The sequence below is a fragment of the Antechinus flavipes genome, chromosome 2, assembly GCF_016432865.1.
Source record: "Antechinus flavipes isolate AdamAnt ecotype Samford, QLD, Australia chromosome 2, AdamAnt_v2, whole genome shotgun sequence".
Taxonomy (NCBI): Eukaryota; Metazoa; Chordata; class Mammalia; order Dasyuromorphia; family Dasyuridae; genus Antechinus; species Antechinus flavipes.
In genome coordinates, this window is record NC_067399.1 from 600905445 (window position 1) to 601193802 (window position 288358).

The 288358-nt window shown below is 34.6% G+C and overlaps 1 protein-coding gene and 1 pseudogene across 1 annotated transcript; both read left to right on the top strand.

Moving 5' to 3' along the window:
- The first annotated feature begins 19036 nt into the window (after window positions 1-19036).
- On the top strand, window positions 19037-210487 carry PLPP4 (phospholipid phosphatase 4). Its single transcript, XM_051981554.1, has 7 exons — window positions 19037-19763; window positions 79551-79659; window positions 103365-103455; window positions 107874-107937; window positions 109075-109199; window positions 163909-164079; window positions 207745-210487. The coding sequence occupies exons 1-7, from the start codon at window positions 19708-19710 to the stop codon at window positions 207942-207944; spliced, it is 816 nt and encodes a 271-aa protein (XP_051837514.1). The 5' UTR covers window positions 19037-19707; the 3' UTR covers window positions 207945-210487.
- Window positions 210488-235689: 25202 nt separating this feature from the next.
- On the top strand, window positions 235690-235985 carry LOC127547145 (biogenesis of lysosome-related organelles complex 1 subunit 2-like; annotated as a pseudogene).
- The last annotated feature ends 52373 nt before the right edge of the window (window positions 235986-288358 follow it).

A 288358-nucleotide genomic window follows, 5' to 3' on the forward strand; every position in this document is an offset into this window, starting at 1 on the left:
ATGTGATACCCAAATGCCCATGGAATGATTTTTCTTATTTCCCTTGAGGGTACAATACAGCTAAGTTTGCCAACATTTTCATTTACTTCTCTGAGGTGATTCATTTCTTCTGGTACAATATCCAAGGATAGTTCATTGGATAAGGATCTCACTTTGGGAGTACTCGAAGTGAACTTAAAGTTTATAAATGAGTCTAAGATCTCTATGGTTTATGGCAACTTCTGCCACTCCCATTACCACTATTGCAAAAGTAGAAGGGGGCCACCTGAGTCTGAAGGTCATTTTGCATTTTTATTTGTTTCAATAATTGCCATTCCTAAAGACTTCATTACCAAGTTGCCAATGAGTGCTGATACAGCCTGAGAGCAGATAGTCTTTGATGATATCATATATTACTTAAAGATTTTCCAACATGATAGAACTTGAGAGATTTTGAATAATGCAAACCGGCACAGTCTTCAAGAAGTAGGGTCACTTACACAGCCCAACGAGGTAACAAAATAAGACTTACTGGAGAAAAAGATTTAATATACACTAAAATATGTAGTCGTAGTTCTGGTGCAATCAATTCAGTAATATCTGACTTTGTGACCCCATTTGACATTTTCTTGGCAAAGATAATGGAGTGATTTGCCATTTCTTTTTCCAGATCATTTTACAGATGAGAAACTGGGGCAACTAGAGTTCAGTGACTTGTCCAGGATTATAAAACTAGTATGTGTTTAAGAACAATTTGAATTCAAGTCTTCTTGACTCAGAATCTGGCATTCTATCCATTTTGCCACCTATCTGCCCCTTAAAAATATGTGGCATTCTAATTAGCCTCTAAAATGTAGTCTATTAGTCTCCAGGAGAGCATGTATACTATCAGATGCTTAATTATTGCCATGAAGACTTAAGCCATATGATGATTTTCCTCTGACCTGACAAGCAAACAGAATTTTAAAAAATTAATTGGGCTCAGTGGAACTTGAGGAAATGAATAGGTCCTGCCAAACTGGAAAACTGATTAATTTTGGGCATTCACTCTCCAGTCTTACATAGGAAACGGGGCCATGTTTTGTTTCATTTTTTTTTTAAAGTAAGGTTATACTTGTTTTTGGCTTTGCTTCTACATTCTACATAGGGCAGACGTTGCATTGACCAAATTAGAAATAGATATTTACTGGCATCCTCCATCAATAATATACTTAGGCCTGTTAAATGAAGAAGCAAAGTTGACTTTTGACAGTCTTCTGTGTCCTCTTAGGGCCTCTGATCATCCAAATCTCCTCTGTTATTCAATGACTTCATATTGTCCTTTTGTGTGGAATATTTTTCACTGAAGAACCCCATTAGGCTATAGTTTGGACATCCTCAATGTAATAAAAAGAATCTTCAATAACAATGTACCCTAGCCATGTCCTGTATCTTCAAGGTTCTGAGAAGAGACCTACCCTAATATTGTGAATTGATTTTACAAAGGATATTAATAGCTAAAAATAATGTATCTAAGATTCTCTACAGTTAGAACCCATCCTACCGAACTAAACTTAAATCTCACTATTTTCCAAAAATATTAATAACTATAGTATTTTCTTATGCCTACCTTGGTTTGCAAATCACAAAGTCCAACAATATACCTACTAGATGACACGGCCTCCCCTTCCCCAAATAGTCAGACCCAAGGTCATTATGAATTGAGGAACAATGGCTCCAGAGGAAAGCGGGTATGAGAGGTTATGGCAGTAGCAAAGTAGTGGTCAAATGAAGGGCCTGGCAGAATGGGGTAAGTTTTGGACCAAAAGGCAGGTAACAGGTAGAATAAGAATAAGATTAGAATAAGTTTATTTATTTATTTATTGCTTTAGAGAGGCAGCACAAGAGCAGGAGGCATTTTTTCAGGTGGTAGTTAAAGGAAGTAAAAGGGTTCCAAAGGGGAGTTACACAAGGGAACTTCCCCATTTCCCAGTTTTACTTGGGTCTAGCCCTTGTGCAACGGCTTGATGAAGGAAGAATTTTACTATACATAAGATCTTTAGAATGATACCATTTAGTCTCAGTCAATTCACTTTTCAAAAGAAAAAACAGAAAAATATTAGTGGGTTGAAAAACATGATGTTAATACTAAAAAAAAGTTCTGATGATGGGGGAGCTCCAGGGAAATTACTAATCAGTTTTCACAGTTTGGCTTTCTGTTTCTTTATATGTACACAGGTGTAATTATTTTATAAATGGCTGACAGGACTATTAGCAGAAATGTAAGCTTAGAAAACCCATTGACTAGTACATATGACCAAGTACCATTTATATAAAAAGTTCAACCTAATGTGGTTTTCTGGAAGAAATTTTGCAATAGGAAGCCTGGAGGGATAGAATAGTGTGATTTTTTTTTAAAAGAAAATCTTTGTCATAAACAACCTATCCAGTAATGTTATTGAAAAACTACTGTCTGAGGCTTCTAAATTGGAAAAAAAATCTATTACTGAGGAATAACACCTTACTAGCTATAGAAAGACGACAGTGTTGAAAACTGGAAATGGAGGTGTTACATGTGTGAGCTGTAAACATCTAGAATTTGGAGGGATACTAAGAATCATCTTGTGACCAGGATTCTTCTTTATGCTTTGAAAAGAAACTGAAATGGTGAATGTTTCTCAGAAAATTTTAGTGGAAAAAAAAAGTCTCTTCTTTCCTTCTCCCTCTTTCCCTTTGCTTCAACAGATCTGCTCTGGTTTTCCAAGAACAAACAGTAGACTGTAGTCTGGCTGCAATAACTCTTTTCAGGAGCCTCTGCTTGCCATTGGTGAATGTCTGATAATCACTTGCTTATAACTTAATAATGTTGCCCTGGAGGGTGAATTTTCTCATGCAGAACCTCAGCTCATCTGTGATTTACATTTTTTTTTTCACTTGAAAAGCCCAACATTCTGTAGCAATCTTTATAGAATCTTGAATTGAGAGAATCTTAAAAACCCATTAGGACTTATTTATAACCATTTTTTCAAAAACTTTTCATATATTTCCTTTGAGTCTCTCTCTGTTTCTCCCGGTTTCTCTCTTCCCCTCCTTCTCTCCCTCCTTCCCTCTTTCCCTTCTTCCCCTCCCTCCTTCCTTCCCTCCCTTCCTTCTTCCTTCTCTCCTTCCTTCCCTTCTTCAACAACTTTTCTTTATAGAAAGTAAGCAATGAATCCTGTCAACTTATCTGAGACTTTATTGTCTATTTTGTTTTTTAATCAAGCCAGAGATTAAGATTGCTAATTAGGTGACAGTTTTATGGTGCTAGCAGAAAGACTATCTACAGATGATGGTGATTTACATTACAGAAAGAGGGGATATTTATAAGAAATTTGTTATGCTTTTCCAAACTGGAGATTAAGCTACAGGATTTGGAAATTTTGACTAAATTCTTAATTCACAATCTAACATTTCTAAAGCAATGTTTAAAGAGAGTGAACTTTAACTTACTGCTTCTGATGTTTTTGTTTTTGTTTTTTAAGTACCATAGTTGCAAATTAGGGGTAGAATTGAGCAATTACCTTTTGTGACCTTCAACTACTTCTATAGCCATCTAGTTATGCCATATCTCCATAAAACAGTTCTAAATCCATATCTATTAGTCCACAGTTCTCCACAGGCTATGGTATTTAATTCATTCACTTTTAAAAAGAGCTTTGAAGATAGTAAGGGTTTCTGCTGTTCACTCTACTTTTAAAATTTCTTAATTTAATTTCATCTTACTAACTCTCCCTTTGGCCTTAGCATTTATACCTTCAGGTATTTTTTTATTAGGCGGAACATTTTTTTTCCTTCTGAACAAATCTTCATGGTGCTCTGTCAGTCTATGTAGATTTTTCCTTTTTCCCGTAAATAATTTGATGATGAGTTTATTTTGCTTATTTTGTCCGAACCCATTAACTATTTCACTTGTCACTGGAAAAAAATATTCTTCCTCTATTTGGTTTAACTCTTTCTGGGAATTGGGCAGGGGAGAGAAGTGAGGAAGCCAGTTAGCCACTCATTTTCAACATCATTGATTGGTCATTTTCATGAGTAGATTTTCCAAATAAGTTCAGCTTACATCTTCAAGCACCAATAAAATTGAACATGCATTTCATATTCTCTCATGATCTGAAGAAGGAAGAATGAATATAATTTAACTTTTCACACTTAAATTTTTCTTTCTTTTTAAAATCTTTTTTCTTGGCTTAAGTATTATGATCAATCGTATTTATCACAAAAATGGATCTGGTAGAGTGTTTCTTTTTCAGTTTTTATGAACAATTTGACAATGTTGTTGGCACATTTTAGGCAATTAATAAATTATTATTGATTGATTTATAGTATATTTATTTAGCATTTAATAAAATTGACCTGAAAATCTATCTAAATAAGAATGTTGTTTTCATTCTTCATTTTGGAACTACTTTTACAATTCATTATTTAAAATCTCTTTTCATGTATTGCTAATTTGAGTGTTTTATATATTGTAAACAGCCCTTCATTTGCTTTAAATTCCCAATTTTTTTAAGAATTGTTTTCCTTTTCTTCTGTGGTTTTTGCTTTGTGCATTAAAAAAATCCATAATTTGATTTTTTTCTCCCTCTTCCTAACCAAGTTAGCTAAAAATTTATCAATGTTATTGGCCTTTTCAAAGAACTGGATTTTAGTTTTATTTATGAAGTCCATTGTATCTTTTTCCATTTTATATAGTTCTCTAATTTTCAAAATTTCCTCTTTAAGCTCATTTGGTTTTTTAATTTTTTCTAATTGTTTAAGTTGTGTATTCAATTTATTAATTTCCTTTTCTATTTTTAATGTTTTTTGGCCTTTTAACAACTCTATTAGTAATTTCACAAAATGATCATATATTATTTCACCATTGTCATTTTTACATAGTTATTAATTATGTCTATAAGTTATTCTTTGATCCAGTTACTTGTTACATTTTATTATTCTAATGTCATCAAGTTACCATTTAGGTCTGTTTCTTTTTCTTTTTTTAATAATTACAATTTATGTTTTGTTATGGTATATAAATTATTTGTGTTGTAATTCTGCTTCTTACATTTATAATTTCCCTGAGACAACTAACCTTTACTTAATAATAGCAATAATAAATTAAATAGTACTTTATGGTTTGAAAAAACTTTGAATCTATTATCTAATTTGAATTTCATAACAATCACATGAGGAAGATACTACAGATATTATTATTCCTAATTTACAGATGAGGAAACTGAGGTTCAGAGAGAATCAAGTTGCCCATAGTTATTCACTTAATGTTAGTGATGGCATTCTTTTTTTTTTTTTCATTTTCAAGTTATATGTAAAATGAAAATTATTTTTACATTTGTTTTCAAAACAGAAATGGAATTCAAGATCAGGTTTTCATAATTCAAAGTCTAACTTTCTATACAGTGTACCAAAAGCATCTCTCTCTCTCTCCCTTCTTTCTCTCTCTCTCTCTCTCTCTCTCTCTCTCTCTCTCTCTCTCTCTCTCTCTCTCTCTCTCTCTTTCACAAAAGGGCCATTACTATGAAGGAGGGCCTAAAAAATAAAATTCAAAATTTAAAGGAAGGCAATTTCAGAGTGGGGGGGGAATGTTATAGTTCTGGGGTAGGCCCAGATGCTGGCCCTTATGATTTTAGAATAATAAAATGTAAATGACTTCACCAAACACAACTCCTACACCCAAAGCACATCTATATTAGTTGCATATATGAAGCTGACCTTAATAATCAACAGAATACACTAGCAGTGAGTACCTTCTCAAAATTTTTAATCATTAATGACTCCTAGATTTTTTTTTCATTCATTTTTATTGATGCCGCCTCTTTTGCTTACCTTTGTAGGATGTAGCTGTAGGATGGCCTTCCAGGGTTAGGGTCTGTTCTAGGGAGACAGAACAAAGCAAAACTAATTGGTCCACATGAGGTATCAAAGGTATGACCTTGGTGTCATAAGCATTATTCTCTGATTCTTTGAAATAACCCACTTTGACCAAAGCATATTGTTTGGAATCATTTAATCACTGAACTGATTCTGCCTAAATGTGACATCAGTTGGGATTCAGAAAGACCAAGGGAGTAAGAGTGAATAATTACTGGGCATGTAGACAAGGAAGGAAATAATTCCTTTCCTACTTTGAGAAAGATTGAAAGGAGGTGAAAAATGGAGAACATTCTCATTAACACCCTTTGTATGGAGAAGTGGGAAATGTCTTCTGAATATCACTTATTACGTAAGTGCCACAATGCACTCACATACTGGAAAGTTACAAAACAGACCTGTGAATTCGACAAGGAGGTAAGACTCAGGTAAAGCACAGAAGGTGATATCTTCTCTTCAAAACAATCCATACGACTGGCCTAAGATTTCTAGTGATATCCTCCCTCTCATCTACTTCGCTACTTCATGCTTAATACAAGCTAGTTCACATTCTATCACAGTTATCTCCCTTTCCCTAGTTTTCTTTTCTTCCTTGGAAATTAAAGTATAAAAAGAAAATAAGATAGATTTGAATGTGTCAGAGAATCATAGATAAGATTATGCAGCTAGGAATTAACTAAGAATTAACAGTGTTAACTCCTTGTTTTAATCAAATAAGGAAACTGAGGCCTAAAAATGTATTGATTTGCCTCCTGATTGTCCAGGAAAATAGAACTGGGATTGCAAATATGGACATCTGCTTTAAAATCTGGGACCCATTCAACAGAATCATGGGACCTCTTTTGCTCTTGCTAGTTTATTGTTTGTGTTTATTTCCCCCTCTACTCTGAGCTATAAAATTGTTCTACTATTATTATATTTCTCTATACCATACAATTTAGTTGCACTAAATGTTGCTGCACCTTAAATTCTCTTTAATCATTTCTTGTGTGTTAGTCTTTCCCAAAGAAATTATATAAGTATCTTGAGGTCACGGAGCTTATTCTGTATTTTGTATTTTATTGCTTTCCCCATAGCATTCACCAAAGGGCTAAAATATAGGAAATGAAAAAAACACTATTGATAAAAGCTTTCATAAAGAGATTTCAGGAAATTGGTCTTTTTGAGAAATGTCCACCTTAACACTATTTCTCCAGATTTTGTCCAGAGTATTTAACTCAGCTAGCACAGGGGACTTAGATTGTAAAGATTTGGAGGCTGAGCCTTGTATAGGCCAGTTAGTTTTTTTTCCAGAACAAAAAACTCTATTCTTTGGGCACAACTGACTGTATTCTTTAAATTTCCAAATGGGATCCATCAGTTGTAGGTAACTGTAGTAGGAACTAGGTAAGAGAATGTGAGTGACTTTAGGTGAATCTATTCCTATCACTATTTTCCTGGGAGTTTCCCAGACTGAATTGCATAAGATTGAAACCCATAGTACTCAGGTTCATCCACCTCCTCCAATCTTGGGGAAAAAAACACAATACCCCCCCCCCCAACTACTTCAGAAACCCATGTCCTCTTGATGGTAGGTCAGTATGTTAAAAGTGAAGAATATTGGGCTCAGTTAGAAGACATGAATTTGAAATTTAGCTGACCCTTAAATAACTTTGTGATTAAGGGTAAATCACTTTGTTTCTCTCTGACTCTTGTTTTCTCATCTGTAAATGTGGATAATAATATTAGTACTACTTATTCATACTTTTTTGGATGTATTTTTACCAACAATAAAGTACTATAAAACAGGAGCTATCTTCTTTCAAGTAAAAACATTTTCATGAGCTAGCTTGTGATTTCTGCAGATTTCCTTGCCTTGAAAAGGTAACCTCTCCTTTCTTGCTGCATTTTGGGCTTGCTCACTTAGCATGCAGGTGCAAAACTGAGCTTATCATTTAGGATGAATGGAGCAGGTATTCAGCTGGGGTTGGGTTCTATATCAGGCCAATGAGTACACAAAAACCATGGGTATTAATTTAAAAAATAATGTTATTTATTTAAACTGGTCATTGAGTAGGCTCCAAATTGCTATTATCTAGAGCTCCATTGGCTTAAACACAAGCATTTGTGAGCCTTTTAGTCAGTTGCTGGCTCCTGACTTGCTTTGGGATAGAATCCTATAGCTTTGGGAATTCTGATTTGTGGAATGCTTAGTACTTTTCTGAGCCAATAGCAACTTCTTTGAAGGACTTCTGTATATAACTCTTCCCAGAATGAAACCCCCATGGTGGTGAGTAGGAGGTTCTGTAATGTAAGCCAAAAACTCTTTTCTTTAAGAGATTGTGCAAATATTGTGGAGTCATCCATCACTATTGCAAAAAAGCATTGCCCTCTTGTAAGAAAGGCTTCTTAATATTGCCAGAGGTAGGGCTAGAAGGAAAAGCCTCTTGTGGAATTTTGAGCTAGAACTGCTCTGGGATTGCTTGGTTCACTTGTGAGATTCATCAATGTCAAAAAATAACTATTGTCTTATCTGTCCTCAGTATAAGTAGTGGCAAAGCACTATTGAGACCTTAGGGAAGGAATTTAACACATGGAAGACAATCAAAAGGAAAGCTCCTAAAGCAGATAGCAGTCTGTTTCCCTTTAAAGACTTCCTGTTTAGATAGACAGCAAAATCCAAGTGTTCTGTGCATATTGAACATATATCCCTTCTATTGTTTAGCCACATAACACTGCAGTTTATAATATTTGGAAGACTTGAAAAAAGCCATTCAGTATCAACAAGTATTTACCCAGGGACTCACGAGTGCAGGGCTTTGTCCAAACAAATAGAATACAGTATGATATGGAATAAATGCATAAAAGTTATTCAAAATCTTATGTGATATCTAAGAATGAAGGAGGTGTCATTATTAACTGTAGTGTTACAAAAGCATCCCTATAGGAGATGTCTGAACAATGGGCTATTATGTGACCAGAGCATGTCCTAGGGACTAAGGGGCAACTATAACATGCATTGCCTTCCAGGTTAAAAACTTTACATCTCAATGTTCCTTTGGAAATAAATATTCTGCCAGATTGGCTTGAAAATTAGCTTCATTTGGATTTTAGGAAGAATCTGGAAAAAGTTACATGAACTGATGCTAAATGAGTAGCACCAGAAGAACATTATATACAATAATAGCACGATTATGTAATGATTGGCTAAGTTTTTCTTAAAAATACAATTATCCAAGACAGTTCCAAAAGACTTATGATGAAAAATGGTATCCACATCCAGAGAAAGAACTAAAGAAGTCTGAATGCAAATTGAAGTAAACTATTTTCACTTGTTTTCCCCTTTTGTTCTGTTTCTTCTTTTACAATATGACTAATATCAAAGCATGTTTAACATGATTGCATATGTATAACCAATATCAGATTACTTGCCTTCTTGGGGAGGAGTTGAACAAGGAGGGAGGGATGAAAATCTGGAACTCAAAATCTTATAAAAATGAATGTTGAATGAATGTCAGAAAACTATTATCATATGTAATTGGAAAAAAAATAAAATTCTATTTCCCCCCCAAAAGAAGAAAATTAGCCTTATTGTAGCTCCATTGTATCTTTAATGGTGTCTATACAATGAGAAGAAACTTTTCTTATCCTTGACATAGAATGTTTCCTGCAGAAAATCGTAACAGTGTGGAGGATTCCTATGTAAGCATCTCTAGCACATGGTTTCAGGGTTGGCATCTAGAGGGGGTCATCTCTCAGAATCTGAATTTGCCTACAATTCTTCAGTTCCTCACTCAATATGATTACTTTTTCTGCTATCACAGCAAAAGCAGTCCCTCTCCTGTACAGCATCTATCAGAAACTTGGATAAACTGGGGCAAATCATCAGGAATGATACTACCTTGTCAGGAGGTAGTGATGTCTAGTAGAAAGAGCCCTGCCAAGGAATGAAAAACCCTGATCTTCTGCCAGAAGACCTGGAAGATAAAGGACTTCATCTCTCTGAAAATATTTCCTCATTTGTAAGAACCTAGCCATAATATGTATGTGCAGGAATGTTTGTGGCAGCCCTTTTTGTAGGGGCCAGAAACTGGAAAGTGAGTGGATGCCCATCAATGGGACAATGGCTGAATAAATTGTTGTATATGAATATTATGGAATATTATTGTTCTGTAAGAAATGACCAACAGGATGATTTCAGAAAGACCTGGACAGACATGAACTAATGCAGAGTGAAATGAGCAGGACCAGGAGATCATTATATACTTCAACAACAATACTATATGATGATTAATTCTGGTGGATGTGAACCTCTTCAACAATGAGATGAAACAAATCAGTTCCAATAGAGCAGTAATGAATTGAACCAGCTACACCCAGCAAAAGAACTCTGGGAAATGAATATGAACCACTACACAGAATTCCCAATCCCTCTATTTTTGTCCGCTTGTATTTTTGATTTCCCTCACAAGGTAATTGTACACTATTTCAAAGTCCAACTCTTTTTGTACAGCAAAATAACTGTATGGACATGTATATATACAGATATACATATATTGTATTTAACTTATACTTTAACATATTTTAAATGTATTAGTCAATCTGCCATCTGGGGGAAGGGGTGAGGGGGAAAGAGGGGAAGAGTTGGAACAAAAGGTCTTGCAGTTGTCAATGCTGAAAAATTACCCATGCATATAACTTGTAAATAAAAAACTATAATAATAATAAAAAAGAACCTAGCCATATATCTTTGTCCTGCCTACCTCATAGGTTTATTGTGAGGAACAATTAAGACAGTAGCTGCCAAAAACATTTTTGAAAGTCTGAAGCATTAAGGACATGAGAAAAAGTTACATTTACACTCACCACCCTATTGGCTAACCTATGGAGTTCCTTGGGTAGGGAAAATCCTAAAATCCAGGAACACATAGGATAAATGACATAGTCATAAAGTTCACTGGAAGAAGATGTATGGAAAGATCTAACTTTCCATACTTGAAACTTGAAAATGGGAAATCCATCAAGTATTTTAAGGACTCATATATTTAGAGGTAGTTAAATGGCATTGTGGAAAAGATATAAGACCTAGAGTAAGGAAGACCAGAGTTTGAATTTTGCCTCAGAGACATTAGTTGAATGATGCTGGGCAACGGGATCTTTCATCTTATGTCTCTCTTAGTTCCCTTATCTGTAAAATGGAGATAATAATAGCATTCCCATTATGGAATTATTGTGAGGGTCAAATAAGTTAAATGTGTAGATTATCTTGCAAATCTTAAATCACTACATTAGTGCTAGGTATTATTATTGTTATGGTTGTTACAGTTATTGGTATTATCAGTAATGGTAGTAACAGTGATGGTGGTGATAGTAGTAGTAGTATGGATTAGACTTGGGTGCAATTTGCAGAAAAGCAAATTTCAATTTGATATAAGAAGGGAAAAATCTTCTTAACAATTAAAACTTCCCCAAAATGGAATGGATAGCCTCAGGTGCTGATAGATTCTTCTTCCCTAGGAGGCTTCAAGTAAAAGATTGATGACTGTTGGCCCTCTGTGTTAGAGAGGGGATTCTTGTATAGACAGGTGTGACTTCTGAGGTTTTCTCCATTTCTAACTTCTGTGATATTAAATTATTTCCTTGGTATTAGTTTTCAATTGGGGGAAAGGAGAGAAAACTTGAAGGTAATTGATATATAAAAGGGATAGAAGAGAAGAAGCTAGTATAGGAGAAAAGATGAAAGTGCATCTTCAGAAAGAGAGAATAAACTTCCAAGGTTCTAGGGGGAGTAAATGAGAATGCAGTCAAAGACACAATATATACTTTAATAAGTGTATATCTCTTCTTTGAAGAAAGGAAGAAAGAAAGTTGGTTGGGATGATGTTAAGAAGTTCAAGGAATAAAGAAGAGTTTAACAAGTTATAAAACATAAATTGTTACTACTGTATATCTCAGAAGTAACCATCATACATCTTATGAGATCCATAGAATTAAATATCATTGTGGAGAGATAAAGAAATATTCAATGCCTTCAAACATTATACTACTGCCCCAATTATATGTGAATGAAGTGATACCTCCAGAAAAAAAAAACTGTGAAGTGATATTGTATTGTCAAAGCTATTTCATGATTAATAAAATAATAATCTAATATTTTCACTTTGGTCCTCTTCAGTGCTCTCCATATAAAAAGAGCATTTCATGTGTATTTACAAAAGGGGTACAGGTAGGGTAGCATAAAAGTTGGAAAGGCTTACTTATGTGAAAAAATTCAGGAACCAGAGGGGAAAAGCATGAGAAAAAATTTTGAGTGAACATTCGTGAAAAAAAGAGAAACAAAGCGTACTACACACTACCCAAACAGAAAGAAAAAATAGATAAAAAAGTCAGGAAACATAATAAATCTATCTCAGGAGCATAATGAAATAATCATGGGGCACTTTGATATTATCTAGCTATTTGTTGGAGCTCCTTTCTCCACTAAAAGAAGAATACCTAATAATGTCTTAATTTTGCTTAATAATTATAAATCCTTCAAAAAGTGAAGGGACCAACAAAGAGAAATTGTAAGGATCTGAGTCCCCAAAAAAGGGAGAAACAGATTACTAGAGAGGAAAAAAATGATGAGCACATCCCCTTATGATGAAAACATGATGGAAAGGAAGTACCCCTTTTGTCTTAGCATTTGCTGTATAGGAGATAAAATATTTGAATGGTCTGAGAGGAATCTTAGATTTGGGGACAGCAGATTTCAAAGGAACAGCTACATATTATTCAATAGATTAAAATTCTATAGTGGAAGTCACACTTGGAGAAATGAGAAATGTGTAAGAATAACATTCTCAAGACCCAAAAGACAATATTTACAACTAATAGAAAAAACATAACTTATAGTCTTAGATTTAAGAGTTGAAAAGCAAATGAGAAGTTGTCTAGTTCAATTCTCTTATTTTTCATAATAGAAAATTTAAATCTAGACAGATGAAGACTTGCCCAATACATCATAGGTAGAATTCTAAACTAGTTTCACTGACTCCAAAGCCACTGTTCTTTTTGTTGTGCTATCTGCCTCCCTCTACATATCACTTGCTTCCAAAGACAAATAAGGAGATAACAAAGTATCATTTAACTGCCCTTAATGAATTTAAATCACCATTCTTGTATAAATCTCAATCTTAGATATAGAAAGAACTGGCACATATGATTGCTGAGTCATTTTTTCAATGATATTTAAAAGATTGTGGCAAATGAGAGATATGCCACAGAACTGAAGAAAGCCAAATGCAATCCCAAATGTCAAAAAAAGGAGAACACAGAATCTGGAACAATCTTGACTTTTATTCCTGGGAAAATTCTAGCATAGATAATTAAAGAAATGGTTTGCAGACAGTGATCTTAAAGAACCTGCATGATTTCATTAAATAAAAGTTATGCTATATTAACCTTTCAGTATTGCCTCATTTGATCCAGTGACTATACAGGATTAATTACCTATATTTTAGAAAAGTATTATCTAATGTTATTCACATGGAAAAGATATAAAGTTCTGACCACATGACAATGCAATTAGATAGGTTTGGAAGTATTTGAAAGTCTGGACTCAAAGAATAGTTGTTAAGTATTTTATTTCAGATTAACAAGTTTCTCCACTTGGTATCCCAGACAGGACTTGGATTTTTTTTTTTTTTTTTTTGGTCAGTGGCTTGTATACAGGTAACTCCATAGGATAGTAGATGGAGTTAAATAGAACTGACCCAGACATTTCCTAGTTGTGTGACCTTGGGCAAGTTCATTTGTTCATGGGTAATTCCTTTTGCAATATAAAAATATTTAGTATTTTTTATTTTAATTCCATTAATATTTTACTTTTTCAATTACATGTAAAGATAGTTTTCAACGTTCATTTTTGTAAGATTTTGAGTTAACAATTTTTTTTTCTTCCTCCCTTCTTTACCTCACCCTCCCCAAGACAGCAAACAATCTGGTATAAGTTATACATGCGTAATCATTTTAAATATATTTTCATATTAGTCATGTTGTGAAAGAAAAATTGAAACAAAAGGGATAAACCACAAGAAAAAAAGGCAAATAATGACAAAAAGGTGAACCTCCATTCAGCCCTCTTGGTTCTTCCTCTGGATGTAGCCGTTTTCTATTTCCAGTTTATTAGAATTGTCCTGGGTCATTGTATTACTGAGAAGAGCTAAGTCCATCATAGCTGATCACCACATAATCTGGCTGTTACTGTGTACAATGTTCTACTGGTTCTGATCACTTCATTCAGCATCAGTTCATGTAAATCTTTCCAAGCTTTTCTGGAATCAATTTGCTCATTATTTCTTATAGAACAGTAATATTCCATTACATTCGCATATCATAACTTATTTGGCCATTCTCCAACTGATAGTTATCCACTCAATGGAAACCTTTAGTATTGCAGGGAAATTGGGGAGTTATAAGTTATCCAGAAAAGAGAATACTGCATTTCATAAAAAATATATTCCTCTTGGATGCTCTAATAAAGTCATGAGGAATTTTGCCCAGCCATGGAGGAAGGAAAAGAATGAAGCAGTTTCTCAACTAAATGTGTTTCCATTTCTAAACTACAGAGGAGGATACAGGATGTTGGCATGGGAAAAGCCTTGGATTTAGAATTTGAATCTTAGCCAGGCTATTCACTATTGACATTGAAAAGGAATATTTCTCCTGGATTTCATTTCTCCATTGGAACAATGATAATCTCTAAAGTACCTTCCAACTGTAATTCCTATTGTCATTTTAACTGTGTATTTACAGTTGTGCAAACTTGTGGTTTAGATTGGGAGTGAAAGGAGAATTGATCCAGGTAAATCTTCTGAGATGGAAGGCAGGATATAGCCACAATTGGCATAATGTATTTGTTTCTCTTGAATATTATATACTTTCCTGGTATGCTAACCCAATAGGAAATTAGGATGATGAAGGATAAGAGGGTGAGGGAAATATTGGTACAGTGCTTGTCTTGGAGTCAGGAAGACCTGAGTTCAAAAAAAGCCTCAGATACATACTAGTTTTCTGATCCTAGGCAAGTGAGGATCTCTCATGTCTTTACTTTCCTCAGCTGTAAAATGGGGATAATAAAAGCAACTATCTTACGGGGTTGCTATAAGTATCACACACATAAAGTACTCTGTAAACTTTAAAGTGCAATGTAAATGTTGATTATCATTACTGTTATTTTTAATCAACCATAGATGCATTGCTATCAAGTCTGAAAATGACACAGTCTAGGAGGGACAGTAAATATGCTGGGTAACAAAGTCAGAAACAGAATGTTCTTGACAGTCAATAAACACTTTTAAAATATTATTTATTTTATATTATTTTACTTAATAAGCACTTACTGTGTGCCAAGCTCTTTGAATGTGGCAGGCAGGAACAGGGGGATAAAACTAATAAAATTAAATCAATAGATAAATATAAATGCTTATACTTAACGTCAAAAAATTGACTTCAAAAGTCCAAGTTGGAGGCGGCATGCTTAGATAGGAGTTTTTCTGAATAAATTCTGGAGGTCCTTAGTAAACAGCAAACTCAATGAGTCATTGGTATGATATGGACCCCCCAAAAAGCTAATGCAATCTGGGGGTGCATTATTTGGAGGTTCTAGGAATAAGGTGATTGTTTCTCTGTATTCTGCCTTAATAAAGCCACATTTGGAGTTTTCTGTTTAGTATTGGGTACCAAGTTTAGGCAAAACACTGATAAGCCAGACTTTCAAAGGAGGGAAAAAGCAAGGGGGCCTTTATTAACTGCCTACTTTGTGCTAAACATTGTGCTAATTATTTTACAAATATTTGATTTTTTAAGATGATCATTTGATCATCACAACAATCTTGGAAGCTGTTATTATCCTAATTCCATTATGGAGTTTATATATAGGGAAACAAAACCTTCTAGAGGTTAAGTGACCTGCCCCTCAATAACATAGCTAATAAGTGTCTGAGGGTTTGATTTGAACTGCACCACATCTAGTTGTCTTTAAAGAACATTAAATCAGTCATGATAATCATCTGTAAGACTTAGACATCTTGACTGGCTGAAACAATGACTAAAGTCATCAGGATTATTGTGCTCAAATATTTGAAGGAGGTAAGATTAGTGTGGTTCTATTAGTCCCCAAAGAGTAAACCGGGATTGGGAGTAGAAGTTAGAAAGAGAAATATTTATGCATCTTTGTTTTATTTATTTATTTTATTTGTGATTTCAGATAATACTCCCTTACAGACCTATCACAAAATGGAATAGAATATCTTGGGGCATAGTGTATTGCTTGGTACTGGAAGATTTCAAGCAGAGGCAACATGACCACTTCCCATGGATGCTTTAGTAGTAATTCCTTTTTGAGTATGGATTGGACTAGAGGTATACATGTTGATCCCTTCCAACTCTCAACTTCTGTGATTGTGAGAAACATGATAATTTATGGCCCAAATTATTTGACCATTTTCAAGCATGTCTTTCTAGCTTTTTCTCCCACAATTCCATTGACCCCCTATATTACAGGTAGACTAGTCTATTCAATGTTCTACATCCTGTGCATTTAGATCTTAGAATCTTGATTTGTGCTATTTTCTTTACCTGGAATATTTCCTTCCTATCTGAATTTTATTCATTGTTTTAGGCCTAACCTAAATATATGTCTTCAATTCAACTGAATTCTTCAATTCAATTCAAGAAATATTCAGCTACTATCTATTATATGGAAGCTCTTGTGAGCTTTGTTATGGTGCATACAATATTTTTACATCAAACTCAGAGGAAGGGTACAAAGACACTCTGAAAGTTTCTCTGAAAAAATGTTAGTATCAATTGTGAAACTTCATTGTTGGCACAGGACTATCCAGCAGTGAGGCACTGTACTCTCTGAACAATGCAGAATTGTACACAAAGGTAACATGAGTTGCACAGATCTAGAAACATCTCCCTCCCAAATGTTCAAATGGTCTATTTGTGCTCAACCTGTGTTAGAATCTTCTGACCTCATAATGAACCAAACAGCCATATTGGATCAAGGTATTGAATACACAATACCTTAACCATAACATTATGATATCATTAGACAAAGATTGTCAACTAATGAATTGCAATGAAGTATAAGTTATACAAAGTCTTTACCCATAAGAAGTTTACCATTTAGTGGAGAGAATAAGACATTTACTAAAACAAACAAAACAAAACAAAAAACTCCACACAACATAGATATCATATTAAATCTGCAGGTAATCTAAAAAACTGTCATGAGAAAGTATTAAAATATTTTATAACTTTTTAGAGGAGAGAAAATGCTTCTTTTTAGAAGAGATCAACAAGGTTCACTGAAGGACGTGGTATTCAATATCTAAAGGATGGGTAGGATTATGAAAGCTAGAGATGCAGAGGGATGACATTTCTGCCTGTGGGAATAAGCATAGAGGTAGGAAAATTTAGGGTTTATTTGGAGGATAGATAATATTCCAATACAGCTGGAGTGTGGGGTAAGTGAAGAAGAAGAGTAGAAGAATAGGCTGGAAAGAAAAGTTGAGGCCATATTCTTGAGGGTCTTCAATGCCAGAAGAATAGCATGATGGAATTACTGTAGGAAATTAATATTGTAGAATGTCCAGGATGAATGTGAAGCTGGGGGAGAAGAGAATTAGGTATACTAGTAAAACAGTTATTGTAATTAGTTCAGGAGAGGATTAATCAGCTTTTAAATATGTATGTTAATCACTGCTACCTGAAATTATCTAGTTATTTCAATACATGGGACCATAGACTTTTCAGGCTGGAAAGACTCAGAAATATTATTTAGTTTAAAATTTTACATTCTAAAGATGAGAAACTATAGCTTAGGAAGGTCACTTGTCAAAGGCCACATATCTATTAATGGCAGAACAAGGACTAGACAGTAAGTCTCCTAACTCCAAGAATAATTTTAGTATCACTTTGTACAAATTATTTGACATAACACACATTGCTTGACAGTGACATATGTGTGTGTGTGTGAGAGAGAGAGACAGATGGAAAGATGGAGAGAGAAAGAGAGAGAGAGAGAGAGAAAGAGAGAGAGAGAGAGAGAGAGAGAGAGAGAGAGAGAGAGAGAGAGAGAGAGAGAGAGAGAGAGAGAGAATCTCAGGGATAGGGAGGGGGAAAGAGGGTAAGAGAGAGAGAGGACAGAGAGATCTGGACTGTATTTACCTTTGGTAAAGATATCTCACATTTTTTATTTACCCACAGCATCCCACTTCAGAAATGATACTCAATGAAGAGTAACTGGTTAGTTTTTTTTCATATTAGTATTTGATTAATAATAACTTTGACACTTGGGTCAGTTAGTGAGAAGTGTACAATTCCAATTGGAAAAAAATACAGAATGTTAGACATGGTAGGGACTTTAAAGAATATCATATACAACACTTTTATGTTACAGAAGAGGAAACTGAGACCCAGAAAAGGAAAGTCACTTAAGTTCCCATACCCATTTAGGTCAAGATCAAGTAGTAGAGTTCTGGGTCCTTTCTCTGTCCTCTTTTAAAATCCTACTAGTGTAAAGTAGGTAGGAATTTAGGCCTCTATTCTGAATTTATAACCTGGTGAGGATATGACAAGTGATGGACTTCAGATAATTCTGAGAATTCATCCCAACGTTCCAGGCCTCTCTTTAGTTGGTGACAAGCTCTTTGATACTCATCCACCAGTGAATTCAAATCATATGAACTTCATTTGGAAGCAACTAGGTTTTGCTTAGTGCCTCCTTGTTTGATATGATATCCTTCCTTAGAAAGCACAAGGAATACCTAGTTCGGGGAAAAAACAAACAAACAAAACCTTAGCAGTTTGAGAGTTGGAGGTGGGGGGAAGGGGAATCTAGATTGCATTTTTTACGTTAGCATGCTAGCGTTTTCAAGACAGTAGGGAATGCTGCCCACCCCCAATTCTTAGCCCAGTCTATTCTCTGATATGGAAAGTGCAAGAGGCAAGAAGTTGTTTTTTGAAGAGATAATCTTGGCAGAAGGGCAAAAAGGGATGAATTTAAGGTGCTAGAGTTGTGGGAGTGACAAATAATATGAAAGCACAGGAAACAGCCAGTGTGTAGTGTCTGGACTCCAAATCGACAAAACTCTGTCTCTATGTCTCTGTGTGTCTCTCTCTCACGTTTTAAGAGAGACCGGTAAAGAGAAAAGAGAGCTTATTTGTTTCTCTGGGGAGGGAAGGATTGATCCGCCAGCCAAACTAGCCAGGGAAAAGAATTGAAAGCTCCGGAGACAGAGGCATCCCTGGATTTTCCCCTCTCCAGATAAATAAATCACAGCTGCGGAAGACAAGAAGTTATTTTTCCAATTGACGGCGAGGGAGAGAGAGGCAGCCCTCCCCCCACCGGCCTCCGCGCTTGGGCGCAGGCGAATCCAGAGTAAGAGGGAGCAGCAGCAGCAGGAGAGGCAGCAGCGGCAGCAGTAGCAGCAGCAGCGGGGACCGCGGCGCCGCCGCCAGCAGCTCCGCTACCTGGGAGAGCGCCTGCCCCTCCAGGCAGCTACCCGAGGCGGCTCCAGCTGCGGCTCCAGAGGCTGCTGGGTCCGCTGCTGGGAAATGGGCGAGGAGGAGGGGCAGGGCGAGCTCTCCTCACTGGGGGCTCTTTGGAGGGCCGCTGGTTTAGGCTGAGCCCTGCCCCCTCTCTCTCCTCCCTCCTTCCCCCCTACCCCCCCACCTCCCCATCCAAGTCCGTGGTGCGGCTCAGTCTCCGACCGGTTTCTTTTAAAGAGAGGGGTAGCTTGGTGTGAGGTCCAGTTGCGGGAAAGGGGCGCACTGCTTGGGTTTGGCTCAACACTCCGACTCACCATGCGGGATCTGGCCATCGAGATCGGGGTCCGAGTACTCCTTTTTGGGGTCTTTGTGTAAGTACCTGGTAAACGTGGGTAGGGCGTGGAGGGATGAACGCAACCTGGGTCTAAGGCTCAACTTTCTTCCCACCGTTACCAGCCCTGGTCCCGGAGTGTCTCTTGGGTGTCCGCTTTCTACTCTTGGGGTGTTTAGAGAATTACTAAGAGTCTTGGGTACTTTGCTTTCTCTGGAACCCTGAGCTCCTGTGTGTGGGTTTATATGTGTGTATGAGTGTGTATGTGTGTAAGTGCTGCATGCACGTGTGCTCAGGGGTAAACTGAGTCAGAACTAGGGCTTCCACAGCTGAGATCAGCACGTCCTCGTCCTGGCTGGGGGCTCTCCAAGGGAGGCAGATGGAGGCTGAACGCAGTGATTCTATCTCCTGCTATTCTTGCTTCCACAAGACTCTTGGAGATACTGGCATCTTCGGTTATCCCTGCTTCCACAAGACACTTGGAGATACTGGTCCAACTCGGATTTTAGCGCACTTGGTCTCTGTCCTATTGCTCACTTACGCTGAATGAGCAAGATCTGCAAAGGGATATCGCAGCGAGATGAAGGCTTTTGTCTCGGAATGAAAGGTTTAGTCTCTCAGTTTTCATTCCTGAAGGTCTGTGATTTTAGAACAAATTTAAAACAAAACAAAATAAAACACGCAGATGGAGATGAATTAGTTCCCTGCCAGAGGTTGACTGTGTCCGTATCTGCATTTCTGTATGTCTGTGTTGTTACTGTCTACTCTTCTTAATCTGTGTTTCCAAAAAAAGCCCTTTGACATAGGGTTTTGTTTTTGTTTTTGAGGGGTTTGGAGACGTTTTTCAGCAAGGAAAACTGTTGCCAGTTAAGAAACAATTCCTCCATTGGTCACCCGTGCCTGTGGACTTTGAAGTCTCTGAAGTTCATGGGGGAATTATTGTGCAGTGGTCTAAGTGAAAGGGAAACAGAAGAAAAATCAGATGATAACTGAAGAGTGACTTGGGCTTTTCAGGTGCTCTTTGACTCAGCTCAATGCAGTGTCAGGGAAACCTTAGGGAGAGGAATAGGTCATTTCTGGCGTTGACCTCCTTGGAGTTTCTTAAATTTTCACCAGAACCCTGATTGTGTTTAGCTCATTTATCTAGGCTACAGCAAACTATTGAATGCCTAGACCTTTCATCGATGAGCTCCGGGAGCTTCCTCAGCAACTGTGGCATAGCAAAACTGGTCAATCTCAGATGACCAAACACATGGCAAGTCACATCCCACTACCTGTGCAACGCTCCCCCATTAGGCAGTAAACCGTCATGTCAACCTTCCCAGAACTGGATTTTTGCTTCCAGGAAATGTAGCCAAAACACCACTACCCCCTGCAGAGTTTCCTGTTGCTCCAATGTTTCCCTTCAACCTGTAGTTTACTTTCTGCTTCTATTTTAAGTGCATAATCTTAGAAAATGATCAACTAGAAATGAGTGAACTTTCAGGAGTTAGTGTTTTTCCAGCACTCCAGTATACTCACATCTCTCTATCTATTCTTCTCCCCTTTTGCTGTAAAATGTCAAAAACATAATATCCAGAGAATTTTATTTCTTGTAGATAACTTCAACTAATATCTTTCATTTGCAGTGCACTGGCATAGAAATGAAATGTTCTGGTCTTAAATTCTTTTTTGGTGAGGGATGAAATTTACCCTGAGTATTTATCCCCAGCATCCAGAGAGGGCAATGAACTCTCCCAGATGCAAGGAAATCCCTCCTCGTCTTCCTTCTTCAATTCTAACACTAGTCTCATTCACTGGCAACAAGAAAAGAGAACTTTCCATCTGATCTTACTGCCTGTGCTAAATCTTTAAAAAACGCTTTTCCCTGCTCCCTCCCCATCTTCCTTACATTAAAAACAGGAACTAAAAGGTTGTAATTTCATTTTAATTAAATAAAAATTCTTAGTATTTCCTTTTGTTTTTCCTGCTTAATTAATCTTCATTGGATGAAACCGATAAAGTATTGTATGATAGAGAAATATGTATTGAATGTCTGCATGTCAGTTGAATCAAAGTAGCCTTAAGTTTACTATTCCTTTGACCTTTTAGTTTGATCTTTTGGGAATTAGGGATGCTCAAATGCTCCATGGGAAGCAGTATTAAGTCATCTGAAATTCCATTTGCAAATCTGCTTTCAGTTTTCTCCCCAGATGTTGTGATATGAATCTTGTACCAAAAAAAAAAAACAGTCTATCAATGGATTTACCATTTTATCTATTAAGATTTTGTATGCCTTATATTTCCTGAAAGATAGTAACATTAAACCCATTCAGGCAGCTAGTCTTCCTTCAAACTTCCTCATATTAATGAGCATTTATCAATGAAGGCTTACTTTTTCTGTTTAGAGATGAAACCTTGGGTGAGGTCATGCCATGGTGTTGAAGATTTAATGCTCTTAAATTTAATGGAATTTTGTAGTCATATGTGATACTTGTGGCCCCTCAACTCTCAAAGGGCAACCTCTCCTTGCTGTTTGAAAAGTGGATAGGAACAAACTGAGTTTAGTTCAATTTAACATAGTTCATAGAGTTGTTCTGAGGATCATCTGAGATAATGTCTGTAAGTTATATGGTGATTGGCAAGTAGAATCAATCAGTTTATTAAACACCTACTTTGTGCCAAGTACTGTGTTTAATGCTAGGGACATAGCAAAAAAGACAAACGATGGTCTCTATTCTCAAATCCCTTTATAATCTACAACATGAAAACAAATATATAGGAAGCTAGCTATATACAGGAACAAAGCAAAATGTATACATAGTAGTTTTTTAATATATGCTTACTCCCTTTGTATTCTCCTCTGCTTTAGGAGGGCTTATACTTAGGGCAAGGATAGTGGCTAAATTCATGTGCATGTTTATGATTAATGGATTAATTTCTAATCATAGGTTTATAAGTTGAGAATTGACATAAAATCTTAGAGGTTATTGAGTCCAGTTCCACTTTGCAGATGAAGAAACTGAGGCCCAGAGAGGGGAAATGTAATAGTAAAGTCAGCATCCAAATTCCAGTCTTTTGACTCCACTATTTCCCATCCCATCCTTGTTATCTCAATTTCCAGGAATGAGAATAAACAACCTGACAAAATCTGATTCTGAAAGGCTCAGTGTGTAAGCAATTAGGGACTACTGTTAGGTCCCAATTAGTACAAATAATGAGCTTCTTGAAGTAGTTCTATTATTTGAATTTATACTACATATTTCCATTAGGCTGAAAGCAATCACCATATTTTACATAATTATGATGCCCAAATTGTATGAATTTGAATACATGTAGCCACATCATGAGATTCATTACTCAGTTCTTAGTTCACGTACTTTGAAATAGGGGGCCCTATTTCATAGGTGGGCACATAGGTGGTACAGTGAATAGAGCCAAGCCTGTTTCCCAAAGTCTCATCTTTGAATTTAAACCTAGTATCAGGCACTTACTAGCTATGTGATCTCAGGCAAGTCAGTTTCCTCTTTGTCCCAGTTCCTCATCTGTGAAAGGAGCAAGGAAGTGGCAAACTATTCCAGTGTTTTGCCAAGAAACCTCAAATGAAGTCACAAAGACTGAAAGTCACATGACTAAAACAATTTAATGACAACCTCTTGAAAACTGTGTATCCCAGAAGAACCTTAAATTACATTTTCTTAAGCAGGTAAGACAAATTCCCATAATGCCAAGGCTTTCAGAACAACTGCTGCTTTCCTTTTCCCTTTGAAAATACTCAGCATAAACTTGGAAAATGACTAGTTGCTCTCTGAGGGGTTTTCCACTCTAAAAACCTGCAGTCTCTGTAAAGGTCTTGATGAGGTAAATATTTAAAGAATTGCAAGAGTACTGCATTAAGACTCAGGAGATCCAGGTTCCAGTCTGAGATATATTATTGGCTCTACTAAGTGGGAGGGCTTAGACAAGTCACTCAATGTCTGGGCTTCAGTTTTCTTACCTCTCAAAAAAAGAAAGAAAGAAAGAAAGAAAGAAATGTGAGCACATGACCTCTAACATCCCTTCTGGGTCTTTTCTGGCTCTGAAGTATGTAGTAGGAGAAACACTATATTAATCGGCATGGGCCAAATATAGAAATAGTATAACCTGTAACAAATCGGGCTACCAGAAGGTAATCATTTTTAATAGAATCTGGCAGTTTTGGATGGTGGAGATATATTCAGTTTTGAATAATCAAGAATGGGGATGGCTAAAAAAAATTGGAGACGGTGAACCATTAATAATAACACCTTACCTAGTACAAGGTAAATATATGAATGAATGAAAAGTTAATTTTTCATGTATATAAATCCCTTGAGGAATATATACACTCTAATATATGTCAGAATATAGAAGGGAATAGTGGCCAGGGTAAGGGTATTTTAGTCTGGGAATTTGCCTAGATGGTACATGGAATCATTGGTTTACTCTTCAGGAATGGTAATGTGGATTTGATGTGGATCTTTCCAGAATAAGGCAAACTCTTAGCAATTAAGATTATAGGTCCCCAAGATGAAGTTTGAAATGTCCAGTGGAACTGGAAGGTAGAGTGAGGTGATGTGAAGAAGGTGCTCCCCAGGTGATCTTTCATAAAAAACCCCCTGAGTAGAGCAGTGCAAGTATTATTTTAAAGATCAGGAAATTAAGAGGTGAGGGGCTTTGCCCAAAGTCTTTCCCTGTCTAAGTGCTTCCCTGTGGCAGAGCTGTTTCTGGAAGAAGCCTCAGACTTTTGATTCCTAATCCACGTTAAATCATATGATAAAACACACTTTTATGACATTTTTCATCCTGTGACTTTGGTTTGAAAATTCCAAAACCAACCCTGGACTTTGTTCACTAAGCAGTCAGTGAGAAAAAGTAGCTTGTAGCAAAACAGCCTCATGTTCTAATGAGCTAAGTCTACCAATCTTAATGATTGGAACAAAAACATCCACAACTCATTAGTAATCCCTGATCGAACCAATTATCCCCAGTTGTACTTTTAACTTCGAAATGCAGATGAGCATAACTCACAATAGTATTTGGGGGCCAACTTTACCCTGAGATCTAAATGTCAATGAACAGCAGCTGATTATAACCAAGATTTGCATTCTACAAAGGCAAATGAGATTTATGCAGATAATCGCTTTTGTGAATGGGTTTTCCTGCTTCTTTTAGTAGCTAGTGGTGAAATCTACTAGAAATGACAATATCTTATCATTTCAAATAATAAACCATCATCACTTTTTTCTGCTTGTAGCCTCTATCATTTTAGCAGAATCAAAGGAGTTTGTATTTTTAAGAGCTAGAAGAAACTTTAGAATATATTCTCCAAATAATCTTTAATACATTTAAGGTGGCTAATATCCAAATAAGTTACTTACTCAAGACAGAACAAGTAAGTAGTGAATGGCAGAGCTGGCTTGAAAATTTGGGTCCTTTGATTGAACCTCTTATTTGTCACTGTTCTTCATGTACAATGCTGTCTCTATTTCCCCCTTTCAAAAACCTCCTTATTTATGTAACATAAATATAAAAAAACTTAGAAGAGTAATAATCTCAAACAGAAATGCTGAGTTATTGTAAAGGTTAGACTTCATTTTGAAGGCAGTTATAAAATTGTAACTAGCACGTGGCTTAGGATTCAGGAGACTCACTCTACTTCAGGCTCTGCCTCCCGACTTGCTGTGTGACTCTTGGCAAATTACTTCTCTCTCAGAATTATTCCTTCCTCTACAAAATGAGGAAATTGGTTTGAAATTTCTAATCTTCTAACCCTAATTTTGAGATGCTAGGAGTTCATAGATAGAAGGTATGGAAATGAAGATTTTCTTTTCTTTTCACTTTTAGTAATGTTACAATCTTCTCTTCCTCTCCCCTTCCTCTTCCTTCTCCTTTCCAGAAAGCCAAGAATAAAAGAAGAAAGGCAAACCAGTAAAACTAACCAATAAATTAATAGCATCTGTCAATATATGCAATGTTTTCCAATTGAGGCCCTCACCTCTTCAAAGAAAGGAGGAAGATACATTGTTTCTTTTCTTATTTGGGTTCAAGATTGATTGCTATAATTTCCTTCCTTTCACATCCAATTTCTATTGTTGCTGTTCTTTCCATTTACATTGTTTCAGTCATTGCTTGTATGCTTCTTCCACTAGCAAGAGTTCACATAAGTCTTCCCATGTTTCTCTGTATTCCTCACATTCATCGTTACTTATAATGTGGTATTATTACATCCTATTCATATATCACAATTGATTTAGTCTTTTTCATCCTGGGATGATAATTTTTTCAAGGTCTTTACTTCTAAAACTATGCTGCTATTGTACTTTTTTTCTGTCATTGAATGCCATGGGGATATAATCTTAACAATGGGATATCTGAATCACTTTCTTAGCATTATTGCAAATTTCCCATAATGTTTAGAGTAATGCACAGCTCTAATAATAATGAGTTAGTGTACTTGTATTTATACAATGACATAATATTATCATACATGAACTCTATCAGCTTATCAAGTATATTTCACAGTTACTTCTAAGGAAAATTTCCTAATGTACAGAAATGATCAAAAAAGACAAACTAGGTAGATCTTATTAATGAAAATTGAAAAGCTTTTACATAAATCAAATCATGTAAGTAGAAAAAAATGGAAGCTCTTAATGAGATAGAAGGGAATTTTTGAATCAAAACATCTCTAAAAGATATCGCTACCCAAAATTTATTGGGAACTAATACAAAAGTATAAGACCTCTCCTCTGAAAAAATGATGAAGCAACAAGAACAAATCGTTCTTAAGAAAAGAGTATCAAAGTATAAATAACATTTGAAATGATATACAAAATCATTAATAATAATGATAAATGCAAATCACAACTCTGAAATTTCATCTAATAACTAGAAAATTGGCCAGAATGACAAAATTTGGGAATTATCAGTTTTGCAGTGATGAAAATACAGATATTCTTAATGCACTATTATTGGAGCTGTGCTTTAAATGTCCAGTCATTATGGAAAGCAATTTGTATTAATGCTAAAAAGTAATTCAAGCATTCATACTCTAGGAACCAAATATCCCATTGTTAACTATATATGTTTTTAATATTTGTGATGTGCAAGAAAAATCAGAACAAAAGGGAAGAAACATTAAAATGTTTCTTCCTTCCTTCCTTTCTTCCTCCCTCCCTCTCTCCCTCCTTCCCCCTTTCTTTCTTTCCTTCCTTCCTTCCTTTCTTCCTAACAAAATAGATGTGTATTGATTGGGAAATGGTTAAACCAAATGTGAAATACGAATAGAATGGAATATAACTAAAATGATGAATATGAAGAATATAGAAAAGCATTGAACAACTTAGGTGAATTCCTAGAAATTGAAGTAAGAAAAACCAGGAATAAATGCAATCAATGACTACAACAATATAAATAGAAAGAACGGCAACAACAACAACAAAAATTGTATATGCAGGTTGTATAATTATAATAATCAAATAGCCCCATAGGAGAGAGAACAAAATGCATTTTCCTTACCTCTTTAAAGAGCTGATGGACTTTGAGTGAGGAGCATTGCATATACATACTGGCACCTATACCTATCTGTTTATATATGTGTGTGTGTATGTATATATATATATATTTGTGTGTGTGTGTGTACATATATATGTGCATATATACACATACAATATAAACTATTTATGTATTTGGAGTGTTTTTAATGCTTTTAAATATTTATTCAGGTCATAGATCTGTTTTGAGCTTATTGTGGTACATGGTATAAAATGCTGGTCTAAACCCAATTGCTACCAATCTTCCAGTTTTTTCCTTTTCTTTTCTCTTCAACTAGGGAATTCTTTCCATAATGATACATGTTTTCAGCTTTATTAAGCACTTAATTATCGAGTTCATTTGGAAAATGGAGATTTTTCTTTTTTTTCTTTTAAAAATATTTTATTTAAAGTTTTGAATACCAAGTACTATTTCTCTTCTCTCCTTTTCAACTCCCTGAGTTAGTAGGCAATTATATATAGGTTATGCATATGCAATTATGTAAAACATTTCATATTGGTCATTTGTTACAAGAAGACTTGAATAAAAGAAAAATGAAAAAAAGTGAAAAATAGTATGCTTCAGACTGTATTCAGTCAATATCAGTTCTTTCTCTGGAACTGGATAGTATGCTTCATTATTAGTCCTTTGAGATTGTTTTGAATCATTGTATTGCTGAGAATAGCTAAGTCATTCATAGTTTTTCACAGAACAATATTGCTGTCATTGTAAACACTGTTCTCGTGGTTTTGTTCACTTCGCTATGTATCAATCCATGTAAGTCTAAGGTTTTTGGAAATCATGTGGCTTGCCATTTCTTACACTACAATAATATTCCATTACAAATATATACCACAACTTGTTTAATCATTCCCCAATTGATGGGTATCCCTTTGATTTCAAATTCTTAGCCACCACAAAGAGCTGTTACAAATAGGTTCTTTCTTCCTTTTTATGCCTTTGACATAAACAATGGTATCACTGGATCAAAGGGTTTTGAGAATAGTTGAAATGGAGATTTTTTCAATCTACACTTAATTTTTATTTGTCCCCCCTTCTCTCCCCTTCTCAGATTTCTTTTGGTATGAATATTCTGCAGTCTATAGATATCAGACTAGTTTTCTGCAGTTTAACTCATTAAAAACATTTTTCTATTTATAAAGAAAAAATTTGTGCCCTTTTAGTATAGGACTATCTCTTTAATATGTTAAAATTATTTAATGAAATTCAAACACCAAAATTAATTCATTCTGGCACATTTCACTAAAAGTGAGATCTAGAAATATTGGAAATAAATTAAAAAAAATCAATGGAAATTTCTTTATATTACAAGATTATTTTTTCATTTTACCAAAAAATTAACTTAAAGATTCCCATAAATAATCAGCTCATATTTTTAAAATGAAAATTTTATATTCACCATTTTATTAACAAATGACTTGTGGGAAACAGACACAATATGCTTTGTAGACCAAAGTAGCTTAATCTCATGCAGGGGACTTTCTGTCTGATATGTCTTGAAGTCTCAGTTCTTATTTTCTTTTCTTCCCCTGTCCTGCAACTGACATTTCCACCACTGATGACCAAAGGCCAAATCTTTGAAATTTCTGTCCCGTGACATTGGTTATCTACTGTTATTGGGTTGCTGTTATTGAGCAGGAGGTCAGGGATAACGTATGATCCTTCTCCCTGTGCCAAAAGCAGGGGATAACAGATGACCAGTCAGATCATTGCAGTTGTAGCCATGAAATATTAAATGATTACGGGGAAGATCCTCTATGTTTGCAGAATCATTTAAAGAATATTTGCAAGAATGTAGGGGTCAAGGATTGAACAGGATAAGAAGACATGGATAGGTTGCAAGTGATAATAATGAAGGGAATATTCTGATATGGATTATGTGTAATTGGGATTGGACTTGTATTTTTTTTTCTCAATTGTGTTTTATTTTTCCAAATACATGTAAAGATAGTTTCCAATAGTCATTTCTGTAAGATTTTGTGTTCCAAATTTTTTTCCTTCCCCTTCCTACCATCTCCTTCCCCAAGACAGCAAGCAATCCAATATAGGTTAAATATGTCCAATACATTTAAATATGTTTTTAATATTTGTGATGTGCAAGAAAAATCAGCACAAAAGGGAAGAAAACATAGGAAACAAAAAAGGAAACAAACCCCCAAAAGGGGTTAAAATACTATGTTTTGATCCACATTCAGTATCCATAATACCTTCTCTTGGTGTAGATGGCATTTTCTATCCCAAATCTATTGGAATTGTCCTAGACCACCAAATTGCTGAAAAGAGCTAAGACTATCATGGTTGACCACCACATAATCATGCTGTTAGTGTATATGTTGTTCTCCTGGATCTGCTCACTTCATTTGACATGCGATTTCATTTATTTAGGGTACTCTCAGGTGAGGAAATTCCCTTTATTGAATTACCTCTTCTTAGCTTATCATTGCAAATGTACATTGTAACATCAAATGTACTTCCTAGAGCCCAGAGGGGTTTAATGATTTGCCCAGGATCACACAGTTTGTACTTATCAAAAATGAGACTCAAAGATTCCAGTGTGCTTTTTGTATTCAAGGTTAACTCCCTATTCACTAAACCATACTGCTTCTTTATAGTAGAATTAGTTAATTATCATTATCAACTTTTAATTAAGCCATTTTAAAACATTAATCTGCTGAAATAATTCTTAAAACATCTTTAGAAAATTTTCTTGCATATAGTACCCTTCCCCCCCACTCTGTTTAATGAATAATGTCTTTTTGAAACTCAATTCCTTGGTTATTCAATCATAAAGTTCGGTCATAAATGACTTTCTGTGGGGTCTCCCACATGAGTTTTCTTATTAAAGATATTGAAGCAGTTTGTCATTTCCTCTTCCAGCTAATTTTACAGTTGGGGAAAGACAGGCAGACAATATTTAGTGATTTGCCAGAATCGAGTAGTTGATTAGCATTGGGGACTAGATTGAACTCAGGAAGATGAGTCTTCTTGACTTCTGTCCTAGCACTTTATATACCACACCATTTAGCTGCCTGACTGAATGGCTAAATCAAATTTGAAATATGAATATAATTTAACATCATGAATATGAATAATATAGAGAAACATGGGAAGATTTTTGTAAACTCATGTAAATTGAAGTAAGAAGAATTAGGAAAAATATAAGCAATGACTACCACTATGTAAATAGGAAGAACAACAACAACAATGAAAATTGGTTATGAAAGGTAGGAAATTAAAATTTGGCCCTAATTAAGAAAGTAAACAATTTATTATTTGAAAAGGTGAGGGACTTTGGGTGTGGAAAATTGTGTACACACCTATGTATACATATATATGTGTAAATGGACTTATACACATCTATATAGATATGATGTATGCAGTATATATTCATATATGTATGTATATGTGTGTTTATGTAGACACATATACACACAAATATATTTATATACATATATGTATGTATATATGTATTTATATAGACACATATATACTATGTGTACTATTTATTTATTCAGTGTGAGACTTTTGATAGGGTATATATATATTAATTCCTAATCATACAGAATATACTGGGCACATTTCTCTTTTAAATATATTTATTCTCTTGAGTTCTTTCAATCAAAGACCTTAGATGGATGCTAGAATAAATGTATGTATGACTCTGTTCTTCTTCTCCCCTGGAAGCCTTTTGCTTCTGTGATTAGTGAAATATCTTCTTCTTTTGAAATATTATTTAGCATTGTAAAAAGTTAACTGTATAGAAAATTCCAAGAATTGATGTTTCCTCATGATAACTACTAGAAAAATAATCAGTCTCATAACTTGTGGATATGTTATCTCAACTTATCATAAAGATTATTCCTTTTATGACCCACATAGGACTCACAAAAGTCTTGGCAACTGTCCTGAATTTTGTTTGTTTGTTGCTATGAATGATTCTTTAACTAATAAAAATGTTAGTCCTTAGTAACTGTGCTGCTTTTAAAACAAACTACTGTTTCAGTTCATGGATGAGTTGCTTTCCATTCTGCCATTGATTTATAGAGAGGGAATTATTTTAGAGGATGAAGCTTATACCTATCAATAGATGTTGGTGGAAATCCCCATTGTACAAACTGAACTCAGACAATTTGATATGTCAAGGTGATGCTATTAGATGTTCTTTGCTAACTAGAAGAAAAACATAAAGGAGTTCAAATGATTAAGAATGGATTAAGGGATAATTTAATAGTCTTCACATATATGAGGACTAGTCACATGGAAGATGATAGTGATTATCTCTTTTCCATTTTCACTGAGTATTAAAAAACCAAAGGGAATTGGCTTCAGCAGCAGCTGGAAATGAATTTCTGATACTAAAAGTTCTTTGACACAGCAAAGAGAGTTGTGACAAACATTTTAGAATATATAAGTTGTTTTCCTTTTTTCTCTGGTTACCTTCAGAAATAGACCATGCAGGCAATTTAATAACTCTTTGGACACAATTCCAGATTGCTCTCCAAAATGGTTGTGTAGCTTGTTAAGATTTGCAGAGTTCTTTACAAACACAATCTCATTTTATTCTCATAACTAACCTGTGAGGTAGATTATTTATTTCTATTTTACAGATGAAGAAACTGAGGCACAGAGATATTAACCAACTTGCCAAAACTCATATAGCTATTGAATATCTAAGATTGGATTTGAACTTATGCTCTCCTGACCTGAAATACTGCATTCTCTCCACTTTTCCATTAAGATTCTCCTACAGAACATGTGCTCCAGTAGTATAGCCTTTGAGAAGTATGGATTATTGTCATCTGCAATAAAACATTAGAATAAGACTTTAGTGAAATTTGCAGAATTTGTGGAAACAATTATCCAGTATGGTGTTGATTCTTTTTTAGGTGAGGTAAAAGCTAAACTAGATGGTATCTGAGCCCTTTTCCCACCAATTGTAAAATGCTACAATTTTAATATATATTGAATGTATATTGATGTCTAGAATGATAAATGAAAACTGTGTGAATACAAATATATCTAAGCTATATTCTGCCCTCAGGCACCTTAAAATGAAGTCTGGGGGATTAGATATTTGACATGATCATCTGCATGAGACACTTTGTTTTAAATACAATTACATTCCACCTTGACATTTATTGATTCCAAAGAACATATTTAGGTGAATCAGTCTTTCATAGGAGACACTCATCTCTGAAGAAATAAAATTATGAATGGAATAGGCATTGTTGTGTTACAATATGTACTATAAAATCTTGATAATAAAAATTATCCTTGTAGAAGCTAATTTCTATATTTCAGAGAGTCCTGGTCAGAATGCTATGTAGGATAAAGTTAAACATTTAATGGATTTCAGATGTGGAAATCTGACAGTGAAGATAAGTAGAGTAGTACCTCAAGATGGCTGAAGTAGTTAGAAGAGAACTGAGGAAATATATGAAGAACTTGACAGCAGGTATCAACTAGTGCAACAACAAGAAGTAAACATGAATGGAACAGCTCTAAAGATTTGACACTGAATGGGAAAGCTACACTTCCTGGCGGTATCCTGGAAAGAAGATGAGAACAAAGTCTACCTCTTGCCTCTTCAGGAATCCTCTAAGTCTAGTTTAAGATCTATATGGAAATTATGACACTGACAGGTCAGGATATTACTTTGCAAACAAAACCATAGTTTAAAGCTGGGAAATGTAAATAGAAGCTCCTTAGAGGTAATAAAGCAATGGAAAAATATTGAACCAAAAATGCAATAATGTAACTGAGAATGTCAAAAAAGCCATCTACTACTCCAACTCAAGGGTAATTTTATGAGTTCTTAACTCATCATTCAGATTATCTCTTTTTCACTGATTTAAATTCAACTGTTGCTTTCAAAGCCACCTCAGACTCCATCTTATCCAGAATGTTCCATATATTTTCTTTCCTCTGAACTTCTAGGTCTCTTCTTCATTTACTACTTAATTCATAATAGAAGACAGTATGTCTTTATATATATGTGTGTGTATATATATACATATATACACACACATATATATAATGTGTATATATGTACATTTATATATACACATATATAATATATATAACGTATTATATATATATATATATGTGTGTGTATACATATAATATATAAATATATATAAATGTGTATTGATGTCCAGAATGGTAAATGAATACTATGTGTGAAACTTTTGCATTATTGTCTTGTCTTCTTTGATAGTCTGGGAGTTCTGGAGGGGAGAGACATATCTCAGACATGACTAAGGTACTTTCTAAATCTAAAGCTCTTCTGATATTATGAAGCTGTAGAGTCAGAATAAGGAAAACAGGCAGTAAGGCCTTTGGATGGGATTCTAAAAGTGTGTATGTAAAGAGGGGAATGGGTAGCCATATGTGTGTGTATATGTGTATAGGTAAAAGATAGAAACTGAATTTTATCATGTGACTTCACAACAATATAATATGAAAATCTGAATTAAATTAGACATGAGGAGAACTTTCAAAGGAGCAGGTGGATTCATGAAACACCATCAAAAGTCTATCTCAAGGAGTGAAAAATTTGAGTCAGAGAATGATAGAACTGGATGTCAGAGGTCATCGTTTTATATGGTCTCATTTTACAGATGCAGGAATCTCAGTCTTAGAGCAAGTAACTTACTCAATATTACATAACTAGTTACTGGTGGAGCCAGGCTTCAAGCCAAACTCTCCTGACTTCCAGTGGTTTTTCTCCCCTATACTCTGCTGCCCCAATCATGAGAAAAGGGGAAAGAAATTTGCACATAATTGTCTGCTCAATTATTCTCCAGAAACTTGAACCTGCTTATTGGAAGCTACTGCAGAAACCCACAACATTTAGTGCCTCTCACTACAAGCTTTAGTAAAGTTTTCACTTTGTGATTGCCCAAAGGGACTCCTTTGACTGGGTTTTCATCTCCATTCTGATTTGTTCTCTCCTAATGGTCCTGAACATTAGAGAGAAGCCATTAAAGTCTGTTCCAATAGCCTGTAGGCACGGAGTGAAAGCTGGTTTATGATTCCTAAGTAGAAATAGTGGTCTTGGTTGTAAATCCAGGAATCTGAAAGGGATAGTGGTTTTCTCCTTCAATCTAGGGCTCCCCAAAATACTGCAATATGAACCAGAGCATTTGGGGAGCAAGAAGGATACCTCTTTGCTTTTGCGATCCTTAGGCTCTGCAGGGACAGCTTGAGTGGTAGCCAAACCAGGAAAAACTACCTGAATTCTCAGAATGCAGTCGCTATTAATCATCTACATCCAAGGGTGCACAGCTATGTTGGTGTTACTTTGGAAGCAAGGAAGGGCTAGCTATCATCTTTGTTTTGCAAGCTTAGGGCTATTATGGCATTTAAAGGTGTTGTCTTAATTTATATGACTCTCAGGACTCCAATAATGTCCTTAACATATTGGTCTGTGCCTGCTTATTATTATTCCATCCTGTCAAGGGAGATGGGAGAGAGGTGTAATAAGAAGTGGAGTTTGCTTGGATAGTTGCTTTCCATTAGAAAGTGCTCTCTCCCTCCCTCTCTCTCTGTCTCTCTCTCTTTCCATGTATATTACATATAAACACATATAGGGAAAATTGTACCATATTCATTTATTAGTTCATTTATTTTTTCTGTTCTAGAATCTGTATTATCCTCCATAAATGAGTCACTTCAATGCCTCATCATAGTTTTTTGAAGATGACAGCAGCAGAATTTAAGATGGAAAAAATTTGACTATGAACTCTATAACAGATCATAATTCCTGTCCAAAGATAATATATAAGCTTAGGGAGAGGCATGTGACCTTCATGTTGGTCACTGAGAAATAAATTCTTTGGCCACAGTGATCCATGAAATGGAGAATATTTTTTTTCAAAAAATCTGTTATTCTTTACTCCTGCAGGAACATTAGTTGAGTGACAAAAGAATCATAGCACTTAAAATTTTTCTGTAAATGTAAATTTTACTATTGGCCATCTAAATGTGAGATATTTACTCAATAACCAATGAGTTATACTACTAAAAAATTGAATCACATAGATATTGATGTTAATGTTATAAATGAAAGTAGAAGATAAATAATTGGTGGTTAAATGGAATGAAAGCTTATAGATTATTCATAGAGAGGTGAGTAAAAATATTTGTGAATTAAATTTCCTCATATAGCTAAGTGTATCAAAAAGCATTATATCAAAGGTCTCTTAGTTATCTTACCTTTCAGTGATGATAACATGCATAAAGAGAGATTTCTGTGAAGGTAATTGCAGCTTATGCATTAACTTTGCTGTAGGGGATGAAGAAATAGAGAATTTCAGTGAAAATCTTGACAAAGCCTTCTAATGCAAGTGCTCTCGTACAAGATAACTTCTTCCATGCAAAGGTGGGCACTGAAGAGGAGTGTGAAAAATAAGATGGAACATAAATATTTTGGATTAAGAAACAGTCAGCAAGCATTTTTCAAGTACCTGCTATGTGTCAGACACTGTAATATATATATATATATATATATATATATATATATATATATATATATATATATATATATATATGAAAGTTTGTTGATAAGGTAGAAGCATCTTGCCTGTATTTGACAAACACTTTCTTTAAGAAGAATTCAAATGTGCTGAAAATAGAGAACAATCATAAAAAAAATTGAAATTAACTACAATTGGGATATATCTGATTACATACAAAGTAATCATTTCAGAATATTCTCGGCAAAGTTAGATCATAGATTAGTTAGAGCAAAGGTCGGCATTAACAGCAAATTAGGAAAAAGGGGGAAAATAAGGTGACAGTGAATGAAGTTACGACAGCTTCATGCAAACCAATTTGAACAAGCTATTGACTCTGGAAAACAAGTAGCTAAAAGCAAAAGTTTTTTTTTTTTTTTTTTACCATTTTAAAGAGAAGTTTAACTTATTTATAATAAGAGACAACAGAATATCCAGAAACTAGTCCAGTTAGCAAATACTTGATTTCTTTTCTGAGTGAAGATAAATGGCAACCAAAGACAACACTGGTTTTCAGTTCAATTTAGAAAAAAGCTGTGATGGTAGATGGTGAATAGTTATAAGTAATATCACTTCGTAAAATAATTGAGAAACTAATAAAATCATTTTCAAAAAGTTTTCTACGAGAATAAATTGATATCACTCTATAAACTTTTAAAAATGAATAACAGATGAAAATGGGAAAAGATTTGACAATGTTTCAATGACAAGCTATTTTCTTTTTTAGTGACAATGAAGTTATCACATCTGGATGTCAACATTGCAGTTATTGATGTGCTACTTGAGGATGTGAAAACAGGAAGAACAACTGGACCAAATAAAGTCTATATAGATGACATCTGTGATTGATGTGACATAATCTTAGAGGCATAGAGAAAATAATTCTTAAAACATCTGAAAGAGGGAAAGCTACCAAATAAAGGGGGAAAACATCATGCTTAAAATTGTTCCTGAAATGAGAGAATATTAATTGCCTTATCCATTTGCCCACTTTTTTTTCTTACAAAATCTGTGTGAAAATGATGAAAATATAAGAAGGGAATAGCCAGATATTTTAAAATATTCTATAATAGACAAATGCTATAGTCACATTATTGCCTAAAAGATGGGAGAATTCAAAATACTACTGAATTGTGTTAATGATTTCTCCAGGTTTTTCATTAGTACAATAATATCTTATGGCATTACTTCTGGCACCTAAGTGGCAAAGTGGATAAGATGCCAGGCATGCAGTCAGAAAGATTCTTCTGGAGGTTGAAAAGGCAAACCCCTCCAATATACTTGTCAAGAAAACTCTAAATGGAGTCATGAAGAATCAGACATGGCTAAAATGATTGAACAATAACAAATAACATTGCTTAGTCAAAGGAAAAAGAGGGGTACCATTAACAATCTTCTGAGTATTATTAATACCTGAGCTAAATTTTAAAATGGAGAATTATATTATCACTAAAAAGGCTTCCAAGAATCACAGAGAATATCCAATACAGAGTTCAAATAGAAGAGGTATTCCAGTAGATGAAGAGATCCTACATTCTATTTTAAGATGACATTGTGGATTATATCAATCCACATTTATAGGTCTTCCTGAATAAAATTCACAGCCATTAAAAAAGAAATTCAATCAGATAAATAAACAAGGGAAAAAAGTGATTGAACAACACATATTTCTTGGACTAAGATATACATTTGGATTGATTTTTTTATCCTCCAACTATTTCTCACTGTTATGTGAAGTGATACTATTTACTGTCTTCCACTACTGCTCACTGAACTGTCCCATTATCACACTGACCTTTGTCAGACTTTGTATATGGACAGTGAAATGTTCTAGGAATTGAATAGGGGTAAGAAATTTGGCAAGATCACTTTTAGGCAATTAGACGGCTCCTTCAGAATCCCTTGAAAAATATATGTTTATTCTTTTAATGATATTTGCGATATATCATATTATAATATATGATATAAAATATTAGAGTCTCTGAAGACATAAAATTGTGGGTTACCAAAAAAAATAATGGAAATATGCTATAACACATTGTAATGTAAATTCCACAAAAGAAGAAATATAAAAATATGATTGAAAAAAACTTGAAAATGAAATAACCTACTTATATAACAAGAGAAAGTATATATGATTAGTTCATATGCTGTCCTGATTCCTACAAGGAATTAAAGCCTTATAGTATGTCCTCAGAAAGTTGAATAGGTGCCCCATGCAGAACTCATGAGAGATCATGGATAACAGTCACACAGGATGAAAAGATGTAGATGCAATGCAATTTGTAGTTTTGGAAGAAGAATCTATTTTGACAAGTTCACAGGTTCATCCTAATGTCTCTCTCTCTCTCTCTCTCTCTCTTTTTTTTAACAAGAGGGATGACAATGAAAATAGCCATATGTTTGTACTGTTAATGTGCTACATGGGGAAGTAGAAAAGAATTTAGGAGAATGACAGGATAATCTATTTGATCTAGCCAAGTAATTCATATTGTGCTGAAAGAATTTTGAGATAACAAGGAATTTATATTCAAGATATCTCAAAAAATAGATAATTTTATAATAATGGAAAATTTTCATTGACAGTGTTACCTACACAGCTCCAAAATAAATCAGTGAGTGCTGGACTTGGGACCATTGTGTTATCTTTGTGATATCTTTGGAACTGTTCTACATATATATTGAGGGTACCCTTGATGAAAATATGGGTAGAAAATAGACTAGTTTTTGCAGATGGTTTTTTAGAACAGATCTCATCTCTAGAGTTATATGGAGTATATGGTCCTATTGTTTATTGATTACAAAAATTATTTGATTTAAACAGCATGCAGTTTTGAGTGCTTTCATCCATTCTAAGGTTGAATTGGTAAAAGGAAAAAAAAGGAAAATATATTCACAAGATATTGTGGAAATAAAATGGAGAAATGACCTGGATATAAGTGAAAAGCAAGGAAGAAAAACCAAAATTTTTGAACATAAAATTACCTAGATCTCCATATCCAAAATTTGTTTCATGTATCATACATCTATTTCCTCACTGTAAACTGGAAAAAAAATTCCCCATATTTTTCAAGAACAATGAAACTTTAAAAATAGTAATGAATATCACAATACTTTGCCCCAAGTGTACAAGAGTCCCTTAAAGCCATCTGAAGAGAGAAAACCACTAAGTCTGTTTCTTACCTTAATACATTTGATTAACTTTTGAAAGAACCATTTTCCTAAAGTATTAATGCATCCAATGAGTATAACTCCACTTTCATTTCCCATATCATTTCAAGTCATTATTAGTTCAAGCAACTGACATATATTATACAACAGTTGTATATGTAATACTTTTGACATCTCCTTGAGCTTACTTTGAGTATTGTAAGTGGTACAATGGATGGAATGCTAGACTTAACTTTAGGACAATTTGAATTCAAATCAACCCTAAAGCAATTATTAGTTGTATAAACTGGACAAATCACATAACATCTGTCTGCTTTAGTTTTTTTATTTGTAAAATAGAGATAATATTGCCTACTTTCCAGGGTTGTTGTGAGGATAAAATGAGATATGATATGTTGAAAATATGTAATATTGCTTATCATCTAAAAGTTCTTTGCAAAGTACTTATAACTGCTAGCTATTATTAGTAGTAATAAGATGTACCTCTAGGATATAATAATATCATACAATTTTCTTTGGCAGATGTGACTACTGAGATAAATTTATTTAATATCCCATAATTATCATTATTAGAAGAAACATTAAATAGGGAGACACATATTCACCAAAGATACTTATCAATGTTATGGTAAGTTTTTTTAATTATAGTAAGAGTGATAAAGAGACCTTATTTCCTGGGAACTCCTACCAAGTGCCAAGGGCAGTGCTCTAGATGATTGGTGATTATGAGTGGGGAAAGAGTAAAGAAATGGGATGTTGTGGAGGAATCTTCTCTTTTTATATTCTATATGGTTAAGAAATCTTTCATTCCCCACTGCTGGAAGTCTAAAGGAGAAATAGTGTTGGAAAAATATCTGGCAGAAAAATGAAGTTTGGGAGGTAGGAAGGTTTCACTTCAAGAATCCGATCCCCTGCTGACTCTCAATTCCCAATTATATTTGGCATAGTTCTTTTCATTGAGCTTAGGTTAGTGTATTGAGTGCCAGGCTTGGAGTCAGGAAGACTTATCTACTCAAGTTCAAATCTGGTCTTGGGAACTATTGACCCTGGACAAGTCATTTAACCTTGTTTGCCTCAAGTTTCCTCAGCTGTAAACTGAACTGGAGAAGGAAACGATAAACCCCTTCAGTATCTTTGCCAAGAAAACTAAATGAGGTCACAAAGAATCAGTCACAATTGAAAATGACTGAACTAGTCGCTAGCACCAGTTAAGAGTTCCCTCGTCATCAAGGCAAATCAGCAACTGATCTGTAACATAGGGACATTGAGCTGATAGATGACCTGTCCATGGTCCCATCCCTAGTATTTGTCAGGGGTAGACTTTGAACTTTGGTCTTTCCTATACCAAGCTTAACACTTTTATTAGCTATGAGATGCTACCTTTTTTGAGATCCATCAAAGTAATAAAATAGAAGCTGATAATATGGTGATGATTTGCTTTTTTATTAGACCTAGCCCTAATTGGAAAATAATTTTAAGTCTGAGGTGTGCTTCTCAAATGTTTTGTTCTTAGAACCCTTTTATACTCTTCTATTGATATTTATAATATCAAGCATTAAAAGAGATGCATTTGAAAAAATATTTATTAATTCATTAAAATAACAACATGTTAATACAACCTATTTTAATGAACAATAATGTATTTTCTAAAAGAAGAGAATCGTGAAAATAGTGACATTGTTTTAGATATTTTTGCAAATTTCCTTAATATATGACAATCAAAATATTCGAATTTTTCTATCTGCCTCTGAATTCACTCTTTGTGATAAGTTTTTCTGGTTGAGGTATATGAAGAAATTCTGATCTCACTCATCTATGTAATTGGAAAAGGGAGACATATTTTAATAAAGAAATAATATGTTATTTTATTATGAAAATAGTTTTTATTTCAAAGGGTTCTGGGGACTCTCAATGGTCTGTGGCTCATACTTTGAAAAGCACTGGTCTGGAAGATCAGCTTTCCCTCTTCCCACCACTGGAAAATATCTTTGTCATTCTTCATTTAAGGTGTCTGAAAAACTCAGGTTTAAGAAAGCAGGACTGCACAGTAGGAAGAGCACTGGCATAGAAATCAGATACCTGATGCTTTCATAACTGGAGACCTTGCAAAAGTTATGATAGCCTTAGAATTTCTATCTCTGATGTAGAAATGACTTGGATTTGGCTTTTATGCTTCATTCAGAATTATTCTGAGGGTCAATTAAAAGAATGTGCATAAAACACTGTAACCTCCAGATCACTCTATGAAAATTAATTATTATCAATATAATGAGATATAGGTGAGTAAATATTAATTTGGGCTTTGAGGAAGTCTATGGCATGGATATTCCTGTGTGCTTTGTTTTTTATTTATTCCTGTATGTTTTGTTTTTCGTTTGTGTGTTTTAGTGATGCATTAGAAGACTTGTAGCAAGGGCAAAGTCCTGAGGACATTTCTTTCCCAAAAGAAAAACATCTTGAACACAAAAAAGTGCAGAGTGTCCCCAAGGCCTATTTTGCTTGGAGAATAACTCTACTTTTCCATCTGAATATATTAATATTGTCCCCCTATTCAGGACCACATACTTTAAATAATTGTTCCATTCACACCATCATTCAGGTTTCATTTTGCTTAATAATTACAAAGAACAGCCAACTGTTGTTTGTCCTTTTTCAATTCAATGCTCAATTCTTACTTTCCCCACAAGGCCAGAAGAATATAGTAATTGGAATTCTGGTTTCCCTCCCAAGACCATCTAAATTAATATCCTATTTCTGACGTCTGTTTGACTTAGGACCCTAGGCAAGTGACTTAACTTATGAAGGCCTGGAAAACTTTTTGGCTCTAAGTTGTCATGTAGGTGCCAATCTGTATCAGGAGAGGGAGTTTCTCTGAGGGAACTCCTTGCATAATCAGATCATAGGTTCAGTTACCAGCTTTATTCCTTACTCTAATATTCAGGTTAACACATATACCCAAACATATACACATGAATGTGGCAGACCCAATATACACACAGCTATTTTTCTGCTCTTTCCCTTCTCACTTTGACCTAAGTTTGCCCAAGGAGAGCTAGTTACTGGGTCAGAAGCATCATCTATCTGTTTCATTCAAAGTTCTCTGTCTTTGAAACATAATCACATTTCCCCTTTGCTAACAAATGGAATTCTCTCCCTGAATGGCAGTAGCCATTGTTTGAAAACAGTGTCTGCCATAGCGGACATAAAAGCCATCAGGAGTTCCAGACAGAGCTTGATTAATTATCACTGTACTTTATGCCCAAAACGTGAGTCATGGTTTTCATTTTCTTCACAAGAATCTCAGCTGCTTGCTCGAATTAGTCCAGTAGAACGATGTTTTAAGAAATCTTCCTACTGCTGTGTCAGCACTTAGAATTATTGCCTCAGATTTATGTCTCTCTTTCTTTACTGAGAATCTCAAGAGATTCTGAATAATTCTGAACCAAAATTTAATTATTTCCAAATAAAAAGAATGGTGGAATTTGCTCTGAAAAGAAATGTTTGCATTACTAATTTTCATTTGTTTGTTTGCAAAATATGTGAGATAGGATTCTTTCTACATGTCTTTGGCTGTGTTGAGAACACAGATCCTAGGAGTTTTGCTTGAGAAGAGAAATCAGAGAATGGACTCCCTTTTGATGGGATATAAAATTGGTGAATCCAATTTCACCCTCCTGAGGGTGCTCAATGAAAGATTGCCAAGGACTCCTAATTACTGAATGCAAAGGTCTTTTCCCCATTCTTATCCTTCTTTACCTTTCTACAACATTTGGTAAAGCTGATCATCTCCTCTGCCTTGGGCTGTTGCAATAGGCTGATGGTGGATTTGCTGCAACAAATCTTTCCATCCTCCATTTAGCTGCCAAAGTGATTTTCCAAAAGCTCAGGTTCAACCATGTCACTATCCCCTACTTAATTCCAATGGTTCCCTAACACTTCTGGGATCAAATAAAAATCTGCTTTTTATTCAAAACATTTTATAACTCTTTCTCTTTTCCATCTTCTTTCACCTTCTGCCTCTCCAGGTACTCTCTATTTATTGACACTGATCTCTTTGATCTTCCAGAAACAAGATACTCTACCTCTTGGCTTTGTTCATTTTTCTGATTATTTCCCATACCTGGAATTGTTTCCCTCCTTATCTTTGCCTCATAGCTTCCCTACCTTCCTTTAAATTACAGATACAATTCTACTTCATGTGGAAGCCTTCCTCAAAGCCCTCTTGATTATACTGCATTCCTTTAATTATTTCCTATTCACCCTGCATGGAACTTGTTTGTCCATATTTGTTTGCTTGTTGTCTCTTTCATTAGATTGTGAGATCATCAAGGGCAGGGGCTGTTGACTTTCTTTAATTCTTAAGATTTAACACAGTACCTGGCAGCACATTGTAGGTACTTAATAAATGCTTAGTGACTGACTTTCTCTTACTGTAATTTAACATATATCACATATTCCTGGTTTGCCTTCCACCTTTCTAATTGCTTATTTGGATTTCTCCTTGCTGTTTTTCTGTTATCTTCTTGATCCTTATTATGGGTAGGGGATATAAGTATTCCATAGATTTCTGCTTTCGTTCCCTTTTCTCTATTTCATCCTTTGGCAATATTATTTATTTTCCAAATAGCCAATTATTTTCTTCCAAAACCTTGAAACATGCCTCGTTTTTTCTGTTTTAATCTGGGTTGGTGTCATATCCCCCTGTAGACTCCAAGCTTTAGGAGGACAGATTTAGCAGGGAGATCTCGTGAGAGAATATTGTGATAGCTAGGCAAGTTATGGTGAACCCTGAAGTAAGGTGGTGGCAATGGATGTTGAAAGAAAAGGATGGATTCTCTGACAAAGCATGATCTAATTTAAATTTAATGAAAGATAAATAAAATATAAGAGACAGGTGACTATATATTGACAGAGTTTTTTTATTGGCAATTTTCCCTTAGTTCCACCTAGATTTTTGTTAGATAGGTAGACATAAAAAATGATTGAGTGAGACAATGACAGTTCACTGTATGTAATGCATTAATTTAACCCAAGGTACAATTCTGCCTCTCTTTCATTCATGATTAATAAATGAAGCCAAAAAATTACAAAGATTATATTGATAGAGAACTCTGTAGTAGAAATAGGGATTCTTTCCCCCTAAAACCATAGCCTGCTTATTTTTTTCTCTTCTTGTCTCAAATGTCTGATTACTGACATTCAAAGTGTTTCATGGAGCCAAGCTACCCTAAAAGCCCTGAGGGCTCTTAGAACTCCCCAAAAGAGCAGAATTGCTTTAGAAAAATCTTATTTATGCCAAATGAGTTCTTTTGACAAGGAGCAGAGAATGTTTCATGTGGTGGCTTCCTGTATATTTCCAAGCCATTTCATTATGGAAAATATCCAGGAAATGCAATTTCCTTTTCAGATCTAGAGCAAAATAAATGAAGAAAAGCAGCATGTATTGTGAGTTGGTAAAGCCTCAGATTATGATTCACGGAATTTGGGTTTTAGTTTCAGTGTGGGGAATTCCCCACTTCTCTTAGAATCTCAGTTTCCTCATCAGCAAAATGGAGATAATATCTCTCCCATTTACCTTACTGTGTTATCCTGAGCTCAAGTGATATAATGTATAATATGAAAGTATGTGGAAAGCTGTAAGTGCAAGGTAGCCATATTCTAAACTGGAAACATTTATTTTGAGGAACTACATTGTAGAGTCTGTAGATGAGATCATCATAATTATAAACCTGATCAGATAACTGTACAAATATGGATACATATGTACTATTTAACATATACTTTAACATATTTAACATGTGTGGGACCTGCCATTTAGGGGAGGGGGTGGAGGGAAGGAGGGGACAAGTTGGAACAGAAGTTTTTGCAAGGGTCAATGTTGAAAAATTTACCCATGCATATGTTTTATCAATAAAAAGCTATAATAAAAAATTATAAAGCTGATCTTTGTTAGAAAACATAGATTTAGGAATTATAGCACTAATGTGTCTTAGAAGATGATGAAGTTAACTCTTTTTTAAAGATTTGGACTCCAAAAAAAGGGAATATAAAAATAATCTTGATTTGTTTTTCTCTACTTTCATGTAAATATGATCACATACTTAGTACTCTTGTTATCTTCCAACTTCTCTCTCCAAACCCACACATATATGTATTCCTACTACTTAGTTTTTTGCTGTGGAAAGGTTAAGACATTTAAAGAGTGAAAATGGAAGAGTGAAGGGTGAGAGAAGGAATTTATTAAGATAGAAAGTATTTTTGATTCGGGGATAAGAGCTAGGAAGAATGGATTCTTCCTTTGTTTTTTTTTTTTTTTCATGTGATATTAGTTGTTTACATAACTTCTTTTTCAAAACTGTAACTAGGGAGGGAAATGAAGGCTTTACCACCAGATAAGAAAATAATTTAGAGGGTGCAAAATGATTACAGGAGTGATTTATAAAATAAATTATTTTGAAATTTGTTATAATAACATTTTTACAGTATTTTCATACCTTCCAAAGTATAGAAACTAGTTAGTAAGAATGGACATCTAGGTGCCATGGTGGATAGAGCTTGGAATCAGAATGACACATCTTCATGTGTTCAAATATAGCTTCAAACACTTAACTATGTGACTCTAGTCACTTAATCCTGTTGCCACAATTCCTCATCTGTAAAATGAGATGGAGAAGGAAATGACAAACTATTTTAGTATCTTTGCTAAGAAAACCCCCAAAAGGAGTCATGAACAGTCAGACATGACTGATCAACAGCAAAAATTAGCAAAAATAATTATATAAAATAAAATGGCCTACTTCTGCACCCAGAGGCAACTGAAAACTAAAGGAGCACCTTACTGACAGATATACTTGGGCTTAAGCTCTTCCTTTTCATGTGTCATCCACACTTATCCATCCTTAAGTCTCGCATTCATAGACCACTGTGCCAACATTTTCCCATCCCCTGGGTAGTTTGAGGATACCATTGATGATGGTTTCCTTGGAGCCATTTTTATCTCAGGTGTCAAAATTGGTAGTTATTGATTTGATCTTTAAGCCTCAGACTCCTCATCTATTGGATGGTGATACTAATGCTCATGCTCTCAGGGTATACTACTATATCTATGGTGAAGGACCTTTTAAATCCATGCTATATAAAGTTCATTTGAAGCACAATAGATGTTTAGCCCAGAGAAGAAACTTTTTTGGAGTGGGGGGAAAGAAATGAGACTTGACTTCAATTTTTTAAAGTTTGGCTTGTGAAGGAGGGTTTAGACTTGTCCTGTGATAGAAGATGCAAAGAGACCAGTTTGACCTTTTGATACTGGGGAAAATTGCCTAACAATTAATGTTGTCCAAGGCAGAATGTTCTTTCTTCAGGAGCTGTAGGTTCCCTCTCATTGAAGATATTTTGACAAAATCTGAATAATTGCATTTGGGGCATAAAATGAAAAATTCCTCTTGGAATTCATATAATAATTTATTTAATATAAGAATTTTTAGTGAATTTTAAAAATAAATGCAATAATTTAATTGTCTGAAGATAATTTAAATCCCCCCCAATACAGACTATTTTGCTTGCTTTCCCATCCCCCCATCCTTTTATTCTAGCTTTATGGATTACTTTCAAGAATGAGGACAGAAACTTAGGACAACTTCCAATTCAGGCCCATTGAACCCAAAAGACAGGTTGCAGGGGCCTGTCCCTGGCTTTAGCTTCATTTGCCCTCTGAGGTATATCATGGCCAGCAGAGATTTTGAAAATAAACTTCTTTTCTCCAGGGAATTTAGCTCCAGCACATTTTTCCCTGAAAGGAAGCTGAACATCAGCTGGGTGAACTTTTTTTAAAGTAACATTATTGATTCATTCAGTAGGGAAAGAAATGAGGCAATGACTGAAGGAATAAAAGAAGTTGAAATCCTAAGAAAGAAACAAAAAAGGGAAAAGGGCCTAAAACAGGACTATCCTGCTGATGAATTGGTTGCCTTCTGTCTTTCTCTTCTCTTCAAAGCAAAGCTGGAACATAATTTCACATCTCTCCACTTCTTTCCACTTAGAAACTGATAGCATCTTCCCCTTCCCTTGATATTCTATGGTGTAGTGATCCTTTAACCAGTAAAATTCCATTAACTTCCTATATTTGATGTTTTTCCTTGTGTTTTTGCTTCCTAAAATAGTTGGGTTTTTTGTTTCTCATTTTGGAAAAAGTAAATGAGACTCTTTCATCCCCCAGGGACCCCATAGTTTCCACTAGGAAACAACTATATGATTCATAAAAAGGATTTTGACTTATTATTCTTTATTGTGATACAGATACCCTCCATCTTCCATTGCCCTTTTTCTCCCCTCCATTCATTCAACCCAAGAAGCATTTGCATGTCAAATGTCTACTCAGTATAACATTGACACTATGAAAGATGCAAAGATAAATAAGACTGGGTCACTCTTCCCAAATTGCTTATAGGAGCTGGAGTCATATAGGAAAAAGATCACAGGTTCTGGGGTCAAAGAGACCAGAGTTTGAATCTTGCCTCTGCTAATTACTAGTTTCATAAGCACAGTTGAGTCAAGCCTTCTACAATATTACTTCTGTTATGTACTATCTTTCCATGCATGATGTCCCATATGTCTTTCCATATATTCTTGAATATGCTTCCCTTTTACCCCTTTGTTTAATTCTTGGCTTCCTTAAAGCCAAGATTTATTATAACAGATTATTTTATATTATAACAGATGCCACTTACTATATCAAGGCTTCCTTAGATGTTTTCCTAGTATCTCCATATGAAAGTTACAGAGTATTCACTTATTTCAATCAATCAATTACTCGACCAAAAATCAATCAGAAAGCATTTATTAATTGTCTTATATGTAGGTATTGAGTATACAAAAATAAAAGAAATGAATCATTTTACATGCAAGGATTTTATCTATCATTGAGGGGGACAATGTGTACGTACAAAATAATATATACACCATATACAACATAAGTACCTAAAACATAAGCTCCTTTACGATAGAGAAAATATACTTTTTGCCTTTGTATTTATTATTTCTACCATAATATTATCTCTATATTATATATTTAATAAATGTTTGTTAACTTCAATTAACCTCGTTAAGCTTTATTTTCCCCATCTGTAACACGGGTACTATAATATGTAGTAATAGAATTAACACATAACATTTATATAGTCCTTTAATCTTTGCAAATTGATGTACAAATATTATCTCATGTTTTCCTCACAGCAATCCTTGGTGGTATTGATCTTATTTTATAGTTAGAAAAACAGAGGATGGCAGAGGTTAAGTGATTTGCTTGGGTCACAAAGCTTCTAAGTGTTTGAGGTTGGATTTGAACCTCAGGATATTCCTGAATCCAGGTCCAGTATTCTATACATATAGGGCAATCAAATGGGATAATGTAAGTGAATACTTTTTGAAAGCTTTAATGCATAACATAAGTACAAGTTATTGTTATTGACAATACGGATGATGAAATACTCATATAATAAATATGAGACAAATTAGTTTATTATGAGTGAACAGGAAATATAGAGTGCTATGCAACCAGATGAGTAAGAGATCTTTGAGGGTAGGGGAAGGTTTCATAGAAGAGGTTATATTTGAATTGAAGATTGAAGGATTGGCTGGGAGTCAGCAGCTGGAGATGGAGGGCATGCCAGGGATAGTGATATCAGTATCCAATACAGCGGGATCGAGTAGGGTATGTTTTGAGAAGATGATAATTGCTGTCCTCTGGAATTGAGATCTAATTTTTGAAAAGTCAGGTCTGTTACAAAGGAGGAAGAAATGCTTTAATAGGGCCCTTTCCATCTCATCTCATTGACTAGAATTAAAATCATAAGGACCTTTATGCACAATTTCTATTTTTTATTTACTTAGAGGATCTGAAGTACACTAAAAAAAATACATGGCATAAGGGACAGTTAGGTGGTGCAGTGGATAGAGCACCAGCTCTGAGGATATGAGTTCAAATTTTACCTCAGATACTTAACACTTCCTAGCTGTGTGACCCTGGGCAAGTCACTTAACCCCATTTGTCTCAAGGAAAAAAAAATACATGGCATGTTTTATGGTTTTGCTTGCTGTTCCACATATATTTCTTTAATGACAATTGGTCAGTATGAGAAGGATTTTCCACATTCAAACTTTTTGACTCTGAGACTATATTGGAGGTCATTTAATGGAATTCTCATTTTTTATAAGTGAGAAAGCTGAGGTCAGACAGGAAGTGATTACTTCATGTCCCTGATTTAGTAAGTTAGGGACAAATCCAGCATTTGAACTAGAATCTTCACTTCCATGATGTTATGGTCCTCTTTAAGAATGAAAGACACAGAGTTATAAAAACAACCCAACTCCCTGTCCCAATCTTTTTCTGGAGCATACTGCTTTCCAAAGTGCTGTTTGTTGCTTTCTCGTTATGATTGTTGAAAAGACATCTTGATTGTGTAATGGATAAAACACTAGACTTAGAGGTAGGCAAATCTGAATTCAATTTCTGCCTGAGCCATTCACTGGCTCTGTGACACTCAGCTTCTCTTTTCACTTCTCTGTGCTCAGGTTCCTCATCAGTAAAATGAGATGGTTGAATCTCTTCCTTTTCTAAGTCTATGATCCTAAGTTTATTTGAAGGGCTATGGAGTTTTCTGCCTCCAATTTTCTTTCCCCTTCTTTTCTTTGTTCTCTTGGCTCATACAGCCTGTGTTTTCCAGAGCCTGAACTGACTAGTGAGGGCCAAACACAATTCCTGTTAATGCTGAGAACAAATCCACTCCATCTTCCTTTTTTTCCCTCTCCACTACATAGAAAATTTCCACAAAAATAATTGCAGAATGGGAATAATAAGTAAGATAATTGTGAATAAATCACCTTGATTACACTCTTTCCTAAACTTGATTATTCCAAATTTGTAGAAGTGTGCAAAATCTCAGGAGCCAATTAAGAACTTACAATATCTATTGCAGATTCCCCAGAAGTCTCTTTGATAATCTAGAGTGGTTACATTTGGAATTGTTGAATCAAGGACAGGTTGAGATTAATCAGATTTCTTCTTTCTCTGTGGAGTACTTAAGGAATAGTTTTGTACATAGCAATCTCCTTCACAAAATAGGAAAGTATGAATTTCTGATGGCACAGTCTATATATCCACACACATACATACATATATATGTTTGTATATATGTATATGTATATATATATATATATATATCTTTAATAATGCCATTTTTTCCATGGGATATTTTGTTTTGAGATATATTGATATACTTGGTTGAATATGTGAGACTTGAGATGGCCCTGGATGCAGTGGAAGATGACCTTTTTAAGCTAGAGTCTTCAACATGTCTCATTTTGACTGAGGCAGCAGTGATGAAGATTAGAGAGCAACACTGAGGCAAAAAATCTCTTTCACATAGTCCACAAAATCTAAATAAATAAATAAATAAATTAGTGAATCTGGAAGGGAAAGACCCTTAGAGTTTCTGGTCAAAGCAGAAATGACTGCTATTTACATTAAAATCTGAGTCAATGAGAGAACCCAGACAGTGACTAAATAGGGCTTGACCTAGGACCTAATGGTGACCAATGAGAATCACATGGATGAAGATCAGTAGTCACAGACTGAACTCACTTGTAGCCTAAGAGATATGGGTTTAAAGCTTTGCTTCTTATTAGCATCACAGATAATCTTTAATAAAAAAGCTATCCCTAACATTCAGATGACCCTTTCTCTAAGTCCTAAAACATCACCACCAATAAACACAATAACAGTTATTAGATTCCATTCCCAGTTTGCCATCTGGAAGGATATTTCTAAATTATGTCTCCAATTATATTCTAGAAAGTGCAATCAGATCTGTCCAATTTTTTAAGCCATGACACTTTCTAATAGCCTATAATAATTATTAAATGGCTGTGTGATGAACACTGTTAGGCAACATAGGAGATGGGGAGGAAAATAAATATGCCTTGTCTTTTAGGCAGAACTAGGCAAGGATAGAGATCTTCAAAGAGCACTCAATATAGTTGGTACTTTTTATTTTTTTAAAGTTCTGAGTGTCTCCTATATATACAGTTATTCTTGCAAAGCATTTTTTACTTCCCCTTTACAATGTCTCACTGAATGGTTTCTGTTTTGTAACATATTTTCCTCTTTTCCAGTTTAGTACTTTAACTAGTTTTCATCTCGGTACAAATATGGTGGTAGAGATATAAGACATCAACTCAGATTATAACGGAAGAATACTTTCCTTGTATGGTTGCTAACTTCTGTTAAGTTTATGACAGTTCAGTAGAATGGGGAGAGTCAATGCAAATGACCAACCACTTCCAAGGTTTAGAAAAGGATCTGAATAGATCAACTTCCGTTCATTCATGTGTGGACCACTTCACAACCATGTGTAGGATAAAAGGGGGGAACTTGAGTATCAAAGCCAAACGACACAAACCCAGGCAAATAAGACCTGAACTGAGTCATTCACTACATGAGTCTGACAGAGGGCAACAAAGCACAGTAGAACAGGCCAGTAAGAACATAAGCAATCTGAATCAAAGACAAAGAGAAGGCAAAAGGGAATTATGAGGATAGTCACTAGAAAGACAAATTGCCCAAAAATCAGGTGAAGTGATGTGATGTCTTCTTTTGATGTCTTGGACCAGTGAGAGCAGCCGTACCTCGTGGCCAGGATTTTGGTAGACACAAAGTGATTTTATTTTCAAAAACAATTTTATTGAATAACAAAAAGAAAAGTAAAAACAAAACAAAATATAAAAGCATAAAATTAGAAAATAAGCATAAAGCTTTTAATAAATCTAGCAATAGATTGCCTCAGTTGAATGTCTTAAAGGGATCATTCCTATTTCTTGTCTCAATCTATCATACCTATGCCACTGGTAAGCAATATTCCTTAGAGATGGAGGTCTGGTCCAGTAATCAAAGATTCTATTTATTTATATATTTATTTAGATACATATTTTATATTTATATATTTATTTTATATATATTTATCTCTTATTTATTTATAAATATAATTATCTACATATATGTATATATGCATATTTTAAATTTACACACCTACATCTATATCTCTCTATATATCTATATATCTTCTATCAGTCAATAGATCATTGAATAAATATAAATTTTGAGGGGAAATGAACCAATCATATCATCACTGCATGGCTATACTTGGTGCTCTTTGTGCTGATTCCATAGCAATATAGGACTTAAGTAGCAATGGATTCCATTAGAATATAATTTCTTTAAGTGCAGGGATTTTTTTCTTATTTTTCTTTGCATTCTCTTTGTTTAGCATTGTGACTGACACAAGGTAAGCACTTAATAAATGCTTGCTGCTTGCTAAGCCACAAAAACCAGTTGTGGAAAAATAAGCATGTGATTGAAACTTGTGACTTCTTCTCTAGCTATAGTAGTAGAGGTAGGAAAGAAAATTTTAGACCATCAACCATGGGATGGTGCAATCTTGTCTGAACCTTTCCAGCTGTCTACTTTCTTCTGATAAAGTACCGAGCTTTCTACGGAAGCTGGACTGGCATGACAAAGGTAAACCAAGCTTAGAGACAATTCAAAGCTGCCTTAAGTACTTGTTCTATCCCTCCTGGGGCTTAGTGTATTCCCCTGGCTTATCTCTCCAGAGTGCTTCCAGCTATATGCCTTTGCTCTGAGCCTATTGCTAAAAGTCCATAGATATTAACCCCTTGATGCTTATCTCTAGTGCAGGATTCAAGCTGAGATCATTCCTCTCTTGCACAATTCTAATGCAATTATATTTGATGGGTCTCTTGGGAGTTTCCTCATTCTCTTCTCATACGGGGAAGAATGGAAAATTGAGCTTCGTCTTGACTACCTTTACTTGTTTCTCAGGTACTTCATAGTTTATGCTACCAATAGTTTATTCACTACTGATAACGTCAGTAAAGCAATCAATTGTGCCTACTATATGCCAGGTACTGTATTAGGCAATAGGAAAGGCCCTTACCATTTGTGGAGTGAGAGTACAAAGAGGGTTACATATTAACTTGAGCCATGAATGACAGAATGCAGACCCTCTTTTGGTCTCTTTCTTGGTGTATTTTTCGACTTTTCAGAATAACCTAGAATGTGATTTTTTCCCCCAAACTCCGTATTTCCTCCATATTCCACTAATCCTGATAAAATTTAGAGTTAGAAAGGATTTCAGCGTTCTTTTTATCCACTTCATTTTATAAAAGAAGAAACCAAAGGATCAGAAAGGAGCAGGCTTCTACCCAAAATCACAGTGGTAGAAACTGACCTTTCAAATATCTAAAATGAACAACATTCACATCCAAGTTTTCTGAATCTAAATCCATGCTTTCCCCATTACAACAAAATTGGGTGCACTTATTATTTTCTCTGCTTCCTCTACACTAGTTCTCAACAGTATTCATCTTTTCCCTCTTTCAACTGTTGCTAATGCTTTAGAAAGCATCTGCCCAGTTGTCTCTGAAGACCACATCAATGGTTCTTTATTTTATGTGGAAAACTATAACCATAGAAAATGCTTACAGAGCCATGTGAGTTCCTCTTAGTGCAGTGAGGGTAATGGAAGATGTAGTAAACTGAGTCAGGAGATATAAATTTTACTCTTCACTTCCCTAGTTACTAACTCTATGACTTCAAGGAAATAAAAGAAGACCAGAGGGAGTTGTAGTGGGTGATTTCTGAATTTCTTCCTGAAGTTAAAATTCTATTATTTCTTGGTCCAAAAGTGTGAATTAATGTTGTACAAGCTTCCTTTGTTGATGCTGATGATATGAAAAGTAGAAAAGGAATTAGAGGTGATAGCTGAGGGAGACTTCATAGGAAAAGAGTTTTGAGATGGATTCTGAAGAGGAGGGGTATCATAGAATCTCATAAGATTAACAAAAAGGCAGATATTCCACATGCTGGCAAAAATAAAGACAGGAATTAGCAAAATGTATGTAGTTAGGAACAGCCAGATAAGATTATCTGGAGGGAAGAGATAATAGAAGTAATGAGCAAGGTTAGTATGTGAGATGGGGAAGGGGTGGGCAAAGGCAGTAGGTGACCAGGAAGATCAGGAAAAAAGTTTAGGTTTAATGGAATAAGCAACAGAAAACTGTAGTTTTCAATAGGGAACTGAGATGGTGAAAGTGGCATAATAAGGTATACAACAGACTGGAGGCTAAAACACTAGTTTGATGTCTCTTGAAGTAATTTAGATGTAAACTGACATCTAAGATACTTTGCAAAGTAAAATTTGGCAAAAGTAGGAGAGCAAATGTGAGGTGACATAATAGAAACATAGACTGTTGGAAATGGAAATAATTTTAGAAATTATCCAGTTGAACTTCGTACATATAGAAAAATCTTCCCTCAGATATCTCTCCAAGATGATCCTTCATCTCTAACACTCACTAGTCTCACTGACTGATGAAAGAATTATTTCACTGTTTGATTACTCCAGTTAGTTAGGGAAAAAATAGAACTTAAATTGAATTACAACTTACCTCATGGTAAAGCAAATCTCCCATTTCATTGTGGGATAGCTCTAATTGTCATATATCTTCTTTTGGTAGCTACTCTACATTGTTTTGAATTGAGTCCCCTCCTCCCACTCCCATCATTATATGAAAACAAATTGAATTTTATTGTTGTTGTTGTTGTTGTTATTATTATTATTTGTAAATAGAGATATAAGGTTGAAAAGGAATTACAGCATTAGAGTTTAATATGGCTCTCTGGAGTCATCAAAAGGTAGGTGATGGCTGAAACCATTCGATCTGATCATCTCAAATAAATCAGTGTAAATTATGAGGTATAGTATTGATATGGAGACTTTCACTGATGGGGTAAACTAAGTAGAGTTGGCAAAGGAGAGATACTAGATTGAGGAAATCAGAGGGGACCCTGAGGATTAATTTAGTATCCTTTAACAAAGGTTTAATGCTGTGTTTCCCTGTGCTGGTCTGTAACTCTGTACCAACCCTCCCATATCTACCTAGTCTTAATCACTAAATGGATGCAGCCTTAGTCAAACTGAGACCTGTAGAAAACTTTAACTTAAAAAAATCCAAGGTCTCCCACTGCATCAAGGCCATCTTCAGTCATCTTGATCCCTATCTGGCCACTGGACCCAGATGGCTCTAGAGGGGAAAATGAGGCAGGTGACGTTGGACAGCCCTCCCTCACTTAAATCCAACTTGTATGTCATGGCATCCCTCCCTGATGTCATGGTCCTATTCAAAGACAAAGGAAAGACAACAAAGATCCCCTTATTTAATGGGAAACTTCTGCATAAGATTTATTCCATGTGGAGCCATTCTTATCTTGGGAACATGGAGATCTTAGATTTGAAAGGTATTGTTTTCTTCTTGGATCCTGAAAAGTAGGGTGCTAGTTTGGCAACAGTGTCACAAAAGGGATCATTTGTAGGCTGATTTGGGTTTGGGGAAACTATTATTTCCCCTGCTTCCTTTACAATATTTCTCAACAGTATTCTTCTTTTCCCTCATACATCTGTTGCCTAATGCTTTTGAAAGCATTCCCCCAGATGTCTTTGGAGACCACGTCTAACTAGATAAAATACTTGATGTTTGAATTGAAACAATTTAGACAATCTTTGATATTAAAAGGAGAGAAAGAACAGTTTTTGATAAGTATTGATAGGGCTGCTTTCTTTCCCTTGTTGAAACTATCAGGAAAAGCGACATGCCTACAAATTGATATTTCAATGGGAAACTAGTGGTAAAAATGCAAACAATAAGTGCTGCTGGACTGATTAGTCTTAATAAACACCCTAGCAAATAAATATCCAGGCAGATAATAGGCCTGTAATCACAGGGTTTTGAGAACAGGGAGAAAGAGGGGACACCTGCATGTTCACTACAAGATAAGAGTTGGTATAGAACATTCTGATTTTGGAATTTTTGGAGAACATTAAATACTCAATGCTCCCCCCTCCCAGCTCTGCCCAAGCCAATAAGGGTCCATTCAACTTCACAACACTTATTGAGTACCTTCCATGTGCAAGACACTCTGCTAATATCTGGGAAGATGAAGACAAAAGTACAGAATGCTTGGTCCTCTAAAAATGTATTTTCTATTGAAGTGGAGTTAGGGACACAACATATACACATAAGTAAAAACAGTAATTTCAAGAAGGGAAAAGTACTAACAATTGGGAAGGAATAAGGAAAAACAGAATGGGGGGGGATGACAGCTGAACTATTCCTTGAGGGAAGCTAAGGGTTTTAGCAGACTGAGATGAAGCAGGAGCACAATAAAAGAAGGCAGGTGTGTGGACTAGTCAATAGATAGTTAATCTTGGATTCAGGATGACCTAGGTTTAATTGCTGACTCCAGCACATATTAGACCTATGGTCCTTAACTAACAATTGCTTTAGGCAACTGTATAAAACCACAAATTATGGAGGAGTTGATGATCCACATCAATGAATGATTTCCTGGCATTTATTCTTTATATTCATGAAATCACAATATAGTTCTCATCTTTTATTTTTTTTTTAGCTTAAAATGTTTCTCTTTTATTTTCACTGTCAGCCAACCAATAAATTTTTATTAAGTACCACTATGTGTCAGGTACTGTTATGAGCATGGGGAAAACAAATATGATAGATTATCTGCCCTTAAGGAGTTTACAATCTAATGGGAAAAGAAAATACAGAAAAGAAACTTGAAAAGAAGTGGCAGAAGCACATCATGAGAGTATGATGAAATCTAATCAAAGTAGTGCAAACTGGTGAGAAATTAAAAAATGACCAGCCTGAGGGGCCCTTTTAAAATGTAGACTTTGGGATGAGTTCTTTGTTCTGCCCTGCAGTTCTCTGATTAGAGGGACAGAAGGTCCTGGAGATATTACTGAGATGTAAGTACTAAAGCTGATGCAATTACACAGGGGTTTCCTGATGATAAATTTTTCTGGGAGCGTGATAGAATTCAGTCAAAGGAGTACAACCAGTTGAGGGAAATGAATAGTGGCTTAGGTTTCTAGGCTCTGTCTTCCATTCCTTTCTTTAATTTCTGGTGGGTGCAGAAAAGTCTTATATTATTCATATTTCCTTTTTTTATATTTGAAGGTCTATTTCCAGGTAGGTAATAGAATTTGCTATCATTAGAATTGTAGATATTAGATTGTAGATACTCTATATCTTAGATTGTGAAACAGATTGCCCCTTCTCACCCTACCCCATCTTTTGGGTTTTTTCTTTTCTCTAGGTGAAAGGGAGGAAGTGATTGAGATAAAACACCATTTAAGAACAAAAATTAACAAAATTTTATTGCTATTTACAAGGAGGGAAGAAAAAAACAGATGCCAAGGGGGAATAGCCTCAGCATGTGGCTCCCATTGGTTTTAGTCAAAGAGAATCAATAATGAAGTGATTTGGAATGTGCAACTGTGTGATGGATTAATACTCTGGTCAAAAGCCCAAAGGCTCTCAAGACTTAAACTTATACAGAGTTTTAGATAAAGAATTGATAGGAACTTAATGGGGCATTACCTTGATATTTTTGGAAGAAGACAATGGGATAATCTAGATCACTGAAAGAAGGGTATGATGGGCAGGGACTCTAACGTGTCATACAAGTGAGAAACTTTTAAGCATTCATATGTCCTGTAGGGTTGGTGACATACTATTAAAAACACTTTTTATTGGCTAATGTTTTCTTTATTTGGAAATTTGGGGCAATTTTGTGTATATTTCTTGCTTTATGTTATTCTATTTTTTTGGCTTGCCGTGGTCTTCTGGGAGACCTTTAATCCATAAATTATTTCTGCAGATTCTGTTTTTGAAATTTTTGTGTTTTGATTGTATAGAAAATATTACTGCTTTTGGCTTCTCTTTTTCCAATTGTCCTTAATTTCAGTACATTAGCATTTCCAATATATTCACTTTTTTGCTTCCTTGGAGAGACTTAGCTCCATGGATTCATTTTTTTTCTTTTATGCTAATTATTTATGTTCTGCAGACCATAAATTCTGTCAATTGTTTCCTTCTAATGTCTTTTCTCAAGATTCTGGTTTCTCTATTTGAACTGTTCTGAAGATCCTGCTGTGGTTCTATTACCTCTTGGGAAGCCACAGGGTTTTGTGCTTGATTGGATATTAGTTTTTTCTTCATCTTGTAATATTTATTTTAAGACATTTGAAATATTTTAGAAATCTTGGCAGTCATCTGCCTTTTTGATTTTAATATCTCCTACATTGATTTGTCTGCTTTTTCTCTGGGTTTTTAATTAAATTTTCTTTCTTTTGAGATCTTAGGTAGTTTTAGTCCCTTTTTTATATTCCTCTATTACTTTCTGACTTTTTTTTTAATGGTGGATTTCCCTTTTTCCTTTTTCCTCTCATAAATCTCATATCTATTTTATCCTCTTTACACACTAGAAATTTCAATTTTCACCAGCCATGGTCCTTACCCCAAATAACTGCTAGGAAGATAAAGCCCTGGATAGATTTTTCTTTTTTTTTTCCCTTCATGCTTGGTGCAGCCATATCTACTCTTCTGCCCAAGTTTCCTCTGATCTTTAGTTTTTTGACTGGACTGAATGGATCATGTATGCCACTTTTCCTAGGGTGTGGTGATGGCAGAGAGAATGTTTTTTAAAAAAAATATTTTATTAATTTAATTATTTTCCAATTATACATAAAAATATTCATTTGATAATTTTTGAGTTCCAAATTTTCTCCCTCCCTCTTACTCCTTGTGAATGCAAGCAATGTAATTTCAGTTATATATATGAAGTCTTGATAAACATATTTCCGTATTAGCCACACTGCAAAAGAATGCAAGCATAAATCAAGAAAAATGTTTAAAAAGTATGCTTCAATCTGTACTCAGAGTCTATTAATTCTCTCTCTGGGTATGAATAGAATTTTTTTTATCATAAGTCCTTCAGAATTATCTGAGATAATTGTATTGATCAGAATAGCTAAGTCATTCATAGATGATCATCTCACAATATTATTATTGTGTACAATGTTTTCATAATTCTGCTTACTTCACTTTGCATAAATGTTCATAGAAGTTTTCACAGGTTTTTTGAAACCATCTTATTCATCATTTTTATAGATTGATAGTGATCTATTACAACCTGATGCCATAAATTCTTCAGCCATTACCTAACTCATGAACATGCCCTAGATTTCTAGCTCTTTGTCACAAAAAATAACTGCTATTAACATTTTTTTCAAAAATAGGTCTTTCCTCCGCTTTTCTTTGATGTCATTGGGATGCAGACTTAGTAGTCTTGGTAGTAGTATTGTTGGATCAAAGAGAATGCACAGTTTTTATAGTCTTTGGTTGGTCTAGTTAAAAAATCTACCAACAATGCATTAGTTTACCAATTTTTTCCTTATCCCCTCCTTCATTTGTCATTTTCCTTTTCTGTCAATCTGATAGGTGTGAGATAGCATCTCAGGGTTGTTTTAGTTTACATTTCTCTAATCAATAGTGATTTAGAACATTTTTTTCATGTGATTATTGATGGCTTTGATTCCTTCTTCTGAAAAATGTCTATCTATATAATTTGAATATTTATCAATTGGAAAATGGATCTTTTAAAACATTTGGTTCACTTTCCTTTATATTTGAGAAATGATGCCTTTATCAGACAAATGTGCTGTAAATTTCTCCCCATCCCCCACCCCTAATTCCTGTTTTCCTTCTAATTCTGGCCATATTAGTTTCATTTGTACAAAATCTTTTTCATTTAAAATATTTAAAAATCGTTCATTTTACTTCCAATAATCCTTTCTATCTTTTGTTAATCACAAATCCTACATCTATCCACAGATGTGAGAGGCAATTTTTTCCATTTCCTTAATTTACTTATGTTATCACTCTTTGTGTCTAGATCATTTGTTCGTTTTGACCTTATCTTGGTATACAGTGTGAGATGTTGGTCTATATCTTTTTTCTTCAAAACTACTTTCCAGTTTTCCAAGCACTTTTTATCAAATGATGAATTCTTATCTTGATAGATTGAATCTTTGGATTTGCCAAATACTAGGTTACTGTGGTCATTCACTCTTGTGCATTGTATGCTTAATTTATTCTAAAAAAATTGGTGTTCTTGACAGAGTTTCTACTCAAAAGTTTCCTAATCTAAAAGCCACAGGACAACAGGAAACCCCCAAATTCCTTTTTATACTTCCTTTTTCTCCACCTTCATGGTCCTCCTCTCCTTGTTCCTCCCCTTCTCTCTTTTTCCCTCTTTCTTCTCCTTCCTTTCTTTTTTTACTTTTTTCATATCTGGGTACAATTGATGTCCATACTTTGTTATAAAAGAACTATTCAAGAAGGACAGGGGCAAGGTATACCAGCAGAGACTATAGCAGCAAGGAAGTTTGAATTCCAAAGCACAAGAATTTGAGTTGGTTTTTGTGTCCATCTTGCTAAAGTTGAGCTGGCAAGCAAAAAGTGCTACATGAACTTGAAGCTTAGTATTCTCTGCCATTAATTCACACAGCTGTTACTATGTTGTTTCTTGCTTTTGTATCCTATTCATTTATCAGAAATTGCTATACCTCTGGCTCACATTTCTTTTCCTTTTTCCTTTTCTCCTTTTCTTCTTCTCCATTCCTTCTCCTCTTCTCCTCTCCCCTCCCCTTCCTTCTCCTCCTTTCTTTTTATCTTCGCTCCCTCCCTATCTTTCTTTCTCCTCCTCTCTCTTCCATCCCTCTTCTCTCCTCCCTTATCTCCTCTCCTCCTTACTTCTCACCTCCCTTCCTTTCCTCCTTTTTTCTTTCCTTCACCTTTTTTCTCTTTTTTCCCTTTATTTCCTTTCTCTTTCCTTTTTTTTTTCTATTAGCCATAATTGGAAATGTGTAGAACTCTACCTTATTAGTCACGTGTCTTAGAAATCCCATAATACAGTTCTAAATGGAGAATGTTGTTTGTAAGATCCACCAGAGGGGAAAAAAAATAAGACTCTCTATAGGGATTGTTTATTATTTGGGATTATACAATAGAGATTTTCAGCAATTCATGTTAAGGCGAGCATGTTTGATTTTTCTCAAAACAGTTGCCTCCTAACCCAAGGGCCAAGTGTTAATTATCTAATTATATTCATTCCTAGATTCATAGATATTTTGAAAGAGGAACTGGCTACCAACCAGTTTTATCAATCAACTTTGATTACCTCTGATCCTTCTTTAAACTTTGCCAAGTTCCTAAATATATAGTTAGCACTCTGAACCTACCCACAAGAAGTTTATAATCCATCTGACTTGTCTAAAATGTGTCATTTCTAAAGACCAATAATGAATGCTAGTTGTTTTCCATATCAAGTACACTGGCCCCTTGTCTCATTTTATATTAATACAATTAGTAATAAGAATATTTATTTTCTATGAAGTATTGTCTTATGTATATTATTCATAGACAGACAGAAAGGAGCTTGAGCTTCATCATCTAATCCAATTGAGCTGTAGATCCTCATAATTATCTTATGGGAGAGGCAGTACAAATACTATTACTCCTCTGTTGCAAAGAAGGAAAACAAGGTTAAGAGAGAAGTTATTTGAGCACAATCAAATATGTATTCTTTTATTAAGATAACAAAAACAACCCCACATATTTTTGAGTACCTAATGGTACTCTGTGATTTTTTTCCCTTGATGTAGTCTGTGATCTAGTAGGAGAGAGACAAAATATGTCTAGACAAATATAACTCTCATCTATTGGCCAAACAACAGGTCCTGGGCCAAACCCTAATTGGTCAATGTTTGAGTTGTGATTAACTCAGAGTGATGCAAATAGCAATCATTTTTGCTTTATCCAGAAACCCCGAGGGTCTTCCCCTCCAAAATTTATTTATTTATTTAGATTTTTTTTTTTTTGACTAGATGAAAGAGGACATTCTTTGCTTCAATTTGTAACTAGGTTTAATCACTAAGTGGATAAATCAATACATGCTATGTTCACTTTTTTTTTCTTTTTCTTGTTTTCTTTTCTCTCATGGTTTTTTCCTTTTGTTATGATTTTTCTCTCCCAACATGATTCAGAAAGAAATGTGTTAAAAATGAATGTTTAATTGAACATGTATGGGACTACCTGCCATCTAGGGGAGTGGATGGAGGGAAGGAAGGGAAAAGTTGAAACAGAAGTTTTTGCAAGGGTCAGTGTTGAAGAATTATCCATGCATATGTTTTATATATAAAAAGCTATAATAAAAAATTTTTTTAAATGAATGTTCATATATAACAAGAAAAAAATAATAAAAAAAGAAAAAATCACTCAGCCATATTGAGACCAGTTGAAGACCTTAGCTTAAAAAGGCCAAACTGTCCCATTGCATGTAGAGCCACCTCCAGCTGTCTTGATCTGTATCTGGCCATTATCCCCAAATGGCTCTGGAGGGGAAGGTGAGGCAGGTGACCTTGCACAGCCCTCTCTTTACTTCAAGCAAATTCTCTTGCATGTCATGGCATCCCCTCCCTAATGTCAGGGTGCTCTCAGAGAATGAAGGACAAAAAACAACAACAACATAAAATAGGAATTGATATGTGTGTAAGAGGAATATAATGTGATAATTATAACATGACATTGAAGGGAAACCGTTTGTATCTAATAAGTGCCAGAACTGGAACCTCCTTCTCCTTCTGGAGACTTTCTCTTTGGCTTGCTATGATTGTCTCCTCTTGGCATTCCTTCTCTGATTACGCCTTCTCAATCTCCTTTACTGATTCATCATCTTTCTTGTATTCCCTCAGTAGCTGTACTACTAGACATTGCACTAGATCCTCTTTTTTCACTTTCCACTTCTTCTCTCTTCATGGCTTCATTATCTCTTGTGAGTTTAATTATTGCCTGATACCTGATAATTATCTGATCATTATCATCACAGATCCCATAGATGTATATATTTATATATATACACATATAACATATTATATGTTATTTATATATACCTTCTACATGTGTATATTATATGATATATCTTTTTATATCTATCTTTCATATCCTATTGAGTATTCTGAAATTATTATGTACATGTATTGTATATCTATATATGCATGTGTACATATTCATACCTATACACATATAAATATACCTACATAAAGTTGTGAATGTACATAAATATACATTTATACGTATATGAATGTACATATAAGTATATATCTATATCTACATATTTGTGTGTTCATATAGCTATTTATCTATCTATCTGCCTATACCTTGCTTTGAAGTTCAAACTTTCTAAATATAAACAAAACTTTCTAAAAATTGTTCTTGCAATCAGTTTCTTTATACATTTCTCTATATGCTTAAACATATATGAAGGTACGTGCATACGAATATATGCACTGTATGCATGACACATGTGTCTGTATCATATGTGTTTAGATATACATGCATATATGTATATATTTATAAATATAAATCCATTTATGTATCTATGTAACTATTTATCTGTCCATCCTTCCATCTATGTATTCATCCATCCATCCATCTATCTTTCTATCCATCTATCTATGCACCCATATATGCATCCATCTATCCATTCATTCATCATCCACCTCTCTCTCTCTCTCTCTCTCTCTCTCTCTCTCTCTCTCTCTCACACCATCTATCCACCTCTAGCTCTAGTCTCTTCTCTGAGTTCCAGGTCCACATGACCATTTGCCCATTGGTGTCTTGAAGGTATATTAAACTTACATGTATAAAACATCCCTCTTTCCATTCAAAGTCTGATTCCATGGTGACTTCTTCCAAAATTATTTCCTTGAACCCTTCAGGGGAATGTGACCTGTCTTTTTTCAAATAATCACATTCTGTCTTTTGTTTTTTTAGTGCACATTTTATCCCTCACGTTTAGATTATAGGGTAGCTAAGTGGCAAACTGGATAGAGTGTTCAGCCTGGAGTCAAGAAGACTTGAGAACAAATACTGCCTCAGATACTCACTATGTGACTTTAAGTGAGTCACTTACCCCTATTTGCCTCAGTTTCCTTCTCTGTAAAATGATCTTCAGGAGGAAATGGCAATCTACTCTATCCACCAAGAAAAATCCAAATGGGGTCAGAAAGAGTTAAACACATTGAAAATGCCATAAGAATAGAAGTAGCTTTCCATCTTCCTATCTCTTCTAACATCTAGCATACAGTATTTTATTTTTAATAGTAATATGTGTTTGTGGAATTATAATGGCTAATAAAAGTAGAGTTCTTTTCCTCATATAATAAATTTCACTATTTTCCTGTTGTTGTTCAGTCATTTCCTATAAGATGAGTGTTAATAAACCCAGCATAGAACTCTCCTCTTTTCCTCACTATATTAGTTCCTCGTAACTGGTCTATAGAATTGGTTTTTTTAGGTTAAAGTTTATCTCTAGTATTCACCATTTTGCATTTCATGATTTCATGATTGTTCATGATTCAATCACCCCATTCAAAATATCTGGTTAAAGAAATGAGAAAAAATTTACTTTGAGATTATATTCTTTCCTCACGAATGACATTAGATAGAAGCTAGAATGGGCAGTTGCTGCATATTCAGCTAAAAAGCACGCAACAGTATTTCAGAGACATAGGTTTCAAACCTTCCTCAAATGTCACTGGAAGCTTCAGCTCCCTTATCCTGCTACTGCTAATTGTTACTGAGGAAAGTTCCAAGACATTTATTGGGCTGACCATTTTAAAAGTAACCATTCAGGTTCCACTGAGCAGCAGGTAAATCTCTAGGAGGCTTATCTTAATTAAAATTATTCTATAGCAGCCCTTCAAATTAAATTTTATTTTCACTGTGTTTTACCTTGAGTGATGGGCTGCATTATATCCTGCCCCAGATTCCTCTGCTCAGTAGGTTGTGTTGGTATCATTGTGTTGTCTGGGTACTTAAGCCCATGCAAGAGCATTCTACCAGGCTCTGGCTCAGAACCAAGTCCCAAGAGGAGATTCTAAACATAGACAGAATTTTCCCCAAATGCATCAGATTGAAAGATGAGTTGGAAACTGACACTGGCTAGAAAAATGATATTTTTTGTCTCTTTCAGTCTGTTGCTTTTTCCTTTTTCTCTGAAGTCCTTTATTTCCCTGTCACTTAAGAAGAATTGATTAAGTACTATTATATGTTATGGATTATGTGAAGTGTTGGGAATTAAAATAAAAGCAAAAATCAGGCCTTATCCTCAAGGGGATTATGTTCTAGTTGGAGAGACAACATGTAAATAATTAGACATGTATGAGATATTTGCAGAGTCGAAGGAAGATAGTCGCTTGCAGGAGGTAGAGTTTGAGCTGAGTCTCAAGGAGAAACAAGTGTAAGAGAAAAGAGAGCTCTAGAAATGATGGATATGGAGTGTGACAGCCGAGGAATGACAAATTGTGTGGTTGGGTCATAGAATTGTTGTTGTTTGCCCTTCATCGGGGGGAGGGGTATTACCTTGAAATGCAAGTGAATTGGATTTCAGTGAGAGAGGCTGTGCAAGGTCACCTGCCTCATCTTCCCCTCCAGAACCATCTGGGTCCATGACAAGATATAGAGCAGGATGAGTGGAGATGAACCTGGGAGCAATGGGAGATCATGGGCTTTTTAAGTTAACAAGTCTCAGTTTGATTGAGTCACCTCATTCAGTAATTAAGGTTAGGCAGCAATAAGTAGAGATGAATTAGGGCAGCTAGCTGCCATAGTGGATAGAGTGTTGGCCCTTGAGTTACAGGATCTGAGTTCAAATCTGGACTCAAACATTTACTAGTTGTGTTACCTTGGGAAACTCACTTAACCCTGTTTGTCTCAGTTTCATTTTATGAAAAATGGGTAGGAAAAGGAAATGTCAAACTACTACAATATTTTTGTAAAGAAAATAGTAAATGGAATCATGGAGACATAGACATGACTGATACCACTCAACAAGAGAGCAATTAAGGATGATAAAACTGGAAGGAAGGAGCCAAGGTATAAAGAATTTTAAATACCTAGCGGAAGTCAGATACTCTGGGATGCCCATACATCATAAGAATGACTTGCTTGAACCTCTTTCATTTGCTGCTTATAACTTAGAACTGCTATCTGATTGTCCAGAGGAATGTCTTAATCCTTGGAACTTCTGAACTGATCCTGCCCCAGAAGTCTGTGTTGAACCAGTTCGAGATTTTATGAAATGAGTTAAAAGTCATTCTCTTACTTCCTTATAGATAGAGGCTGTGGTTAAGAGTTTGTTTGTCCTGCACATACCCTTTGACCCAGCAGTGTTTCTACTGGGCTTATATCCCAGAGATATTAAAGTAGGGAAAGGGACCCACATGTGCAGATATGTTTGTGGCAGCCCTCTTTGTAGTGGCCAGAAACTAGAAACTGAATGGATGCCCATCGATTGGAGAATGGCTGAATAAATTGTGGTTTATGAATGTTATGGAATATTATTGTTCTATAAGAAATGACCAGCAGGATGATTTCAGAAAGGCCTGGAGAGACTTACATGAACTGATGCTGAGTGAAATGAGAAGAACCAGGAGATCATTGTACATGGCAACAATAAGATGGACGTGGCTCTCTTCAACATGAGATGATTCAGGTCAGCTCCAATGGCCTTTTGATGAAGAGAGCCACCTACACCCAGAGAGAGGACTATGGGAACTGAGTGTGGTTCACAATATAGCATTTTCATTCTTTTTGTTGTGGTTTGCTTGAATTTTATTTTCTTTTTCATTTTTTTCTGTTTGATTTGATTTTTTTGTATGTATTAAGATCATTGTATAAATATGACATATATTAGATTTAACATATAAAAAGAATGAGTTTGTCTTTCAGAAACCTTGTCACAAAGTGATGTCCTTACTTACACTAATTAGAACTTTCAACTCAGCCTTTAAAGCTTTGGCTTACTAAGAACTGCTTTTGGTTGACCTCAATCTGTTCTCCAGTTGGGTCAGTAATATGTTTTATCAGCTGCCCATTTATTCACTCAATTGCCTCTAACCTGGCCAGTTTCTTCCATTTTCTCTTTTGTGTTTTTTGAAGGTGATGTATTTCTTGAGTGACCTTCACTAACGTGATGATTTTCTTTCTTGAATTAGCTTTCTTTTTTTTTTTTTTTTTTTTTTTGGTCTTTTGTTGTCCCTTTTACTTTTTCCATTTTTCTTTTTCCTTTTAATAAAGTCATATTTTCATGTATATATTTGGAAATGATAACTTTTTAAAATATAAAAAGTCTTTCTTAAAATTGTTCTGGCAGTGTGTGTGTGTGTGTATTGTAGACATTTGGTAAAAGCTATTTCCAGTTAGATATCTTTCTTCCCAACCTTTGGGTTAGTATTTTTCCAAGTCCAAGATACAGAAACATTTCACAATTTCTGTTACTGACTTTCAGTGGAAATTTTATTCCTTTCCTTCTCTACCCTACATCCCCAATCTGAATTGTACTGGAAATGTTTGAAAAAACATTTTTTTAAAAAAACAAAACCTAAATTTGCACTGAACTAATTTACACAATTCTTTGCAAGGTGTCACATGTGATTTCTGGATATTTTGTTTGTGCAAAATACGCTTATGTTCCAGCATATGCCCCATTGCAAATGTTTGAAAATGTTTATACTTAGATAAATCTACAAGACAGAAGTAGCTCCAAATATCCTGTGTCTTTTGGATATGCACATTTTAAAATTGTGTATCTCTGTGGCACACCCATCTGGTAACAGATGGAGGAGGCAAACATGATTTTCTTGGGCAGCTTTGTTTTTAATCTACCCCCATCCTACCCAGAATAGTTTTCAGATGCATACATGTTAATTCTATCTCCATTCTCCTTCCATGACCCATGGCAACGACATGTCCCACCCTCGTCCTCTCTGCTCACTGCCAGTACCTGTCCCTTTCTGTTTACTTAACTTATCTTTCTAGTATTGGACTCTGTTCAATTCTAGACTGGCTTATATCCAAAGAGAACATCTCTTCTCTAAATGGAGACATCATGGGGCAGGAGTTTATTTAAATCAAATACTTTTGGAGGAGTAGTTAGTTAATTAAGAGTGTTAGCGAGGAGAGAAATGGTAGGAGGATGATTTTTGTATAAGACTGGTAGTTAAAGTGTTTAGGCAGAGATAAGTAGGGTTGACCATATGGCATATTTGTTTAATTGTGGATATTTTCTTCCAGTGTGAACCTTCTTCTATTTTCACTGACAGTTTTAGATGCATAGTCCTCTGGGTTCATTTCTCTCTGCCTTCCCTTCTTTCAATAGCTGCTTTCATTAGAAGCTCTAATTTCACCAATTTGTACTTCTTGCATATGCAAAATCATAGAGCTTTGTAGTGAAGATATACCTTAGAGACTTCCTAATGCTTCTTAATATGAGAGAGAGGGAGTGATTATCTTCTAGTTGGACATCATCAAGAATATTGTATTCAGCCTTGAATGGCATATTTTAGGAAGAATGTTTTCAGAGTAAGTATCCCAAAGAGGGTAACTAGGATATTGAAAAAACTGGGGACCTTTCTATATGAAAATTGACTGAAGGAAATGGGATGTTTTGTAGTAAGTGCATACTGTGTGTCAGACATTGTGTTAAATACTTGGATTACAAAGAAAGACAAAAGGCAATTTCTACTCTCAAGATGCTCACAGTCTAATTAGGATAGACAACAGGCAAACAATTATGTACAGACAAGATATACATAATAAGATAGATTGGAAATGATCGATAGAAGGAAGGCACTAGTGTTAAATGGAGCCAGGAAAAGCTTCTATAGAAGGTGGGACTTGAACGAAGTGAGGGAAATCAGGAGGTAGAGATGTGGTAGGAGAGCATTCCAAGCATGGGGGACAGTCCGTGAAAATATTCAGATCGCAGAGGTAGAATGTCTTGTTTGAGAGCAGCAAGGAAGCCAATCCTATTGGATCAGAGAATAAGTAGGGGTGAATAATATGTAAGAAAATGGGAAAGGTGGGGAGAAGGGGAGGCAGAAAGATGCAAAAGGCTTTGCATGTCAAACAAGACTTTATAATCTTTCCTTAATTTATCCTAGAGATTCACTAAAGTTGTGTGTGTGTGTGTGTGTGTGTGTGTGTGTGTGTGTGTGTGTAACCTAGAGGAAAGAAGCCTTGGGAAATAGTAGCATATATATACATATATGTATATATTTGTATGTATGTATAGTCAAGTATTTTGAGGACTATCATGTGGAAGATGAATTAGCCTTGCTTTGTTTGACCTCAGAGAGTCAGGAAACAGTGGATAGAAGTTGTAGAGGCAGTTGTAAATTTTATGTGATGAAAAACTTCCAGTTAATGTTATTTAAAAGTGAAATGGACTTCCTTAGGAGACAGTGGTTCCCCCTTACTAATAATCTCCAAGTAGAATCTGTATGATTGCCTTTCAGTGGTGTTGTCGTGGACATTCTTGAATACATATGGGCTGAAATCTCTCTCAACTCATGGGTTTTCAGAGTCTAATCATGTCATATTAAAGATACCAAGTAGTAGAACTGGCACTTGATTCCGAGTCCTGTGTTCTTTCCCTTGTCCTTTCAGAGAGGGGCACACCTTTTTTATCCACTTTGATTGTGAAAGATTTATTTTCTTTTTAAAGAAATTTCAGACATCAGTGAGCAAATAAGGAAGACATTTTTGTGTCAGTGAGCTTTCATTGGCATCCTTGAAATCATACCACATGGACAGCCAAGACCTAGTCTAAGTATAAAGCTTGGGGAGCTATTAGATGCCAAGATACCTAATCAATAGACTTATCCTAATTCTCATCCCCATTCCCTAGCCTAATAAAAAATGCAGTACAGTATGCTCATGCCAAGCGTTGGAGAATTCTTGATTGTACCACTCGCTGCATTTAATGCCCATTTGCAAATTTATTCTCTTGTGTGTGAGAGAGAGAGACCAACTCACTGGAGAGGAAAAGTCAATAGAGCAATTAAAAAGCATGCTTTGCTTCTTAGTTTTCTCTTGATAATGCCTCTTTTCCATGTCTAATTTTTTTCCCTTCAAATTGAAAAACAGTAATGATTTTCCCCAACCCTGAATTACTTTATTGGAATTTTGTGTGGGTGGTGAATAGACAAGTGGGACTCCTTTGTGGGGGATGAAGCATAAAGGAAGTTCATCCTTACTCTTCAAATGTTGCACTCCATATCTTCCCATTCGTTCCACTGTGCCCTATGAAATCTCTCTTCCATTTTGAACATTCTCTTCATTTAAAACCTTTTCTTCTGGTGCTCATTCCATTTTTTTGCACTTATGAGATCTGGCTTTCCTTGAATGATATGTTATCCTTTGCTATCCTTTTCACTATTGGATATCCCTCTTTTCGTATTACTCCTTTTGCTCTTCTACTGACCCACTTTTCCCAAAATAAAAGGGAGATTCTTGCCAATTATCATTTCTACTCAGAGTATTCTGCTATCATCACTCTGTAACCTCTTTTCCTTTGGTATTTATTCTATCTAAATTTATACACTAGCCCCCCCAAAGCAGTGTACCTCCTTTTTCAATGAATCCAGTTCCTTAGTTTACTTCCTCTGAACCTCAACTTCTGTACTTATACTAGAGACTTTGCAAAGCTCATTTATGTTCCCTCCAAGTTCCTAATCTTCAAATCCCTCAATCTGTTCAATTCCCTTGACCCATTCCTCCACTTATTATTATTAATAATTATTTATTTTTTAATTTATTCAATTAATTAATTAATTAATATTAAGAGAGATGGTACACTCTTTATCTTGCTGTAATCCTATTGTCCACTTTCCTGATCAACAATTCTGATCGTTATATCTAGTTATAATCTACTTATTATACTCTGTTATCAATCCTACTTCCCCTACACTTTCTTCCCAACCCTATTCTTCATCCTTACCATGACCTCAAAACCTGTTGCCTTTTAGTATTTTTCCAGGTCATAACACCTGTTCTGACTTTTTACTTTCCAATTTCATCAGTTAACTATTTCTCATTTCTGACCCCATGTTCATTTATCCTACTTTATCAAATCCCACACCTAACATACTTTTACTATCTGTTCCCTTCACAATCATTTGTGCTGCTGAGAAATCTGGCGGATGTCACATAATGATATTAACTGACTTCTCTACAAATTCATGTTACCCAATTTCAACTGAGTCTTTGCAATATGGTGATCCTTTACTCTGGAGGTATCAAAAACAAGGGCATTGTACATCAACAAGTGTTGTCTGACTAAAGTTATAATACAATTGGGAAATGTTTAACAAAATAAGTTAAAAATAAGACAGATCATTGATGATGTTAATTTGTGATTTTATAAAACAATATGCTGTCCATAGGGATCCAGATAGACCTCACCTCATACTTTATGAGAAAATTGAAGCAATTTGCAATTTCCTTTTCCCATCTTATACCCATTTGACATCATCATCATCTGCTGTGTCTTCTTTAATTTTAATGATGAATCAGGAAAATGAATTCAAATCTAACCTCAAGTACTTTGTGAATTTTGGCAAGTCATTTATCCTGTGTCTGCCTCAGTTTTCTCATCTATAAAGTAGGGATAATAGCACCTACATCCTAAGGTTCTTTCAATGATAAAATGAGATAATATTTATAAAGCTCTTAACACAGTGTGGATGCTTAATAAATGCTTTACTTTCTCTTTCCTACTTCTTTTTCCATTAGAAGGTCCATTTGAACAATGGAAACTTAATTTTAGCTAGAAAGTCCAGAAGAACAAAAGGATTTGTGTCCTTTCAGGCAGGATTTTAATTATCTACCTTCCAAGTATTGTCATCTCCATTGGAAAAAAAACATAACTGTTTAAAAAGAGCTATTTAAATTTCTGAGACACCCAGGGTCTTCTTATATGCCCTTATAAGGCATCTTTCATAATGAGCCTTTCCATAAGGGCAGTATATAATAAGTGGAAACAAGGCTTATCATTCATTATTTAATGGTTGAGAGGCAGTCTGACTTGACAGAAAAAAGGCCTTAAAACCAGGAATATTTGCCTTGAAGTTCCCTTTTCACATATTGTAATCAAACTTATTATCACTGTAAGTTATACAAAAATTAATATAGTCACTGGTTCCTAATAGATAACTTGTAATTTTTCAAATCCATCCTCTCAATGGAGATATTCACCTAATTACTTGATACCAAACTGAAAAGAGAACTCTGTTATCTTCATGTAATTCCAGGAGAGCTTAGGGGAGAATCTCTTTGCAGTCATCTCAAGCTGGGGTTAAGTTGCCCAAAGGAAATTATTAGAACCAAGAGATAGCCAAATTTTCTTAGTTTACTATGAAATATTAATTTGGCATCCTTTCCTGCCCAAAGGGAAGAAATAATTTTTCTGCTTTAGTCTTATTTTCTGTTTCTATGGTCTTATATTCCTTATATTCCCACTTCACTTTTCCTTCTCCTTTCCTTTATTTCAAGTATATTTTTAAATGATTCTCTGTAGCTTAGAAGCTTCCATTCATTTTGTTCAGTATGTTTTAATTTGTTGGTAAGATAAATAGGTAAAAACAGATTTAAGAAGGAATTAGATATGGACTGCTATAGATAGAGATTTAAGGTAGGAATGTTTTGCACAAATTGTCATAATATCCTTGAGTTCTCATAGCACATCTGCTGCTATTCTTCCTGCCCTCCAGGGAATTTAAACAATGACACATATGGCTTGTTGTTTATTATCAAATGATTTCCGAGAGTGAAGAAAGAACAGGTAGTGCCATATTGGTCTATATAACGAATATACCACCAGTCCTATCCTCATAGGTAGCTACTGAAATATGACTGATTGGAAGTTTCTTTACATTTTTATGTAAGCCAACTTTGGGCAAAAAATATTTCTCCATATTGTTACCAAACTGATTTTAGCCTGTTTGAAGAAGCCAAGGCTCAGGAAATTTAAGGTACCTTGTTCAAGATCATTTAGTAACTAAATGGTGGAATCAAGTCTTAAGAATGAAAGAAAAAAACCAAGCATTTTTAGCTCACCTGGACAATTGCACTTTTGATTTCAGAAAGCATCATTATTAAAGTTCCTCCTAAAGTTAAAAAAACACCTGGTTAAGATTGAAAGCAACACAATTAGACGTGAGGCTTTTCATCTATGAGACATACAAACACATACATCTCTAATATATATGTATATATAAAACATATCTTATATCTTATATATCTCTTATATATAGAGAGAGATGATAAATTAATATTTGCTCTTCTATTTTACCATTCTAACAATGTAAATAGAAAAAAATGCATTCTTTTTGGGACCAGAATCCATTACACTCTTAAAAACTATTGAGTATCTCAAAAGACTTTTGTTTATATGTGTTAGATCAATTGGTATTTAAAAAACAGTCTCTCTGGGGAAAAATGTATCTAGTAAATACTTTTTAAGTTAAATTAGTATTAACATTTTTCTTTGTCATTTTATTAATTCTACACAAGCACCAAAGTAATAAATAAAGCCCTGATTTGTAACACCAATTTCCAAAATGTAAATGCTTACACTAAAAATTTAAGTCAGCTCTTGTAAGCTTATTCAAGGTAGTTATACATACCACTGGTAGCTCAGAATCTACTGAAAAGATAACATGGGATGACAGGACTTTAGAGTTTCAGAAAATCTTCAGTAATCAATGTACTCATTTTACATTTTACAAATGAGAAAATTGAAGTCCCAAAGAAATTAAAAAGCCATGAGTAACATGTGAGGTCATTTAGGCAGAAAATAGTAGACTCAGTTAAACCCAGGTTCTCTGACTCTAAAATTGGTGTGCTGCCATCTGGGTTTATGAAACAAGGTTGAAATGAGGGATGTAAAGCTGAAAGAGGGATGTAAAACTATGAGCTTATAGAAGGATAAAGTGTTTTCAGTTCCTTTTCCCCGATCTCTTTTCCTAAATGTGAGCTGTAATTTCTTGTTGCTCTCTTAGTGTGCCTACCCATATTGGTCTGTTCTCCCCACTTTTAAATTTTTTTGATTGTTCATCTTCTCATTGAAAAATAATGTTTGCTAAGACTATATGTAGAATAAGTATCAATAGTCTCTAAACAAGATAAAGGAGGTTTTTCTGTGAATAAAATGAATGAGAAGTAAAATACATGGAATTCATGACTTTTTTCATAGTCTATTTTGGCTATTTATAAACTTTCTTTTTTGATTTTGACTATTACATGTATTTAAGGTTAGTGAATAAATATATATTTAGATAGGTAAGATGTTTACTTCCACATTTTTGTATCCTTACTGACTACTTGGTGAGGTAAAAAGCACTCAACAATACTTGCAAAATTAATTCACGCATTTGTATATTAATTTTAAATGTCAAGATTTTGATTTATATTCTTTTTATTGTCATAATTCCTATTTCTATTTCTCATGACAGAAGTTAAAGGAATAGCCATCACAAACTCAAAGAACTCATCAAAGTCCTGTTTTCAGGAAACAAGGCTTTTTTTTTCTCTGTTCCTTTAATATTATTCACTTCTTTTTGTTCTTGGAAGTCCTTCTCTGCTTCTCTCTGCTCAGCTAATGCTCTCTCAGGTTCTTTGAGAGTGCACTTGCCTCCCTGTCTGGGCTCTCTGATGTGAAGATTGAATGGTGAAGAGAGGCAGAGGGAAAATGTCTATTTGTCTTGGAGTTTTTACTCCCAGAGGAGCGCTTTGATCGATGGATCCTGGCTGTGGTTACACTGAGTTACTGTCCAAAGAAGTTTCTCCATAAACAGGTTTCAAAATAACTACCTTGCCCATAAATAAAACTTAGGAGAAAAACAGGAAATGTATTGGCTCACTGTCACTGTGGCAGTGTACTGGGAAGAAACATGAGTGAAAGCCAGGATACTCTGTGTGAGATGGAGAGAACAGGCTAAGATTGAGGGCAAATGCTGGTTAAAGGACAATTTCAGTGAATCTCAAACACAGGTTTGTAACATTCCAAGATCACCTCAGTATGTATATGTACATATATATATATATATATATATATAATATATATATATATATATTAACAAAAGTCAGTTTAATTCATTTGATTAAAAACAATCTTTTGTTTTTTGTTTGCAAGAGGGAAGGAAATGGTGATAAAGAGACAATGGTGATTTAATAAATTTGTCCATTTTTCTTTCTTCCCTTCTTCCCTCTTTCTTTCCTTCCTTCATCTTTTTCTTTTTTCTTCCCCCCTTCCTCCCTCTCCCTGCATCTTTCCTTCTTTCCTTTCTCTTTTTTTTCTTTCTTGCTTCCTTCCTTATAATGTCCGGGTTAGCTCTCTGGAGGGCCTCAAGATCAGTCAGAATCTTTTAGGAAGAGAAGTGAAGGAGGCAGGCAAGCTGTTATAAGGCTCGATAAAGATGGATCCTGGACTATGGAGTCTGGAGCCTGAAATCTTTTCTCCTCAGCATACTGCGGCAGAGATAGTCTGACCTTCTCCCTCAGCCCTCCAATCCTTGCCTCTGATTACCTCATCACAACACATTCAGCAAGTGCCAATCATGAGGAGAGCCATCATATCACCATATGTTTATAGAACCATTATCACACATTGAGTAGGCAATTAGCCTAAGTGTTCTGCTGTCTTAGACTCAAATACACCCTTTCAGGGTTCCAGCCCTCTATACTTCCTTCCTTCCTTCCTTCCTTCCTTCCTTCCTTCCTTCCTTCCTTCCTTCCTTCCTTCCTTCCTTCCTTCCTTCCTTCCTTCCTTCCTTCCTTCCTTCCTTCCTTCCTTCCTTCCTTCCTTCCTTCCTTCCTTCCTTCTCTTCCTTCCTTCCTTCCTTCCTTCCTTCCTTCCTTCCTTCCTTCCTTCCTTCCTTCCTTCCTTCCTTCCTTCCTTCCTTCCTTCCTTCTTTCCTTTCCTTTCCTTTCCTTTCCTTCCTTCCTTCCTTCCTTCCTTCCTTCCTTCCTTCCTTCCTTCCTTCCTTCCTTCCTTCCTTCCTTCCTTCCTTCCTTCCTTTCTCAATGTCCTCCTCTTTCTCTTCCTCCCCCTTCTTATTCTTTTTCTTTCTTCCTTTCTTTCTTTCTTTCTCTCTTTCTTATTGGGTTCCTGCTTTATATGGGATCACACAGCTAATAAGTGTGTGATCACAGCTTTGAACTCATGAAAATGAATCTCCCTAACTCCAGGGCCAGCACTTTGTGCACCATAGCAACACCTCAGCTGTGTCACCTATTTACTCCCCCTTTTAAAGAAAATGTTCAATTATAATTCTGTTTTAGAGGAATTGAGGTCCAAGGTTAAAATAATGGAAGGAAAATGGGAAAGTGCCGAGCAGGAAATTTTGCTATGAACTATGGCCAAAGATAACTTGAGTACACTTGGGCAAACAACTTGATCTTTGAGGGTTTTAGTTTCTTTCTCTGTAATATCAGATAAATGTAAAATGAGGCTAAATGAACTCTCAGATCCTTCCTAGTTCTGACATTCTTTGATTCTCTGATGTTGTCAGTGCCTTACCCAAGGTCATATAATGCAGAAGGCGTTTTTAGATATGACTATAGTCTAGTGCTCCTGACTTGAAATCCAGAGCTCTTTCCACTGCAGAAATGAGGCTCCATCTGTGAGAAAGATGTTTGACAGGTGCGTTTAGAAACCTTTGAAATTCTGAGATAGAAAGAGTGATTGAGACACAGTGAGGAAAGGCACTTGCAGGGATCTTCACTGTTGATGGTGATCCATAGATTATTACTACTTAAACTCCTTAAAGGTACAAAGATTTTAGAAACAGGCTTGGGGCATTTTTATGTGAAAGACTCTGATTTGTGTATGTTTGTATGCCTGGTGTGTGTGTGTGTGTGTGTGTGTGTGTGTGTGTGTGTGTGTGTGTGACAGAGAGATAAATAGAGACAGTCACACATATGTGCATGTACTCCCAGAAAAGAGACAATGAAAGAGATGAACAGAAAGAGACAAAGACACAGAGACGCACACATACATACATAGGAGGGGAGGAAAGGGGGGGAAGGAGGGAGAGAGAGAGAGAGAGAGAGAGAGAGAGAGAGAGAGAGAGAGAGAGAGAGAGAGAGGTTGAGAGAGAGGTTGAGAGAGAGAGAGAGAGAGAGAAGAGAGAGAGAGAGAGAGAGAGAGAGAGAGAGAGAGAGAGAGAGAGAGAGAGAGAGAGAGAGAGAGAGAGAGAGAGAGAGAGAGAGAGAGAGAGAGAGAAGAGAAAGACTGAGAGACAGACACAGAGAGAGGAGAGAGGGAGGAGGGAGGGAAAGAGAGGGGGGTAGGGAGACACAGAAATGGACAGAGAGAGAGAGAAATGTTGAGACCAGTTTTATTCTAGATGTAAGACAAAGATAATAAGTAGTTTGGTGTGCTGATAATTCAGGGTAACCACATTTGAGTCAGCCTGATCTTGGATATGTATATAAATGGTTCAAGAGGACAAAGCCCAGGTTGACCAGCCTGCCCTTTCCCCTGTCTTATGTTAGTTTTTCCCTTCCCAGGAGGATTAGTGCTATCTTCACAGTCCAGTTAGTTTCAGCCTAAGTTCTGTGAATGGCACTCGATGGTGGGGGTGGGTGTATGAAAGGGCAAAGAACTGAGATGTCTAAATCCATCTGGTCCCTTGTAGCAAAACATATTGGGATGTTATTTTCTCTCTCTCTCTCTCTCTCTGCATCTCTGTCTCTCTCTGTCATTCTCTCTGTCTCTCTCTGTCTCTTTCTGTCTGTCTGTCTCTCTCTCGCTTTCTCTCCTTCTCCCTCTCCCTCATTTTCTCCTTCCTTCTCAGAGGACCTGTATTTTAAATTAAGCTCTGTCGCTTATTATTTTGGTGATGTTAGGCAAATCATTCAATTTCCCCAGGACTCACTTTCCCCATCCATAAATGAAAGTTTTGGACTAATCCCCATAGTTGCTTTGAGCTCTGAGGCTATGCTTCCATAATCTCTTCCTCTCCTTACTCCTAGTTTTTTGACTAGCATAATTTTATGAAGGTCAGGAAGAAAGCAATTTTAAGTTTTAAAATCAGAAGTCACTCTATTACCCAAAAGATCTTCTCTCCTATCTTTATTGTCTCCTTTGTACCCACCCTTTCCTCCATTATGTGGCACATAGTTATTTTCTTTAGAATAAGCAGATTGGCTTGAAGTTTTTGTCTGGTTCCAAGCTTCTTGGTGGCCTTCATTGCCCTTCCCTTGGATTTCCAGGTAATTACTGAGGCAAATCAATGTACCAAGTCCTAGGTATCTAGCTGTTGGTGGAGTTTGGGGAAAGTATGGAAAAATTCAGTGCTCTTTAAAGTGTGCTGAAACCACTTGTGCTGATTCAGTGTTGTATCCACCAAATCTTGTGTTGCTTGATGTTATTTCCAGATTTTTCAGTTTTGTGCCGGCAAAAGTCAGGAAATGTGTGCTTGGCTGCTAACTTGATCTGTGAACTTCAGTGAGATATATCATCATTGTGGGGCCTCAGTTTCCTGAAAGCTGCTACTCAGTCTTACAATAAATGTGGATATGTGTATTCAGTGTGTGTATGTATGTATGTGTGTATATACTATATATAATATATAGTATTTCTATACATGAAAATACACACATGCACACATGTTTGTGTATATATATGTGTGTGTATATTACTATATAGTTATTTATTGATACATACACACACAGAGACACAGGCATATATGCATACATGTCCAGAACACCTATTGAGATTTAGAAAAAAGTAATGGGACTATGTTTGTATGTATGTATGTTGGGCAGGTAGGTGTGAGGGACACAGTGCTTAGAAAGACCCTTCTTCCTAAGTACAATTCCAATCTAGACACTTACTACCTGTGTGACCTGGGTAAGCCACGAAACCTGTTTGTCTTAGTTTATCAATAAAATGAGCTGGAGAAGGATATGGCAAACCACCCCACTCTCTTTGCCAAGAAAACCCCAACTGGGGTCATGAAATGTCAGACTTGAATGACTAAAGCAACTGAACAACAAGAACAACCACAATTATTTGTGTCCGTATGTATGTATGAGTATGTGTGTAGATAGACAGACAGACAGATAAACATACATGCAGACAGATAGCATGTAGACAAAGATAGACATACATAGAGACAGATACCTAGACAGACAGACATGCAGACAGATAGATATACAAATAGACAGACATACAGATAGCCAGACATATAGAAACAGATAGACATACATACAGATAGAGACTAAGAAGTCAGATAGACATATAGATACATAGACAGACAAATAGGCAGAGAGACAGACAGTCACACAGGTTCCATTGCTATTCCCTAAATCTCTAAATCTATCTAGGTTTTTTTTGCTAAGAAAATGAAAATCCACAGCCCAGAGAAAAGTGTTGAGGAACTCAAGATACCACAGTTTGTTGGTGGTGAGGATGACCCTAGAATTCAGGTTTCCTGAGTTTCTGAACATTGACTTAATCTTACTTGTTCACTTCTTTTTTTGAGAGCCAGTTGCTTTAAGTGGGTTTCATTATTCTCAGAGGCAGTACCCCTCCCCTAGGAAGACCTTGACTCTTTGGGCCAGGTCCCCAGAAGTGTTTTTTTTAGTGACTTTGTTTGGAGTCCAGCACCACCTCATTGAAGTGCTAGTAGGACATAGTGGTAGATCAGGTCTCTTATGACTCTTTCCTTGTTTTCTTCCAGATTCACAGAGTTTTTGGACCCATTCCAGAGAGTCATTCAGCCAGAAGAGATCTGGCTTTATAAAAACCCATTGGTGCAATCTGACAATATACCGACACGTCTCATGTTTGTAAGTATTGGGTGATTTCATGGAGCATTTGATAGCCCTCTAAATTATAAATCAAAATTTATCTATTTGTTTTTGTATTTGTGATTTTAACCTCTGCTAAAAAGATCTGGGGAAACTAGTTAAGAATAAAAGCTTGTCAACTCTATTTAATTAAAACCATAGAACCCAAGAGTTGGAGGGGATCTGATAGATCATTCAACTTAAAATTATGAGTGAGCTATTAGGAAATGTAATAAATAGTAGCTGTTCAGTACTTTGGGAGCAAAGACAGTGTAACAAAGTATACGACACATTGGCCTGGAACTCAGGAGATTGAGTCTGGTACCACTCTGCATTGACTATGTCTGTAGACACACACACACACACACACACACACACACACACACACACACACACACACAGATTTGTAGACATAGCCAATCCATTCCACCTTTACCACAGCCATATCCCTTTTCTCTTTTCTTGGTTTGGTAGCAAGATTTCATCAGTCCAATGAATTATTGTCATATAAACTTATTTTATTGCAACTTTTTATATGTGATTTATAGTTGCCTGAAATACTGAGAACTTGATATACTTGCCCCTGGACACAAGTTAGTATACTTAAGAAGATTAAACCATAACTCTGCCTACATAGTTATCCATTTTTTGTTTGCTTGTTTATTCATTCATTCTTTGGAAGAAGATGACAAAATCTGTGATTTCTTCAGCATAGTAAAGAAATCCCTTTTACCAATTCAGCTTTTCTTTCTGGATAAAAAGGAATTAAAAGTGGCTGTTTTATGCTTGCATGGAGTAAATTCCCAAATATAAAGATTCTTCCAATTATCACTAACTAAAGTGATTTTATCAAGAAAACCAAAGATGTTTTGCTTTTTAAAACCCAAAACTATTTTCTGTAGAGGCATTTAAAACATTTGGCTCAATCACTTTGGCAGTTAGTGGCACATGGTTTAATGCTGTATAAACAGAAATAGTCTTTGGGTTATATCTATTTTATAATGTATAATCTCAGACAGTTGCTTAGGAAAGTGACAAGCTAACTGACTTACTAGGGCCAGACACCAAGTATATGTCACAGCAGGGTCTTTATTCCAGGTCTTTTGGCTTCAGTGACCAATTCTCTATCCACTCAGCCATGTTGCCTATCAACATCATTTATTAACATTATTTGATGAATTGCATTTCATTGGGCCCGTAAGATTTACTGCGAATCTATAAAAGTACAATGAATGAAGTGTGTGAATTTCTAATACCTATAATATAAAAGTGAACATTATTTTTCAGTTACAGGCCTTCCTTCTGGCAAGGCCAGTTCTCTATCCACTAAACCATGCTGTCTCTCAAGGGCTCAGGTTACTCATCTGTGAAATGAGAGGACTGGTATATAGGATTTCCAAGTCTCTTCCCATTCTAGTGTTCAATGAGTTTATATATGTCCAGAGTCAGAGAATGTCGAATCTATTGTTAAATGTTGGTAAGGAAAAATGTAGTAGATAGTGAACTGATCTTCTTATCTGTTGACCCTGTAAGAAAAGCATGAAATTGTGGATGAAATCATAGCTAGCATAGATAAAAACTCAATATCTCCAAAGTACAAAATTTAAATAGTGTATGTATCTTACCAACTAAAAGGGTTAGAATTTAAGAATATCTGAAAGGACCCAAACACATTTTTACATTAATAGAAGTGCCCATTCTAAAGATGAGTAACTACAAATCACTCTTGGTGTCCAGGGCAAAAGCCTTCCCTTTATGATTAAACTTGAAGGAGGAGAAGTGATATCTTTAGGATTTTTTCTTGGTCCTTTATACAATATTATTTATCAACCCTGGTTCTATCTCTGCACAACCATTACTGCACAGTCTAGGACTGGGTGGGAAAATACCATAAGAAGATATTGGGAAATTTTGTTTTTTCCTTTCCTGTTTTCCTTTCTGCTAACCTGATGCATATAGATTGTGTTTAATTTTCAAGGGTTAAATTTTGAAGAGTGAAGGACTCAGTTCAAAATAACCCACTAATTTACACCTTGAATTCTGCCAACTTTTCTATGGTAGATGAAATTTCTAATTGAAAACAAAGAAACAAAACCACTTGTTAGGTATAACACAAAGACTATTTCTATTTATACAGCATTAAACCCCGTGCCACTAACTGCTAAAGTGATTGAGCCAAATGCTTTAAATGCCTTACAGAAAATAGTTTTAGGTTTGAAAAAGAAAAACACAGCAAAACACCTTTGGTTTTCTTGATTTTATCAGTGATAATTGGTGGTTATTGGATTTAATTAGTGATAATTGGAAGAATTTTTGTATTTGGGAATTTACTCCATGCAAGCATAAAACAGCCACTTCATTTGTTTTCTGATAATTCCTTTTTATCCAGAAAGAAAAGCTGAATTTCATAAATGTGGGGGGAGTAGAAGATGAGCACTCTGCTGTTCAGATTGTATTTTATTTTGTTATGAGTCCTGTGATTGAGTCCATTTCCATTTCAATAACACAGGTTATCTTGAAATCAAAACTTCAAATCATGTCTAATCAAATTAGTCTTATTGCTTTAATCAGACAAACCTTGTATTTGTCATTTATCTCCATTTCAGGACTCTCAAGCTGTAAAACATAATTTGAGAATTAATTTCCATGCCAGATTGGTGGAAATTTGTTACAGAGTCCTGGATTTATTAACAATGAACTTTTTGAAGTCTAGAGACAAAAGCCATGAATATTCTAGCTTCAGACACAAATAAGATGGGAACGCATTAGCATGTTGGCAGCTAGTAGAGAGGAAGCACTGAAGGAGTTTTTCAATGTTGTATTTTTTTCTAGGGATAGAAGTGTATTCAACTTGGTTGTATCCCCAGCTCTTTGATTCTTTTAATGAAATAAATTCAATCTCCATTTTGTAATACTAGTTGATAAATTTCATTCAGTTGGGCCCACAAGATTTAGTGTGTATCTATAAAAACATAATCAAAACACTGCATAAAATTATATATGTAATATGAAAGTGAAAATTATTTTTCAGCACATAAATTAAATTTGGTCTACTGGGTACCATTAATCAAAATGATATTAAAGATATTCTTTTTGCCTTTCATACATCCTTTATAATAGCCCAGATGTGTAGTTGTCAGATTTAAATTAATCAGACATATTTTTAACAAATGATTAATTAGCAGTATTTTCTCCAGGAGCTGCAAACATCTTTATGTTATGCCTTAAAATTGGCCACATCATCAACTGATTAAAAAAATATAGAAATAAATCAAAGCTAAAAGAAATGCTAAAAATAAGAGATCAAGTACATTTGATCCAACATTTTGAATATAATGTATTTACACAAATTTCTGGTTCAAAGAAATGGTATGTGGGCAAAAATAAAGAGTTAACTCAATAACTATTTCTTAGAGAAGTGTAATCAATGCAAAACAGTTGATTCAATGAAAAAGTCAAAAAAGCCATATGCTGCCTGAGATAACAAATATTATACTCAATTTCCTTGGCAAATGGAAAGAATTTGAGATACCACTAATTTAGAGGACAAACATATTTACAATGTATTATAGGATGTAATATAGGGTTGTAATTAATTATAAGTAACATAATTATAGACATAACAAATATGAGAATTATTACCTACTAAACACAGTTATAAATAGTTAAGGAGAAAACAAGCCTGCTAAATATATTTAAGAAAGAAAGCAACAAATAGAGATGAAATGAAACAGATGTACAAGTCTTTCTAGAGTCATCTATTTTGTCAGCATTTGGATTCCATATAAGTGCTAAGGAAATATGAGGAAATTAGTTTGGAAAGAATTTATAGACCTCATACCTTCTGTATCAGAGGTAATACAATTTTCAAGGCCTTCAGACATCACTTTGTAAGACCTTTTGGAGAATAGGATTTCTAAAAAATGGATAAAAGTATGGATGCAGCTATTCCCAGAGAGTAAAATCCTCACTGCTAATCCAAATCCCATGTTTCTTATGTCTATATAACCTTCATGAAAGTAGTTTATACGGTGAAGGTCCCCAGATGAGAATACATGAAGGCAGCAGGCAAGTTTGCACAGACAATATTCTATAACTGATTATATATTCAGAGTAATACATTTACCAGAAAAGTATAGAAATATCAGTGTGTTTGGCATTTGTTGATTGTAAGGGACCATTTGGTTCCCTACAATAAAATGCAATTTTATTGGCTCTTCTTAAGCAAAGTAATTCCCATAAATATGTTAAAATCATGCATGCTATCAAGACCATAGAGACACTTTTATTATATGATCCGCTGAGTATGAGCCTCAGGAAGACACCATAAAGGGAAACATATGCTCACCAAAGGTGATTTCTGTTGTGATGGAGAGGGCAGAGGGAAAAATGGATCGTATATTCATATAGTGGTTCTCTCCATGTTCTTGTTTATGGACTATATTGTATTCATTTCATCAGTCCCCAGAACCAGTATCTTAATGAGATCTATGATTACCCTAAGAGTTTGGCTTTGCTGACTGTTGTTGGCCCAGTGTCTGTGAAGATCCAGAGGAAGGCAGTCAGTACGTTGCCAGGCTTCTCCATGGAGAGCTTAATTTAGGAAAGAGAGGGATTGCACAGGTTAAGAGGATACATGTTGTGATTAACAATGGTAGAAGGGCTACATGTGCCACAGATCACAAACATTGAAATAGAAGACCTAAGAAATAAATATATTGGTGTCTTATATTTATTTAAATTATTTCTATTAAAACAACAAATAAAGCATATTTTTGAGTGCAGTTTGAATTGATCCACATTTTTTCCCTTCTTGGGCACATTAACATTTTGGCCGTTTTAAAGTTTGAATTACTTTCTCTTCCTTTCCCTTTCCAATCACCTCCCCCTTTCTCCCCCTTTTTTGTTCCTTTTTGATAACTAGTCTTACTGGTTTAGTATTTCCCCAATTATATAATTGATACCTTTTCAAAATTGAGCATGGGTAACTTGAATGATTTTACAATAGTATAATCCAGCAGCAAAGTTATTTCAAAAAAAGTTTATTAAACGCCTACTGTGCTGTATTCTAGGGAGATTATAGTAGATGACAGACATATTCCCTATGCTTATGGAGCTTGTGGTCTTGAAGAAGGAGGGAAAAGAGATGTAGAAAGAATGGTAATGCTAAATAATAAATGATAAATAAAGCCATTAGAAAAGTGAAAAATAAAACAGTAACCTAGGTCTGAGGGGAATGGTCTTCGTCAACAAGGTTCAGAAGAGAACCATCAAGTAAAACATCATGAAGAGACAGAACTTGAAATGTAAAAGATTGGTAGCAACTCAGTAGGTAATGGGGAGAAGGAGGGCATTTATAACATAGGCAGCAATGGGAGCGGGGAAGCAGAAAATAGGATAAATTGTGGGAAACAGAGTCATTCAGATTGACTACTCCCAAGAGTATGTGGAGAAAACATATTGTGGGTATCCTGAATGCAAGGTAAAGATTTCTTTGTCAGCATTAAGAGCCATTAAAGATTTTTGAGCACAGGGGCAAAGAAATCATCTTAAGGATCATTTGCTATTTTGCTGCTGTTTTTCGCTGTGTAAGAACACCTTTGCCAAAATGTGATGAATCTTTTTTTTTAATTTTAATTTTATTTTATTTAATAATAACTTTGTCTTGACAGAATCCATGCCAGGGTAATTTTTTACATCATTATCCCTTGCACTCGCTTATGTTTTGTTTTTTCCCCTCCCTTCCTCCCCTTCCCCCCCAAGATGGCAAGCAGTCCTATATATATTAAATATGTTGCAGTATATCCTAGATACAATACATATTTGCAGAACCGAACAGTTCTTCTGTTGCACAGGGAGAATTGGATTCAGAAGGTAAAAATAACTCGGGAAGAAAATAAAAAATGCAAATAGTTGTGATGAATCTTTGATTTTGGGGAGTTCTTTGGCAATTCCCTTTACTCAAGTGGATCCCAGTCCTTAGGGCAGTCTGAGACCCATAGAAGTTAAGTGAGTTGTGTTGGTTTTCATACCTGGAAAGTATCAAATGATGAATTGGAATCCAAGTCTTTTCTGAATCTAAACCCAGTATTCAATCTATCTGGCCTCAGTGCAATGAAAAAAGATGGTTAACTTTCATTAAAAAAGAGGCTGCACTCTTTAAAAAGGCAGCAGAAGATCAGAGGGAATATTTGACCCTAGTTAAGATTCCTTGATTTCCCTCCTTTTGTCAAGAAAGAGAGAGCATACCTTTCTTTTTTCATCCATATTCACAAAACGTTAGTTGACATTTTCCATGTTATTTCCAAGCTGTCAATAGCTTTTATGGAATATGTATCTTTTATTATATCAGAAAGTCTCCAGTGCCTCCATTAAGGATTTATCAGGATTTATTCTCTTCCATTTCAAGACTGTCTTCTGCTTTAGTTATTTTATGATGATGCCTTTAGTATTAGCTTATTTGGTAGGATGTCCATCTTTGTAATTTCTTTGATATGAAATCAACAAGCACATCTAGATTTCTAGATATTTTCAAGAATACATTTCTGGATCTTTTTTTAAACTAAATAATCAAGATATCTTCTATCTACTCTTTTATTGCATTCAGAAGACATATTATTATTGACACAGTCAAAATATATATTATTATTGAATATCAACAATATTAATAATGATAGCTAAAATTTATTGCTATTTTTACTATTGGGGGGTCTTTAATTATATTAGTTCATTTGATCTTCACAAGAATCCAAGGAAGTATTTGGTATCATTATCCTAATTTACAGATAAAGAAGCTGAGATTGAGAGATTTTTTACTTAGGTTCAGATTGTTAATGTCTGAGACAGGAGTCATATTCAGAATTCCTGACTTTTAAGTTCAGCACTTTATGCAGTAGCATGATAAATATGGAAATATATTTAGAAGAATTGCATATGTTTAACTTCTATTAAAATACTTGCTATCTAGGGGAGGGCAGTGAGAGGGAGAAAAATTTGAAACACAAGGTTTTACAAGGATGAATGCTAAAAATTATCTTTGCCTGTGTTTCAAAAATTTAAAAAAAACCCCAATCTATCCACATAGATTGGCTATTATCACTTTGATTATAATTTAGAAATAATATTTTACATTTATAGTTTAAGGTACTGCCTAGGAAGTCAAATACTGATGGGTTTAAAAATTTGAACAAATATTGGCAAAGGAATATTATGATAGACAATTTAATTTTTATGCTGAAAATTCAAACAATGTTACAGCTGGAGGGAACTTGAAAGAAATCATTTTAGCTCTTAAAAAGTCTAAGATATTTTTACTTTTCTTTGTGACATGATATAATTATTTGCTGGTAGCAGAGAATATTCCTGGGGGCAATCTACAAATGCAAAAGTGATTTTTAAATATATTCTTTATAACATACCTTTTGATGGAATACTTAAAATCAACTAGGAATTCTTTGTGGTCCTGTTTGTCCCTCACCCCAGAGGGAAGTTCCCCTGTTTAGCATTTATACATAATTTGCAGCTGCAGCAAATAATGAGTAAATCTCCACAAAGGGAATTATCCTCTTTTTCTTCCTTTTATTCCCTTTTTCCTATAATATCACTGAGTGTCAAGGTATTTCCAAAATAGTCTGGATATTAGAAAATAGCAAATCAATATTTCAGTGGAATGAACCACTTTCTACTTATAGAAAATGTTTCAAAATTTGTGTTGCCACTACTTTCACTTGTTTAGTCAATGAACTCCTCCTAGAGTCAGGTTTAGTTGCTTACATAGGTCATTGCACAGATCAAATTTGTTAATTAGTAAGGAAGCTGTTTACTCTGCACCTGTGGCCTTCTCATCCAGACTCCGTGGTAACCCTGGGCCCTCATTCATAACCAAGGGCAAAAGTTGCCTCGAGCTTCTATTTTTCTGCTCTTGTTTACCCGATGAGAAAGCACAAATCACCATTACTACATCCCCAGAGGATCTGAAGAGATAGCTTAACAATTTTTTTTCAGGAAAAGAATAAAGTGACCAGATGAATATTTTCTCTTCTACCCCTCAAAATAGAATAAAATCATGTAATAATTATGTAGAATCAGAATGTAATTAATTTTTTTCTTACTATGATGAGAAGCAACAGGACATAATGGAGAGAAGACTAACTTTGGAGTAAGAATACCTGGGTTCAGTAGCTGCCTCTGATGCACACTAGGTATCAGTGCATCCCAGATAACTCTCTACGACTCCGGTTCTTAATGTGTGTGTGTATTTGTGATGGATTACACAAGCTATGTGTAATAATAACATTACACTGTATCCTGCCATATGAGTGAGTCTAGCTTCCCATTTAGTTGCCATCCAATGCACTAAGATAGTAATCCATTAAACAGTACATATTATATATAATATATTATACATATAGCCATATACATGTACATACACATAATATATAATGGAAAGAAAGGGAAAAGATAGTCTCTCACAGTCTGATATATTATGCAAGCACCTATGTATAAACAAGCTATATAGACGCTAAACTGAGGATTTTCTCAGACAGAAGTTATTAGTAACAGGGGAACTGGGAAGGATTTTTAGATAAGATTGGACATTTAAGGAATCCAAGGGAAATAAAGGGAGAGATGAGGCAGCCAGGCAGTGAAAATGCTTGAAATTAGGAGATGGAATTGTCTCGTTAGAGGAAAATCAATGAAATGCATTGTCGCTGTATCACAGAGTAGGTGGAGGGGAGTAAGAGGTAAGAAAGCAGAAAAATAGGATGATTTGAGGTTATGAAAGGTTTTAAAAGTCAAGCAGAGGATGGGATTAGCTCTAGGGCACAAACATACAATGAATGAACTAATGTTTACTTCTTAGGAGCTGACATTTTTGTGGAAAGAAACAGAAAAATATAGAGCAAATGATTTCAAGGGAGTTATAGAGTAAGAGTACTAATAACGGAGCGGATCAGGAAAAGCTTCATGTAGAAGATAGTGCTGAGCTAAATCATGAAGGAGGAGAGACATTAAATGAGACAGAGGAGAAGAAATACAGGAATGCTAAGATTGGCAATTGGTTGGATGTGTGATGTGAAATCAAGGAAAGTCAAGGAAAATGGCAAGATGAAGAACTTGGGAGAAAGCAAGAATGGTGGTACCTTAAATACGGATAGGATATTTTAGCAGAGGCTGCGTTTCAGAGGTCAAGATGATGAATCTGTTTTGTTTGTATTGAATTTAAGATAACTATAGGACATCCGGTTTGAAATGTCTAGTAGGCAGCTGATGATGTCATTTCTTCAGTTATCTAACATATATTCAGCCAGGCACTCTGATATAGGACTAAATCTCAAGTCAGAGACTAGGGCTGGTCATCTCTATAAAGATGACATGGCTTTAGAGAAAGAAGGGAATCCAAAACAGGGCTTTTAGGGAACTTGCACCATCTAGGAGAGGGTTATGGATGATGATGGCAAAGATGGCAAATAGCAGAAAAATAGGAAAAGAGAATAGTATGGCATAGGAAGCAGGAGGGTCATTAGTATTAAATATAGAAAACATTAAAAAGGATGAAATCCTGGAAAAGACCATTAGAGCTGGCAATCAAAAGATCATTAAGAAACTTTGAAAACTTTCATAAGAGCAAAAGATCAATTCTAACTTACTCAGAAAAGTTAAGTATAATCTTAAATGAAAAAATAAAAACAAAAGAAGACATTTAACAATTGGAAGACTTTTAGGTTTTGTGACAAAACTGCAGAATTTAAGAGAAAATTTGGCATATAATATGCAGGAAAAATATAAATATTAAGGACTAATTATAAGGTTCACAATAAGGCCAAATCATTTACTTTTTATATATGAAACTATTACCAGTTATTGTTATTTTTATTTGTGTAGTTTGAAAATCATGATCTGAGCTGAATATGGTGGGGTATTTCTAATACAGTGAAATGAGACTATGTGGGGAGAGATAAAAAAGGAGCAATTATCTCTAATAAATGAGGCAAAAAAGGAAAAAAAAATCGATACAGAAGAAGTTTGTTGGGGAGTGGGTATGTTGTGCTGAAACCTTATTCTCATCAGGAATGGGTTATAGAAGGAACTATATATATGTATGAATGTATGTATATGTGTATATATAAAAGTTATAAAAAGTTTTCTAAATTCATAAACGAGAGGGGAAAAAGAATAGGATTGGAGAATAAGGGAGGGATTCTTGGAGGGATGGAAAGGCTAAAGAATAGGAGGGCAAGGTAGTGAGTAGAAGTAACATAGAAGAATGAGGTGAGATAGGAATAGGGCAAGAAAAGTAATAAGAGAAAATAGGAAGGAGGAGAATTTATAGCAAATAATTATAGCCTAAAATGTGAATGTGATAAATTTGCCTATAAAGTAGAAAGTGATAGCAGATTAGAAATTTTTGTGAGAATAATGAGGAAAATAGGAAGGAGGAAAATAAACAAGTAAGTATAGCTTAAAATGTGAATTGAATGAATTCACCCATAAAATGGGAACAGATAGTCAACTAAAAATTTGAATTTAATAATATACTGCTTTCTGGAAATATAAAAATGAGAGAAATACAAATATACATAAAGATCAGGAGTCACGTTTATTATGTAAAAAAATCAGGAATAGTAATCATGATCTCAAAGTTAAAGCCAAAATAGATAATCAAAAGAAAAAATAGGGAAAATATGTCAGCCATATTAATCAATATTGTTTTAGACCATTTAAAATAACTAGACAATGTAAGGTTGGTATATTGCTGTGAGGTGGATGATGATGAATTGATAGAGTCAGAAAAATATGGAAAGACAGACTTGTGAAGGAAGATATTATCCACTTTCAGAGAAACGTAGAACAAATAAACATACTAAGGTTTTACATAAATATATATGAATGTATATATGTGTATATATATATATATAGATATGTATCATAAATATCTATATGTGTACATGTAAGTACATATGTATATATGTGTATATTTAAACAATGCACATACTGTATAAATAATATATATAGATGTATATACACAAATAATGGTTATTGTTTATCCTTCATTTTCTAAGACTATAATGACATTGAAGAAGTAATGATATACAAGTGAATTATATTTGAGGGTGGAAGGGCTTTGCAAGATCACCAGTCTTACTTTCTCCTCCAGAACCATCGGAGTCCAATAACCAGACATAAATCAGGACAACTGGAAATGGCTATGGATGTAATGGGAGACTTTGGCTTTTGTAAGCTAAGCTTTTTAATAGGTCTCAGTTTGACTTAACCACCCATGCTTATGGCTAGTTAAGGAAAAAAATAAGGCAAAGAATGCCCTTTTTGCCAAGTTTAAAAAAAAAAAACCATCTTCAGGTCTGGCCAAAACAATAGCAATTGCTATTTATTTTTATATGGAAGCAGAGCCAGATTATATCTCCTTATATATCAGTATCTATATCTATTTATCTATTTAAATCTGCACTTAATTGTAGTCTTTTGGGGGCAGGGTAGAGGGAAAATAAAGTAAAACTATACAGTAGAGAAGAAAACAAAACCTACAAGAAAGCAAAGAAAAATGGATAGCTTCAAGCAAAAAGTATAGTATTCATTATATAGGCTCCCTTGAAATGAAAATTTATTGCTTTATATTTTGAATCCTCTCTTTTGTTCTGCTCTGTAAAGGCAAGACACAGTTCCTTTAGGTATGAGTGTGCAGCTTGTCTTTCTATCACAGGTGCAAACTTATCTCACAGAATTTCAGAGCTGAAAAATCTCTCAGTGGCTACCTAATCCTACCCCTAAGTGGAAGGTAACTCCAGTGTAACAAAATGAATAAGTGGTCCATTAGAAAACTTTCAAGGAGAGAGAACTCATTCGCCTCTGGAATTTGCATGTTCTTCTTTGGGTCAGTGCTCATTATTAAGGAGTTTTCCCTAGCATCTCATCGTAACTTCCAATCATTGCCCCTAATTCTTCCCCTGAGGATCCAATAGAACAAGTATAATCTCTCCTTCACATAAGAGCCCTTTAAATATGAAGACAATTATTATGTGTTATCCTTACTTCTAGTTTTCTCCAGGCTAAGCTTGCTCTCATTTTTCATCATCCTGGTTTTCCTGTTCTGGATACTCTCCAGACTCCTTCTAAATGTCCTTCTTAAACAGAAACATTAAGAAATTGAACATGGTATATTAGTTGAGGTCTGATGAAGGCAGAGTTCAATGGGAATGTCGCTTCTCTATTCCTGGAAATTATGCCTCTCTTTCACTGTCCAAGCTTGTATTAGCTCTTTTGGCTGACATATCACATTGTAGATTAAAACTGAGCATCCTCCATTTAACCATTACATTGTTTTTCAAAACAACTGATAACTAATCACATACTTTCCCATTTATATTTGTGAAATTGTTTTGTGTTAAGTATAAAGTTTTTGTTATTGTTGTTGCTTTACATCTATGTCCAGTGAGTTTTATCTTAGATGCAACTCAGATTTTTGAAAGAATTGAAGTCAAACTCACTGGTTTATAGTTTGTAGACTTTTTTCTCTTTAATTTTTGGAAATTGGGACATCTCTGTTCTTCTTTACTCTTGTGGCACTTCATGATCTTTCAAATCTTATTGAAGAAGTTGTCAGTATCTAAGGAAATAATTCATCTAAGCTAGGTAATGTGAATTCATAATTTGCAATTAGATGTTCTCTTATCTTCTTACTGATCTTGAATATCTATACCCCAGAAGTCATATTTATCATATCATTTCCAATGCAAAAGTCATTTTCCTTGACAGAGAAAGCAGAAAAAAGAAAATAAAAACTGAGTATCTCTGTCTTCTATTTATTAATATATTGTCGTATGCTCACTCCTCCCTTCCATTCAAGTAAATATCCTATTCTTCCTTCAATCTTCCTTTACGCAATTATAGGTTTTAAAAAATCCTTTTTTTCAACTTTAAATGTCCTTGCCAGCCTCAGTTTTTTCTGACTTTTAAAAATTCTGATAATGTTTTTACAAGATCTTTTCTCCCAATAATTCCTCTCATTTTTCACTTCAGCAACCAATTCCTCAAATCAGAAACAAAAGATTGTCTACATATTGTTCCCATTTTGAAGGATGAAATTATTATTAGGGCAAGTTGAGGAATTGCTAATTATTCTGTTTTTGGCTGAGAAAGAATAATAGCTGATATCTAGATAACTGAAGTTTCCTATCATTACTCTATTAAACCCCTATGCCATGGTTGTAATTTATTTCTCAAACCTCTCATCTGTTTCCTATTTATGCTTAGGTGATCTGTAGTACAGATTTCCAATGACAAAATCACTATTTCTTCTTTACCGAAATATTTCCTGTTTCTGGTTCCTGCTTTTCTTCATGTGCATATACTTTCTTAGTATGTGATGCTCTCTCCTCTCCTACATTTACCCATTCTTTTTCTTTTGAATATAATATGCTTATCCAGAACCCCAGGCTCTTTCTGGGTCTCATTTTATCAAAATTCAGAGGTACCTTTGAGTTCCAATTTCCCTCTTTGGTTTAGGACTTTTCAGTTTCTTTTATTTGTTGTCCAAACTTTCAGCATTTTGTGGATAGAAATGAGACTAGAGAATTTTTTTGGCTAAGACCCTGAATTTGTTTCATATGAATTTTTGGGTTTTTCTTCTCCTTTCTTTGTAGCTTTTCTATATCATATGTAATTGAGAAATGAATATATATATACAGACACACACACACACACACACACACACACACACACACACACACACACACATCTACGCCAGCCCTGAAGTCAGGAAAACCAGAATTCAAATCCAGCCTAAGACACATTTGCTACTAGCTCACTAGAGACCCCCAGGTAATTTAACGCTGTTTGCCACAGTTCCTGTAAAATGAACTGGAGAAGGAAATGATAAACTACTCTAATATTTTTGCCAAGAAAACTCCAAGTGGGGTCAAGACAATAGGACACAACTGGAATGACTCAAACGACGACAAAGGACTCATCCTTTTTAGCTTAAAACATTGATTTAATTCTTCACATCCCAGAAAATATATTCTTGCCATAATTATTAGGTGCTCTTGCCAGGAGTCTGCCATCCCCATGTTTTAAGGCATGGCTCAGAAATCCAAATTAAATTATTAGATACAATCTTTACTGAAGAATAAGTAGGAGTTAAATGGGTTAATCAATTGACCAGTGATACTAACCAATTCACCATATGGTATGTATTTCTTATTTTATAGTAAATCACCTTCATCAGTTCCATTTACATTCACACGATTGATACTAATGAAGGGAAAGCTAACACACATACTAATTTACATGATCTTTTTGTGTGTTGCAGCTAGGATGGGAATAGAGTTTATTGTGCACTTTTTGCCCCTATTGTAAACATCAGCCACTTAGTTATATATCCTAGGTAATTTTTGTTTTTTGTGTGTACGTGTATAATATGCTTTCATTAAGTCATCCTTTCTCTCTCTGTCTCATTTTTATTCCCATTTTCTAACCCAACATATATTTATCCTTGCTATCACCCACCCTAATTTTTAGGGAAACAAGTTATATCCCCAAAAGATTTCCTTTCTCTCCCTACTTCTTGTTGGATTTCAACAGTTAGTAGCAATAATCCAGAATTCTCACTTGGAGGACAATTGAAGAGGTGTGCATATATTTAATTAAATACAGGTTATTGAAATTAAAGGGAAGAATTAATCAATATTTATACCGATTTAAGTTCTTTTCTGAGCACCAGTCTCCTTACACCACATGATGACTTAATCTGGATTACCAAAGTTTATCACATCTTTCTTTCCTTCCCCTTCTTCACTTCCCTTCTACCTCTGACATTTTAATGGTAAAATACTTGATAAAAAAAAAAGACTTATGCAAATGACTCTATTATTTGTTATTCTTATGTGAAATTGATACGTGAGGATATAACTGGATCATGTTGAGAAAGAAATCTGACACTGTACAAATGACATTTGAAAGAAAGGAGAAGAGAAAGAATCCTTGTAAGTAGACATTTGAATCATTGGGACATATGGAATATTGTTCAGCGTTTCAATGAATTCCTCTGCTGACAAAGCTGAAGGGCAAGAGAACAAGATGGGAAAGAGCCTGAGGGCTTTTTGAGTTTGAGGGAGCTTCCAGCCAAGTCCAAGGGATTGCAGCGTGTCATTGTGTATGCTAAAAATGGACTAGGAAGCAGTTAAATGGCAACAAGAGAAGGTAGAGGTTTAAATCTATGTGGCAAGTCAAATATCTATGGGAATGCCTTCAGTGAGGAGATGCTGAAGATACACAGAAGAATTAGATCTGCTCTCTATGTATGTTTGCAAGTAGCAAAAATAATTATAATGTATGTGATATTGTAAGGTTTGTTTAACCCTTTCTTTCTTTCTTTCTCAAATGACCTTCTTGCAGAGCATATTTTACCCTTTCAATAGAATGGAAGCTTGAGGGCAGTCACTATTTATTTTTTATTTTCTATCCCCAGAACCTTGCAAAATGGCTTGTACTTAATACATTTTACTCAACATTTTCCATTATAATCATTGAGGCATTTATTAATTGCCTCATATTCCAGGCACCATGTTAAGCACTTTATAAATACTACTTCTTTTGATCCTCACAACAACTCTGGGAAATTGGGGTTATTATTGACCCTCATTTTATGTGAATTTATGTGAATTTTGTTGGAGGAAGCAGGGAGGAAAATGAGTCTTGTTTTTAAATACTCTAATATAAGATTTACACTATTAACCTCAAAAACATTTACATAGTGCCTTAATATTTGCAGAAAATATTTTACAAATATTTTCTCACTTGATCCTTCCAACAATCTAGGGAGGTAGCAGCTATTATTATCCCCATTTTTAAAGATGGGGAAACTAGGAGAAAGAGAAGGTAAATACTTTATCTATGGCCATACAATTAGTAATTACCTAAAGCAGAATTTAAATCAGGTCTTTTGACTCCAAGACTCTCATGACTACTAGCTAATTAATTAATATTATTATTGTTAGGTATGTGTATGTAGGGGCAGCAATTGGGATTAAGTGACTTGCTCAAGGTCACACAGCTAGGAGAAGTATCTGAATTCAGATTTGAACTTAGGTCCTCCTGACTTCAGAGCTGGTGCTCTATCCACTGAGCCATCTAGCTGTCCCCAATACCATCACTATTGAGGTAATATTAGGAAATAGAATTGACTCTTAATGAATAAATGCCATCTATCAAAGGGAAGAAGGGTTGCAATTTGCTTTTACATAACAAAACTAGTAGTAAGAGAATTGTTCATTTTTATGTGAGAGTTCTTATAACTGTGCCAGATGTTGAAATTGATCTATTATTAGTATAGATTTATATTAATATTGGGGCATTAAATGATGGAAAAGAGAGGGGGAGATCGGCATTTGATTGGTAGGTTGCCTCTGAGAACCATTCCTCACAACATGAACAGTCCACAAAAGAAAGATCTTTTGTGCTAGTCTTTTCCTGGAACTAATTTATTAATTAGGTTTGCTTTATGATATCTCAGATTCTACCTTTCCTCCCTAAATTATCTTGTCTTTCTGCTGTCTATGTTTTGGTTATTTATATGGGCTTCTCCCCCAACAAAATGTAAGTTCTGTGAGGGCAAAGTTTGATTTCCTGTATTTGGATCCAGGCACTTTACCCAGCACATATTAGGTACTTGATCAGTGCTTATTTATTAATTGATCTTTTTGTGTCTTAAAATTTAGTTTATAATTAGTGCTACTACAGGACCTTGTAGCAGCTCCCTTCAGTTTGTGAATTATACAATTTAAGAGGATCATTTACAAATTATTTTATAGATCTGGGCAATGATAAGCATTTTCACAAAGCAATGACTGCAATTTGTGGATGGATAATGAATTGCAGTCCTCCTTTGGCAAATGCAACTTATATTGGGCATCATTCTCCTTTTTTAATGCTGTTCCAACGTTTCCTAGACTAGTGATTATTATTATTATTTTTTTTAGCCTCAGGACTCCTAAAAATTTTTGAGAATCCTTGGGAACTTTTGTTTATGAGTGTGATATCTATCAATATCTACTAATTTAAATAGGTAAAATTTAAATATGCTTATTCATTTAAATATCAATAAGAAACATGCTACCTTTTAATATGAGTAGCCTGCCTTATCAAAATTGTTATGTTTTCCTAGATAAGAAATTCGATAAGAAAAAAAGAAATTTTAAATGTTTTTTTGGAAAATGTTTTAATATCTGGCTTTATAAAAGATTCCCTTACCTGTTCTAGCATTCAATTGTGATATATTTTTTGATTGAAGTGTATTGAAAACATTTGGCCTTAAACACATATATATCTGGAAAAAGGAGAAGTATTTAATGGATAAATGACATTTTAGTATTATTAAGTATTATATTTATTTGTTATTTTAAGTACTATTTAGTGTTATTAAGAAAATAGTTTTGACCTTGTGAATTGTCTGAGAAGCTATAGAGGATTCCTGGACCATACTTTGAGAATCATGGCTCCCGTTTTTAGGTGGTGTGTAAAACGGACTTGGTTTGCAAAACAAAAGTTAATGCTTGTGTGTGTGTGTGTGTGTGTGTGTGTGTGTGAGAGAGAGAGAGAGAGAGAGAGAGAGAGAGAGAGAGAGAGAAGGAAGAGGAGGAGGAGGAGGAGAAGAAGAAGAAGAAGAAGAAGAAGAAGAAGAAGAAGAAAAAGAAGAAGAAGAAGAGGAGAAGGAGGAGGAGGAGGAGGAGGAGGAGAAGGAAGAGGAAGAGGAGGAGAAAGTAGAGGAAGGAAGAGGAGGAGGAGGAAGTAGAGGAAGGAAGAGGAGGAGGGGGAAGTAGAGGAAGGAAGAGGAAGAAGAAGATCAGAAGAATGAAGAACAAGAAGAGGAGGAAGAAGAAGAAAAGGAAGAGGAGAAGGGAAAAGAAGAAAGAGAAGGAGAAGGAGACGAGGAGAAGGAGGAGGAAGAAGGAGAGAAAGACAGGGAGATGGGGAAAGAGGATGATGAAGAGGAGGAGGGGAAAGGAGAAAGGAGAGGAGGAAGAGGAGGAGATGGAAGAAGGGGAGAAGGAGAAAGGAGAAAAGGAGGAGCAGGAAGAATAAAAGGAGAAGGAGGAGGAAGAGGGAGGAGAAGAGAAGGAGGAAGGGGAGAAAAAGGAAGAGAAGGAGGAGGAGAAAGGGGGTAACCTAAATACATTCTTAAAAAAAAAAACCTACTCACATTTTTTCTGACCTATTCAAATTGTGAAAATCATTTCTGTATTCTTGAAGCTTATCATTCCTGTTGAGGTACAATGTGGGCCACTTATTTGGAAGGAACTATCCAAACAACCTTGCAACAACATCCCAGAGACAGATGCCACATAGGGACAGACCGATGGGATGGTTGACAATATGATCATTGACATCCATAACTTCCCCAGGGAACTTGAGGCCCTACGAATGTAACCCACTTTGCATTAACTCTGGAATTTCCTTGGATTACTGAATTCAGTATTAGAGTATAATGGAAAGAATACTACAGTGATAGTCAGAGGACCTGATCCATTGGGAAGGATGGGGGAATAAGGAAAATGTTGATATAATAGCTAGTTGGTACAGTGTACAGAACACAGGACCTGGAATTAAAATCTTCAAATACAAGCTGAAACACATATGATCCTGGGCAAGTGACTCAATATCTCAAGAGCTTTAATTTCATCTGCAGAATGGAGATATTATAAGTATAGCCACTTACTTCCCAGGGTTGTTGTGAGGATAGAGAAAGATAATATTTGAAAGCTCTTTGCAAACCTTAAAGCATTATATAAATGTATTGTTACTGTTTTTGTTGTTATTATTATCATTTTCTTTTTTTTTTTTTTGGTCCCCTTTTTTTTCCTACCATAAGATTTGCCTTATTTATACTGTGACTCTGCTTAGACCCCACTGCAGAATATGGATCAAATTATAAGGATGAGCATGTAGTAAAATTTTCTTTTCATTGTTTTTATTTTTATTTGAGATGCCAGAGAGCAGTAAATAAATAAACTGACCAAACACTCAAAACAACCCTATTCTATATAAAGTACATTCCTCTAAAACAGTTTATTGAAGATTAGCAAAGAAAGAGTGGAGCCTTTGATGACTTTGATCAACTTTGATGACATGGTAATAACATTATTGTATTTGATCAGATTTGTTTTTGTTTCTCAGTGTTGACTGATTATGATATTGTCCACCTTTATTTAATTATGAGATATATAACTTTGTTTTCTTTTTTAATTGTTCTATGATGTGCCTTTTAAAATTTATAGCAGATTGTTTATCCATTTGAAATGAATTATAAATTGTAAGATGCTGACTTAAGATGCTGACAAACATCCTTTAGCAAATTTCTTCCCAGTTTCTGAGACTTATTTCTGAAATAACAGTTTCTTCCATATTAGTTCGTATTCTTGGGCTCATTAAACATTATATTTCTGTGAACATTTATTTCTGGGTCTTGCTTATTTGATCTGTTCTCTGACCTATTTTCCCCAAGTACTAGATAATTACTGCTTTTGTAGTATAGTTGAAGGTCTGGTAACATTGACCCCTTTTCCTACTACTTTTAATTATATCCCTTGATATTATTGACCTCTTATTCTTCCAGATTAGCATAGCTCCAGTTTTGTGAAAAATTGCATAATATGCAAATTTTTGTCATATTGGTTAATCGCTGATACAAACATTAAATCTTTCTCAAACTATTTAAGCTTTGATTCTATACAAATTATTTTCTGGTAGTATTTATCTATACAAATTATTTTCTGGTAGTATTTTCTGGTAGTATTCTGGTAGTACTCTGGTAGTAGAGTATCTGGTAGTATCTCTATAGATTCTAGAACATTAATTTCAAGAAAGTTAGTATATTTTGTTATGACTTTAAATGACATTTCTCTCAGTTATTTTTCATGGTTTTGTTAGCAAAAAAAAAAAGAATAGAAAAAATGCTGTGGATTTTTTTTTTTTTTTGCATTCTAGTACTTTATAAAAAGCTACTAATTACCCCATTGAATTTTTTATTATTCTCTCAGGTTCTCCAAGAAGAACATCATCTTTTCTGCAAATATATATTGATTGCATTTTACTTATGCTTAGTACATTAATTTGTTTTGCTTGATTGATTATTATAACTAGCATTTTAGCATATTTTTGAATAGAGATAATGGTCATATTTATCTTTATTTTATCCTTGGACTGATTGAGAATGTTTCCAACATTTCTCCATTATAAGTAATGCTGGCTCTTAGTTTTAAATAGATACTTTTGTAATTATGTTTAAAAATTCCCTTTTATTTCTGTGTTTTCAGTTTTTAAAAAAATCATAAATGGATAATATATTTTATGAAAGATCCTTTCTACATCTATGAATTTTATCATGTTATTTTTCTTTTTATTACAATTAATTATGTTAGCTTATAAAATCCTGAAGTAATTTTCATTCTTAGGAAGAATCCAATATGATCATAATGAGAGGAAAAATAAAATTTATTTTTTGGTCTTTCTGATTTACCTTCCTGTTAGATTTCTCTAAATTTAATTTGAAGTCTTACTTCAAGTTATTACCTTACTATATATTTCTTTTTGCAATTCATTAAATTTTTGTTTGCATATTTTAATGCTATGATATACAATGCATATATATTTAATACTGATATGGTTTAATTATGTCTTAAGTATGTGTATCTCATTTATTATCCATAGTGATAATTTCTATTTTTAACTCTAATTTTATCTGAGATTGTGATTGCCTTTTTTACTCTTTTTGGATTCAGTTGACACATAATAAATTCTACTTCTACCCCTCATTTTACTTCTGTGTGAATCTTTTAGTGTATTTCATAGAATGTATATGTAAAATGATTGGGTTTTTGTTTTCTAACTTGTCCTGCTTCTCTCTGCTGATTTATGGATGAGTTCATATATTTTCATGGTTATGATTACTGATCATTTTCAACTGTATAAATACTATTATGTTGTTATTTTTAAACAAAAATTTAAAGAAAATAGGATTTAGTTATCCAAAATTTGTATTGCAGGAAAACAAAATCTCAGTCTTCTTTCTGGATTTTGTTCCTTTCTCCTCTTAATATCAATACTCTACTTGTAGTTTCTTTTGCGTCAGCTAATCTTGTCTCCAAAACCATCTTCTGACTCAGATACTCCTTTTCCTCTTCCTCCTTATCCCAACCCAATCTTTTGCCTACTTTATTCTACTGAGATTTCTCTCTCTTCCCTTGCCTTCCCCCTTCCCTCCCTTCCTTCCCTTCCCTTCCCTTCCTTCCCCTCCCTTCCCTTCCCTTCCCTTCCCTCCCCTCCATTCCCTTCCCTTCCCTTCCTTCCCTTCCCTCCCTTCCCTTCCCTTCCTTCCTTCCCTTCCCCTTCCTTCCTTCCCTTCCCTTCCTTCCCTTCCCTTCCCTTCCCTTCCCTTCCCTCCCTTCCCCATTCCTTTCCCTTCCCTTCCCCATTCCTTTCCCTTCCTTCCCTTCCCTTCCCTTCTTTTCCCCTTCCCTCCCTTCCCTTCCCTTCCCTTCCCTTCCCTTCCCTTCCCTTCCCTTCCCTTCCCCATTCCTTCCCCTTCCCTTCCCTTCCCTTCCCCATTCCTTTCCCTTCCCTTCCCTTCCCTTCCCCTTCCCTTCCCTTCCTTCCCTTCCCTTCCCTTCCTTCCCCATCCTTTCCCTTTCCCTTCCTTCTTCCCTTCCCCATTCCTTTCCCTTTCCCTTCTCTTCCCTTCCCCATTCCTTTCCCTTTCCCTTCCCTTCCCTTCCCTTCCCCATTCCTTTCCCCTTCCCTTCCCTTCCCTCCCCATTCCTTTCCCTTCCCTCCCTTCCCTTCCCCATTCCTTTTCCTTCCCTTCCCTTCCCTTCCCCATTCCTTTCCCCTTCCCTTCCCTCCCCATCCTTTCCCTTCCCTTCCCTTCCCTTCCCCATTCCTTCCCCTTCCTTCCCTTCCCTTCCCTTCCCTTCCCTTCCCTTCCCTTCCCTTCCCTTCCCTTCCCTTCCCTTCCCTTCCTTCCCTTCCCTTCCCTTCCTTTTTCCCTTCCCTTCCCTTCCCTTCCCTTCCCTTCTCCCTTCCCTTCCCTTCTCCCTTCCCTTCCCTTCCCCCTTTCCTTCCCCTTCCTTCCCTTCCCTTCCCTTCCTTCCCCCTTTCCTTCCCTTCCCTTCCCTTCCCCATTCCTTCCCCTTCCCTTCCCTTCCCTTCCCTTCCCTTCCCCTTCCTTCCCTTCCCTTCCCTTCCCCATTCCTTTCCCTTCCTTCCCTTCCCTTCCCTTCCCTTCCCTTCCTTCCCTTCCCTTCCTTCCTTTTTCCCTTCCCTTCCCTTCCCTTCCCTTCCCTTCCCTTCCCTTCCCTTCCCCTTCCCTTCCTTCTCCCTTCCCTTCCCTTCCCTTCCCTTCCCTTCCCTTCCCTTCCCTTCCTTCCCTTCCCTTCCCTTCCCTTCCTTTTCCTTTTCCTTTTCCTTTCCTTTCTCCTTTCCTCTCCTTTTCTTTCCCTTTTCCTTTTCCTTTCCAGACTTTTTACTCCCTCTGCTTTTTAAAAATAATTTTTACCTTTAACTCTTCCAATTTTAAAAATTGCCAAGTCTCTTCTCTTTCTCTAAACCTATAGGGTATTTTTTAAACTACCAAGTCCAAATCTTGTCTCTCTCTGTTCCCTTAATGACCCTTTCACAAAATTGGACTATTAAGGGTATAAATATCTATCCACTCTTCTGTGTATATATAATCATAAGGGAGGGGGTGGACAAGTCAGGCAAAGGGGATGGGCTTAATTCTAAAGCAGAGGAGACAATCCTATTCCTAATATGCTAAAAAAGGAAGAGAGAGAAATGAACTTATTGATTGCAACTATAACAAAGTCCACTTCTAGGTACAATAGATAGGAAATCAGGCTTGGAGTCAGGAAGACTTGAGTTCAAATAGTTCTAATCTGGCCTCAGACGCTTATTAGCTGTGTAACCCTGAGCAAATCATTTGACTTTGTTTGCCTCAGTTTCCTCATCTGTAAAAATGAACTGCAAAGGTTCATCAGTATCTTTGCCAAAATAAAATCCCAAAAGAATCATGAAGAGTCAGCTATATCTGAAAATAAAAAACAAAATGGCACACAATGTTGAGAGAGAGAGAGAGAGAGAGAGAGAGAGAGAGAGAGAGAGAGAGAGAGAGAGAGAGAGAGAGAGAAGGAAAGAGAGGAAGAGAAGGAAAGAGGAAGGGGGAAAGGGAGAGAAGAAAGGAGAGAGGGAGAGAGGAAGGAGGAGGAAGAGAGAGAATTTTACTAAGAAAACTCCAAATAGGGTTATGAAGACTCAAATACCTAGAAACACAGAGAGAAGATATTTACAATTGAAACACCTTAATTTCTTTGACAATGGAAATCACTGGTGGAGTTTCTGGCAAAGATAAGTCATCATAATTATGGATTGTTCATTTTCACTTTAAAAACTACCACTTTAAATGTAGCTTCCAGCAGCTACAAATCAATTACAACCCACAATTAGGCCTACAATTTTTAAAGTCTGTACAATGCTCTATCTATGGCTATAAATCAGCCTATTTTGCTTGAGGTCACTAGTTCAATAAAGATCATTCAGCTGGCCATTCTAATGAAGTTAGCTGGAACTAATGACCAATCAGCTCTTCTGATAGTAACCTGATGCTCATCTGAGTGATTATTTGTGATTTCTTGCAGGCAATCTCTTTCCTCACACCCCTGGCAGTCATTTTTGTGGTGAAAATCATCCGGCGCACTGACAAGACTGAAATTAAAGAGGCCTTTTTAGGTAAAGTATGACCTATGTACCTTTTCAATGAAGAAACAGAAATCAATTAGATCATTATTAGGAATAAAGAATCTCAAAACACAGACATACACACACATACAGAGCTGAGCTTTAACCTGGTCCAGCAAAATATTGATTAACAAGATGTTTATTTTCTCTAATTAGTGGCCACTTGATAACTGTTCATTGCACCAAACATGAGAGGATCAACTTCTCTTCATGTGTAAGCAGTGGACCAGGATGTTGTTATTTTTTGGGGGGGCGGGTGGGGCAGGCAAAAATAACCCTTTGCAACAAAGAAAATTTGATTGGAAAGCTTTGTTATTGGAAGTATGTCTGTTGTCTGTGCTCTCCACAGACGTGACTAATAGCATCCATTCTGAAGAAACTAGAAGCTAGTCATGGACTACATGATCATTTTTGGATAATATAATAGTTGGTTAAGAAAATTAAGAAAACAAAACAAAATAAACAAAACTAATACCTCCTAGGCTCTTTCACACTTTTCTCTCTTTCCTCTCACTAAGACTAAGTTTTAGGAGGGTTTATTATTTACTAAGGAAAAATTCAAATGACTTAAATCTTATATATTCTTTATGAATGCATTTAATCCATAAACATTTATTAAATGTCTACTATTTAAAAAGAATTCTATTCTAATTGCTTATTTCTCTTAAGCACCAACCAGACAAGCAGTTTGACTTTTTTTTTCTTTTTTGCATCACATCCTTTGTTTTTGGCATTTCTATTGGACTTTTGAGTATTTGAAACAATATTTTTATCTAAATTACTCAAATAAGACCATTTGTATCTACAGCATTCTAGCTAATTTCATCAATCAAGGCAACATTAATTAATATTAATTTGCACCCAAATCATGTTTTGTAATGTTCTGTATACCCAATTTAAAAAATAACAATTACATGAGAATATTTACCTTATAGTGAATTTTGGGGTTTAGTCATGTTTCCATCACAAGTTCTCGACCACAAACTATGTCTCTAATGTTCTTTGATAAATGGAGTCTTAGCCATAGGAGAGATAAAAACTTTCCTTGAAGAATAATGTCCAGGCATGGAGTTGGTTATACCATTTCCTGAATATGAAATTTCCTGGATAACCAGAAAGTTGTCTTTGTATAGGATGTCATGAGTAGAACTTACTAAGGCATTGGGGATATACTACGTAGTGTCTCCATTGTTAAATCCAACCATTCCTTTGCCAATTGTCTTACAGCTTCTTCCCTGGATCCCCAAATCTAAACATACATTGTTATTTTAAAATATTTTCTTTCCTTTTTGTTTTTTGTATTTATGCTTGTTATTCATTACCTCCCTTTGGAACAGAGGTATTCATATGGCAATATGTATCACATAGTAACTTTCCCTACACCTTTTTACTCTCCCTTACTAAATCTCCCTTAGCTGGACATTTTAGAACTGAATACTTTATGCTTTATTTTCTATTATTAAAACAATAGTCTGTATTATTGCATAATCTGTTTTCCTGAATAGAAGTTTATTATATAAAAATGATTGAGAATTTTGTTTTGACCCTAGTTCTTATCTCTGCATTTTTAGGATGATTATATATAAGTATAAAACAAAGAAACATGCTATAATCTCCCTAAGAAGGTTCAGATAATTTTATACATTGGGTTTTCTGGTTAATTTTTAAATTTTAACTTTAAAAATTGTCTGAATGAGAGTATTCTTATTTAATATGCCCCTTTTTATTTAATAGACTTTGCCCTATCCCACAGACCTTTGGAACAAAATTTAAATCTGCTTTGGATCATCATTTAATATTGAATTTTTATTGAATGAAGCTAAGTTTCAAGGAGTAAGATTTAGCCTATACTTTATCTAATCAGTTTAAATAATGAAGCAATATTAAAATAAAATTCCTGTACTGACATTTTTATTATAGAAGTAATTTTAATAGTTTTTATACTTACATGTAAAGATAATTTTTAATATTCTTTTCCTTATAAAATTTGGAGTTCTAAATTTTTTCCTTCCATTCCTTCCCATTCCTTTCCCTAAATGGTATGCAATTTGATATAGTCTATGTATTCCAACAATACAAACCTTCTCATAGATGACTGTTGGCCAGACCCAAGGGAAAAACTGACCACATAAATCTTTTCAAGTTGATTTTGAATTTGTATCATCAGTCACTCTCTTTACTCTAACTAGTATTGCTATAAGAGGTTAAAATTAGTGTTTCTGAACTAAATCATTAACTAACAAGAACAAGGTAATCTTTAGTATGGAATTTTTTTAGCTTATCTCTACTTTGGGGGATGAATCCTAACAGAATTAACAGGAGATTTCTCTTTTAATCCACTAGGACAGTAAGTTGGCTTCTAGTGAACCATCTACCACCAGTAGGTGTCTTTGCTCCAATGTTCTGCTATTATTTCTCAGAGGGAAACATCTGGGACTGATTTGGATGGACTTCATGGTTGGTGAATCCTGACAAATTGTCCAGAAAAGGGCAGCTAATAACTCTTCACAAGAAGTGCCCTTTGCAAGTAAAGGCCACCCAAATCCATGATACTAAAGGAAAGGTGCAGTAAATGGGTTCACTGTGGACATCTCAAGAGTTATTTTATGTCATATTAACTCTCTACCTATGAAATTTTAGGTGGTGATTTTGTGCCAGAGTCAAAGTCTTAATTAGGAAATCACAGTGGTAATCTTGATAGGAAAAGGCCACAGTCATTCAAGGTGACTTCAGAAGTCAGTGCTAGGAGAATTGTCAGGCAGATATTCTGAGAAGGGAGAGAATAGTTGTAAAAGGGTCTGTCCCATGATCTCTAGCCTCTTCAGTTGTGTTTTTATCATAGTGAAGAGAAGAGAGGTCTTTTGTCTAGTAGGAATATATGTAATGCTGAATATGATTTTTTTGAAAAAAAATTTGACTCAGTTTCCACACAGATCTTATTTATGTATCCCAATTGTCTCCTTAGCTTTTTGACAACATCACTACATGGCTGAATCATGTTCCATTCCTTATCTAAGACAGCCTCTATCTCCCTCTCTGCCATATTCCCAGGCCATCTGATATTTGAACAGTTTATTTTCCTTTGGTAATCATATTAATTTAATTTGTCCCTCCTAAGCTCTCATTCTGTTGACTTTAAAAGTCTTAGTTTTGTTAATCAAGTTTGTCTTTCTCACCTCTATACTTCTGAACTTAAAGAGAATGGCATCCATTAAGTGATATTCTCCCTCCCCTATAGCTAACTAATTTAATATCTTTCTAAAATATGCTTCAATCTCACTTCTTTCTCCTACCAGCTACATAGCCTTTATCTCAGTGAATTGCACCATCTTCTCATTGAACAACTTCATAAAGTCTTTAAAACTTTAATACTTGCCATAGTAAAATAATAGCTCACAATCTTTATTATTCAACGTATAAATAAAAAGTGAGATATATAGTTTTTATTACTTATCAAAAGCATTCAATCTTTCATAAAATTAGTCTTAATAACTGCACCTTTTGTACAATGCTTCTAAAATAATGGAGAGAGCATGAGAGATATTGTTCTGAGATGCTGCTGAAGGGGAAAGTTCTTTCAATCATGTTTGTAATATCCTTTGGGATATGTGTTGTTAGTCTAATAAAATCCTTCTGAGTCACTTGGGGAAAATCCCTTTGCAGTATGTTAGAATAAAATATTCCAGCAATTCTTTCTGTTTTATGTAAAAAGAAATCACACAGGCAAAATATTTTGACATCTATAACCAGTCTTCTGGATTGATTTTCTTTAGGAAGGCAGAGAGATGAATGAGTAACAGGTGGACAAATGATGGGGGAGAAGGTGATAATGAGGAGTGATTATATGGTCAGCAGTGAAATAATAGTATGGGGCCAGTGATGCCTTTTGAAGTGGTATTGCAGCTACTGCTTGGCCCAGCTTGGAATTATGCCTGAGAAGGTTGCCAGAGAAAAATAAAAAAGAATTTGTCTTACTACCAATAAAAAGAACCACAAATATGCTGCAGTAGTCAGTCAGTTTGAATCAAGCCAACCAGTGATAGATGGCTTGTGATTTGAGGATTCTAGTGAGTAAGAATAGAAGATTTTGAACTGAAAGGACAAGAAATTCGATAAGATATATACCAATACTTAATCCTAATTACATTTTATTTCCATTAGCCAAATCTTCTAAAAGAGAGGAACTTCTATTTCTCTTAGAATGCCCTGAATTTCTCTTTTAATTAGCAAAAGTAATAATTATAATTTAAAAAAACAGCATTCTTTCTTGTTTTTTCTGTCCCTGGAAAATTCATTTAACTCATGGTTCTAAGACTCATCAATTAAATAGTAGTGAACTAACAGTTACTTTTCTTTGCTCACTTTTAGCCAGGTTGTTATTTTTCTGTCTGTTTGGTTTTGTTTTGTAGCGGTTTCCTTGGCTCTAGCTCTGAATGGAGTCTGCACAAATACTATTAAATTAATAGTTGGAAGGTAAGTCCTGAAATGTTGAAAACAGTGGCTTTAAATATTGAGGTGATGTAGAGCAAACTTCTGTAACGACACTGTAGCTTAATCTTTGATCAGAATGCATTGGATGGGGAAGGACCTGTAGGTTTTATGACAACTTAAAGAAGAGGCTGTTGGGGCTAATCCTTGGCAATTCAGTTCAACAATCATTTATTCAGTAAGCGTCTTTGCTGTCCATCCTTGGATTCATTTCAAATTTTGAGGAAGCCTAACAATCTATAGTTGGTTTCCTATTACAAAGGCTGCTTAGTTTAAGAAAATACTTCCCAGCCACTTAGGGAAATCCCTTACAAATTCCTTTGTAGTATATTTTGAATAAAATATCCAAACTGTTCCTTCTATTTTATTTGAGAGGATAGCTATGAAGATAAATCTTTTTATACCCTTATAAATCTCTTGTAAGTTCAGGCCTTCTTTTTGGGCAGGCAGAAGCCTACAACTAGCTCTCACTAGATATCAATTGAATGGCTCATTTCTGCCCTCCATATGCTTGGATGCTGGTTGTTTATTACTGTACTAGGAATAGATTGGAGATTGGAATTATCCATTGCATTCATTATAATTTGCTATCCCTCCCTTTAAACAAAATTGGATTTTTTGTTTGTTTAATTATTTTTTAGAAATGTTATAAATTTAAAAACTTATCTAGAGAGGCCATTAAGGGGAAAAAATCTTTGAATTGGGTAATTGGAGAATTCCACCCTCAGTTGCCAAGCCAGAGCAGAAGACACTATTTCTGGGACACTCAGGGTTCTCTCAGTCAGGTTGAATAAAATCCAGCACCCTAAGGAAGTATATGAAGTTAAGCAAGATGTGGAATCTAAGACCATATGGGGCTGTGAGTTTAACTATCAATACAACAGATTGCCAACTTCCTCCAAAGTCTTGGATGTGGAGAACAGCAGTTTAACTAAAGGACTATGTAGGTATCTATAGTGATATAGGAGAAATCTCATGATTTTTTGCTGGCACAGGGGATTTAAACACTGGCTTTTGGGGGTGAGAAGGGGAGGGGAAAAGGAGGATGAGAAAGGTGTGGGTAGGAGGCATATTTACAATGGCAGTTTTTCATATTTAAAATATCCATGGTGTTTTTTGTAGACCTCGTCCCGATTTCTTTTACCGCTGCTTTCCAGATGGAGTAATGAACTCTGAAATGCACTGCACAGGTGATCCTGATCTGGTGTCTGAGGGCCGAAAGAGCTTTCCCAGCATCCACTCTTCCTGTAAGTTAACTTGTCTGTGACATTGTCACTTTTGCTTCTTTTAGTCCCTCTGGTCATGTTTCCCGATGAATGCATGAAGAGCTTATGGTGAAAATAAGAATTTTTATTTTTTATCAGAAAGCAAAGGACAGTTAATCCTAACTACCTTGATGAAAGATATGTTATTGGAAGTAACTAACTATGGAAAATACTTTGCAAGGTTCTGTATGCTACCTACACTAGCTGAGTAATGTACTTCGAACATTTCAGGATACTAGCCTAAGGTCTTAGTCATTTTCAGAACAATAGTAGTTTATCATTCTCTCAACCTTATTCCTTCAACACATTCTCCACTGCACAGATTAATGGTTCTTTCTTGCAATCTGGGGCTAGTTCTTAAGGAATATACTGACTACACAATACTAGAGTTTAGAAGTTGGCACTGGGATACAAACTACTCAGCCTTTGAAAACCATATTGTTTTCCATGACAGTCTATGATTTGAGTTTTTCTTTTTTCTAAAATAAAATTTGAAGCTTGCTAATCAGGACCTTAGGTAGCAGAGAACATGCAGTATGTCCTTCCTCAGATGAAGGAAGATCTCCCAATTTCCATTGCCATTGACTCAATAGAAACGTACAAACCAGGATTTCTAGTCTATCCTAGACTCAGGAACATCACAATTTGCCATCCCGTATAAGAAGCCTTAGAATATTAGGATGATTTAGCCTGGCAAAACTGATGCTGCATGATCATTTTCTTCTAGTGTTTGGGGGCTATCACATAGGGAATGGATTAGCCTTGTTCCATGTGATCCAAAGAACAGAACCAGAAACCAAGGGGGAGCAGGGGATTCCAAGGAGATTAATTTTAGCCTGATGTAAGAATGGGGATTGAGTGGGTGGGGGAGACTTATCTAACAATTAGAGCTTTTAGGCCTCCCTTAGAAAGAAATGTGTCATCTTTCATTTGAGATCTTCAAGCAGCTGATTGTTAGTTAGCCAACTTGGTAAAATATATGTCAAATCAAATATTTGTATACGTATTTATAGAATTATCTTACTGCACAAGAAAAATCAAATCAAACAGGAAAAAATGAGAAACAAAATAAAATGCAAGCAAACAAAAAAAAAGAGTGAAAACGCTATGTTGTGAACCACATTCAGTTCCCACAGTCTTCCCTCTGGGGTAGATGAAAATTAATTATTAAATTATGTAATACAATTAGTACTTAATTAGATGATCACATTTAAAAATGAAAAATAAGTGACACAAGAAATCTTGGCTGTATTATAATAATATCATTTATATACTTTGGACATAATTGGGAAGTTATGGAAGTGAAATGTTCTTGAATTGTAATCTCCTGCATTCTTACACTTCCCCGTCTCTTCTCTTCTTCACCTTTGAGATTAATGTGCATGATTCTTCTGTAGGCAATAATCTGGAGGCCGTAGTTAAAAGAGAGCTACTTGTAGTTAGGAATATATAAGTTCAAATCTATCCTCCAACACTTGATAAATATTTAATGTCTCCTTGTCTTTACAGTGAGCGGGAGATTCAAGGGCTTTTTCCATTCCTTCTGGTTTTAATCCTATGACTTGTGCATTTGTCAAATCTTGTTTAAGAAAAGGCAAAGAGGCAAAGTCTGCCATGAAAGATTTGGACAGCAGCTTCAGAATGACAGTTAAAAATATCTTTAAAATTTGGTGTTTTCTATTACTGCAGAACTTATTTAAAAAATAGATGTAAAGTGTAAGGAAAGAACTTGTAAGCTTCCATTAAAGAGTTGTGTAAAATCGCACTTACTTTTTTTTTCAAGTAACAGCTTTCCTTAAAAACATGTGTACATATACATACACATACATACACACTAAGACATTTTCTTTTTGGCAGGTCTGCCCATCAGGCATGCTGTTAAATTTCTCACTAGTCTTCGATCTATGATAGATAAGACAATTGACAGAAGCTATTTCTGCCTTCAGCTGGTGATGCTTAAGGAATAGTTAACAGTATTTTCTCACTGTCAGTTCCAGTGGCAGGATCCTTCTGGGCCTTCCTTTGCACACTGATGTGTGTGTGTGTGTGTGTGTGTGTGTGTGTGTGTGTGTGTGTGTGTGTATGTGTTTCTTTGTCCTTCCAGGTAGACTTGATAATAGATCTTGATAACAGTTAGCTTGTATACTTTTACAAAGCAACCAATGGTTCTTTATTTCCTACCACAGTTGATGGGAAGGTTAAGGCATGTTTTAATCCTTTGCTTCAGAGAGTGTATGTGAGGTGAGTGGTGATACCATGTAAACATACCACTATGAGCCAAATAATCTCTCTTTTTAAGAAATCTATTTCTTTATTTCTTTTGAAAACAGAAGCTTATGTCTCTCCATCTGTCATCAGTATCCAAAGCACATTCTATCAAAGTGCTCAAACTAGCAGAATTTTAGAAGCATAAAATACTCATGGTACATAGGCTTCCCAGTTGCTACTTCCTGTGGACCTTGGTGCTTTAGACATCCGATCCCATTAGCATAATAAAAGGCAAAGCCCACTATATTAAAGAATTCATGATTTCTCTTAATGTCCCATAGGCTCACAATCCTGGAAGGCCACAGATCAAGGGCTCTCATAAGAGTATAAATAAAAGGATTTTTGAAAGATGAATTATTTTTTCAAATATTGTCTTTACCTTTATTTCACTTTAAAGAAGGGGAATGAGCTTTACAAGTATCATGAAATATGTAAAGAATAATAATATAGTCATATGAGTCAGACACAATGATGGATATAAAGATGAGCTTTGGAATCAAGAAGAGCTGCATTCAAATCCTGCTTCTTACATATATTAGCTGGGCTAATTTTTCCCAAAGGAAACATGAAATATGCAAAAGTAGAGAAGCCACCCCAAATATTCAAATGGACAATTTACGTCTGATCTGTGGCAGAGCATTCTGAGCTTGTATTGGTCCAATCAGCCACAGTCAGACCCTTTATAACTCCACTCTAACACAGTGATATCATTTTGGTCCTCTTAGAAAATGAAGGGCAGCAACAAAATATTAGCTGGGTGATTATTGGCAGATCATTGGCTTTAGGCAGCTCCCTTAGCTTTTAAGTTTTAGACAGTTTGCAGATATGCATAATAGATAACTATAATGCAAAAACGAAAATAATAGTGAAAATGATACCTCTCTCTATTAATGCCTATCCCCAACTACCTGCAATGTTTTACCTGCACTAAATTGATATGTGAGAATAAGTGCTAGCACATCAAAGTCTTTATTGAAGTCTGTCTTGAATGAAATGAGAGAACTGCAAAGAATAATAATTGCTATGGAAGAAATTTTAAAAGAAAATCAAGAAATAATTAACTGATATGCCTGACTGATGGTTGCTAGGCATAGGGAATTTTCAGGCCCAGGGCAAATTTCTGGGTGTAAGATTGCCTAAAATGGATTTCTCGCCCACATCAGGTCATCAGAGTTATTCTGACAGTCATGTCAAATAATGATTATTTCGTAAACAGAGCATATCCAGGGAGTTCAGTTATATGACTGTTACTTTTAAAATCAAATGTTGTCTGACTTTTTGACTGTCTTCACTAAAAAGTACCATCAGCCAAATGCCTCCTGTTCCATTTCAAGATCACATTAAGCATTATAGAGCCTTGGAGATAGAAAACAGACAGGAATTCCTCCTTTGGCCAAATATTTAGTGATAGAACTGAAGATTAAATATGGAAAGCAGTCTCTCAAATAAGCTTGATTTTCTATCAGGGATGAAGTACATCTAAACTCCAGTTTTAAGAATAATCTCTGGTAGTGTTTATGCCAATAATGAAAGTTTCAACTCCATGAATCATGAATATTTGACATTAAAAGTCAGTTGGTCTATACACTTCTGAGATTGGCTAAGATGACAAGAAAAGATAATGATGACTGTTGGAGGAGATGTAGGGAAATACATTGTTGGTAAAGTTGTAAACTGATCCAACTATTGAGAGCAATATGGAACTATGTCCAAAGATCTATCAAACTGTGCATACTCTTTGATCCAGCAGTATCTATATATTGGTCTGTTTCCCAAAGAAATCATAAAAAATGGAAAGGGACTCACATGTGCAAAAATGTTTGTAGCAGCCCTTTTTTAAGTGGCAAGAAACTGGAAACTGAGTGGATGCCCATCAATTGGAGAATGGCTGAATAAGCTATGGCATATGAATGTTATGGAATACTATTCTGTAAGAAATGACTAGCAGAATGATTGCTGACAGGTCTGGAAGAATTACATGAACTGATACTAAATGAAATAAGCAGAACTAACAACAACAAGAAGATTATATGATGATCAGTTCTGATGGATGTAGCTCTTTTCAACAGCAAGGTGATTCGTGCCATTCCAATGGTCTTGTGATGGAGAGAACCATCTGTACCCACAGAGAGGACTGTGTGGATTGAGTATGAATCACAACATAGTGTTTTCACTTTTTTGGTGGTTTGCTTGCATTTTATTTTCTTTCTCATTTTTTCCTTTTTGATCTGATTTTTCTTGTGCATCATGATAAATGTGGAAATTTGTATAGAAGAACTGCACTTCTATTGGATTATTTCCCATCTAGGGGAGAGGATAGGAAGGGAGAAAAAAAATTGAACACAAGGTTTTGCAAGGGTGAATGCTTAAGGCTTTCTATGCATGTGTTTTGAAAATAAAAAGCTTTATAAAGAAAAGAAATCAATTGGTTCTTGGAGTGACCCAGCATGTGTTTTAGTTAGAAAACATGGAATAGACTAGAGGGAAAGTTGAAGGATTTTTTTTCTAGTTTCATCACTTAATGGGACAATGAGAGAAATGGACAGGGTACAAAGTACAAAGTGGGGCTATTGAGAACATGGTCAGAGTACAATTTAATCAGGTTTGATTGGTGACCATTATCCTGAAAATATTCATTTTAATAGTGTTCTCTTTAGTTTAAAACCAAAATCTCCCCATTGTCAAATAAGATAACATATGTAAAAGTGCGTGGTTATATGGATGTACACATAAATATATACATGCTATGTTTATAATATTATTATTGTTCTTACTGGACAGAAATCTATAATATCCCTTTGTCCAGTAGGTAGACAAATATCTTTTTAAGAGGAAAGGATAGACATCTGGACCTGAGATTTTATCAACTTAAAGAATTACCATTATATAAACAACTGCTTCGTAATTTATAATTTATAATCTAGAAAGTCATATGAGCCTGAGAAGTTAATTAAATAGTTTACCCTAGTTACATGGTATTGCCATAGACAAGAACCCATCTTAGACCAAGGCAGATACCATGTTGCCTCTCTTCTACCTCCTGTCTTGGTGATTAATGTGTCTGAAATTTGAAAGGAGAGTTTACCCTAGAGGAACTTATCAGTCACTGTGCTACATACTCCATATCCTTAATAAAGATTCTGTAAGGATAACACAAGAACTGAAAAACTCAGTCATTTCAAGGAGAATGCCATCTGGCCATGAGTATGATTGACTGTAGCATTCCATTATGAGTGATTAGAAGACAGGACATCAGAGATGGAAGGGGCCTTAAACACACATTCTTGGGAGAGATTGTTTTGTTCAACTTGATCTTCTATCCAAGTCTTGGTTGCAGATTCCAGTAGAGTGTAAGTTACTTGAGGAGAGTGATTATTTTATTTTTTGCCTTTTAAATCCAAGCATATGCACAGTATCATAAATTGCAGGTGTTTAAGAAGTGCTTATGGAATTTGTTCATAGACTATCATAAAATGGAGTATTTCAGTCATTTGTAATGATATTCCTAAAGCTTATTATTAATTGACATTTGTGGAGAAAAAAGTGAGATATTAAATCAGAATTTATTTTCTTGGAAGCTTCTTACCTTGTCTTTTTCATTGTGGTTTATTTCACTTGCAGACATTAGTCATGGCAAAAGATATATACTATATATCTTTATTAGTTTTGTTTATATGACACAAAATGCCTCACCAAATGATTACCCAATTTTTATACAAATTTGTAAAATTGAATGTTAAAATTGTAGCTGTGAAATCAGAGATTATACATCATTATCTATAGGGGTGTCTGTATTTATCTAAATATATCTATTGATCATCACACTGACTTAACATCTATCATTTACTTCTATCATTTATTATCATTCTATTTTAATTCTATCATCCATCTATCTCCCCATTCGTCTTAATCACAGTCAATAATATAATTCAAGTTCACTTATTACCATTGTAATTGCCTGCAGAAATCTGGATGATTAGAGAGTAGAGGGATGAGAAAGGCTTTTATTTTTAAAAGGTATCTCTCTGTGTTGTCCCTGGTGGTATATGAGGAAATGAAATGACATCAAATATGGGAGGAACAAATAAAACAGCAAAAGTCAACCATTTCAGCATGAGTTCTCATCATGACTTCCTACTACATTAATTATGCCCTCTGAGTTAGGGATCCATGCTGATTCTGATTCTTCCTGAAGCTAACTTTTATATGCATATAGTTAAATTTGATATTTTCTATTGCCTTTTCCTAGTGCTTAAATGCATATTAAATAGACTTCAGATTCACACATGGATTATTTGCCAAGGGTCATTCATAGGAAACACTTAATTCCACGCTAGAATACTTGTGTCCTCTATCAAATTTCAGAAATAACGTCTCAAAGTTGGATTATTTAGCTATAACCAAACATAATAGGGAAGATAAGTCTCCTGAAGTAAAATTATAAAGTTAATTCTGTAACCAGACAGAAATCATCTTTAGTCTATCAGAAATAATTTGTTTTATTATTTGTGGATTTGGTTAACATTCACTATGGCTGGGGGAATCCTGGGGGATAGAGAAGAAGGAATTTATTGCCCTTGAAGAGTTCATAGTTTTAAATAATCAAAACTTGATTGCACCTACATTTATCTTATTCTACCTAAAAGGCCATGGGTATTGAAGGTTGTCATATTATTCTTCTGATGTAACATTCCCTATTAGAGTCTGGTGCTGTCTTTGAAAAGAACACCAGATAATAAACCCTAGAGTTTTGGTCTAGTCCTGATTGTGCTCCTAATTAGTCAGATGATGGTGGTCAAATTATTTCCTATTTCTGAGCCTCAGTGCTTTTTATTAAATGAAATGCCTATAGGATATGCTTTCTCAGACCCCTTCTAGTTCTAATATTCTGAACTCTAGTCTACATTATCATTTGCACTCTTACAAATTTCCTCCTGTATTGGCTTCTCAACATATTAAAAATCATGCATCTTCCCACCTAACACTGTCCCTACTAAAAACAAGTCTCTGTTTCTTTCAAAGATAATCATCCTCTTGATCACCTATGTTTGTATTATCATAATCATCCTGGATTTTTTCTTCTCCCTCACTAACCACATTTTATTTTTAATTAATTAATTAATTGATTTTTAATGCACATTGCTTTATGAATCATGTTGGGAGCGAAAAATCAAAGCAAAAGGTAAAAACCATGGGAGAGATTAAAAAAACAGAAAAAAGAAGTGAAAATGTCATGTATTGATTTACATTCTATCTACTTGGTTTTTTCTGGATGCAGGTAGCATTTTCTATCCAAAGTATATTGGGATTGCCTTGGATCACTGAACCACTGAGAAGAACCAAGTCTTTCATAGATGATCATCATACATCTTGTTATTAATGTGTACAATATATTCCTGGTTCTGCTTGTTTTGTTCAGTGTCAGTTCATGTAAATTTTTCCAGGTCTTCCTAAAGTCAGCTTGTTCATCATTTTTTATAAAATAGTAATAGTCCATTAACTTCATAAAACACAACTTATTCAGCCATTCCCCAATTGATGGACATCTATTCATTTTCCAATTCATTGTTACCACAAAAAGAGCTTTTACAAACATTTTTGCACACATGGGTCCTTTTCCCTCTTTTAGGATTTCTTCGGGATACAGACTTAGTAATAGCACTAATGGATCAAAGGACATGCACAATTTTATAGCCCTTTGGGCATAGTTCCACATTGCCCTCCAGAATGATTGCATCATTTCACAACTCCACCAATAATTCATTAGTGTCCTAGCTTTCTAACATCCCCTCCAATATATATCATTATCTTTTCCTGTCATCTTAGTCAATCTGAAAGTGTGGGGTGGTAACTTAGAATTGTTTAATTTGTATTTTTCTAATCAATAGCCATTTAGGGTACTTTATATGAATATAAATGCCTTTATTTCATCATCTGAAAATTATCTATTCCTCTCTTTTGATCATTTTTCAATTGGAGAATGACTTGTATTCTTATAAAAATTTGACATAGTTTTTATATATTTTAGAAATTAAACCTTTATCAGAACCATTGTCTGTAAAAAATTTTTTCCTAGCTTTAGACTTGCTTTTCAATCTTGTTTCTGTTGGTTTTCTTTGTGCAAAATCTTTCTAATTTAAGGTAATCAAAGTTGTCCATTTAGCATTTCCTAATGTTCTCTATTTCTTCTTTGGTCATAAATTCTCCCTCTTCCAAAGATCTGATAGGTAAATTATCCCTTGCTTTGGGTTTATTTATCCAAAATGGGGCATTCATAGTCTCATCAAATCCATTACATAACTGTCCTTCTTGATGCTTATGGTATCATTCTTTATGTCCAAATTATGTATCCATTTTGATCTTATTTTGGAATGGGGGAGATGTAGTTTTATGCAGTAATTTTTCTCAGCAGTTTTTGTCTAATAGTGAGTTCTTATTGCTGAAATCTGCGGGGTTATCAAAAATTAGATTCCTATAGGACTTGATTATTGCCATGTGTAACAAATTTATTCCACTGATCTACCACTCTTATTTCTTAGCTAGTACCTAATGGTTTTGATGACTGCTACTTCATAATGTAGTTTTATATCTGATACTGCTAAGCCATCAGCCTTTACATTTTTTCATTAATTCAAAATTTATTACCATAGTGTAAAAAGTCTTGAAAGTCTGCTTTCATCTCAAGATTCAATTATTGTTTTTGATCCACTCCTCAATCTATTTCATTATCGAATCTAAATTACTTTCTAGTTCTTCCCATTTCTTGCTGGGTATACTATTTCTTTACCTTTTGTTCTTCCAATGAATTTTGTTATTTTTTTCTAGTTCTACAAATTTCTTGGCATTTTGATTGGTATGGCACTGAAGAAGTAGATCAATTTAGGCAGAATTGTCATTTTTATTATATTAGCTCAGCCTACCCATGAGCAATTAGTATGTTTCCAATTGTTTAGACCTGACTTTATTTGTGTGAAAAGTGTTTTGTAATTGTATTCATATAATTCCTGGGTCCAGCCACATTTTATTATTGCCTGGACTTTTGCTATAGCCTCCTTTCATATTTGTAAACTTATTCTTCAATTTTCTTTTATTTATAATAATAATTTTGTTATATTTATGTATTATACATTATATCTCATAATTTATATGTACATAATATATAATAACTTATAATAATAATTTCTAGCTTTCATTTTATTTTGCATTATCAAGCTTTAAAGATTTCCATGCATTATTTCAAATTTATTCTTTCTTTGGAAGCTAAACAAATTAAATGAGAAAGCTGAATGTTCTGTAAACTTTAAAAAAATGTCCATAATGTCTTATTCATCAAATTTGGGGGGTTTAAGTTTTCAAAAAGAGAAAAATAATAATACAACCATGATGCAACCTCATATATTTTTCACTGGCTATTTCTTTTTAATAATGCAATCTATGATAGTAAGGTTTGCTATAAGTTATCTTGATTTCTATTTCATAGAAAGAGAAATGTATAAAAATTATTGAAAGTCTGTGCTTTCATCTCAAGATTCAATTATTGTTTTTGATCCACTCCTCAATCTATTTCATTATTTAATCTAAATTACTCTCTAGTTCTTCCCATTCCTTGCTGGGTATACTATTTCTTTCCTGTAAGAAACTCTGGCTCCTTCATTAAAAAAAAAAATAGATTGGAATTTCACACCAAATATCATCCTATAGTTTCTTTACTCCGTGTCCTCTGCTTTAAAATCTTTTATATAATAAGAAATTCTCTTTATAGGAAGCACGAAAGCTATATGAAACCACCATTAAGAGAATATGCAGTAGTCATGGTAAATAATAATTACTCTACCTTCTTTCATTTTGTTTTCTAATGCATCAACTCTTATCTGTATCCCAAATGGGGCATTCATAGTCTCATCAAATCCATTGCATAACTGTCCTTCTTGTGTTAAATCTCCAGATTAATGTGTAATAGTTCTTTTTTGATGCAAATTCTTTGTGATGTGACCTTTTGTATCCCTGTATATGTGAGCATGTATTTATTTTCATAAGGCCCTTTCCAAGTTTTCGATTCAGGATTCTGGAAGAAAGTAGAAAAGCCTGTTTTTTGATACTATTTCTGTGACAACAAGGATGGGATAATATTTAATCTGCTAACATATAATAGAATGTTGGCTTCTGGTGCAAAAAACCCATGTGCTCAATATCCATTAAGCCAGTTAATTCCCCCCATTGAGAGGAATTCATTTATTGTGTTGTTAATAATGGGATACACATTATGTGCCTATCTGTAGGAGATTGCAATAATATCATTCATTTATTTATTTTCTTTCAAATCAAACTCTTTAGGTTGACTCTGAATACAGAGCTGTATGTATTATACATTCAGTATCTTGCAAGTGTGTGGTGGTAGCTGGGGGGACAGAATGTTATTGAGAATAATAAGCAGAACATTTAATCAGTCCACAAACATTTATTAAGCACCTGCTTTGTGCTAGGAACTGTGTTAAACACTAGGGATACAAAAAAGAGGCAGCTATACAACTTAGAAAATGATTCTTAAGGTATGTTCCATTATAAATATTGAAGATAAAAATATAACAAACCACTAAATCACTCTTGAGAAACACTGTCTACCCCTAAGTAACCTTCCCTTTAATGAAGTCTCTGTAAATTGCCAAGAATAATAGAGTTAGCCAAGTGTTCTTGCCTGCTAGTCTCCCATTGGGAAGAAGATCAATTTAATCATTAATTTCTGGGGCATCCTTTTCAACAACTTTACCAAATGCTTTCTAGCAGGAATATGTAGGAAAAGAAAATCTAGATGAACCAGCCAGATTATGAGCCCCAGAGATATAGAACTGTGGATTCTTGGCCCCAGTGACAAAATTTTAAGCTATAGCCATGGGGTAAGTTGAAAGGAAGTAAGACATCCTGTTCTATGAAGTTTGAGAGTCTAATAATCACAATCTGCTCTCTCCGTCATTATTTCATAACTGTTCATTGGGTAGCCATTAAAAAATAAAAAGCTGGAAACAGATTGTATTTCAGCCATCCTTCTTAGTGACCAAGGCAATTTATAGAGCCACTTGCTAGATGGGAAGAGGAGGCCTGAAGGCACAGTCTAGGAGATCCTGTCCTAAAAGATTAAAGAGGCATTTTGGGAACCAATTTTGATTTGAAATGGACTGATTGTGCTTGTCGCAAGTTGTGAACTCAATACCTCTTCCCAGAAAGGGAAGAGTGGCCATTAGGGACCTGCCCCAATGAAGCCAAAATCCGTGGTATCAGTGATAGGCAGTTTTGTGAAGGCAAGCTTGACTCCTTTCAGGCACACAGACTCGCTCTCTTAACACATGAAGTGGTACTGAGTAATTAGCCCTAAAAGCTTTTCACATAGTGACACATAAATGAAAGCACTAATGTACAATTACTGTAAGCGCTGCTAGATTATTGGTGTACACACTGAAGATTGCCAAGCAATTAGATACTTCATTGTCGGACTGATTTCTGATCCAAAGGAGGTTTCAGTTTCCAAGTTTCCCACATAAATGCTGTATCATATTTAGTTCTTTTTTCCCGCTCATCACACTAGAGTGGTCTTTTCTTGAACTGAGGTTTGTAAACATTTCCTGCTCACCACATTAGAGTGATGTTTTCTTGACCAGGGGGTAAACATTAAAAAATTTTTTTTCAGCATAATTGGTTTCTTTTGTGATCCTATGTATTTTATTTTATGAATTTAAAATCATTGTTCTGAGAAGGATTTATGAGCTTCACCAGACTGCCAATAGGGTCCATGACAAAGAAAAGTTAGGGGCATTTCACTAGAGGTAAAACGTGTTTTTTTGTGCATCAGTGATGTCATTATGGGTTTTACTAGTATCAAGTACAAATTCATGTGGAATCTCCAGCCCTGTTCATGTGAAAGGTATTTATGTTTTCTCTTTGCTGCACTGAGGCTTTTTCTATGTTGAAGAAGACCATGTTGGTATATATCAGGTATCTACTATTTGCTGAAGGAAAAGGCTCCAGGAGCTGGGAAATATATGGATTAGATCAGGGTTAAGACAAATAATAGGATTAGTGGCAGTGTGACTTGATTTGACTTAGTATCAGGCAAACTGAAGAGACACATAGAACCTGAGGCTCAGGCTGGTAACGTATTCCAGTATTCAAGCAATTTAACTGAAACCTGGGAGAAGATCTGCAAGAACAGGTTGGAGGCAAACAGAGATCCCATATGTAAGGCACTAGAATCAAAAGATTTTGATAGCAGAGAAAACATTCTGCCTCAAATTCTTCCTGTTTAGAAAGGGGCCATTGCCAGGGCAGGGCATGGTTGGAAAGACTACAGGAAGAAACAAACAGGAACATCTGTCTGTTTGAGGAGTTTGGGAGGTAGAGTGCTAGATGCTGGTCTGTTGAGCCATAATTCTAATCAAAAGGATTTTTATGCAGCTACCAGGAAAAAAAGGGAAAAAAGATTATCTTATGAACTTCAGGAGTTTCAAATGTGTATGTATACATTTATTATTTTACCATTTTTCTAGGGACCTATAGAACTGGAACCTAGCAAAAACTACTTGAAAATATTTTTAAGTTCTTAAAGCAAGAGTCCCTTAATCTCTGATACAAGTGACCTGTTACAGAGGGAAAAGCACTGGACTCAGAGTCAACAAGACTTCTTTCTGTTTAAGTTCTGATAGCATATTTACTTAGCTTTGTGAACCTGATCATTTCTAGGATTCAGTGTCTTCAGTAAAATGAAGGTTTAGCAATTAATGGTCTCTTAAATTCCCTTCTGGTGCTAAATCTCTGGTTTTAAACTTTGGTGTGAAAAGCCTGGGAAAGGTACTAGTTGATGATTCATCATTTCCAAACCCTCTGAAATGCCTAAAGATCTCAGGCAGGTCAGCAGCCTGCCTGCTGGTAAATGTGTGCTGGTAAATACAAACACCCCAAGTGGATTGTAATGCTATTCATGTGTCACAGGCTCTTTTATGAAGTGGACTTTTGCTTTTTTGCTTCGTTCATTCTGATTTATGTAAAGCTCTGTGCTTCCCTTTGACAAAAAAAATGGGATGAGAATTTCATCTCATTGGTACAAAGGAGGAAAGCATCCGAGTAGAACAAAAGCACCAGCTGTGATATAAGACCTAAATTCAGATCCTGCTTCTGATGCTTATTACCTTTGTAACTTTAGGGAAATTTTTTTAACCTTGCACCTCAGTTTCCTCATTTAAACTAATATTGAACTAAAGGATCTTCAAGTTCTACATTTAGATCTATGTGAGGCAAAATTATTCAGAGGCTATTTTAGGGCAAGCCTTCATCTCTTTGTTACCTCCATATTTAAACAGAAAATTCTCTTCTTGGCTTTTAAATCCTCCATAATCTGTCTTCTTTCTGCCTTTCCAGTCTTTTTTTACTTCTTTTATCCTCTCCCTGTAATATTCTAGTTTACATGGTAAGAGGAGGTTATGCCCTAGGAGTTCAAGGATACCTCCGGATGTTCATCTTTATATAAATAAAGGGAATGGGTTTTCCTGTAATAACCATAGGGCATTCTGTCTTTTTGTCATTTCTGGAGAGATTCTTCCCAGAGTTCTCCTTAATAAACTAATCTTTCACCTGGAAGAAGGGCATCTGCCTGAGAGCCAGAATGGCTTAAAGAAAAGCCCAAAAAACAGTTGATGTGGTATTTGCAACAACTCCAGGAGAAATGCCAGGAGCAGAACAGAGGTCTTAAACAAATTTGTAGATTGGACCAAGGCCTTTTATACTGTCAGTTGTGAGGGTTTATGGAAAATTATGTTAAAATGTGGTTGCCCAGAGAAATTCATCAGAGTAGTATATTAATTTCATGATGACATGTTTGTCCGGGTTCTGGATAATGGACAATGCTCTTGAGCTTTCCCAGTCCTAGTACCATAGATTTAGTGCTGGAGTGAAACAAGGCTCTGTGCCTGATCCAGTGCTTTTTAGTATGATGTTTTCAGCCATGTTATCACATGGCTTCAATAAGGAAAATATGGCATAAATCAACTACTGCACTGATGGTAAACTCTTGAGTGTGAAGAAGCTACAAGCAAAACCTAAAGTGAAGGGAGTGTTGATGTGTGATTTTTTTGTTTGCAAATGATTGTGCACTCAATCCTGCCTTCAAAGCTGAGATACAACAAAGTTATAATTGATTCTCTGCTGCTTGTGCTAATTTTTGCCCAATTAATACTAAGAAAGCACAGGTATTCTACCAAACCATCCATATGTGAAACCATCGGTTATAGCAAATGGAAAAGTTTTTTTTAATGCTATGGATAAGTTCACCTACCTTGACAGTATGCACACAGATGTACATACTTATATTAAAGTCTACACATGCATTGCCCGAGCTAGCTCAGTGTTTGGAATGCTCCAAAGGAAAGTGTGGGAGAGGAGAGGTATTAGTTTAATTACCAAACTGAAGCTCTACAAAGCTGTTGTGTTGATCTCATTGATGTACACCTGTGAAATGTGGATAATACATGAGTACTGTGCCAGGAAATTGAATCACTTCCATTATAATTGTCTTAGGAGGATTCTGAGGATCACCTGGCAGAATAAGATATTAAGGTCATTTCTCAAACTAAACTGCCAAGCATTCAAACTCTACCGCAGAGAGCATAACGCCATTGGGTTGGCCATATTGTTCTAATACCAAAGGTATGCTTGCCAAAGAGGTAATTTTATACAGAACTCACATAGGGCAAGTGCTCACAAGGTGGTCAAAAAAAGTGATACAAGGACACTCTCGAGGTCTTTTTTATGATTTTTAGAACTGATTTTATGACACGGGAGACACTGGCATAGGACTGCCCCACTTAATGTGCCTTTATCAGAGAAGGTAGAAATGCAACATGTGAAAAGTTAGAGAATCCATCCCAAATATTCATAGAAACTATTTGTGTCTGATGTACGGCAGGGCTTATATTGGTGTGATCAATCAATTTGGCCCACTAACTCAAGTCTAACATAGTGATGTCATTTTGGTGTTCTTCAGAAATGAAGGACAACAATCAACCCTGTCCCTGTAAATTGTATACCTCAGTCCAGTGATATGAGCTCCTTGCTGTTTCTTGCTCAAGACACTGTATCTCCCACATTTTCTTTTTTCTTCTTCTTTTTTTAAATTAATTAATTTATTTTATAATAACTTTTTATTGACAGAACCCATGCCAGGGTAATTTTTTACAACATTATCCTTTGCACTCACTTCTGTTCCGATTTTTCCCCTCTCTCCCTCCATCCCCTCCCCTAGATGGCAAGCAGTCTTATATATGTTAAATATGTTGCAGTATATCCTAGATACAATATATGTTTGCAGAACCGAACAGTTCTCTTGTTGCACAGGGAGAGTTGGATTCAGAAGGTAGAAATAACCTGGGGAAGAAAAACAAAAATGCAAATAGTTTACATTCATTTCCCAGTGTTCTTTCTTTGGGTGTAGCTGCTTCTGTCCATCATTGATCAAATGAAACTGAGTTAGGTCTCTGTCAAAAAAATCCACTTCCATCAGAATACATCTCCATACAGTATCATTGTTGAAGTATATTATGATCTCTTGGTTCTGCTCATTTCACTTAGCATCAGTTCATGTAAGTCTCTCTAAGTCTCTTTGTATTCATCCTGCTGTCATTTCTTATAGAACAATAATATTCCATAACATTCATACACCACAATTTACCCAACCATTCTCCAATTGATGGGCATCCATTCAATTTCCAGTTTCTAGCCATTACAAATAGGGCTACCACAAACATTTTGGCACATCCAGGTCCCTTTCCCTTCTTTAGTTTCTTTTTTGGGAATAAGCCCAGAAGTAATACTGCTGGATCAAAGGGTATGCACAGTTTGATAACTTTTTGGGCATAATTCCAGATTGCTCTCCAGAATGGCTGGATGTATTCACAATTCCACCAACAATGCATCAATGTCCCAGTTTTTCCCGCATCCCTTCCAACATTCATCACTAACTTTTCTTGTCATTTTAGCCAATCTGAGAGATATGTAGTGGTATCTGTGTTGTTTTAATTTGCATTTCTCTGATCAATAGTAATTTGGAACACTCTTTCATATGAGTGGTAATAGTTTCAATTTCATCATCTGAAAATTGTCTGTTCATATCTTTTGACCATTTATCAATTGGAGAATGACTTGATTTCTTATAAATTAGAGTCAATTCTCTATATATTTTGGAAATGAGGCTTTTATCAGAACCTTTAACTGTGAAGATGTTTTCCCAATTTGTTGCTTCCCTTCTAATCTTGTTTGCATTAGTTTTGTTTGTACAAAGGCTTTTTAATTTGATATAATCAAAATTTTCTATTTTGTGATCAGTGATGGTCTGTAGTTCATCTTTGGTCACAAATTTCTTTCTCTTCCACAAGTCTGAGAGATAAACTATCCTATGTTCCTCTAATTTATTTATAATCTCGTTCTTTATGCCTAAATCATGGACCCATTTTGATCTTATCTTGGTATACGGTGTTAAGTATATATCTCCCACATTTTCATTTTCATTTGCTGTCCCTCACATGCCTCTAACTCTCTTCCTCCTCATTTGTATCTTCTGATTTCCCTGACTCCCTTCAAGTTTCAGCTAAAATCTCATGTTCTAAAAGAAGACTTTCTCATTCCCTTAATGCAAATGACTTTCTCCTGTTGATTTTCTTCACTTTGTCTTGAATGTAATCTTGCTTGTACATAGTTATTGGTATATTGTCTTCCATATTAGACTGTGAACTTCTTGAGGGCAGAAACTTTTTCTTTTCATTCTACCCCCACAACTTTACACAGTGTCTAGCATATCATAGACACTTAGTAAATACTTGTTGTCTGATTGACTCTGTAATAGAACTGCCCCACCTCATTTATAAGACATGCATAGCCATCATAATGGTTTATTATATCCAGTTAGTCCATTGGATTATTCAATAATGAAGTATTTATTAATTGCCAACTAAGTGCCAGAAATGGTATGAGGTAACAGAGATACCAGTGCAAAGAAAAACAATTTCTGCTTTCAAGGACCTTATGCTATAATAGGATACAAGTGCATATACACATGTGTATGTATGTATGTACACACACACACACACACACATATATATATATATATATACACACACATACACATATATACATATATATAGCATAAGCTTAAAGTTAATAAACAGAAATGTAAATCACAATTTCTTTAATTACTGCACATTACTTGACCCTTGGTCCTGTAGTGCATGATACTAAGGATTTTTAGTCATTCTTCATGAATTTGTCTAAATTCCCATGCTTTCTTTCCCAAATACTGGTGTCACAGGAATGGAATAAGGATTACCAATGTCTCACTCAATCATAATACCCCAATAGTTTTTTTTTTTCCCCACCTTAGAACATCTGTAAGCTTCTCATCTCACCTGAATGTGCCCAGCCATCATATATTCACCACATTTAGCCTTGGATTCATGTAGACTTAATGCTACTTTCCTTGAGAATTTGTAGGATTTCCCCCCCCCCCACTTAAATTCTGTAAAACCTTCTTCAGTATCCTTGGATCAGAGGTTTCCTATAAAAAGCCAGCCAATACAAGGCCAATTCCTATGAAAGATAAGGTAAGAGAAGAGGGTGAGAAATGACAAAGTAGGATAAAACCATTTCCAGTCCCTGCTATTCTAATATCAATACTTGAGAAAAGCTACCCAAAATGAAGGACATCCACCATTCCTAGATCTGATGCAGAAAATTACACTTGTTTCTCTTCTAACTTCTAGGTTAATCAGCTCTGCAACAGCAGTCCAATGGACTATTCTAAAAGTCATATAATTGTTCTTAATTGGTGGCAATAACTGTAACCTTTCCATTCTTTCTGTTGATTTCTACCTTAGCAAAACTAGTTGTTTTATCTCTGAAACTTTATAAGCTGTTAGCCAATTGGACCACGTTTGGAGTCATAGTGACAATCACCCTAGGCCCTCTCTGAATCCTGATTGAGGATTGATCCTTGTCTTTTGTATTCATCATTATTGAGCTCTCTTTTTCTTGTCTATATCTTTACTTCCGTTAGGTACCCCCAAATATTTTCTCCAATCCCTTCAACTAAACCTTATGTTATGATTTCCAATCCCCTCTCTATAGAACTCACTCCTCTATATGTTCTCTAATTTGCCAGTGTCTTTTGAAAATGAAGTATCCAAAACTGGACACAGTTACTAGAGTTTTTGACTGGAGTTGCAACAACACAGGGAGATTTTCCCCCTTCTCTTTCCAACTCCTCCCCACCACTGTGCTTCTTAACTTATGGAAAATTCAAAGATATTGTGTAGCAAGTTCTCATTACTGGAATAATTGCTTTGCTTTTATCTAAAAGAATGATGACTTCTTAAACTTAAAAAGAAATGATTTTTTTTTCTATTTTCTGAAATAAGACACATAACTGTAGTGAGTATTGAAATAAATCTATTTTGTTCAATCATAGCAATTCTTGATTAGGAAGAAAGCAGAGCTTTTCAAAAAAATCACTAGAGTAGAGGGTAAAGCATTGCCCTTCAGAAAACCTATTATTTAAAAAGAACGAAATGACATTTTTTGGTTCAAAATACTGCAGTCATAAGATTGCAAATGACATTTCTCAGGCTCATCAATCATGTTTTTGATAACTGAAAATCAGAAATTATATTTTCCTTATGTTTCTTATAGATGATTTGAGAGAGAAAATCCAGTAGGAATGATTGATTATCAATGCATCCATTGAGCCTTTTTCCAAAATTTTTTTTCTAGCAAATTAGGTCAGAAATGGATTAGTTAGCATGTAACCTTGTATGGGTGAGATAAGAAAGATGCTGAGAGATGAACTTTTTACTTCTTTTAAAGAATGCCAATGGACAAACCCACTAACAACAGGTAAAATAATTGGAGACTAGAAACAGGAACAGAAGTTGTTTACTCTTTCAGCCTGAGACTCTTAATACTGGGTTGCTAAAGATTTTATGCATAGAAGGATCTGACAGCTTCCAAGATTTATATTTCTATGTAATAATTCTTCCCCATCCTTTTTTCCCAAATGTATGTTAACCTAATTATTCATTCAGCAAACATTTATTAAGTAACCACTGTAGCATATCATTTTGCCAGATGTTGTAGAAACCTACTTCTTAAATATTTCCTATTTGTAAGACACTGTGGTAGAAAAAAAAGAAAACATCCAAATGAAAAAAAACACACACACTTTTCTGTGTATTGAATCGAAACACCTATAGGAATGCTTTTCTCCACTTTTCATCTCAGTAGTTGGCATAATATAGATTTAACTTTTGTATTCTACAATCCTAGTTCCCACATTGACAAAGAAAGGAACAAGAGATAAAAATAAGATTCTTTTTTTTCCTGAACCATTTGCAGAATGATCAACAGCATCTAATGAATAGTGAGTTTAGAATCAGCAGACCTATGTTTGATTCCTGCAGTTCTGCTGCTTATTGGCTATGTGAGTCTGGTTAACTTTGCATCTATGAAACTCAATTCCCTCATCAGTGAAATGGTGATAATAATTCTTCTGTTATCTGTCTCACAGGATTTTTATGAGGATCAAATGAGATAATGTAGAAAAGAGAAATGTTTCCAGAAAAAATAGTTTATAAATATGTAACTGCATAAAAAACCTCAAGTTTTAAAAGATATTAAATTTATATTCTAAGTTCTCAAAAGAGTTATATTATAACTAGTTATGGAACAACATAACGTAATTTGGCTAAGAAGTGGTGGTAGAGTTGTTATTTTCATTGTTATCAGAACCTATCAACAACTACTATTGTTATCTCTACTATATTAGAATTGAATCTGTAAATGTTTTTGTAGTCATGTACTTATGTGTTATATGTCTGTGAACTTCCAAAAATGATAGAATTTTTCATGGTTTTTTAATATTTGATTTCAAGAATTCCTGATCTTCTATCTTCTTAATAAGTGAAGATAACATATTAAAATAGGAAATAAGACATCCTCCAAAGCTAATGTATTTGCTTTCTGAATATAAAATGATCTTAGATCCCCCCTACCCAAATCATGGGCTACTTTCCTTATGTGTAATATGCTATATCCAAAATCAGAACAATCCATTACAATTCCTTCCTTACCAAAGTTCTCATCAGAAAATTAGAGTCCCATTCAGCTCTTAAGATTTTATGCTCTTAGGCTTTTTGGCTATCAGATTTGAGCATTAAAGAAAGAGACTCAGGAGATTGTCAATATTTGTCTCATTCAAATTCAGTGCAAGCTATTTTTTAAAATCATCAACAATGTAGATTGTCTCCTTATATTTCTGTTTCTGTTCTAACAAAGAACTGGCTCTGTCTTTACTGGAAATAATCAGATTGATAGTTTGGATTGAATTGGCAAGTTTTTTTATTTAAATTTTTTTTTACTGATTTAATTTTTCATCCTTCTAATAGTTTTGACATTGTAAAGATATCACCTTTACTTAAGGAATACTTTGATTTATATTCTGCCATCCTTTAACATTTTCCTCAGACATGTAGTGGTTGTTGGAAAGGTAGAGAATTCTAACTAGTTTCCAATCACCTTATGTATTTGATAAGAATGGGTACCCATATAACTTCTGACAGAACTGAGGACAAAGACTGCATAATAATCCTGACTTAAATTTTATGAGCATTTGATAAAGAGGTACTAAATCTGTGATTTAATTGGAATAGGATTTAATCACCTTCCAGTCAGTTCCATACCATGCCTTTTTTCTTCTTCCTTTACACTGATAACTGTACTCCTGAGTACCGGGTTTAATAGTTGAGCTTTTTCCTTATCTCACCAAGGCTTGGGCTTCCACAACACTTTCTAGTTTACTTCACAAATTGTAACCTACTCTTCAGACTAGATCCCCCATTTCCCAGGAGGACAGGAATTATTTAGGTTGTTTGTATTCATATCCCTATAACTTAGTACAATTCATGGTACTTAGTAAGAATTTAGTAAATGATTTCCCTTATTATGTATGATCGAGTTTCTCTCTTTCTCTCTATCTGCCAATACAAATCAGTATCTTTTCTGCAACTTAAATCATATTTTCAGGTTTTCAAAATGTTTGCCTCACAGTAATATTCTAAAGGGTAGTGCATATATTAGGGGGATTGAAAGCTCCAAGAAATTTAGTGATTTAACCTCCATTTGCTTCAGTTTTCACAACTGTAAATGGGGATAATAATAGCACTTGCTTCTTGGCATTTCTGTGCAAATAAAAAGAAAGAGATATTTGTGAAGTGCTTAGCATAGCACCTGGCACATAGTAAGTCCTATATAAATGCTAGCTTATCCTTATTACCATTGTTATTAATTTTTATTGAGAACTAGCAAATATTGAAACCAGAATTTGAATCCAGTCCTTTTCTGAGTTCTGATATAATTTCCCCCCAATTAAACCCTTCTGCTTCTCTGTCAGAATTATAGAATTTCAGAGTTAGAAGGCACTTGACAGACTATCTAGTTCAACTCATATGTGAAAGATAATTCTCTGTTCTATATGTCAAAAAAAAAGCAGCCTTCACATAAAGACCACTAGTGAGAGGGAACTCTGCTTTCCAAAGTATTCTATTTCACTATTTGTTGACTTTCATTATTGGGAAATTTCCCCTTATTTTATTCCTAAATTTAATTATCTTCAACTTCTACCCATTCCTCTTGTTCTCATCCTCTGAATTCAGACAAAACAAATCCAATCTCTTTTGTAAATGACATTTAAAATACTTAAAGATTCCTATCATGCACCCTTCTCCCAAGTATTCTCTAGTTAATCCCAATATTTTCAATTAATTTTGTAAGATAGCATGTGAGTTCTCTTACCACATCACATTTCTCATTCCTGCCATTCAAGGATTTCCATTATCTGTCATTAACTTATATTCTCAGCATTGTTTTATATTGTTCTAAGTGTATTTTTTAAAAATTAATATGGACTACTAACCATTCCCTGAATTTGACATAATTCTTCCTTTTTCTGCATTTGAAATAGTGGATGCTACATTTGGAATGTATTCCATTTCCTTTTTAAAATTCAGTTTTTATTTTTGTCTACATTTTCATTTTATTTATAACAAGCATTTATTTCTTTATTTAGCCTCTGCTTTGAAAAAGAAAAAAAAAAGAAAATCCTTGTAAGAAAATGAATAATGAAGCAAATTATAAATATATAAATTATATATATTTGCACATATATTATATAAAATTATAAATGAAGCAAAATATTTCCACATTGACCGTGCCCAAGTATATGCTTCATTCTGCTTTTCTGTATCTATCATTTCCATGTCAGGATTTGGGAAGTGTGTTTCCACTCTAGTACTCAATAATCATGATTGATCATTACATTAATCAGAGTTCTTAGGTCTTTCAGTATTGTCTTTAAGTCATCATTATTGTATAACTTGTTTTCTTGGTCCTGCTCAATTCATTCTGAAATAATTCAGATTTCTAAGGTTTCTTTTAGACTGTTCTTTCATCATTTTTATGGTAGAATAACATTCTGTTACACTCATATGCCATTCTTCTATCATTTTTCATTGTAAAATAGTATTTCATTACTTTTCTGTGCTATCATTTGTTTGGTCATTGCTCAACTAATGGATAATCTTTTAATTTCTAGTTCTTTGCCATTACAAAACATTTTAAGTATATGGGTCATTTTACTTTTTCTTTAATTTGCTTGAGGGGCACCAATCTGGTAATGAAAGAACTAGGTCAAGTGTGTCCATAGTCTAGTGACTTTGGGAGAAGAGTTCCAAATTGTTTTCCAAAATGGTTGGATCAATTTAAAGATTCCTCAATAGTGTATTATTTTGCCTCTTTCCAATACCCATCCAACATTTGTCATTTTCCTTTTATCTTAGTCAATTTAATGGGTATGAAAATTTCAGAGTTGTCTGAATTTACATTATGGTAAATATTAATTATTTGGAGAATTTACTGATATAGCCATTAAAAACTAGAATTTCTTCCTTTAAAAAATCTATTTATAGCCTTTAATTATTTATCAATTTGAGTATGGCTTTTACACTTATAAATGTGGATTAATTCTTTATCTTGGAAATAATATTTTTATCAGAGAAACTTGTGGCATCTTTTAAAACCAGTTCATCCTTTCCCTTCTAATTTTAGCTGCATTGGGTTTGTTTGCATACAATCTTTTAATTTTATGTAATTGAAATTGTTGATTTTCTTTTCTCTGATCCTTTCTATCCTTTCTTTGATCCTGAACTCTTACTCTATAAATAGATCTGAAAGAAAATTTCTTCCTTTCTTTTAATTGGTTTATGATGTACTCTTTAATGTTTAATTTATATAAATAGACTCTATCTTTATTTCAACTTTTAAAAATCCTTAACTTTTTTCAGCAACTGCCACTTTCTCTGTGAAGTTGTCCTTGTTCACCCCAATGATTGATGTTTTCTCTATTATTAAATTTTCATATTGCCCTTTATTTCTCCCTCTTTTCTCCTGTCATTCTCTACTTTGACATTGATCTATATACATATTATATGCCCTATCAGTAAGAAGTAAGTTATTTGAAAAGAAATGTTGTTTTTTGTATAGTTGTCTAAAATATGGTACCTAGAAAATGACCATAATACTTTAGATATAATCAGATAAGTCCTACCTTAATTTGAATGTTATATTACTTTGAACACAGCCTGAGATTGAATTGTTTTGTTTTGTTTTTACAGGAACATCTTACTCTTAGTTCATATTAAACATACACTCAACTAAAAATCCTGGTTTTCTTTCTTGTAAAATGTTGTTAATCTAGATCACACTGACTTCTGATTTTATAGTTTATCAGATCTAAGGACATCATTTTAACTGTTTTTATTAAATTCTACTTGTTCTGATCCTTGCTCTGTCATAAAATATATTATCTATGTCTCCTAGCCTCATGTAATTCATAAGCTTGATAAAAATCTAATTTGATGTAATTTGATGATAAAAAAGTTGAACAGAAATAGGTCATAGAAAAATGTCTCAAGCACACCACCAGAAATCTCCCTCTAGATTGACATTAACCTATAAATCAATACTCTTGCTCACTTATTCTTATTTCACCTAATTTTATTATCAGTCTTCTTTTCTCTTATTTCTCCACAAAAATATAATAAAATATAATAATGTTGCCCACAGAGATATAATAAGAAAATCTGATAGTTATTTATGGAAATTTATGCATACACATAGATGCAAGCTAATTTATGAGTGAGAGAATTAGTGTCTTAGAGGATCAAGCAGGAATCAAGATTGTTCAGTTATTTCAATTATGCAACTCTTTTTGACCCCAATTGGAGTTTTCTTGGAAAAGATACCAGAGTGGTTTGTTCTTCTAAAGATAAGGAAACTGAGGCAAAAAAGGTTAAGTGATCTTTCTAAGGACATACAAGCTAGTGTCTGAGACCAGACCAGAAAGATGAGTCATCCTGACTCTAGTCCTTGCATTCTACTCACTGTGCCATTTTATTGCCTGTTGCTCAAAAGGTCATGTGGGAATCAAGATAAATCTTTTCTTTGATATATCTCTGATCTCTCAGTGGTACTGATCTAAGAGAAGAAGTGAAGTTAATTTTAAATATTTTATTCACTCTTGATGAACCCATACTAACTCTTAGTGATCACCATTAGAGATCCAGGTGCTTACAAGCAACACTTTAAAAATGTGTTTTCTAAAAATTTGCCAGGAATTAATGCTATGTTCATTAGTCTGTATTTATTGACATTTTAAAAATATCAGGATGACATTTGCCCATCTTCAGCTCTTGTTCTTCATAAGTGAAAAGATGAAATGGTGGTTTTTATTCATGTCTTCAAATCATTTTAGTATTTGAAGATTGTTTTCTGGATATCTTTTGAGTATCTAAGTAATTAGGTACAATTACTATTACTTCATTTTCCTTGGACTTTATTTCCCTCTCAAGCAGACTTAGTCTACTGTTGCCCATTTAAAAATCATTTTCTTTGGTGGGGAAGTCAAGAGCAAAATGGAACTTAATTTTTTCTTTTGTTGAAATCTATTTTCTGACCAAATATTTATTTATTGATACAGTCAACAAATACTCTTTCTTCTAGAGTGTGTTCAGTTCAGTTCTTACATAATTATTGAAAGACTTTCACTTAACCATGCCTTCCTTCTGTATTCTTAGAAAGAATGGTCTGCACTTGCTATTTCTTTTCCCACCTCACTCATGTAATGCACTTCTCAATCATGTCAAAGTTGTCTATGTGATTTCCTACTCGCTTGAAACAGATCCCTCCAAAGATTTTTAACTAAAATTTGACTAAAGGATTTTAACCAAACATTTCTTAGCTATTATGTCTAATGGATTTTTTTTTAACCTTTATCTTTGAACTTCCCAGTAGTATTTAAAATTATTAAACACCTTTTCTATGTAGATGCTCTTTTTTCTTTGATCTGCCTTAACAGTTTTTTCTGTATAAAAACTCTTTCTTAGTCTTCTTTATTGACTCATCATGAATTCTTTGTCCCCTCGAATGATTCTTTATCTAGATTCAGTTTAGGGGGTTCTGTTCTTCTCTCTTTACATTCTTTATCTCTCAGGTCTGTGCCTTTACTGAGATGAATGTATTCCTTTCTTAGCTCCATTTTTTAGACTCTATCTTCATAATTCTTTAATGCTTACTTTTGGTTGGAAATATTCACTGCTCTTTCTAATTGTAAATTAGCTTGCTTGCTACTCAAATTCTATTGTATTCATAATGGAGAGAATAAAAAAAAAAGATCTGATTTTCTGCCTCAGACAATTAACAACCTGCATGACACTGGGTAAATCCATTAATTTCTCTCAACCTTAGTTTCCTTCTCTATAAAATAATAATAACAACAATACCTACCTCACAAAATTGTCCAGAAGATCAAATGAAATAATATGTAAGGGGCTTTACAAACCTTAACATTATATGGATATATTAGCTATTGTTATTTTATGTTGCTTTATTTGTAGTTCTCTCCCCTCTGTAGGCCAGGAGAATGTGGATTCTATGTGGGAAGGGATGATTTTATTTTTCCTTTTTGTCCTCAATGCTTAGCACAGTACTTAGGTCTTAGCAGGTGGCTTAATAAATGCTTTGCCCTATACCTTCCTTTGTTAAAAGCTTGCTACTGCTTCCCAGTTTCATAATTTCTATTGGCACCAGGCTATGATAAATATCCTAGCCTATAAATTTGAAAAGAAACCAAACAGAAATAGAAATTCAGACTTTCATCATAGCCCATCATATGCAAAATTCACAAATAATATTTAGTAATAGATTCATGAAATTAAGAACAAAGAAGAGAAAGGTTGATTTCAGTATTGGAACTCTTAAGAGGAAGACTGACTCAAGGAAAAAAAAATGTCGGTGAAGCTTGACATATATTCCAGAGTTAGATCTGTAACCAGCAGCCTGCACAATTTCATTTATTCTGTTTTTATTCCCATAACACAGCTCTTGAGTGGCCTCTAGTTTCTTCTGGCTGAATCAATGTTTTCAGAATTTTCAGCAGCTAGCATTTTGCAATCCAAGAAATCAATCCAATGTCTCTGAAGAATGTCATGTCTTAAGTTCTTCTCTAAGTTTCTAAAATACCTCTCATAATTAAGCATTAGTTGGAGCTGGGTGCACTTGAATAATGAGGTGACACATTGGTAGGTTGCTTTGTTGGTTTCTCCTGAGGAGCATTACTTCAATGCTCTGGTTAATATAGTCACTGTCACCATAAAAATGCAATTAATATGATCCATAATTATAACACTTAGCATTTTCTATTCTCCAAGTGCTTTGCATTCATTAATTTGTCATTCCAGCCAACATGCCTTATAGCTGTGTACTAGTCTCATCCCTGGTATATAGTTAAGAAATCTGTAACATCACAAGAAAAAGTGATTCACTCCCAGGAATACAAATTCCCCAATGCCTGGTTCTAATTCTTTGCTCAGTCTTGTGCCAGTTTACTTTATGCTTTTCTGTTGTTTAAAGAAGTAGCTATCAATGATTTTTCTTATTTCCAATTAATTCAGAAATTGAGTCATTGGGGAGAATAACACTGAATTTGCCTCTGGGTTCTAGACCCTTTCTGGCTAAATTACTGAGTCCCTAAATGAAATTTGGTAAAGTGCTACCATTGGTGAAAGAGAATTAGTCTAGGAGAAGCACAAACAAATAAATAATCTTGGATTTTATAATTCTGCTTCTAACAAAAATATCCTTGTATCAAGTTACTTTTATCTAAGTCTCAGGGTCTTCTTCATTTTTCAAATAAAGAATTTAGATTAGATCATCACTTAGGACCCACTCAAGCTCTGGTATTCTCTAATTCTAAACTACAGTCTTCATACTTTCATTTACATTCTTCCATTTGATCCCCACAACAATAGTTTAAGGTAAGTAGGACAAATATTGTCAATGTCTCCATTTAACCATCTCTTCATATTATTTAAAAATTATTTCATTAATTTCTCTTTTTTCATCAATTTCATTCATAATAAATGGAAGGTCCTATATAGGAACAAGAAATAAAATATAAAGGGGATGATAGTGTTGGTAGAAAGCATTTCAGAAAATCTAATCAAAATGTCAATCAAGTCTAGTCATATCTGCAGTGTTCCACATCCATAGTCATCCATCTGTGCAAAGAAGGGAGAGAGAGCAAATTTCTTCTTCATGGTCAACTATATCATTATGATAACTTGTCATATAGTTTGAATTTTGTTATTATTCATCCCATTTACATTGTTTGATATTCATTGTATATAATGCTTTCCTGGTTTTGCTTATTTTATGTCATATTGATGAAAATTCCCATGTGCCTTTTTATAGTTTTCATATTCATTTCTTATAGTACAATAATATTTCATCACATACATACATCATCGTTTGTTTATGGCATCTTCTTTGCTTTTGAAACTTTTCTATTACCCAAAAAATGCAGTTATGAATATTTTGGGGTCTGTTGGACCTTTCCTTCTCTTTTGGCCTTCTGGAGGCAATGGCCTAAGAATGAAGTCTCTGTTTCAAAAGGTATGGTCATTTGAATTACTTTCTTAGCATAATTTCAAATTTTTTCTGGAATGTCTGGGCCAATTTATAGCTCTAATAATTGCACTTAAATTATATGTATCCCTAAGCAAACCTTCTAACACTGATTATTTCCATCTTTTGTCATCTTTTCAAGTTTTGGGGGTATAAGACGAAAATCTCAGATTTTATTTTTTTTTTCTTAATTAGTAACTTGGAGTAGCTTTTCATATCGTTAATTGTTTGCATTCTTTTCACAACTGTTCATATTCTTTGAGAACTTAATAGAGAATATTTTTAGTGTTTTATTATCTGTAACATTGGATTTTTATTAATATAAAAGGTATTTAATGAAAAATTACATTATCTATTAATTTTTTTTACTCTGAAGTTGGTTTTATTAATTTGTGATTTCATGTAACTAAAATTAGATTTTTTATTTTGGGGGATGATCTTGTCCCTTGTTTGATGAAGAACCCTCTCCTTATTCTTAGCTGTATAAGTAACAAATCTTCTTTTCTGATTATTTTTTAGTATGACTCTTAGCATTTAGAATGAATTTTCATTTTGAAGTTATTATGGAATATTGTGGCATAAATTATTGGTCTAAACCTTATTTTTGCCAATCTGTCAATTCCATAATTTTCCACAAAATAAAACCTATACCAACTAAAATGATTAGTTCAACATTACTTAAGGTCATAAGTATCTCAGATTACATTTTTAGAAATTTTTACTTCTAGAACAATGCTTTATCAGAAGTAGTTATCACATAATCAAATTTGTATACTAATGGGTGAAAGGGTATTATGAATCCTTCTATTTCCAAATCAGCTTCTAGCTGTGTGACTCAGAACAAGATACTATATATTGGTGAGCTTAAATTTCTCCCAGAAAAAATGAGTCATGTAGAATTAGATAATCTCTGAGGTCCCTTCCAATTCTATCATTTATTTCTTTATTAATCTTATTAAAAATATCTTCCTTAATATTCTTTTAGGCAGAGACTATTTCCCACTTATTAGTCTAGTACCTGACACATATCAGGGACTTAATAAATGCTTATAGATTGATTGAATCTAATAAACATTTTCTTTCCTCAATTTGGAGACTAACATAGAAAGGCAAGTCCTTGAAATTGTCAAATACATTTAAACTATTTCCTCAGAAGAAAGAATAATCCACATATCAGACACACTGTCACTGCTAATAATGCCTGTTTGTTTGCTGCACCATGCACATTCTTACCCCAGGTATTTAATCCAATTTATATTCTGCAAAAAGAACAATTAAGTGACTAGACATTTTAAAAATGCACTTAATTAAATTCTGTCCATAGTCCCATTATTTCCCTAAATAACATTGCCTTGCCCGCTGACTTCTGTTTTTCAGAATCACTTTCATGTCTATATTTCAGATCACTATAATACTAGAACTAGGAAGCTTCCTAAATGTTTCTAAGAATTCAAACCATCCACATATTAGAATTCTGTTGTGCAAAATCACATTGACACCTTCATGACTGGTATTCTCCAATGGGAAACAGCATATGGTATCTCAAATAATATTTGTTTGCAAACAGCTCAGGGAAATATAAGCAATGTAGCATTTTGTGATATTTTATCCTTAATCTTCTTCCTGACTTTTTTTATAGCTTGGAATATATTTTATGATATTTTGCCATCTACCAACTGCTCATCTCTGGGAGAGTTTGATTCTCAATGTTTAAAAAACAGTTCTTACCTCCTGGAAAATTATTTTACTTGGTCAATTTCTGAGATATTATCCCATATTTTTGCCCAACATACTTGGATTGATTTAATTCCTGCTGTCATTTTTCTATTAAAAATCCATCCTAGTGTTTTTTTTTACTTAATTTCTAGATAAGATTTTACTTGTGCAGCAAGATAACTATAGATATGTATACATATATTGGATTTAACATATACTTTAACATATTCAACATGTATTGGATTACCTGTCATCTATGGAAGGGGTTGGGAGAAAGGAGGGGAAAAGTTGGAACTGAAGATTTGAGTCAATGTTGAAAAATTACCATGCATATATTTGATAAACTAAAAAAGCTGTAATAATAAAAAGTACATCCTAGAGTGAAGAGGTATTACTTAGATTTTGTGAATATGATTATAAATATCATTAATTCCTTGATACCTAATATTATAAATAAAAGCAAGGTAATATTGTAAAAAGGGAACTGGACTAGAAGTCAAGTAACCCAGATTCTAGTTTTGAACTGATCAGTTAACTAATTAACACACTTTAAGACAATTCTGTATCAAGCACTGGCTAGACATTAGGATCACAAACATAAAATAAAACACTGCCCCAAAAGAACTTATATTCTATTGGGAAAGACAGAGTGTATAGATATAAACAGTATATATCAAGGCAGTAGAGAGTATGAGAAAAAAATTTCATAAAGGAAGTGGTGGCTTAAATTGAGCCTTGAAAAAAGCTAGGGTTTCTAAGAGGTGAGGTAAAGAGAAAAAACACTCCAGGCAGAGGAAATAGCCAATACAGAGAAAGAGAAGGAAAACAAGGGGACTATTGGTCTTAAGGAAATAATAAGAAACAATTTTTTTCATGAAGAGAATTGGTTAATTATCTTTTGTGATCTTAAATGAATCACTTCCTCCTTCTGGGCTTACTTTTCATGTGTAAAATGAGAGAATTTGATTATGTGATCACCAAGACGCCTCCATCTCTGATAATCTGTATTCTTTGACCTTGGCTGATTGAGAGGTTTCTCAGTATTTGCCATTATCCCAGGACTTGTTCCTCCCACAGAACTGTACTTGAAAATCTGATCTCTCTAGGATAGAGTTTAAGCTTGCTGTTTTGCAGCAAAGGATAGTACTCCTTAAAAATTACACAATTTAGCATACTAAAATGATACAAGAGGTTTTTTTCTCTTTCCCTTAATAGACAATTCATGTTTTCTCCGCTTGGTCTACAACTTGTTCTCTCTCATAACTCCCTATTTCTTTAACCAGTACTCCTTTCCCTCACTTCACTTTTAATAGTCTCATCCTATTCAACAATTGGACTAAATTCTCCCCTTGCTGCTGCTGTTGCTATGATATTGGAACCAAACCCAGAGCCAACATTGACATATTCCTTGAGGGGCCTGCTATCTGCTCTTAGGGAACCATTCCATCCTCCATCCTGGAGAGAGCAGGAAGCTTTTGCATAGGTCAGTTCTACCAGGGACAATCATGACATACGACTTCAGCTCCATCTCATTTTCCCCTTTTGTGCTTATTCTGATTTGGGATTTTGAGGTCTCTTCATGAGGTGGTCCCAACTTAGAACTTGAATACTACCAGCTCTGCTTATTTAAAATGCTGTACAATTTTTAAAGTCCTCCCCAAGTTCTCTCCAACTTCAGAAGTCCAATCCTTTTTTGGACTCTGACAAAATTCAAATTATTTCCCACATATTTATCCCTTCCCATACATTTAATGTCTTTTGACTTTTCTTGTTAAACTTCTATTTTTTCTCACTGAATGAAGGAAACAACAGATGAACTAACTCAGGAATGAATCTTTATAGGGAGATGTCAACCTATTGTAGACCAGACTCCTTTGCATCCCCCATTGTGTTAGCACACTAGAGCATGCTCAGTATTTGTTTATATTTGATTATTTTTCTTGCACAGCTTATATTCATTAATTATATCATGGAGTTGATCTCTACAGTACCCATTAAATAAAAATTTATGAAACCTCTTTCATGTATAAGCTCCTGTGGCAGGAACTGTAGAAGTATTAGGAAAGCACTGGCTTTGGACTCCTATTGCCAAGGTTCAAAACATGGCTCAAGTTACTCAGTCATTCTGTATTTCATTTCCAGTCTATTAAAAAAAGATGGGATTAGACCATTTACAAGCCTTCTCCAAGTCCTAGGTTCTAGGATCCCGAGAATAAAACATTGTACCTGTTCTCAAGGAGCTGGCAGTCTGGTAGAGGAGATGGGCTATATGTGTAAATAATGACCGTTCCAGGCAAGATGTGGGAAATGTCATAAAAAATACAAACAGTGGGATATGAAAAAGGCAAGGAGGAGCAAGATCACTTCCACCTGGAGACACCAGGAAAGGCTTTTTGGAAGAAGTGGCCACTAGGTGGCACCATCTATATGTCAACTCTACATCTATTTTATTGAATTCCCAAGTCTTCAAAGTTCAACTCATTTCATCTCCTACTCCTGGTTTCCACCGGTTGTTATTAGCGCGCACGCTGTGTCTCCTCCACTTCCCAAGAAAGAGCTCCTTGAGAGTACGGCTTGCTTTGGAACACGATGACCAGCACAGCACAGTCTTAGGACATAGTGAGGAGTTCCTGATGCTTGTTGAATGAATGGATAAATGGAATTGTGTGTTAGATACTGCGAAGACTGCCAGAATGTGTAATCTGTGTAATCTCTCATCTCTGTTTGCTAAGTACTTTCTTTGATAGAGCTCTTACTGAGACTACCTGCTCCCTTAAATGCCATCTTCAGCCTCAAATATCTTTTAAATATTATTTAGCATCTTATTTAGCATTTATTTTATTTCCAGTTGAATCCTATAAAACTGTCTCAAGTTTCCTTTCAAGTTCAGCCCAAATGCCATTTCCATTCAGCTTTTTCTTCTTTCTCTCTTCTAACATATTTACATATATATGTATGTATGTATATACACAGAGACAGAGATAGAGACAGAGCGAGAAACAGAGAGACAAAGACAGAGGCAGAGTATATATCTATATTTTTTATATATATATGTATGTATGTATATATAATAGAGATTTGAATCTATATCTAAAATCCATATACCAATAGCTATATCCATATTTAATCATCATGTATTTCTTTCTTTATATATGTATGTATATATATATATATATGTATATATATATATATAATAGAGATTTGTATCTATATCTAAAATCCATATACCAATAGCTATATCCATATTTAATCATCATGTATTTCTTTCTTTATATATGTATGTATATATATGTGTGTATATATATATATATACACACACACACACACACACACACACATATATATGCAAACATAAATTTATAGTGGGCCTAATCATCATGGTTTTGTTATTTATTCCAACTTCATTTAAAAGTATGTATAAAGGAGCAAAGATGTAAAATGGTGGGAATGATCCAAGGCTAAGGCTTGGCAGGGCAAATTCCCAATACAATGAGGGATTAAGGGACTTGAGAGAAGAGGACAGAAGGAATTGGAGGTTTATATGGTGTATTGTATTTAACTTATATTTTAACATATTTAACATGTATTGGTCAACCTGCCATATGGGGGAAGGGGAAGGGGAAGAAAGGGAAAAGTTGGAACAAAAAGTTTGGCCATTGTCAATGCTGAAAAATTACCCAAGCATATAAATAAATTGTAAATAATTAGTAAGTAAATAAATAAATTGTAAATAAAAAGGCATAATAAAAAAATTAAAAAGAGGTTAATATGGTGGAAGGCAGGAGATTATAGCCAGTATAGGGATGATGATCTGGAATAAAACTGAGGGATCAAATGAGTGGAGGTCATGGTAGAACAAAAAGCAGAGTTTAAGATTGAAAGGCAGAGGGAGAGATGTGATGACAACAGATTATGATGAGAGAAGGGAGTTTCAGAGTTCATGAAGAAGAAAGTAGAACACTTGTGGATGACTCTAAGTACAATTGTATGACCTTATCAATGTATAGTTGCTTTATTTGGTCTCTTGGCTCAATTTAGAGAAAAGACCTGAGTTTGAGGGTTTGCAGAAGAATGGTGCTCTTACAACCATGAACTTTGTTAGAGCATGGTAGAACAAGGGGGCAAAATCAGAAACACATGTACACACATGCTATAAGGCAACACACAGAGAGATTTGGCTACTCAGTGCAAAGGTCACCCATATGAAGATATTTTCACCGACAAAGGTGTTAATGGGAATATTTTCTCAGAGTGGGATAGCTTTATACCTTACAGATTGGCTTTGTTGATAATAGGTAATCAATGCTAGATAATGGTCAGGGACATTTCTGGTCAGATCAAGATGTGGTAGAAAAATTCCCTGGAGTATTTATTGGCTTCAGATTGGGTGGGTGAGTTTCCTAACCAGATCAGAAATTAGTGAGGATCTGAATCCATAATTGGGAATCTCAGCAATGGATATTAGTAGAAAGCCACAGTAGTGGTATGGGAGCCTCATTCAATCAGAAATTTCAAATATTTACATGATTGACTTAGAATCAAAATGAGTCAGGATAGTGGAAAAGTAGGCTATCTGTTGTTGCTAATTTGTTTATGATCATTAAAACCACTTAATCCCTGAAATCCTAAATATAATTATAATATCGAATAATATATTTCAAAAATCATACATCACATTAGCTATGATAGGGTGGGGGAATATGTCAAGGATGAAGAACAGAGAGGTTAGGATGTTTGAAAATAGTTTAATATATATATATAATATATACTATATATATATATACACACATATATTTCAAGATATATACATACATCTATATGTATGTATATATCTTGAAATATTCTGGTATAATGGGCGTATTTAAAATCAGCCAGAGTCAGGAATTCAGGTTAAGGGAAAAATCTTCAATATTTATTGAAGTGAAGAGGTGAATAAAGATTGCGATAGCAAATATAGGCAAGAAAGGTTGCGATAGCAATATGGACAGTTGCGACAGGAAGCCAGCTAACAGAGAGAGATGTGAGCTGAGCAAACCGTGGCAATGGCAATCCCAATAGTCTCTCCTTCCCCTTCCTTTTCCACTCCCCTGCCTCCACCCACCAAAATCGTCATTTCCTCTACAACACATCAGGACTTGCACAAAGAGTGGGCGGGGGCCATTCTTTCTCCAAGCTTATATATTAATAGAGTATGGTCCAATTACTATTTAGCCTCATGTGCTTGGGACCTCAGTGCATCAACTCAAGCCTCAGCCCATTACAGTTGGGAGAAAAGTTTCTGGACCAGCATTGAATTGTTGAAGAAAGAGAGTTACCTGGAGATCTCTTAATAAGAGTTACCAAAATCTTCACTGAGCGCTAAATATGGATTCAATGAATCTCAAAGAAGAAATGGTTGCTGAGGGACAGCAGCAGAGGGAGAACTCCCAAGAACAATGGGGAGCAAGGACTGTTCTCTCTTCTCTGTCTTGACCAGTGAGTAAGTAGGGTGAAAGTATAAGCATTGCTAGAAATGATGAGGAAACCATGCTATTAGTAGGGAACTGGATTTCTGGGAGTTGAAGAAGATGCAAAGGGAAAGGAATGGAAAAGTTTGTAGATGAAAGCAAGTTTGTTCCCTATAGAGCAAAGTGGAAGGGAAAGTTAGCTTTAAAGTAGAACTTTCATGGCTGGGGGTAATGTTGAAGGGGGATAGCACAGTGTACTAGTATTGCTCAGTAGTTTTATAATTATAGTCCCCAAAGTGAAGCAGCAGCATGGAGCAATGAAAAGAATCCTAGATTGTCATCAAAGAGTTTGGGCTCAGTTCCTCCCATATAACTCTAGATTAGTCACTTGATATCTCTGAAAAAAACTGGGCCTTTGATTCAAGGACCTTGTTGGGTCCCAGTTGCTGATTCTATGATTTTGAAGGAGTCAAAGTGGTCTTTAACAGCGAGCCAGGTTACCTGAGATCTGTCACCCACTAGTTGTGTAATCTCAGGCAAGCTCTTTCATCTTACTGGGTTTCAGTTTCTATATTTCTAAAATGAAGTGGTTTTATTATATGACTTTTAAAGACATTTCCAATTCCGACATTCTGTGATTCAAAGGGCTAACAGAAAAAAGGGTATTGAAAGTAGTAAAACTTAGTCTTTGTGCTTTGAAGATGCTGATAAAAAATGCTTTTTAGAACTTAATGGCAGGATCCAGGTCTAAATCATCTTGCTCCCTACTCCAGTTTCTAACATAGGACCTTAAACATAGTGGACAATTACTAATGGTTGTTGAGTGAAGGAATAAATGGATTTAGGCATTTTAGAGCCATTATTTCATTTCATCTTTACAGGGATATGAGGCAGGACGATTACCATTCCTGTTTTACAGATGAAGAAACATCAGTAAACTTACTACACAGTCTGGGATTGTCCAGTGGTTTGTCATAGAGTGGATGTCTTCTAATGACCCTTCTAGTACTAAACCTAAAATCTTCTGAGCATGGCATAAATGGGGAGTAGACTTTTGATTTCATTGATATAATAGACTCCACATAAAGAAATTTCTCTTTCAGTTGTGGGTCAGCATTTTCTACCCAAACTGTTAATAATTTTGGAAAGTAGCCTAAAATGGTGATATCAAATTCAAATTCCTGCTGAGTGCATATTGACTTAAAAAACCCCAGAAATTGCCATTATTTATGTTTATATTATATATTTTATTTGTTTTGTTAAATATTTCCTAATCACATTTTAATCTGCTTTAATCTGCACTTGAGGGCTTTGCAGGCTATGATTGATGAGCCATGGTAGAAGCCTTTGGTTAAAAGCAGAGCTTTTAAAACTTTTTCCACTTTATGACCTCTTTTCCCCTGAGAAATTTTTACATGTTTCCCGATATATAAGTAATTAAAATAGGTATACAAATCAAAGATTACTGATACTAGATCAAAATTTTGCAACCATATTTTGTTATGAGACCCCATATGGAGTCACAAACTACAGTTTAAGAAGCGAGGGTCTAGAGCACAAAGGGTTAAATAGTTTGTCCAGGGTCAACCAGCCAATAAGTATCAGAGGTGGGACAATGCAATGTAGCTTTATTATCTGAATACTAGCAGTGGTGAAGGCAGAGTTTTCTGTAGATCAAGGCAACAAGCTTTTATTAAATGTTTACTATATGCTAAATACTAGTAGAACAGATATAAGCAGAAAGAAAGATGTTCTCTGAAGCTTAGAAGCTTACAATCTAATGGAGGAAAATAACACATAAAAGGAAACTGGAAAACAGGGAGAGATGAAGGTATCCAGAGTGGAAGGACTGTTGCAAAATTCTGGGAGAAGAGACAGAAAGAATGAAGACATAGGAAAAAGACATAGCCTGGGCCTCCACTTAAAGAGGGAAGTTCTAAAGGTACTAGCCAATCAGCAGGAGAGACTAGAGAAGTCATTGAGGGATCAATAAAATCATGAGTTAATGCAAAAAAAAAAGTAAACTCTTATACTTAGGTTCAAAAAGTCAACTTTACAAGTATGAGATAGGAGAGATAGTTAAACAGGAATCCCTATGAAAGAAGATCTAAAAGTTTTAATGTCATATATATTTAATATGAATTAATACCATGATGTGGAAACAGATAAATAATATCATTAAGGTGGCATTAAATAAGACATAGATTCTAGAAATAATGAGTTGATAATTCCTTTTATATTGCCTAGGAAAGACTACATCTAAAGTATTGTATTCAATGCTGGTTATCAGTCATAAATTGGAGAGCTCCCAGAAAACAACTGGAGGGCCTTGTAGTTCATAACTATTCCACATGAGGAATAGTTAAAGGAATCCAAAAGGTCCTAGATTTAGACCTAGAAAATTTTAAATATGATCTTCCAGATGGCCATAGATTTAGAGTCATCTAATCCCTCCCTTCCTTGTAAAAATAAACAATGAGGCCTATTGAGATTGTGACTTACCCAATTAGAATGTAAGCTTCATGAAATCAGGGACTATTTGTGCTTTTTTTCTGTATCTCCAATGCTTGATGCATCATGTGGCACATAGATAGCACTGATCAAATGTCTTGTTACTGATTGATTTCCCCAAATCACAAAAGAGTTAATTGATGGAACTGAAACTTAATCGTGGTTGTCTTGACTCCAATTCCAGCCTTTTCCACTGGACAATAATATCTTCAAGTATCTAAAAAATTGTCAGGTTATATGGAAGTGGGATTAGATTTGATCTCCTTGTCCCCTGAAGGAAATAGCAAGGAGGAAAGGGCAGAAGTAGTAAAGAGGCTAATTTGGGCTTAATGAAAATAGGAATTTTCTAATGATTAGAGCTATCCATTAGAGAAACTGGCTGCTTCAGGAGGCAGAGAGCTCTTTCTCCTTGGAAATCTTTTAAGTAAAATGTGGATGACATCTTAGCTATGCTGTGGAGGGTATTATTTTGTAGGTCTAGACTACAAAAAAGATAGATGGCAAATTAGTATGAATCCTTCAGATTGTCTTTTATTTTTCCTTTCACTTTGTTCATCTAAACATAACTTTTTACAAGAAAAAAACAAGCAAACCAGAAATTGTTTTAAAAGATGGATAAAGTAGCTCAAAAGAGAGAAAAAAATTGGACATCTCTCCCTAACCCACTTAATTCTCTCAGAAAAATTCAGATGTTCACCTTATCCTCTGTCAAAAATGATCCTGTCCCTACTAAAATGGAGACAAGGTATTTTAAAATCACTTATGGTCATTTCATTTGGGATTGATATAAGATCATTTGATCATTTATATCAAATTTTACTTTTGCAACTGTCAATATGGTTGAGCAGTTAAATTAAAATTGTTAATTATCTTCTGTCAGAAATTCTATGAAGAATAATCCTGTTTTTGTCAGCAGTGAGAAAACAGCTTAGATAACAGAGGTAACAGATGAGCTACAGACCCAAAGCTTTCTGCTGTAATCACAAAGATTTGACTAGTTTTTTTTGTTAGATAAATCTATTCATTAATGACTGAATCCAAATGGCCACTTAACATAGCTTGGGGTTTTTAAAGAAAAATATAGGGACAATATCAAAGCCAGAGAGAGAGAGAGAAAGAAAGAGAGCAAGTAAGAGCGAGGGCGAGAGCAAGATCAAGATCAAGAGAGAGAGAGAGAGAGAGAGAGAGAGAGAGAGAGAGAGAGAGAGAGAGAGAGAATATTTTTCTCTAGAAGTCTAAAAGCAAACATCAGGGTTTAGATTACCTTTATTAAGTCTGCCGGTAAGAATCAAAGATTATACTAAATCACAAAAACAAATTTGATATTAAAGAATATGAGGACATAAATTCTGCTAGGTCCCTTGGTGGCAGAATGGTTAGTTGAGTGGCAACACTGATTGGAAACTTCTTTCAAATGACAAATGGAAAATATTGATTTTACTCAACAACTCAGTTCAAAATCTCTTCAGTTTCACCAGTTGCCTCCTCTAGAGGAAAGTTGCTCTAGTTGATGATAGTGGAACAGACAGTATTGGACAGTACCCAGAAGTATGAGGAGATAGTATTAAAATTAATAATGACTTTTTATGTTACTTAACCAAAGGACTCTAATTTATATTTTTTTGCAAATCTTTTTTTAATTTCAAGTTTTATTGCTCTTATGCATTTATTTACATTGCCTTCATTTATCTATATATGTACATATATATGTATATGTATATATTTTCCTTAGATATCTCCTATAAATCTACTCCTTATTAATAAAAAACAACAGACTTTTTCAGAGATCTTTTTTCAAAGTGAAATATAGGGCTAAGACTATGATTTTAAATAATAAAGTTCATCTTTCTTATATATAATAGATATAGGAACATTATGGAAGCAAAATCTATATAATTGCCTTTTTAGACCATTGTCTAATTACTATCAAATATAAAGATATAAATATATATATACATACACACATACATATATAATATGTGTGTATGTTTTTGTTTTGATTTTACTAGACCTATGATTTTATTTCTGTAGGGAGCTCTCAGTGAATCATTTACTTTTCCAGGGCACAACTGCAACTACTTTGCAAATTAAAATCTTGGAGAGTGACACACACATGCACATGTTTATGTGTGTGCTTATATGATGTGTATATATTGTGTATATATAAACATATGTGTATATAATGTGCATGTGTGTATTTGTGATTGTACACACATAGACATAGATACATATAAATATGTGTATATATGTACACATTTTGTATATGTATAAAATATGTATGTATATGTGTATACATTCACACACACACACACACAAAGGGCATCTTGGTGGCTCAATGGATAGAGTGTCAAGCAGGTATCAAGAAGGTTTATTTTCCTGAGTTCAAATCCAGCATCAGACTCTTATTTATTGTGTGACTCTGGGAAATTCATTGATCCCTGCTTGCCTCAGTTCCTTCACCTGCAAAATGAACTGGAAAAGGAAATGGCAAACCTAGTATTTTTACTGAGAAGACCTCAAAAGTGGTTATGAAGAATTGTACCCAACTGAAAAACAACCAAAAATACATACAGGCATGTATATGTTCACATATATCCACATACAAGCACACATATATACACATGTGCTTATATGGGTATATATTGGGGACAAACCTGTGATTTCAGTGATAGAGAAAGATATAGCTATCAACAATTCTTGACACCGACTCTACAACTTCCTAGGCACATAGAGATTAAGTGGCTAGCCCATGGACATGGAACTTCTACGTTTTAGAGGTGGTACTCGAACCTAGGTCTTCTTGACATGGATTCTGGAGTGCTATTCCCTAAGCCATACTATGTTTCATTTCATATATATATATGTGTGTGTGTGTGTGTGTGTATGTATATATATATATGTATATATGTATATATACACACACACATATACATATTATATATATAACATTTAATATATTGTAATATCATAGTAAGTATTAAAATATCTACTGCTTACCCAATATTTCTTTACTTTCATGTTAATAGTAGGACCAAGAAAATAGAATTTTACTTTATGACATTATCAGAATTTTAATACTATACTATTTTAGTACTAAAGAGATTGTTGGACATCATGAGTTCCACTGAGCCCCAGAAAAGTTGTTCCTTGACCAGAGATTTAACAAGAGAATCATGTTTAGAATTTAGTTCTGTTGACTTGAAATCCAGGATCTCTTCAGGTTATGTCAAGCAGGGAAATTGTATCATAGTTTTGTGGTTCTCTTGGTTGAGAATGCAGTTGGAATCGTGGAATGAGGGTCTTGCAGGGTCTTCAGAAACCACTTGGTCCATCTCACAAATGAGCAAAGAGAGATCAAGAGAGATTAAGGGACTTGGCTAAGGTCACACAGCCACTAAGTGGCAGAAACAGGAACTCAATAGGCTCCTTTGACTCCTAAGTCTTTCCACGGTGCTCCATTCCTCCTTGTGGAACCATGCTTTCATCCTCCTCCTCATAACATGTTTTAACGTGAAGATTTATGCAGCCATCTGGTATTGTGCATTTCCCTTCAGGAGAACTTAATGCTCACTCTTTGCGCATTGTGAAATGAAAATCTGTACCAATTGCCTCATTAGACCACTATTCAGTTCTTAATGTCTAAAAGGATCAATTTGTTTGAGGGAAATGCGCGGTAATCAGTCTAAGTGTCAAGTGCAACAGAAAACAGGATGCCATTTTCTCTGATTGTTACCAAGGCTGTTTTGTAAAGTGATGTTTGCCAATTTTTTAATTTGTTGCTATCTAGTCCAGGTTTTCTTTCCTCTCCTCCCTCCCTTCATTCCCCCACCCCCCTTCTCCTCATTTCTAGTAGAAGCCTCTGCAGGTTAATAACAACAAATATTTACTAAGTGTCTTCTCTGCAGGGTATTGCTGGGGAAGAGGCAAAATGTACCTAAGCTAGGAGCTTGCCTTCATGGAGCTCACCAATGGGCAGGGAGACAAGAAGGTGGATGGGGTGATGGAGAAGGAAGTTGGATGCCAGAGAATCCCTCCCAGCTCCCATTTGTTCCTTGTTTATCAGCATGAAGTGACACCTTAGGATTTCACAGCCTAAGCATCATATAAATATTTACAGTCAGGCGCCTTCAGCCAAGAAATCCTGCAATATATCGTGAAAGCAAGGGAGCATATGCTTGCATCTGCAGCTCATTGTGGGCTTTTTCATTTGATTAATCGTAGAACATCTTAAGCCTGAAGGTACCTCTCTGGGTGTACAGTTCCTGCCACAGGTGTCCCAACAGTATTAGTGGAATTTTAAGCCACTAAACCTTGAACCTTTTAATGTTTCTGAATCTCATTCCCTCATGTGTTAAGCAGAGGCCATAACACTTGTAGTATCTTCTTCACGAGAGTTTTATTATGGGCATAAAATGATACGGGATAATAATTTTGGAGCAAGAAAAGAACTCTGAGTCCATCTCGCCTAACTCTCTCATTTTATAGATAATCAAAGCGACCCCCAGATTAATGAGGTAAGTTGAGATCTGGATAGAACTTCAGGTCTAGGGGTCAGGAAAATCAGATTTCAAATCTCCCCAGATTTGTGAGATGCTGAGAAAGTCACTTAAACTTTTTCCTTAGTTTTCTTCAACTGTAAACTGGGAATAATAATAGCACCTATTTCTCAGGGTTGTCAGGATCAAATGAGATTTCATGTGTATGTATACACATGCATGTATGTATATATACATGCATGTTTTAACATATGCAACATATATGTGTGTAAATTATATATGTGTGTATGTATGCATATATATATATACACACATATACATACATACATAAAGAGAGAAAGTGAGAGCACATAAGCACTAAGCACACTGCCCCGCACACAGTAGGTGCCATATAAATGCTTATTTCCTTCCCTTCCCCAAGTAAAGTCATTCAGGTAATACATGGAAGAGTTAGCATTTGAACCAAAGTTGTCTGTTTCTAAATCTGGTTCTCTTTTTGTGATACCAGTATATGTCTCAATGACATAATGCATGACTGTCAGATGCTGTCTCTGAGTCATTATTATTATAATTATACTAGTCTCTAACCATGTATGGAGTGAAGTCATCCTTATATTGGACTTTTCTTTCCAACATTAACTAAATAAAATAGAATTCAACATACTTCAGCCCTCTTTCCCTAAACTCCCATTACCCTGTCTGCATTGTTGACAAAATGCCTCTCCCAATTATACACACAGCAATCATTATCGTTTAAAAGATCTTCACCCAGGGAACGAAGTTAAACATTATATAACTTCTATGTCAGAATTATTTCTTTTACAATTAGTCGGTGTCTCAATGTCATACTTTCTGAAGAGAACAAGATGTTTGTTTTCCTCCTGATGCCAAAACATGGTTTGAAAACATTTTCTTCTTTTTCTCCCCCTGCTGAAATCTAATCTGAATCATAATATTTTGGCAACTTGGAGCCAGGGAAGTACCTGAGATCATCTGATCTGACCCACTCATTTTATAAATGAGGGACCAAGTTAAAGTCATGAAATCATAAGAATTTATGCTCCTTCTTATCCTTATCTACACCAAAAGGAGATATTAGGAAATCAGTAAGCCAAAAGTCAATAATCCCTTAGAGCTGAAATGCATTTCCAGTATACAAAGAGGTGCTCTGTCGATGGCTTGAGAGTTCTTGGGACGCATAGGAATTCATGTGAAAATGGCAGACAGAAATCCCAGCCATATCATGTTCCCCAGACATCTAGTCAGCCTAACCTCACAGGGAAGATAAGTACAAAGTTATGATTTTAAAACCATCTACGGGCATTAAATAATGTCAAAGGGAGCTCTGTGACCCCAGTGGTCAGACCAATGCTGCCAACAAAAGGGATACTGAATATATCTTTGTAAAAACCTTGAAAATCTTATTCTGCTTTTGGAAAGGAAAGCAGAATTCTTTTGGAACATGTCTTGGGTGATGTATCTGCTTGTACCCAAAATATTGCTTTTCTTTTGTTTTGCAAATAATGAGCTAGAAATTTTTGCTGTAGAGGTCAGTCTAAATTATAATGTATCACTAGCAATAAGGAGAGCAAAAGGAACCAGAAGACTAGACAGAGGTAGCAAATATTTTCAGTCAGCCAAAAAACCATGGGATGTTTTTGGCAGTTTGCTAACTGCATCCATCTTGTAAACAAATAGTGACTTCTAAAATGGCCTGTTGATTTGTGCAAAGAGAAGAATCTTTGTTTAAAGTTTCCAGGTCATTTTGGCTATACATACATACATACATACATACATACATACATACATATACATACACACATGTGTGTGTATATGTGTGTGTATATATATATATAGCTGCACCCATTACATCACCATTAAAGATCTATTCTTTACTTCAAATAAAGACTTTGTAAATAGGACCCTTCATTGAGGTAGGTCAAGGGATTATGGATGCAAAACTTGAAAGGACCTTAGGGATCCTTTAATCCGATTTTTTACAAGTCATCAGGTCTAATCCTCATTTTTACAGATGAAATACTGTGAAGATCCCATAGATTGAGGAATTTTTTTCTAAGGGACACATAGATACTAATAGTCAGAGGTAGGCTGGGGACCTGGGACCTCTGATTTAATATCCAAAGCTCTTTCTACTATTTGCTGACCCAAAACATAAGAATGTTGAGGAAATCCACTGTCTAACTGAATGGATTTATCTATTAAACATTTGATTGCAAAATCATGAAGTCTTTATCTCTTATAAGAAAGCTCTGCATTTTTATTTGTGGCCAATGCCCCTGAGAAACCAGCTCCCCTTTCCCCCCTCTTCTATCTTCAGCCTTACAAGACAGTTTGAAAAGATGAAGTGGATTTAATTTATTCAGCAAAGGAAATTAAGAATGAGCAATGCTACCCAGGAGACTTGTCTAAGTTGGCCACTGATATTCCAGTCAAATTACTTAATCATCTTTTTTCCAAAGGAGAAAACTGAAAAGAGATTTTTGGAAAACTCGCGGTTGTTCTTTGGATCTCAGATAAAGTCAGGCCTTGGACCACTTAAACGAAACTCCATTTGTCACTTGTTGTTACTTGTATACTCTTTTTGTTACTTGTAATTGTTACTTGTGATCTCTTAACCCCATTTCACCATTTGCTTATTCCCAATTTCCTTTTATCAAGTCATTATCCAACAAATACCTATCAAGAAACTATTGTTTATAGGCACTGTGCTTAGCAATGGATAATTATAATTTACATTTATTAGAAAGCTTATGTTACCTCCCACTTTTCTTTCATACCTTTTCAGAGTCATAATGCAATGCAGAGATTTATCAGAATACTTTACTGTGCTTCCAAAGCTTTAAAATATAGGGAATGTATTTGCTCTGCATGCATTGTCTATACTCAACTTTCCCTCTGGATATAGTGCCTCATATTTAATAAATCATATCTCATTTTCCTGATGCATGCAGACATTGTTTTTCCTTGCCCTTTCCCAAATATCATTCAAACCTGAACCCTAGATAGCATACTTCTATGATTGTGTAGCCTTGAAATGATATCATTGGCATTCAATAGCATCATCCATGTCTAGTCCAAGCCCCGATGAATAATTCCTTTGTTTTTAAGGTAAGAATCCTACTGCCCTTGCATGTCAGTGTCTGAATTCAATCCCTGATTTTCTTGTTCTTTTCTTTTTCGTTTCTTAACTCTCATGATGTTCTTATGACCAGTTCCTACTATTAGTGTCTGGTAAAATCCACATGCCAGCCTAACAGACCAAGAGTCCCTATTCATATCTCATTTCCCAAATCCTTGAGATAGTATATTTATAGTGGTACATTAATGAAGTAAATAAAGTGATCATGAATGTAATTGAGGAACTTTCTACTTCTGTCCTTGGATATGAACTCATCTCTGTCTTTAATGATAACCACGTAGCCACTGTAACAATCCATAATTTTCCTCTATTTCCTTCAGCAGCATTAGAGAGTAGAATGAATGTAAGAATTTGGAGTCAGAGGATATGGCCCTGAATTCTGGCTCTAGCAACTCCTGTCTGTGTGATTTGGGTAAAAATTGTATCTGTTCTCTGAGCTTAAGTTTTTTTTTTTTTTTTTTTTTTTTTTTTTTTGTAAAAAGAGAGAGTTGGATGAAATTTCTCAGGTCCCATCCAAATCTGTGCTCTTATGTTCTAAGTTTCCAGAAAACAGTCTGTAAACTCTATCCAGGGAAGAGGCTTCATGAGGGCTTCTTAATTTTTTGCAGCTAGAGAAGCTAAATTATTTCATACAACAATAACAACAGTAGCTAAAATTGACATTTTGCTTCCAGATTTGTCATCCACAGCTGGCAATATCTCATTGTGATCTTCAAAGCAACCTTATGGAGTAGGTGTGATTATCCCTTTTTACAGATGGAAAAACTGAAGCTCAGAGAAGTTATACACATGTAGAAAAATCAAATTCAAGATCATTTGAATAGGGAGAGAATATTAATAATGAGAATTATCATAGAAGATTTCCAGGAAGGGAGAGCATCTGAGCTGAGCCTGGAAGGAAAGCCAGTGTTTTATGAGTTTGTAAGATTAAAAGAAGGCAGCATGATCCAGAAATGAGTAATAGCCTCTTCGGATGCATAGAGGGAGGAGATGAAGTGTCAAATTGGAACAATATTCATTCCTTTTACCTGCATTTATTTTCAGGGATTTGCTGTGTTTCAGGAATGGAGTGATAATACCAAGTCAAAATTAAATAGATCTTGACTTCAAGAAGCTTACATTTTATCAGGACATAAAACATATTCATGTACAGGCATATACAAAATAGATCCAAGGATTTAATAGAAAGGGTGCAAAGAAGAAACAGAGGGTGACAGTTATTGGAATTTTGGTGTGGATGATAGAAATAGAGAAGTTCAAAAATTGATGTGTTTTGAGGGAAAAATATTGAAATCATTTTGAACAAGTTGAATTTGAGATTTCTATGGAACATATAGTTTGAAATATCCAGTTGGCAATTGATGATGTGCGATTGGAATTTAGGAGAGAGACTAGGGTTGAAACTATAGGTCTAGGATTCATTCTCATACAGATGCATAGAGAAGCTACTAGTCAGATTTGAATGGAACATTTTGTTAAAGGGAGTAGTATTTTAAAAATCCTAAAAAGATAGATAACAGTTAGATTGTGGAAGGCCATAAATATCAGCCTGAGGATTTATATTTTATCTGAGAGGTAATGGGAGCCAGTGAAGGTTTTTGAGACAAAAAGAAGTATGATCCTGTGTTTGCTAGAGTCAATCAGTGCACACAACTAAGATTCAGAGTATATGTTGACTGGAGCTGAAGTTTTTTTGGAGGTAACCAAAGGAATATTCTGAAATGAGTTACTTTGGATAAAAGTATCAATACAAAAATATTTTAAATCTTATTATTTATATCTTTTGTTTTTTTTCTATATCACATTTATTTTCAATATAATACACACTTGACTAATTATGAGCTATCACTTGTAACAAAGCATAAAAAGTAAAGAGGAAAAAAAAATCAGTTTAGTAAAACCAACCAATGTATAAACTTTTTCTCTTGGTATATGTAATTAAGCCCACTCAGTCCCCAACTTTGCAAAGAAGACAGAGACATGATTCAAATACATTCGATAAAAACTAATATTTTAAAAATAAACCATGGTCCCAGTGGGAAAAAAAGATAAAAAATAAGGAATAATCCTTTAGACAAAAAGGTCGCTTTGAGATGCTCAGACCTCCATAACAAAAATGTTATATAGCTTTGGTTTAAAAACTTACATATATTTATAAATTTAGTGATTATTCCATTTTTCCATATTGTTTACACTTATCAGTTGCTTTAGAACATATATGAATGACCTAAATTGTAGTTTTCATTAATACTCATTAAGTTCTAAATGTATACAATAGTGATGAAAATAAAACCAATAACAACTGGCAGTGATAGAGTATTTTAGACTTTTCAAAATACTTTATATATACTATCCCATTTGACATTTGCAACAGCTATAGGAGTTAAGTATTATTATGATCTTCATTTTACAGTTGAGGAAAATGAGGCAGACAGAAGCTAAATGACTTACCCAGAATCTCACAGCTAGTAAATGTTTGAGACAGTATCCAAACTCAGTTTTTCCCAATTCCAAGTAAAGGACTCTCCCCCTTGCAACAATTAGGTACCCAAAGTAAGCTTAAGGAATATTTAAATGTTTTAACTAACATTTATTTATTTATTTACATTATACATAATATTATAACTATTATTTATTAATATTTAATTAATAATTTAAATATCATTATATTATTTATTACATTTATTATGTTTATCATTATTATATTATTTTATTATTATTATTACATTATTTTAATATTATCACCAGTTAAGTTATACATGCCATCTGCTTGAATTATCCAAATCCTATTCAAAATGAAAGATGGATTGGGGTCATAGGATGCATTAAGAAAAACTTCATAATGATGTTCATTTTGAAAGTTAAATAGTATTATTAAGGTCAGAAACAGGCTTGGTTAATCCTTTGTTCTTTGTCAGTTACTCTTAAGGAACTCCTGAGCATTTGGGGGAAAGCTGTGTTGTAAAATTCATTATTACCTTCAAAATTTCATTGTGCTTAAAAAAAAATTAGGGAAATCTTTTCCAGGATTAATTGAGGGACTAGAAATATGACAACTGAAACTAATTAAGAAAATGCAAATCTAGGTAATTCGGTATCTTTGTGTTATTTATCTTTCCTTTCTCCATTCATATGCTTTACTCTGTGCAATACCTCAAGAATATACTCCCCCACCTTTTTAATTTTTACTATTACCACTCTAGTTCAAATCTTTCTGCCAGCTGCTAGGACTAGTGCACTTCCACATTTTAACAATACTTGATTTTTTTGAGCCATAGGTGAAGAGGCTTTTCTCCAATGGTAGATGCTCTAACCAATCTAGAGCCCTGTGCTCTGCCTCTGCTTCTCAGAATCTGTATTGTTACTCACACTGCTCTCTATAGTCATCTCATCAACTCCATCTGTTGAATTTCTACAGGGATCACCCTTACCTCCACAAAGCCCTGTTGTGTATCTTAGCCCTTCAACTTGTGCCACTTAGCAATAACATTGGTCCCTCTGACTTCATCCAGAATGTGATTAATCTATTCTCTTATTAATCTATAAATTCTTTTGTATCCTTTTAATTGCCATACCCTTCTATTAAATTGTAAATTTGCCGTATATTAAGAGAACAAGGGAAAAGGCAAAACATTTATTACCTGCCTACTGTATGCCAAGGATGTGCTAAGCACTTTACAAATATTTTCTCATTCAGAGCTCATAAAAAGTCTGTGATTCAGGTACTGTTACTATCCTTTTACATTTGAAGAACCTGAGGCAGACAGAAATTAAGTTACTTGTCCAGAGTCACACAGTAAGTGTCTGAGACCAGATCTGAATCAAGAACTTCCTAGCTCAAGGTCCATTGCTCTATTAGAGCCTAGATTTCTCTCGCAAGTACTAATAAGTGATAAATGTACTGTTAAACTAGACCATTTACCATGAACTGGTCACTTCATCTCTCTCAGCCCCAGATTTTCAGTTCATACAATAGTAACCATCACAGAGTTTTTGTGAGAATCAAATGAGATAATATGAATTAAACTATGAAAACTTTAAAGCATCAAATTTATGGACTCAGCACAATTAATGATTTTATGCTACATACACACAAAGTATATTTAGTATAACTCTATGATAATTGGATTGGCCCTCAATTAGCTAAATAATAATGATTCATTGTAAAACCAAAGTGAACCTTCCATAGGGCTAGACATGTTTGTGACAAGCCATGTGTGTACATGTGTGTTTGCATATATGTGTGTAGGAATATGTGTGTAAATTAAGCAGTAAGCTACATACAGTTCCTACTCTCAAGGAGCTAAGAAAGGTACTTAGTGTTATAAAAGTTCTAAGCTAGCTGGGTGAAATTCAAGGAAGCATTTTCTACTAAGGAAATGGCCTGAAAATGGGAAATAAATGGAGACACCTGTGGATCCTCTAGATTAATGTTTGTAGGTTGGTCCATTATATTATGTGGTGTTAGCTATTGATTTTGGAAGAAGAAAAAGAGAGTTGACAATAATAAGAACTCTTCATGTTGGAGTAATTTGGCTCTTGAATTCCTGGATGTTTTTTTTAAATTATGTTTAGCCATATGTCCCATGTTCCTTGGAAACATTTTATCTGCTGATATGTACTGCAAGTTGCCCTAATTGTGTGCATACATACACACAAACTAAATGGTTCTAAGATTTAGAGACAGAAGAAACTTTAGAGAACTAAAAGCTTATCTCCATCATATTACACAAAAGGATGCTGAGACAAAATAAATTTAAAAATCAAGTCTTTTGCTTTTAAATCCATTGTGTTTCCCACTATATCAGGCTGATTGATCTAAGGCAAGAAAAATACTGAAGGGGATTTAGATAATTATGACTTTGTGGCACAGTTGAAGGGCATTTGTGTAGCTTCTGATTCATTCTGTTATCTGTGAGATTCTTATTCAGGGGTAATGGAACCTTTGTAGTCATAGGGTAGGGGACCCTAAAACTTTTCTCTAGAAAAGGCAATTCCATTTATCTGTATAAATATGAAAAAGAAACCTTTAGAAATTAAAATTGCACATGCTATGATTTTATATTTTGAAAGCATTTGAAAGCCCAGCCTTCCCTACTTAGAAGTCAGTGCATTTTTCATTCTATCTAGCCATCCCCCGGTGTGTGCAGGTGTACACTCTTCCCTTGAATATTTATTAGCTAACAGCAAAACAAAAGTTTTATTCCTGAATATTGCTGTCTTTGTCCCATATTGCCTGTTGTTCAATGGGATCTTTATAACTCCACTTGGGGTTTCCTTGGCAGAGATACTGGAGGGGTTTGCCATTTCCTTCTCTAGCTCATTTTACAGGTGAGGAAACTGAGGCAAAGAGTTAAGTGACCTGCTCAGCATCATGCAGCTAGTAACCTGAACTCAGAAAGATAAGCACTCCTGGATCTAAGCTGGCCATCCTATCCGCTATGCAATCTAGGCCCTATGGCCACGCAACTAGCAGCTGATCCCACTAGTGTAATTCAGAAGTGGAACGGGACCAGCAAATTGATTGGAACACTTTTATTTTCCTATCTCGTCTAGACTTTCTATTCCATGACTAGTAATGAGAACTTTTTTTCTGATGCCCACTGCCCACCCCTCACTCCCAGGACATCTATTTGTAGAGAACTAATAGGTTTTAAAATACACAGCCTTAACTAGGTACTGAAATATACTATTGCAAACTCATAATACTTTATAGCTTAAAAGGCATTTTATATGTTAACTCATTTGAAATAGATAAAAATAATAGTTTACATCATATAGCACTGTCAGATTTACAAAGTACTTTTTTTATTATAGTCCTATGAGGTCAGTTATGCAAATATTATTATTCCTATTTTACAGACAGGGAAACTAAGGCTCACAGAGGTAAGGTGATTTATGTATTACCGTGTAGCTAGTTGAACAAGACTTGAATCTGTCCTTTGCTTGCAAACACAGAGCTCCTGTATTTCACTATTCTGTCTTTCATGATATAAGGGGTAATCCCAATGTTCTGCTTGGACTTGCTTCATGTTCCCAAGTATGTTTTGTTCTGGGGGAGCTCTGAGATGGGATTATTCAATTTAATTCACCAAATATTTATTGCTTCTACCATAGATAAGGTCAGACATCTGGATAGCTTAGTGGATAGAACGCTGGTCCTGGAACCAAGAAGACTTGAGTCCAAGTCTGGCCTCAGAATCTTACTAGCGAGTCACTGTTTGCCTCAGTTTCCTCATCTGCAAAAGGCCCTAGAAAAGGAAATGGCAAATCATTGTTTGTCTTTGTCAAGAAAACCCCAAATGAGGTCATGATGGAACTGGGAACAATGGATGAAAGTTGTTTTTCTTTTATAATTTTTAAAATTATATTTTTTCACAGTATAAGGAAAAACTTCTTTAATGTTTAGAATTGTCTGCACAAAGAAGCAGTTTGTTCCCTTCAAAAAAAGAAGCCTTTTTTGAGGAGACTGGATGACTATTTTTGGAGAGGTTATTCTTGTTTAGATACAAGTTTAATAATAATAGCTGACATTTATTATACAGTGTTTTCAAGTTAACAAGTTAATGCATGATTCATATGCATTTTCTGTGCATCACATGGCAACCCTTTGAGGTTATTATTATAAAGATTACTCTTACTTTAAAAAATAAGAAACTGAGTCTTGGAGAAGTAAAATGACTGTCCCAGCAAGTCACAATTGACTTGGTTCCTTGAATCAAGATTTGAATTCCTACTCCAAGGTTTTTTCCCCCACTGTTTTCTGAGGCATGGCCAGTAATTGTATGTATTTTTCAGATTGCAAAGACATAGAAGACTATGTCAGAAAACAGCAAAATTATGGGTTAGAGATGCAATTATGCTGTGATTTTTAAGACAGAAGATATCAACTATTCTACAACTATAAATAGAAAGGCTAGAAGGAAATATGATGGTGGTAATATATTATGTGAAGAATGGAAAGAAAAGAATGACAATAAAAGTAATGAAGACAGTAGAAATGATCGAAGTCCACTTAAAAAGTTTTTATTTGGAATAAATGGAAGAAAAATTGCAGTAAAAAGTATTTTATAAAATATTTTTGTATAATCTTCAGAATTTTTTTTTTACCTTTCAAAGATATCTTAGTTTGGGGGCACAGTCATTTCTCTGAGACTTCTTTTATTCACACACACACATCCTCTTATATTATAACCTTCTTAAATGTAGAAAAGGGTATTTTCAGCTTCTCTCCAGTTCTATCCAGAGCCAGATAGAGTTAACGATTGATAAATATTCAAGAGTAATTTTATATAATTTGAATTTTCACTTTTCTACACCTTTTAGGTATAGACTTACATTTTTTGTATGGCTTCTCCTTTTGAAATATGTTTTCATTTCTGTCATACAATACCTACTTGAAGAAGAGTTAACAACCCTGTTTGCAGGAAATATAAGGAAGTTTGCATTTAAATTTTGACAGTGGTTATTTTCTCTACCCTAGCCATCAGAGAATTCAGTAAGGAAATGAAAAATTAAAGATTTATTTTGAAGCAAAGAGGCTGTCTTCAGCACTCATATTGTCAGTCTGGATGATTGGAATAATTTATCCATATTATTTTATTTTTCTCCATTTTTGTGGTAAATATTTGTTAAATAGAGTGGTAAAATTCAAGTGGGAAAGGATCATTTAAATTCTCTTTTAGAATCATGGGTTAATAGACATGTGAGCTGTATGGGAACCTTAGATATCAGCTGCTCTAAACTTCTCATCTGACATTTCCAAATTCACTTAGTTGTAGAACCAGAGTTAGAGATCTCTTCTCATTCCTAGTCCATTGTTTTGTTCACTGTTTATGGTGATGTGAAGAAACTGTATCACTGAATACACTGATTCTCAAAAAGAAGCCTAATCAAGTAAGAGGACTTCTAATATAATCTACAAAAATCAGGTTCTGTGGACAGGCTTTAAAATTACATTGAACAATTGCAGAATTGATAAGCATATCATGGAATTGATTTTGTGATCAATCATGACAACATCTTGACTTCTTGAAAATTGTCCTTGGCAACATAATTCCAAATAATCATATTTTTATGTCTCTTCACTGAATCCCCTTTCAATTCTTCCTAACCATTGGTAGATCCAAAATGTACCATCTAGTGCCATTCACATTGATTTCTTGAAACAGCAAGTCTAAGGGGAAAACAGTTATATGCCTACACAGGATTGATTTCATATTGAATAAAATGACTGGAAAATTAAAATGAAATTCTAACCTTGATTTATTCACTTATACACTAAATGGATCAATGTCACCAAATTGTCCAGATGTCCAGTCTATTTTCTTGACAGACAAGTGATTTCTTTGTTTCTTTCTGTTTCTTTCTTTTCTTTTTTTTCCTTCCTTCCTTCCTTCCTTCCTTCCTTCCTTCCTTCCTTCCTTCCTTCCTTCCTTCCTTCCTTCCTTCCTTCCTTCCTTGTGATTCCAAGTCGTTGCATGCAGTTGCCTCAGTTTATTCTTCTGGAAAATGAGAATGTTACTTCTGTACAGCACAATATATTATGAAATTATTGTGTGTGCTTCATTTGTTTTTTTTAAAGCCACTCTACTATGTTATGATGATTAATTACAGTCACTAATCAAAGATATGTCCAGATTATTTTTTATATCTGAAACCTTTTGACCAGCTAGAATTTTAAACTGTTTACCAATTGATTTGAGGGTTTCTGATGCTTAATATTATGTCAACTTTGTATAATGGTTTATGGCTGACAAAATTTCCTTTTTTAAAATAATTCTGTGAGGTAGGTAGAAAAAACATTACCAGCACATTCCAGTTATAGAAATTGAGATTCTACGACACTCCTTCATTTCCAGGAAGTTATTGCAATTAAGTGTTAGTACTGGTACTGGGGCATGAAACTTGGTCTTTTGAGTCCTAATCAGGAATCTTGCAAGCCTACTATAAATTGCTTTTTTTAGATAACCTGTTTTGTTTTTCTTTGTCAGTTGCATTTTCAGGCCTGGGTTTTACAACATTCTACTTAGCTGGGAAGTTGCACTGTTTCACAGAGAATGGGCGTGGGAAAAGCTGGCGACTCTGTGCAGCAATCCTGCCTTTGTACTGTGCCATGATGATCGCCCTGTCACGCATGTGTGATTACAAGCATCACTGGCAAGGTGAGCCCTGCGGGATGCCTCCTGCATCTTGTTTGTTGTTCTTTGCCTTTTCATTCTTGAAGAGAACTGTGACATTGGAAGGTGATGCAATGACTTGCGTGTGAATTAGATTTAAGTGAGGGAGTGCTGTCACCAACCCCACTTTATCCTCCACAGCTATCTGGGTCCAGCAGCAAGATTTAAGTCAGGATGACTAGAGATGGCTCTAGATGTAGTGGGAGACGTTGGATTTTTTAAAAAAATAAGGTCTCTCCTAGGTCCCAGTTTGACTGAGACAATGCTTATTTAGTATTTAGGCTAGGTAAGAAGAAAAGAAGGAAGGAAGGAAAGAAGGAAAGAAGAAAGGAAGGAAGGAAGGAAGAAAAAGAAAAGAAAGAAACAAAGAAAGCCCATATTAAGACACCTTGTGAGGTTTCAGTGGTCAAAATTTATATTCCTTTTGGTAGAGTTCCCAAAGGAGGGAAGGATATGACTCCCTAAGTGAACTATTTGTAAATGCTTTTTAAAGGATGCTTTATGGGACAAGGGGTGGATTTCTTTTTCTAGTTAATTATACTAAGTTTTCTTACTTTCCTTATGAATCCTGAGTTTTTTCATTGTCTAAAACATAAAGATATATGAAAGCACCCACTTGGAAAAACCAGAGCATAAATTTATATATTGGGTAAAACAAATGAACTGAAATGTACAGTTCACAGAATGTGTGGAGGATGCTATCTATCCTTTGGGGAATTGGGAGTAAGCTTACCTGACATCTTTGGAATAAACAGCTTTAGGCTAAGATTGATTTCAGTTTTCATATTGATATAAGTAAACTTAATTTCTTCAGTTCTGGTATATATGGACTGATGCATCTAGACAGAGACAGCCATGAACTCTCTGCCCTTCCCCCTCCAACAATTCACAACAATAATGACTTTAAATCAGCAAGACTCAGGACCCCAAAATGCCAATTGCAGCTGTGTCAGTCTTAACTAGTCTTTCCTTTGTATTCCAATTGCTCTTCATATATTCTCTCTCATTGCCAGATATAGGTCAGTTCTATCAACCATTTTTGTGCAAGATATACTAGCTTCCTTTCTAATATCTAGCTCTCATGAACACTCTGATAGCAAAGTTACTAGAACTCCTCCGCCCTTGCCCTTTTAGCAGTTTCCCACAGACCTAATGCTCTGGAGACTTTCCTTTCATTGTACATATACAGTGCTTCCTTTGCTCTCTTCTGCCTATTCACCTTGTAATGCCTCATTCTCCTTTCTTAACTGAGAGTAAGAATCATTCTTCAAAAAAATACCTTTGAGTTGCTTTAGCCAGTAAGTCTGTCAGTGATTCAAAATATTTCCTAATTTATTCTTTGGGACATGCCTTCAGATCCAATTATAAACCTTTTTACACTTCAAGTCTGAATCTTACATTTTAATTTTGGGTAATGTTACTACTACTCAACTTGATCTCCAACCTTATTCACAAGACTTTGTTCCAAGTCACTTTTAATGATTTCCAAAACTTAAATCTATCCTGAAATGATGAAGATTTACCACTACACAATGATCAAAATAATGTGCTGTAGGTTCTGAAATCAACAATCATTACCCCAATAATGACTGAATAACATAGCATCATTGAAATCTATGATCTCCCAAGGGGTCCTTTATGGAGCAGACATTTCTCATTTAAGTGAATAAGTTATTAATAATAATTTTTTTTACAGAAATAATCATGTTGTTTTATATACTCATTTTTCTAGGACTTTGACATTATTAATTTTGCAGATTCTAATGTACTTCAGATTAAATCATGTCCCCAAATCATAATAAAACTATTCACTGACAAAACAAGCTATGACATACTTATAGCATAAGATAAATATTAGTGTTATTGTCTAGTTAGTAGAAACATTGTAAAGGAGTTGAAGTGTGTGTTGGTCTTCCTCTTGCTTCAATTCTTCAAAGCATCATGATTTTAGTTAGGACAGCTAGATGGTGTAGTGGATAGAGCACTAGTCCTTGAGGTAGGAGAACCCAAGTTCAAATCTGACCTCAGACATTTAGTATTTACTAGCTACATGATACTGGGCAAATAAGTTTACTCCATTTGCCTCACAAAAGAAAAAGACTCCAGAAAATGATCATGACCTCATTGGTAGGAATGCTTCTTCGCCTCTAAGGCCACTTCTATTTCTTCTCATCTTGTGATATGATCCAAATATTTTGGTATTCTTCCATAAGTTCAACTTGATAGGAACCTTTCTCTAGTTAATTTAACAAATTTTAAGACTATAAATGTAAATTAGACTGTCATCCTGTTATCAAATTACTAGGCCATCTCATTTTCTGGTCCAACATTCTTTAATTATGTTTTTAACACCACCTGTCACACATCATCATTTGTAAAATAGTAGATCTTGCTTATGCCCACCATCTATTTTCCATAGGCTCAGGCTCACCTGAAGCTGAAGTTTTTCTCAGATGTTAGCGCTCATTGATTAGTATTTACTTAACATAATTGGAAAATATTAGTGATGAAAAGATAGGATTTTGTGTCAAAGAGCAACCAGGAGTCACTGAAAAAGCAGAACACAATTTCTCAAATGCAACTCAGCCTATTTTCCCCTCTGATTCAATTTTGGTCCAAATTGATGTTTATTAGCAGCTTATCATAAATTTTTTATCAAAGATTTAGCTACTAATTGACTGATTCCTGTACATAAAAGATTTTTAAAACTTCTTATTTAATTTTATAAATGAATGAAATATTTCAAAAGTGAATTTGCCATTAAATTTTCCAAAATTAAAGTTTAATGCCAAAGTTATTGCTTCTGTAGATATCATATTTTTGGAATATTAGGTCTCCCTCTAAAATGTACTTTTCCTAGTCTAAAAACAGTTTGGTCCTAAAATGATCAAAGATTCTGCTCAGAACATTTTAATTATATCAAGTTCTATATAATATCAAGTGCTGAAATATGTAGTATTTTATTTTTGATCTTAGGGAGATTAAGGGGCTTTATAATTGAAGAAGGTATATCCATGTTCTTACAAAGTGAAAGACAATATAAATGCAATGTATACAGCTAGCACTAAAGTTAATTTTGAGCACATGGGTAATTTCAAAATTCTCCTTTAGTTCAACACATTATTTGTTAAGAATCTATTATTTGCTGGGGAAGCTAGGTGCCTCAGTGGATAGAGTGCCAGCCCCTGAGTCAGGGAAACTCATCTTGAATTCAAATCTCGAGACTTGCTAGCTGTTTGACTATAGGAAAGTCACGTAACCCACTTTGCCTTGGTTTCCTCACAAATAAAATGAGCTAGAGAAGAAGATGGCTAACCACTTTACTATTTCTGCCGAGAAAACTCCAAGTGAGGTCACAAAGACTTAGACAAGACTGAAATGACTGAGCAACAAAAATATGCAGAACATTTTGTATTCCCCATGTAAATTAAATAAAACCTGTTTTCAGAGAGTTTATTATCTAGAAGAGGATATATAATACATGAACACATATTTATAATCTTAATGTATAATGTAGGTACAAACAGAATGTTATATAAAGTCAGATGAGATTATTTTCTACTTGGGAATTTATGGTTAAGAGGAATTAAGGGGAAATTTATAGAAGTGACTTTTAATAAGATCCCAGGAGAGGCAGTATGGTAAAGTGGTTAAAAAAACTGGCTATGGTTCCACTAAAATGTGAATTCAAGTCCTGCCTCTGAGGCATACTTTCTACATGACTGTGGACTAATCACTTAATTACTCAGCATAATGTTATATCTGTGCAACTTGTTACATAGATATAACTTATTTTGTAATCTGTATTAGTAGGAACTCAGCTAAGAATTCCTTATACTATAAATTCCTAAGTCCTGCCCTTATTCTCCTAAAAGTATTGGTAGAATTTCAGAATTTTGGAGGGAAAGCATTTTAGGCAAAGAACAAGATGTGAAGAAAAGCTCAGAAACAATAACAGGAGGTGCTTTATGCATGGAAAATGATGAGTTATCTTTTTCCCCCCCTGGAGTAAAGAATTATGTGAGAATGCTGGATAAATGTCATAGCACCAGATTGCAATAGACCTTGGATGTCAGGCTTAAAGAAATATAGCCAAAGTCAATAGCAATATCAACAAACACAAGAGAAATTGTCACGTTCTGTTGGTGTCTCTATCCAGAGGGAAATTGTGTTTGCCATTGTCACTCTGTCTGTTTTGGCCACTTTCATGATCAGTACCAATCTTTTTAGTCAAATGGAAAATTCACTAATATATACTGATACAATTATATCTAGATGACTAGATCTTCTCCAGGCTTATTTTGGTGATAGACTGATTTGTGCTTGCTGCCCATTTCATTTCTCTTTTCATAGAACCTTGTTCTCTATATATTCATATATGTGTGTGTGTGTTGTGTGTATATACATATATTTGTATGTATATATATAGTTTGTGTATGTGTGTGTCTGAAAGCATATTTGTATGGGTAAGATTATTACAGATTTATTGTCAGATTTATTACACTTAGGATTTCTCTCATGTTTGTGTAGGATTAGATGGATGCTGTGGCTCCTTTCAGCTTTCAAATTCAGTGTTTTTATGATAGTCACTGCATATTTACTATGTCTTTATTTGTGTCTTATCTTCCCTATTAAATTGTAAGTTCTATAAAGGTTTACTCTGTCCTAACTAATTTCATTTCCTGTCCTCTTTAATAAACAATAATAAATTCTGAAAGCTCAGTCCCTGGAAAAAGTATTGGAAACATTATTAAATACATGGTTTATGAATACTTAGGGAAGTAGTGATCACTTGAAACTAGCAGAAGTTCATTAAGAAGAAGTCATACCATATTACATTTCTTTTTGAATATTGTTACTAGACCAGAAAATCAAAAGAAAATGCTATAAACAGAGCATAGCTGCATTTAAGGAAGATATTTAACAATAAGATGACAAAGGATAAACTCGATGACAGCACATCTTAGAGAATTTAGAGCAAATAAAACAATCAGATCCCAAGACTGTTAATTACTAGATTCCTATAAAGGCAGAGTGAAGTCTCAGAAAATGCTGCAGCATTCTTTTCTTGGCCCTGATCTCATCAGCATTTTTATTCTTGGAAGAAGCTATATACTGCATGTTTATTAGATTTTCAGATGACACATAAAGGGATGACAGTGAAGATCCAAAAAATATTAATTAGATTCATCCAGGTTAGAATGTGAGATTAAATTAGACAAGGTAAACTTTAACAGCAATGAATGTTAATGGCCTTATTTGGGTTTTTAAAAAATTGATTGTGTATGTATAAGATGGGAGCGGTATAAAGCAAGAAGAGTTCAGGTGAAAAAATATTTAATTACAAGTTAAGTGGGTCTACAGTTGATGTAGTGGTCAAAAGTAAATGCAAAATTTCATTTTAATATGAATATAGTACCCTATTCAAGGGAGGTAGTATAGAGTACTACTCTATTATATCCTGATCAGATCACATGAAACATTGCACTTAGTTCTGGGGGCGATGTTATAGAAAGGACATTGACCAATTGAAGTATATTAACAGGATCTTGATCAATATGGGGAAAGGGTTCAAAATCAATTATGATAATCCTCTAAAGGAACTTGGGAAAGCTTGTCATTGAGACAAGGAACTAGACTTGTTCTGGATAGGAGAAGAGAGGAGAGTAGAAAGCTGTGTTACTCAATTGGTAAGCCAGGCAAGAGGGGATGATTACTTGTTAGAAATGTCAGACAGAAAATGTATGCTTAGATAGGGTGTTCTAGATGACTTAGTTGTCTCTGAAATTCTTTCTGACTGAATCATAGAACTTGTAAAAGTTGCCAAAAGTGGAGGATTATCCAATCTCTCATTTTACGGATGATGAAAATGAGCCTTACAGAAGGGAAATAGCAAGAAAATACACACGATGTGCATATATATACATATATATATATATATATATACACGTATATATATATATATATATGTATATATATGTATATGTATATATGTATATTTGAATAGTATAAACAGTAAAAGACCTACAGTACACTACATTGGGTAGATATAGCAGGGGCAATTATTTTAAGTATCTTAACATCCATTGCTAGTACATTTATAATAATTTATCATCGCATTGATAATAATATTGCTTCAAAAATGTTTAACCTTGGCTGGACTTCTCATGACATTAAAAAAACAAAACAGAACAAAAAAGCCCATTAACAAAATATACTGTCAAAACAAAACTATTATGTTTTTTTCCCTTTGGTTAATTATTAGCATATAGCTGTAATGAGAGAATTTCAGTGGGGTGATTTGCAAATATCTACCAAGTTTTCTGCAGTGTTAGTTTTCTCCTCCCCCAAAGCACTGTGTGTGCACTGGCAACTATAGCGACAGACCGTTGATTCCTTTTTATTTCGGTATCATAAAGATGATGATCTCCATGTTCAGATGTTTAGTCAATGATCCAAGAGCAGTTAAATGTGAGCAATTTCATTTGGAAGGATAAGCATTTTGGAGTGCACTATCTCACTTAAATGTGTATTACCAAGAAACAGAAGAAAGCCAAGGTATTGATAGTCAGTTAGAAATGGAGGTCATCATGGGAGCCTGTTGCTAAAGGCTACAAACAGCTGGCTTTCATGGCTTGTTTTTTTTTTTCCCCCCTGGGGATATACCCTTTTATTTTGGCTACTAATATTTATTCTGTTTGTCAATACATGTTTGTTAAGCACCTGTTATGTATCAAGCATTGTGCTAAGCAATGGGAGTTTCTTCAGTGACAAGTATTTATTAAGCACTTGTTAAATTTAAGGTATTATGAAATCCCTTCTGAAAATGTACAAAGAAAAACAGTCTTGCCTCAAGGAGTTTACATTCTGATGAACTCAGTGCACCAGATAACTATTACTTAGTACTGGGTTTCCTGCACTGGTTAGGTGCTGAATATTCAAAGAGAGAATGCAAGGTAACATCTGCTTTCAAGAAGCTCATATTCTACCACAGAGGTTATGTGTATTTATGTGTTTATTTTGTATGTTAGAATCAGAGTGTAGAACCGAGTGCCGGTGAAATGTATTCAATGATTGAATTTATTCTTGGTGATTTTATAGTTGGTATATTGGACATGACACAGTCAATTAAGTATTTTCAGTTGTCTTCATGGACACTTTGGAGTAGTCTGATGACTATTTTATATAGACATTCATTTCGGTTGTTAAGATGATTGAAAGAACCAAATTAATCGATTCACTTACACCATCCCATCAACTCTATTCCATTCTGTCCACTAGTGAAATTATATGAGAGAAAGAGAAGAATTGCTTTGATTCAAAGGAGAAATAATTGTGAAAATGAAATTGGGGTTAGAAAGCCAGCGATTATATTTTGGGAAGGAAGCTTTGGGAGAATTTAAAAATGTGTTGATGGACCTGAGAAAGAAGAGGAGAAAGAACTTAAGGAACAGGAAGAGAAAAAGGAGAAGATGAAGTTCAGAGGAGGAGCAGAAGAAGAAGGAAAGCTTGGGCAGAAGAGGTAGGGGAATTTGAGCAGAAGAATAGGTCATGGGATAAATAAGGGTAATATCTTAGCAAAGAAAGAGAAAATAATTTGGGAATGATTTTTAGGGTCTAATGTGATGAAAGAGTTAAGACACTAGAGCTAAAAGTATTCCCATGTATTTTGTCACAGAAATAATCCAGGGGACCTACTAGGAAGAAGTATAAGAAATACTTTCAAGACGGTATAAAAATTTGGGAGAATTTTTCAGCAACCTGCAAAGAAGGTAGAACACATGTATTTCTGCCATTACCAAAAATGTTTTCTGTGTCACAAAGGCAAGCTAGTCTTCTGTCTAGAAGAGAAGCTAGAAGGACTTAATGAACATCCCTCTAATATTCAAATTATAAAAGAAAATTGAAAATTAAATTTTTCTTAAAATATACATATTGCATATATGTATATATGTTGTTTGAATAGTCACACATACATCTTCAATGTAAAAACAAAGAAAAATATTCTGAAGACATTGTGGGAAATTCTGACTTGTTTTAGAAGTTTGGGAGGTGGAAAAAAGTCTGCCACACAAAGGAGAAAGAGAAGAAGGAACACTGACCACTTAGAGTTGATAAAAATGCATCTTTTCCAAAGAGGATAGAATTGACACTAATGAGAAAGAAGATGTTTGTCCTCCAGCAAATGATGACATGAATTCACAGGTGATGCTAGATGAGAAATAATTCTTTAAGGTGCAGAGGGAGAATAGATGAGTACTAATGATTATAGATACACTGCTGAGGATATGAGGTAGCAGTATATTGATTGGGTAATAGTAATGGAGAGATGAGTTTTTTTCTTAGGGCATGAATATAGTACATAAAGGAGAAAATTCCCCATATTTGTCCAACCGAGGGACTATTATCCACTTCTACTAATTCATGTGGATGTAAATGATAGTGCCAACAGGGAAAAAAAAACCTGTTAAACGTTAAAACACCTCAAGCAAGAAAATGAAGTCTGTACCATCAAAAGCACGGAATTCAAAAGAATGAGCCAGATTTAAGAAGACAATAGCAATAAAGAAAATTATTTCTGAGAATAGGATTTGGATTTCTGGACCACAGTTTAAAAGGAATCAGGTCTCTAGCAAGAGATGGTATACAATTAACAAAGTCTTGTCCCTAGGGTTAGGAAAAGCTAATAAAAATTATTTGGAACTGAAAAAGAGAAGGGAGAGAACAGAATTACCTACTCACATATATGTGTATATATACACATATATATATATATACACACAAATACATATGTGTGTGTATATATATATGTGTGTGTGTGTGTGTGTGTGTGTGTGTGTGTGTGTGTGTGTGCAGGGATATAGGTAGGGATGTGGTAAATATCAGGAAAAGAGTAGTAATAGCTACCAGAAGTTGAGAGAAAACAATATCAATATGAAAGAAAAAAATAGAAATGAAACTCAAGGCCTCCTAGTTTTGTGAAATTGGGGAAAAAAATCTAAAATAAGATAAATTAGAAGTCCTATCATATTTGACCTCATAGGTATTACTTAGGCTTAATTGGAACTAGCTCTGCAACAAAAATATGACTGTAAATTTATACTTTATATAGGTAGAATTGGAGAGTTGGAAGGGAGTTCAGATCATTTAATTCAACCAATATACCACAGTAATCCCCAATATAATATACCTGATAAAGTCATCCATCTTTTTCTTAAAGACCTATGAGGTAAACATTTCTCAAGCCATATGTTATACTTTTGAATAGTTCAACTTTAAAGAAATTTTTTCCCTGACACTGAGACTCTAGTTTACTCTTTATAACTTCTACCCATTACTTTTCATTCTGCCCCCAGGGCCAAATGGAAGATCCATTTGAGAGCCATTGAATATTTGAAGACAATTATCATATTTCCCTTAAGTCTTACCTTCCCTAGGCTAAACAAGCCCAGTTTATTTAACTTATCTTCAAAAGGCTACTTGAATAGAAAGACAAAATAGACTTAGAATTTGAGATATAGATCATAAGCCCCTTGATGGTTTTCCATCTTTTGGAGGATGAAATTATTATTAAAGTGAGGCAAGAAACTAAGAAATCTGCTTTTAACCTAGAGAGAGCTCCAGCATATTTCTAGGTAATGGACATTCTCATTATAGCATTATCATATCTTGATATCAAGCTGATGGTCCATTTCACAAATACTACATTTATTTTGTCTCTGTCTTAGCTAGTCTATAACATATTTTAATGGCATTGTAATTTCCATTTACCATCTATTTTGATCTTTATCATGCTTCATTTCCCATCTGGCAAGCAATTCTCCCACACACATATACACACATGCATCTTCCTATATATCCTCATAAATATTTCAGTAATACTCCCATTCCTCTCTGCTCATGCTATCTTATAACTTCCATGACTTTCTTAAAATCTCAGCCAAAGCCCCATTTCTATAAGAAGCCTTTCCTGATCGTTATTATCCTTAGTTCCTTCCTTCTGAGATTTTTACCAGTTTATTCTGTTTATCTATATATAAACAGAATAAATATCTCATTTGAATATGGTAGTTTGCATATTGTTTCTCCAGGTATTCTGAGTCCTTTAGGAGCAAAGACTGTTTTGTTTGTTTTCCGTATATGTCCCCACAACTTAGTATAGTATCTGCTACAGAGTAGATGCTTTGGTTGACCATACTCCGTTTGGGTCTCTTTCCTTTGGGCTTTGGTCTTATTATATTTGGGACAGATAGATGGTGCAGTGGATAGAATGCTGGGCATAGAATCAGGAAGTCTCATCTTCCCGAGTTCAAAACTGACTTCAGATATTTGTTAGCTCTATAACTCTGGGTAAAACATCCAGTCATTCTGGAGAGCAATCTGGAACTATGCTCAAAAAGTTATCAAATTGTGCATACCCTTTGATCCAGCAGTGTTTCTACTGGGCTTATACCCCAAAGAAATCTTAAAGAAGGAAAGGAACCCATATGTGCCAAAATGTTTGTGGCAGCCCTGTTTGTAGTGGCCAGAAGCTGGAAATTGAATGGATGCCCATCAATTGGAGAAGGCTGGGTAAATTGTGGTATATGAACATTATGGAATATTATTGTTCTGTAAGAAAAGACCAGCAGGAGGAATACAGAGAGGCTTGGAGAGACTTACATGAACTGATGCTAAGTGAAATGAGCAGAACCAGGAGATCATTATACACTTCGACAATGATACTGTATGAGGATGTATTCTGATGGAAGTGGATTTTTTTGACAAAGAGACCTAATTCAGTTTCATTTGATCAATGATGGACAGAAGCAGCTACACCCAGAGAAAGAACACTGGGAAATGAATGTAAACTATTTGCATTTTTGTTTTTCTTCCCAGATTATTTTTACCTTTTGAATCCAATTCTTCCTGTGCAACAAGAGAACTGTTCGGTTCTGCACACATATATTGTATCTAGGATATACTGTAACCTATTTAACATGTAAAGAACTGCTTACCATCTAGGGGAGGGGGTGGAGAGAGGGAGGGAAAAATCGGAACATAAGTGAGTGCAAGGGATAATGTTGTAAAAAATTACCCTGGCATGGGTCCTGTCAATAAAAAGTTATTTAAAAAAAAAGAGAGAGAATAATTAAAAAAAAAAAAAAAACATGATGGGAGCAAAGTCATCAGCCCTGAGAAAAGAGATTTGTTGGGTATATAATTCCCCAACAAGCGATAGGTTTACTTAGAATTTACAAGTTTATTACATAAAAAAGAATTCTAATGATTTTCTTTTCATCAGAATGAATTTAAACTCCAGGAGAAGAAAAAAAAAAAAGGAAAGATTTTAAATGAAATGTGTTATGTGAGTCCTGTTAAGCTTTTGTTGCTTATTGTAGCTGCATGAGAGTAAAAATAATTATATCTAGCCCTAAAGGGTGATTAGTAAAATTGGCCATTTGAGATGAAATCTCTTAGGACTATTAAAAAAAAAAAACAACTCTGGGTAAATCACATAACCTTGTTTGCCTCAGCTTCCTCATCTATAAAATGAGCTGGAGAAGGAAATGGCAAACTATCCCAGAAACTTGCCAAAAAACTCCAAATGGGGTCACAAAGATTTGAATATGACTCACCTAAAGGGCTCTATTCGGTTATAGGCATTCCATTTAAAAAAAAAAAAAAACCTCAATTTGGAACTCACCCAGAATGGTGTAATTAGGAGGGAGGAAACCTAGAGAATATGTCATAAAAGGATCAATTGAAGAAACTGGGAATGATTCATAGGGGACACATCATAATGATTTTAAAGTACTTGAAGGACTGTCATTTGCAAGAGAGCTCTAGAAGTCAGACTAGGAGTGATGGGCAGAAGTTATAAAGAAATAAAATTAGGCTTAATACCAAGAAAAACATTTTTCCCCTTATTGGGGCCATCCCAGAGTGGAATTTCTTGCTTCAGGAGATAGTGATTTTCCATTCACTGAAGGACTTCCAAACAAGACTGAATGAGTAATCATCAGCTATGATGTAGAAGAGATTCTTTTTGATATGTGCATTGGACCAAGTTTCCTTCAAGGCTGAGATTCTTCAATTATGATCCACTTATATGGACACAGCCTAGTGCTAAATGCAGCCACTGGAAGATGGATTTTTACAAGCCAGTACAATGCTTTTTTTGGAAGTGATCCTTCTGTTTTTGTTTATTTACTTTTGTTTTGTCTTATGTACTGGTATCCTTCATAAGTACATTGCTCAAAGAATTCTCAAATTCAGATTAATGCTGAGCATATCTTTCATTACCACTCAAAACTGGTCTTTTTTTTTTTTTTGCCATTTCCATCAATTAAAAGAAAATATGTCCAGAATCGTACAGTGAACAGGGCAGCTATATAACCAAAAAAACTGAAGAAATCATAAACATTACAAATTTTCTGACTGCTATTTCCAGAGAAGTAGGGTAGCCAGCAAAACATATATTTATTAACAATGGGAACAAATCACACATCCTAAACCATTCATAATACTTGGATCCCCTATCCTACCTTTGCTCTTAAATTCAATGACTCAGCTAACTGCTTATTTATTCTGGCCAGTTTCCCCAAAATACATCAATCCTTTTTGCTCTGCTTTGTCTCCTTACCTGGTACCTTTGGAGGATGGCCAGGACAGCCTGTGGGAATGAGCAGAGGCTATTGGTACCCTGCTCAGGTCTCTAAATATTGTAAGCAAAAGCCAAAACAGAATCTTGGCACATTTTATAACTAGAAAATTAGTTTACAACATTAATGCTATGAGTTGCTATTACCCTGTTTCAGTTTTGATTTAAATTAGTTTGTCTTGTGTTGAAGTACATTACATTTCTCTAGGAGAATTCCCAATCAAAGGATGGCAATTTCCAGAGTTTTTAAATTTTCATTAACACTACTTCATCCCTCTTTGTTCCCTGCTACTACTCAAATTCTTTTTTTTTTCTTCACTCCATTCCTACTTAGGATCATAGGATTTTTTTTCTAAAGCTAAGAGGGATTTTAAAAATCACTATTGAAACAATTTCTTAATAGGAGTCACTTGAGTAATAAGTAGCAGAGGCAGTATGAATTTAGATTCTCCTATTCCAAAAGCTCTAAATTCTCACTATTATCAGGTACATGTACACACATACACACACACATACACTACACACGTAAATAAACACACACACACACACACACACACACTCTTTAGAGAGATCTTAAGAGAAGAGATGAGGAAACAAACTTTTTGGGAAAGCATATTGGAGATTGTATTTTCCCCTTGAATATCTTGAAAATAGCTTGACCTATACAAAACCTAAAAATGTAGTTAGATCCAAATCTATGCATATGGGACTCTGGGGCAAGTTTCAAGCTCAGAAGTTTAATATATTGACATTAACTACATAGCCCACGATGGATAGCCATCACATCAAGAATCTCTTCTGTGTTATTAACATTGTACAGTCAAGCTCTGAACCTTAGGAGTTCTAGTATTAGAGAAAGTGAATATGGAGAAAATTAAGGCAGCAAAACAGTGAAGCTGTTTGGATCTCATAAATTTGGTGTTTATAAAGTCTATACAATGAAATTTTGTAGCTGTAAAGCAGTGAAAAGTATTACATACCCATGCATTCTTCTTTATCCTTATGGCAAAAAAAGGGGGGCAGGTTGGGGAAGAGCTAATCACTTTCATTTTAATATAAAACATTTTAACCTTGTTCCAGATATTTTGGAACGATTCAAAGATGTCTTTGTTTCACATTCCTAATAATCAGGTATTTTTGACCAGTTTCATACATTTGAGCAAAATTCTAAAAATGATTGAATTCAATTAATAAACTTTTGTTAAGTGCTTTCTGTGTGCTGGCACAGTGCTGTTAACTGCAACCTGTAGCCCAGCATTTCTAATTCTAAACTTAAATGTACTAGACCTGATCTTGAGATCTGCATTTCAGATAATTTGTCTTTGGCTCATTTTGCCCCCACACAGAGTTTCCTCTGGGAAATTCAGAATCTATCTCATGAATAAGTCTTCATATATAGGAATACAAACACTCCTGTACAAGCACTCAAAATAACAATTTATTTCAATACAGGACAGCCTTTATTTTACCCCTGAGAAAAAAATACAGAAAACAACAATGACTCACAGGACTTCACTGCAACCAAGACATTCTTCTCTCCAGTGAATCTTATTTTCCAGCCTAAGAACTTAGATAGGCATCCAGCTTTCTGATACTCCCCCATCCTCACCCCTGGATGTAGATTTCCCTTGGAAAGGAAGTAAACTTGGGGTTATTATAGATTAAATCCTTAGATTTTAGTGAGTCTTATCTTTTATCCCAGGGACTTACAGTTTTAGAGGATATAATGGTTTGGCTTTCTCCTTCCCAGGTTCACCACCAAAGGAAAACTAATTAGAGGTTTCTAGAGAGGCAATTTCTTTACCAATGGACTTGTCCTGTCTGGGTCATTCCTCATAGTTATTGTGGAGGGAAAAATATGTTTGTTTTTTTTTTTTTTTTGCATCATGACTTACTTATTTGTTATTCTTTTGATTTAAGAAGAACAAACATAGTTCTTAGTTCGAGAACTATATAACTCCAGAATTTTGAGGTTCAGGAACTCATTATTTCATGGCTATCTTTTTTTCTATCTGAGAGATCCCAATACTACTCTGAACAATTTGGTCCAGATATTCTCACTCTCTACAGTACCTCGGGGCTTTCTTGGACTGAAAGTTGCTACCAAAGGCTTTCTACTATCATCGTCTTTTTCCTGAGACTTTAAGGGGATGATGATGATGATGATGATGATGATGATGTGTGTGTGTGTGTTTTGAGGTTAGGGATATGAGAGGAAGACCTGTCCCAATAGACAGACCTGAATCTGATTCCTTATCGTCCTCAGTTCTCTATCTGGATTGCTCTAAATTATCTCCTATGGAACTGCCAGCCTTTTTTATAGATAGACTCACTACAAAGGGCAGTTCCAAGCTACAATAGCTTTACTCAATTAGACCGAATACATGGGAATGTTGTCCACTATCAAGGAGGCTTAATGTCTTATATATCTGCTCAATTAAAAGATAAAGAATCCTTACAGTAGGATTTAAATAAATGAATTTATTGAAAAATGATTCTAATTCAATAAAGGCTTATGTCCATGCTATGGTGGAGTAATGTCAGCCTCACTCTTGGATGGACATTATATGAGTAGTTTATAGTTTTTAAAATAATTGTCTTCATCTTTTTCTCTTAGAGTAGTGTTCTGATGTTACTTTGAGCAATGCAGTAGACTGATATATATCAGAAATTCCCCTTGGCCCTGTAAATAAAGTAAAAAGAAGTCATTTTCTTAGAGATTGGGCACCTTTACATGACCCATCATCTGGCTCACCTGTAACCAGACAGAAAATGAAGTTGAAGTAGACTCCATTAAGTACTTCAAGGAATCTTGAAGAGCTTCCAACTTCACATCCCTGCTGAGAGAAGGTGAAATGCTTTGGTGTAGCCATAAGTCCAGTAGTTTGGATATTTCCATTTCTGTTCAATAGATTAGAAAAAAAATCTAGAGAAACAAACTAGCAGAGTACACTTATGTTTTATAACACAAAGACCCCAGAAATTAGGATAAGAACTTACTATTTGAAAAAAATTTGCTGGGAAAGTTTGGCAGAACTGTAGTGTTGATTAAATTCTCATACCATACAGCAAGATAAGCCCAAAATGTATATAATTTAAACATGAAGGATGATCTTATAAGCATAAGCAAATTAGTGGGACATGGAAAAAAATATTACCTGTCACATCCATGAATAGGGGAAGAGTTTATGGTCAAAAAAGAAATAGAGAGGTTTACATGAAGTGAAATGAACAATTTGGATTATGTAAAATTGAAAGATTTTTGTGCAAACAAAACTAATACATCTATATTAGAAGACAAGTAGGAAAGTGGGAAAAATTTATTGCAAGTTAAAAGGTCTAACTTCTCAGTTATATATAGAACCAAGCCAAGTTTATAAAAATAAGAGCCATTCTCCAAGTGATAAATAATCAAAGGATATGAACAGGCAGTTTCAGAAGAAGAATTCAAAACTATTAATAGCATGTGAAAAATGTTCTAACTCACTAATAATTGGAAAAATAAGATAATTCTGAGGTACTTTTCTCTCACACACAAACTATCAGATCATCTAAAATGACAGAAAAGATAAATGTCAAAGCTAGAGGGGATATGGGGGAATAGGTATTTTGATGTACCATTGATAGAGCTATGAACTAGTCCAGCCATTCTATATTTGGTAGTAGAGCCATAGGATTATAAAATTGTTTATATCCTTTGACTGAAGAATATTACTCCTAAGCTAATACTCTAAAAAGATAAAGACAAAGCAGGGAAAGGACTGATGTACAAAAATATTTTATTGCAGTTCTTTTTGTGGTACCAAAGAGTTCCAAAGGAAACTGAGGAGATGTCCATCAATTTGGCAATGACTGAATAAATTATAGGCATATGATTGTGATGGAGTAATATGGAGCTGTAGGAAATGATGAAGGAAGTAATTTCAGAAAAAACCTGGAAGACTTATATATGAACTGATGCAAAGTGAGATAAAACCAGAAGAACGATGTATCCAGTGATAGCAATATTGTAAATATAATTATGAAAGACTTAGTAACTTTAATCAATATCATGATCAACTAGAATCCCAAAGGTCTCATAATGAAAAATGATTTCCATCTCCAGATAGAGAATTAATAGACTCAGAATGTAGTATGAAGCGTGATTTTTTTCCTTTCTTTACTTTTCTTGTTTTTTTAAAAAAAATATGGCTATTATGCAATATGTTTTTTTTATTTATTCATATGTATAATGGATATCATGTTTTTACCATCTCAGTGGATGTGGGAAAGGAAGTTGTAATTGAAAATAAAAACAAAATTATAAAAAGAAACTTGCTGCAAAAATTTTCTCCAGTTACCTATTTCCCTTCGACTTTTTAACCAATATTAGATTTGTTTGTACAGAACCTTTTTAATTTTATATAAAATTGTCCTTTTTATTGCAATATATATATTTAATCATGAATGATATTTCCCCTTGATATGATTTTTTATACTTGGGTCATGTATCCATTTGGAAATTATCCTGATGTATGGTAGGATGTACTCATTTAAACCAAAACTCTATCAAGCTACTGTTCAATCTGCCCAGCAGTTTTTGTCAGAAAGTGCATCCTTCACCCAGTAACTGATGCCCTTCTGTTAATAAATACTATGCTATTTTGTTTCTTTGATTCTTTATGGTATATATCTAACTTGTTCTAATTATTGTCTATATAAAATAATTTTCCTACATAGCGGGATCCAAACATATCTGAACACAATAGTAAACTGTACAATGCTTCATCAACACAAATAGCATTTAATTTTGACTGCTAATATTATATCTCTCCTTCAACCAATAACTCCTTCTTTCCTCTTTCATTATCAATTCACATTAAGTGGAAATTGTTGCTTAAAGGTGTTAAAAAGAAGATAAAGGAGCAACCTTGCCAAACAAATGGAAAAGGTCAAGATATGAAAACTTGGATGACAGATACAGGATTCAAAAATTCCTTGAGAAACTAGAACTATGGCTGGTACTACACAACAGAAAACCTAATTGAGATGAATGCAGAGTCCCTCATATAATTTTGAAACATTATCTTGCACAAAATATAAAATAAAAGAACTCCATTCTGCCAGCAGTTTGTATTTTTAAAAAAAAAAACTAGTTTTCTTTGAAAGAAAGTTCAATATAAGCAAACAGTATATTATAGTAGTTAAAAAATACAATCTTAGACTGCTTTAATTGAACCTACAACATCCTGTATTACTCAGGCTATGAATGAGGAATTATGTTCAATCCTCTGAATCACATTTTAAGAGAATATGGACAAATAGGAGGAATTCAGAAAATCTTCCAAGATCAAATGAAGAAATCAATATAAAGAACTATAGAGATGTCAGTTAATATTAATGTTAGAGGAAAATATGAATCAAAGCTAGAAATGATCTCATATAATCTTTGTAAAGGTTAACTAAAAGAGATGGATACCATCATTATACTGGGACTTCAAGGCCTGTTCAATATTAAACAAACTATTAGCATAAGTGACCATATCCATGACAAAACCAACAGAAATCATATGGTTATCTCAATAAATGCATAAAAAGTCTTCAACAAAATATAATATTAATTCCTATTAAAATTTAAGAACCATAGGAATAAATAAAGCTTTCCTTAAAATAAGTAGTATTTTTCTAAAGTCATTAGTAATCATTATCTGTAATGAAGATAAGCTGGAAGCCTTCCCAGTAAGATTAGGGATGAAGCAAGAATGTTTATTATAACCACAATTATTCAATATTGTACTAGAAATACTAACTGTAGTTAGTATTGGAGAACAAAAATTGAAGGAATTAGAATAGTCAGTGAGTATTATGAAAGAAAACCCCAAGAATATAGTTTCTGAGTAATAATCAGTTTATTAATTAAGCTGACTAGTAAACCAATAAATTCATGATCACTGGTTTTTCTTAGTAATCAAAAACCCAAATGAAGTTTCTAAATTACCTTAAGTCTCTCCTGACTTAAAAATCTCCTTACCAGACAAGTGATATTCAACCTTATTTATACTGTATATTTAATGGGAAAGTAGGCTAAAAGTTTTTATCTCTTCCTATTGAGAACATGGTTTGATCTTGAAACTCAGCAGCCTCAAGACATCTGGATAGGAGAAGCCATCTCCATCTAGACCTCTCTGGTTAGTTTTCTCATTAATGAGCTGTATTATCCTAAACTCTACTGGAGCAAATCAAAGACAGTGGATTCTTTCTCCCAGGTAAAGGCCTGCCCCAGACTACATTCTGCTTATACTCTATGTTTAGTGGCATCCTGTTCAACTTCCAACTTAGTTTGCATTTTGAGAATCAGAAACAATCTCATCACTCAGTCATGCCCTTCAGAGACATGAATAACTATTTTAGGAGATAGACCATAACAGAAATAAAAGAAAAAAGGTGGTTCTAAATTAATAGTTATTAATATAATACCAAAATATTATTTTCTCACAAGGAAGTGAAACTATTATGATGATTTGATAGTATACTTAGAAAAACCTAGAAATCAGTTGAAAACTAGTTGAATTAATCAACAATTTTTGCAAAGTTGCAAGACATAAAACATGCATAAATAAATCATCAGCAGTTCTATATATTACCAACAAAAACCAGTAGCAAGTTAGAAAAAGAAATTCTATTTAAAATAATTGTAGGCAATATAGAATAGTTAGAAGTCTACCTGCTAAGACAAACCTAGAACAATGAAAATGATCACAAAATATTTTCTATAATTTAGATCCAAAAATTGGAAATAAATTAATCATGGGTAGGATAGATTAACATAAAAAATGACAACTCTACCTAAAAAAATTTACCTATTCAGTGCTATACCAATAAAACAACCAAAATATTTTATATAGCTAGGAAAAAATAATAACAAAATTCCTCTGGAAGAAAGAAAGGTCAAGAATATCAAGGGAATTGATGAAAAAAACTAAGGAAAATGGCCTAGTTATCTCAAAATGTATTATAAAGTGGTAATAATCAAAACAAAGAAGTAGAGTAGTCCATCAGTAGAATAGATTGGATACAGTAGAAAATGACTATAGCAATCTAGTTTTTGATAAATACGAAGATCCTACTTTTGGGGACAAGAACTCACTATTTGACAAAAACTGTAGGAAAAACTGGAGGGCAGATTTGCAGAATCTGGAACAATTTCTCATATTATATAACAAGATAAGGGCAAAATGGGTACGTGATTTAGACATAAAGAGTGATACTACAAGTTAATTAAGAGGATAGTTTACCTGTCAGATCTATGGATAAGGGAAGAATTTATAACTAAACATTATAAAGAACATTACAGGATGTAAAATGGCTAAATCTGATTAAATTAATGTAATGAACATTAAATTAAAAAGGGTTTACACAAAAGCAGTACAGAGAAAATTTTGTTTTATGAAGCAGAAAATGGGGGGGGATAAAGTAAGTTTTATTTCTCTGATAAAGTTTTATTTCTCAAATATATAGAGAATTGAGTGAAATTTACAAGAATACAAGACATTTTCCAATTGATAAATGGTCAAAAGCTATGAACAGTTGGTTTTTAGAAGAGGCAATTAAAGTTATCTCTAGAAATATAAAAATTCTCTAAATCACTATTAGAGAAAAGAAAATTAAACACATCTGAAGTACTATTTTACAATTATCAAATAATAGGAAAAGAAATAACAAATGTTGGAGGAAAGTTGTAAATTTAGGACACTAATGTACTGTTGGTGAAGTTGTGAAATGACCCAACTATTCCATAGAGCAATTTGGAACTATATCCAAAGAACTATATAACTATGCATACTCATTGATTCACCAATATTGGACTAATTACATAAGCATGTGCTCCTTAACCTCCTTGGGGACATAAAGTCAATAACAGTATTTCTAGTTCAAAGACAGTGAGCTCAGATGGAGAAATAAGACTGGAACTTCCAGGTCTGGGGAGGAGCCAAAATGGTAAAGTAAAGCTGGTAAGTTGTTCCAGTTCTCCCATTTTCCATGAAAAACTACATGTAACCAAGTCTATGAACAGAATCTTGATAGAATGAAACCACATTTTAGCTCAAGATAAACTGGAAAAACTTCAAGAAAGATCAGTCTTACTAGGATAAAAAGTGTATTCAGCCAATGTCAGATAGATTCTGGGAAAATAAGAGTGTCTTAATCACAGCAAAATAGCAATTAAGATCCTCAGTTAACAACTTGGAAAGGGAAAGAAAAAAATTGTCTGAAGAAAACAACAAAGTAGAATTAACCAATTGGAAACAAGATATGCACAACATAAGTGAAGAAAATCACACATTAAAAACTAGAACAGGTCAAATGGAAGCTAATGTCTCTGTGAGGCAGCAAGAATCAGTTGAACAAATTATAAAGAATGAATAAATGGAAGAAATTCTGAAATACCTCATTGGAAGAACAACTGTTTTGTAAATAAAAAGATTTAATTAAAAAAAAAAAAGAAGGAATTCATCAGTTACTTTCAGAAAAATCCTAGAAGGAAAAGTCAAAGGAACATTGTTGCAAAATTCCAAAACTACACTTTCAAGGGAAAATTACTTCAAACTGCCAGGCAAAAACAATTCAAATATCAAGCAGCAACAGTCAGGATTACCCAGATTCTTACCCTGGTACCCTAGCTACCCTGGTAGAAGAAGAGGGAATAACTTAATCATTCAGTTGGGTATAGAAATGTATTTCCCCCTATAAAGAAATAGGAGGAGAAAGGAAAGAAAGAAGAGGGGCAAGTGAGAAGGGAGGGTAGAAACATCAGGGAAAAGGTAAGAGAAGAGGGGAAGGGATGATAGGAGATAAAGTAGTGGGTGTAATAGGTTAAAAAGAACACTAGTAAGATAAGAGAAAGGGATGATAGGAAATAAGGTAGTGGGTAGATGGGTAAAAAATACGATTAAGGACAAAGTGAAAAGAGAAAACAAAAATATATACGGGGAAAAATAGAATGGAGGAAGATACAGAGCTGATAATCATAGAATGTGAATCGGATGTACCCCATAATATATAAGTAAAGAGTAGAGTGGGTAAAAAACTAAAATCCCACAATATGTTGTTTACAAGAAATACATTTGACACAGAGAGGGACATACAGAGTAAAGGTAAAAGGCTGGAATAGAATTTATTAGTCTTCAGCTGAAGTAAAAAACAAATTCTGATGTTAGAGTAAAATTAAAAATAGATCTCATTAAAAGAAATAAGGAAGGAAAGTACATCTTGATAAAAGGTTAAGTAAATAATGAAGTAGTAAAGATACTAAATGTGTATACACCAGATTTTAAGTGAGTTACAAGAAAAAATAGACAGCAAAACTATACTAATGAAGAACCTCAACTTTCCACTCTCAAAATCAGACAAATTTAACCACAAAATAGAAAAGAAAGAAACTATAGAATCCTAGAAAAACTAGATATTACAGACTTATGGAGAAAATTGAATAGGGACAGACAGGTACCTAAACAAAAATTAACCATGTATTAGGCCATAAAAACCTCACAATCAAATGCAAAAAGGCAGAAATAGTAAATGCTTTCTTGTCAGATCACATTGCAATAAAAATTATATTCAATAAAGAGCCAGGGAAAGAGAATAAAAACCCATTGGAAATTAAATAATCTACTTGTAAAAATGAGTGGGTCAAACAACAAATCACACAAACAATCTATATTTTCATCCAAGAAAATGACAATAATGAGACAATAACCAAATCCTATGTAATGCAGCCAAAGCTGTTCTTAGGGAAAATTTTATATCTCTAAATGGCTATATAAATAAAATAGAGAAAGAGGAGATCAATGAATTAGATATACAATTAAAGAAGCCTGAAAAAAATGAATTAAAACCCCCAATTAAATACCAAATTAGACATTCCGAAATTCAAAGATTAATAATATTGAAATTAAGAAAACCATTGAACTAATAACTAAAACTAAGAGGTGGTTTTATGAAAAAAAAACAAAAAACAAAAAAAAAAAACAAGAAGCTAGCATCAAAAATGAAAAGGGTGAATTTACAACCAATGAAAAAGAAATTAAAACAATAATTGGGAGCTATTTTTACCAACTGTATGGCAACAAGTCAGACAATCTAAGTGAAATAGATGAATATTTACAAAAAAACATAAATTCCCCAGATTAATAGAAAAGGAAGTAAATTACTTAAATAGTCCCATTTTAGAAAAAAAGAAATTGAACAAGCCATTAAAGAATTCCTTTCTTAAGAAAAATAAAGTGAGAGAGAGAGAGAGAGAAAGAGAGTATGTTTCATTTTGTATTTTGACACAATCACATTCTTCTCTGGATATGAATAGGGTTTTTCATTCTAAATCCTTCAGAGTAGTCATGGAGTATTATACTGCCTAGAATAGCAAAGTCTTGCGATTGGTCATCCCAGAACATTGTTATTTTGTAAACAATACATTTCACTTTGCTTGAGTTCATGGAGGACTTTACAGGTTTTTTTCTAAGAGCACCCTACTCACCATTTCTCATAGATCAATAATATTCCATCACAAACACATAACATAATTTATTCAGCCATTTCCCAATCGATGGACAACCCCTCATTTCCATTAATTTTGCCCTGAAGAGAAAGCTGCTATAAATATTTTTGTACATATAGTTCCTTTCCCTTTTTGTTTAAAATCTCTTTTGGTATACATGCTTAGTAGTGGTATTATTAGGTCAAAGGATATGCATGAATCTATAGTCCTTTGAGCACAGATCATATCATTTGATCATTTATCAATTGGGTAATGGATCTTATTTTTATAAATTTGACTCAGAAAATCCCTTTTAAGAGATACTTATTTCAAAACTATTTTTATATTTATTATTATTAACTATTTCCTTCCATTTCTTCTCCCTTTCCTTTTACTCTGTCCTAAGAAGTATTTTGCTACTGACTACTCTCTCTCCTAATATGCTCACTCTTTTATCATCCTACCTTCTTCATGTATCCCATTTCTCTCATACTTTTTTTGCAGGGTAAGACAGATTTCTATATCCATAGTGAATATGTATGTGGTTTTGTCTTTGAACCAATTTTCATGAGAGTAAGGTTTATTCACTCATCCTTTCCTCTTTTTGTTGATTCTTTTTGTGGCAGATAATTAACACCATTCCACTTCTCCCTTTTGCTTGGTACATTCCTCTTTCATCCCCTAATTTAATTATTTTTAGGTATTATCCCTTTATATTTATCTCACACCTGTGCCCTCTATATATACTCCTCCTAACTGCCATAATAATGAGAAAGTTCTAATGAGTTATAAGTATCAGCTCCTATGTAGAAATGTAAACAAATAAATCTTATTAAGTCCCTTATGATCTCATTTTCCTGATTACCTCCTTATATTTTTTCTGAATCCCTTATCTGAAAATCAGATTTCCTATTCAGCTTTGGTATTTTCATCACAAATGCTTAAAAATCTTTGATTTCATGAATATTCATCTTTTCCCCTAACGAATTATATTCAATTTTCTGAATAGATGGTTCTTGGTTGTAATTCTAGTTCCATTGCTCTCTGGAATATCATATTCTAAATCCTCTGTTTCCTTTAATGTAAAAGCTGCTAAATCTTGTATTATCCTGACTCTGGGTCCACTAAACTTAAATTGTTTCTTTCTGGTTGCTTGCAATATTTTCTCCTTGACCTAGAAGTTCTGGAGTTTGAATATATTTCTGGGGAGTTTTCATCTTGCAATCTCTTTCAGGAGGTGATGAGTGGATTCTTTCAATTTCTATTTTACCATTGGTTCTGGAATATCAGGATAGTTTTCCTTAATAATTTCTTGAAAGACAATGTTCAAGCTCTTTATTTTGATCATGACTTTCAGGTAGATCAGTAATTAAAAAATATTTCTCCTGTATCTATTTTGTAGGTCAGTTATTTTTCCAATGAAATATTTTCCTTTTTTTAAATTTTTAAAATTTTTGGTTTTGCTTTATTGTTTCTTGATTTTTCATAAAGTCATTAACTTCCATTTACTCAATTCTAATTTTTAAGAATGATTTTCCTCAGTGAGCTTTTGTACTCCCTTTCCCATCTGGCCAATTTTACTTTTAAAGGCATTCTTCTTCTCATTAGCTTTTTGTATTTTACACCACTCTCAATTCTTTTCCTAATTTTTCCTCTGTCTCTCATTTGATTTTCAAAATCATTTTTGAGCCCTCCCACGGCCTGAACCCAATTCTTATTTTTTTTTTTTACATATTTTGGAGCTTTGTAGGAGTTTTGACTTTGTTTTTGAATGTGTGTTTTGATCTTCCTTGTCACCAAATAACTTTTAATGGTCAGAAACTTTTTTTGGTTTTCTGCTCATTTTCCTAGCCTATTACTTGGCTTTTAGCTCTTTATTAAAATAGGACTTTGTTTTCAAGATTGAGAGTGTACTATCCCAAGCTTCAGGGTTTTTGTGCAGCTGTTTTCAGAGATTTATCTAGGGATCTATCACAAGCCCCCTTTTCTGCCCCAAGAACTGTGAGGAAGGTCCCTGCTCTACTGTGGCTATAAGATCTCGTGTGCTAAAGCAACAGAGTCCTGCTTTGCTGGCACTTGGGCTGAGGATAGAGCCAGGATTGTACTGATATGGCCTGCACTGGGACTGCACACAGGATTCCCACCCAGAGCCACAGAACTTTTCTGCTGACTTTCCAAATCCTCTTTGATATCTTCTGGACTGAGAGGTCTAGAAACTGCTGGTACTGATGTTAATTCAGAAGTCTCCAGACCCACTCCTACTTGATGTGAGGGTCAGGCTGCAGTTGAGACTGGGGCTGGGACTGTGCTGGCATGGCCTGTACTGCCCACTAGACTCTCCTACTGCTGTCACAGAACTTTTCTGTTGACCTTCTAATTTGTCTTAAGCTGGAAAATGTTCTACTCCATTTTTTGGGTGTCCTAATATTTTAAAATTTGTTTAGAATCATTATTTAATGGAATTTGGAACAGTTTGGGGAAGAAGTTGGACAAATTTCTGCCTTTATTCCACCATTTTGGTTCAGCCTCCCAGAGTATTTAATAAAAACATTTTTTTTTCCTTTCAATGTCTTTTATTCATATTCTAGTTGCATTAATTTTGTTTTATAAAATATTTTGCATGTTGTACAACTGAAACTGATTCTTTTAAATTTTCTCTATATTTCAGCTGTCTACATATTTATCATCTATACAGAACTGTTAAATATATAATCTTATATTGAATCTTTTATGATATGACTTTTTTGCTAATCTATCCATATGGAATATTTTGTTCCATCTGGTTTAAAATTATGGTATAAATGAATTTTCTATAAAATTGTTTTAAAGTTTTTCTTGAAACTCTTATCAAATAAAGAATCCCTTGCTTTGTGGTATATGTTTTGGGGAGCATATCTTATACTATATTCTTGCATAGATTAACTTTTAAGTCTTTTGATTCATTTTGATTATGTATTTTGTTAATATAATTGATATTTTTGATAATTTTCTTTTATATTCTTATCCTTATCTCAATATGAACATTATTGTTTTATCTAACTCTAAATTATTATCTTGCTGGTTTCACTATTTTAACATTAAATTTTAGATTAATTTTGATAGTGTAAATATGTTATTATATTGATATAGGCAAGTTATAAATATTGATTATTGCTCTAATTATTAGATCTTTTTATATTTTGGTGAAAATTGTTTTGTTGTGAGGTTATAGAAGTATCACTGTACTTAATACTGATATACTTGAATAATTTTATTTCAAATAAGAACACTGAGGTCCAGAGTAGTTAAGAAATATGTCTAAGATATGTAAATAATAAGACACAGAGCTGTTATTTTCTGGTACTTATTTTTGTCCTTGAATGCCCTTGGGATTTACTTAGTTGTTTTTGTTATCAAGTTTCCTTTAAACTTATTTTGGATGGCTAAGTAGTACAGTGGATAGAGCACCAGGCCTGAAGTCAGAAAGATTTGAGTTGAAATCCAGTCTTAGACATTTATGAGCTGTGTGATTTTAGGCAAGTTATTTAAACACTATTTGGCTTAGTTTCCTCATATTGGCATATTAATAGCTTCTATTTTCTGGTGTTGTAAGGATCAGGTTAAGTGCTTAACACAGTATGACATAAATATTATTGTTGTTATTTTGTTTTTTGCAGCTTTTCTTTGCTGTATGAGACTATATTTCTCATAATTGTCTATCATTACTCATAATATTTTGTAGATGAATTTATATTCTAACCCAGCATAGCTTTTGGCAGACATATTTCTCTGTTTATCTGGCAATTAAGTCAGATGTTTGCTGATTAAAATGTTTACTGGACTCTTTTGTTCTCCTTGTTGTGGCAATTAATTTGCAAATGTCAATTTTTTGTATGATACTATTGTCAGTTTCAGGCAAATTCTTGTAATTATGCAAGTTATCTTTTTCTCACTATTATTCTTTCTTCTTATTTATCACAATTTGGACCTTGATTTGTTGAGAACATTATCTGATTATACAGACTGAGGTATGCCCCTTTTCCTGCCTGTTAAAATTTAGTCATTTTCATTCTTTGTGATGTTATTTTTATGTCACTATTTCTAGAACTTACCACTCGATTTTTTAAATGTCCATGTTATAAAGGGATGAGACATCTACATTAACCACTAGCATTTGCCCTCTTTCATTATTTCCCCTGAACCAAGCTTTTCTTATATATTTCTGCCTATTTTTCTCAGGTATTATATCAGGTATCAGAATACATAGTCATTAAGCTTGGAGTATCTTATCAAGTTCTTTGGAGATTTTTGAAGATAACAACAACTAACATTTATATAATGTTTTGATATGTTTTATACTCAAAGACCATTACTACTAATGAATTTGACCCTTAAAAATTCTATGGAATAAAACAGATAGAGATTATGATCCTCATTTTGCACTTAAGGAAACTGAGGTTTAGAGAGAATAAAATATGTGCTTATGATTACATAGTTTTCTTTCTGTCTTTCTCTGACTCTGTCCCTCTCTCTTACCTCTATTTTAAATCATTCTGGATTAACTCCTTTTTTTAAGCCTAGAAAAAGGAAAAGAAATGGGAGAGGGGACATATCTGCTGGAGAGCTGTTAAAGAGAAGAGACAATGCAATTAATCAAAATAACAATAAACCTTGAACATGGAATTACTGTATTTCATTATTCTATTTAAAAGCATATAATAGTTTGGATATAGTGTATTCTGTGTAACATAAATGACATTTAGATAATTTTAACTTCAAGGATTTTTGATTGCATTTATGTGGGCCATCTTTCTATCAGAGCATTAGATAGCATTATAGAAAAATTATAGAAAAATCATTATATTTTTTATTTCTAATTACCATCTTCATATCATTGTCAATATTTCACATATTAATGAAAAATGATGAAATATATACAAAACTATCCATTTCTTCTCATCTTACTAAAATATGTAGTACCCCCCTTCCCAAAGAACACTTGGAATGATTTTTATTCAATAACCCACCAAATGGAGCTCTACAATGCAAAGAGGAAAAGGAAACATATAAGGCAAAATTATTTGTAGGTTTTGTTGTTTGACCCAATTAGCAGAAATTGGTTCAGATGCAAAATCTGACAAAGTACAACTTTTCAAATAGACTAGGTCTCAACTTCTTCAGCAAAACTAAGATCCTGAAATGGACTTCTTTAGACAAAAGGAGGAGCATTTTTTAAAAAAAGGAGGCAGCATCATAAATGGGGAAAAACAGTATGATTGATTACAAAACTAATAATATCAAAGATGTAGTAAAAATATGATTAATTACATCAATTACAAGTATCACAGATATGAAGTACAATGATTTTTTTTATTGGCAGTTACAAAAATGTCAGTGATGATACAGAATGGAAACAAGAACAAAATACAATCAATTTAATTTTCTCAATTTTCAGTCAAGTCAAACCTAAGTTAGAATTCATTGATTGACAATACATTGAAGTTGTATATCATATCTGAAAAGAGAATTCAAAACACAATTGGAATTGGTGTCTTGTGAATCTTAAGGAATATGAATAGTTGTACCATTTTTAATAGTTGAATCATTTTAAAAAAATTTCCTCAAGAATTTGGCTTGCATTGTATTGTTTGTGGAGACTACATACAAACACTCCTATGTATCTCTGTGTGTGTGCATGTAGTACTTCCTCTTGTTTTTTTTTTTTTTTTTTTTTTTTTTTGCTTTTTTTGTCTCAGAATTAAGTTTGGAAATTTAACTTTTCTGTAGAATTACTCATAGTCTCTGAGCTAAGTTTAGAAGTTCAGATCTCTGTTAATCTCTATTCTACTCTTGTGTCAAGAAAATCTGCTGAACATTTGATAAAATCCAACATCTATTCCTAATAAAAACACTTGAGAACATAGGAATAAATGGAATTTTCCTTAAAATAGTCAGGAGCACATATTTAAAACTGTCAGTAAGCATCATATGCAATGGGGAAAAACTGGAACCTTTCCCAGTAAGATCTGGAGTGAAGCAAGGTTGCCCACTCTCACCATTATGTTCAATATTGTATGAGAAACATTAGCCTCTGCAATAAGAGTCGAGAAAGAGATTAAAGGAATTAGAGTAGGCAATGAGGAAAACCAAACCATCACTCTTTGCAGATGATATGATGGTATACCTAGAGAACCCCAGAGATTCTACTAAAAAGCTATTAGAAATAATTCATAACTTTAGCAAAGTAGCAGGATACAAAATAAATCCCCATAAATCCTCAGCATTTTTATATATCACCAACAAAATCCAACTGCAAGAGATACAAAGAGAAACTCCATTCAAAATAACTGTTAACAGCATAAAATATTTGGGAATCTATCTACCAAAGGAAAGTCAGGAATTATATGAGCAAAATTACAAAAAAACTTTCCACACAAATAAAGTCAGACTTAAATAATTGGAAAAATATTAAGTGCTCTTGGATAGTCCAGCAAATATAATTAAGATGACAATACTTCCCAACCTAATCTATTTATTTAGTGCTATATGACTTGCAAGAAAATATTTTAATGATGTAGAAAAAATAACAACAAAGTTCATATGGAACAATAAAAAGTCGAGAATCTCAAGGGAATTAATGAAAAAAAAATCAAATGAAGGTGGCCTAGCTATACCTGATCTAAAATTATATTATAAAGCAGCAGTCACCAAAACCATTTGGTATTGGCTAAGAAATAGATTAGTTGATCAGTGGAATAGGTTAGGTTCACAAGTTAGAATAGTCAACTATAGCAAACTAGTGTTTGACAAACCCAAAGATCCTAACTTTTGGGATAAGAATTCATTATTTGATAAAAACTGCTGGGATAACTGGAAATTAGTATGGCAGAAATTAGGCATGGACCCACACTTCATTCCGTATACCAAGATAAGATCAAAATGGGTCCATGATCTAGGCATAAAGAATGAGATTATAAATAAATTAGAGGAACATAGGATAGTTTATCTCTCAAAGTGGAGGAGAAAGAAATAGAAAATTTTGATTATATCAAATTAAAAAGCCTTTGTACAAACAAAACTAATGCAAACAAAATTAGAAGGGAAGCAACAAACTGGGAAAACATCTTCACAGTTAAAGGTTCTGATAAAGGCCTCATTTCCAAAATATACAGAGAATTGACTCTAATTTATAAGAAATCAAGCCATTCTCCAATTGATAAATGGTCAAAGGATATGAACAGACAATTTTCAGACAATGACATTGAAACGATTTCCATTCATATGAAACAGAGTTCCAAATCATTATTGATCAGAGAAATGCAAATTAAGACAACTCTGAGATTCCACTACATACCTGTCAGATTGGCTAAGATGACAGGAAAAAATAATGATGAATGTTGGAGGGGATGAGGGAAAACTGGGACACGGATGCATTGTTGGTGGAGTTGTGAACGAATCCAACCATTCTGGAGAGCAATCTGGAATTATGCCCCAAAAGTTTTCAAACTGTGCATACCCTTTGATCCAGCAGTGTTACTTCTGGGCTTATATCCCAAAGAAATACTAAAGAAGGGAAAGGGACCTGTATGTGCCAAAATGTTTATGGCAGCCCTGTTTGTAGTGGCTAGAAACTGGAAATTGAATGGATGCCCAGAATGGCTGGGTAAATTGTGGTATATGAATGTTATGAAATATTATTGTTCTGTAAGAAATGACCAGCAGGATGAATACAGAGAGGCTTGGAGAGACATGAACTGATGCTAAGTAAAATGAGCAGAACCAGGAGATCATTATACACTTCGGCAACGATACTGTATGAGGATGTATTCTGATGGAAGTGAATTTCTTTGACAAAGAGACCTAACTCAATTTCAACTGATAAATGATAGACAGAAGCAGCTACACACAAAGCAAGAACACTGGGAAATGAATGTAAACTGTTTGCATTTTTTTGTTTTTCTTCCCGGGTTATTTTTACCTTCTGAATCCAATTCTCCCTGTGCAACAAGAGAACTGTTCGGTTCTGTAAACATATATTGTATCTAGGATATACTGCACCATATTTAACATATATAAGACTGCTTGCCATCTGGGGGGGGGGAAGGGTGGAGGAAGGGAGGGGAAAAATCAGAACATAAGTGAGTGCAGGGGATAATGTTGTAAAAAAAATTACCCTGGCATGGGTTCTGTCAATAAAAAGTTGTTATAAAATAAAATTTTTAAAAAAGTATAAAAAAAGAAAAAAGAAAATCTGCTGAAGTTGAAGATGCAGAGAAACATTAATGAATCTGGTCTGTTAGGCAAGGTAGTTTGGCCCATTATCAGTAATAGTCCTTCCAGGTGGACACAAAATAATGAACATTTCTTAGTGATAAGAAGGAAGGAGGAGTTGTTACTAGCCCCTCACAAAAACAAACAAACAAACAAACAAAAACATTGGAGTTAGGTACTATTACTATTCTTATTTTGTAAAAGAGAAAACTGAGGAAGGAAGAAGTTACATGACTTATTTAGAATCACTCAGCTAGTAAACATTAGAAAATTAAGATTCAGAGGTACTTAAAAACCAATTGGAGAATAAAACTAGAAAATTAGGACATACTGTTTTCTACTATTCCACAAGACTTTGTTTACTTGTTTTTAGGAAACCCTAGTTACATTGCAAATATAGTCTGAGTCAAAAAGGAGGATTAACACTATGAAGATAAGGGAGGCTGTGATTTCTTTTGTCACAAGTAGAATCCATACACAAATCTTTTTTTTTTTCCCCCTTTGAAAGGAGAGTTAAGGCGTTTGCCCAAGGTCAAACAGCTAATAAGTCACTAAGGTTGGATTTGAATTCACATCCTCCTGCCTCCAGGGTCAATACTCTATCTGCTGTATCACCTAGCTGCACCTACATACAAATCTGAAACTTGGCCTATTGATCTTCTATTTCAATACTTAATCAAATGAATCTTTTAATTAAAAACAAAATGCTGTCTCCCCTCTCTTGGTCTCTGTTCCTTAATATTTCTTTCCCTTTCATACACAGAAAGCCACCCCTAGTAGCAAGGAATAAAAAAGGGAGGGAAGGGAGGCAGTTCAGCAAAACTTACCAACACATGTGCCATAACCAAAAGTATATGTTGTGATCCATAGTCCTTTAGCCTAGCAAAGAAAGAAGGAAAGTTCCTCTTAGCATCTCTTCCTTGGGACCAAGTTTGGTCATTATAATTATATAGTAGTCATTTTAGGCTTTTTTTCCCCATTGGAAACATTCTACTGGGCTTTGCCTCTCATTTACATTGCTGCATTTGGTTTAATGCTTTCCTTGTTCTTCTCACTTCACTTTGTGTTATTCTATATACATTTTCTCATGTTCCTCTCTGTTCTTTGTATTCAGTTTCTGTTCTGGGAAATATTTAATGATTTCAAAGTTCTACAGTTTGTTTTAGCCATTTTCCTATCAATTGGCAACTGCTTCATTTATCTATGTTACTAAAATATTTGAACTCCATTTGTAACATTATACCAGTCCCAAAGAAGAATTCAAGATAAACCATGGATTTGATGATTGCAACAAAATGTTCTGGGTAAATTCCGATGATGAGAGGCAACATGATATAATGGATTTGGAATCAAGGTCTTAGTTCATACACTAGCTTTGCCATTTACTAATTTGAGATTTTTTTTTTTTTTGGTGCTTCACTCTAAACTTGTTTCTTCATCTGTGAAATGAGGGAAAGATTGCTTGCCCTACATAGCAATGACATGTCTGAAAGAGTACTGGATTTGGTTTTAGAAGATGTGGGGTTTTAAATCCTTTTTCTATTACCTCTGTGATTCTATGCAAGTCATTTAATTTCTCTTAGCTTCAATTTTCTTATCTGTAAAATAAGAGAAGCTAGTATAGATCATCTCAAAAACTCCTCCTAGGTGGAATATAGCCTCATTCCCAAACCTATTGAATGAGCTTTTGTTATTTGGTCATTTTCCTTCATGTCTAATTTTTTGTGATCTTATTTGGGATTTTCTTGGTGAAAATACTAGAGTGCTTTGCCCTTTCCTTCTCCAGCTCATTTTACAGATGAAGAAACTGAGGCAAACAGGCTTAAATGACTAAGTGTCAAAGGTTATATTACAACTCAGGAAGAATGAGTTCCCAACACTCTGGCCATATATATCACTCTGTTGCCCTATTTGCATGAATTTCTTTCATTATTGATGGAGATCACATCCTGTGAGGAGCCAGATGGAGATGATCTCTATCAATAGAGAGAAACCCTACTTCTAGCCAAGATGGCAGAGAGGATGCACACATCTACTTAAGCTCCTCACTAACTCTCAGAATTTATTTCATGACAAGCCTCGGAATCAGTGCTTGACTGAAAAAAAAAAAAAAACACAAATGTTTACCAAGAAAATATCCTCAAAATTCACCAGAAAAGGTCTGTTTGTGCTCATGGATGGGGATGGTTAGATTGGGCACAAACTGAAGGCAAGCAGTGGCAGCACAGCATACAGAGTAAGGCAGGCAGCTCACAGCTGATCAGACTGGAGGGGGGTGGGCTGTGATCTCAGCCATTTCTGCAGGGAGAGCATTACTACAGTGTTGACTACTTTGCACTGGCAGCAAGCCAGCAGACAAGCAAAGAAGCTAAAAGCACAGGGGGTGAAGAATACAACCCCAAACAGCTAGAGTCTCTCAGGACTTAGTCACCCCCTCCCCTCCCCACAGCGTCTCAGCATGCTCTCAGAGGCTCAGTGTGCAGGCGCAGCACAGCCATTGCTGTCCTGTTAGGGCCTCCCTGCTGCCCTCCCGCAGTCTGTAGAGAAAGCTTGGTAATACCATCAAGCCCCACACAAAAAAAGCAGACTGCATTTGTTTTTTTGCTAGTTTGTTTTCTTTGATTCTTCTTTGACAAAATGAGCAAAAAATTAAAATGAACTCTAACTATTGATAGCTTCATTATGGATAGAAAGCAGACTTTAAACCCTGAGGAGACTAAAAACACACTGTCTCCAGATGAATCCCCAAAGGGAGATATGATCTGCTCCTCAACACACAATATTCTCATAGAAGAAATTTAAAAAGACTCTCATAAGAGAGCTAGAAGAAAAATGGGAAAAGGAAAGGGGAGCTTGGCAAGAGAGTCTGGATAAGTCATCCCACTCATTTAAAGATAGAGTGGATAAAGAAATCAAATCCTTGAAAAACAGAATTAGTGAGTTGGAAAATGAAAATAGCTCTTTAAAAAATAAAATTGGTGAAATGGAAAAAAATTCCATAGAACAAAACAACTCACTTAAAAATTCAATTAGACAATTAGAAAAAGATTTTTAAAAATGAGTGAAGAAAATAATTCATTAAAAATCAGAACTGAACAAATGGAATTGAATGATTTGAGGAGACACCAAGAATCAGTCAAGCAAAACCGGAAAAATGAAACAATGGGAAAAAATGTCAAATACCTTCTTGGGAAAATAACAGACCTGGAAAACAGATATAGGAGAGATAATCTGAGAATCATTGGACTTCCTGAAAAATATGATTGAAAAAAAAGAGCCTGGATAGGCTCCTGATTCTGCTTATTTCAGGAATTTTCCAGGAAATTATCAAAGAGAACTGCCCAGATATTATAGAAACAGCGGGTAAAATGGACATTGAAAGAATTCATTGATCACCTACTGAAAGGGACCTTAAATCAAAACTCCAAGAAATCTAGTGGCCAAATTCCAGAACTATCAGATGAAGGAAAAAATACTGCAAGCTCCTAGAAAAAAAAAACAATTTAAATATAGAGAAGCCACAAGAAGGATTACTCAGGATCTAGCAGCATCCACATAAAAGAATTGAAGGGCCTGGAATATGTTAGTACAAAAGGCTAAGGAACTTGGTATGCAGCCAAAAATAACTTGCCCAGCTAGAATGAGCATCTTTTTCCAGGGAAGAAGATGGACATTCAATGAAATAAATTAATTTCATCTATTTTTGATGAAAAAACCAGAACCAAACAAAAAGTTTGAACTACAAATATAGAACACAAGAGAAACCTAAAAAGGTAAAATGAAATCTCGGGAACTATATTTCGGCTATAAAGATACATAAAGAACACATGTATGCTCTGTTGTAGAAACTAGAGGATGGAAAGGAAATTGTACCCGGAAAAGGGTAAAGTGGGGGTACTATATCTCATGAAGAGGCAAAGGAAACCTACTATATTTGAGAGAAAAAATGGAGGGGAGTGAACATAGTGTGTATCTTGCTGCCATCAGAATTGGCTTAAAGAGAAAAATATTAGACATATTCGATTTATGGTGAAACTTCTCCCACCTCATTGAAAAGTGGGAGGGAAAAAGCAAAAAAGGGAAGGAGTAAGCTAAGTGAAAGGGAATACAGAAATTGTGAAGAAAAGGGATAAGATGGGGTAGGAACTCTAAGATAGGGGGAGGATACTAAAAAGGGAGGGCTGTGAGAAGCAAGTGGTGCTCACAAATTTAATACTGGGGAAGGGGGTAAGGGGGAAGGAAAGGAGAAAAGCATAAGCAGGGATTAACAAGATGGCAAGTAATACAGAATTGGCAATTTTAATCATAAATGTGAATGGGATAAACCCTGCCATAAAGAGGAAGCGGTTAGCAGACTGGATTAAAAGCCAGAATCCTACAATATGTTATTTACAGGAAACACACTTGAAGCAGGGCGATACATACAGAGTAAAAGTAAAAGGATGGAGCAGAACCTACTATGCTTCAGGTAAAGTAACAAAAGCAGGGGTAGCTATCCTGATCTCAAATCAAGCAAAAGTAAAAATTAATCTAATTAAAAGAGATAAAGAAAGGCACTGTATCTTGCTAAAGGGTAGCATAGATAATGAAGCAATATCTATATTAAACATATATGCACCAAGTGGTGTAGCATCTAAATTCTTAAAAGAGAAATTAAGAGAGCTGCAAGAAGAAATAGACAGTAAAACTATAATAGTGGGAGATCTCAATCTTGCACTCTCAGAATTAGATAAATCAAACCACAAAATAAATAAGAAAGACGTCAAAAAGGTAAATAGAATACTAGAAAAGTTAGATATGATAGATCTTTGGAGAAAACTAAATGAAGACAGAAAGAAGTACACTTTCTTCTCAGCAGTTCATGGAACCTATACAAAAATTGACTCATCCACTTATATGAAAGAGTGTTCCAAATCACTATTGATCAGAGAAATGCAAATTAAGACAACTCTGAGATACCACTACATACCTGTCAGATTGACTAAGATGACAGGAAAAAATAATGATGAATGTTGGAGGGGATGCGGGAAAACTGGGACACTGATGCATTGTTGGTGGAGTTATGAACGAATCCAATCATTCTGGAGAGCAATCTGGACCAAAATTACCAAATTGTGCATACCTTTTGATCCAGCAGTGCTGCAATTGATTAATGATGGACAGAATCAGCTACACCCAGAGAAGGAACCCTGGGAAATGAGTGTGAACTGTTTGCTTTTTTGTTTTTCTTCTCAGGTTATTTTTACCTTCTGAATCCAATTCTTCCTGTGCAACAAGAGAACTGTTAGGTTCTGCACACATATATTGTATCTAGGATATACTATAAGATATTTAGCATGTATAAGACAGCCTGCCATCTAGGGGAGGGAGTGGAGAGAGAGAAGGGAAAAGTTGGAACAGAAGTGAGTGCAAGGGATAATGTTGTAAAAAATTATCCATGCATATGTACTGTCAAAAAGTTGTTAAAAATAAAATGAAATACATTTCCATATTTAAAAAGCGAGAGAGACTCATAACAATGGGCTTTGTGAGTGGGGTTACAATCAGATTAGGAGAAAACTTTGTGATGGTTAAATTAATTACTATAACCTCCTCACATGGCATTATTATGAAAACCAAATGAGCAATAAAGAAAGTGAGATGAAAAGGGAAAAAGAAGCTAAGTGACTCAGTGGACAGAGTACTGGGGTTGGAGGCAGGAAGGTGGAACTCAAATCCAGATCTACATACTTATTAACTATATGATTCTGGGCAAGTCACTTAAACTTATGCTTGCCTCAGATTCCTCATCCATATAATGGGGATTATAATAATACCTATCTCCCAGAATTGCTGTAAGAATTAAATAAGTTAATAAATATAAAATACTTAGTACCATGACTGACACATAAGCACTATGTAAATGTTAACTAGTAGCAGTAGTAGTCGTAGTAATGGTAGTAGTAGCAGTAGTCGTAAGAGTAGCAATAGCAACAGTAGTAGTAACAGTAGTAGCAGCAGTAATGCTAAGAGTTGTAATAGCAGTAGCACTAGTAGCAATAGCAGTAGTGATAGGAAGAATAATACTAGTAGAAGAAGTAATAATAGCAATAGCAATAATAGTAGTAATAGTAATAGCAGCAGTAGCAGTTGTCACAGTAGTAGTAGCAGTAGCAGCAGAGCAGGTCAATTTAGAAATTATGAAAACCTGAATTCTATCTCTAATACATACTTACATATTCAGTGACATGGGAAGTCACTTAGTTTTGCAATGATCTCAGGCAGTTTGTTTGAGATAAGTTCCAAATAAACATTTCCACACAGGGTAAATTTATACCAATGAAATCACAGGTGTAGACCAAACACAGGTAGATAGATACTTAGACAGCTAGTAAGAGAAATAATATATGTGTGTATATATATATAATATGTGTATATATATACATATATAACAATAATTATAATTTGTTATAATTCAATAATAATAATGTATAATTTCTACATTAACATATGCATACATAAAATTATAAAAGATTATTATTGTTAATAGCAGTTTTCTCATTATCTTTGCTATTCTAAACTACTGGAGCATTTGCTTCTTCAGCCCTAGGGATAAAAAAGGAAATTATGCAAATACTAATTGTTTTTAAAGGTGATTTTATCTTCAGAATAATCTAATTGACTTTGTTTCTAAAAGTCTTGTGATGGCACTCCCCTTTTTAGGGTGCTGTCATACTTACTAGAGAATCAGTAAAAGTCATAACAAATATGCAAAAATGGAAGGATCACAGGCTTCCTCTAAGCATAGGTAGATCAATTCCAGAGAGTTGTCTGGAAATTTTTTTTTAAGGGTCACACAGCTAGTAAGTTTCAAAGGTAGAGTCTGACTAAAAATGTGACTTTTTTTTTTTTTTTTTGCTAAAATAATCTTTTTCCTCTTTGCTCAAGCAAAACTATGTCTCCGATCTTTTCCCTGGATAAAAACTCAAGAAATTATGAAACCTTGAAAGAATCACTTAAATTCTTTAGGGCTCAATTTTTCCACCTATAAAATGGGCATTTGGTTTTTAAGGACCACCTCAACTCTAGGCATCAGGATATAATGGAGAGTGTTGGATTTGAAGTTAAAAGAGCTTAAATTCTAGCCATCCCACTTCCTACCTGTATGATCTTCCATAAGGGACTTTTGTTCTGTTGACCTCTTTCCTCATTTGTAAAATGAAGGGGTGTAGTGGCCTCAGGAGTTCAGCTTCAAATCTAAAACCCTATGATCTTTGGAATGATAGCCTACTATTAAAAGTGTTGTTAGGAGAATTGATTATGCTCACCCATTTTTCTTTGTTATAAGGGAAGTCATCTAGGGAATATAATTTGGAAATGATTGTCCCCAGACAAAATTTATCAATAAAACTTTTAAAAACAGAACAATCAACCTTAAGAAAATACAAGTATCTCTAAACTGAGATTTATATAATTCTTTTCTCCACAATATCGTTATTAAGGGATTTTCTACCATTTTCCTTTTTCTTTTGTTTGTGTTTCTTAGTAAAAATGGGGATATTTCTTCTTTATTCAGACCACTTCACCTGATCATATACTGAGAATGGATAAAATTGTCTGTATAAATATTGTAGCTAATAGTTTTATTATGATTTTGTAAAAATATTAAATATTATCTAATGTAAACCAAATTTTAATTAACATAATAAAAATGCTCAAGACATAAGTAGGGATTTTAGAGTTCAAGTAGATAATAAAGTAACAGATATTATATCCAGCCTAAACTAATTCTGAAACCTTTCCAAAGAATGGTTAAGCTGTCTCTAACTTGATTGATATGATAGTGAAGATGGCATAAATATACACACATTACACTTTAGTTAGTTGAGTTTAGTGAAAGAGGGGCAGAAGTCAGAATAAAAGGAGATAAAGGTCAGAGAACAAAGGGAGATAATAAAACTCACTATCCTTTAAAAAGTTTGGGCAAAAAAAAGAGCAGAGGGAAAGAGTAAATGATAGCTTGAGGGATGGTATGGTCAAGGGAAAGGATTTTTTGGTCCTTTTTTCTATTTTTTCTTCTTTTTAGGAAAATGGTATCCTGAGCTTACTTCTTAACTAAAGAGTAAAAAAAAAATGAGAAAATAAATTATCACATATTTCTATTAATTACTATTCTTCTGGACTTTCCAACCAAGAGCACTTAGGTTTCAGTTTTGTTTCTGACACATTCTATCTTTATGACTAGGCAATTAATTTATTCTATAAGTGCTTTAGAAACCTCTTTAAGACTTTCACATTTAGAGGGGTTGGCCCTCATTGGTGGAGCACATTTCCTCATCTTTAAATTCTTTATATCAAAGAAATCATAGCGTCAGTACTTATTTCTATGCCCTCTTTCTTCAAGGGACCTATCAAGTGGTGATTGTTAGTACTTCATTCTTAGGACCAATGATATCACAATACTAATGTCTTGACTTGTGAATGAACTGGATTTAAATGAGGAAGAACTGTGCAAAGTCATAAGCCTCACTCCCTCTTCCAGTCATCTCATTCTCCAGTAGCACAATCTTCCTTCTTGACACCTTCTCTTGACTCCACCCTTTCCTAGTTTAGTATCACTTCTTATTATTGCCTAAATCAGGGGTCCTCAAACTACAGCCTACAGGCCAGATGCAGCAGCTGAAGGCGTTTATCCTCCTCACCCAGGGCTAGGAAGTTTCTTTATTTAAAGGCCTACAAAACAAAGTTTTTGTTTTTACTATATATACTCCAGCCCTCCAACAGTGTGAGGCACAGTGAACTGGCCCCCTATTTAAAAAGTTTGAGGATGCTTAGACTGTCTTTTCACTGATATACCATAATTATTTTTTCACATTAAGCTGTATATCTCTATATGCGCCCATGAACTGTTATTTTTGTATTTCTAGGTTCTAGCACACTAAATTTTATGGATAATTGGGTAGCAGAATGGATAAAACATTCAAATTGATGTCAAGAAGATCTGTTTGAGTCTTTCCCAAGATGCTTACTAGCTTTGTGACTATAGGAAAGCCACTTAACTTCTCTCAAATTCAATTTCTACAACTATCAAATGGAGATAAATAGTGCTACTTTACTTGGTTGTTGAGAGAATCAAATGATATTACAAATACATATATACATATACACAGCACTTTAAAAATTTTAATGCTATATAAATATCGGCTATCTGGTATTATTTAAAGGGTACTTAAAAGTCTGTTGAATTGCACTTAAATTAATGACTAAACAAATATTTATACTTTGAACACTAAACAAAGTGTCCAATACAAGTTGAATTTATTACCATTCCCTTCCACAGATACTGCCAAGCTCTAGGGTATGCTATACCCACAAAATTAGTCAATTGAGCAATAATATGATTGTCAAGTAAAAGGGAATTATAATGTTTAGTATGGAGAAACTTATCTAGTTGTGTGGAAAGGGAGACCAAAAGTATCCCTATAGCAGTCTTCTCAAAATTTCTTTCCAAAGAAAGGCCTTCAATGTCCCATGAATGTGTGAATTTTCAAAATAACTTTTATTGATGTTTTATATCAATCATTTCTGAATATTTGCTCATCCCCAACTGACATGGTGAATTATCCCTTTCTTTTTAACAAAGAAAAGCTATTTAAAATGAAAACTGTTACAGAAATTGAACTTTAAAGTGTGATATCATGCCCTCATAGCCTCCTGCCTCCCTGCCAAAGAAGGAAAATGAGACCATGTCTTTAAAGAAAATAAACAATATTGTTTTAAGTCCAAAAGGTGGCCTCTGTAGTGCTGTTCACAAGGTAACCCATTTCTCACTTGGCTCAGCGAGACTTCATGAAATTGTTGATGCTCCTCTGACTAAGAAATCATTTTTTCTCTTTCAATTTCTCATAATATTTTGTATACATCTCTCAGATGAACTTACATTTTGATTTCTCTCTTATTTAAAAATTATATTGAAATATTTCATTAAGTTTCTCTGATAAGGGTATGCTATTGAAAGTAATTGCTTCAAATGTATAAGAATGGTCTTCTTCATTTTCTAATAATTATTCCATAAAGATGAATAAACAGTTCAAAAAGGAAGAAATATTGACAGCTATTAAAAATACTCCAAATCACTGATAGAGAAATACAAATTAAGGTTTTACCCCACATCTATCATATTGGAAATAGAGACATAAAAAGAAATTATCATTGTTGGTAGGATAACAGGAAGATCATTGAATTGTTGGTGGAATTGTAAATCCTGCTCTCTGGGACCAAAGGGATAAAATCTATTCCCTTTTCTCCATGAAATGTGTTCAAAGAACGTTAGGAATTCTCTTTGTTTCTGCCTCTGTCCCACTCTGCCTCTCTGTGGCTAACTCGGTATTTATTTCTTGTCTCCATCTTTTTCTGGCTTTGTCTATTTTTGTATTTGTAGTTTTGTCACCATCTCTGTCTCTTTGTCTTTGTCACTTTCTGTCTCTCTCCTCTCCCCTCCCCCCCCCCACTTCTTTTCTCCTGGTTTCCTTTGATCTTTACATTCAAGTACTCAAGATTTTTTTGTTGTTGTTGTTATCCTGTTAGTTGATTGAAATTCTTGGTGCTCAGAATAAACACAATACTTTACTTGAGTTCTTATGAGGGCAGAGTACATTGAGACTATCTTTTCCTTAATTCTGGAAACTATCCTCCTGATGAAGTCTGAGATCACATTAGATGAAGTCTGATATACTACTGACCCATGTTGACTTTGCAGTCCACCAAAACCCCTAGATCCTCTTCAGAACAATTACTATTTATCCTTGTTTGTGTCATATTATACTTGCAAAGTTGATTTTATATACCCTGATTCATTACTTTATAAGATTATGCCATGTTGACATCGAATCATTAACTGCTTCTGAGTGCAGGTATCCATCCAATTCAGATTGTATTATTACCTGGTCCACATATCTCTACCTTCTCTATCAGGAAAGATATAGATAATTTATCAAAAGCTTGACTAAAATCTAGGTAACCATATCCATGAATTCTTCCCATCTACTAGTTCAATAATCTTATCAAAAAAGGAAGTCAGGTTAGTCTAGTCTGATCTATTCTTGACAAAATCTTTTTGGCTCTTCATTTTTAATCACCAATTCCTTTTTTAGATACTTGCCAACCATCTATTTAATGATCTATTTTATCATTTTCTATGAAGAATTGGCAGCCTAAACCACATTCTGGAGAGATGGTTAACTTTAATAGCAAAAGAGAAGAGAAATAAAAAGGATTAGCAATTTATTTCCTCCAAGACTCAACTTAATTCTTCTCTTGAAGAGCTATATGAAAAGGATTCTTGAGAAACTTTAATCAGTGTAGTGAATGAACTTAATGGTGTATTTGTGTTTCCAGGAATGAAGAAAAATCATCTACTATCAAAGTGGGTTCAAGGTGACTAACTATAGTCTTTCTCATCACCAAAATATAATATATAAATATCTATATTTTAACTTAATATTACCTTAATTACTAACAAATTATATATTCAATATCATTAATATTGATTTAATCATAGGAAATTAAGTGATTTAGTATATAGATTTTATATAGAGAGGAATAATTGCTACTAGCAAATGAAGTTTTTCCAGTTTCTATGAAAAAATAATGAGTTGGAATGGGCATTAGAAATGATTAATGAAAAAGAGGTTGCAATATCATTCATTAATAATAAAACATGATAGCTTAGACTAAGATTATTCTAGAATTTTCACTGATATATTAAATATGAGAATGGGCAAATCATAATCTGAGGAATGACTGATAAGTTATGTTAGACCCCACAAACCATGCAAGATAAATATAGATATTTCAACTATGTATAAAAGAAACTCAATTTTAAAGAGTTCTATTTTCTATTCTCTTTGTTTTAAAATTTGTTTGTTTGTTTTAAGTTCCTAATAAAAAGACATTTAAATTTTAAAAGTACTATTTCCTGAAATTATGTATAAAGTTTCATGGTTTACAGAATAGATTATATTATTTCATTTGGTCCTCACAAAAACTTGTGAAGTAGGTATAGGTATTATCCCCTCATTTTACAGATGAGGAAATCGAGGTCCAATCAAGTTAAATGTTACATAGGATTATACATCTAATGAATTCTCTCAGATTTAGAACCAGCCTCTTCCTGAGCCAAAATTTTAAGTATTACTTCTTAATAAGATATAATTTGCTAGTATCGAAACATAATATGCTTCTTTAAAATTTTGTTTCTATCTAGATTCCTTTGTGGGTGGAGTCATTGGACTTATTTTCGCTTATGTTTGCTACAGACAGCACTATCCTCCTTTGGCTAACACAGCTTGTCATAAACCTTACGTCAGTCTCCGAATTCCGAGCTCCCTGAAGAAAGAAGAGAGACCCACAGCTGATAATGCTTCTGGGATGCCACTGGAAGGAATAACAGAAGGACCAGTATGACTAGTACATAGGAACATCAAGACATTTTAGCCCTGATCACATTCTATATTTCCCTTCCTGCCCACCCCCATAATGTCATAGAAAAAGATTTCTTATAGTATGTTTGTCTTCTATTATTTTCTAAAGTTATCCTTTGAGTGATCTTCTTGCTTCTGTTTAGCATTTGGAGTCGACACTGTTTGTTTAAGATATCTATTTTTAACTTATTTGAGTTGGCAAAGAAAAACAATATTTTTTGTTTTTTTAAGAGAGGAAAAAGCAAACAAACAAACAAAAATCTAGTACAGGTGTCAAAGAATGCATCTGAGTGTTACTGTGATGTCAGCTTCATTTGGCCAACTCATTTCTCTAAAGTGTTAGACGTAATGGTGACATTCTTGTGTTTTCATGCTTGTAAAACAATAAAATCTCCACCTGAAATATCCTGTGCTCATTCTCCCATTTGGCAGCACTCTTCTGAAATAACAAAGAAAACTTCACACTTTAGAGAACCTGGCTCGCCCATCTCTGGCATGAGACCCAACAGTAGTCTGGATGTCTATTCTAGCACATGAAACCTTGGAAGATTTCTGAGTCATTGGATTGTTACAGCATCTGTTTCACAGATGGATCAGAAGGTTTTTGCTTTGGTCTCAGGTTTTTCGGGGTTCTGTGAACCATTAACTTCAGAAGAAACTGGTATGGTGTAACTTTAAGAGTAAATCACCAGCTGCAATTTTAAAAAAAATGGACTAAAAAGTAGGAGGGAGAACCTCTGTGTTCTAGGACTGCCAATTTTTCAGAATCCTTCATCCAATAATGTTACCTGAAATGTCTTATTTATGAAATCAAAATACCAGTAACTGAGGTCACCACTCTCCACAGCTCTTTTCAGAAATTGCTGGTTTGTGTGACCATGCTGAACACAGTACCGTGATGGACTGTTTGTTGTCCTTATTACTGAGCAAAAACAGATCTGAGGGAAAACTGAGCTAGGAACTTAAGGACACCAAATGAGAATGAGGCAAATCTGATTCTCCATAATATTCTAGGCCTTTTCAGATACATGGGACTTCAATGAGACAACTGGCTTCTGCTTCCTACTCAGTGAGGATGTTTCAGAATGGTAATAACTCAAATAGCAGCCTAAGAGAAGCATATGGATTCCTTCATTCATCCCCTGCCCTTTTAAACACTTTTCAGGTTGTCTAGGCTCAGATGTCCATGTATGTACTTAGTATAGAGCATAATGCTAATTCTTAACCATTTTAAGAGGTATTATTCCATTCAGCTTAGTACATTCTGGGCATACCTTGTGGCTCCTATAACCATGAAATGCCAGTAAAACCATTAATTTCCAAAAAAGAATGTAGCTTTCCACTGGTTAACAAACTATGTTTTCAAAAGACCTAAGCAGATTTATAAATTGATCCTTGACAGGAGGACAAGCTGCTGTCTCTATCAGCTGACTGGAGGGATCAAGAAGGATTTCTTCTCCACTGTCTGCTTTGGGCTTTAAAATAACTAGAATGCATTGGCTGAACAAGCCATGTTAGGTGAAAATAGAGCTGCCAGTTACAAATTATATTCCTTCTGCATTTGCATCACATCTGTAGTCATGCAGAGAGATGAGAATTCCTCTCAGGATGAGACACCTTGTAATTAACTGACTTTGGTCTGAAATCAATCTAGTCAATTCTTCAAAATATTTTCTCCATCACAGTAGAAAAAAAATTTTAAAACCAAAAAAAAAAAAAAAAAAAGCAATACACAGAGCAATTTATTTAGGCTAAATATCTAGAAAACCGCAAGACTAAGTAATTACATTTTGATATATTGAGAGACAGTTTAGAGAGGGCTTTGGCATTAGGAAGATCTGAATTCAGATTTAGCTGCTGACACGTTCTAGTTAAGGAATTATTGGAAAGTTATTTATTTAACCTCTCAAAGTTACTAAGCAACTCTTTAAGACTAAATTACATATGAGTTGCTGACAGATATTGGTGGGGGGAATTTCCATACTAAGAATTGCCTAGACTGATAAAATCCTTCTTTCTTCCTCTCAGAATTTTTAAAATTATATTCAAATTTAATGAACAAAGGATATGCCATATGATTTTTCAATTGGATGTGGCCAGGAGAATCTAGTTAATCTAGGATTTTGGATTAAGAACCATAAGGGAGTAGGTCTAGCAAACAATGGTCCTTTACTTAGCAGGGACCTGAAATATTTACAATTCGATTAAGAGAGAAATGTACATGCAACCTACTTATATTTTGGAGTGAATGGTCAGAAAGGATTTGAAAGCCAGCAAAGAATCAAGGACTTTTAATTGACATCATTAAATGGAAAATCTTCAAAAAGCCCATGTAAGGGTTTGGTTAAAGAGCAATTAAAGTTGCAATGAGTATAATAATAGGAAACTTCAAGAAGGATCATTAGAAGCAATCATTACCAGCTTAAGCCGGCAAATTTGTGGCTCCATGTATTTTAATTTCATGCTCTATTAATGTGAAAGAATTGTAATGCTGTGTGCACCAATAAAACAGCACATGAATGTGGATTTTTGTACATTTGCAAATTTTATTTTTGGACATGAAATATTACTAATTTAGTCTTTTTACTAATGAATTTAATATACAAAATATATTGCTTAAAATATGCTCTATTACAAAAAAGTAAGCAAGACAAGGGTTGAAGTCCACAGACAGTTATAGACTGAATCTCAGTAGGTATCTCAACCTCCTGAGGAGAAGGAGGAAAGAGTGGTATCAAAAGATCAGTACTTTGAGTAAATAAGCTTGTAGAAAACTCCCACATAAATACAACAGTGAATACTGGCTCCATATATTAACTGTCAATTTGGAAAAAAAATGACCATAAAAGTCACCTATGCAGGACAATAGGACTGATTGCTCCCAATTACTGCTATCAGAGAATGACTAAAATATAAAAGAGTTTGAGAAGAGCATAGAAATATTTTTGGCTGATGATTTTTAAATCACTGGACATTTATTCAGAAGAGCTGAAGTATTTGCTGTCTTTTTGGTTGGTATAATAGATAACAGATAGTTATGAAACAGAGGGCTCTGGAGCATTTCTCACATTAACTTTTTTTATGAACTGTATATTTTTATGAATTTTTCCTTCTATGGATTTGTTTCTATCTCTATGTGTCCAGAAGACCAAAAATTCCACTGGTTTCTAGGTAGTGGGAATCAATTGGAAATGCCTCTTAAATGATCAGATTACTTTGAAAATTAGTGGCTGATGATAACTGCAAACCCAATTGAATGAGATATTCTTACTCTTTTACAATGAAGAATTAGGACCAAGGGCAGGTGACAATCTATCACAGAGATACCCTGGGGGGTCCTGCATCTGGATTTCATTTGTACAGATTCAGACACTTAATTTTGCAAACATATACAAATGGAGTTGGTTGATGCTAGCTATGAGTTGTCTAAGAAGCAGAGATTTAATTTCACTATTTTTGATAGGAAATATCTCTAGTCAAAAATCAAGTTATTTGCTCAATTCTTGCTCAGTCCTGATGGTTAGGTCCACTTAGGCAATGAAATCAAAGATCAGAATTTGCTTGGTGAGTATAGAAACAGGGCAAAGACAGTTGAAAGTTTTTAAGGGTTATTTTTATCAAGGAACAGTAGCCTGATAAATTACTTTTTGCTCTAGGGATATTTCTATCTAAAAACTGGCTCTCAGAGTACCTTCTCCCTGGACAGAGCTTGAAATGCACTGACGAATTTTCTCTCCTGCATTTGTCATTATAATAATTCCTTTCTTTATTTCAGCAGACTGTCATAAAATTTCCTGAGTTACTGCTAAGTCTTTGTCGATTTTATTTAAGGATGTTGCATCCTAGTGACATCTGTTATTTGTCAGTCAAGTATCATTAATTAAGTATTTATTTTATACTCGATGCCAAGCACTCTGCTAAGTTCTGGAAATAGAAATACAAGCAGAAAGAAAAACACCTCTTGCCCTCAGAAGGCTTACTTCTAATGATTTTATTATAGAATGTGTTTTCAATAACCTATTGCCAGAAACACCCCAAACTAAAGAAAGCCCCAATTTTAATGTATTTTAACAATATAGGTCATTTATATCATTAGCAACAAAGTCAAAGGAATCTTAGGTATAGAGTATAACATTTTATAAATATTTAACTGAGATTTGCAGTTTGTGTGAAAAAGAAGATCCTTTGCCTCAATTGCTGCCTGATCTTAATGGCTGCAACTCAGTCAGACTGAGACCTGCTGAAGACTTTAGCTTCAAAAGGCTGAGGTCTCCCATTGCATCCAGGGCCATCTCCAGTCATCCTGATTTATATCTTGCCACTTTCTCCGGGAGAAATGAGGCAGGTGACCTTGCACAGCCCTCCCTCACTTAAATCAATTCACTTGCATGTCATAGCATCCCTTCTCTGATGTCATGGTACTCTTTGAGAATGATAGACAAACAGCAAGCATTGTTTAAGCACCTACTATGTGTCAGGCCCCATGTTTGGCAGTAGGTACACAAAGTCCCTTCCACCAAGAAACTTATACTCTCAGATCATAATAAACTGCATGAATATATGTCTCTTCTCTATTGTTCCTGCTCCCAAACTTCCCTGCTCATAGATCTTGTGATCACTCTTTTAGTGATGAATCTCTCCAAGAACAGCCTACTAGAGCTTATATAACATATATAGTCTTTTACTTGAAGTTTTTCTAGCTTGGCAAGATTGTGCTCTAGTCACTGAGAACCCAGGATCACCTTCATCACATAAGAAGAAGCAATGGTACATGCACATAGAGTAGGAAAAGCACCGAGCTCAGAGTTAGGAACACCTCAGTTTGAGCCTCATCTCACTTTCCAAATTGTTACTCTGCCTCGGTTTCATAATCTGAAAACTCAGAAGAATAGTAGTACTTATTTGTTGAGTAGAGCAAATGAGGTCATGTGTATGAAGTGCTTTGCAAACCTTAAAGTGCTAAATAATTGTCAGCTATTTTTATAAGCCATCAGAGCAGAATGCTAGAAAGATATAGCAAAAAAATTTAAAATACTGTTTTTCTTTACTGATTACTATTATATAATATACTCAGAAATAATATCTGCATTCATAGAATTTCTTTTTTTTAACCTATGATTTTTCATCAGTACAGGGAAGTTTGCCTGTGGAACTCCCTGCCCTAATGTACATCATGCCTCATGTATGATTTATAGTTTAGAGCAGTGGTTTTGAAAGTATGGTCTAGAGAATACTGGGGATCTCTGAAATCCTTTTAGAGGGTTTACAAATTCAAAAATAGTTTTTATTTCCAACATGGTAAATGTCTATAAATATAATCCAGATAAACAAAAACGCTTTGGAGAGATCCTCAATAATTTTTAATAGGATAAAGATACTGAAAACAAAAGTTTGAGAATCACTGGTTTAGAGAGTTGCCTGGTGCATGAAAATTAATAACTTACTCAAAGACATATAGTTAGTTATATGTCAGAGTCAAGATTTGAACTCAGGTTTTCCTAACTGAAAACCTGCTGACTATGCTGCCTTCCATGCACCCTCTGTTATTCATAGCTACTCATTTCTCTTTAACCTTCCCTTTGGAATTAATATAAGGAGAAAGTTTTATTATAAAGCTAAACATTTTAATCAACACACACAGTGTTCAGTCAAAAGTAGACTTCCTTCTACAAGATTTCCCAACCTTCTTTTAATCATACAGTATATATGATAATATTAATATGGTTAATAGAGAACATCAGATCATCATATCATAAAAAAGGATTTCTCTAGTAGTTATACAGTAAGAGCACCTGTACTAATTATTGCCATTTAATGGTTAGGTATTATAAAATTTATTCTTAAAAGGATACCACATCTTTTTGATAAGATGATTGAATTCTTGTTATAATCAAATTTCCCTACTGGTTTTCATAAGATAACAAATGTCTCTGAGAGGTGTTTATCATTCCCCAGATGCTGTTGCTGCTGACAGCTGGGGTTTGGTGGGGAGGGCAAGTCAGCAACACAAGCTGAACAGGAAAAGCAGATTCAAAAGAATTTGGTGAGGGGGAAACAGGCATCTGAATAAAGAGACTCCTTGTAAGTCATAAAATAAAGAGTAGAAGGAAAACTAGAGAAAGAGGGATCCCTTGGCAGCTGATGCAAAAGTGACTTCATAACCAATACAAATCACTGCCAAAGCCACGTTAGAAATGCTACTGCTGAAAATCCATTTAGGATTTAACTGTAAATATCAGTACGGAGAGGACCTAGGAGAAGCAACCCATGTTCACTCACATCAAAACCAAACAGACTAAGAAGGGAGAACCTGCACAAAGAATTTTTTTTCTTTAAAAGAGAAATAATGGCAGTAATGACAATACATGAGAAAGAGGATAGTGGAGGGAAGATCCTACAAATGGAACTTTGTTTTCCATGAGAATCAGGCTTTTCCTCAAACCTATTAATTTTGAAGTAAGGTGACTTTGTGATGCCATTTCTAAAATGGTTTAAATCATACCTCAGGGCCTATTTTCTCTAAGCATATTTTAGAGCATTTGAAACATGAGCAAAGCAGCATTGTAACATTGCCACCCCTTCAGCAGCATCAAATGGTTATCATTAAGACTCCATGATTACGTGTGCTGGGGAAAATATTAAACATGAAAGATTCCTGTCCACTAAGAATTTACTATCTAATGTAGCACAATATTAAACACCTCTGTCCTGTGACCATTAATGGAGGTGTTACGGAGGGAACAGGAATGATTTAAGAGGGTCTTACTATGAATAGTAATGCTGCTAACTTATGACAAAGAGTCATTTCTACACAGTCTTTCAGGGTATTCATTGTTTAAGATTTTAAACAATTTACAGCAGTGGTTCTCAAAGTATTGGTCTAGAGAATCCTGAGGATCTCTGAAACCCTTTTAGAGGGTCTACAAATTCAAAAATAGTTTTTATTTTCAATATGGTAAATGTCTATAAATATAATCCAGATAAACAAAAACACTTTAGAGAGATCCTCAATAATTTTTAATAGGATAAAGATACTGAAAACAAAAGTTTGAGAACCATTGATACAGCATAGCCTCTAAATAAGACTGAAAGAATACTTAGAAAGCCATGTAGATAACCAACTCTCCCAATGCTACACTGTTGTATTATAAAGAGTACTCAGTAACCCTAATAGTCTCTCTCCTTCAAAACATTAAATTCACATCCACTGTCTAAGGATTATTGCCCTGTGCTCTTTTTTTCTTCCAACATGTCCCTTAACACCTGAAATACACTCTCTCTTCACTTCTTACACTTACAATTTTTAGTTATTTTTCAAATCACCTTCTGCAATGACTTGTCCTGATATTTATAGCCAACTTCGCCTTTACCAACAAATTATCTTTTGTTTTGTGTATTCTTTATGCAAAAATTCCTTTAATGATTCTAAGTTCTTTGAGAGGAGATAATGTTTCATTTTTGACTTCCTATTGTCAGTAGTACTAACCTAATAATATAGTACAGGCTTATTAAGTACTTCTTGATTGATTAGTACACTGGGAGATTAAAGACTTCATTTATGTGAACAGTTCTATTGATTCAAATGGCCACCACTTTATGTCTCTCCTCCCGAGTGATTCTTGTCTATATTTTCCATTAATTCATCATAGAGAATTTCCTAGAGGACTTAAAAAATATATATATATTTTAGGAGCGTCAGCATATCAGTTGAGTTGTCTATGTATCATTTCTCATTCTTAATTCAGGAAAAGCCCTTTAGTCCTCAAAAATATCATTTATGCCATGATATTGTGCAGGTTGCAGTTGTTAATATGCTACACAGTAGCTTGCCATAAAACTACATCACAAAGAAAATATTATAATTCAAGAGATGGATATTTGTAGCAAGGATTAGATCAGTGGAAGTGCTGAGTGATTGCCAAAATGCCCATTCTAACTACTAAGCTCTAGGCTTATTTGGCCTGTTAATCATTCTCTGCACCTGTCCAAGATATTACGTGTATGTAAGTGATGCAGTAGATGGAGTCCTAGAAATAGGGTCAAGAAGATGACTTCAAATCTGATCTTTCTAGTGATCCTGGGATAATCATTTCATCTCTGCCTGCCTCTGTTTCCATAATCGTAGAAAGAGGATAATCATAGCGCTTTCCTCACAGATTTGTTGTAAGTATCAAATAAGATAAATTTTCAAAAGGCTTAGCACAGTGTTTGGAACAAAGTAGATACTTAATAAATACTTATTTCTTTCTTCTCTTCTTCTTGCTCTTTTTCTTCTTTTCTCTCTACATATGTATATACACACATGTGTATACATATATAATATGTATATATTTATGTAGTATAATTACTTATGTGTTATGCATATATATGCATAAGCATTTATGAGTTATATGTTTATTGAAATTAATTTAATGAATGAAATTTATGAAAATCATAGAACACATGATCTTGATGTAATACTTTGATGTTTAGAAAATGTTATATTTAAATTGTCTAATTATGTACTATACATCAACAAATTGTCTCATCAAATTGACCAACAACAGTGAACTAGGCATTATAATTATCTGTATTTTGGAGACCAGTCAGTGATTCCACCAAGATTTATTAAGCACCTATTATAAGCCAAATACTAGTCTAGGTCCAGGGGTCCTCAAACTATGGCCGTGGGCCAGATGCGACAGCTGAGGACGATTATCCCCCTCACCCAGGGCTATGAAGTTTCTTTATTTAAAGGCCCACAAAACAAAGTTTTTGTTTTTACTATAGTCCGGCCCTCCAACAGTCTAAGGGACAGTGAACTGGCTCCCTATTTAAAAAGTTTGAGGACCCCTGGTATAGACAATAAAAATATCAGATAACACCATCACTGCCCTGATGGGAATTGTATTCTATTAGATAAAGAAACTAAAGCTCACAAGTCACATAGATGGTAAGGAGCAAAACTGGTATTGAGCTCCAGATCTTCACAACTTCAGGTATAGCACTATCTACTTTCCTATACTTCCTATCTATATAACTTCTACTCTGATATCTTAGGCCACAACAACACATTACAAGGAGATATTTCATAAACCACCTACTCTTGATGATTCAGAGTCATTGTAATAAAGATCATCATTACACAGTGCGGTAACATAATTCTAGGTCTGCTTTTTAGTTTAGTTTAGTTTTGGTTTTTATGGTTTTTATTTTCAATTTTCTTCCCAAACAATAGATTCTGGCTTCTATTGTTGTTTGGATATCTGCCTTTAAACTGTTCTCTTGTCTCAAAATTTCCTTCTGTTCTACTGCTTCCAATCTTCTGGGGCTGAAGAACCTAGGTTTATGGAGAATATGTTAGAACATCTGGCATAATGTTTGCATTAGAGATCATATCTAAGCTCAGTTGCTCTTTATCACTTCAAAAGAGTAATAAATTGACAAATAAACTAAAATTAGAAAAACATCAAAAAGGAGACAGCAAATAATTCATCTCAATGAAAATCTCACAAAAATTAGTAGTCCGAAAAGATGAGCAAATGACAAATAAAAGTGAGTAAATATCATGGGATAAAAAAAATGTGAAACCTCAAAGAAAGAGAAATCATAATGTGAAACAACTCAACTAGTCCTCTAGATATTACTAAATGACTCACGAACTTTCTGAGTGGTTTAGATGTTCTATGATGAAAAAAAAATCTTTAAAAATAGAAATCGAACCTCTTTATAAAATAGTTATTATAAATAAAATACTCAATGAGAAAACTCATAAAGGTAGTAGATATTGGGGGAAAAAAGAGCAGGAGATTCAGAATTCAAAAATTCTAAGACTGAGGAAATAAAATAAGAAAGACAAATTAGAAGGGCCCTTGAGATTTCTACACACAAAGAATTGACTTTGAAGGCATAACATGTCAACACAGAAAACCCTGAGAATTATTGTTCCCAGTAAAACACAGAAAAACATTAAGCCTCAATATTATACTTCAGGAAGTTATAAAGAAAACAGGAACAAATACAGATACATAAAAGGTGAAGAATAGAAGACAAGAATCTCAACTTCAATTCATCCTGAAATGTAGTAGTCATTTTGGTTCAGATCTTTAGAACTAAAGGAAGACTCTTGAAAATCATAAGGAGAAAGACCTTCACAAACCAAGGAAAAATAATTCCAATTTTCAAGATTGTTAACTGTGAGAAATAAAAGGAACTTGGACTATGGTATTCAGAAAACTAAAGGATATTAGTTTGATCCAATAAATATCATGTTCTGTAAATCTTAACTTAGCCATTAAAGAAAAAACAAATTTGTTTTAACAGGAGAGAGGAATTTGAATTATTCTTATAGAAAGCACAGATGAATGAACATAACATTTCACATACAAATCTATTACACAGAAGAAACCAAAGAATGACACAATCCAAACAATATGAATGCTTCTAAGCTTAAAATGTGGACATGTTTTCAAGATTAGCATTTTAAAGAAATCTTGCTCCTCTGAAGATTATTGAGAAAAGACAAAAAAAATGGAGAAAACCATCAAGTATGTTTTAGAAATGATGGATTATCTTTGTCTAGAACAAATACTACCTCTCCTATACTACACTGTCTCCTTTGTGCATGGATACTTCTGGGAATGGGACATCGGAGCTGAAAATCTTTCTAACAGGGAACTAGAACATCAGTCTTACCTATACTAGACAGAGGAGGAGACAAGCTTGTTTTTTAGAAGTCTTGCTTTGTATCAAAGTCATTGTGAGAGCAAAGAAGAGAACACTTATAGGTAAAACATGAAAAGAAATTATATCACAGAGTATTCTAGGGGTGTAAGGAACTGAATTAATATTTTTGGAGTGAAATACTATAGATAAAATTGTTTCAAACAAAAAGGGTGATGGATAATGTAGAAAAGAAGGCTTTATCAGACTTGTTTATAAGCTAAATGAGGAGAATATTGCTATTTTTAGAAAGAAATAATGATTAAATGAAGATTAAAAAATAAAATTGTAGATGTGGCTAGGGGAGGTGGTAAGTCATGTCTGAGCAGATGATTCTCAGATATGTGTGTGTGTGTGTGTGTGTCTCCCTAACCTTGTTCCTGACTTCCAGTTTCATATCACCAACTACTTAGTAAATATCTTGAAGTAAATATAACATAGCTATCTCAAAATCAATGTCTAAAACAGTTCTCATTATCTTTCCCAAAAACCTTACCCTCTTCTAAATTTCACTATTTATGTCAAGATTACTACTTCATCCACTATGTTATACCCTCTCTAAACAAGGCAAAAATTATGGATCTGAATAAAATGTTAGAAGAACATTTTAACAGACAGACATGCAGTGATAATTGAATAAGAACATTAAAAATAGGCCAATGTGGGTGACACCATGGATAGAGCACTGGTTCTGTAGTCAGGAGGACTAAGTTCAAATGTAACCCTTGACACCTAACACTTACTAGGTGTATAATCCTGGGCAAGTCACTTGACCCCAATTACCTCACAAACAAAACAAAACAAAAAAGGCGTATTTGTTTTTTCACACAATTCCTCTTTAAAAATTGATCATATGCAAGAGCATAATGGACTCATAAATACAAAAAGCCAGAAAAAACAAATCCATCTATAATAGACTATTAAAAATAAACATGATAATAAAGGAAATATTAAAACATATAAGTAAAGATTAATGGGAACAATAAAAAATTAAAGAAAACAACGAGGCAACATAAAATGAGGTTTTAAAATAGTTGTCAAGAAGAAAAAATATGTCTCTGAAAACATTAACAGAACACTTAATGAACTAAGCATGCAGTTTAAAAATTGTTTCAAGATCAACAGATTAAGACATTTTGAAAATAAGAAAAAATAGATCCAATTGAAAATAGTCTGTTGAAGTGAACAAACAATAACAACCACAAAAACTTTTATAGGAAACAATAAAGTCAACACATAAATAAAAGGTCAATAAAATAATCAAAAATCAAATTGCCAAAATTTAAAAAATCAACAAGGCAAATTTACAACTAGTAAGAGATAGAAAAATAATTATTAGAAACTGCTGTGCTCAGTTATAATCCAGGAAAACAGAATTTGAAGGAAATGGATGAATATCAACAAAAGTACTAAGTACCAAAATTAATAAAATAGGAAGTAAAGAATCTAATGATCTCAATTTCAGGAAGAAAATTGAATTCCATAAATTAATTTCATAACTTTAAGCCAGAGAAATCTATAAGTGAATGCCTTCAAACTCTTAAAGACTAATTAATTCCTATTTAATTCTTCTAAAAAGTAGAGAAAGAAAGCAATCTACTACACTACTTTTATGAGGCAAATATGATTCTGGTATCTAAATCAAAGAGAAATAAAGCAAAGAGAACTATAAAGTTCATATTATTAATAACTGATGCAAAATATAGTAAAGTATTAGTTGAGACTATAGAAATAAATTTATAGCATTATTCATTCAATATAATAGCAATATATTCATATATATCTTTCACATTTCACATAATTAATCATATTGTGACAATCAAAAATATTTCCATGATTTTTTGGGTCAATTGACTTTTGGATTGGCTGCCACTGATAGAGATGTGGTTCTTCTTTTTGACCTTTTTTAGAAATATTTAGACAACTTCATACCATCATCACCACCCCTACCACCTCCCTGATACACCTTCCATACTCAGTTCCATATTGGTACCTTGCTGATCAGTTACCAGCTAATATCGCCCCAACTATGTTCTGATACAAGACACAGGTATGCCTGAAGGGAAACAAACAAACAAACAACAAACAACAACAACAAAAGATATTTTTCCTATAAAAATTTATAGACCTTCTCTCCACCATTTAGCCTCCTTGCCTATTCCTTCTCTTATGCTAGTGTGAGGTTGTTGTTGAACTTTGACCATTCCTATCCCTTGTTGCTCTTTCTAATGTGTATTTGATCCCAGTGTTTCTTTAAGTCTTTCTTTGTGCATGTGAATTATAATGTGTTATCTATAATAAAGGCCTCTTGCTTTAAGCTTTTAACCTATCTGGTTATTTTGTAAAACCCTCCTTAAATTCCCAGTTAGCTAAGATGACAAACATTAAGGAAAAAAAAAAAAAGTAGTGAACTATATTAGAATTTAAGTATCAAAGTCCCAAAATTCCTTCAACATATGGAACTTTTATTGTGGGAAGTCTCTGTATTACAAAACTGTCTGTGACCTAGCTTTTAAATGCTAGGGACCTTCCTGAATTTCATAACCTTCTTTGATATTTTTAGGTTTAGTGTGTGTTAGAAGCAATATTTGAACCCGTGTCACATTGATACCAATTATAGCACTCTGTTTATATTATTATATAATTACATATAATTTTATGTATTACATATATTACAAATATCTTTATATGTAAAATTATATCAACAGATGCCAGAAAGACTGGCAAAATGTTATATTCCTTATGTTAAAAAAAACTGAGAAGAAAGATAGAAGAGATATTTTTAATATGATCAACCATATCTATTCAAAATTAAGGATTAGTTTTATTTATAATGGAGAAACACTGGAAGTTTTCACATTGTTATTAGGAATAAAGCAAAGATGTCTTGACGATTACTTGATATTACTTGACAAGAATGATCTGTAAGAATGAAGAGATAAGTATTTATAAAAAGTCTGTAAAATTATAGCATTTTTGCAGATGGTATGATAGTTTACCTAGAAAATCCAATTAAGTCATTATGTCAGTTGTTATTTCATATCTAATACAATGGAGCATTTAAAGACTAAGAGTTTGAATAAATGATTAATTTAATAAAAATATTCACTACTAGATTAATAATTATCTACAAAGTAGTAAAAGCTGATAAAAGCTTTCAGGCAGTTGACAAGGAAATTCCCTGAGATCTTAGAACTTCTTGCCAAAATCCTAGAAATGTATTTAATTACCCCATGACTATCATAGCAAGAGCCAAGGTCAACCAAACTTCTCTTACTTGTGCTTCACAAAATCAAGGTTCACAACAGTAATGGTTATTCATGCAAAATAGGCGTCTCACAGGTCCTGATCCTAAACAGCTTCATCATTATACTCTCAATTATGGAGGCTGGGGGGCAGAGTCAAGGTGGTGGAATGCAGACACAACTTTCTGTGACTTCTTCTGACCTTCTCTCAAACCAACAGCATATTAAGCCTCTAAACTGGTTTTTCAGTCAAATAATGCACAAATATTTGGAGTACAATACATTCCCAGAAGATACTTTGGAAGAATTTCAGAATAGTTCTGTTCCAAATAGAGAGGGGTACAATATGCTGAGCTCAGACCGCAGCACAGGGAGAGCAGGGCTAGGAACTAGGGTGGGGAGTCATAGCATTTCAGCTTTATAGCATTATAAAAGGGAATCTTTTGTGAGCCTTATAGGCTACTCAGTCCTGGTTGCAAGTAGGTGGTTTGGCAGATTTGCTACAAAAGACAAATTGTAAACCACTGAGCCCCAGAAAATGGCTGGATCTAGCCACCATTACCTAGCACTGGAAATCAATCAGCAGAATTAGCCCAGGGAAAATTAAAGCAGCTGTTGCTCCTTTGTGTTGAACAGACCTCAAGCCTTAAAAAAAATGACTGAAAAAAAACCCAAAAAGAAGTGTCACCATAGACAGCTTTTATGGAGAGAGAGAACAGAGCTCAAATCCTGAGCTTCCTCCAGACAAAGGAACTCCAAAGGAAACCCCAAAAGGAGACATGAGCTGGTTCCCATTTCTCAAGGTCTTCTTAAGAAGATTGCATAAAGGATCATAAAAGAGAATTAGAAGAAAAATGGGGGAATGAAATGAGATCATTGCAAGAAGGAATGGAAAAAGCATATAATGCCCTACAAAAGAAGTATGAAAAAGACACCAATTCACTGAAAAATAAAATTTATGAAATGGAAAAAGGATACAATGAACAAAAAAATTCAATTGGCTAATTACAAAAGGAGCTAAAAAAGGTAACTGAAGAAAATAATACACTAAAAATTAGAATTGAACAAATGGAAATGAATGACTCAATAAGACTTTAAGAATCAAACAAAAACAAAAAAAAATGAAAAAGTACAAGAAAATATGAAATATCTCCTAGGCAAACCAACTGATCTGGAAAATAGATCTAGGAGAGACAATCTAAGCATTATTGGACTTCCTGAAAGCAACGATGAAAAAAAAAAACCCTAAACATTATCTTTCAGGAAATCATAAAAGAAAAGTCAGGGGGTGGTGACAATCTGTGTTGTGATTGAAGCAGAGTGATACCAGGTGATAAAGAGTGATAATAGTTGGCAAACTACGTACATAGCAAGTTGTTGATGTGGTCCCATGTGCCCAGTGTTATTTTGCTACATAAGGGTATAAGGGCATAAAAAGGAGAAAAACCTTGTAATAAATGGACTCCACATTTTCACCATCCTTGGAAATCCCACCTCATCACTTCTCCACTAAGATGGCATCTTTTAATCACCCTGGCATGGGGGCTCTACAAAGCATGATAAGTTTTGCCACCCCAACTTGGGGGCTCTAGAAAGCAGGACACAACATTTGCTGCCCAACATGGGGCTCTAGGTGAGGTCCTATGCAAATGGGAAGAATCAGTAAGGGCTAATTTACTCACTTTCTGTAAAGACCAAGTTAGCTCCCTGGAGACCTCAGGATCAGCAAAAGTCCTGGGTCTTTAGGGGGAGAAGTGAAGGAGATGGACAAAACTGCCAGGAGTTTTGCCAAGGACCCCTCCTTGATTCTAGAGACCAGAATCTCCACACTTTTCTTCTCTTTGTCCTGCAGCCAAGTGACGTTCTCTCATCTCTCCCATTCCACCCCCTAATCCTTCTTATGATTATCTGTATACACCAAACATCTAGCCAGCATGGAACAGTGAGAAGGGCCATTTTTCCAAACATATGCTAATATAATCATTGTCCAATAGGTGATTAACTTTAAGTGCTCAGTTGTCTGATTCAAGCACATCTTTTAAGAGTTTCAGCCCTTTGCAACTTTCATTTTTCAACCTAAGTGAGGCAAATACTAAGAAATGAATCTTTCTACCCTCCCACCCCCCAGAAAAGTATGAAGCATGCTTAGTTAGGTTGACAGAGAAGCAAGGTTTGTTCATAATTCAGAAGCAAACCTTCTGGGTTCTCAGATGCTCTGGAGTGCACTTTGTAAGAAGGAGAGTTTGGAAATAGAGATGTGGAAGTTAGTGGGAGAACAACTAACTGAATACAATGAAGTAAAATTGGTTTTAAGGAATCCTATAAGTTTTAAAACAAGGAAAGATTTTAACTAGAGCATCCAGACAAGGAAGTATAAGGAGAAAAGCAAGCAGAGAGTTGGGCCTGTAGCCCCAGAGAGTACAGCACCTGGGGCAGAGCTAAGGAAGTCTTTTTTTTTTTTTTTTTTTTTTTTTTTTTTTTAGTATTTTACTGATTTATTTTGTTTGTTACTGCTCTAGGAGATTTGTAGGGCATGGCCAGTTGGGCAATTTAAGATATTAAATACCATGGTCTGTTGGGCAGAAAAGGAATTAAATACCTTAAGTACTTTGCTGATAAGCTTGCTTTTCACCTTCAAAGCTCATTTTCAATTCTGCCCACACCTGAGCATGCACCTTAGGGTATTCCCCATTTCCTGACCCTCTTCCCTCAACTCTGCCTTCATGGTGGGGAGGAGGAGTGGGAGGGTCAATGACACCATGGACACCACCCATGAAGCAATTTTGCCCACCCCTTATGTCCTCATTACAACATGCAGGGCTCAGCTCAAGGGACCCAGACAAAAAACACTTGGGACATGATAGCAACTGCTATTACACCCGAAGAGTCTTTAAGCAAGCTGGTGGGAGAAGCGGATGGGAATTAGGGAGAATAGAGCTGTATGCTTGTGGGACTACTGAGATATTCCCTGGAGAGCTAAAACCTGTCCCTGCCGGCCTATAGACTCCTTGCTTCCACACACAGTAGACGACCATTTCAGCTTCTGAGAGTGCTCACAAAACCGTGTTTATTCATATACTGCCAAAGATTGCAGCAAGAGCCCATATGTCTGGCATGGGAGGATTATGGGAGGGGTGCTGCCCTTTGGCGTAGAGGTTTGGGGATGAAGGAGGGGTTTTTGCTTCTTTTGTAGTTAACAAAAAAAAAGGAATCGCCATTATTCTATGGGGAAGAGACATCAAGATATTCCTTCAAAAATAAGAGAGGGGGAGCCACAGATAACCCTAGAGAACTTTTAAACTTAACTATAATTTTTTTTTAATGGAGATGCACTGGCTTGGGCAGACAGGTGTCATAAGGACTGGGAGAACTGAGTGTACATCACAGCATAACATTCTCACTCTTTTTGATGTTGTTCACTTGCATTTTGTTTTCTTACTCATTTACTTTCTTTTTTTTTTAATCTGATTTCACTTGTACAGCAAGAGAATTGTATAAATATGTTTGTACATATTGGATTTAATATATATTTTAACATGTTTAACATATATTGATTTGCTTGCCATCTAGGGGAGGGGGTGGGGGAAAGGAGGAGAAAATCTGAAACACAAGACTATGCAAGGGTCAATGTTGTCAAATTATCCGTGCATATGTTTTAAAAATAAAAAGCTTTATAAAAAATTATTAAAAATAAATAAATTTCAAAGACTTTAATCTTTGAAAATCAGAAAAAGGGAAGGTTTCTCCACTTTCCCCTTCAGAGGGATTTGCCTGATAGAGATGAACTATTTTTGAATATGATGCCAGTTTTTTTCCAGTCTTTTTTAAAGTCTATCTTTAATAAAAAAAAAAAAAAGTTAACTAATCCTAAAAGTTTACCACCTCCCCCTCAGAAGATTCCACTTAACTTAAGGAATGGTTAAGATTTCCTTTAATTGGAAGATTTTCTTCTCTTTCCCCTATCCCATGACTTAGATAACTCCTTCCTAGAAAGGATTTGGGGACCAAAGGGTAAAAATTTAGGGAGGGCTTTTGTTTTTTAATACTATCTTTCTTTTTCCATATTAATTTCCTTTCTTTAATTCTCACCTAAAAATTTCATCTTCTATAAGAAGTATCTATGGCTTCTTAAATGTAAGTATATACTTACATACATATATATATATATACACACATATATATACATATACATACTTACATATATATACATTCATATATATATATATGAATATGGGTGCCTACATATACTCATTTGTATATATGTATATTTTTAGGTATGTATGTATAAGCACATATGTATATTATCTATGCATGTACATACACATGTGTGTGCATATATACATGGTTGTGGTTTATATTTATCTTCAGCATGTAGCACAGTGCCTGGCATATAGGAGATACTTAATGAATGATTGTTGACTTAATTATCTTTTTTTCCCCAATAATTGTAATGCTATGAAATTACTTAAGGGAATGGAATATTTTGACTTCTTTGGCTGTTTCTATCTAGTCCCTAGATCAAGAGGAATTTTCACACAAATCCAATGGAATAAGATACTAGTCCTCAATAGAAGTCTCTAAAGAAATAAAATTTGATAAACTCATGATAGGACAGTTAAAAAGGGAGAAATTTTGGCAAGGAAATCTGGGAACATTGAAAGGATAGTGTTATGGAATGAGTCCAGGTATCAACTTAAGTCTCTGGGCAGGTTACATGCAAGAAGGATATGTTTTGATGTAAATTGTGCATATCAGTTATGTGAAGGAGTGACTAGTAATGCTAGAAATATCGTTAACCATCCAGTAGACATACAGCTTTTACTGCTAGATATCATGATTGTTTTATCCCAGAAGATTTTTCTGAATTTCCCATGGTATCACTTCCTTACTATGTAAAAAATACCATTTACATTGTTTTATGTTTTTATTTTTATTTATTCTAACTTATCCAATTTTAGCATCATTTTAGACTGTTTTGGTGGTAGTGAATTCCCTAGAAAAATTTTGGTGCTTTTGAATTAAGAAATTGGAACTTGGATGGTTCTTCTAGGGCAATTACAACTATTACAGCCGCAGAAGTTTTTCTATGCTACACCTTAGCTCAGCTGCACCTAATCCCTTATATATCTTGTAGTTTGAACTACAAAAGGATTGGCAAGAGATCAGGAATAGTTGTCCGAAATCCATTCCTGAGTTCCAACTACATTTCCTGATCATTTTAAGTATTCATTGATTTTCATCCAAATTTCCTCAGAAAAGACAGCAGAGTATGATAGAAAATCCACTGGATGGAAAGTCAGATTGAACTTGATAATTTTAATAGCAAAACCTATTATTATTATTATTATTAATGCTCACATTGAGATAGCAAGTTGAAGTTTAGAAAATAATTTTACCACATGACAATCTTATGAGAAAAGTAGTCCAAGTGTTATTACCCACATTCTAAATAGAGAAAAGTGGGAGACAAGAAAAATTAATGAATTGCCCGAGGTGACATATCTAATAATTTTTATAGTAAAAATTCAAACCTAGATTTGCTAGCTACTATATTATGCTATATCTCAGGTTCAACCCTATATGCTGTGTGACCTGAAATAACTTTCCTTTAGTGGATCTCAGTTTCCCTAATCTGCTAAATGAGGGGAATGGACAAGATTATAAATCACATTTATCCCAACTCCAAAGTATTATTAGTTTGTATAATTGGTCCCTTTTATGTCTTGCGAAATGGAGAGAGTAAGGATATCTATGTTTAACAGAAATATCCTCTCTGCTGTTTGGGGGAAATATGAAATTAAGTGTTTTAAACAGGTAAAATCACCATCTAATATCTAAATGTGCATTTGACAAAAATAAGTCAATGCATACTAATAAAGTAATAATTAATGTTATAGATTTGTTTCTCCTCAGTATTTAGTATTTTAGTTACAATTATACCAATATTCCATCCCTCTAAAAGAAGATAACATTCCATTCAAAAGGAACACGATAGAAACAGGAGATGAGGGAAGTAAGTTGCCTGTTCATTTGAAAGAGGACTCTGGAACTAAATTAGAGAAATCCAGAATGAACCTAATAGAGCCCAAGAGAGACCCAAAATATTGAAGCAAAGTGTTGCATAAAAATGTAGTTTATTGGCTACAGCTGTGAGTTGTTGATAGGGATTTTTATGGGAGGATGGCTGGGCCCTGGACTGAGGATGAGATTGATTAGAGAAAGATTGAGCAGGTGTAAATGAGAGAGAAAGCAAGCAAGGAAAAATGCAACCAAGCGCAAGCTAATGAGTAGCTTGAGGTAGCCCAGCAGGGAAATAAGAACAGCAAAGCTGGGTGAAAGAAGAGAGATGATGGGTAATAGAGTAAGGAGAAATGCTGAAATCAGAAAACCATCAACTATTACATCATGGTTCTTCTGCATGTACCCTTGCTTCCTCATCTTGTTCCAGCTGCCTTCCTTGTGCTGGAATAAGGCAATGACTGTTCTCTCCCAGGACTAAGTGAGTAATGATCATTTATGAATTCTCCTTACCTTTGTTGTTGTAGAAAATGGAATCTATGCTGTTGAGTCTATGCAAATATTTGGATGTCTTGTAGAGAGCTTTTTGGAGAGTAAAATTTTAGAAGCCCTGACTTGATTTGAATTAAACATCATCATTTTTTAAAATCACATTAAAATCACATTAAGATGTTTTCAAGGCACAGGAAAATACAGATGTGCCTTCAGCATAGTCCTTACCTTCAAAAAGTTTATGATGGTAATAGATATATTGTTTTGGTGTTTTTATCCTTGTCAGCATTAGTCTGGAGTTCTTTGAATATTTATCAGGCATTTTTATGATGAAGCTAGCCCAGCAAAGCTTGATAAACTTAATGAGGTTAAAGGGGTGAATTCTAGTGACTCTGGTTATGTTTAAAAGCCTTTGTGACTTCTGGATGGATATAAATATCCTCATAAGAAAATTTTGATAGCACCTTCCTTTGGAAGGTGTGGATATATTCACTGATACATCTTGACATGATTGAAGACAAGGATTACTTTCACAAGGTTTAGGCAGTTTCTTGGTTTTCAATTTCAGGATTTATGGATTCATTCTCATCACTGATTAAATCTCAGAATGGACAACTGTCTGGAGGAATGGAAGAGGGGAAGCTACCCCTTGGTGATGGACCTTTAAAAAGGAGCAGAGAGGAGAGAATTGGGGTATTTCGTTATTGAAAAAAAATCAATTATTAACATATACAGCTTAGTGCCAAATCTATAACAATGCAAATTAAGAAATAGATTTCAACTTAATCTTTTTATTTCTCAAAACTATGACTGTTTTTTGAGTGTCAGTGTCTATATATCACTTGAAAACTTCAGGAAATGAAAAGAACAAAGAAATCTCAGTTCTATTCATCTAAGACCTGCTGTCATAGCTGTGTATTCACTTTATATAAACTTTAATAGTTACTTTTGGTCTCTCTTGTGGAATGTAAGCTTCTTGCTGATAGGTTTTGGTTTTGTCTGTGTACTCAGAGCCTAGCAGAGTGCCTGAAACATAACATGCCTTAATAAAAAGCTTGTTGATTAGTTTAGTGTTTCATAATTCCTAATTGCTGGAGTAGTATTAAGGGTTCATGAAACTAAAGGAATAGTAAACAAATGAAACAAAAACTATTTGTATTTGGACCAAGAGCCACAAATTACTGCAAGGACAAGAGACTCCACAGAGTTGAAAATGTGTGCAGAACTCTTTGCAGAAGATAAATTCCAAACAGAATCAGGCTATTTGGTAGCTTTCTACTTAAACTATTATTCTTATTAATTAGGTAGTCAGGTTAAGTGTTTTTCACAGTTGACTGGTGACTAGGAGGTAGAAAGAAGAGTGGAGTGTGAACTCACAGAAAAGATTCTTATCTTGGAAATCTAACTCAGATGAGGAAAAATTACATCTTTATTTTCATTAACTCCTAACTGAAAGTGTGAATTTCCCTTTTTTTCTGTTTTTATCCTGTTAAAAAGGTATGGATAAATTTTACCAGGTTGCCAAGGCAGTCCATGACATAACTACAATAAAGAACCCGAGCCAACTTATTCCTGTGGGAAATAGGTTGAAGGTTCAATGGAGGGAAATAGCTCACGTAGCCCCAGGTCATGTCTTAGACAAGCCTGACCCCAAAGTGAGGGGATCAGGTCTTTTCCTCATTCTTGGACTCATCACCCTTCCTTTTGATAGCAGAAATCTGTGGAAAAGCTTTTAAACAAAGCTCAGGTTTTGCAAAGGACCAGAACCTAGACTTTTGCCTATAATCAATAAGGATTAATGGGGTCCCTTATATAAAGATTCTCTGATTTATTTCCACCCGCAATTAAGAAACCACAATGTGAAGTTATGCAAAACATTTTCATAGAAGTCAAGTTGTGAAAAAAAAATAGATCTCCCACCCTGATGAAAATAAAAACCCTCAAGAAAAATTAAGTTTAGAAGAGAGAGACAGAGATAGAATGCTTCAGTCTTTATTCAATTACATTCAGTTCTTTCTCTGAGTACAGGATTTTTCATCATAAGTCCTTCAAAGTAGTGGTAGATGGTTGTCCTATTGAGAATAGCAAAGTCATTCATAGCTAGTCACCCCAGAACATTGCTATTATTTTATATACAGCACACTTCACTTTGAGTTCATGGAGTATTTTCTGTTTTTTTTCTTCCTTATTTCCCATAGAACAATAATATTCCATCATAAACACTCACCACAATTCATTAGTCATTTCTCAAATGATGGGCATTCCCTCAATTTTCAATGTTTTTTGCCCTGAGAAGAGAGCTGCTGTGAATTCTTTGTACATAGGTCATTTTCCTTTTTTTGAGTCTCCTTTGGTATTCATGCTAAGTACTGGTGTTGTTAGGTCAAGGATCTCTCTACAAAGTAAATAATAAGATACAGAGCAACTATTTTCTCTATGACAACAGAAATATTTAAAACACAAATTGAAACATGCTATAAATCATTACTCCTATTTTGTTCTCCTTTGGACTTGGTACTTAGAGCATGAAAGACCTTGCGGGCTGTTGGAATCCTTACTAACTGTTAACTAATTAGAGTTGATCTAATCTTACAAGAAGGTGTTTTGGGCAGAACCTGAAACAAGGTACTAAGTAGAACTAATGAATACAAGACTTGTATTCACACCTTTACTCATTGGAGTTCAATGAGTTCATACCTCCCTTGAAGCTCTTTGGGCCAGAGAGCACTATGGGAGAAAACCCATAATCCCTCTCTCTGGAAGGAGCATAAATAGGCCAATGGGCCAGTCAAAGAGGTTCTTCAGAGGAAGACGCTACAAGTCGAGATTTCACCGGAATGACATGAAGACTGGAGCTGGCTGGAGGCTGAAGAAAGCAGAGGCTGAGGCTGAAGGAGCAGACCTTTGGATTTAAAGACATTTGGAGAGAGCTCTTGGAACCAAGCAGAGAGATAGGCCTCTAAGCTAACCGGGCTATATTGGAAATAATAAAAGATCTGAACTTTTATCACCTGGCTGCGTTTTGAGAAGAAAAAGCTCACAACATTTTGGCGCCCTGAACGTGGGGCTGACAGACCCCTCAGTGGATTTCAGTGGAAAAGCTCCGACCTGATCCAGTGGAAAAGCCTCTGATCCTGATCCAGTGGAAAAGACTCTTCAACCCAGAAATTAGGGAATCATTGGATTTCCTGACACAAGAGGAAACTGTTTTAGTTCTTGAAAAACCAGCAAGAATCATTGGGTTCCCTGAGATGAAAAATTGTTGATGAGACCTTTTGCAGTACTTCAGAGCTTACAGGAATTATTAGATTCCTGGCGCATGAACTAATGGACAATGGATTCCTTATGGACTATTTCTAGGACTTATGGACATTTGTAAATTTTCAGGTCGATTTATGTTGTTACATTACTACTAGCCTGTGTTATATTACTATGTGCTTATGTATTTTAAGCAATTGCAAGAATCATTGGATTTCTTGAGATGAAAGGTTGTTGATGAGACTTTTGCAGTAGTTAAATTTTCATGTTGATTCATGTTATTTGTTACATTACCACTAGCCTGTGTTATATTGCTGTGTGCTTTTGTAAATTATGTATAATGCCTCCCATATTGATGGATTTATGTATACCATGTATATCTGTTACAAAGTTCTGGCCCATATTGATGGATTTATGTGTACCCCCTCAGAAACCCCCTATATTTTAAAACAAAAGAAAGGGGGAGATGTTGGAATCCTTACTAACTGTTAACTAATTAGAGTTGATCTAATCTTACAAGAAGATGTTTTGGGCAGAACCTGAAACAAGGTACTAAGTAGAACTAATGAATACAAGACTTGTGTTCACACCTTTACTCTTTGGAGTTCAATGAGTAAAGGTGGGAACACAAGCCTTGTCTTGATTAGTTCTACTTAGTACCTTGTTTCAGGTTCTGGCCAAAACAACTTCTTGTAGGATTAGATCAACTCTAATTACTTAGCAGTTAGTAAGGATTCCAACAGCGGGCCTGCTGAACAGGTATTTCATCTCTGCTATATATTGTCTGAGGGGGTCAGGAGGCATCTAGGTGATCCAGTGAATAGAGAGCACTGGGCCTGAAATGAGGAAGATTCATCTTCTGAGATCAATCTGGCCTCAGACACTTAACAGTTGTGTGGGATTTATGCAATAGTTTTCCTTGGGAAAGTCACTGAACTCTGTTTATCTCAGTTTCCTCATCTGTAAAACGATATAGAGAAGAAAATGAACATCACTACAGTATCTTTGCCAAGAAAACCTCGAATGGAAGCAGGAAAGGTCTGGAACAAATAAGTGACAAATGTATTGTTTGAGCAACTTACCAAAATCCATATCTTCTGGCCAATCATCATGTCTCATCTTTCTATTAATAGTCAGCTCCTATGACTTTGTAAAGGTATGGCTTTAGAAAGCACCTTACAATGGGCAACCACAATCCCAGTTTATTATTTTGATAGTAAAAAGCTGAGTCAAGATGTGAAGGATAAGATCTGGACCTTAGCCTCCATAAACTATTTGAGTGGTGGTGGTTATTCTATGTGTGGGACAGTGATGATCCCTACTCAAATTGAAATTAGAGATTCTCAAGATAGAAAAGCAAAAAAGTATTTAATACAATCTTGTGAGAAAGGGCAAGTCCCAACAAACAAGATGTTGTCAGTAGAGGAGTACAAAGCACAAGCTGCAAACAGGATTATATAGACCCTAATGCAGAAGCCCCCCACTTCTGACCTTTTCCTCCATTGCCTAGGGCGTCCAGGCTTCCATTCTAAATGTACCCTTAAACGGCATTAATAAAAACCCAAAGTGGTTAATAGAAAATTCCAAAATCTTGGTCAAAGAGACATCAATTTCTATATCACCCATCTTGACAAAAGGGAAAATCTATACCTTCCTAAATTTTTCTGAGTAAATAAAATGAGCAGGAATATACCCATTAGCCAATTGTAAGTTTTCTTTTACTATTTGGTTAAATCTTGGGCTTAGAAAATCTTTGGGATATTTCCCCACATTGTTTAGTTTTGGAAGTACAAAGGGAGGAAATACCTTGTTCCTAATACAAAAATTTGTTATTAAATACAAGAAAGAAATATTCATTTATCAGAATTCATAAAACACTGAGAGTGACCTATTAGTTGCTCCCTTGTGACAGTAAAATTTTAGGTCACTTCTTCTATTTTACTGGGTTCCTCTTATAAAGAACTCAAAATCATGCAAATTAGAGCAATTTCCTCTTGAATCCATGGTACAGATTGAAGACTTCCTGAAGCCAAAATGACAAAGTAAGCAGTGAATCTTTATAACTCTTCCATATTCCCCTACAAACAACCATAAAATAATATTTCCAAACAAATTCTGGAATAGCAGAATCAGCAAAAAAGATGGCTAAAACAATCTTCCAGCCCAAGCAACCTGGAAGATCAGCAGTAAAGATCTGCCTCATTAAAATAAAAGGGGAACACAGCCTAGGATAGGAAGTATTTCAACAAACTAGGAGAAAGTCCTACTTCAGGAGAACCAGTGGTAAATCCTGAGCCCCAGTGTGGTAGAGCAGGCAAATACCACACCGGAAACCTTCATGTGCCTCAGCATAGCCAGAGGAACAAGCAGACTCCAGCTTCAAGAATTGTCATGTGCTTCAGTATAGCCTGGATAAGGAGGCAATCTCCAGTGGCCAGATTTCATGTACTTCAGGGTATCCCCGTGCAATCAGGTCCTATACACAGGCAGCTGGCAGCAGCATCCTCCCACATGTTTCATTAAAGCCTTTGGCAAACGGGCAGTCTCCAGGAGCCAAGCCTTCACCTGCTATGGTATAGATCCAGGGACAATGCAGAAAGACCTTAGCAGCCTCAGCATATATCAGATACCACTACTAGGTCACCAGGTAAGCTGCCAGATCCTAATGGCCTCCAGGAGTGCCAGTCACCCCTCATTTTACCCCTTCATTGCAGCACCAGAAAAGGGAGTCCCCGTGGGACTCAGAGCAACATCATCTCAACACTAGGTAAATAGCTATTGTCTGTAGCCTGTGGCTCAGGAAGTCAGACAGTGCCCCTTCCACCCTAGGAGCAAAGTTCAGATTTAAAAGAATTGCAAGGGAGAAGGTTCTGGGAAAATGGCAGAGTAGGTCAGAAAATCCCAAGCTCTTCAGATTCTCCCTACAAAGGAGAAAAAATTGTGACTCTGGGTGAATGTGGAATGGTAAAAACAAAGAAGTGTTGGGGCAAAACAATAGTGCTCTTGGGACAATCAGAGAACATACAAAGAAAGATTCTAGGATATAGAGTTGGCTCCTGTATGTGTGAATAACTTCAGGCCAGTTCCATGAAACCACAATAAGGGAGTCCCGGGGCTACTTGGGACTTATCCTCAGTCCCAACCATAAAGTTTCACCTCCTAGACACTTGGGTTGTTGGGTGTCTGAGTTGGGAAAACTTTACAGAATCTCTTCTGATAAGGAACACCAGAGCCAGTTGTGCTGTGGAAATACAGCTCTAGGAGACAAGGAACCAATACACACCTGGTGAGTACTAAAGCTGTGGAGCAGGAATTCTGCTGACTGCAGGCACTTACAAGAAGCTGGAGTTCTTGGCGAAGGAGGATTTAAATCCAGAGGCATAATCCCCTCACTCCAAGACTAGAGGTAATTATACCAACAATTTCCCACAAATGAAAATAAAAATGATCAAGCAAAGGAGAAAGAACTCAACCATAGAGAGCTACTGTGGGATTAGGAAAGACTAGTATCCTTCTTCAGAAGACAATACTGAAGTAAAACAAAACAAAATAACACAACACAACTTCTACCCCCAGAGAGTAATATTAAATGGTTAATTGCCCCGCAAAAAAGAATTCATAGAAGTAAAAACAAATAAACAAAAAAACAAAAAAAGGGAAAAAACCCACAAAAATTCAGTATCAAAAATGAAAAGTGAGATCACCCCCAATAAAAAAGATGCTAAAGCAATTATTAGGAAATATTTTGTTCAACCATGTGTCAAATCTGACAATCTGAGCAAAATTCATGAATATTTATGAAAATATAAATTTCTAAGAGTCTTCACCCTTCCCTTCTTCTCTCCTTTCCTTTTCTTCTCTTTCCCCTTCTTCCTAATCTTTCTTTCTCCTCTTCCCATCTCCATCCTTCCCTCTATCCATTCTCTTTCCTCTCTTCCTAGACAGTGCAATGATGGAAAGAGCCAAGATGACCACAGAGCTGATCAAGCTGGACATCATGGAGCTGTACCAGGAATGCTCTCCAAAATGACCACATACCTGACAGTTAAACTGGCAGCCATCACCAAAATCTATAAATTTCTGGAAAATATGAGCAAGTTAATTAGCTTAAAGTATCTAGAAATGAGATGAGACATTACAGTAAACATAAGGAGAAACCTAAAAGACTTAAGCCAGAAATATGTAGCATTTCAACCTTATCCAGATGAGACACTTTAATTGAGGATCAAGTAGCAGCTCTTGAGAATGCAGCCTACTAGTTGAATGCATTTTCAAAGAAATTAGAAGCAAAGTACAAATTAGAGCGGTAATGAAAGAATTCTTTAGCAGAAAGACTTTAACTATAAGAATATTTCCTATCAACTGAAATGTATTGGATGGAACTTATCAAACTTCTAGACTTTAAGTTCCATGAATTGCAACAGTGCTATAGATCCAAGGAGAATCACAGCCCCACCTTTTGTTGAATGTGTAACTTTGGCCACCCTTTGATGTTTTCCTAAAATTCCAGGTTGCCCCTGGAATTCCACTTATGGTAATCTGGATCATGCCTCGGAAACTAGGATCAAACTCTGTTAGATCAATAGCAAATGAGAGGCTCTGGTACCATCTTCTCCCTCCTCCCCTTCATCTTTGAGTCTTTGTTCAGAATGTTCTCTATCTCCTTCTAATATGTTATTGAACTTAAATTATAAATGCTGGTTTATGACCCACAAAAAATAAAATATAAATTTCTAGATTAGTAGATAAGAAAATAGAATTCTTGAATAACCCCATCTTAGAAAAAGAAATTAAATACATAATGAATTCAATTCCATAGGAAAAAATTCCCAGGGCAAGATGGGTTTATGAGTGAATTCTATCAAACATTTAAAAAACAATTAATTCCACTACTATAATGGTAATTAAAGTAGATAAAGAGGGAGTCCTAACAAACTTTTAAAAAAATTTTTAATAGCTTTTTATTTACAAGTTATATGCATGGATAATTTTACAGCATTGACAATTGCCAAACCTTTTGTTCCAATTTTTCCCCTCCTTCCCTCCACCCCCTCCCCCAGATGGTAGGATGACCAATACATCTAACAAACTTTTTTTAATGATACAAATATGGTATTGCTCCCTAAACCAGGAAGAGCTAAAGAACTACTTATATCAGGAATGCAAGGTTGGTTCTATATTAGGAAAATCATCCTCATAATTGATCATATGAATAATAAAACCAACAGAAATCATTTGATTTTTCCAATAAATGCTGAAAAGGCTTTTGGCAAAATATAGCATCCATTCCTACTAAAAATGCTAGAGAACATAGGAATAAATGGAGCATTATGTAAAATGATAAGAAATATCTATCTTAAATTATCAGCAATCTTTTCATGTAGATACTTTAGAAGCCTTCCCAATGACATCAGAAGTGAAGCAAGGAAGCCCATGATCACTACTATTATTCAATATAGTACTAGAAATTTTAGCTATAGCAATAAAAGAAGAAAAAGTAATTGAAGGAATTAGAATAGACAATGAGGAAAGAAATTAACATTCTTTGCAGATGCTAAGAAGACATACTTAAGAATCCTAGAGAATATCCAAATAAAGAAATGATGGATCCTGAAAGCAAATAGGAACATATTTTTTCACTTATTTTTATTCCTTTTCATGTTTTTCTTTTTTTTTTTAACTACTGTAGCTAATATGGAAATTTTTTGCATGATAACATATACATAACCTGTATCAAGCCATTGTCAACAAAGGGAGGGGAAGAAAGGAGGGAGATAAATTGGAATTTAAAATCTTTTAAAAATAATGCTAAAAATAGTCTTGACATGTAATTGGGGGAAACATACTATTTAATACATACACACACATGTGGGCATGTGCACACTTGGTTTCAGCACTTTTGATGGATGTTAATGCTCACTCCTCCTATGGTTTTCATATTAGATTTAAAAACCCCTCCTGGTATGCTTTAAAAAAACTCAGAATATGGTTTTTATTATTCACATTTTAAAAAGATTCTCTTTTCCTGAAAAGGATTCCCCTTGAGGTTCCTTTAAACAGCCAACTCCCCTAATGCATTTAATATATATGATGTGCAACAAGTTCATTTCTAAATATATATTCAGGAGCTGTTCCCCTCTTGAGCCTTTAGTTCTTTTATCAATAAAATAATAGGGTTGCATTAGTTTTCCACGGTCCCTTCCACCTCTGAACAGCATGGGTCTATGACTTCAAAGTCAGAAACACCTGTATAAGTAAACTTATAAAATGCACCATATCTGAAAACCAGCTTATATTTGCCACATTTGGCAAAGAAGGGGAGGCAAAGACAACTTTAGAGAACAAAATCATTGCTTTAAATGCACTTGGATGAAGAATAGAAAGTCAGGGTAGGAGTAAACATTGATTCTTTGTTTTGTAAAGACCATGTCTTTAGGCACATCTGCATTATGATGTGACATTAAATGCTATTATTGCCAGCCCAGGGTGTTTAGGTAATTTCCCTCTTGCTGTGATGGTAAATTCATTTTGTTAGGGAGGCAGACAGAAAGCTGCCTGACATTCTGAGTTTTGCTTTCACCATCTCTTCCCACCCACTCCAACACTCCCCACCCCCACCCCCCATTATAGACACAGGTGAGGAAGGTGAGGATCCTTTGTGTAATCAGAGAAATAAGCCTGGAGTGATGCATAAAATGGCATCTCTATGCCCCAGGCACTGAAAGAACAGAGTGGGTGCTGGGTAATCACAAGTGCCTCTGGCATACTCTGAACTGATTAGTGTCAGGTCTGAGAGGCAGCAACAAAACCTCATCATTCTCCCCAAATGAAAATGCACAAAGTTTACTTGTTCTTTATTGCTTTTAGCTTCAGAACCCAAGTGGGAATGGAACAAAAAGTAGCCAGAGTTAATAGTAACCTTAAAATATGTAGATGTCCTCTTTATGACTTAGAATGAGAAGCAGGGATGAGAGGGGAGGGAAAGGAAAATGTAACATTAAATATCATATGTGTGCATATATATGTATATATGTACATGGAATATATCATGGGAAGACCAGATCCATAGCTTTTAGTTTGAATCTGTAGTAACCACCATTATTGCTCAGGTCACCTCTTAATCTCATCTTAATTTATACATTTAAGGAACTTGGATTTGACAAGAAGTGACCTGTCATAGGCAACATCTCTGAAATTCAAATCCAGAATTCCAAAAGTAGTATCCGCTCTTATCATTCCAGCCTAAGATTCCAAAGGTCTTTATTTCTTTGAAATGTTTAAAGATCTTTTCTCTAATTTGGGAACTTAATTGAAGAATTTAGATATTTTAAGGAGAATGTTTCATGAAATTTTAACTGATTTCCTTGAAATTATACCAAACAATGCCATAGACAAATAGAACTAAAAAACATTGAAAGAAAATCCAACTGAATCCAGGGAAGCCACTATATGTTTCTTATAGCTCTTCATTGCAATTAATTTCCATTGTTGCACTGTGAGCCTTTTAAAAGATCACCTTGTTGAACAAGTATATACTAGCACTGAAAGTAACGAAAAGTAGAAATGCCTTCTCTTTCCCTAAGCCAATTGTCAGCAGATCTTCTAGAGTTCATCCCTGGTACCCTTCCTTAGCTTTGCTCTTCTACATTTACATTTGTTGCTAATGAGATGACCTTGAGGGTCCCTTCAATTCTAATATTTTTCTCTGACAGAACCAAATGAGAATAAAATAAAGTTTTGTACCTTACTTGACAAGTTCATAGTCTATACACATACAGGAGTATTCTACCAAACATCATTAACTAGTAATACAAATAAATTATATTAAATGAAAAACACATCAGGAGGACATTTGGAACTATTGAAAAATGTTTAAATGGGGCATTGACTATATGGAGTTGCCAGGAGGATTTTATGTTTTTATGATGGGGCATTTAAAGGTCAGAGACTGTGTTTTGCCTCCTTTTTGGTATCCTCTGTGCTTAGTACACTGGCATGCTCTGTTAAATATTTAATAAATGTTTGTTGACTTGTTTACAACGTACTAATTATGTTATCACCAAATGATTTTATAGAGAGAACTTTTGTACAGTATCCAAGCTTAAGAAGGAAGGAATAGGCTTTCAAAACTTAGAATTTTAGAATCTTAATTCTCTCTCTTTTTTCTTGTTTTATTTAACAATAATAGCCAAGGCACAAATATACAGAATTGAGCAGTAACAAAAGATAAAATAACAAATACAATAGCAAGATCATATTGAAAATCTTTAAAAAGTTGTATGAGATAATTTCCTTTGTCTTAAACTTTTAACATATTTACCATGTGTCCTAAAAGTATCTCTGAATCATATCCTTTTAAATAAGTGTTAATCTTTCTCTTTTTATTTATTTTTTATCATAGCTTTATTATTATTATTACTTTTTATTGACAGAGCCCATGCCTGAATAATTTCTTTACAACATTATCCCTTGCACTCATTTCTGTTCTGACTTTTCCCCTCCCTCCCTTCACCTCCTCCCCCATATGGCAAGCAGTCCTATGCATGTTAAATATGTCACAGTGTATCCTAGATACAATATGTGTGTGCAGAACCGAACAGTTCTCTTGTTGCACAGGAAGAATTGGATTCAGAAGGTAAAAATAACCTTGGAAGAAAAACAAAGATGCAAGCAGTTTACATTCATTTCCTAGTGTTCTTTCTTTGGGTGTAGCTGCTTCTGTCCATCCTTAATCAATTGAAACTGAGTTAGAGCTTTTCTTTGTCGAAGAAATCCACTTCCATCAGAATACATTCTCAAACAGTATCGTTGTTGAGGTATATAATGATCTCCTGGTTCTGCTCATTTCACTTAGCATCAGTTCATGTAAGTCTCGCCAGTCTTCTCTGTATTCATCCTGTTGGTCATTCCTTACAGAACAATAATATTCCATAACATTCATATACCACAATTTACTCAACCATTCTCCAATTGATGGTTATCCATTCATTTTCCAGCTTTTAGCCACTACAAACAGGGCTGCCACAAACATTTTGGCACATACAGGTCCCTTTCCCTTCTTTAGTATCTCTTTGGGGTATAAGCCCAGTAGAAACACTGCTGGATCAAAGGGTATGCACAGTTTGATAACTTTTTGAGCATAGTTCCAAATTGCTCTCCAGAATGGCTGGATGTATTCACAATTCCACCAACAATGTATCAGTGTAGTATCTTAATTCTCAAAGGAAGCTAAACAATTTTTCTCTTTCAACCTTTTCTCCCAAACTTCCATTTTGCATATTAGAAAATTAGGAATACTTTCTCTTAGCTCTGAGCTTGTGGATAAGAAAATGAGAAATGGCTCCAAAAGTGTTTTTCAAGGAGACAAGTATTGCTGACATCATAACAGAATCATAATGATGCAGACATTTTAATGTTCTGTACATTCAAGACTCTAAGCAGTTGGTCATATAACCAAATGTGCAAGACTTCCACAGAGACATATGTGATAAGAAAACACAAAAAGTGGGAAAGCCCCCTACGAACATAAGATTCCTGGAATTTCATGTAATGGTCCATGAAGATAAAGTCCAACCTACTTCATGCTTTTTCTCCTTCCAAAATTCTCAGCCATGCTAATATAATGGAATGTGTTAGCCTATAATAAACATCATTCCATTCCTAGCTTCCTTTCCTTTTATCTAATATCTATAGCAAGTCACAAAGTGGAAGACTGGTATCCTCAATTGGGTTTTTGGCAATAGTGTTACTACTGCCTCAACCCAACAACTCAATTGCTTCACCTTTCACTATTATGATAATACAAGTCCAGCAAGTATACATTAGAATTACTTTTACCTATGGAAGCTGTAAACTGTTGACTTTGAAAACCTAAATTACCTGAAAGAATTGGAAAAGTTCAAATTGTGGAAAAGAGATTGCTTTTTAAATAAATTCAGTATCTGCAAGTATTTTGTCTATGTGAGACTGACTTTTAGAGAAATAGCTCCCAATGACCCAATATTAACTATAGTAGAGCATTTCATATAGCAGTCACCAATAATGAACTTGGGAATAATGATTTCACTGTGCCAGCTGTTAGAATGATTGAACAGAACAACATTATAAATAAGCAGAAAAATTTAGAGGAAAAAGAAAAAGCTTTGTGCTACTATGATATATTGAAGTAAACTACTTCCCCAGCTTCATTCCATTTTCCAAAATAATTCATTGCTGTAGTTTTATCACTAACAATCAGTACAGAAAACATGAAAGCTCACAAGCTGTCTAGTGTAATTAAATGCAATTACTATACATTTTAAACAACATCATCAGTCTTTGAGAAATCTGAGACTGACTTCTGATGAGAGGAAATTTTCTTGTCCTTGGAAAGTTCATGTTTTTCCCCTCAAATAAGGGCAAATTGTGTTCAGTGGTCTTCCATTAATGGCCAGAAAGAAGCCAAGAATGCATCTTTCATAATGTTCCCGCAGTATGCTTGTCCACTTAGAGAGAACACAAATCTAATCTCATCAAATCCAACAAGTATTTATTATAAATGATGATATATTCTCAATCTCCTCAAATGCCTTTTTAAGCATTAAGAGCCATTTAATGTCCATGGAAATTATATTACTTTTTCAATTTGTCATGAAGAACCTCAACTATTCTTTGGCAAAGGCCAATGGGCCCTAGATGTCAAACAGATATGAGCTCAAATCTCTAATTAATCATGCTATGGGTCCAAGAAAAGGCAAGGCATTTATTTCTAGTTCTCAACATTTTCCTTGCATTGAGAATAGGAAGAAATGTGATCCTTTTACATAGTAAAACACTGCAATATTAATTTTTTTGTCTTATCCTCTGTGATCATTCTTGCCCTCAGAACCAACCATTGTACTCTACTCAAAGCATTTGTCCTGAAAACAACAGCATTGCAGTATTTGACTTTTTCCATAATCAATAGTTTTTGTTTTTTTTCTCTTGAATGATGGATGTTGAATGCAAAGTGCTCCATCAGGAAAGTCCTTTGGATTCCATTGCCATCCTTTCATCATTGATACAGATTGTGTGCACATAGCTGTTTCTGTCTGATGGTTAGAAACCATGATAATAGGGTTGGATTTTCTTCTGTTACTGATGCCCATTATACTATTTCAGAAATTGTGAAAAGGTGGATGTACAATTTCTCCAGGATAATTTTTATAAAACCTATTTTTGCTTTGAAGTTAGCTGAAGCAAGAAAAATCTGGCTCTTCCATCTATTTTTCAAACAAACTAGGTTAATATATTCTCAATATTACAAGAAATAATGGAACACATTAAGCACCATTTATCAATGTTTTTAGAGTTATAATGCAAAAGTATGGCACTTATTCATTCAATTGTTCTCTTTTCTGTACACATTTCAGAAAGTACATTTGGAGAGGGTGGAATTCCAGTGTATGAAAATTAATGGAGAATAATGAAAGGTTGGTAAATTCATTACAAGTTTCAAAACCACCTCAAATATTATCTCTTTCCAAAAGTCATATCTCTTAATCCAAGTAAAGGTGAATTTAACAGTTACTTGGCTAACTTGAGCCAAATAAATCTTTTTGCCTCCATTATCTAGAAATTTCTGATAAAAATTGTTGAGCTAATTGAACCAAATTATTGTCATAATTTTCCACTTCATTTCACATTATGGAGTATATTGAATCACAACAAAAATCCAGTGGGGTTTGAAATCAATATTCTGTTCTATTGATCAATGGACAGCTGGAAAACTGTCTTCACAGCATGCATATGTATCTATAATTATCTTTAATATCTCGATAATTAGAAAAAAGATAGTTTCTGTGTGATGAGAATCAAAATACTAAGGGAGTTTGAATCTGAAATTCATAAAGAAATTATAGAATAATAAACAAATCTCTTTGTAGGTCAATGCCAAAGAACAGAGAAAAAGCTTTAAAGTGTGGTGAAACAAAACAATCGTACCTTCTTAGCCTAATGACCCCTCTCTACTACTATAACCCAGTTTTCCAAGCTTATCAGAAATACACATTCTGCCTCTCCCCACACCATGTCCTCTGCAAGTTCTGCTTATATAATCTAAACTCTTTTCCCCTTGCTATTGTGTCCACCTTATTGTGCCAAACATATCTTTCTGTAAAATCAGTTCTCACTATTTTGTTGTCTTTCTCCATGGCCTTAGAAATTGAATTATGGGCTATATCCATCTACAGAGCCAGATTCTGCCAGTATATAAAGCTTTCCCAAGAGGGGTCATGCTCTCTGGTCCCTGTTTAAACTTAGCCAGGCAAACAGAAAGAGTGACAGTGATAGGGAGTGAAATGAATATGTTCCTACAGAAAATATAGTAAGTGAAGCAGAAAGAGATTTTTGCTAGTGGGTTAATTGAATTTGCTTGTGTATGTGTTTATAAGCAACATTTCTTGGCAATTTCCAAGATATTGCTAAGATGTTGCAAAAAAACTCAGAAAGGTTCACTTTCTTTTTGCCTTTTCTTAAGACATAATGATTAAAAGATACTTAACAAAGGAAGCTCAAGTCAAGTCATGAATGAAAACATCAATTTCCCACCTTAATGAAAATGAAAATCCTCAAAAAAAAATTAAGCTGAGAGAAAGAGAGAGAGAGAGAGAGAGAGAGAGAGAGAGAGAAAAAGAGAGAGAGGTTGAGAGAGAGAGAGAGAGAGAGAGAGAGAGAGAGAGAGAGAGAGAGAGAGAGAGAGAGAGGTTGAGAGAGAAAAAGAGAGAGAGGTTGAGAGAGAGAGAGAGAGAGAGAAAAAGAGAGAGAGGTTGAGAGAGAGAGAGAGAGAGAATGCTTCAATCTGTATTCAGACACAATCAGTTCCTTCTCTGGATATGGATAAGATTTTTTCATCAGAAATTCTTCAGAATTATCATGGATGATTGTACTACTGAGAATAGCAAAGTCATTTACAGCTGGTCATTTCAAAACATTGCTATTACTTTGTATACAGGATATTTCATTTTGAGTTCCTGGGGGACTTTTCAATTTTTTTTTTTCTGAGAACATCCTACTCATCATTTCCCAAAGAACAATAATGTTCCATCACAAATACATACCACAGTTTATTGTGCCCCAATTAATGGGCATCTCTCCAATTTACTTTTTTTTGCCATGAGAAGAAGCTGATATAAATATTTTTGTACATATAATCATTTTCCTTTTTAAAAATCACTTTTGGTATTCATGCTTAGTAGTGGTGTTATTAGCTCAAAGGATATGCATGAATTTATGGCCCTTTGGGCACAAATCATAATTTTTGATCATTTATCAGTTGGGACATAGCTCTTATTTTTTATAAATTTACTCAATTCCCTCTATGTTTGAGAAATAACAGATCCTTATTTCTTATCAAATCCTACTCAAGTACATAATAAGCCAAAGTTACATCATAGAAATGTTCTTATATTTTATTAACTCTCTGCTACAATTAAATTTAACTTCTATTCCTTTTGCAATTCTTATGTGATGCTCTAAGATTCTGTTAACACTGCTGTAAAAGTATCATGTTCCACATATTGACACACTAAATAAAAAGTTATTTAAAAAAAACCTCTAACCCATTAAATGGGTCATCAGTGAAATGGAGAATATACAATTAACAAGTTTTATATAATTTAGTTTGTATTTCAATTAACTTTGTCAACAAATAGACCACTTTTTGTTAGATTGGATAAGATTCTTTTGCTTAAAAAAATATCCATTAGTGAGTTCTTACTAAAATCTTCCTTTTAATAAAAGGCCCGTGATGTCTTATCTTTTATGTTCTATATTTCACATGCTGACATGTAGATACCTCCTTTGCCTGTCCCCTTTTATTTCAGTAGTGTTTTGTATAGTATTTTATTCTACAAGAATCTAAATTCTTTGAGAATAGAGATTGCTTTTCTTTTTTCTTGAATTTGTATTCTAAGCATTTGACACCGTCTGGCATTTATTAGTAAATTCTTGCTGATTTAAGACATTAGAAATTTTAATTTGTTTCAAAACAATAGCAAGAAAATTATGGCTGATCTCTTTTACTTGAGATAGGCAGGTGGGTGGTCACAATGGTATAGCCTCCTAATTGGGTTTTACTGCTTCAACTCAGTCAACAGACATTCACTATGTACTTATTATGTATCAGACATCTTAGTGCAGATACATAAAAAGAAAATGACAGTTTGTGGCTTCAGAGAATTTGTTATAATGGGTAGATTTAAATATTTAAAAATACATATGTGTAAATAAAAATAAACATATACATAACAACTACATACAAAATATATACAAGGTAGATGGAAAATAATATGAATAGAGAACTTCCTGCAGAAAGGGGGATTTGAGCTTTATTGAAGTAAGCCAGGGAAGACAAGAGACAGAAGTGAGGACCCAAAGCCTTCCAGATATGAGATATAGCTTGTGCAAAGGTTCAAAAAAAAGAAGAAGGACTGCTTTATTCAAGGTCTGCAAGTGGACCAGTGTGACTGAATTATAAAATATATAGGGAAGTAAAAATGTAAGACGAATAGAAAGTGAGGAAGGGGTCACGTCATAAAAAGCTTTAAGCGTCAAAAATGAAGAGGAAATTTTGAATCCTGGAGGTAATAAGGATGCATTGAAATGTATAGTCAAGGGGATTTATTGAGATGGAGGGAAAATAGTCAGCCTTAGGCATGAGAAAGAAAAAAATATCCCTTCTAGTCACTGAATCCCCACAAGAACTGCCATATTGTTTGTTCTTTCATATACCAGGCTCTCTGAAAGTTATATCCAGAATCATAAATCTGCTAAGGTCCATCATTGCTCTTACCCTCCAATTTCAATGAATAATAAAAAAGAAAAAGAAAAAAAAGGATAATGAATGGATGGAAGGCAAAAAATTTAATCAAAGCAGAAACAAAGTAAACAGCAAGGAACTGAATAACATGAAGGGTATGTTTCCCAATCATCTTTTGAGAGATAGCCTTACCATACCTTCAAAGAAGCTTGGGAATCAAATTTTATTCTACTCTTAACACAGTAGAAGTAAGAAAGACACTATTCAAACTTCCTGCAGGTCATTTGATATAATAAACTACAAGTCCCTTCTGAGTTACTCCATTCCTTGTATTGGCTCTGCATTTAGCTGGAACCAGAATTGAAGGGAAATCATATCCATCCCACATCTCTACTATTTCTATCTTTGTTATCCCAGGCTGAATCTCACAACCTTTGTCTGTACCCTCGGTATTTTTTAGATATTGATCTAAATGACATTATATAAACATGTAGGTATATATAGTACATGTCCTATAATGTATGTGTAATATAGTATTACAGTGGCTATATTATATACATATATAAAGATAGATAAATATAGACACATACGCATTTATATGTATTGGTACCTATATACACATATTTTGTCTTTGTGTATATTTGTGTGTGTTCTGACCTTTTAAATGTTTAATACTTATAGGCACATCTAGATATACAAATGTATATAGTACATATCCTATAGTGTATGTGTAGTATATAATTACAGTAACTATATCATATACATATATATAAAAAGATAGATTTGTATACATACATGTGTATATATGTATATATACATATATACAAATATATGTCTGGATATATTAATGTGTATTATGTCCTTTTAAATGTTTAATATTTTTGGTGTATATATATAATGCAGTAGATAAAATGTTCAATTGATATATATATGTATGTGTGTGTATACATATATGTGTGTGTGTGTGTGTGTGTGTGTGTGTATGACATCAAGAGTTTTAGAGGTAAAATCCCATATATTGAGTGAAACTAATTCATCATTTTACAAATGAGAAAATCGAATCCTGGAGAGATTATGATTTTGTTTTTGTATGTATGAGATAAAACAAGAATTTTCATACCTTAATCTATTGGTGGTTGTGATTTGTTCAAAATAAGGAATAAACATCAAATGCAGATTTGAACTCAGATCCTATTAATCCAGAGCTAGAGTTCTTCCCACTCTATCATTTTCCCTCCCCAAAATAATACAATTGATAAGATAAATCTGAAGCAGAGGACTAAAAGATTGCTTTTAGTTGAAAAGATTAGGAAAGTTTCATAGAAGAAGGAGCATTTAAGTTACAATATGAAATCAGCAGTCAGAGATTTAGGTCAAACATACTATAGGCCTTACAGAATACACAAAGGTAGGAGGTAGTAGGATAATGGTCCAACTTGAGTGGAAAAAAGATGCACAAAGAAATATAGCATGAACTATATTTGGAAAATTAAGGTGGCATCAGATTTTAGAGGGCTTTGAATCCAGGCTAAGGAGTCTGGACTTTGTAAAGTAATCAATGAAGAGCTATGAAAGGTTTTGGAGCATTAGAATGATATAAGCAGACTTATGCATTAATGAAAATTAGACTGTCAATGGATATAAAGTGGATTGTGGAAAAGAGAGTGTATAGCTAGGAAAACCAGTTAAAAGGCTATCAAAATATTAAGCTGGAATTTATTTTTAAAACTTTTAGGTGGTATTAAGTATATATTTAAATATAGTGGCCATGAGTATGAGAATTGAGAGGAATATAAGAAATTACAGAAAAATATGGGATAATTCATGAATTTTTATGTCATCTCTGTGTAAGCTCAATCTTTTCACATTCTTTCATATACATTATCACCCTTATTATACATTGCATCGGGCAGCCATTTATGAAGTCACAGTTATCAAATGTTATAGGTATTTACATTCTGTTTGAATATCACCCTACCCCACCCCAGAAAATACAGAGTAAATATAATCATGTTTAGGAAAAATATATAGGTGCACCCATTCATATACACATGCATATCCCCCCCCCCCCCACAAAAGAGTAGTAGTTGCAAGGTCTGAGGCAGTGTCAAGATGGCAAACCAACCTTCCAAGTGCTGCAGCTATTTACTTGCTCAGCTTTCATGCCCTGTGCATTTTATTCCTGTTCCATGTTCCTGTTCCTTTGACACTGAGAATCTCCAGAGAGAATGAAGAAAACTTTCACTAAACCCAGAGGAATAGAAAATAAAAGAAGTCCATCAGTTCAAAGGAAACACTCTCTCTTATTTGTTATTCACCAGAGTCATGAGGGAGAAGCTCTTTTCTTTCTTGTAGAAGCAAAACCAGCTTTAGGCTCTTCCCAAGCACTTGTCAGAACCCCCTGGAGTCCTTTTTGCAAACATTTAATTAATTAGATCCCAGCCACCCCAGGTAGGAAGTAAACATGAATATCTTCCTATTCTAAAAAAGTCAAAGAAGTGGCCCAAAGTGAAACACGGAGCCAGAATGAACATGATTCAGGCTATTTTTGCCTTTGTAACACATGTATCTACTCTTGTCATAGCTGGATCCAATAAAACATGCTATGGAGATCAGTAAGTCTAGCAAAAGTCCCCAGTGAGCAATGTGATACATGCAGTGAAAACTTTGAAGACTGTCATTACAATGAAATGGAATCCCACAATGTTGGCATTTGTCAAGCTCCATTTTCAAGTAATTGTCTTTTAACGAAGAGAAAGCCAGGATTCCCCCTCAAAATTCTTAAAAGTTGGATTAAAAATGGTCTGCAATTCCTAACACTTTGAAGAGAGCCCTTTAAAAATTTTCTTGCTACTGTATCCTGCTCACCTGGACAATTTATTGTGTAGGAAATTAATAGACATCTGGCATCCTGCTGCAGTACCGAGTTCTTCTCTCATTTGTCCTGCAGTTAAGGGAGCTCTGAAATCCCAATACAAGGAAACAAAGAATGTTCCTGGATTTGCCCTGTCTAACCCAAATGTGGTTTTATCGAGGTTTTTTTATCAAAGAACATCTGAGGCCAGTAAGGAAGAAAAGAATCAGGGTTGTGGTATGTGATGGGATAGGCGATTGTTGATTCTTAAAGACTATTATTTTCTGGGCTTTGGAAGGAGTATATAAAGGGAGAACAGATGACATTGGGATCTTAGTGATTAACTATCTCACTCTTGCCCCTCACTCCCAAATCTGTTTCTCTGCTTGGCTTGCCTATTTATGTTATATATGGGAAGTTCAGTTTCAGTCTTCTCTCAGGCATTTGGAAAGTGACTGTGTCACCCTGTGTAAGTCACTATATCATGTCTTCAAACCTGTTTCCTTTTTTAAAATGGAGGTGATGATGACACTAATCTGACAGTATTGTAACAAATAACAAATGAGCTAATGCACATGAAATGTTGGGTAAACTATATAGTGGGTTGGAGAGTTAGTGCCATTTTAAGTTTTGATAACAATAAAACAGCACTAAAATTTTTGTCTAGCCACTCACACTGCCCAAAGTCAAATAGTTAAAGCTAGCCCTTAGCATTACCTTTGACCATACCCTTTCTCTCCTTTCCCAAATCCAATAAGTTGCTTTAATTCTCTTTATCTTCTGCGTTCCAGTGGTCCTCAAAGTGTAGTCCAAAGAATTGTTGGGGTCTCTGAAACCCTTTCAGAGGGTCTACAAATTCAAAATTATTTTTTATTTCTCATATAGTAAATAGCTATAAATATAACCAATGTGAACAAAAACTCTTTGAACAGATCCTCGATGGTTTTTTTAACAACATGAAGATACTGAGAACAAAGGTTTGAGAACCACTGGCACCACTGGCATCAGACCCTTATTGGCACCTGCCTGAACATTGGCAATAGGCTCCAAGATCATTGTCTCACCTCTACTCTCACAACTGTGTGTCACACCCTTCCAGGTTTATCTTTTTACTGCATTATTTCTAGTCACCTTAACTTCTAAGCTTAAATGGACAATATCTTCTCTGGACCTCTTCTCCATTTATAAACTGGGCGGCAATAACTATCGTGAATACCAAAGAGCTTTATAAACTTTAAAATGTTATATAAATTAATGTTATTATCCTTTGGCTTTTTATCATTCAGAATCCATTCATTTTTACTCATGTTTAGAGATTGAGGATCCCTTGAACATCTTTTTTTTTTTTTTTTTCCTTCCTTTGTAGTGATTTAGGGAGCTCAGCAATTTGCTATTCAGCTAATCAACCAAATTTGATTAGGCTGGCTAGTCATGACTTCCTATAACTGATATCTCTGTTTGGGGAAGACTGAGACTTATATAAAATTATCTCTTTAGGACTCAGTATAGAAAGAACGAATGATAATCTTCCTATTTTCCCTAGAAATTATTTCTTATTATATAAAGACTTACTAAATTCTTTCTCTTTACAGCACTCATGACCCCTCATTTGATTCTTCCTAAATAATCACACTCAGAGGCCAGTTTTCATCAAGGTATGTCTTACACTAGCATCTAGATTATTTTTCCTGGTCTTTACAAAATCCTGGTAGCTGGAAGCAAGTTTTTTTTTTTTTTTTTTTTTTACTACCTCCTAAGCAAACAATTTGCCTTTTATTATTTTTCCCACTCTAATACTGTTTGCAAAAATAATATTTAAATTCTTTAACATGGCATTCAAACCATTCCATATTGTGATTCTACCTTGACTTTCCAGCTCTATTTTACGGTACTCCCGTAAATTTATTTAAAATAAAATATAAAAATGCTGATGATACACAGAGAGAGGACTGTGGGGACTGAGTATGGATTACAATATAGTATTTTCACCTTTTTATTGTTATTTGTTTGCATTTTGGTTTCTTTCTCATTTTTTTTCCTTTTTGATCTGATTTTTCTTGTGCAACAAGATAATTGTAGAAATGTGTATTGAAAAATAGCATGTTTACCATATTGGATTAACTTGCCATCTAGGAGAGAGGGTGAGAGGGAAGGGAAGGAAAAAATTTGGAACACAAGGTTTTGCAAAGGTGAATTTTGAAAATTATCGGTTCATATGTTTTGAAAATAACAGCTTAATAAAAAAATATGGTGATGACACATATCGACAGGAAATCATGTAAACTTTGCAAGCCACTTTCTTTTTGTGAACCTTAGTTTCTTTCTGTGGAAAAAAAAACAACAACAGATGGACTAAATTGACTTCTGGCTGTGCTGGTCAGAGCCTATAGGATCTTCTCGGTAGAAACACACAAACTAGTCATTTATGTTTTTCCCTAATGTATTCTGGTGGAAACTCTAGGTGAAGAATTCTTTGTACCCAGGAAGAGTAGTGCTTTTGAATCAACTTATACTGTTTAGGGTACTGAGAGGTTAACAAATTTGTGCATAGTTACATAGTCAGTTGTTTACATTAGCAATTGAGTTAAATTGCAATGTCTTTGAAGAGAAAATTGAGCATAAGGAAGAATTTCAGATTCTTTAGTTTGTCCTTCCTAGAATGGTTACATAAGTTAATTAGCTAATATTAGATCTGATTCCTCCTTTCTATGAATCATAATTATATGCTGCTTTGGAGAAATTTGAGTATTCTCATTTGTATGTACATCTGTACATCTGATTGTAAATGAGATTTAGATGTCCTTACAGAATTGCGATTTTGTGTATATAGAGATCTCCTGGTGAAGAAACTCTCTACCAATGCACAGAAACAAGAGTCCTATTGTCTTAAAGAATGACTAAGCCACTCAAGAGACAAAATGACTTCTCCAGAGTCATATGTTCATTTTGTGTTGGGGAAAATATGTAAACCCACTTATTTCTAACTGGAAGACGCAGCCTTAACCAATAGTGGGGTTGTCTTCAATACAGATTCTCTAGTCTATAAATTGTCCATTTATAGGCTCTTCCCTCTACTATTCAAACTTGAATTTTTTCCTTCTGATGGTGTGTGTGTGTGTGTGTGTGTGTGTGTGTGTGTGTGTGTAGGTAGTTGTAAGCCCCTTAAGGCAGTTATAACTCACCCACTACCAGGGCGCACTCAGCATAGTTATATGGCATATTATTATTTACTTATACGCTTAAGCATTTTTTTTTGTCTTTTTCATGTGTGTATATGTATATAAAAAGAAACATTAAGAGTATAAGTAAAAAAATTGTGTTATAAAATTTAAATTAGTGATCTCTGAACTTTTTGTTATAACTACAGACACATGTATGCAAGCATACATATACACATATATATTTAGATACACATATATATTGCACATACATATGCACATTTATGCGTAGAGCATACCTATATACATATATATATATATATACACACATACACATTTGTGTCTCACACACATATAACTTCCCTTCAAATCAGATGGGTTAACAATATTTAATAGAGTGCATAATGAAAAAAACTATTGGTGTTAGTTAGAAAGCATAGACTTGATTTTGTGCCCTAGTTTCATCACTTCCTGAGTGCCTCATATGGCTCACTTCTTCTACAATTGTTCCCACCAGACTTCACTTGCTTTCCTGGTCATCTTCTTAGCAACTGCCTTATTGCTCTGGAATCAAATATAATTTCACATTTATCTAATCCTTTTCAATTTATGCTTTACCTAAGTTTTATAATACACACAATTATTATGACAACAATGCATGTTATATTCACAATTAAACAAATATATAATGTATTGAAACAATTTCAAAATATTTTATTGAGATGAGTGCCCGATCAAAAAAGTTCTGAGACCACTAATTTGTAATTTATGGCATGGTATTACTCACTTCTCCTCTTTTGCTTTTTATTTCTTGAAAAAAATCATAATCAAGTCAATACTTCTAGTTCTAGTGGTTATTCTCCCCTGGCTCCACTCATCATGTCAATAACTCTCCAAAAGAAACTCTAGGCTTCTGGCCACCACTCCCCTCTGGCTTGTTTTTCAGATGAATGAAAGCTACTTGAGATCAGAAACTGCCTTCATTTTTACTTTTGTATAGAGTTCGGCATATTGTTGTTTGTTCTGTGTTCTCAAAGAGGACCATGACATTAAGAAGGTAATGCTGTGATATGCAAATGAATTACATTCAAGTGAAAGAGGGCAGTGCAAAGTCACAAGTCTCACTTTTTATTCTGGAGCCATTTGAGTCTAGTGGCAATGAATGAGAGACCTTGGCCTTTTTAAGCTAATTCTGTATTCAATCATTCTTCAACTAAGAATAGAAAAAAATAAACATAACAGGGCCAGAAGCAGTATTAGGTCCCAAATGTTCCTGGCTTGATGACACCAGGTATGGAGGGTCCAACCCCCCCCCTTCCCCCACCAGAAGTCCCACTCCAGTTCTTGTCTCACTAAAGAGCAGTGAAGAGAAAAAAAAATCAACCAATTAGTACCTTTCAGGGCTCATTCAGTTCTGACTCCCTAACTATCAAAAGATGTCTTTGTCATTGAATAAATAGATGAGAAATAGTCACAGAATATCTGCAATTACTCTAAAGTAGAGATTTAGTCTTCTCCATTTTATACTATCACATACTTTCAGAAGTAGTGTCACCAAATATTCACGTAAGATACCTTGGCCCTGGCTCTTAAAATTGGCCTTTATTGGTCAATTACTTCCTTCTCCTTCCTTCCTTCCTTCCTTCCTTCCTTCCTTCCTTCCTTCCTTCCTTCCTTCCTTCCTTCCTTCCTTCCTTCCTTCCTTCCTTCCTTCCTCCCTTCCTTTTTGTTCTTTCTTTTATAAGGATGAACTGAATGAATGTGTTTAAAATGAGTAATTGTTGCTTTTTGTCTCATAACCAAAATAACATTTATTTCCCCTTTTCTGTCTTCTTCCTAAGTCATTAAAGAGTATTTACCTTATTTTCCATCCAAAATTATAGTATTTAAGTTTGTCTTCCAAAGTAGTAGTCAGGATTTTTCTACCCACACAAGATAGTGAGGCAAAGAAAATGCCATTCTTTCTTCTAAATTCCCCTTCAAATGAATAATTTAGACTCTTTTCCAACCTAGGCTCACTCTCATGAGTGAGGGTGCATTTCCTCTCATTCATCTGAAGCAGTCATACCTCCCTCATAGTTAGGCTCTTTCTTTTCCCATACTGAAACCTTATTAAGACATGATGTGTTTTTTCTTCCAAGTTCATCCTCTCAAAAAGTAGCTTTTTAGGTTTTTCCTAGCAACTTACTCAATTTTCTCGTGTCCTTAAACTCCTATTAGTTCTTCTATGAGAAAAGCACTTAGCTTTCTCAAGTGTTAATCTAGGCTTTTGTGCCAGTATTATATCTCTTTACTCTTTTCTGACTGATGACACATTCAGTGTTTCCATGTCTTCCTGTGATAAGCTTCTCACTCAGCTGAGAGGGTCAGCTCAACAGCAATAGAAAAAAAAACATGAAATTGTTTAGCAAGACATTGATCTTGTAGAACATGAAAAAAATATGTAAAAGAGCTTAGAGTTGTTTGTCTTGACAATAATATTGTTATATAAGAATTGTTCACCTGGTTCTACTCACTTCACTCTGTATCATTCCATATAAATTTTCTTAGGTTTCTCTAAAACAGTTCTCTTCCTTATTTTTTATGGCACAATAATGTTCTATAACATTCCTCTACCTGAATTAGTGCAGCTAATCTTCACTTTATTCCCCTTCTCAACCCACCTCTCCACTTAGTTTCCAGTTCAGAGAAGTGAAAAACTAAATGAGTTGTTTTTTTTTTTTAAATTAACTTAAATTTAATAACATTCTTATTTTCAATTCTATTTTCAAGAAAGATGATCAAAATAACCAAAAATTTTAAAATGATGACTTTATGAAAGTAATAGAACAACATAGTGGAAAAAACTCTGTCCTCTAAAAGTCAGAATTTGGGTTCTAGTCTAGATTTCGCTACTGATTGACAAATCTTTCTACCTCTCTGTGACTCATTCTGTAAGATGAAAGAATTGGTATAGAAGATCTTTAATATCTGTTCTAGTCATGGAATTTTATTAATCCCTGACAGGCAATCCTGATTGCTATTATTTAACTTATATGGAAAGAGCAATGGACCTGGAACAGAAGACCTTACCTGGATTTTCACCTCTGAGAATAAATTATAGGGAAGTCATTTAAACTCTCTCAATCTTCTCATCTATAAATGAAGATAATAAGACTTGAACAATCTTCCTCCCAAAATGGTTCTGAGGATCAAACAATATGATGCAGGTCGTTAAACTTATAACTGCTCTTTAAATGTAAGTTATGATTAAATAATAAAATGCTACGACCACCTCTTTGAGCCTCAATAACCTTATTTGTTAAATTAGTAGGTTGGATAGATGGCATGTAAGGCCCTTTATACCACTAATATTCTCTTAACTTATGATCCTATTCAAGGCTGAACTATTATTATTCTCTGATAGGAACTAAGGGTGCCTACTCTAAGTCCTCTTCTCACCTCTGCACTTTTCAAACACCAGATATGACTCATTATAACTGTTAGTTGACAGCAGATTAAAAAAGCAAAGAAATATCCAATTTAATGTTCACCATCTATGTCATGAATCCAAATGAAAATTAATTTAAATGAATGTATATTCTTTAAATATATATTGTATAATATAAACTCTGGTCAGGAGATTATCCTTTTATACCATCATTTCTAATCTAGCAGTCTATCATCTAGATATCAAAACTAGGAAGACATTTGCAGAGCATTGAAGGTTATAAGAAAGTTGGTACATTAATATGATTGTAATGAAATGTTTACTTAAACTGAAATTAAATTGTCCATTTCACTGTAACTTCAATTGTTAAAAAGAAAATAGCATTGACAATGCCTTCCACCACCATGGTGAGTGATGATTTGAACTTGAGATTACTTTGTTTCTTGGTGTATGATTTCCTACATTGGTGTATAATTTCACATAGGTCTTAATTAAGTGGCAACTGGGGTTTAACTGTCACTTTATGACATGGCTATAATTCCAGATACTTGAATTTTATAATACAGGTATAGTCATTTTTTTCCAACTATAAAAGAGCAGGGAGAGCAAAGATAATTATAGCTCAAAAGCAATTTTCTCCAGACAGGTGACCTAGATTAATAAATAGAAGTGTGGTTTCCAGAACAAGAGAAGTGAAGGACCTGCTGTATGATAGTCTGCTATAGCTTGATCTACAGTGGAAATATATGCTGAGTTCTGTGCTCACATTTAAGAAAATATATTGATAAGCTTAATAGATCCAGGGGTGGCTAAAGAGCATTGTAACTAGCAATCAATCAAAATGTATTTATTTTTGGTTTTGTTGTTCAGTTGTTTCAGTCCAGAGTCTGGCTCTTCCTGACTTCTTTTGGGGGGTTTTCTTGGCAAAGATACTGGAGTGGTTTTCCATTTCCTTCTCCTGATTATTTTACATATGAGGAAACTGAGGCAAACAGGATTAAGTGCCTTGTCCAGGGTCACACAGATAAGAAGTGTCTGAATCTTTTCTTGATTCCAGGCCTAGCACGCTGTCAACTCTGTAACAGATGAGATGAATAAAAATCCTAAGAGACAGAGTTTCTGGAAAACTAGTATTCAATTTATTAATTAGGTTAACTGATAATCAATAAACTGATGGTCAGTAGTTTCTTTCAGTAACCAAAGACACCAAGGGAGAACTTGAAAGGCCTTGGATGACTTCTGAAAGAGAACTCCTTTGACAAGTGAGAATCAACCCTAATTGGACTACATTTAATATGGGCTAAAAGCAGCTTCTCCTCCTGAGAACATGGTTTGTCCATAAGATTCAGTAGCCTCCAACAATCTAGGCAAGGGAAGCCTTTCATCCATAGCTGTCTGACTTGTTTTCTCCTTCATGAACGGGTTGCCTTAAACTCTAATGAAAGGTACCAAAGACAGGGGATTTTTCCTCCAGGAACAAAGGCTCCCAGAGTGGAAACTGTTTCCACTTTAAACAGAAATTAGGTCTCCCAATTGAATTGAGTCCTGCCCAACAAGGACTGAAGACTTCAGTCATTCTCCCTCCCCCAATCTGGGAATTTACAGAATGAATAGAAGGCACACATATAGCTACATAAGCTTATATCACTATACTACATATATACATATATACACACACATATATATGTGTATGTGTGTATATATATATATATATATATATATATACACATATATATGTATACATATATACATGTGTGTGTGTGTGTGTGTGTATATATATATATAACAGAGTATAGTGTTAAACCAGATATGAAAAAAGTTGTGGTTCAATAATGTTTAGGTCTCTATCACCCCATTTGGGGTTTTCTTGGTGAAAAATTGTAGTAGTTTGCTATTTCCTCCTTTGACTCATTTTGCATATGAGGAAACTGAGGCAAACTGGATTAAGTGATTCACTGAGCATACCTAGTGTCTGAAGTTAGATTTGAACTCAGTAAGACGAATGAGGAAGATTTGAGCTAAAAACTGTATTCAGGCACTTTCTGGATTTATGAGAGCACTTGAACAAATCCCTTTAGCTTCTGGTTGTTTCAGTTTCCTCATCTATAAAATGGGGATGATAAAATGGGAAGTAGGTAGCACCTACTTCCCAGAGTTGTTTTGAGGATAAAATGAAATTTGTAAAAATGCTTCACAGATCTTAAAGTACTATGTAAATACTATTTATGATTGTGATGGTAATAAATATGACTGTGCTAGGTTGCAGGGGAGAAATAAAAATGTATGAGACATAGAATAGGGCAGTTGAAAAAAGTTCCCAATTTGGAGTGAGAAATCTGGGTTCCAAATCGAAGTTAGGACTTTTGTTCACTTTCTCTTTTTCTTTCTTTCTTGTCCAGGGTCACACAGCTAAGAAATGATAAGTGTCTAAGGCAGGAGTTGAACTCAGGTCCTCCTGACTCCAACACTGAAGCTTGATCTGTTCCACCATCTAGTTACCCTCACTTACTTTCTCTAGTCCTGTTTTCTCCTTTCTAAAATGAGAGGACTATACTAGACGACTTCTGATGTTCTTTCTACTTCTGAATTTATGATTCTGTAGTCCCCACAGAAAGAAGATTGCAAACTACTAGTGGAAATAAGATAAACATAAACACTAGGAGAGATAATGCAAAAATCTACTGTTTTCTTCACATGTTTTTTTTTTTTTTTCTTCACATGTTTTTTTTTTTTTTTTCTTCACATGTTTATAAGATAAGAAATTAAAAGAGAAAAGTAGTGAAACTTAGGGGAAAAAAGGGGAGGAAAACATCTTTGGAAAAGGTAGCTTTCAAGCCAGGTCTTGAAAAATCAGTAGGATTTCAAGAGTCAATTGTTAAGTTAGTGGAATATAGAGATAGATAGGAGAGTTAAGGATGTCTCTTAGATTTTGCACCTGAGAAAATGGTTTGGATATCAACATAAAGAGGGAAATGTGGAGGAAGAACAAGTTTGAGTGGAAAGATGCTCAGCTTAAAGCTGAAGCCCATGAGATCTAAAGGTATAATTTGGAAATAGGAAAAAGAAAATGAAATAAATTTGGATAATTTTTCCATTTATACCTATAGGAAACATTCAAAGAGATTTATTTGTAAATGACATCTGTTGATAGTTAATTGGGATTTTATGTTATAATAATAACTCATATTTAAATAAAACTTAAGGAGTTACAAATTATTTCCCACACAGCAATTTTGTGAAGCAGGTAGTACTATCATCCCCTTTTGTAAATGATAAACTAAGGCTTACATTGGATAATTACTTAGTATCATAAAATTAATTAACATTAAACATAGCATTTGAAACCACTGTTCTTTCCACCAGATCAACTGTCCACAAACTTAAATTAACTTGCCACTTTGCAGATAGGTACTTCACATACAGATTGCACATAATACTTCCCATATAGGCATCTTGCACATAAGTACTTTACACAGGTATTTCACACATATGTATCTTGCATATAGATGCTTTACACATAAGTTTTTACACACAGGTACTTCACACGTAGATATCTTGCACATAGATACTTCACAATCTGGCCCCATTTGCTCTATTTTCCTCAAATTCCTTCTGTGACTCTTTCATCTCTGAAAGGCCATTCTATTCATATCCCAGCACTTAGCACAGTGCCTGACATATGGTAAATGCTTAATAAATGCTCCACATAGATAGTGAGGTGAATTCCTGACCTGGAGTGAGGAAGATCCAAGTTTAAATTCAGCTTTAAACATTTATTAACTATGTGATCTTGAGCAGGCCATTTGACTTTTACCTACCTAAGTTTCCTCATCTGTGAACGCCCTCATTCTAGGGACATTGGAAGGCTCAGATGAAATACTATTTGTAAAGTGCCTTGCAAATCTTAAAGTGCTATATAAATGCCTATCACTAATCTATGTACATATATATATATATATATCCTAGTTTGCTATTATTATTATTATCCTTACTGACTGAAGGACTGCCCCTGAAACGTACCTTAAATTTTTTACTATTCATTTCATACATAATTCCACAAGCATTAAGTGCCAGCAATATACTATGCACTTTGCTGGGGATTTGTTGTTCAATCAAATTCAGTTGTTTCTAACTGTTGTTTCTAACTCTTCATTCCATTTCCTTCTCTAATTCATTTTACAGAGAAGGAAAATGAGGTAGATAGGGTTAAGTGGCTTGCTCAGGGTCACACAGCTAATAAGTGTCTGAGGCTGAATTGAATTTAGGAAGATGAGGTTTCCTGACTCCAGGTCCAACAGTCTAACCACTGAACCACTTATATGCCCTTTTCTGGGGATATAAAGTCAAAAATAAAGTTGTATCTGCCCTCAAGGAGCTTACATTTTATTAGAAGGGAATAGTTATACAGAAAACTAAATATAGTATATATGTACAATAAATGCAGAGGAATGGGTGTGGCACTAAAGTAGGAGAATAAAGCTAGACTTTAAGTCCCCTGAGGATAAAACTGCTTAACATTCATAGCAACTAGCCTGAGACCTTGTCCCAACTAGGACTTAATAAATATTAACTAGTTTCTTGTGGAGATTGAATGTAGATGGTTCAGAACAAAATCTCTTCCCGCTTTAGGAAAGATCAGTTGTTTTTCTCTCTGAACTCAAAAAACTTGGGAACATCTTCCAAATATCATAATTCTCAAGAGGTTTCGGTGAACTCCTTAAGTGTTGCTAGTGAAATCTGAGATGGCTCAAACATGACCAGCTTTTAAGGATTCTCTGAGTAATTTCCTCTTGAAATGAAAACTAACTATTCAATTTATTGGACACTGGGCAAGAACTGTTAGGGCAGAACTGGCAGGCTTCCCAGAGAGTCTCTTGACTAATTTTATTATTAATTCCTGTTTCTAATCCAATAAAAAAAACTTTATGGAATAATTTTCATTTGCAGAAGATGCTATAAAGATGTACTTATCAAAGCACATCTTATATCTTTATATCTGCAATGCCTATTCCTTTGGTGATCAAAACATTTCACTGATTCTCTCCTTTGTATTACACTTAGTCTTAGTCCCTTGTACAATGTTCCATAAAATTACAATAAGTTCCTCACCTCATAGATGGGGTCTTTCTTGGGCAAGAATTCTAATTGGCTGATAGATATAATAAAAGCTGAATAAAAGGAATTGAAAGAAATATGGAAAGCCTTAAATGAAGTGATATATAGTAAAGAAAGAATTCAATTAGTAAATATTTATTAGTTGCCTATAATTTGTCAGATATTGTACTAGGTGCTAAGGAAAAAAGGCAAAAGTGAAGTAATGCTTACTCTCAAGTTCTTCTAATTCTCATATAGATACAAAATAAATGTGAGGTAATTTTGGGGAGAGCAGCTAGATGATGCAGTGGATAGAGCACCAGGCCTGGCATCAGGACACCTCCTCTTTCTTAGTTCATATCATCTAGCCACTTACTAGTTGTGTGACTCCTGGCGATCACTTAACCCTGTTTGCCTCAGTTTCCCCATCTGTAAAATGAGCTGGAGAAAGAAATGGCAAACTACTGCAGTGTCTTTGTCAAAAAACAAACAAACAAATCCAAATTGAGTCACAGGTTTGTGCATAACTGAAAATGATTGAATAACAATTTTAGGGAAAGAAAATAAACAGCTATGGGGATCAAGGAAGAGTTCACATAAGAAGTGTCTCTTGAACTTGACTCTAAATGAAACCAGGATGGGGAAAAAATGGAAGTACTTTTAGGCAACAAGGAACAAGTAAATGGAGAGAAATTGAAAACTAAAGGATTGCTTGAAAGAGGAGGGAATAGAATCAAATTCACTACCAAAAGGGTTGCCTATGCAAAAAGGGCCACCATTTAATCAGAGACTAAAATAGAAGAGAAGAAAATGAAGATGATATCAGGAGATTCCTACAGAATGGCCTTGATTTTCTCAATAAAGTGTGACAGTAGGTCCTCTTGTTGAAAAGACATAGAAAACTTAAACTAGATCAAACTTTCTCTTCTTTCCTTAAGTTTTCTATGTCTTTTTGCAAGAAAATGAATTAGGTAGGAATAAAAGAATTGCCAGGCTGAAATGAAGGTCCAGTACAGAATACATAACAAATATGTAGTAGATCCTATGCACTGTGTTTGTGAGACTTCTTCCAGGATCATTTAGTAACAAGTAGGAACAAAGATGACAGATAATGTTTGTTTAGAGGTAAATGGGTGAAAGAGTGGCTCCTATAGCAAATATAGAAAGTACTAGAGTAGATACTCTATATTTGGACACATTCTAATTTCAAGTAATAGTATACCCAAAGACAACGGAAAGATCTTGTTCATAAAAAGAAAATCAGTCTTACAAATTACCATCAATAGAAGTACAGGGTGTTGGAAAGAAAGAAAATAGAATATATTAAGCTTCTTTCTCCCTCTCCTCTCCCACTCCTCCAGCTCTGTCTAGATAAATGTGAGCAGGAGAAACGGGTCAAGATAGGAGATGATTCTCAGACATTTATCTTTGCAGCCAAGGAGTCCATAATCATTCAGGCCCTTCCTCCCATTGGGTTGCTGCAGTCTCATCTGCCTGCTTTGGATAATTAATACCAGCTGCTCTAGAGGAGAACCCAATTGCTTTCCACATTTTTCAAGACAGTTCAGAATAATTTATCTGTTTCAGGAACCCCACTCCTGCTTTGCCCACAGTCCTAATTCTCTTTTATATCAGACTCTATGCTTCCAGATCTTGTACCCTAATCACAAATCCTGAACACAATTCCCCCATCTTCTTCATTATTACAAAGAGAAGAAAGGACTACAATTCACCAAATGCCTAGCTATAATTCAAAGTGAGATCACAGCCCTGGCTCTTAGACCTTACATAAGTAAGGTTTCAATGAAAGAGGCATCCAGAGGGTTAAGGGAAAGTAACTCAGGTCTAAAAATAAAAGGCAACAATAAAACAAAAATAAAATGGGTCGCTAAAGAATGGAATTCAAACACTCCTCTGATTAATATAGCAGGTGTGTAATCAGGTCTGATGCTTCATTAAAGCATTTTAAAGCCTTCAGACCATAACAATCTGCTCTGGGTCTCCCATTATGGCAATGTTACTCATCCTCCTTCCTTTTCTTTTCCTTCTCAATATGCTGCCTTCCTTAAAACCATCAATAATAAGTGGACATTTAGATTTCTAAAGGCTACTAAAGACAGGTGGCACTGGTATCAAAGACAACCCTCAAGCCTATAATATGGGTTATTCAGTGTTCTATGGACCCAGAAATCAGGTTTCTTCTACTATAATCAAAGCACTATCACCAGAGGGAAATACCAAGAAGAAAATTGATAGGAAATTTTCTGGTCAACACCAGAAATAATACAGCTGTCTCATGTATGTGTTACAGTTGCAGAACCAGAAAATAAACCAAAAAGTTGCATTCCATTTTCACCTTAAACCAGCAGAGGTAGTTGTTTAAAAAAACAAATCTCTTCTCTGCTTAGTATTCAACTAATAAAATCAAATTGAAATCACTCTGGGTAGCCTTAAGCAAATTATTAAATAGGTCAACTATTTATTGCCATTCCTAACCAATCCTCTGCCCCCATGATCCCACAACACTCATTCTACAGTCTTCTACCCCTCCACCCCACCTACCAATGAAGTATTTTTAACCATTCCTGTACAGTATGATATTACGGAAAGAATGTTGGATTTGGAGCTGGGGAATGAAGGTTCAAATTCTGTCTCTGTCAGTCTTTGAATATTAATCCCAAATAGCCAGGAGGAATGAAGTCAGAGCATGAAGTAAATGAAAAAAGGAAACAATTTAAAGAATAAGCTTCCTAGGCAGAGCCCTGGATTATGGGCTAACAAGCTTTGTGACCTTTAATAAATCCCCTAATCTCTCTGGGCCTCCATTTACTAAATTGTAAAATCAGAAGGATTGAACTAGAGGACTTTAGATCATTTCAGTTCTAAAGATATGATCCTATGATCCTCTTCCCATTTATCTATGTGAAAATGTACATCCCATATAACCAGAGCTATAACTTGGTAAAAATACATTTAGGTCCATTTCAGCTGGACAAGACACAGAAGAAAGTCTCTCAGCAAGGAAGAGACAGCCTGTACCTCAAAAAGTCCTATGGGGACAATTGGAGTCCATTCCGCTCTCTGTTCACCCTAATGACAACCTTGTTTCACTGATGGTCAGTATGGAATTGTCTACCTATAAGCTTTGTGACTGCTAATACTAGAAGTACTTTTGAACACAAAGTCTTTGTGCCAGTGGACTATAGTTGTGTTTTGAAATGTAATTTTAAAAATACAAATAATTTCAAAAACAAAACCCTACATAAACAATTTTTTTTTCGTACAAATCCACCACTGATTAGTTAATCTCTGAATTTGCATATATGCTTCCCTTGAGGCAATATGTAGCCATGCAGGTATCTTGAAAAGGAAAAATGGAATCATGCTTTATCAAGAAGAAGAAACTCCCTTTTTATATCAATACTTGAAGCAAAACCCTATTTCCCTTCATGCTCAGTCCAGGTCTGCACTTGCCTGATTGCCTCAGAGTCCTGTTCTGAAAGCCACTAATTTGGTGAAGTTATTTTAATAAGAAGTTAATAGATATATACTTTATCTTTTCAAGTAAAAAATGAATGCTTTCTGGAGATACAATTCCTTACCTCTAAAAAGTGACTAAAATAATATAGATTTAAGACTAGCTGGCAAAAGAGAGGTTCCCTGCTGCTATGGAAAAGGGAGATTTTTTTTTGGAATGTGTAGGACTGGCACCCTGTGAAGCATACCAAAGCCTTTGCCATCTACCTGTAAGACTGACCCTGCTGATGTTGTCACAGATGAGCAATAGAGCACAATAGAATGATAAGAAAAGAAAGCAACATCTCTTCCTTCCTACTCATAAAACACACGGCTTTCTTCCTTAAATTGGTGAGTCAAAAACATTTGGCACATATTTAATTTAAAAATCACAATTGGCTCATATGAGGATACTTAATTTATTCACTCAATGAACACTTTGTATGCACAAGGTCTCATGAAGAGTATAAAGGTTAATGAATTATTCTCCCTGACCCCAAGAAGCTTCCAATTTAATAGGAAGTATGAAATGAACAGAGGTAACTAAAATACAAGGAAAGATGTGGTGAATACTATGTAACATTTTTCTCTGCAATAAAAACCTAGTCTTTTCAATCTAATTTAATCTGAATGAAATCCCTCACTGCTTTATTGGGTCAATTTCAAATATATTGATTGATAACACTAGTAGGGGCTGATTTATGAGTTCCTCATCATTTTCTAAAACCTACCATGTTGTTGCTGCAGTAAGGTGGCTTGAAAAATTGAAAATTGAAATTGATTTTGGATGACCTACTTTCCTTCCTGGAATTTAATATGTTCTCTAATTATGCTTGTCCCTTTGCACATCAGAAAGAGCTAAATAAGTCTAAAGGTAAACAAGCTTGTTGCCCCATCTCTTGATTGCAAAATGGGGAAGATTTATTATTTTTTTTGGAAGAAAGGTGTACTGAGTACCCTTGTAGATGGATAATTTGCCTATAGAAGATATAAATAAGAACAAAAAAGGCATTCTAAAGAAAATACAATTATCTTAACAAATGCATAATTTGGTTTTATACACATCATGATGATTATTCATTTGTATACTGTCTTATTTTATTCAACTAACCAGGATTTACTGAATTCCTACTGCGGGCAAAGCACTATGCAATCATTGTCATTCTTATTTATTTTTCCTTTTTGGATTGTCATTCTTAATAAAATTCCAGTATAGTTGGGAAGATGGGACTTGGGTACATTACAAAAGCTAAAAAATGCAAGGTAAAATGTAGTAAATGTTACACGAAAGGTACCACAATAGGCACAGAATTAAACACTGTTAACTGCTCCCTCCTTTTGGAATCTTTCCTCACTAGGTATTTGTCCCATTGCTCTGTCATTTTTCTTGAACTTACTTGCTTGACAGATCATTCTCAGCTTCTTTTTCAGAATCATTCATATATCAATACTCCTTCAAGATTGTACTCAAAGAGTCTGTTCTGCCCTCTTCTCTCTTTGCTTTCTGTGTGATCCCATTAATGCCCATGGGATGCAGCAATCATGCACATGATGATAATCTCCAAATCTACAAGTCTAGCTCTCATCTCCAGAGTTCTAATCCCTCACATACAACTTCCTGCTTGATATTGAAATTCAAAATGCCCCCAAACAGAATTTAAATATCATTCACCTTAAACAAGGAGTTCTTAACCTTTGTTGCATCTGGTGAAGGTTATGGACCTTCTCAAAATGATGTTTTTGAATGTAGAAAATAAAACGCATGGGATTATAAAGGAAATCAATTATATTGAAATATAGTTACTACAGAAGGCAACATCATTCTCTCAACCTCTGACTTGAAATCTAGGAATCATCTTGGAATCATCACTATCTTTTACCACCCCTCCCCATATTCAACCTGTTACCAAGATCTGTCAACATTTCTCAAATAAGCACCCCCTGCTATCTCTCTAGTGCAGATTCTCATCAAAATGGGACTGTTGTAATGGCCTGCTGATGGGTCTGCCCACCTCAAGTCTCAAAACACTCCAGTCCTTCCACCTTTCAGCCACTGAAATGCTATCCCCAAAATCATGTTACTTCCATACCTTTACTCAATCAACTCTAGCAGCTCCCTATTGCCTCTAGGAGCAAAAAAAAAAAAAAAAAATCCTCTGCTTGGCATTCAAAGCCCTTCCTAACCCTCTCCCTTTCTTTCTTTCCATTCTTCTTGCACCTTGCTGCCCATATGTACTCTTTGATTCAGTGATGCTAGCCTCTTGGATGTTTTCTGAATAAGACATTCCCTCTTTCAATTGCAGGCATTCTCTCTGGTTGTCCACCATGTCTGAATGCTCTCCTTCTACTTTGATTACTGGCCTCCTTGGCTTTCTTTAAGTTTCAACTAAAACCCCAGCTTCTTCAGGAAGCCTTCCCCAATCCCTCTTAATTCTAGTACCTTCCCTCTGCTTATTGTTTCCTATTTGTATCGCATATAGCTTTGTTTATGTGTTGTCCTCCCCCCATTAGATTGTAAAACCTTTATGGCAAGAACTGGGTTTTTTTAGCCTCTTTTTGTATCCTTAGTATTTAGCACAGTATCTGGCTCGTAGTGGGGGGATTAAACAAATGTTTATTGAATGATTAATTATTAAATCATTATAAAGACAAGTTCATGGTTCCATGTTTAAGAATCCCTAAAAATCCAATCCCTTTTCTCTGCTTTTTAAATAAGAGCACCACCAGCACTCTATCATTAATAACTTGAGTCATTCTCAGGGCTTTACTTTGCCCATGTGCCCATATCCAATTAATTGTCACGTACTGTCAATTTCATTTCCTCATCAGGTTTTATGTCATCCTATTTCTCTCTACCCTCACTGTACTCACTTTTGTCCAAGATTGATGACCTCTCACCTGGACAACTGTGGCAGTCTCCTAATTGAACTCCTTTCCCCCATCTCTCTTCTCCAATCTATCCCTTACATAGCTGCCAAATTGATAGAACAATAAAGAAAGGGACATTCACATCATTTTTCTGTTTAAAACGTTCTATGAGAGCCAAGATGGTGAGGGGAAGGGAGGTTCTTGCCTAAGCTGTCTCAAATTCCCCTCTAAACAACTTTAAATAATGCATCAAAATGAATTCTGGAGTGGCAGAATCCACGAAAGGATAGGGTGGAACAAGATCCTAGCCCAAGACCACTTAAAAGATTAGCAGGAAAACTTGGTCACACTAGAGTGAGGATGGAGCACTCACTGCACAGACAATGCTCCTTCTAGCAAGTGAGCAGGCTGAGTCCCAGCAAGCCCTGTTCTCCTACACAAAGCAGTCAGCAGCAGGCTTGGGGGCAACTGAATCTAGAAGCTAGAAAAGACGTCAGATGAATGGTTGAAAGAGATTAGGAGGTCCCTTTGTTGCACTTGTTGCAGGAAATCTGTAGCATTGCTTATTTGCAGATTCAGGTTATAGTTTTGGGTGGCAGACCCAGGCAAGGAGGAATACTAGCACACAAGAACTTGTGGCCATAAGGGAGCAGGGACCCTGGTCGCAGTTTCAGGGTGGGAAAGAATGGGAGCTCACAGACCAAAATACAGGCTAGGAGAACAGTGACCATACCTCTCCTTACATCATACTATCTTGGAAGACTTACATCATACTATCTTGAAAACTTGTAGACATCCAGAACTGGTTCTGAAAAGAACTGCATGAAACCCTCTGGATATTGGGACAGTGTCTTTTCACCATAGGAGCAAAATCAAAATTTAACATAAAAACCCCCAAAATTTAACATTAACAAGAAATGGGCTTTAAAAAATGAGCTAAACACAAAACCGACTTTAGAAAGTTATGTTGAAAGGGAAAATGAAAACACAAACTCAGAAGAAAACAATAAAGACAAAACTGCAACATCTAAAGCCTCAAAATAAAATGTGAATTGGTCCTAGGTACAAAAGAGAATTCCTGAAAATGCTCAAAAAGGATTTTTAAAATCAAATAAGAGAGATAGAAGAATTGGGGTAGTAAATGAGAATATCACAAGAAAATCATAAAAAATGAGCCAACAACTTGGTAAATTAATGAGGCATGCAAAAAATACTGAAGAAAATAATACCTTAAAAAAAACAGACTAAGTCAAATGATAAGAGACACAAAATTGGCCAAATAGAAAAAAATATATAAATAAGTCATTGAAGAAAAATACTCCTTAAAAATGAAAATTAGGCAGGTGGAAGCTAATGATTCCATAAGACAACAACAGCAACAACAAAAACACAAATAAAATAAAGAAAAATTAAAAGAAAAATGTGTAATATCTCATTGGCAAAACAACTAATCTAGGATATAGATCAAGGAAAAATAATTTAAGAATTATTAGAAAACCTGAAAGTCATGGTACCAAAAAAAGAGTCTATATATCATCTTTCAAGAAATTATCAAAAAAATTTTCCTGACATTATAAAACCAGAGGATAAAATAGAAATTGAAAGAGTTTACCAGTTTCCTCTTGAACATAACTCAAAATAGAAACTCCCAGGAATACTATAGCCAAATTAGAGAGCTCCCAAGTCAAGGAGAACATATTTTTAAGAAGCCAGAAAGAAACAATTCAAATACCATGAAATCAGCATCAGGATAACATAAGATATAGCAATTTCTACATTAAAGGATCGAGGGCTTAAGATATGATATTCTAAAGGGCAAAGGAACTAAGATTACAACCAAGAATCACCTACCCAGCAAAACTCAGTAAAAATCTTTTAGGGAAAAATGAAAGAGAGACTTTTCAAGTATGCCAGATTCAAAGACCAGAGCTGAATTTGACTTTCAAAAACAAGACTGAAGGTAAATAGGAAGATAGGAGTGGATATAAAGGACACATGCATGAGTAAAGACATATTAATTTAGTTATTATTATATGCCAAGCACCAAATCTTTATAACTTTCCCCAGACACACATTTTTTCCTTTTCCTACATCTTTATTCATAACTTCTCTACCTGAGGATGTCCTCCTATAACTCCATCTCACAAGTTAGCACCAGGCTTCTGCCCTCCATCCTCCATGACATCATTTCCAATAATGGTAAGAAAAGGACAGGAGTTGATGGTTGCCTAGATGTGGAAAGGGAAAAGGAAGATGAGCATACCTTGAGTTTCAAGTTCATGTGATAAGATTAGAATAAATCACCTGTGAGGGCCCTTATGGCTGTGATCTATGATATGATGATCCTATTCTATGAAATGTTTATGAATGAGAGACCAAGATAGAGACTGAGAGAATGAGCCAGGCAGGATCACAGACTTAGGGGCAATATCTAAAGTACTAAGAGGCTTGGAACTGGGTGACATCCCTCTTGGTGAGCCTGAAAAGAGAGGGAGAACAGAGAATGAAAAATGGATACTGGGAACTTGTTTTGAACACTGGGGAAGGGAGGGAGAGGGAGGAAAAGAGAGGAGAGAGGAGCAGAGAAGGAAGTATACAATGTGCCAAAATGTTTGTGGCAGCCCTGTTTGTAGTGGCTAGAAACTGGAAATTGAATGGATGCCCATCAATTGGAGAATGGCTGAATAAATTGTGGTATATGAATGTTGTGGAATATTATTGTTCTGTAAGAAATGACCAGCACGTTGAATACAGAGAGGCTTGGAGAGACTTACATGAACTGATGCTAAGTGAAATGAGCAGAACAAGGAGATCATTATACACTTCGACAACGATATTGTATGAGGATGTATTCTGATGGAAGTGGATTTCTTTGACAAAGAGACCTAACTGAGTTTCAATTGATAAATGATGGACAGAAGCAGCTACACCCAAAGAAAGAACACTGGGAAACGAATGTGAACTATCTGCATTTTTGTTTTTCTTCCTGGGTTATTATACCTTCTGAATCCAATTCTCCCTGTGCAACAAGAGAACTGTTCGGTTCTGCAAACATATATTGTATCTAGGATATACTGCAACATATTTAACATATATAGGATTGCTTGCCATCTAGGGGAGGGGGTGGAGGGAGGGAGGGGAAAAATCGGAACAGAAGCTAATGCAACGGATAATGTTGTAAAAAAAAAAATTACCCTGGCATGGGTTCTATCAATATAAAGTTATTATTAAATAAAATAAAATTTAAAAAAAAAAAAGAAGGAAGTATACAAGAGGAAGCACGAAGAAGATAATTCTTTTCAACTTCAATATTCTTAGTATTCAAATATGCCTCAAAATCTTTGGATTCTTATGTAATAAGCAAGAAGGAGCAAGATTATGAATACTGATTCAGAAATTTGGGGAAATAATCTCTTTATTGCTTTAGACTTTTCAATACCCTCCTTTTATAATCTATTTTGAATCACATAGCAACAGTGTGAAATACATAGAGAATAGTCTTCCTTCCTTCCTTCCTTCCTTCCTTCTTTCCTTCCTTCCTTCCTTCCTTCTCTTCCCTTCCCTTCCCTTCCCTTCCTCTCTCCTTCCCTCCCTCTCTCCTTCCCTCCTTCCTTTTTTCCCTCCCTCCCTCTTTTCCTCCCTCCTTTCCTCCCTCCTTTCCTCCTTCCTTCCTTCCTTCCTTCCTTCCTTCTTTCCTTCTTTCCTTCCTTCCTTCCTTCCTTCCTTCCTTCCTTCCTTCTTCCTTCCTTCTTTCCTTCCTTCCTTCCTTCCTTCCTTCCTTCCTTCCTTCCTTCCTTCCTTCCTTCCTTTTCTTTACTTCTTTCTTTCTTTTTTCTTTCTTTCCTTTTTCATTCTTTCTTTCTTTCCTTTCCTTCCTTTCTTTCTTCCCTCTCTTCCTTTTCCTTCTCTCCCTCCTTCCTTCCTTCCTTTTGTTCTTTCTTTCCTTCTCTCTTTCTTTTTTCTTCCTTTTTTTTTCTTCCTTTCTTTCTGTCACTTTCTTGTTTTTTCCCTTCCCCTCTCCCTCCCTCCTTTCTTTCCTTTCTCCCTTCCTCTTTCCCTTCCTTCCTTCCTTGTCTTTTTTTTTTGTTGTTGTTTTCTTTCTTCTAGTTAAGTTCTTCTAGAAGTAGAACTTCTTAACCCAAACCTGCCCACATCCAAATTGTGTTAATCTCAATCCTGAAATGCTGTGTTTCAATATATTGATGGAATATTAATATTAGGGCAGTTAATAGTTTCCCCAAACATACATGGATACACATTCTCTCACACACAGAGAGAGTACTAATTGGGACAATTGAAGACTTTAGGTATTCTGAATTAACATTACTCTCAGATAGACTGCGAAGGGATGCAACTATGGATCTTTTGGATAATGGGTATATAAAGATATTACTAGACTCTGGTGTAGATCTCCTGAGAGCCTAAGGAAGTTCATTGTAGAACCATCTTTATCTGCTTGCAGGCTTCCTCTCTGCTTTTATAATTTTGGGAACTGCTTTTTTACTTAACTGGTTGATTATTTATATTGAGAATTACTGAACATATTTTAATGAAAAAAATGCATAGTTTAATCATCAGGCTCTGAGAAATCCATTGCCTCAGATGCAGCACATTGACTGAACAACTACTTATTTAGAAGGGGCTGACTCTTTAAATTTTCTCTTTATCTTCAGTCACCAATGACTTTGGCTTTGGATATCTAGAGTAAAAAGTTCTAGAAGAAACTTTTAAGGTCATATACTGCTATCACTTCATTTATCCACAAGGAAACAGTAAAAAAAATTACCTAATATTCTATAGATAGTAAATAGCAGAAACAAAATTTGAACTTAGGTGTTCAGATTCCAAGTCCAAAACTCATTCCATTACATCATGATGCTTCTCATTATATCATGGAGAAAAGGAAAGAAGATCTCTGTGAATAATGAGAAGGGAACATATGTATAGATTAAAGGAAATAAAAAGGAAGTCCAGAGCCAGGGGGGGCTTGGCTTTGAATTCTAGCTCTCCTACCTGTTATATGATCTTAGATAAGTTATTTAAAGTCTGTATTTCTCAATTTCCCCAGGTCCTATGATAAATGGACCAAAGCCTCCAATCTCACATATTCACAACAAAGTTTTAAATATATGGAAAAAGAGCCATGGGAAGTATAGATTTCTATCATATCAGGCCAGGAGGTTCTTGTTCACATACAAAATTGAACCAAGATGGACTGTCACATTTGCAATGAATTTTGCATGAATGACCCTTGAGAGTCTTCCCAGCAAGTCACTTATCTCCTAGATTACCCCTGGTATCAAATAGATTGTGAATTAACTGAGGGGTGACCTATGCGAAGGGAGGTCTCAGTATTCACCACCTATAAAAATTCAGTAGAGCAGATCATGTAGTAAGCTGTCAATATTAGCCTAGTCTATTTAAGAGAAACTGATGAAGCTGTTGGAAATGATATACATTAATGGTGCATCCAGAATCAATCCTTCCCACAGCTTAATAATTCTATAAAAATGGATACATTCCTGTAGTTGTGAAAGCTAGTTAATGGTCTCATTGGGGAAGGGAGGACATATAATACTTTTTTCCCCTTTAGGAGGAGGAATGATTGGATGAGTTATACATATTCATCAGAGGATGAATAATAATCAGGGATGGTTTCTCATCTCAGATGAAATTTGCATGAGCCTTGGGCACTAGTGATTGAATGCCACCTCTGGCTTTACCCTGAAGCACACCCAAGGAAGTGATGGTCCTTTACTAATATTATAATCCCTTGGTACCAGGGCTGCATGTGAAAGTATGTAACGGGCAGCACATGCTTTTTAGTGATTTCCCAAACCCTTCTCCTCTGGGCTCTCCACTCTGTTGTCCTCATTTATAGCAGATATCCAGCATGGTTGCTCCATTATTATAGCAATGTGCTTCAGATTCAGATACTGTGGATTCCTTTGTTTCAATAACATGATTAATTTTTGTTTTTCTGTTGTTTTGTTTTGAGCATTTTCGGCACATCACAACAGTGCTGTACACATAGTCAGGGAACCCTTGAAGAGGCAGTGTATAATGTATATTGTAGAAAGTTGGTCTGTGTCTGAAACCAACTCTATTACCAATTAGTTTTATCTATAAAATAGGAGTAATGACATTTATCCTAGCTACACTGAGTTACTTTAATAACTAAGTAGAATAATATAGACAAAGTGCCTTATAACTACAGACAACAGGTGTAGAGTCAATACAACACCGGGAATAGAGAACCAAGCTTAGAATCAGATAGACTGGAGGTTAAAGCTGTGTCTCTGACACACCACTATCTGAGCAACTCACTTTTATGTCATGAAGAATCAGACATGACTGAGTGATCCCATAGCAACAACATATCATGTGTAAAGTAGTATGACCACAAAATGAGGCAAGGGGAAAACAAAGGGAAAAGACTCCTTACTACATGAAATTTCCTTAATAAAACAAAGACAGATATATTTATCAATGGCTAATTATGCAATCAAGTTATTTAATAACAGAGAAGCTAGTAGCAAATTAAGGGGAAAGGAGAAGGTAGTACTTTTATTTGTTTATTAATGCTACCTAATAAATTATGATCTCTTTCTGGGATTGAGAAAAGTGAGTTCGGCTCAAGGAATTCCATAACTATTGAGAAATAAAACACAAGACCACTAACCTTACAGTCACTCTGATTTATCCACTTAGAGTTATCCTCAACTCTTTACTCTCATTCATCTCCTTTAGTTCATATCTAATGATTTGCCAAATTTTGTCAATTCATTCTTCACATCTGTCCCTTTCTTTCCACTGACATGGTCATCATTCTAGTTAATGTCATGATCATTTCTTTCATGAACTATTTCAGTCATCTTCTAATAAATCTTTTTGTAGCCAATCTTCTCCCCAGCCAATTGATCTTCCAAGCAGTTGGATGTACAGGACTTTGAGTTAGTACATCAAAATCTTGGCCAAGCCTTGCAGAAGGAAAAAGTTGAGACTCAAAATCAAATAAGAGAAAGAGTGTCAACTAGCTATTATTTGGGATATTAAATAGTATCCTAATCATTAAATTATAGAATAATCTTCAAAATAATTAAATAATTATGAAGTTAGCTTTAATTATTATAAGTTGGTCTCCATCAATAATTTATCTTTCTTACATAACTATTCCTGCAATATGGCTATCCAATCATAAGACCTAGAATGCTACCATCTTTAAAAACTCAAAACAATGGATTACACATGCAAAGTAAAAGAGAAATGCTTGGTGAATATAAGTAAACTGCAGCACATTAAAATGATGCAAGAAGCAACATAGCAGATAACACTCAGAAAATGTATGCTTAGCTCATTCAACCAATAAGCATTTATTAAGTGCCAACTAGAGTAATAAGAATAGTAAGAATGAGAAACAAGAACAAATTAATGACTGAGATATTGCAATGATATGTATAAGACTTAAAAAAAAAAACCTAGAGGAGGTTTTTCAGAACAATGGATAGATACATTCCAGAACATAGAAGAATTATGACATAACATGAACAAAGATTTCAGGAGAAGAGGACTTGTATAGTGGAGAGAATATACACTTTGGTGTATACTTATGGTATTTCCTTTGTGAGAACAAACTAATTTTTTTTTTAGTTTTTAGAAATTTAGTATGTCACTTAGTAGAGGTGACTAAGCCAGAAAAAAAAAAAAAGATAGGACTCTTTTTCAAGTTTTAGAAGGTTTACATTACATAGGATTTAGATGTACACAGTTAAGCAACTTTTCTGAGAAGGAAACTAAAGCATAGTAAATTGAAAACCAATAAATATGAACATTTGATAAAATTTGGGTGGAGCCAAACACAAGAAAGATACAAAATGTGCTTTGGGTAGACCTAAAATAAGACCTGGGTGGGTAGATTCAAAATATAAATGTTTTGAATATATCTGATCCCAAATTCCTTGTAGCCATCACTGGAATTCCTGGAAAGTTACTAGAGTCAGGATAACATTCTGTATTCAGACAGTCTCTAAGTATCTGAATGTAACAGTCACATAAAATTAGACAAATAATATAATTTTCCAAACAATATAATAATACTTTTTTATGAATCTCATTGATATCTATATCTCAATATATAGTCAAATATTAAGGTGAGTGAACTAGACTATGCTTCCCTACCGAACTTTATTTGCAGGGAAATAATGTAAAAAAACTTCCTTAATACAGCCTTCTGCTTTGCCTAGATTTCTCTCAATTACATGATATACAAAACTGAGGAAACTCTCTTCTGGACATGCTTGTAGAGAGAATTTGTGTAAATCTATAGACCGGTATCATGCTTTGGAGATAAAATTGAGTTATTAACACATCATCAGAAAACAAGGGGTCAAATGACAAATAATGAATTGTACAAATGGAAATTATAAAGGTGATGTTTGTATCTTTTTTTTGGTAAAAGTCTCAAATTGCTAAAACAAAGTATCTCTCTGGTTGCATCTGTCAAGAAATCTTTTATGATCTGACCATGTATGTGTATGTGTGTATGTGTGTGTGTTATATGTATATATATATATATATACACACATATAATATATATGTATATATGTATGTATTTTTAAATCTAAAATTCATCTAGCCTTTCCCAATTATCCTGAATGCTTGTGCCTTCCCTCTCAGATTACCTCCAATTTTTTTCATTTTGTACTTTTTCATAAATAATTTTTTATATATTGTTTCCCCATTTAGACTGTGACCTTATTCAGAAAGCAGGAACTATTTTTTGTCTTTCTTTGTATTTTTAACATTTAATATAGTGCCTGACACAAAATAGGTACTTAATAAAATGTTTATTAACTGACCTGAAAGATGGTTCTTAAGGCAACATTTTGTTTTACTAAGTCAAATACTTTGTTGTAAACAATGTACCATAAACACAAAGGGATCATACATTCTGTATACTTCTTAGTCAATTCTGTCTTCATAAAGATTTTAGTCTGATACAAAAAACTCATAAATCTTACTTGTCATCTTTTCATATTTTCATCAAGAATATCCTTGGTATATTCATAGACCCTTCTCATAAAAAATTTATATCTGTGTGAAAGTAAATATGGATTGGTAGATGCTGATGTATTTTCAATCACCTCTTTAGACAATAATGTAGTCTGTTTCTATTCTTTTTGGCATCTTGCCTTTCTGTGATATATCTTGAAAGCTTTCTCGCTTAGTAAATTCAAAATTGTTATCACCAGTATGAATTTCTTTTATGTGTCCAGTTTCAATTGGTCTTTCTGACTTAAGATTGTAGGGTTTTCACTTCCTTTTATACCAAATGAGATAATGGTATTTCTATTGGAATTCCTACAACAAATAAACATCATAGAAATAATGGTAAATTTGTTTCACTTCTTATCTATTCATTATGCTCCTCCTAATTATATCTATAAACATTCTTAAGATGAGCTAGATTAATCAGTTGCCATGTTAAATTTTCTTCAGATAAGTCATGCATTAAACAAAGGCATGTATTATTCAATTTGGTTTAATAAGCATTTAATTGATACTTACTGTATGCAAGGCACTGTCCTGCAGGCACAGGTCATATAATCATGAAATATGACAGATTCTGACCTCAAAAATGTTATAATCCAATAGTGGGGATAAGACATCTAAAGAATCACTATGGCTCAAGGAAGAATGAGGTAAATTAAAAAAGAATAATAAATGTGCCCATGATTTTTTTTTAACGATAGTATACTTCTTCAAAAATATAACATTTGCTATTTCTTTTTGATTTGATTACCAATTACAACAATACTCTTGTGCATTTTAAAAATATTTAGCAACAAAGGCATTCTTTTAATGGTTAAAATATGAATTTTACTAATTGTTAGAATCTTCCTGCTCTTTTCTTCAGCCATATTTAATATTTAATGTAGAATAGGTAGAATGATTCCAGTAAGATTCCCATCAAGGAAAGAAGGAAGAATTATAGATTCTCATAATTATAAGAGATCCCAGGGACTATCTTATGCAACCAATACTCCACAAAGAACATACAACTTGTTTTCAAGTCTCTGTGTCAAGTCCTTGCTTAGAAGGGGAAAAAAAAAAAAAAAGAACATTTTTTCTTGAGGAAATCCATTCCAGCTTTTGATAATTTTATTTGTTGGGAAGTTTTTTGTTGTTGGTTTATTTTTACAATGATCATAACATGGTCTTCTTGCAACTTCCCTTCATTTCTTCTACTTCTATCTCATTGGTCTAAGCAGAAGACATTTTTTTTTTTTAACATAAGAGCTGGATAGATAGAGACCTATTATGTTCCCTTTAAGTCTTGTCTTCTTTAATTCCTATAATCACTTATCAGATGACATATTCTTGTGGCTCCTTGCCATGCTGACTGCCTACTAGTGGATGGTCTCTGACTTCTCAATATCCTTCCTAAAAAATGGAACCCAGAACAGATCACTATTCTTCAGATATGGTCTGACAAGGGAAGAGTACAATGGGACCATCACCACCCTGTTTGTATGCTTACATATCTCAAGTAGCCAAAGATGGTAGGAACTTTCTTGGCTCCCATATCACATTATTGATTCATAATGACCTTAAGCACCACTAAAATCTCCCAATGTTTAAAAATTGAACCTACATTTTCATCATACCTTCCACATCTCATAGTTGTGTAACAAGTTGGGGTTTTTTAGGGTTACATTTATTCCCATTAAATTCCATTTTACTAAATTGAGTCTTATTGTGTCCAGACTAGTTCTCGAGGACAGAAATCCTCCTTGGTCTTAGAAGAGGAGTGATGAGCAAGGACCCATGTGGATGGTCAGACATGGAGTGCATTTATTCCAAATTCTCTCACCCTTACATATCCTAATACCCTATTATAAGCAAAGCAACATTGCCATGCACTATAGTGCTATTGTATGTAGATGATTCTTTGCCATCTGGTATCACTCTGCTTCAATCACAACACAGGTGTTCACTGCCCCTGATTTCTCAGGAAGGCCAAGAGCCCTTAGGGGAGATAGGGAGTGAACCAGACATTGTGGGCAGGTTTTCTCTGGGCTGAAAGGTTTATACCTTACCCAGAGTTCCCCCACTGTTTGTAACCCTCTACAGAGTCTCATGCTCTAGTTTAGCCACAGATGAGCAATTTTCTTAAACCTACTAATACACCTTGGATCAGGTGGTGTTGCAGGGGGAAATTCACCACCATCAACTAGAAACAGCTATAGGGCATAGTGGAGAGATTGTTATATTTGGAGACAAGAAGTTCTGAGGTAGAATCCTATAGGCAACTATTAGCTCTGTGGATCTAAGCAAATCATTTAACTTCTCTCAGCCTCAGTTTTTTCATCCATATTATGGGGATAATTATAGCACCTAGCTCACAGACTTTTGTGAGGATCAAATGAGATAACAGATGTGAATCATTTAGTAAATTTTAAAACACTTTAAAAATGTTTGCTTTTAAATGACGCCATATTGTATGCCAGGTGTGTAGGAGATACTTAAGAAATCCATCATTGTTTACTTCAAGCAACCATCTTTGATGGCTTTATTCTAGAAGGGCGTGCATCTTTCCTTTATATGCAGACATTCCATGGAATAATCTTATCCTATCCCCAGTTGTCTGTATTTAAAATTATTCAAAATCTAGATGGGAGGTAGTTTAGTGAGCTTTAGATAGCCCTGCCATAGCAAGTGAGTCTGTACAGATCAGCATGATCTTTCGGTGCCAAACAGGAATAACGAGGCACTCAGCCACTGTGTGTTTACAGTGAAATACTTTTGGGAGCATTACATCCAATAGCTTTCTAGAATACTTAAGTCATGATACCTTACAAATAATCCTCCTTCCCAGGCAATCGAATTCAATTTCTCTTAAGCAGATGGAATCTCTGTAATGAGAGAAAAAACTTTTTGAAGGTTCTTTGAGCAGATCTTTGGGTCTGAAGTTACTCTATAATTTGGAGGTTCATTAAACAGATTAAAGGATAATTGTCCTCTGAGTAAAGTCAAGAACTACTTGATCTCTCTGTAAAATTAAAGTATTTGCATTTAGAGATTGATAATTTATTGCCTTATAGAGCCCTCTTGAAGGAGTCTTCACCCTTATTCTTCTTATGAAGTTCTAAGGCATCTCCTCCTGGGCCAGCTTTCTCTGAGATTTTAGAATTTATTTATGTCCCACTGAGGCAGGGAATAAGAATTTATGGGTACTTATTCACACAGACATCAGGGAGCCTTTCTTTGTCTTTCAGTTTCATAAAGGAAAGAAAAGGTATTTGCTATATATGTGACAGCTTTTAAAACTGTCAAAAAAAAATCTATTTATTTGACCCCCAAGTCAGCAAAAGTACAGTGTAGATGGTCAAGGGCAAAGGAAAGTCCAAGTTAGAATCTTGCTTTCATTATTGTTATAATGAAAGGGATGCACTATGATATACTAAATATAAAGTAATTCAATCTAAGGATCTTAAAATCTGTGGAGTAGTCATGTGTGTATATGATATGAATGACATGAGGATGTTACTGTATTCACAGGAGAATACCAATATATTGGAACTTCTGAAAACTAGCAAAAAAAAAAAAAGATACTTTAATATTTTGAAAGACTGCATTATATGGGAATTCCCTTCAATTGCCCATAATTGTTTATATTTATATAAATTAAAATCCCTCAGTGATAAAAGGGGAAAGAGAACTGATTTTGAAATCTTAGGATTGAGGCTTAAATCCTGTCTCTTATTTTAGGAAGTTAGTCAGTGAGAATTTATTAAACTCCTTTTATATATGGGATGGCTTCCCTAAGTTTGCACATTTTGCATTTCTTAGCTCAGAGAGCACAACACCTTCTCTGATAAGGGCACATCATATTGGGCAGTCCTATGCCAGTATCTCCCATGGAAGAAATCAATTCTTAAGTTCTTAAGAGAGACCTTGAGAGTGTCCTTGTATCACTTTTTCTGACCGCATTGTGAGTGCTTGCCCTGTATGATTCTCCACAAAATTGTCTTTTTGGCAAGCATACATTTGGCATTCAAACAGTATGGCCAGTCCAACAGAGTTGTACTCTCTGTAGTAGAGTTGAAATACTTGGCAGTTCAGTTAAAAGGACCTCAGTGTTTGTTATCTTATCCTTCTAAGTGATCTTCAAAATCTTCCTAAGACAATTCAGTTGGAAGCATTTCAGTTTCCTGGCATGGCAGTGATAAAGTGCCCAGATTTCATCGGCATATCCATTCATAGTAGACACACAGCAAATTGGAGGGATTAACTATGCAGGTGAGATTATTTGTGGAGCACTGGATTTAGAGATAGAAAGTATTGAATTCAAATGCTGCCTCCGCTACTTGATAGCTCTGTGACCCTTGGCAAGTAATTTAGTGCCTTTCAGATTGTTTTTTTTTTTTCAGTAAAATAATGGGGTTGGGTTAGTGGTCTCAGAACCCTTAATTCTGTGCTCTTCTAAACTTAATTCTATGCTCCTATGGATTTGTTTTTGACAGGTGGACTCTGTCCAAGTTTTGAAGATCATTTAGGGTCATTCAAACAGGAGAGACATTAGCAATAGATGTAAAAGATTATGAAACCCTTGCCAAGTAGGAATTAGTTCAGTTGATTTATTTAACCTCTCAAAGTCATCAAAGTTTTTAGTTTTTAGAATATAGTAGAGAGAGTTTCTGATGGGTTGATTGTTTCATTTGATCTGTTTAGCTTCAGGCAGAGGCAAGTACCTTCAAAATCACTACTTGCTTCATTTGGTTTTTAATGGTCCTAAAGAAGTAGATATATTTGGATAAGATACACCTCTTCATTTGGAAAATTTTGGCTTGAATAACAAGTCACAGGAATGACAACTATTTACTATTTCTTTTCCCCTTTAAGTGCAGATATTATTTGACTATTTGACTTAAAAGGATCACAAGAAATATACTTTACAGACAATTGGAGTCTTCAGTCTCTTTGTCCTTACCTAATCAAAATGTGTACACGGGACTTGTGATAGGCTTATGATGCTAGAGTTAAGACCCCACAAAGACACTTAAAGCTAAGGAAGAAAAATGGAATTTGACCCACAAAGCAGGGAAGCCTGTCTGCAGCAGAAAGAGTTGGTATAAAGTTGTCAAGTCTTGTCAAGAGTCTTTAAATCTATGCTGCCACATTGAAGAGCAGCCAAACCCTCCTCCAATTATTAGGTGCTTGACTACCTATAAAGGGATTTACAAAAGCACTTTTCTGACAGAAAGAAATGAAGTGATTCAGTGCGATTTTGAGAACATGGTGCTGCTTAGCATCTTGCCCCTGTTCTTACTTCTAATATCAATTTATTGATATCATTAAAAGAAAAAGAAAGCATAGAAAAAAAAAACTGATTGCAGCAGGAAGAAGGCTGACCCTTTATAGGATTTTATAGTTAGTATTTAATGTGAGCTGTTTGCAGTTTCTCTGCCTCAAATTTTCCATTGTCATTTTTATTAATATTCAAAAATAGGATTTCCTTATTAGTGGCTACCTGAACTTAGGAGAGATGAAACAGAGTGTGGTCAGGGCCAAAAATAAACATGTGGCTCTTGGAAATATTTGTCTGTACAAGCTTGTACAAAGAAAAGTGCTTGCAGAATGGTAAAGAGTATAAAGGGCTAAACATGAATCAGAATACTCCGAGTCTGAATTCTCCCTTAGACACTAGCTAGTTGGGGTGACAAGGCTACAATTTCTGCAGGGCTTTTGAGAGACCATCATCTGTCAAATGGGAATATAAATAGCATCAGGGATGTATGGGGTTCTTGGGGAGGACTAGTCTCTGGTATAAGTGCTTGCTTAGCCCTTTGCTAAGCCCACCTTTGGCGTTCACCTCTCACTCAAGTCTCATCTGTAACTTCTGAGAAGCTGTAGCATGTGCAGTAGTCTCATCATGGTAAACCATCTCTTTAAATAGGCTAAACTGGATCGAGGGTAACTGACAGGCTTCAAACCTGTTGGTGATTTAGGAGGATTTCTACTCCAAGTATGTGAAAATTTTCCTTGGTGGATCCGGCATTTGAAAACAGTTTGTTCTAACAGCCATGAAGTTGAGTGAAACAGTTGATGTATAATTCCTAGAACTTGGTTAGACATCAAAGACAACAAAGTCATTTATTGTATCCTGGCCCAACATCATTGTCTTGACTTTTACCTTCCACTGGACTTTGATGATTCTAGAAGAGAGAGCAATGCTGATGACTCTTCAGTTCTGCTTCACTTAACTCCAATTCACTTGAAAGTCAAGATATCATCCCATGATGTCATCGATCTTAGAGACAAAAGGATAAATAACAATAACAGGGGTACTTATTTTACAAGGTTGTTGGTAGAAACAGATAATATATGTTTTGTGCTTTAAAAAACCTTGAAGTGCTATATAATTGTCCACTGTTGCTAGTATTACTTTTATTATTGCAAATATCCAATAATATAATGATTCCAATGAGCTTCACAAACCTGAAAATTGAGTTATTATTTTATGTCCCAAGAATTATCGCTCGCTACAACATGTCTAACAAAGAGGATCCTGAGCCACAGAGAAATAAACCAAAATTTTCACTAAAGGATTAATTCTTATGTCAACATGTAGCAAAATGAGCACAGGGATGAGTATCAAGACACCTATGTCATATTCCTAGATCTATTACCAGTCTTTTTACTTCATTTTCCTGAGTTAAAATCTGACCTCAGATATTTATTATCTATGAGATACTGGGAAAATCACTTAATTATGTTTGCCCCAGTTTTCTCATCTATAAAATGAGCTAGAAAAGGAAACTACTCCTGTATCTTTGCCATGAAAACCCCAAATGTGATCATGAAGACTGAACATGATTGGACATGACTGAACAACAACAAACATTTTTGTTGTTATTGGTAGTAGTAATGATAGTGGTGGTGGTGGTAGTAACTGATAATGGTGATGGTGGTGGTAATAGTAGAAGTAGTTGTAGTAGCAGTAGCAGCAGTAGTAGTAATAGTAGTATTGTTATGCAAGTTCCTTCACAAAATTGTTATGGGAAAAGTGGTGTGAAAATTGTAAAACAGCACCTAAATATAAGCTATGATTAACATTCCTCTCTCTTACTCTGGGAGAGTTCATGCCATTTACATTTACAGTTAAAACTACTAATTCTATTTCCTGCCATCTTATTTACTCCAGATTATATTTTTCTCTTTCCTTTTCCCCTTTCCCTCCTCCTCAGTATTTTACTTATGAGCACCACTCGCCTCAAGCAGCCCTCCCCCTTTAGAGCCCCTTCCCCTTTCTTATACTTCTACTCTTTCTATTTTCTCTTCTATTAGTCTATTCTTACCCTTTTTCCCTTCCCCTTTCCCCTCCCTCTTTCCTATAAGGTGAGAGAAGTTTCTCTGTGAAACCAAATATGTCTAATATTCTCTCTTTGAGACAAATCTGATGAGAGTAAGATTCACACAATGTTCATCCCTCTCTCTTCTTTCCCTCAAATATAATAGGTTTTCTTTGTCTTTTTTGTGAGATATAATTTCTCTCATTTTACCTTCACTTTCTCCTTTTTTTGGTACAATCCCCTTTCCAACTCTAGTTTCTTTTTATATTATAACAGTAAAATCAAATTATATGTGCACTCTATATGTATACCCATAACAAAGATATAATGCTCAAGAGTTCTTTTCTTATTACCTTTTATATTTTTCTCTTTAGTTCTATATTTGGAGGTCAAAATTTTTGTTCAACTCTGGTCTTTTCATCAGAAATAAATGGAATGCACCTCTTTCATTGAATGTCTGTCTTTTTCCCTGAAGGAAAATATTCAGTTTAGTGGGGTAATTTATTCTTGGCTGCATTCCAAGTTCTTTGCCTTTCAGAATATCAAATTCCAGGCCCTTTGATCCTTTAAGGCGGAAGCTGCTAGGTCCTGCATAATCCATATTGTGGCTCCTTGGTATTTGAATTGTTTCTTTCTGACTGCTTGCAATATTTTTTCCTTGGTCTGATCATTCTGAATTTTAGTCATGATATTCCTTAGAGTTTTAATTTTGGGATCTCTTTCAGGAGGTGTTTGGTGAATTCTTTCAATGGCTATTTTACCTTCTTCTTCTACCTTACCTAAAACATCAGGGCAGTTCTTTTTGATAATTTCCTGAAAAATAATATTTAGGTTCTTTTTTTCATCATGGTTTTCAGGAAGTTCAATAATCCTTGCATTGTCTCTCCTAGATCTATTTTCTAGGTCAATTGTTTTCTCAAGTAGGTATTTTATATTTTCTTTTTTTTTATTATTTGGTTTTGCTTGACTGATGCTTGATGTCTCATTGAGTAATTCATTTCCATTTGTTCAGTTCTGATTTTTAGTGAATTATTTTCTTCATTTTTTTAGTTCTTTTTCGTATTTGCCCAACTGAATTTTTAAATGAGTTGTTTTGTTCTGAGGATTTTTTCTTTTTCACAAATCCTGTTTTTTAAGGAGTTATTTTCTTTTTTAATTTTGTCAAATCAAATTTTTAAGGAATTATATGCTTTTTCCATTTCACCAAGTCTATTTTGTAATGAATTTTCTTTAGATAATTTCAAGGAGAACCTTGTGTGATGGGGACCAATTTGTATCATCCTTTGGGCTTCTCCTGGAGATGATCTGCTTTTAGTATCCTCAGGGTTTGAAATATGTTCTTCTCTTTCACCATAAAAACTATCTGTGGTCAGAGTTCTTTTTGCTTTTTCACTCATTTTTTTTTTTTAAATTGAGATCTGCTTTTAGGACAAGGGAGATTGTCCAAGCTTCCTCTACAAGTGGTAGCAGCTGCACAGAGTCCATGCCAGCTACACTGAGTCCCAGCATACTGACTTCTGATGCTGGGTGGGCATGGCGGGGTCCCATGAAATTCTGGCTTTTCAGGGTTCACTGTTTACCTTTTGTGTTTGTGTTTTATAACTTCTCTGCTGATCTACTGGTTTGCAACCAGGGCAGAGTAGCCAACACTGCTGTAGATTTATCCCTGTAAATTCTCCAGTGCATGGAATTCCCACCATCCCAGGTCTGTGCCACCTACGCTGGCATCTGTGCTTGGTCTGCTTGCACTTGGCTTGCCTCCCTCTGTGCCTGACTGAAACAGATCTTTTCTGGAGATCTTTGAAATTATCTTCTATTGGTAATTTGTTACATTCCCAATGGGTTCTGCTGGTCCAGAGCTAATTCAGAGGCTGGATTTACTAGTTAGTCTGAGGGTCATTGGTCAGAAAGAAATGTGTGTCCTCTCCTTCATCTTGGCTCTGCCCTCCCTCTCTCTCACTATAGACAAGTAACAATCTTTTAGTGCTGTAGAAACCTCTTGAAATTGCAGAAAGGGGGGCCAACCCACATGGGTAGAGGGAGACTTGCATCATGAAGTTCCATAAACCAACAAAATCACAACACTAGTCCTATTTCCAGTCTTTATCCTATGATAAATTCTTAAAGCTCTTAGCTCAAAAAACACCATTCCCTAAACTATGTTCACTTTATAGTCTGGTCTTCTTTGGTATTCCTATATCTTCTCTTCTCAACAATATTGTAAGCTCTTTGGAGAGTAGGCTATGTTATCTCACAAAAGCAATATGGGTTGTCTTAATAGAAACTTTATAAAGAGATTAAATGAATAATTGCTGATTATGTGATTTATGGAATTATTATAAATATATAGATTGTATTAAGTGACAAGTGAAGTATCTCTTAATTTTGAGAGTCTTAAATCTTTTGATTTGTATGGCTACCATTCATTGGCAGGTGTACAGCAAAAAACTTTGTGACTTCTTGGCATTTTTGCTTTTTGTAATGCATATCTCCATTTTAAAAGTACAGATAAAAACATTTTTTAATTAAAATTAAGTTAATTGTCTTTAAAGATTATAAATTTGATGACATCTTTTAAAATAATTGGATGCATACTTGTATATTTCTAAACAAAGGCTGGGAATTAGAGTTGGGAGACTTTGTACTGTAAGCAAAAAAGCATCTTCAGAATTCAGAGATACCAGAATATGTTGCCCGATAAATGAGGCGCTGACAAGAGTAAGAGAAGTGGAACAAGGCTGGTCTGTTCAAAGAGATGAGTCTCAAATAGGTTGCTGACAAGATTACAATTACATCAAATGTCATCAAAGAGTCATTTAGCTGTATGGATCACTTATATATCCTATCCTCAGAACCACAAATTTACATGACCATCATTTTCAAGTTGCCATATTCCTATGTTTCAAACTTAGAATCCAAGTTCCTATCCCAGGCTTCTGATTGGTGAGCATTCATTAGATCTTGATAAAATCCAGCACTATTATGCTACTTCATCTTCATGCTTTGCCATTACATTTATTCCCTTCTCTTTTTTCCTTTCCTACTACCTTTGAATTCTAGCTCTGAGCAGAGTGATCAAACACTCCCTTTCCTGCAAAATACTTGTTAGTCAATTTCCATATTACCCAGATTACTATTACTATTACTCCCTGTCCAATGGCTACCATTTTCTTATAGTTTTTGTATTTCTTTATTAGAATATAAATTCCACAAGGATAGGATTATGAAAGTCAAAAGACTTTATGTATGTGAAAGTATGTGATAACAGTAAAGCTCAAATATTAATTAAAAACTATATTATATATAAGTAATATCTATATGCAGCTATATCTACATCTATATCTAACTAACTAGTTAGCTTTTCTTTCTTATTGCATTTGTATCCCTAATGCTTATTATAATAATGCCTGGCACATAATACTATTTTACAATTTTTTTAAAAAAAAATTACTCATTTGGGGCAGGTAGGTGGTGCAGTGGATAGAGCACTAACCCTGAAGTGAGGAGGAACTAAGTTCAAATCTGTTCTCAGACACTTAACACTTCTTAGCTGTGTGATCCTGGGCAAGTCACTTGACCCCAATTGCCTCAGGGGAAAAAAAAACAAAAAACAAAAAACAAACTCATTCATATAGAGAAATGTAACAAAAGTTGTCTTTCCAAGAGTAGGAAATCATGGTTTTTACCTAAAAGGAAAGTATAAATTATCTTCTTTGGTCTCTGCTCCCACAGTTTCCATGAAGGAACAAATTACATTTGCATTAAGCACTGGTCATACTACTATAGAAAATATGCTGGATCCTAACCCTGGGGCCTTGACTAGTTTGTGAAAATTACTAACTTAAACATTTTCCAAAATCACTAACATAAGTATGTTTAGACTTTCTGGGTCCAAGTCTGAGGATGGTCCACAGAAGCAAGACTTGCTCAGTAAATTATTTCTTGAAGTTGTTGGTTTGACTAATTATATTTTATTGGCTAAGCTACTGTCTGAAAAAGATTCTGTTTTTAGCATAGTATTCCTACTCTTATTTTAGAGATAAAATTTTTGTATAAAGCTCATCTTAATTACTCTGATCTTAATTGCCAATTAGTTATGTTATTTAGCTGACCTGCTTTGGTGAAGTAAAGTTTTGATTTAAAGAGAATCCTGTGTGAGTGTTTGCACTCTGAGTCTGAACCAAACACTTTCCGGCATCAATATTATATTGGTAAAACATATAAGTTCCCAAGAATGCCACTCATAGTAATTTCCTTCCTGAATTCTGCTATTCCATATAGTTTTAGGGAGGATGATGATGTGGTAGAAAGTTAGAGTAATTATTATTAACTATTATGCTGATAACCAATTATTATATTGGGAATTAATAATTCCTCTTTCTATTTCCCTTCTTATTAAGGCCCAGTTCTTGTTAAAGTCAGTCTCTGAAGGTCAGGTTAATTGTTGAGATTATGCCTAGCTCTCCAGGACCATGTTTTTCAATTTTGGGACAGATCCCACCCATCTAGGAGACCTAGCTTCTATTTAGAGTATAAATAGAATCTTGTAGTGTGCTTTCTAGAGCCTCCAAATTGGGGTGCCAAAATATACCATCCAGACCAGCTCTCTGGAGAATCTCAGAACCAGCCATC

What these genes read in the sequence shown, in the direction of transcription:
- PLPP4 (XM_051981554.1), top strand. Translation starts at nt 19,708, where the DNA reads ATGCGGGATCTGGCCATCGAGATCGGGGTCCGAGTACTCCTTTTTGGG. An exon ending in TACCGACACGTCTCATGTTT is followed by an intron (nt 79,660 to 103,364) that starts GTAAGTATTGGG and finishes GATTTCTTGCAG; the next exon opens with GCAATCTCTTTCCTCACACC. An exon ending in TCCCAGCATCCACTCTTCCT is followed by an intron (nt 109,200 to 163,908) that starts GTAAGTTAACTT and finishes TTTCTTTGTCAG; the next exon opens with TTGCATTTTCAGGCCTGGGT.